Genomic DNA, 248,150 nt, shown 5'->3' with positions numbered 1-248,150 from the left:
TTAAATTCCTGTATCAGCTGGTAATGTCATCCCAAAGCTGAACTCGGTCTCAAAATGTCCAAATATACTATGCATGCAATGGAGAAAGACAGTGTGAAAGCAAAGTATGACAAATCCATTATAAATTACCAGTTCAACCCTACAGATGCCGTTTTCCTTCAGCACAGAGCCTGAGCTAGAAACCCAGTGGAACTTGGTTTTCCCCATGCTGAGTCAGGTGGCCCCTCACTTCATTTCTGGGACTGGGAGTTCTGGAAGAGCAGTGCAAAGACATCCAAGTGAGCTCTGGAAGAAGCCAGTCCACATACACCAGGGCTCCAAAGGCCTGTTATCACTGATTTGTACTCCAAGTCCTAAAAGGGTGCATTAGACAGGATGCAGTGCCAGACCTGCACTGGCTCCGTTGGTACATACAAGGCCCTTTCAGAACCTGGAGCACTGGGAAAGTATGCTGCAAAGACAGTCAAATAGCTGAGGGGCCAGCTGGCAGTCTTGCAGCATTGGCACTGAACCAGAGTTAATAAGACCTGCTGGACCTGAACAGAGTTTTTGAAATTGGGTTTCTCTTTATCATGATCTCCAGGGTGTCCTGGAATACCCATGGAGAATATTTTCCCTCTTGTTATCTGGAGTATCCCAGCCGCACTTGTCCCAGATAACACAGAGAGATTCTGTTTCCCTATATATTCATGAGATTTCCTTTGACTTTTCTCCTGTGGAAGCAGGAGCAGGCTGTTAAGAAGGAAAATCAATATAATTTTAAATTCTACACTTAGACAGGAACTTCAGACTGAGCAGAAAAAAGACTGAAGTTGAGATCTGTACTTTTGCCCCAGGGCAGAGTATGTTTGTGTTTTGGAAACAGGGAGTTCTCCCCGGGAATGCTGGGCTAACAATTGCTTTATGTCAATTTTGATTCTTCCTGTGATCAAGAGGATAAAAATAGTTGTTGTTGTCTTGGAATTCCACATATTTAGACTATTTCAATAAGGATGATTTACCCATGTAGTTATTTTTCAAAAGATAAAAATATACAACTACATAAAAATGATCAGTGAAAAGGAAAAAAAATCATGTTCTATGCTAACATTTGAAATAAAATCTGATGCTAACAGGAAATTAGGAGGACAGGAACATCAAAATATTTTTGAATGCATTTGTTTAAAAGCTATATATCATTCCTCATTCAATAAGTCAAAGAACAAACAAAACTAGTACTGACCACAGAACCCGCTTGGGAGAGGTTAAATACATATCTAAACTCAAGATCTCAGCAGCCCAAACACCTCTGTGCAATGTACGGAGAGCCTGTGGGGTCTTTTGAAAATGAACAAAAATACACACAAAAAAATACATAAAGGTTGTTTCCTGTTGTGTTACATACAGAAAGGCTGGCTGACTGCAGAGCGGTCTGCATAGAGCATCATCACTGCTGGAGAGGAGGAAACATAGCGAGTGAAAAATAGCAAAGGAGGTCATTGAGGTGGCTGTCTCTGAAGTCCAAAAAGTGGAAATTTCAGGAAAGATTCAGTCTGGAGATTCCAGCTTAGCAGATCAGGCAGTGCTCACTGTACTAAATTCCCACGTGCAGCCCCTTTGCCTTTTCAGCACTGTATTGCTCACTCTGAAAGACATCAGCATTCTGCAAGGCAGAGTATGACGCAGAGGCCACACAGGACCTGGATCACTGGGTCACCATAAAATGTCTTGTGTTTTTCACAGTATGGCCTTCACATACCTGCTTGTACTTCTTATTTCTGATGGCACTATAACAAGCTATTCAAAACCAAACCGAAACAAACCCTGCGTCATTCTCTGAGGAAATATGCGCATATCCACTAGGAGAGTGAAGAAAACCCAAGTAGTTTGTAAAGGTTGTATAAGAAATAAACTTGCAGAGCTGCATTAAGAAGCCTTCTTAACAACTCTACAGAGCTTCTCACAGCAAATACCTTGAGGTCAATTTCTTAAAGTATTAGCCAAACTCTGCTCTGACCTAATAATTTAAGGAACTTGACATCAAAGGGAGAACAGGGCTCACGCTGCGCATCTTTTTGGTAAGTATGAGAAAACTTTCACAGTGAAAGATTGGAATGAGCCTCGTGTGGAAATTGGAAACCCCCTCACTGAAATTTTTAAGTGCAGGTAAGAGAAATATGCACCAGAGTGATCTATATTTACTATAGCCTTGGACATGGAGGATGCTCTAGGTGATCTTTTTAGCTACAAACCTACGGGATTTGCAAAAGTTTGTACTTAATTGTGCCAACCAAGGAAGAACATAACAATACAGAATCGAAGTCTCAGACTCTACCATGGCCTAGCACACCTAAGAGAGAGCACACATTTTAAAACTAATAAATCATCTAAGCATCATTGCTGGTCTGGAACACTTCTTCATATTAAAAGGTTTCTCAAAATTAAAGTTTTCGGGGTAGTTAAATACCCAGTTTAGACAAGGCAATATTCTGAGTCTGGGATTGAATTACTGGGCAAAAAACAGAGCCTTTGTCCTGCTCTTCTCATAGAGAACAGCCAGCACCCCAGGCCAGGGTACTTCTGTGCAATGCTACCCATCTTCAAGCTTTGAAGATTTTAATCTGAATTAAATTTGAGCAACCTGATTTAGTGGGAAGTGTCCCTGCCCATGGTAGGGGGGGTGGAACTGGATGATCTTTAAGGTCCCTTCCAACCCAAACCATTCTGTGATTCTGCGATTCCATGAATTTTTCACATCGACGGCAGTCATCACAATTGTCTGTATTGGGCTTACATAGTAGGTTTCTGGTAGCAAGGGTGGCTGCAGGGGTGGCCTCTGTGAGTAGAGCCCAGGAGATGCCCCATATTAGAAAAGAGCCAACTCCATCCAGCTCCAACAGGGCCCTGCCACTGGCCAAAGTGAATGATGCTGCTGCATCTCTGGAAAGGAGATTGAAGAAAGGAAAAAAACTGCTGCACAACAGCAGCTGGGAGAGAGGAGCAAGGAAACGCAGAGAGAACCAGCCCTGCAGCCAGCCACCAGGGCCAGAGCAGGAGGGCAGGAGGTGCTTCAGGCACAGAGCAGCAGTTCCTTTGCAGCCTGTGGAGAGGTCCTTGGTGGAGCAGGCTGTCCCCCTGCAGCCCATGGGTACCATGGCGGAGCAGATCTCCACGCTGCAGCCCGTGGAGAGGAGCCCATGCAGGAGCAGGGGAGCTGGTGTGAGCTGCTGCCCATGGTGGACCCATGCTGGAGCAGTTTGCTCCTGAATGATGCACCCTGTGGTACAGAGCCATACTTGGAGCCGTTCTTGAAGACCTGCTGCCTGTGGGAAACCCATGCAGGATCAGTTTGGGAAGGATGGCATCCCGTGGAAGGGACCCCACGTTGGAGCAGGGGCATAGAGTGACCGTGAAGGAGTACTGGAGACAAAGCGTTAGGACTGACCACAGCCCCATTCCCCATTCTCTTGGACTACCTGGGGGGAGGAGATAGAATAGGGTGGGGGGGGCGGGGGGAAAGGTGTTTTTACTTTGTGTTGAGTTCTCACTGCTCTGTTCTGTTAGCAGTTAGCAATCAATGTACATTAATCTCCCTTATGCTGAGTCTGTTTTGCCCATTTGAGTTCAGCTGCCCATCCGTGTGAAAACACCATATTATGCTAGAGGCCTCTGCTCCTCTTCCAGTCTTTCTTGTGGCATTTTATATGACTATTTAGCAGTTCACTGAGTCAGAAAGTCAGTTTCTGTTCTGATAAATTTTAATAACGGGTGTCCAAGTCTCCCAGTTGATAATAGTCAACCATTCTCCCCTTGCAACTCTTCTTTTCTTACAAACTCTGTAAATAGACCACCTGCAATTAAATGGAGCTGCGGTCCTGACAAACAGTGAAGTCAGTAGAAGGCGACCTGAGACTGGATCAAAACAGCAGCAAGATAAAAATTCCTACAGTGGCTTTCATGGGCTAAATCAAATCAAAATTGTTAAAAAGAAATGCTAGGCACAACTTGGATCTGTGAGTTCTTTCAAAGGGCTTATCTTTTTAAATCCACTCAACTTTGGTGTAATATCTCAACACCAAATAACTTCCTATGTGCTTGTAATTCACACCCTTCGCTGCCAGCTCTCTCCTGATTCTGTGCTGCAAAAATCACAGTTCCTGGTTGTCTCCCCTCTAAGTAACCAATGGATCAGATGCTTATCTCATCTTCGTGTACCCGGATAACAAGTAGACGTGGAAATTTTCCTCCCTGAGCTTTTTCAACTCTGAATAAGCTTTACTGTTGCCCTTTGTGTTTTGATGCTTCCTGGACTGAGACTTTAACAAACAGGCTAGAATTATATCCCCCTTCCTCTTCATTGCAACAGTCACCTTGTACAAATGAAGCCCTGCTAACCACCACAACAGCCTTGACCTAGATGGCATGTGCTCTAGAAAAGCTTATGCTTCTGCAGAACCAAAGTTAAACTCAAATCAAAACCAAAACAACCAACAATACTGGGGCTGTTAGTTGTTAGTTTCTCCCTATATCTGGGCTAGCACAATCCCAAAAAGGCCTGGGATGGCTTCCCGGGCCTGCCTGGAACCTGCTGTGAAATGCCAGTGCAGGACCTCATCAAGAGCAGTTCAAGCATCCGGGCCTCTCAAAACGGCCTCCTGGGGCAACAGGGTTTCCCTGTGTCGGGGGAACAGGCTTCAGGGTGACCACTACGGCTTCTCCCCTTGTTCCTTCTATTACCTGCAGGAACAGAATCACTACCGGCGCCTTCTCAGACAGACTACTGACAGCAGCAGCAGTTGGGATGGAGTTTTCACATGGTTTGACAACACAGCTAAGCTGACCGATTAGCTGGCTACTGCCAAACAGCCTGTCTGCTCTCCTCACCCTGTCCCCAGCCATGCATTCCTGGCATTCCTCTGATCCCGTGGAGGGGTGGTTCAGGTAGCTAATTTCACAGAAAATTAATCCTACTAAAAACAACAAAAAAGACAGTTTTCTGGTAGGCTAACTCCTCATTGGCTCAGCATTCATTAGATGAATGCTAGTGCTAGCTCAGCCAGGAGCAGAACCTTTCCTTTCAGCTACAACTAACTTTATCTGCTTAGTTATATTAAACTGTATCCTTATTTCATCCACCAGCCCCATCAAACCAGACATGCAGGAGCAAGGAGAGGCCTCTACCAGCTCTGTCTTGACACATGTGGATTATCACTGCATCTATCTGAATGGACGCAGCATGTAGGACTGCATAGCATGGCCCCAATCACTGGAGTAAAGAAGCAACCGTTCCTGTGGTCACCAGGCTTTTGTCACCCCCAGTCTTCCAAAGAGCAGCGGAGAATGGCCTCTCCATCCTCCTTTTGCTTGTTTTCTGCACCCCACTTCTCTGCCTTTAGTACTGAACAGTCCCATACCTCTTCTTGGTCAAGCTTTGAAAATGACAAATACCAGCTATTTGGAGGATGCCTCTGCCTGCCCCCAAACTGAGTCTTCTTTCCTGTTCAGTCACCTGGTTGCCAGCACATGTAGGGGGCATCGTCAGCAGCACTGAATGAAAGAACACCAGCAGTTAAATGGGAACTTCACTGCTCTGCCACTGGGACTTCTTGGCGCTGCTTGAAAACGCTCGCCCAGGAGCAGCTCCACACTGAGGACTCACTATGACTGAGGTAAGACCCATGTGGTCATGGAGCTGCCCACCAAGCAGAGCTGAATGGTAGGAACTTGAGGACAACAAGGATTCTGTACATAAAGAGGAGTAAGTTGCTAGTGCTTTGACCGAGGAAATCCCTGTAGAACTGAATTTAAAATTCAGATCCAGCAACTGTTCTGTCTCCACAGTCATGGAGTCTTCAGAGGCAGTCTGGTGTGCTGCTCTGTGCTTGAGATAGCTGTGTTCTGCTATATTGCCATGAAAAGGGATTAGTGCTACATGGAGAATGAAATAACAGAAAGGCAGAGGAATCTTAGGTTAAGACAATAATTTTCTGTTACTGAAATGTGTCAAAATCCTCCTATGCGTCATTAGGTAAGACTGAACCAAACCTAGGTTGCTATCAAAAACTGTCATACTCAGTGTATTTCTCAGACACACAGCTCCTAGTTGGAAAGTGTCCACTGCTGTGGACAGACTGCTGCACACCGGGACTCCTCTGCCACTGATGGCAAATCTTTTCTCTGTATAATTACATGGTGTAGGGATCCTGGAGCTTCATCACTTTCAGTGACTCTAGCTCACTAATGGCAAAGAGGAGGCTTCAGAAATGGATATGCATTCTCCTTTTCCGCCTTCTCACACACACAAGAAAAGCTGCTGTTACGAATGGCATTCAACATTGCTTTGAGTCTAATACGCAGAGGACAGCTAAGCAAATGGAAGCAGAGCTAGCTCTGACCTTCCTCCCTAGAACTGGCAACAGGCAGAAGAACCAAATGAAATGGTGCACATCCCTGTGATCTACAGTCCCCTGCATCGTTCAACATCTGGCACTGCGTCAGAACAACTTGGTCACTAAACACAGTCAGATACAGTTAAGTTAGATGTATTTCAACATATAGCTGCAGCGAGTCAGAACACCTCAGAAAAACTGGCTGCGTGTGCAGGGATCTGGGATGCCTGTGGAAAGGAAGCCCAGGCAGGTGTCTCCATTGGCCCTGGGAGAGCTGACATTTAAGAATATAGGAAAGAATTCTAAGGACTACTGTGGAGTTTCAGAGCCATTAAAGCAGCTGCTACTGCCCTCTTGAGAAGCTGACATCCCAATAAATATGCCGGGAAAGAGGGGAGCAGAATGTTATAGCTCCCCAAGCCCTTTAAGCCAGCACTGCTGCTGAAAAGCGCAGCCTCCCTCTTCCCCAGCTGCTCTTGCTCACATCTGCACCAGCCTCCCTTGTACCAGCACTAACATTTGTGAGGTGATGCGGATGTGATCCAGAACGGGACTACCCCGGCGAAACAAGGCGGCTCGTTCTGCCCCACCGGGCCGGTGCCAGCAGGAGCAGCGGGGGAGGCGCGCTGGGGGCAGGCGGGATCGCTGCTGGCACCACGGGGAGGGGGGGGAGGATGGCCTCGAGGTGCTCCGCCATGTTCTGCGGGAAGACACCCAGCAGATGCCCCCCCCCCAACCTCCTCCTCCTCCTCCTCCTCCCCCTCCCCGGCCGGAGGCGGCCGCGGGGCGGAAGGGACGGGGCTTCCCCGCCGGAAGCGGCGCGAAGGGCCATGGCGGCGCTGGTGCGGGCCGTGGTGAGTGGCAACGGCGGTGGGCGGCGGGCGGCGGGCGGCGGGCGGTGGCCGGGGCTGGCCCCCCCCACCCCCGCCGCCCTCCTTCCCGCCCCGCCCCGCCCCTCCCTGCGGCATGGCGGCGCTGTGAGGGGGCTGAGCGGCCCCGCTGCCCCGCGCGGCTCTGCCCCGGTCCGACCTTACCGGAGCGGGGCTGGTGCGTGCCTGCCGGCGGGGCTCGCCGCGGTGGCCGCGGGGTTGGTGCGCCCGGCGGCTCGCTGCTGCTCGCCTCGCGGCGCTCAACCCGGGGCGAGGAGGGGGCCGGCTCGGGATGGGGAGGCTTCCTCTGGGTTTGTGCTTCCACGGGAGCTGTGCAGGGCTTTCGCGTTCTGGGCTTGGGCTTTATATTTGAGGATTTATTTTTATTTTTTTTTTCTCTGGTAGCTTTCCTCTTGCTTTGGACACGGTGTCTGTGCCCAGGGGCGTGAGGGTTCCCATTTCTGGAGATTCCTGTCTCACTTTGGAGGTGTTATAAAGGTTCCAATTTCCGTGTCAGGTGGAGGAGATTGGGTTCCTGTGAATGAGAGCGGATTACTAATCACTCAGCTCCTTTGTTTCTCATCCATGTGTGTATTTTTGGTCTATTGGCTTTTGAAGTCTCTGCAGCAGGTTACCAGATTTCAGCTTTGAGTTCGGAGGTTGGTGCCAGGATCTGATTCCCTGCCCCCATGCAGATACGGGCATGGCCAACACTGCTAGCTGGAGACCAATGCTTGAGGAAAATGGAAAGCCCTTAATCAGAGAGCTTGTGAAATTAATCCACCTAATTTTTAGAACCGATGTCTCAGGGTGTGGTTTTGCAGGCATGGTGAGCCCTGCCCTTTCATCAGTCCAGATGAAAGCAGCTGAGAGCAAACGTGCCTGAGAGCAACTGGGATGCAGTGAGCATGAGTTCCTGCCTTCCTTCTGCCATTGCTGTGCTCTGTCCTTACTCACGTCTCTGCGCTGTTGCCTACCTCTTTGTGCCCCAGTGTTTTTCTTGACCGCTGTGCTTTGAATGCCAAAGCAGCAGAACTGGCGGAATATAAAGTTAGTTTCCTGCTGTAATGAGTTGAAGAGGCAGTCTAGCAAAAGTGGAGGGGGAAGCCAGGCGGAAGGGGAGCTGAGCGCTAGAGGAGCAGTGAGTCACCGGGGGTTCAGCTGTCTGAGGAGCTGTGCCCCAGGGCGCTGCTGGCAATGCCAGGCTGCGGGCACAGAGGGGCCAGGACTCATCTCCCAGGCCTCCCTAACCCTGGCTCTTCTCCCGGCTGCTTCTGGCATTCATGTGGCAAAGTAAGTTGGTTCAGTTCTTCAGCCTAGCCAGAAGAATTTCTCTTTGGATGAGAGAAGATTTAGTTGGCTGCAATTTTTGTGATCTTAAGAGCCTCATTTTGTGATTATGGGAGAAGCACTGGAGCATTAGCAAGGATGGGAGGATGCAGCTGGGAGGCTGGGGAGTTCTAACAGCAAGCAACATGCTTCAGCTCAAGCTTTGTGGTATCATAGCATTGCTGATCCATGGTGTTTCCTAGTATCTGCTTTTGCGTTAGGATTTAGTAGTCTACTAATCAAATAAAAATAAGTCTTCATACTTTCAACACCTCTTCCTTGTATTGAAAATGGGAAAGGACAGTTTTGTTTTCCTCTGATCTTCAAGCCTCCTTGGGTGCTCATGGCATGTGTTATAGGCCTGATTATTGTCTGAACGTTTCAGTTAATAGTGCTGTTATGATACATCTGTCTTTTACCTAAGAAGAGATCCTGATGAATGTTTGTGTGCTACCTAAGGTTTTTCTAAAGGTTGCCAGGAGGATTTAGATGACCGTGGGTATTTTTTTTCATCCGAATCATGACAAGACAGCTAGCTGCAGGAGGTGCTTATGCTGCCTGTAGACTGTTGCTGAGAAATTTTGTTTGGTTTATGCTTGGTACGTTTTTTTTCAGCCTTTTTGTAAATAAAGAGAAGTAGTTTAAATGGAAGGTGATGTTCTTCAGTGATATTAGCTTAGGAAAGATCCCTTAACTCTATGTTTCTCCCTTTCTGCTGCTCTGCCACTTTCTGCTTTTGCTTTTCTTCAAATCTCTTCTTATCACATCTTTAAGTTTATCACCTCTCGTTTTAACTGTGTGTATGCTTGTCTTGTGACGTCGTATGTCTCTGTCCAGTTTTGTTCCAGGAGTGCTTTTCAACAGTTATAAACCCCAAAAGAGGTTTATAACTGGTTTAACATTATAAGGTTATAAGAGGTTTAAGCTTATTTAAGCTTGAAGATCTATTGCAATCAAATTATGTTTTCTTATTACCAAGAATAAGCCTCAAAAGATCTGTTAGACGCAATGGAGTCTTTTACTCATTCTTTATCAATTAAAAAAAAGGTGAATTTTCTTTCTGGCTGTTAGTGTTAGTTAGACTGTTTGTATCAGAGCACTGGATTGCCTCAAGAATTGTTTTCTGTTACTCAGCTGAAATGTCTTTTTGAATAGAAATGTACCAGCTTCATATCTGTCCTTGCTGGGTACTCAGGCTACAGAGAAAAAGCAGAAACTAAGTGGTCTTCCATAGCTAGAGTAGAAGAGGAAAGGTGTAGTACTAAATAGTAAAGTTAGTGAGTACTAATCACATTTGCAAAGGAAGCACATTTTTTCCCTCACAGTTTGTAGAAACCCAAATCAATTCCCTCACAATGGCTCAAGAGTGCGATGCCGGGGCAGCCTGAGGAAGCAGCGCGCTGCACCTGGCAAACAGCAAAGTCTCTGCAGGGAAGGGGGAACAGGGACTGGTTCTGTCTGTTTCTCCTGGCTTTTGGGCAATCTGCTGCTCTCATGGTTGCCTTTCACTGGCACCACTCAGCCAAGATTGGCCGTGTCCCCCCCACCTTGGTATTCGTGTATATTGTTAAGATCTCCCTGCTTTCCTCAAAGCTAAATAGTCCCAGCTCTCTCAGCTTTTCCTCACATGTTGGGTGCTTCAATCCCTTAATCATCTTTTTGGCCTGTTAAAAAAAAAAATAAAAAAGCTATCTTTAATAGAGAAAAGTCTGTTCTCTGTAATAATATATATCTTGTTTCCCGTATTAATGTAGTGCATTAAAAATGATTATATTTGCTGAAATTTATTGGGACAACATACACTTTTGAAATACTAGAATTATTAGCAGTGCTTCAGTAAGACAAAGATGCGTAAAAGCTGAGTACTGGTTGAGGGCTTTTTAAAGATCTCACTCAGTCAACTCAATACGTAAGTATCTGCATTTGTTGTACTAGATATAAAAACTGTGGTGTAGTTTTATGATGTAGACAGCCCACCACTTCCTTTGACTAATCTGTTTCTCTTATCAAACTCAGATTGCATTACTGTAAGGCAAGATTTTTTTTTTTTTTGTAATCAGAATTTAGATTTCTGTCAAATGCAAGTTTGGAGCTTAATCCGAGGGTTGTTGTATAAATGAGTAAATCTGTGGAAGCAGGATGACAGTTAAACTGTTTTTGTGTTAGGATCCTCTTCTTCATTGCTACTTTTTCTGTTTCAGAGCTGCCGGACTGGAATAACTCAATGGATAGCAGTATGCAGTGGATTATTACAGACGGCTGTGGTCCAAGGCCAGTGTAGAAGGATGCTCCATGGTATTTTCCAGGTAGGATGTCACAGTATATTAAAGTGTGTAAACACTGGGATGAGTTTGAATCTGGAATAGTTTTTCAGTAAAGAGGCTTCCAGAAGCGGTGTCTTCACTTCGCTGTGTATTGCTGAAATATTGAGGCAACTTAAAAGCTTTCTGCTGCTGAAGGAGGGAGCTCCCACTCTTTATCACACAGTTGTCTTTATTCAGAATACAGAAATCTGAATGTAGGTGTCATTTTTCCAAAGCAGCTATTTACAAACAAGTCACATTTGCAGATAATTGCCAGCATTTTATTTTATAGAACATTTTTCTGCTGTACAGTAGCCTTGGACTTTCTAGTATTGATGGTATGTTTACCTAGCACAGCACAACATTGAGGAATATTATTTCAGTGTGAAAGCACTGCTTTGCAATGTTACTTCCAGTTTTAGACAAGCATACCTAGTATCAGATTGTGTCTATAGTAAATCAACAAGAGGATTGCTTAATAGCAGCCAATTATAGAGGTTAAGATGCGTATATGGGAATGCATTACAAAATACAAATGGGAATAGATGCAGGTTATCTGAACAGAAATAGGGTATATCTCTGGGTGTTTCCTTCATGCATGCAAGGTAACCAGAGATTAATCCTCTTTTCTCTTTTCCTGTATATTACAGCTGATAGAGCCAGGACTTACAGAATTAGAAATTTCTAAGCTCTTTGGCGTTGATGTCTATCCTCAGATAAGACATTCCAGTCCTGGAAAAATCACTTGTGCTTTTGTGATATTAATAAAGCACTGGTCCATATGAAGTAGCATATAGCGTTGAGAGTAGTGAGGGAAATTAGCAGTTGTGAAGTTGACTGATAAAGTTAGACTTGACTCTGAGCCACATGTTAGGATTTAGAGGCTTCTAGGAATGGCTATACTGAACAAAACAGCATATTTGCTTTGTCTGAATTTATTCATAAATAGTTTGCTACTAACTTGGGCAAGCTGTGGAGATATGATAGATATGCTTTCCAGTGCGATGCTTCTTACTTAGAGATTCCACTCACTCCTGTATGATACGTTTTGTTATTATGCAGTAGCTGTGTGATGCAAATCATGTGCCATGTAGAGGTTACAGTGACAACTATTACCCTGTAATTTGTTTTGCTCAAGTCTTGGCCATAAAGGCAGTTCAATGGACTATAAAGTTGTAGATAAAAATGCCATAAGCTCTGTTTCTCTGCAAGGCCAGGAAAAATAATTATTCTTTATTAAGAGGCAAAAAGTGTAGTTAAAAATAGTTTGTGAGCAAAATCAAAGCACGTAAGCTGTGGTTTTTGAGAGTGGAGTGTTCTGCCAGTCCATTCCATTAGTACGTTTTCAGAAAACTAGTAAATTCGTAAAGTGGAGCATTAAGCGTGGGCAGCCATTTTATTTGTAGCAGTTATGATATAAATTTGTGCTTTTTGTTCTTCAGGATTATACCAAATTGGCTTAGAAGCGAAGTGAGGATAATTGGTGTAAAGTTAAGTATTTACTAGTCAATGGTCTCTTCAATTTTTCTTTTTCTTTTTTTGTTCTGTCATTTTTACTAGAGACAGAAGACTGGCCAGTTCCAACTGTCTAAAGCCTGTGGTGGATTTATTCAAGCCAATGGAACCATTAAACAGCTAAATAGAACGTTTTACAATACGAATAAGGTTAGAAGAATTTTATGTTTTTATTGTCAGAGGGCACATTGTGTTGTACAGATACAGGTAATGAAATGCTTTTGAAAGCACGTAGGAGATGATTCATCTCTTACATGAAATATTTTAGTATAGCATTAACAATGGATCCAATAATTTGAAAAAAAACGCTCTGTTGCTTTCCAGAAAATGAACTGCTAGTATAGGAGAGTCAAGTCACAGTTGCTTTTTTGGGAAATGAGCCCAATGAGGAAAGAAGCAAAGTTGAGAAGAGTAGTTATTGGGATGGGGGTCGGTGGCAGATGTTCCCTTCTTACCTTCAAAGAAGGAAGAACAGAAGTTGTCCATACATATTAGAAGTGACAAGATGTTTCCAGCTTCCTTATCTTGGGGATAGTGTGTAACAACAGTTTTGCTGTCTGCTTAACACTGACATTTGTCATGTAGTCTACTAATAATGACTAATTATTGTCATACTTTTTCTTGTTCTTCTGTACTGTTTTGTTAATTTGCGGTGTCCACATCTCTTACATTTATTGTCTTTTGTCTTAGAATAGAAGTTTTCCAGAGCGTGAATTATTAGTTTAGCACTTAATCTAAGAGAGTCAGTGTCTCTCATTTAATAAATGTTCTGATCCTGCTCTTGCTATTTCAGTATGAAGAGAATGGCAAAATGGAATATAAGTAAGAAAAATGAGAGGACAGAGGGAAAAGGAAAGTTGACAGGGAACACCTTTTTTTTTTTTGTATTTTGTGTCAAAATTAAGAGGATGTATGTTATTGTACCTTATTGTGCCTTATATGTACAGATGTACCTTATTAACGTTTATAAATATGTTAAGGGCAAGTGTCAGGAGGATGGAGCCAGGCTCTTCTCGGTGACACCCAATGATAGGACAAGGGGCAATGGGTGTAAGTTGGAACATAGGAGGTTCTGCTTAAATACGAGAAGAAACTTCTTTGCGGTGAGGGTGACAGAGCACTGGAACAGGCTGCCCAGGGGGGTTGTGGAGTCTCCTTCTCTGGAGACTTTCAAAACCCACCTGGACGTGTTCCTGTGTGACCTGATCTAGGTGTTCCTGCTCCAGCAGGGGGATTGGACTTGATGATCTTTCAAGGTCCCTTCCAATCCCTAATATTTTATGATTCTGTTTTGAGCACTGAATTTCAGGTATTGAGCAAGAATGTCAGCCTGAGGCTTATGTGCCTTTCAGTGTTTTGATGAGCTAACTTTAATTTGAATGGGACTTCAAAAACTTTTGTCTTCTGTGTTTGATTTTATATACATTTATATGACTTTTTAATTGCATTTGGCTGCAGTCATAGCATTGGCAAGATGAACTGCACGTCTCTGTCCATACATTGAACCAAGCATTCACTGCTTAAATCCCCTCTGTGTTTCCTGAGGTAGTCCAGTCAGACATCTGAATGAAGTAAGCATCACGGCATTTCATAGTAAAAAGCCATTTTCCAGTCTTTTTTCCTTTCTTTTTTGGTGATGCGCTAACAGTTGAATCAAAATAATTTTGGCTTTTAACTTAACTTCCTCTGCATAATGAAAAGTCCATAGTGAGGGGGACTTCATAATGCATTTATAGACAAGAGGTGTGTAGTAAAATTAGTCTGCCTAGATTCACTAAGAGTTCAGTAGCATTTTAATTCACCTGGAGAAGGTGGAAGTCGATTTAGTGAGTTCAGTGTGACGGTGGTTAGTCGGACTAAAGTTCTGTATTGAACGCATCCTATCATTGCCTGGCTGGAGGGGGGCTTATGAAGTTATCTTACGACATAAGGTTAGGTGTCATTTTTAGTGTAGAGAAGAGTATTGCATGGGATAATCTTGAAGAACAAAGTACTAAAGCTTGGATTAAATCTTCATGTACACATTCATAAACTCGCTGCATCCATCATGTGTTGCAGATGCTGTTGTTTTGCATTGATAGGAGTAGACTTGGTGAACAGCCTCTAGGTTTAAAGGATCTGAGGTCCTGGACAGTGTGATGCTGTCTAACTAGGTGACTGATAGTAAAATAACATTGAGCAAGTTTCTTTTTGGTTACCTGAATACTAGGTGTGATGGAGGTCAAGACATTAATAGCCATGCGTGGATTGCACGAGTGCAAATCATTTTATCTCAGATGCTAATGATAGCGTGTACTCTCTGGATATACATGTGGGTTGATTATGGCTCTAAGCTACGCTTTTTGTAGCTTTGCAGTTAATTTTTATTGAAGTATAGCAACTTGTGCTGGATATGTGTCAGTATTTTAATATTTGATTATCATTCATGCCATTTCAAAAATCAGTTGTGCTAGGAAAGCTATAGAGAATACAAAAAGAATAATGAGAAATCCGAAAAGCCTTCAATATGAGAAGAGGCTGTTTTAGGACTCATCTAAATCATGGTCTGATAACTGATGGACCTATACATAATACTGGTCTGTAAAATTTATGAAAGGTACTGAGAAAGGGCATAGGAAATGGCTGTTTGTGGCTTCTTGTAGTTAAGTCGGAGGCTTCCAATGAAATCCCAAGGTTGGGTTTAAAAGAGGCTCAAGGGAATTGATTTTACATAACGAAGCTGTGAAAGTCATGTACCACAGTTCTAGGTATTATGGAGGTTAGATGGTTTTAAAAACTCTTTTGGAGTGCTGAATTTGTAGCTGCCAAGAATGAATGTGTGCATATGTTTTCTAGAACAGGAGTGATCATTAAAAGCTGGGCAGATATACCACAGGAACATGCAGTGTATGTGACTCTTTCTCTGCCCTTTTAAGTGTCTCTTCCAAGCATCTGCAGTTGGTCCTTGTTGGAGATGGGGTACTTCTGTGAGTGGTCTGGCCACGTATGGCGGTTCTTATGTGGCTAAATTGCTTCCCTACTAAGAAAATTCTTTTCTTAGTATGTTCATATCTTAGGAGGAAGTGCTTAAAGTGAAATTCCAGTGAGTTAAAGCAATTTAACGTTTCCTTGGTCATGGAAGTTTCTCAGATGATACTGGCTCTCAGCTGCATTCCTCAAGTATATGTACGAGATACATTTGCAGTAGATTTTGGTTAGAATGGTTAAAAGTAATTTATTTATAACATAATATTTATACTGCATACTTCATTGATTAGAAATTATTTGCTGGAGTACAAATGATAATTCCTGTTGGCTGGTTAGTATTGCTAGGATGTTTTAGCCAGAATGCCACAAAGATTTCTTATCAGCCTAGTGCTGTATAGTTAATCTGGAGGAAAACATTTATCTTCATGCTTGCAAACACTGCAAATCAGTGAAGAATAAATTACTCCTCTGATGTAGATTTTCCACAAGTAAAATTGAGAAAAACTGCAATGGGAATAAGAATTTGGAGGAGCTTTCTAGTAAGATTTCGGTAAGCTTTTCAGTGGCTTTGTGTACCTTCATTAATTTTAAGATGGAGCTGATTGCTTTTTATCATACCTAATTACTCTAGAATGCAATATGACAGTGAGAGTAAGGATGTGAAAGGGCCAACTGTTTGTTTACTATCTGTTTACTATCCATTTACTGTCAATTTACTATTTGTTATTTACTATGTGTTTGTGATTTGTTTGCTTATTTTATCTGCCTGAGTAAAGGACAGTCATCCAGGAAGAATATGGTAATTTAGAGTAAGAGCAATATTTCAGAAAGCAGACTTCTGTACAGTCTGAGCCTGAGCTCCCAGTGGGATGCTCTTATTGGAACAGACATGTAAAGCTTGCATTTATATACAGAAGAATGTCAAGAAGGAGACAGTATACTGTTTTGCAGATAAAACCTAAAAATGTATTTGTTTTGTTGAGCAGAGAAAGTAAACAGAAAATCTGAAGTTCTCTGTTAAACTTCTAGCTTGTCAAACTAAAATAGTCAGATCCAATTGCTGAGACTGATGTATATGGTAATCTTTCTATTTTACAGCATCTTTCTGCAAAAGATTCCTTGCAGACAGAAGAGAAAGTGGGTCCTTTCACAAGGATAATAGAAGCAATGGGTTTCACAGGACCTCTGAAGTATAGCAGATGGGTAAAGCATTTATTTAGTATCTTGGTTAATACTTTCAGCTTTCTTAAAAAGCAAAACCAAAGAAAAGCAGAAAAACTGACAACTGTTTTTTCTTGCAATAGGAACAATATTTATATGGAACAATTCTAATTATTGCCCAAGTATATAATTGTTTTGTAATGTGGGGGATATAATAATATAAGCTGGAACCTGCTTCGGTCTGTGTTGTCATCTTTGACCTAAGTAGGAACATTGCATTTGCTTTGTAGAGTCTTTAAGCCTTCTTGAATTTTTTCAGATAGCCTATTTTCCTCTTTGTTTGTGCACCAAAGAACACAATAACCACCTTACCATCTTAAAAGTCAGTCCAACATCTGCACAGACCTGCATCTTGTCTCTGGTAATGACCAGTACCAGTTATCTAGAAAGAATTTAATTACAGTAAAAGCATATAATGATACTTTTCTCATGTACTTCTCCAGCTTACAGCAATTACCTGTTTCAGGATTTCGTGAACGAGAGTAGGCATTTTTCTGTAGTATCTATTGATGAATTTTTATTCCATAAATCTATGCAGTTGCACTTTGAGCTATTGTAAGCTTATAACATCCACAGCATTCTGTATCAAGGATTTCCATAGCTTAAGTATCTGCTGTGGGAAGAGGTACAGTTGTTTTCAATTGATGTTTTTTAATTTTGTCATTTTTTTTTTAAAAAAAAAGGTGATTATTCTTTCCTTGGGGTGTATGTTAAATTTTTCCCTTTCACTTGTGGCTTTATTATCGTCTATATGCCATATTAGCTGAACTTTTTGCTGAACTGAAGAGACCTTTCTCTTGACCTTTCTCTTTCTGTTATTGAAACAAGTTTCATGTCTTGATTTTCATTGGCCTTCTTTGCATCTTCGCTTGTTCTGTGTTTCTGTGACAGGCGAGTCTCTGTAATGGACAGTAGTGAGATGTTACTGCTGTTTCAGTAGTAGCTGCCTAAGGCAGAGTCACAAATAGGTCCTTCTCTTTGGTGTTTGTAAAATAGTCCTTTTATAAAGCAGTTGTTAACAGTGACTAAATGAGAGCAGTTCCGTAGGAGACCTTCAGTTCCTTCTGCACAATGGAAAAAGACGGATGCAATTCTGAATTTTGCTGTGAACCGGGACACAGGAAAAGGTGACATGACTGGGAAGGGCTGAGTCCAACTGTGCAGATGTTAAAAACTTATAAGGTGCTTTGAATATCTGCAAGGCAGAGTGGACTTCCTCTGAGACTGATCTGAAACTGTTGCTTTTTGCATCTTGCCCCTCAGAAAGAAAATATAAAGAAAAGATAACTGGCAGTTAAGGGGGTGAGGTATTTTGTTTGAAAACCTGTTGCTTATATCACATGGTGATAAACATCATGAGAGGGTAGTTTCTCTCCCATGTGTTTGTGTACATATTGTTGTAATAAAGATTCTTGTTAGCTGCAAGTGTTGATTCAGAGCTCTCCTTAATTGCTACTCTTTACTGCCTGCTTTTGGCTAGGGAACTTGGGTTTGGAGAGAGTTATTTTGTGGTTAGGGCCCAGGAGACCTGAGTTCATTTTTGGCCTTGCCAGTGCTCTCTATGAGATCTTAGGGAAGTTTTCTTAATATTTCTGGTTTTTTCTTTCTTCTCCCTTCCCCCTTACCTCTTCTACACACCAAAACCTCCATGATTAAATTTCACCAGTTTCTCCTGTGTTACTTGCCTTATTTAAGGGCTGGATTGCAGGAACTGTTCTTTACAGTATGTTTTTAATGTCTAATAACGCTTAGTCTGGAGCAGTGACTTTCACAGGGGAGATCTCTACTCCCAGGCCAGGCAGTGTTTCTTTTAAAATGGAAACCTTCAGAACTCCGGTAAATGGTGTAAATTATTTTACTGCAAGAATTTTAGACATATACTCCATTGTTGAGAAAGCTTCTAATCCTTTGTTTTTGACAGAACCCTGTGATTACTGAATAAAAAATTAATGGCCTCTGTGTTTCCACAGCAGATCAATTGTAACTTTCCTATCTTTCCTTTGGGTGGAGGAGCCAAAAGAAATAATACTTCAGTAGTTTGAAGTGTCAGTTGATAGGCATAGAGTGCTCATCTATAATATACTGATCACCAAGACAATCCCTAGTAGATACCAATAAAAAGAAAAAAAAAAAACACAATGCTGATCCCTGGCTTAGGCAAGTATGGGAGTAGGCTCTGCAATTTTCAAGTTTTTTTATTTTTTTTCTCCTCCCATGATGTTGGTAGACAGGAATAGCTGGCAGTTATTCTCTTTCAGAACATTGTTGTCTGTTATTGTGCTTTTTGAAGCTTCAGCACGTCTTGTCTTGGTTATAGTTGATGCACTGACAATTTTTGTGGTGGAATAGCAAGCCATGAACAAAATTAAAAGTTCTGAAGCACCTGAAATATACCTCACATCATTCATCACACGGGATTGCTTTCTTGCTTTTGAAGCTTTGTTGGTCAATTCTCATTTTTGTGGGGAAAAACAAGAGATATTTTTAGTACATTTGGTATATCACTACTTAAAAAATAAAACATACAGAACACTCATGTATACATCAACAGGTAAAAATACTGGATGAATCTAGGAGTTGTGCATTGGGATCTTTGGAGCTTCTGTAGGGAAAGCTATTTCATGTATTTTTCTGCAATGCTAGTTTTATACTAAGCTAGATTTGGAAGGGTATTCAAGCAGCCATTTAACCATTTTTTTGCCTCGAGACAAGATGAATTATAGTTGTGTAATTCCTGGGAGATAATAATTTGTTGTGCTCTTGAAAATCTCAGCTGATTGTGATTCTCAAAAGAAGTCTTTTCAGAAGAATACAGCATATGTATTTAACAAAAACAGTAGTGTTCTTATGATGAATGCTTGTATTCATCATGTAATCAAGTATTGTCTTTTCTTTTTCTTTAGAAAATTAAGGTAGCAGCTTTGCGCATGTACACATGCTGTGTGGAGAAAACTGACTATGAGGAATTCTTTAACAGTAAGTTGTGTATTTGAAGATACTAGAATTTGGAGTATAACCCTGGAGAGAGAACTTCTGATGAAAAGTAATTAGATATATTTATATCTGTAAATAAGACAACAGTAAGACTTGCCATATGCTAACAGTGCACAGCCAGCTGGAAGCTGACTATGCTATGTTATTACTTTAAGCTCTGAAGGGGCAAAGGTTCAAGGGCATGCTCTGGCTTCTGGAATTGTTACATTTTGTCCCCTGCAATGGAGAATAAGAACATGGTGGGATAGGTAAAACCAGAATATCCTGGAATTTGAAGGACGTTGCCTTTTCTATTACAAAGGGTGGGATAAGCTAAGAATCCAGATGTGTCTTTTTTACCATGGTCTGATGGTCTCTGTCTTACCCAGTCCCGTGACTAGTGAGAAAGTCCAATGTAACCAGGATACAGGTAGGAGAGAACCATCCCCCTCCACTGATGCACAGCTTTTTTTAATGATACAGGATCAGTTAGATTTCAGGGTCCTACTTGTCTCTCTTCCTTGTATCTGGTTAAGTCAGGACACATCTCCTGTCTAGTTGGTGTGACTAGAACCAAGACATGCAAGTCCCTCCTTTAAGTATATAAGAATTTTAGCTTGAATTGTGATGACTCTTCCTTGTTGCACAGTTTTGGTTTTTTTTTAGCTATCAGTGAAAAAATCTGTTGCTGCTTTTGTTAGTATCAGATACAGATTGGTGAATGGGGAGATCTATGATTCATTTAAGTAAATTTCAAATAATTATTTTATTCTTATATGAATTATTTCCTATGTCAGTGCGATTATGGTTGTACTAGGTGACCTTAGAGGTCTTTTCCAATCTTAATGATTCTATGATTCACACGATACTAAACTTGCTGCCTAGACCTGACATGTTAGCTGGCTTCCTGATCTACCAAATGCTTTCTTAAGGCACTGGCATAGGTGGGAGCTGCTGCTGCTTCCTCAAGAGATCAGCTGAAGGTGCATCTTTGTGTTTTCATCTAGTGCAGAGCTTACTGAGGGTGGTTTGGCACATGGTATTGCTGCTGCAAGATTTTCCAGTGGTTTTCAAAAGGTTTTCCAAAACTGTGATGTGGTTTCAGTGGTTGTAGGGAGAACTCTGTAAGCAGTAGGATTCATCACTGATGATCAAAAAATTAGAACCTCATCTTTTCTGCACACACCTCTCCCCAGCTGTGTGTCCTCTCAGACTTTCTCAGCTAAATAGTCTTGTCATATGTACCTCTCAGATATAAGTTTTGCTATTTTTAGCTGTTGTTTCACTATCTCTGTTTAACAGATTAATTGTAAAAAGATTTATAAATGTTGCCCTAGATTAAAGGATTTTCAAAACTGGTGTAGGAAAGAGATACTGTGTTTTTTGTTTGCTACAGATTTTCTGTCTCAGTACTGGGCAAAATGACTTCAATTGTATTCTTGGTACTGTCTTACCGTTTTAAAGAGAAAAATTCCCAGAGCTCCTCCTCTCTTCAAGCATATCACAAACAGCAGGTGGTCTTTCCCTCCTTTTTCTCCAGAATGTCATAGTTGTTCATTTTGTCTTTTTGCCCTACAGTACAAGTTGTAGCCAGTCAAGTTCTAAATTTACACCCAGGGAAATCTCTGCTTGCATTCATATGAGACCTTTTTAATGTAGGGAAATAGTTTTGTTGACACTGACTGTATGATGTACCTGTTGAGGTAAGAATGCCTGTGATGTTGGTGTCTATGGTGGTTGTCCCAAAGAAACCATTGTTCTAGTATAGACACACATAAGAGGTTTCTGTTACTTCTATCTCCTGCAGCTGTTTGGGGAATTGGCTCTAAAACCTAATAGGCATGTGATCTGTGTTTAGAAATTAATTCCCCTAAAAGATAGACTGGATGGTGGACAGGAACCTTTTACAATGTTTATTTTTTAACCAATGAAGAGCTTTAGGTTGTAGTTCCACGGGCAGATGAGTTGAAAGAGTGGCCAAAAGGAAGAGGCTCACTTCTCCATCTTCCTTCCTCTGCTCTGCACGGGCTTTCTGCCTGTGTTCTAGTCTGTTCAGTTACCATGTCCTCTGATGTAGTGTTTAGGTCACTGAAAGGAACTAGCCTGTTTTTTTGCTGCCTTCCTGTTTTGCTGTGTTAGTGAATTAGTGACACACGGAAGGGACTGATGGCCAGAGGCTGTGGCATAAAATAGGTGGTGAGGAGTATGTGATTCAGAGCTGATAACATGGCATACAAGATATCCAACTTAGTTCAGGTCGTCCTGTTTTAATCAAACTATATCAGTCAGGAACAGGTTTTTCCTTTTTGAGATGGTCCTTTTTCAAGTAAAGGGGGCAACACCTAAGCCAGAACTACGGCTTATTCTCAAAAGAGCAGTCTGGGGGACTAGTAGGAACAGGAAGCAGCTACCTCTTAGCTCTGTCTCTTGGTGATGTAGCAAACACAGGTGTGCCTGAGACCATGCTGATGTGGGTGCTGCACACCCACATGATGAACTGCACTGCTCAAGACCCCTATGAATGGTAATGCTGCTGCGTGGGACTCATATCAGGTCTGTCTGCACCAAAGCTGACTGCGTGCAGACCTAGTGGTGTGGTTATGTTTTGCTGCCCCCAGCACTTCTGGCTGTAGTTGCATGGTTGAGATATCCAAGTGAACTGAACAGTCAGCTCAGGTCTCTGGAGATCTTATTAGCTTTTTCTCTGTAGTTTGTGAAAGCTGTTAACCTACTGAGCTGGCCTTGAAAACAGTACACCCATGCATGTGTAAAACCATTTGCGGGCTGATTAACCCTGTGTGATCAGAACTGGTTTGTCACAGAGTTGTCTTCAGTGTTTCTGGACCTGCTTTTGTGATGTGGTTACCTCATGGCTTGAATAATAACTGTGGTGTGACCTTGTGGAACTCATGCTGATATGTAGATTTTGTGAGGTGGTTCTCTGACAGGTGACTTAGGTTGGCTGAATTTCATAGTGTCAAGGACTAGAGCAATGACATAAAATGCATGTCTTATAGGCTATCTTGCTGTCTCGGTGCATTTCTGCTGATACCCTGTGCACTTTTTGGAGAGTTTCTCTAATGCACTATGAGCAGCGTCTACTGCCCTTCTCTCCATTATGCTGTGGAACAGCAGTTCCCAAAACACTTACGGATACAAGGTACATGAAGCTTCTGTAGCATATAAAGGAGGTGTTCTAACTGAGGGTCTCCAGTATTATACTGAAGTTAACTTTAGTATGTGTGCCATTCTGCTCTCACTTTGTCCATGGATGATTATAAAGTAAAATTCTGGGAACGCTGCTTTAGGGCTGACATCCCAAATATCTGCTGCACTGTGTTGCTTATATGGAAAGTGAGGCTGTTTTAGGATTTCGGCTGTCCTTTGTATAAAGGAGAACAGAGAAGTAGTAGAGAGAATAGTAAGATTACTGGTGCAAAACTTTCTGTGCATAAAGCTTGTAGAGTTTGTGTCGTTCTAACAAAATGTAGGAAGTCGCTATTTGTGAGGAGAACACCTCATGCTTACCCTTATATTTGAAAGACCAGGAGAGCTTTTAGTATCAGATAGGTGATACTGAGAGCTGAGTTGGAGTTTGTCTGATGAGCATGGAGTGTAGGGTTACCTTGAGTTTATCTTCATCTGTTAATAGTGTTAATTGCCCCGTTGTTACGCTGCTGCAGTAACAAAGAGCTGGCCCTATTTCAGATAGTTCTTAGTGGGGTCTACCAAGAAGCACAAAAGAGATGGAGTTTACCTACAGTGCTTTGGATTCTTCTGGCTTCCGAAGCCCATCAGGCATCCTATTGGCACCTGCTGCTGTCTCAGTCATGCTCTGAGTGGAACGCTGATGTAGTGCACCTATTTTTTTTTTTCAGGGTGTGGGGATGCTATCCAATTGTGTTCCTCCTAAAATTGTGATAGTTGCAAAGATGATCTATCATGAAAAATTCTACATTCAAGTTTGCTTCCCCTACCTGATGAATTTTAAGTGCAGAATATGACTGGAGAAAGAGGTATGTCCTCATAATCATAGGCATTCATGTCTCTTATGTGCACAGGTGTGAACAGGAGGTATTCTGTAGGCAGAATAGATTTATTCCCTAGCTGATACTATCACAGTAATTTCATAGGTAATTACACTTTGTGATATTTTTTTTCTGTATCTAACTATATTCTGAAGGGAATAATTTTCTGTTGAATTATAGGATGCATATTTCTGCCATGTTAGTTTCCTGGAATGAGGTCTTTCAAAACCCCAAATTTTATAAGTACCTTCTTTTAAAAAAGCTGATAACTAAGGGGAAGCTTGTTGCTTTAAAGAAACCATCCCTCCTTTAAGTTTAGGATGCAGTCAGTCTTAATATTGAAGTTAAAAAAATGAATTATGAAAATAGAAGTGCAACACTTGGAAAGCTAGTGGAAAAAATTCTTTCCTCCTGGTTATTGAATAGGTGTTTACAAACTCTCAGTATTTCCAGTAGTGGAGGTGTGAGCTTTGCTTTCCAATGAAGAGTTAATTTTTGTGGTAGGAGATTGATACGTGGAAATTGATTTCAGAAACCTCTCTTTTGAACTAAGTGTTTCACTCTGTGTCTTACCTGTGGAACCCTCATTTAATGAAATGGTTTGATTAATGCAAGTGTTGTGTACTCTCTCTCTGATTAGAGATGCCTTAGCATGTCTTTACATCAAAGTAGTCATTTCTAGGCTCTTGAATTATTCCTAAGAGGAATGAGACAGCTAGAAAGGGAGAAGGGTGAGGAAAACCTCTGTTTAATCTCCAAACGTAGACTGCTAGTGTCTGTATACCCTCTTAGATGTGGTATGGGTGATAAATGGGCATTGATGCTGAAGTTTGGCACCTCCTATGCCCTGGTGGAGTTATCTCTTTGAGGAGGGAGCAATAGTGATTGTTTGTTGTGGTGGATGCCTGACCGTGGTTGGTATGTAAAAAGAAAGAGGCTGTAAAAATATTGCTTCATCCAGGTGAGCCTCCTTGGTAGTACTTGGGAGCCAGGAAGTATAGGAGTTGGGAAAGAATACATTCCAGTACAGAAAAAGATAAGGCTGGCTTCCTTGGGGCATATCTGACAGGAGAGTCTGTTTTTGAATACTCTGGCCTTCTTAAAACTAGATTTGAATAGTTCAGAAGACAAGGTGAAGTGCTTGGTAGGCGAAGGCGGCTGTGTTGAATCCTTCTCATGAGGTACTGCTGTTTAAAAACTTCTTCAGGAGACAGATGTAGAAGTAGTTTCCCACAAGGAAGCTTTAAGATTGAGAGGAGCTGAAGGACTTAATGTGCACATAACCCATAGGTCCATGGTTTTCAAACACGAGGAAGAGGAGTATGTTGTGGCCTATAGACTACATTTCTGGCCCCACAGCCTCATGACATTGTACAAATTCAGAGTGTGAACATGCCAATGGAAACCCCTATAGCCCAGTGGCTGTTGTAGAAGAACTGAGTATGGAAGTTGTTTCCGTGATTGGTTGTTTTTAATAATCCTAATGGCTAGAAGCAAGGTATGCCCCAGAGTGTAGTGGGTTCTGCAGCCATGTAGCAAGACATGACAGCTGAGTCAGAGCTAGCATGGTGTCCTGCCTCCAGTAGGAGGCAACAGCACTTGATAAAGGCAGAGTGTAAGAACTGAGCAAAGCATCCATTGTTACTACCTTGTTATTCTCTACTGCTTTGGGACTTTAGAAGCCACATATTTTTCTTCTTAACTCTCCATTATGGATTTTTTTTTCTAATGTAAATTTTATCTGAGTTATACACATATGAAATCTTTTGGAATCTGCAGCGTCCCATGACTGCATTTTCTAAATTTTAAGCACATGTTTGACAGTAAATGGTGTTTGCTTCCAATATGTATTTACTATGTAGAGCTAGAAATTAAATTACTAAAATGTATTTGGCTTTTGGTGGAGTGAATTTGTGTTAGATGGGGGGAAAAAAAAAGATGAAATTCATATTAATATTTAGTTTTGTTTCCATCAAGGGTGCCAGATGCCTGATACTTTGAATTCCTGGTTCCTTGTAGCACAGCTTCATGTCTGGTAAGTGGAACTTAAATAGTAATATAACTATTCTTAGGAAATAGAATGATATGTACCTTACTGGGGGGAAAAAAAAGTAGGATATATGGTTGTTGATAACAATGTTTATATTCAATTTACTAAATACTGAATTCTAGTAGTTTTCTCCTAAAGAGCAAAAAGACCCATGGAGAAGCTAACATCTTTTAAATCTCTGAATTCCTGGGTAGTAGAATGATCTGTGCCATGGGTTTTCTAAAAGCCTTGCCTAGCCTGTGTGGAAAAATCTTATTTGGGTGTTTTAGGAAAAGTTTAAATTTATGTAGAAGTGTTTTAAACTGTGAGAATTTGTGGTGGTTGAAGTTGCTGCTTGTCAGAAGCATTTAACAAATTATAGCGCTGGCATTTATTCTTGCACCTCTGAAATGTGCATACAGGTTGGTGAATGCCAGCTTGGCTGTATGTAAAAATATTTAACACCTTACACGTTAAGTGTTTTGCCGCCTTTTTCATTTGTGAAAATAGCCAAAAAAAATCAGTTCTTCATCTAATATTACCTACTCATAAAGGTCAGAGGTGCACAAGGGAGTACAGTTTCATGAAAGACCTGGCACTTAACAAAAATTACCGAAGTACGTAGACTTACACTCAGCTATCCAAAGGCTGAAAGGAAGTTTGTACTGAAATAGTTGCCTTGCGCACAGGCCCCTTATTTCCTTGCCTCTTTTTTTTCCCCTTCCCTCTTTTTAATTTCCTGTCTCCTCAGTATATTGAAAGATGGGGCAGCACATTTCACCAAGCAACGAGTAAATTAGCAGAACCATTGAATCAGTTAATGAAATCAGTGGAATCAATTAATGGATTACCCTTGAAACTTGCAGTTTATTTCTTACAGTTTCCTTTGAAAGGGTCATTAATAATTGAATCAATAAGGCAATCGTGTTTTGATATTCGGAAAACTACTGCAATAAATTTCAAAATCAAACCATTTGTAAATACCTGGGGAAAAACGAAGAGGGGTAACATGAATCTGCAAAGAACTCTTTTTTTTTTTTCCACAACATCTTGATTTTGCATTGACAGGAAAATGTACCTTGTGCCAGCATCATGGTCAAGATGTATAATCTTCTCTCATGACTGACAGGTGTGAAAATAAATAAGGCAACTATGGTAGGGAACTATGATAGAGAAGGAACTAATACTGGATAGAGAACTTCTAAAATCACAGCTACATAAGAGAAAGCCAAGAATTTGAGCTTGTGGTGCTAAGGAGACAGCTAATGAGGGAAATTGAAGTTCTTTTATGCTTAAGGTATGGTCGACATGTTGACAGCAAGGTACTACACAACTAGGAAGAAACTAAATCTCTGCTTCATTTGACAACAATGAAAAAGTGATTCTGGAGGATAGTATTGGGCTAAGTTTTAATAAGAGGTTCATGTTTCCAAGATTTTTATGCCTGGCTTCTCCCTGTTTCTGGCAGCTTGACCTAATGAATACTGTCATTCTGTGCCGCAAATGGAAGATCTCGTTTGATGTTCCAAGATGCAGAGAAGCCCATGATAGGCCTGCTGACTACCTGAGCTATCGGAAAAGGCTGCAGGTTTTGCTTGTGGCTAGCTCAGTGACCAGGATCCTGCCATGATATGGCAAGATTGTCCTTTTTTAAATCATTTTGACCTCAGTAAAGAGGCAGCAGAACATCGGGGATTCTGCTAACTCTTAAATGTTTAACGGTGTCCTCCCTCTGTCAGGAGACTCTAACACCTCTGCCTTTCCTGCTGGACCTTTTGTCTCAGAGGCTGGAAATCACCCTGACATGGTGGCCAATAACCCGACTCTGTAGATTCTGATCATCTGTTGAAATGTTCCTGTTCCCTCTTGTAAAGTAGTCTAGATTACTCATTTCTTCCCTCTTCACCTTCAGAGATTTACTTCCATCTGATTTAGTGTGTCTTCTGGAGCTGGAGAAGATGAGATTTTTTTTTTCCCAGTTTGGTATAAAAACAAACAAACAAACAAAAAAAAAACACTCAATTTGTGCTGTTGTTGCCCATCGTGTTCCAGTTAACTGTTCTGTGTGAACAAAGTTTTCCTACTTATCTGTGGCCAGAAAGGAGGGAGAAATTCAGGCCCTTATGTTTAGCTTCTGCTTTTACTAGCTTATTTAAAACTAATATTCCTTTAGATACACTCTGGTTCCTTCCAATGCAGTGCTAAAATTATACTTCAGAAAATCAACCTAATACTATTCTTTTCTGAGTGTCATGGCTTTATAGGCTATTTCAGTTACTTTACACCTTTGATGTCAGGAGGACTTTCTTTATGCTCAGAAGCCCAGACCTTTTAGGAAATCTCATTCTTTTCATTACTACTACATTTATCTTTTCCCATTCAGTGGCAGTCTAAATGGAGTATTGGCTGTGTCCAAAGCTGTTTCTAAACTTCTGAAGTGATGACTTTGATAAGAAATACCTCATCTACATGACACATCCTGCATAACCTAGAACTCCCTTCATGTTTTATCCAAGTATGGTGCCATCCCTGAAACATTTAGGATCAAGATAGAGTGGTGCTACAACTCCTTTTCTGAAAGACTCCAAGGTCTGTTGCAAGACTTCATCTGAGTATTGCGTTCCATAAGGAAAACTGCTCTTGTGAAAGTGTTGATCAGTTTGAGAGAGTCCAGAGGAGAACAAGAACCATCAAGTTTGTAGAAAACTGTTCTTGCAGGGAAATAATTATCAGATTTGCATAGAAAGGAGTGAGGTTACTGTACTATTTTGAGATTTGCTGCTTCAGAAGAAAGGGAATAATCTGTCTATGGTTCATCCTAGGAGAACAGGAAGAAAGGGACTTAAAATTGCACCGAGAGTCTTTCTTGAAAGACATTTTAAGAACAAGTTTATCTGAAATGTCTTAGGCATTTAGTTGATCCTGTCTTACCATGAGGGAATGGGCTAAATGACCTACGCAGAGGCATGAGGAGGGAAGATGACTATGCAGCCACACTCAGATCTGTTAGCTTTTGTCCTATCAAAAAAGCTATACATGGCTGTAAATACAGTAGTTAGTGAACTTGATAGGCTGAAGCAAAGGATGACATGCAAACATGCTAAAGAATAATGAGCAAGAGGTCAGAATTCTGCTTCTTACCATTATTCTAAGCTACCATTGGTCATAAAGTATATCATGACATATAGCTGAAGTCTATTCAGGAGCTTCCTTCTCCAGTATCCAAGTTGCTGGCCATTCACGAATGATCTGGGTTAAACAGAATAAAAAAACAGCTTTCCAAAATTCTTGTTGATACTTCTGTTGTTAAGCCAGAGTAATTTCTCTGATCTAGTGTAACACAACCCTAGAAATTGTTGTTCTGGAACAACTGAGGAAGCCAGAATGACTGGCTATGCAGGGGATAGTATGAAGCTCTGAGTGGGCTTTAACCGTGGAAGCGTATCATCACACCTTGATTGCGTAGTACTGAGCCACATCACAACAGTTGAATGGGGTGATGACAATTGCTGCTTCTGGTGTTTAAGCCAGTCAGTGGGCTCTACGGGAATACCGATGGAAACAGTCATAGCTGAGGCTCTTGTGGGAAACTGCTACTTCTTGCCTAAGATGGATAGAGGTGAAGGTGCTCCTCTTCCTTTTCAGGCATCCTTTCATATATTTTTCTTCTAACATAATCTCTCTGCATGCATAAATTATCCAGCAAATGTTAGGTAGATAGATTTCTAAAGACAGTTTGGAATAATCCTGCTTTCGTGCTTTGACGAAGATGAGTCAGTATTTGAGTAAACTGCAGAGCAGATTCAGTAGTGAAACGATAAAATGTTTCACACTGTGTTGATCCAGTTAGAAGGTTTGTAGTCTGTAAAGAGTGTGTGTCTTTTTTAAACCTCAGACAGCAGGTGTAGTAACAAACTACCAAATTTTCAAATAAACTTCAGATTTCCATGATCTCACTTGTGGTGCTGCAGAACAGCTCTATGACAGCACTGTGCATCCAAACACAGAGAAACCTTTTAGGCTTCAAGGGTAGCTGGTTTTAACTCAGAACACTACTCCATTCCTGTTCATCAGTGACCAGTTGTTAACTGCTAGTCTGTGAACTACTCTCTCCTCTTGGTTTGCCACTGCTAAGGCAGACTGGATGGGAACCAGTGTTTATGCCTGCGGGGATTCTTGCCAAGCCACTCTTTTTTTTTTTTTTTTTGCTATGCTTGTGTATTGAGTGAGAGAAGCATAAAAATACTTTTCTTAACCCAGTTAGACTTCTAAACTTAGTCTTTAACTCTTTAACTTAAGAGTGAGCAAAAAATTTTGGATACAATAACTAATTAACATTTTCATACAAGTCAATTATATAAATACACAAGAGGAACAAAGGTTTTGAAACTGGTGAAAGTAAGAAAGAAGTTTTAAGCTTGCTGTGTGTTTGACTTGTGACAGGATAGACAGTTGTCCTGAGGTCTGGACCATTGGTTTAGCAGAAAGCGTTGCCATTTTTCTGAGGACAGGATGCTGACAGATTCACTTTTTGCTACCATCTTAAATGCATTTAGTTGCTGGGACAGTGGTGCTATTAGACTGAAATGGGGTTGTCACTGCCACAATATAAACCTTGGGAATCCTTACATGGCTCTGTTTCCTGAAACGGGAATTGCCACTCATCCCAGTGTTCCCTTCAGTGTTGCCTGTTCCCTTTTCTACCCACCCTCTACCCAGGTTCTCTGTCACTGTGGTGGTTTTACTTGGGTGGGCAGCCGAGTTCTACCATGGCTGCTCTCTCATTCCCTCTCCTCAAAGGGAAAGGGGGAGAAAATACGATGCAAGGGCTCAAGGGTTGAGATAAGGACGGGGAGATTGCTTAACAATTATTGTGATGGGCAAAACAGGCTCAGAGTAGGGAGATAGCAAGATTTATCGCCATTACTAACAAGCTAGAGAAGTGAGGAACAAAGGAAGGAAACCAAAAATGCCTTCCCCCCATCCACTCTCTTCCACCTCCTTCCCCCAAGTGGTGCGAGTGAATGGGGGTTGTGGTCAGTCTACAGCGCTTTGTCTCCACCGCTCCTTCTTGGTCACTCTCTTCCCCTGTGCCGTGTGGTCCCTCCCACGGGATGCCATCTTCCCCGAACTGATCCGGTGTGGGCTTCCCACAGGCAGCAGCTCTTCAAGAACTGCTCCAGATATGGGCCCATACCACAGGGTCCATCGGTCAGGAGCACACTGCTCCAACCTTGGTCCCCCATGGGCAGCAGCTCCTGCGTGGTCCCCTCTCCATGGGCTTCATCTCCGGCCTGGAATCAGTTCCACTGGGGGTCCACCACAGGCGGCAGCCTCTGTCAGTGCAGGTCTACCTGCTCTACCGTGGTACTCCATGGGCTGGAGGGGGCAGCCTGCTTCACCATGGTCCTCACCACAGGCTGCAGGGGACTTCTGCTCTGGCGCCTGGAGCACCTCTCCCCCTCCTTCTTCACTGATCTTGGTGCCTCCTCTCTCTCTCCCAGCTGCTGTGTAGCAGTGTTGTTTTTTTTTTTTTTTTTTTCCCCTTTCTTAAATATGCTCTCACAGAGGCGCAAACAACATTGCTTGTTGGCTTGTCTCTGGTCAGCAGCGGGACCCTTGTCTAGCATGCGGCAGCTTCTAGATTCTTCTCACAGAAGCCACCCCTATAGCCCCCTGCTACCAAAACTTTGCCATGTAAACCCACTACAGTCACTCCACCTTTTGATCACAGGTCTATGTGACATGCCTCAGTCTCTCTCTCTGGTCTTCTGACCTCATTCTGTTAGGATTGTGTTATGTTGAAGCCAGACCCATGGAGCCTCTCATGGTTGCTGTCATTTTCAAAAGCCTTCATCTAGGAATCAGATTCTGACACAAAGGCTATTCTTTTATTGTTGGTGTGTCAGTTGAATGACCCTTGTATGGGACTTATATGTATGGTTCTATTCAGAAAAAAAGAGTAGAGAAGCAATGTAGGTTTTGGTGCTTTCAGTTTGCTTTGACTCTGTGACTCATCTCTGGCAATAAATTTTTCTATCTTTGCAGGTTAAAACAAAGTTTTCTTTACTAATCAGCACATCACATAGAATCCATCATAAAGATTGGCATCTGCCCTTTTACAGGTCAGCCCAACAGACAAGTTTCAAATGTTTATGATTTTCTCTGAGCTGGCATTCACAGAGCACCAAATACTTCTAATGCCTGAAGGGAAGCCCAGATCTTATCTCCACTGAAGAAATGAACAGATGCATAAATCATTTTTTACCTCTTAACTCTTGTGGTACCTTCAGTATTGGTAATATGTGGCTGCTTCAAAGTGGCCTGCAGTAGCTCTGCTCTGTTGCTTTTACAAAAGTTGTGAGAAAAAGCTTTTATGTGAGCAGTTCCTAAGCTGTAGCATGGCTCTGTGCAAAGCGGTGACTTATTTTAGCTTCAGTGTTTGAGCTAACATCCACAGTAACTCAGTCAACCCAAACAGGCTCTTCTAATCTGCAAAACAGGAGCCGAGCTGACTGGTAAAGTGGAGAATGTGGGGCTGGTGATGGGACTTGTCTCTTAGGTTAGTGAAGGAATAGCCTGTATTTCAGTTCATGCTGTTTACAAATGTAGGCGGAAATAAAAGGAAATAAATCTGTTGTGGTGGTGGTTTATTTTTTAGATTGAATATCAGCAATGAAGTTCAAATGGCTTTAATGCTTGTTATAACTTTAAAAAAAAAAAAAGTGAAACAACCCAACCTCGTATTCACATCATCTAGGTTGGAAGAGGCCTCCAAGATCACCTAGTCCAACCTCTGACTTAACACTAACAAGTCCTCCACTAAACCATATCACTAAGCTCTACATCTAAACGTCTTTTAAAGACCTCCAGGGATGGTGACTCAGCCACTTCCCTGGGCAGCCCATTCCAATGCCTAACAACCCTTTCTGTAAAGAAGTTTTTCCTAATATCCAACCTAAACCTCCCCTGGTGCAACTTTAGCCCATTCCCCCTCGTCCTGTCACCGGGCACATGGGAGAATAGACCAACCCCCACCTCGCTACAGCCGCCTTTAAGGTACCTGTAGAGTACGATAAGGTCTCCCCTGAGCCTCCTCTTCTCCAGGCTAAACAACCCCAGCTCCCTCAGCTGCTACTCATTAGACTTGTTCCCCACCGGCTTTGTTGCCCTTCTCTGGACTCGCTCGAGTACCTCCATGTCCTTCTTGTAGTGAGGGGCCCAAAACTGAACACAGTACTCGAGGTGTGGCTTCACCAGAGCCGAGTACAGGGGGACAATCACTTCCCTAGTCCTGCTGGCCACCACAGCCAGGATGCTGTTGGCCTTCTTGGCTACCTGAGCACATTGCTGGCTCATACTCAGCTGCCTATCAACCAGTACTCCCAGGTCCTTCTCTGCCAGGCAGCTTTCCAACCACTCATCTCCCAGCCTGTAGCGCTGCTTGGGGTTGTTGTGCCCCAGATGCAGGACCCCGCAGTTGGCCTTGTTGAACTTCATACAGTTGGCCTCAGCCCATCGGTCCAGCCTATCCAGATCCTCCTGCAGAGCCTTCCTTCCCTCGAGCACATCGACACACGCACCTAACTTGGTGTCATCTGCAAACTTACTGAGGGTGCGCTCAGTCCCCTCATCCAGATCATCGATAAAGCTATTAAAGAGGACTGGCCCCAGTACTGAGCCCTGGGGGACTCCACTAGTGACCGGAATTCAACTGGATTTGGCTCCATTCACCACAACTCTTTGGGCCCGGCTATCCAGCCAGTTTTTAACCCAATGAAGCGTACGCCAGTCCAAGCCATGAGCAGCCGGTTTCTTGAGGAGAATGCTGTGGGAAAAGGTATCAAAAGCCTTACTGAAGTCAAGGTAGACCACATCCACAGCCTTCCCCTCATCCACCAAGTGTGTCACTTGGTCATAGAAGGAGATCGGGTTCGCCAAGCAGGACCTGCCCTTCATAAACCCATGCTGACTGGGCCTGATCGCCTGGTTGCCCTGCAAGTGCCGCGTGATGGCACTCAAGATCCTACAACACACAAACTTGTGATTTCTTCTAGCATGTACTGCATGTAGGGGTTTTACGAAGTGGTTGGATGTGTATCCTAAGATCCCTGTAGTTGAAATAATTTAGGACATTGCTAAAGTGAGTTTGGGTGAAGTCTGTAACTTGCTTAAGCTTTTGCAGCTTGGCTAGGACAGACTCTTCCAGCATTTTAGTATACCAGGCCAAATTAACAGCTGGCTTGTAGCCTAGGATTAGACAAGACATTTGTTCCTACTCCAAAGAGTGATATGTTCTTAAGGCTGTGGAATTTAGGTTGCAGTACTGTTTAACTAGATTACAGTACTGTCAGCCAAAGTAGAGTCTGCTGTCACTCTTCCATAGCTGGATTGGCCAAAATCCAGCAGATACAGCTCTTGAGAACAGAACAGACAAGTTTAGGATATTTAAAAATAAAACTTTGTTCCTGATCACAAAAGCACATACTCTAAGGAGAATCTTAAATAAGCTGAAATAGATTTAATTTATTCTTTAAATTTGAAGAAAAACTGGAAGCTATGAATATGATGTTTGTGTTCTTGCAGGATGTGTCTGGTACGAATGAAGCAAGAGGGTCGTGCCGGAAAATACATGTGTCGCTATATAGTTCATTGCATGTGGGAGGATGTTCAACAGCGTGGTAAGGTGATGGGGGTAAGTTATCTGTGGTGTTGATAATCTTGATTATTTTGATGATTCATCTCTTCCAATGCTTTTGTAACTTCACGTCTTGAAAGAATTTTTAAGAATAAATTTGTAGCTACATATGTAGTTCTTTATTAGCTTAAGCTATTACATGTAGCCTTAATCTTGGTCACTCATTCCTGCAGCTGCACTGGCTATTGTATTGAGCCCCTGACTTTATTTTTGAAACCATATCATGGCCTGAATGAAGATTCTGATTTGTCTGTAAATAATTAATTTTCCACATGGTTTGCTACCTGATTGCAGAAACAGGGATGCTGCTGTAATAGGATGAGCATTTGTGGATAGGAATTAAGCAGCTGGGGTAGGGAGAAACCTGACTGATGCCAAACTTAAGTTGCAGCTATAAGTCATTCCAGAAGAGCTTTGAGTTTTCTCTGTATCCAGGATGGTGAGTAAAAGGAAGGCTAAAGGACAAGGGTTTTGTTAACTGTACATGACTATTAAATAGTCATTAGTTTACTTTTCATTCTGAATTCTTAGTGTATCTAGTCTTCAACACAAAAGAAACATTTTAAGTGTAGTTCTAATGATAGTTGATTTCTAAGTTTGAAGGAAGAACAGGGTTGGGTCTTTTTGCCTGTGCCACGAGCAAAGTTATGCTAGTTGTAATGGTCATTTCTGGCCTTAAAGTGCTTTTCTTCATCCTTGTGTCAGTGACAGTCTTCAGACAAGGCACTGCAGAAGCAGTGGACATAGGACAACTCTCAACCCCAATTTGACAGTGGTGACAGTAGACCTGAGGGTGTTGAGGATGCCTATCTTCAGGGTGCTTCTAGTGAGAGAACAGGACTAGGAAAGATCTTCTGTGGTGTGGAAAAAGAAGTAAAGAATGGTTAAATAAATAAATACAGTTTTGTCTGTGATGAAAATAAACTGTTCAAAAAGTGACAGTTTTCATATAGCAATAATGTCATATTGTAAAGTTTAGTTCTCAGCCAAATACCCAAGGGAGAGACAGGAAGAGTGTACCTCTTTATGACACGCAAGCGACTTAACCAGTGAGTTAGGATTTGGTATGAGACCCCAACAGTAATTCAAGAAGTTTCTTTCTGATGATCCTTTATTTTGCATGTGGTCTTGGAAAGTGTTGATTTTGGTTATTCTATTGGCAATTTTTTTCTATTTATTGGGAACTTCTTATCTTTACTATGTTACGGGTTGCTTTTTAAGACAGGTCTAAATTTAGGCGTCTTGGATTTTTTGCTACATTAATGGGCAAAACAAAACCTCCAATACAGGAATCTCTAATGTCATGGTCAGATGCCATGAAGTAGTGTGAGTGAGCCTGGGCAAATCAGATGATAACTAGTACAGGGTATTCTTAATGTAGAGTTTGTTCTCGAGATCTTCCAGTGTTTTTTCATTCTAGGAGACAGAGAATGATGTAAATATTGACATAACAGGTTTCAGACTGTTGCTTTTGTGCAGTGCAGATTGGGCATGAGCACTTCGCTGAAAAGAGGAACTGAATGCCATTACGGAAAAGTTTTGAAGGCCAGATAGCAAACATCTCACATTATTAAGTAGCTGTTCTAAAATCTCTACTTATTTCAAACATTGCAGATTATTAACAAGCAATTCTAAACTCTCTGTATTTGATTGTATTTCTCAAGTATTGTGTTTTCAGTTTTTCATTGTCCTGTGCTTTCAGCCTTGACTTCCTGTTTATCATAGTCTTGTCTAAGAAAAGCACCAGAGAAAAAGACTGAATGAAATAGCTTATACATTTTTGGCCTATTCCCATGCCTGCCATGTCATAGCAGCTGTTTCATGTTTCTTTAGGAACTGGAGATGGTTCAGATCCTTGTCCTAGGTGTAAATTTAAGGTTGCTCCTTCTTAAAAACAAACAAACAAAACCACGTTACCCCTCCTCAGCTGCCCCCCCTCTCCTCCTCTCATCTCTTCAGGGTTCTTTGAACTCCCATCAGGGCACAGAGAGAATACTACTTTTGGACAGAAAGCTATTTCTCTGTTCCTTTTTGACAATGGTGTTTTTATTTATATGAACTAAACTCAAATGTCATCTTTTAGTTTTCCTTATATGATTTGGGAGTTGGACCCGATGATCCCTTGAGGTCCCTTCCAACCCCTACAATTCTGTGATTCTGTGTGATTCTGTGATTTGAAGCAGCAGCAAACAGCAAAGAGAAGCAAAGCTGTTTGCTACCCTTACAAGTATGTAGAATGCAAAAGCGAAGCATGGTGTAAGTTAGAGCTGTATCAAGGCTTTTAAGTAGTCTTTGAGGAAAAAAAAAAAGATAGGGCTTACTGTCCCTTCTTTGTGAAGGGAAGCACAGGGCTTCCATTTCTGCAAACTGAATTATTCCTCTGCTCTCAAAATTCCCCCCAGATGTTGAAAATTGAAAGCTTCCTTATATGTTTTTATCTAATCTGGAGCCTCAGATGTTAATATATGCTTATTTTAATTGTATGTTTGCTATATGATGTAACTATAAAGAGATCGTATGTTGTTTAAATGCCATTCATTCCTTGCTTTGGCAAGCTAGGCATCTTTTCAGTTTGTACTTGAATTAAAATTTCACAATCTTTGTAATGATGATCATGCAAAGTAATAATAAATATGCTTAGACTGCAATAATAAGATTCCTACAATATGTTTTACATTATCAAGATATGCTTTTGGCTGTAACCTAGTCTTAACATAGCTTTTATGTAGCAATAGTTGATGCTTAAAGAAGGCATGTACACATTTAAAGGTTTGATCCCACAAACAGCTACATCTGTGTGTATATTTAGTACAATTTAGCTGCACAGAAGCCCATTGATTTTAATGAGACTCCTAGTGAGAGAAGGTGGACTCTTGAGGTAACAGCTAACTAGAATAGGCACTAAGAAAGCATAGTGAGCTGTACTGGGTTGTAGACTTGGAAAACAGGACAGTGCTCTGCCCCATCCTATTTGTGAAGGAACACAGCTTTCATAATTGTTCAGCGTTTTTTCTTTCATCCTTTAATTATTCCTAATCTTTCAGTCATTAGTTTGTCAAGTTTTTCTCTTTAGTATTTAGTAGTTTCTACTCTTCTGGTAGTATTTATTGTCTGTTGGATAAAAAGTTTATGCATTGATGTTTGTAGAGGTTAGCTGTTCCCTTTCTCCTTATCCTCACTTTTTTTTTCCTCTGTGCTAGTGATCTTAGCCTACTGTCCCATTTTGCCCATCCCTCTCCACAGGTAATTCTCCTTTCACCCATGCTTTCTCATCCTTCCTCACTTTTTTCCACTTCACATTCACGTACGCTCACAGAACTTCTCACATCTCAGCTTTAGGAGTGGTAAGTGATAAGTAAAGGACACTTACACTGGATGTTAGGTTCTAATTATTAATCTTGATGTATGTATCTCTAGCCTTCCATCTTAAACGAAGTTGAGGTAATTCTTTACCTTCTCTCTTACAATCTGACAAAGCATTTGTGAGCCAATTGAGAAATATGTATAAAAGCTATTTATTTTAAAGCAGTTTAGTCCTGCAGTCAGTATATATTCAACCTTCAAAAGAAGATAGTTAAATACGTCAAGAGAAGAATAGTAGATAAAGGGAAAAGATTATGACATTAGCGTTTCACTGCTGGTGCTTTCAGATTTCATAATCTGAGCCTTTCTCAGAAGTAAGTCAAATGAAAAAAAACTTTTCCTGAATTCTTTTAGGGCACTAAGATATCTGCAGAGCTCCCAAAAGGAGCAATGGAAATTCTATGCCCTGCTTTTCTGTCATGCAGGGTATCAGTGGTCAGTATTAACCCCCAATTGGTACATTCCTGTACTGCGGTACAAGAGACAGAGGACCTGTATGAAATTTGCAGGTTGGATGCAGTTAGATTGACTTGGTGACAGACAAAGCTGCAGTTCTTCAGCTTGTTTTCATATCTAGCAAGAATTACAACATTTGATGCAGAAAATTGATATTATATTCCTGAATTGATATGGATAGTTTATTGAAATACACCATCTGCTCTTAAGTATATAAGTTCATTGGAGCTGAAAGTGATAGAATGCAAGGCATTTTAACTGCTAATTTACATCAGCTCCAACTCCAAATGGAGTTTGTATTATTTCAAAAACTGGTTGTTAAAATTGCTGAAATCTAAATCTCAGCTACAAAGTTTTGGGACCTGTTAGCCTGAGCTCCTTCAGCACTCCTGAATGTCGGCAAGAGTCAGAAACCAAAACTTGACACAGCTGTAAAAACACACAGAGAGCCTGTGGCCTCAGCAAATTCTACTGGTGCAGGCATATTTCAGATATAAATTTTAGTCTGCTGTCCCTTGTACTAATGAAGTCAGTTTCTTTTGGTGGATTTGCAGCCAGGTGTGTCCAGTTCTGTGGCTAACCAGTGCTCTTTACTTAATTTTTCCACTAGTGACATTTCTATCAAACTTTAAAAACAAACAGAAAAATTGGCTTGATGCAATGGCTCAAAGTGTTAATAGTAACGTTAGGCTGGGTAAAAGACTTCTTTCGATCCTGCTTTGCCAGAGATCTCCACCTTGTGGCTTGCAGTGAATAGACTTATACTGTCCAAACTGGCAGCTGCTTAATCGTTTTATAAGGGTAATTCAATCAGAAATTTACTAGAAATTGCTGCTATTTGTCTTCGAATCAGAGTTCTTCAGCAACCTGAATATTAACCTTACTGATCTGAGTATTGTTTCACTAACTGAGTGTGTATAAAAGCAGTTGTTGCAAGTTTGAATGTATTTTAATATGCTTAGATGAAGCTGCAGACCTTATCAGAAGGATTTGTGGATGCTGGAGTTCCCCGGAATGAAATTTCAGACGGTAATCTGACAATAGAGATGTGATTCTTAAAACAAAAACCAGAACAACAAACACAACAAAAGGCAACCCCCCGTAGTACTTCTGGATGCAGATTGCATGCAGTTTTAGAAAGAGGCATCGCTCTTCACTCAAATGCATATATACTGTTGTAAGCTCGTTTTAGCAGTGATAGTCTTGTGTGTTGTGGTAGCATTGTGCTTCTGAAATAAGTTTTTTTTCAGTGCAGAAGAACAATTCGTTTTTTAACTGTATGTGTTCTAAAAGCTGCAAAAGAGATGAGAATAGGAGAGGCTGTCAAGTCCAGCATGCCCAAACATGTTTTAATTTATCTTAATCCCACTTTCCTGTTTTCCCACAAGACCACTCAGACCCCTGCCTCCCCAACCCCCCCCGCTTTTTTTTCCAGGAACACATCTAGGTGTCTTTTGAATTCATTTATTGGCTCTGCTGCTCATAGCACAATACAGTCTTTGTTGTACTTTTAGCTAGAGCTGTTTATATACAGTGACCATAATTTGTTCTCAGTTACATTAGTGTACATCTTAAGTAACACCATCAGAATCAATAACATGGTTCACATCAATGTAGCTGAGAGCAGAATTTAGCTCTGTAAATTTGAACACAATTTTGGCTTAATACTCTTTGTACAATTAAAAGAATTTAGAAGATTAAAATACCATTTTGCCGTACACTAGCAAAAAAAAAAGAAAAAAAAGAAAAGAAAAGCAAAGCCAGAACTTAGGTTTACATCCTACATTATTGGACTTTCCTAAACTTGATACAGTTCAATTAAAGTTGTTATTTTTGTGGAGAATTAAGTCTGACGCTTACCTAAGGACTCAGAAATCACAGTCAGAGTGAGACCAGTAAGGTTCTAGTTCTAGAATGGCTTTCAGAGATGAGAGGACATGGTGTAAAATTGATAAAAATTTCAAGATTGAATGCAGTCTTTGTATGAATTGAACTACTGCAGTTGATTGACCTACAGTGGGAAGCTACTACACTTAAAGACTCAGGGGGGTCCCTTTCGGGCTTGTCTTTAAAATCTCGTGGAAAGTCATGGAGTCAATTTGGGATGCACAGAACAGAAACGACATTATCATGGGAGAACAGGGGAGATCTGGGGCAGAAGGAAAGTGTGTGTAGTATTCTGGCAGCATAGCAGATGCGGTAGTTGAGATGAGGGAAGTATACTGAAGCAAAAGATGTAGAGAAGCTAGTATTTTTTTTTTTTCAGAAAAACTCTGAGATAGAAGATAGAGGAGAGCTTTTAGTACAGTTGAAAAAGTTAAAATAAAAATCTAAGGCTAAAGAGGAAAGGTTTTAGTTTCAAATGGTATGTATATTTTAAAATGTGTAACTTCACTATGACATTTTACAGAGAAAAATGTTAAGATATTGATGATTATTTTAAGAAGAAAAAAAACCTTCTCAAAGTATTGAGATTCAAAATCGCCGTATACATTTTTGTGCTTTTTTGTTCAATAGGATAACAAGCCTTGTATGACATGTTTTAATTAAATTTAATGTATTCAGAACATCATAAAAAATTATGTTTGAATTATCCAGAGGTAGTTAATCTAATCTGAAGATTAACTGGGCTGTGGATGCAAAGGCCTTGTGAGATTAGGTCCAATAAAGCTCTTTAAAATCAAAGCAATATCAGTATTCTACTTCCTCAGTGTTTGCTAATTAAAAAAAAACCCACATGATCTTTTCCTCAGAGCATGAAAGCCAAGCTGCATCAGTTCTGTGCACCGCTTGTGGGTCCAATAATGCCTACGTTCACTTGATTTTCGTTGTTACAAGGGTTCTCCATCCCTTGTTCGTCAGGATTAAAATCATGGATTATACACTTATTGACAGTTCTTCAATCCCATTTAAGACGATGATGGTTCTTCTCTCTATTAAGAAACTAATCCACATGTAGAAGCTTAAGCTCAATACTGATTCTCTAGGTAGAGAAGCCATGTATGTATAACACACTTGTGTTTAGAAAGTAAAATACTGTGGACCTGAAGATCCTTTGTGCCAAGGATACATGTTCCTGGGCACAAAGGAAAATTGTTACTTTTGGTCATACACAGTGAATTAAAAATATTCCCTTTGGGTGGTTAAAGTGTTTTTGAAATCACAGTTGCAGGGTCTGTTTCTTTAGCAGTATGAGAGTAGGGCTTTGAGATTAACATAATAGACAGAAAACAAGTCCTGTAGAAAATGGGATTGTTGTTGCTGTTTTAGCGAGATAAAGCAGTCCATTAAGGGTCTTGGAGCTGAAGCAATGCTGTGAGCATGGGAAGAGAGAGGGGCCCATCAAACCTGCACCTGAGGAGAGGGTGGGTTGTCCTTTGGGAGCTGCAGGTTCCTCTCCGTTGCCTTGAGAGGAACCCAACCTGACTAGTTTAAACCAGACACTTAACTTCTGTCTACCTTGTGGTCAAATATACTCCAGGGAAGATGTTTAACAGCCTATAAAGTTTTTGGTAAAAAAAAATTACGTCTAGCTATCAATACTATATTTTGAGTAGGAAAGCATGGTGGGGTCACACCATATCCTAGGAGCTGTGTGATTCAGAGGGGAGAATGAAACATATTTTATTTGTTGCGTGTTGAGTGTGCGCGAATAAAATTTCAGAATGATTATCATCTATGCAGCAGAGTAGATTATTTAAAAAAAAAACAACCTTTTGGAGATATTTTCCACCTAGATGTACTCTGATGTCTTGAATATAGTGGCCTGAAAATGCCAATTTATTAGCTAGTGTCATTGAAGGTTTAATAGGTAAGCCAGAAATGCGTGTTTAGGGTCAAGTTCAATATGATGGAAATTAAGAAACTGGTTTTAAAGACAGCTTTGTCTTGTTCTTAGAAGCTTTGTATGTGGTTGAAGCATTGCTTTTCCTTCATCAGTAGGATGTGAATTTTGATTGATTTGCCTAAATTCACCTTCTGAATGTCACCAAGAAGTGGTTTCAGAACACCATATTCAAAATTAGAATCTAATTCTTATTGTATGAAGTCTATCTCCACATAATAGAAACAGAAGTACAAGCAAAAAAAGAATAGAAGCATCAACTCTTGATCCTTTCTCAAAGAGCTCCAAAGTTCTCAGTGAGTTTCCAGTAGTCTGTCACTTCATAAATGCAAAAGAGCACCAGGTACAGCTTTCAGAGAAAATTTAGTATAATTTGATTATGGAAATCTTATTAACTTAAGTGTGCAGGAAGATGCATGTGTGTGCAATATTACCTTGAAAATACCTGGACCATGAGGAGGTCTGGAACAAATAGTAAGCATGGTGATGAGAGCTTAATGGGGTCTTTCTCGTGTTAACTTTTTATTGTAGTTGTTCTAGATTTGCCAGGGATGCCTGGTGTTGAAATCAAGGTATAATATATGCTTGGGTTCTTTGCAGATGACCTGCCCCAGTTTGCTCTAAAGTCTGGCATAAAAAAAAATCCATTTAAATTTCCCAGATGTATTGGATTCTGTTGCCCTAAGGTAGTGTTCTTCATCTATTTTGTGCCTTCCTCTGGTGCCCGCAAAAACTACACTGGAAGCTGCCATGTGCCTTTTCTAGAAATACCTTTTTCATTGTTCCCCACGTATACCTGTGTGACTCACATGCCAAAATTGATTTTACCGTGCTGTGGTTGTAGGTGTTAACTGCTGCCTCCTGTTCCTCAAATTCTCCAGAATGTAATGCAATTCCCAGAATTCAAATGTTGAGCAATGGAATTGCTTCTCACCACAACTGCACTATCTTTATTTTCACAGTGTAGAGATGACAGCAGAAACAGGGAAGTGATCTATACCAAACCTGTTTCAATTTCCAGGCTCAGCAGAACTGTTAGCAGTTAGGTTTTCAGTGTTCCTGGTTCCTGTCATTGCTCTGTGTATCAGTTATTTCATCTTATGCTTTGCCTGTGGTCAATACAGGGTGGAATAATGTGTTACGCTAGGTGTTTTGGAAATTGTTATCAGCTTTCTATTCTTTTGGAGTTTGTCCCAAAATTCCACAACTGTGATTAACTGATCAGCTTGGCTAAGTCTTTGGAGTCTCTTCGAAGAAAGGTATCTCATGTGGACGTAGTTCTTTATTAACACCAAACTGTTGCAGTGAAAATATATATACACTTTTAATCTCCCTTTCCAATATAGAAAAATACTCAGAACAATGTCTCTTCTAAATCAAACCATTGAGAGGTTCCCCATATACTTTGATCATATTGTTGCTTGTGCATTTCACTTCCAGTCGAATGTCACTGGTACCTTCTGTTTCCTCTTCAAAATCTGTATAACTTAAGCTTTCTTTATGTTTGTGGTGCATGCCTGTCTTGAAAGACAGTAACATAAGCATTAGTTAAGGTTCCAGTATGGTGCAGGGATGCTGCAGAGGGGCTGACATGAAAGGGCTGAAAATCCTGCTCTGGTTCTTCTGCAGATGCTGTTAGGCCACCCTATCATGGCACGTCTATCTGTGAATAATGCCATGTCAGATAGTATTATCTGGGCGTGAGCATTTGACCCCAAAAGAAACGTGGTAACTCTTATGAAATATAGCAGCTTGATGGCTTTATGGGAGTACATCATGCCAATTGTTTTCTGTATACGTTCAGCTTCCATTGAATGTTTCCAAATGCTAATTCTGTCCAAACTAAGGAGTGATTGAAGTCCTACATTTGGCACAAATTCTGGCCTTGTCTCCACAGGGCACAGATGAAGTGGTTTTGGGATCTCTTCTCTTGTCTTTATTTTGAGGAATAATTAGCAACTATGTTTTGTTCCTTTGTGTCTGAGGGAAAATGTGTGTGCAGCTTTGCAGACTACTCTGTTTACAGGATGTCCTGGTTTCAGCTAGGATAGAGTTAATTTTCCTCCTAGTAGCTAGTATGGTGCTGTGTATATGGAAGAAGGGGCACTGTGCAGAGGCACTGCAAGACTCTGTGTCAGCCAATACAGTCACTCTAATAGGATCTTTGTCATCCTTCCGCAATATTTGTGCAATTGTGGTGATTGGCCTATACCACTCTCTCCTGTTACAAGAACAGGGTGCTGCTCTTTTCATTGCCTTTTTTGCTTGACTCTTTGGTTTTGTTAGTTTACTTCTGCATTGATGACTTTTCGTAATGATGCATTGGCCATATTACTGTTTTCTGATATGCCTCATTTTGGCATTTACTTGCAGTACGTAGGTAATTACTTAAGGTCTTAACTCATCTCACCCATTCTGCATGTTTTTCTTTCCTTCCTCTCCTTGTTCTTGGTAACTTTTGGATTGCCCTGATGCCTGAATTCACTTGAGCTTGTATCTTTTTTCCCTTTTTAGGTTTTTCACCTGCTTTCACAATTGCTGTGTCAGTATGTCTCATACTTCTCCCTTCCTAACTTCCTAACTATCTTCTAGAGAATTAGTCTATTTCTCTACCTGTTCCTTTTACCTGTCTTCTGTTAATTCTTTGTTTCCTTGCAGAATTCCTTTCTGTATGTCAGACTGGCACCACCACCTCTCTCTATTCTCGTGTTTTCTTTGATGATCAACTAATCCTTTTAGTCATTGGTGCCAGCTGCGCCTGCTCTCCATCCCTGCCATGCTGCTTCACTGATTACACAGGCATGCGCTGCCTCTGTTTGTCATATTCTTCCAGCAGCCTCATATTGCAAAGGTCCACAATTAAAGCTCAGGATCTGTCTTCTTCTCTGCTTGTTTTAAACCTACTCTTGAAAGTTGAAGCATCTTCATGACTTTGATTCTTTCAACCCCAGATCTTTCTTTTAGTTCCTTTTTTTTTATCTGAACACGTGCTTTCCCATGCTAAATACTAGCTGCATATTTGCCATCTTCAGCATTTTCTTCCATTTCTGTCCTTGTGCCTCATCTTTTTCTTTCTCTGACCTAGACTTGATTCATGTGTCTTCTGAAGACTACTGCTATGATCATATTTGCTTGTCGCTCACTATGGTGTTAAATCTCCTGACCATCTCCCCTAGTTTTTGTGTTTCAGTTGCCTCTAGTGGTTTATGGAGGGAGATGGTTGGTAGCAGTCTTAGAATCAAAGAGTCATCTTGATTGGGAAAGACCTTTAAGATCACCAAGTACTGGTACCATCAACCTGACCTACCAGGTCCTATCACTAAAGCATGTCCCTCACTGCCACATCCACACACCTCCTAAATACCTCCAGGGACAGGCACTCTACCACTTCCATGAGCAGCTAGTTCAATGCTTCACCACCACCTCTGTGAAGAAATTCTTCCTAATATCCAATCTAAATCTCCCCTGGTGCAACTTGAGACCATTTGCTTGTGTTCTGTCCCTTGTCACCTGAGAAAAGAGACTGACATCCACCTGGTCCTGCTGGCCACGCTATTTCTGATGCAGGCCAGAAGGCCCTTGGCCTTCTTGGCCACTTAGGCACACTGCTGGCTCCTGTGCAGCTGGCTATTGACCAGCACCCCCCGGTCTCTTTCCTCTAGGCAGCTTTCCAGCCACTCTTCTCCAGGCCTACACTGCTGCCTGGGGTTGTTGTGCCCCAGGTTCAGGGCCCGGCACTTGGTCCTGTTGAATGTCATGCAGTTGGCCTCGGCCCATCGACCCAGCCTGCCCAGGTCCCTCTGCAGAGCCCTCCTACCCTCATGCAGATTTGCAGTTCCATCTAACTTGGTTTTGTCCTCAGTCTTATTGAGGGTACACTCTCTTCTCCTGAATGCAGCTCTGTGCCACTTCAGTTGTACAGATCTTCAAAGTACGGTCTTAAATTCTGCTGCAGAAGCAATGTCTTCATGTTTATAATGTACCTACTGCAGTGCCTAGTAGTCTGGCTGGGTAAGTGGATTGCAAATGTTTATGTTTTTCTTAGAGCTCAGTTTATTTTGTTACTTCATTTTCTGACTTCTCCAGCCCGTTTTATCTGTTCATAAAACTGCCAGTTCTATGAAGTCCTTATTTTTGACTGCTTTTGCTAACAACTCCCACAGTAAAATAAATGGTGCGAATACAATGCATTCAGTAATTGCAGTGCTGTCTTTCATGCTTTTTCCTTTGCTGTCTTTTACTCCTTTAATATAAGCAATGTTTTTGTACACATCTAAGCAAACTTTTCTGTTTTCCATGCTGTTTTGGGAATCTCAGTAGATTCAATTCTTTCTATTCCCTTGTTTGTCCTCAGTTGTTTTATCTTCTTCTTCTGTTTCAGATCACGCACAGCACTTGCTCTTTCTCTATTGGTGTTAACTAGATAATTATTGTTACACTTCAGTTAGAACTTGAATGTTTTTGTCTCCATATTCAAAGGGTAGGAAATAATGCAAAAGATTAAAACAATTTCACCAAAATACCAGCATATCTGATCTTACAAAGAGATCTATGTTGCTAGCATCATGTTGATTTTCAAATTAATCAGATGGCCTTGTGGCCACAAGAATGACTGAACATAAAAAGGGAGATTCAGCTCGTGGTATGGAGTAATGTGGATGGAAGACGTGTCACTAAAGTCTTGGTATATGTAAAATGAGCATCACTGATCTGAGTTCAGTTTTGGATGGCTTGGGCATTGATGCCATAACTCCAAATGTATGTGGAGAGTAACAGAAAGCAGCATTCCTGTGAATGACCAGTTGTTCTGGGAATATCACCTGCACTATATATTCACTTGTCTAGTTCATGCTAAAGGTACTAACGTTTTCTTCTATTTGTAGCTGTTAAATGAAGACTTTGGTTTTTGAAACTGAGGAAATTATACAGACACATTTAGTTGATGGAAGTTTGTGGTGCTAGCCCAGGAGGACAGAGCTGTGTACAAGAAGCTTGAAAATAAAGTCTGAGAGTATCCTAAATTTCCTCTTTTGTGTTTCCTGTTTAATTCTGTACTTGCAGGGGAGAAGATAGTGCATATCTAGGTTTCATCTGTGTTATTTGGGAAACTGCAAAAGGAAATTTTTGCCTTTTTAAAATCCTTGATCACTCCTTTAGGATCTTCTGGAAGTTTATTTATCCACGGTAGCATCAAGTCTGAATGAAATACAGAAGAGAGAAAACTCACAGTATCTTACCATGCGGCTTTTTCATGGTTCACTTTTCTCCTTTGCCTTTTACTTGAGGGCAGAACTAGGGTAGAGAAATAATTTTTGTTCGCTTCTGAAAGGTTACAGTAATAAAGAAACTCTTGTTAACATCAGAGTATATGGCAGGCAGGAGTTTTCACAGTCTGGCATTGTTTATTTTACCAGCAATTTGGAACCTTCTGCACTCTTAAAATATTGGCAAGAAAATATTTAACTGTTAACTATTCTGTGGCATGCGTGTGTTTGAAGCCCTGGGGAGGAGGAGTGCTTGGGGAAATTGGGTTTTTCTCAGCTTATGATTGAAACCAGAAGGTGCAGAATATTGGTAGAAGGTGAGAGTATTGTGACTTCAAATTTCAATTTTACTCGAATGTAGAACTGATGGGAGAATGCCAGGCAGGTCACGTATGACCAGGGCTGTGATAGGAAATAGTGGGAAGTCTGATGGAGCAAACACAAATAAGCCAGGCTGCTGGACACTACAGAAATGAATTTCAAAGTTAGATAGTGAGAGTGAGTGTTTGCATTTGTCCTGACCTCAGCCACTGGATAAAGGTTGTAGCACTACTAGGTGTTAGCATCAAGGATTAGGCGTACGAATTGCATGGAATCTAGCAATTATTCCTCAATTTTGAAATGAAATAAAATGAACTCTTTTTTGTGTGTGGAGGGTTTTCTTGGAGAGGAGATGGCAACTGCTTTGGGGGTCATGCTTGTTCCTACTCAACAGAAACTTGGAAACTTCTTGGAGAAAGATTATTTTCCCCTGGGGAAGAAAATAATTAAGGAAAACATGCTATTTGGTATTAATCAAGGTATTGGTATCTTGTATTTGTGCATAAAATGTAGCCTCTTCCAGTAAGATTACTAAAAGCTATGCTAAAGATAGCATTTTTTTTTCTAATCACGCTAGCTTATTTCAGATGAATTCCTATGAAGTCAGCAAAGTGACCTGATGATTGGAATCCAGGATCATCTAATGGGCTGTGGCTGTCTTGCTGCAAGTTAGGACACGAACAGATACACAGAAGAGATGCCAATCTCTCTGCAAATATCAGTAAGAAATGAATGAAATGGAACATGTTAAGTAGTCATCTTCTAATGTCAGGTGAAGATCCAGTATACGACTTCTAACAGTGACCAGAGATATTTGGAAAAAAGTATGAGAAAGAGAACAAATGTGTAGCATGACTTTTGGTATGTCCTCTCAGCATTCACTGATGTGTAATATGAAAGTTGCATAAGGACTGTCATATTTAGTATCTACTAGCAGAGCAGTCCTCTATGAACATGTAGTCCTTTTTTGACCCCTTTCATATTTTTTGAGTATTAATGTATTGTGACAATGACTTCTACAAATTAACGAGAATTTTTTCTCTACATGAGAAAATACTCCTGTTTGTTTTTAACATATTGTTTGGACATTTCATCAGCTTCTTTCTACATCTTGTTTTATGAGAGGAGTAATTCCTTGTTTACCTGCTCTATACCACTCATGGTTTTACCTTCTCCATCTTCTTTCTCATTCTTTCATGAATACTACCGTGTCCTCTCATATGTCTAATCCTCTCGGTATTTTGTGTTTTTTATTTTTTTATATCTTTTCTGAGATGAAGAAGTATTATGTGCAGCGTTTTATGTATGGGCACACTATGGATTTGGGGTGGAAGAGGTTCCTCTTGTACTACATTCATGATATTGTATTACGTTCATAATAATTCATGAAACTTGCTCGTCTTTCTCCACTATTGAATGTTGAGGTGAAATTTTGGAGGTATCTCCATTAAAAACTCTTTAATTTCTTGAATTGTAGCTGTTAAGCAAGGGTACGTTGTTGTGTAAATTTCTGTAAATGATTGCTTTTTCTTAACGTCTACTACTAGTACCTTTATCAGCACTGAAAATTATTCATAATTATCTGCAATTGTTAATCAATTTATTATTGTGTTTTTCTACTACTTTGTACTAATGAAAGTCAGGATTTATCAGTCTGTACTTCCTTGGATCTCCTGAAATAATACTCACAGTTGACTCTACCTTTTGTGGCTCTGCAATCATATTAAAAGCTACCTAATATTTTTCATGTAGTTTAGAACTTGAGGAGCACAGGGATTTTGTTGCTCTATATCTTTGTCAAGTTCTTTTAAATCTTTTTCTATGGGCAGATTGTACCGCATGGAATATGAGGGACTCTCAGAATGCTGGGTGGTAGTGAGGTGGTGACAGAGCTTTGTTTATTCACTGCCTCATCCAGTGAAACGTCTTGGCCATCAGATGAAACTAGTAGGTGTTAGTTTAAAGAGGAACAAGCAGGAGATGGTGGTTCTCCTCACGGGTAGTAGACAAGGGAACTTCTTGGTGAAGCATCTTGTAGATGCAGAAAGTTCACTGGATAAGTTGCTTGAAATAAAGACCTTCTGAAGATTAGTATATAAACAGATCTCAAGGGCAGAGAAATGCCCTGAGCTGAAAGTGGTTGGGAGAATGCTTTGAGGAAGCACATATAATCTTGCACTCTTTACTTCTCTTGGTGTATCTGGCTACTGTTGTGTGTTGGGTGGACCCTTGGTCTGATCCACTACATTTTTTTTCCTACTAAAGAGTGTGTGTGACTTCCTCGTAGTTATTCAAGTTTGTCTCAGTAATGAGGCCAACTTTTACAGGATCTCTGTTACCTGCTCATGTTGAATACCTACCCTAATAATTTATTTAGCTTTACTACTGTCTTCTCAAAGTGCCTCTTTTAAGCTTCTTTGTGTAGCTTCCTTTCAGTTTCTCAGACAGAATTCTTGCTTCTGTTTCATTCAGAAACATTTTAATGATCGGTTTTAGGCTTTTAGCAAGCAGGTCTTTTAAAAGAGGCATTACAGCAAAAACTCTCTACAGCTGCTCACCCTTACAGAGAATCAGCGCAACTAGACAGAGAGCACAGCAATTTGACCTCTCTTCCATGATCTTTCTCTTGAAAGGTTGTCAATGAGCTCTGCCAGCCACATACTACAGAGAAAAGAAGAATTCAGAATAAGCCCCCATATATTTAATATAATTAGGATTGTATTGTGACCTACTCTGCATTTTTACTTGTTACCATGGCAGAGTTTCCAAATTAATAGACTGCAATATAGAAACATACCTCATTTTCTTAATACTAGCCGTCTAGTAGGGGTGGCTGTCAGATTTTTCTGAAATCTGTAGATAATGTAGTATAACTTGCTTTTCTATGTCTGCTTGAAAAACAGATATGCTCTAAGATGTGTTATTGATGATTGTACAGTTGTTATGAAGGTAGCAGAGCATGCAAAAGTCTTTTTCCATTAACATGTTTTTATAGATTGAAGGTTTTGACAGGAACTGGTTCTGATACAATCTAAAATAAGTTTAGCTTTTTTTTTTAGGTTAATACAATGTTGAACATTTAAGATGGCTTTAAAGACTGTTCTCTGAAGTTAATTATCTTCTGTGGTACATTACAAAATTAATGTCTCTTAATTAGAAAATTAGATTATTTTTAAAAGTTACTATTTTAAAGTGTATAGGGAATCACAGCTGCAGCTAATTACAAGCCAGTAAGCTTGACCTTGTTTGCAGACAAAGAAACAGGATGGTTAATAAAAGACTCAAAAAATAAAGATTGGAAAATACTTTCTGTAATATCTGTCATTTCACAACTATGCGAGATTGCCTGAAGGAGCTAGCATTTTCGTCCCCTTGCTATGGAGGTATTTTTAATCTGTTTTATTAGTTTAATCTTTTTGATCTTAGCTGCAGTCTCAGTCCCTTTCAAAACTGCTGTCCTACAAGTAATAGTTATGTTATTAGAAGAAGTAAAAGGGTTATATGCAGTCTTTTCCATTTTATGCCGTGTGCATTTATTAAAAGGTCAACAAAAACTTAAAAGCCCGTATATAACTGTATGTGGTTATATTATTTATAACTAATGTAAACACATATAATAAGTCATTCTTTCCAAATGCAGATTTGGAGAAGGTCTGAGGAAAAAAAAAGTCTGAATGTTTGAGGATTGACAAAAAATAATTGTGAATGATTTGTCTTTATGTCCTTTAGGAACTCCTCCCGACACTGACTGCTCTAGTAATCAGAAGTGTAAATAGAAGTGATTCATGTTTGTGGCGGCATGGCTAACAGAAGTCATAGAATCACAGAATTCATAGAAGTCCTCAGAGTAGACTCCTTCATAACAACAGAAGGGTACTCAGAGCTGTGTGACTAGTTTTGTGCAAGAGATGGACTAATTTTACTGTATCAGCATAAAACACTACTTAGCTGCTACAACTTTGACTACTCTGGGAGTGCTCTGATGATGCAGTACATCAGTGTACCTCGTGTAAACATTACCTTAACAACCTTGTCTTAATTTGAAAAGAGAACTGTGGTGACACATTTACTGTGTACACGCACAAGAAAAAATGCATTCTACAGGAGAAACATTTTATTCTAGAAGGAATGGTATAATGAGAATGAGGAGGTGGAAGCTAAAGCCAGAAAATTCAAATATGAAATGAGATACACATGTTCAGCTGTGAGGGTGATATGCTTTAGCCAAACACAACTTACTGAGCTTAGTACAGAGGGAACTCAGTGAAATGTAATGGCCTGTGATATGCAGAAGGTCAGGTTCTATGATCTAATCATTTCTTCTGGCTGAAATCTCTTCATAAAAAAATCTAGTTCAACCATAACTTATGGCCTAAAGAGAGGAATTGCTGCATGAAATTCAATGACTAGTGCTTGCACAAGGTGAGTTAGAAGTGTCCCTTCTGACTTTATAGTCTATGGTTGGATTAATGTGTTAAAGTAGCTTAAGGTCACAATACAAGCTGGCAAAAACCATAACAGAAAGATACTCCTGTTAAAATGCTTTCAAGTAGCATAGCCTGTGGAGATGGCAGCTATGTCCACACTAGTGTGTACTGTGGCCCAGCGGGAACATGCATGTTGAGAGAAACAGTTATTGATCCAGCATCCCTGATACATGGGCTGAATCCTTATGTGGTGCTGGTGTTGGGCTGATCCCATGACCTGGATATCTCTTAGCAGGCAGAGCACATCCCAGCACATTTTCCAGCTTGTGCTCTCTGAGGCAGACTTCTTTGCAGTGTAAACCAAAGCTGGTAGGTAGGGATGGAGAGGAGATTGATTATGAAAGAACATTCTCCGTCCAACCAGAGAGATTAGTATAGACTTATGCTAAAGCACTTTTCTTTTTAACTCTACACCTATATGTATGATAGTTCCATACATGTGTAGTGTATACAATAAAGCAGTGTGCTCTTACTTTCCTAGAAATTTTGTTAGAATACAAACCCTTAACTGGGACTTGATGTAGTAAATTGCCTGATGTAGCAGTAAGACTCAGCATCTGGCTGTTAAACGATGCATATTGAACTTGAGGCTGAAGATAAGATTTCTCACTGCAATATAGTAACGAAAATGCAGTGTGCACGCTGTAGTCTGGCAGGCAGAATGTGGGATCATGGAGTGCTTTAATGAAAAGTTGCGATATAGTAGGAAGATGTACAAAAATATATATATAAAATATATATCAACTAAAGTAGTTCTGTATGTTAATTTAGGTGATGGTACATTAATTTATTCTGGTGACAGTTCTACAATGGGTTGTTGCAAAGAAGACAAAGGGGCTGAGTCCCTAGAAGAGCTCCAGATGTTATGGATTTTTTTTCATGTTATTAGCAATTACTTGCTTGGAGTTGTCTAGCAGTTTTTGTTCTTAATAATGAACTGTGGAAGAGTCAGCAGAATCATGACCAGCCAGATCATGAAACTTGGTAGTGGTAAGAACATGTAGAAGTTTGAAAAGAGGAAGCATTTCCAACAAATCCTGATTTAGATTTGCTCATTTTTTGTACTTTATAAATAAGGTTTTTTTCCTACAGTGTTTGTACTTAACCTCTGCTGTTGTATTCTTCAGAAGCTGCAGTATTCCTTTAAACATAATTTTATTGCTAAGATACTGCTCCATCCCCAAAGTCACATTTTATATTTTAAACTGTTTGTCTTTTAAGATGTATTTATTGCCATGTTTGTTTAACTTGGTTATCTCCTTCATCAATCTGTTTCTTGCTAACTTAAAGCTGCTGCTCTTTGTTTTCAGTATAGAGGGCTGCTTCCCTGGGGAAGTATAGTCCAGGACTTGTCTCTGTAATGGGACTATTTGTTTTCTTTGCCCCTTGCAGTTGCCTGCTGTAACATTTGTAGTATGTGTTAAGTAATCCTTGAGGTAACATTTTTATTATGTCATAAAAAGTGCGTGGCAAATATATAATAACTCATGGAATTTGTTTGTTTAAAAATGGAAGGATAATTTATTGAGTGTGTTACATGAGACCTGCTCCCCCTTATTAGAGCTGTAGAAGTGCAGCTTATTTAGAAGTATGTTCTATTGAGAAAAACCACGATCTCTGACATACACAGAAAGTTTGAGCATGGTTGGGTAGAAATGACATCATAGTTTATGTACTCAATAAAAATTTAATTAAGTCATTACAGAAGTTGCAGTCATCATTTAACCCTCTGATTTCTTATGGTTAGTTCTTTTTTTTTAAACATTCAATAATAACCAGTCACCAAATCTTGATAGCCTATAAAATATCTGCATGAATTTTAATAGCTTATATTAATGGGAAAATGTGAGTAACTGACATAAAAGGAATTTTCCTTGTGTTTGCACTATATGCATTTCTATAAAAATCAACTGATGAAAAAAGATAGTGGTTTAATGGAAGAATATTTAACTGGAGATTTGCTAGTGTGGCAAAAACTAATTCACATTTTGATAGAAAAGCTGTTGCATAAGCACCAAGTTGAGTACCCGTAAGGATGCTCAGAATTTAGGACATGGCTCATACTTTCGTAAGTATTAAGATACTAAATACGCAAGGTTTTCACAGCTTTTCTTTAGCCTTGTGATAAGCTGTACATCAAAAAGCAGTAATGCTCAGTCCATTGTAGAACTGACTTTCTACCCTGTATTCTTGTTGACAGTTTTTTTATAAAACCTGCCTCCAAGATGCAGTCTCATAGATGAGTATTCTGCTAGTATGCAGGTATGAAGATAATTATCTTTGCGTGTGAGGTCTGTTTAAAACAAGAACAAACAAACAAATAAAAACCAATGGAAGCATAGCTCAACCCTCAGGAGAAGAACTGCTTATTAAACCGTTCTGTTGATAGAAATAAAAAAATACAGGCAAAAGAAGTAGATGGTTTGCCTGAGGGAGGTGCACGTGAGTTATTTCAGCCCTCTCTCTGCTGATCTCCTTTCGTTCGGTCTTAAGCTCATATAGGGGTTAGTTCTGCAAGCCAACGAGTGGCTTAGGCTATACCAGCAAATATTTAAGCAATTGTTAAATTTAGTTAAAAGTCAGTGTGGAACTTAGACTGAGTCACACAGCAGAAGGGGAACTATCTGCGTCATCACAAACTGAAAGAAACTCAGTCATAGTGAGTGACTAGTGCATCTGAGTTTCTACTGAGGTGCTGTAGGAACAGAATTCATGTGATTCCCGAATGTACAAGTCAATACTGAGAAGTAATATTAAGAAGTGGTAGGGATACTGTCTTTAGTATCATGGTATTTCTACTGTGACAGAATGCCCAGTTTTGAGGTCCATGCTTTAGGAAAAAAAAAAGAGTTGAAAAAAACTCAGTTTCTAAAAATCCTGTACAAATGAATCCAAGATCTGCAAAAGCAGCTTAATAGTTAAAATGCAGAGGAGTCTTCATTATCTTATTCTATACTGCTACTGAAAGGGAACAGCCTTGCCTTCACTCTTCACCCAGTTGTATCTTTTCCTCTGTTCATGTAACTCTGTGCCAGCGCTGGTGGCTGAGGATTTTTCTGCCATTCCTTAACTTTATAGCCATAACCTTGACTTTGTCTTTCTTTTGTGTACAGACTTAACTGAGCTGCATTGCACATTATTCTAAAATCTTTAACTATACGAACATCATTACTTACAGCCAAATCCTAACTTATATTGGCCAAGGCGCTTTTTCTTCTTTTCCTACTGATAATATTTTTTTCATCACCTCTTCTTTAGAACCCATACAGAAGGTTTTCTGCTTTATTTTTCAGATTAATTCTGTTGTTCTAAAGGAAGATTTGAGACGTATGGTAGAAAATTTCTATGCAGCTCTATTTGGATATGATGAGGTAAGATTTTCAGAGAAATGTGCAAGAACAAATAGACCCAACTAAGTCACTGAACACAGAATGTTGCAGATGCGTAAAGCACTTGCTGTAGGTATTGTTGGAGAAATGTTACACTGTAAGCAGACTTCTTAGTGATCGTCTTATGCTTTGAATTACAGTACTTTTAAGAAAAAAGAAAGCACCTGACATACTGATTTAAACCATTGGACATAGAAGGAATATTCTTTGTTCTGTTTCACTGTCCCTGCTGTCAATAAATAATTTTCTTCCTCTGAGTCCCATTGTACTCAGCTATACTTTGAGAGCAAATAGAGCATTTATAAAGAGCGTGTAAATGAGGAAGTATTTATAGGAAGTATCTGATCAATATGGGGAGGCAAAAGTATCACTGTGCGCAAGCATCTATGGGATTTCCAAGGAGAAAATACAATTGCGTTAGCTCTTTTAGTAGTTATTTTTTTTCCTCTAGTGGATATTGTTCTTCATATGCTCTTATTCACAGGGTAATATTTGCATTCACGTGGTTATTTTGCATTATTAATACATTATTAATGTCTCTTAAATTTAAACTTCATAGAATTTTGGACAGTGTTACGAATGTGAGTCTTTAATCTAGTTTTAAGTGTTGCCATGATGTGTGTCTGTGTCTGTCTGGTTTTTTTTTCTTTTCTCTTTTTGTTGACAGTCTTTTTGCAAACAAGATGTCAAATTAAAGACAAATGTTGACCTCTTTTATTTTTAACAGAATATTTTAAAATCCACTCTTTCCTTTGGCAAATGTTGTCAGCAGAGACAGGAATTATGAGACTATGGTGATAACACCATGTAATCTGAAAAGACAACAAAAGTTGGAGAGAATTTATAGAAAAGGTGTTCATGGATGTGATTCTTCTATAAGCCAAATTTAATATTAGATTTAACTGGATATCTAGATAGTTCTTGATGAAGAGTTCTCTTTTTCTCATTTAGAATGAAAAACGTAAAAGCAAAGCAAAATAGCAAAGTCCTGATTACTTCTTCGCAACATCATATTATGCATCCTTTTTCTCCAGTACATAATTGGAGAATTATACGTCCTTCAATTGTCATGGTCTTCACAAAATTTTGTAAAGTGGTGTTGTCTTCTTTGTAAAGCCAAAACATTCATGGTAAAGTTTTCGTAACAGAAATGCAGTGATTAGCTCCTGCATTTAGGAATATCCTAACCTAGCTTTTTTTTCCAGATTAACTTGCTAGAATATTTGTTACAGACTGCTCTGTAAATTACTTAATTTAAGGCCAGGCTTGTTTTCCATTCTGTAAAAAGAGTGATGTTGATGCCTTTTCATATGTGCTGTCTGTAGTTGCTGTGGGCTTTGAGGCATCTAATATTGTCAGTTGGCAAGTAATTTTTAACCCACCTCTGTACTTTAGGGAATTTTGTCTGATGATCATGTTCTGGCAGCAGCTCTTTGGAGAAACCTTTTTAACAGGAACTGTGAGGACCCTCGGCATCTGGAGTTACTTGTAGAGTATGTGCGTAAACAGGTACGCTACAGCTCATAGCGTGAATTCTCTTCATTCTCTTGGTTGGTATATTGAATGTTTATTTTTGCTTGCATACTATGTATCTCATTTTTCCTTATCAATATCACTTTTTTAATGTTGATTATTTTTAAGAGAAAAAGTAAAACCATAAAAACTGACTGATATTCATTGTGGTTTGATGAAAAATAACTACAGAGAAATTCACAGAGGATTGAAAGCAAACCTGTATTTCTTTTTCTGGACCCACGTTATCTTCTGATACTGAACTTCTGGGACTGAACAAAATACATCAGAAATGGGCTGCAGTTTGCTGTAGAGTTATACTTGATGCTGTGGAGTTGGAATCCTTGATAATGAAGTAGCTAGCATGCAGTGATTAAAATTCTTCTGATGATCTTTTGTACGTAAATATGTAAAAGGTTTTGTTTTCCAGATTCTTTTAGTTATTACTTGGAGGAAAATATATTAAACAGTGTTTGTCCTCTCAACTCTTAGGAAGTTTCTGAACCAGATTTTTAGGAAATGTTGGGTAGGACCTCGTAGATATGGTCCAGGTGGGTACCGAAAGACAGAAAAAGGGTGAAGAGGACTGGAGGAAAAGTATAACTGTGGGACAGAAAATTGAAGTCTAGTACCTCCACAGCACCATTCTCTGTAATGGTTCCAGTGCTGCGTTCAGGACCAGGTAGAGATTTGGAGGTGTATTCATTGTGACTCTCAGAAAACAGCATGGGAAGTGAAGGACTCAAATTTGTCAGGGACTGAGGTTGCTTCTGGATAGCTAGCAGGATTCTCAGGAGAGACAGACTTAATGCTTAGGGTTGTTGATGCTTAACATCAGTGAAGCTGTAGGAACGTTTAAAACTTAAGATTATCAAGAAGTAAACAAGCATAAAAATATGTAATTTGGGAAAGTATTGCCAGGTAGGGAATTTGTAGCAACTGTGTAGACTTTGTAGCACAGACGATAGGAGAGAAACTGTCAGCAGTGAAATAGGAAACAGTGACCATACAGATAAAAGTGGCACATAAGAGAAAAGTCAGCACAGCTTCTGTGAAGACAGGTCATGCCTCACCAATCTGTGGCTTGAAAATGTCATTGACGCTGTAGACAGTGAATATTTGATTTATGTAGTCTTTACAGATTTTTAGGAAACTTCCAATAAAGCATCTCACTAATTATTATTTTTAAAAGAAATTGAGCAGTCGCAGGGGAAGAGTGAAGGTACTGCCATAGACAAGCAACTGTGAAATATAGATATTAGGGGTCAATAAATAAAACCTCAAGGTTTAATGCAGGAAAGGGTTGACTGCAGAAAGAATTTGTGACAGTGAATGCATGAAGAAATGGCAAATACGGTTGAGTTCAGACAACTGTAAAGTGGTGCACTTAAGGAGAAAAACAAATCCAGCTTTATGTCTATAGTGAAGAGCTCTAGCATGTCAAAAGACCACACAGGAATGAGTCCTTGAGACTATAGTTTTATTATGTAAATGTCAACTCGATGCTCAGTAGTGTTTAAAAAAAGTAAAACAAATGCTCAGGTCTACCAAGGAAGGAATAGGAAATAAAATTTGGTGTTGTAAAGTCACTTGAATAACCTATAATAGGTTTGACTCCCAACCATCACGAAACATAAAGAAAAGAAAAAATGAGCGAAGAAGGTTCAGAGAAGAGCAATGAAGATGATAGGAAGCAGCTTCTGTATTAGCAATGACTATAATCACTTGCCTGAAAAATAGATGAAAGAATAGATTTGTGAAATCTGGTAGGCGTATGGAAGGTGAGTGAGTGTGGTGGTTTCATGCCAACACATACCTAAACTCTGTCATGCTGCTCTCTCACTCTCCCTCCTCAAAAGAACAAGGGGAGAAAATATGATAGAAGAAAAGCTCACAGGTTGAGATAAGGACAGGGAGACCACTTACCAATTTTCATCAGGGGTAAAAACAGACTCAGAGTAGGGAAATTAATGTAATTTATTGCCTGCAACTAGCAGACTAGAGCAGTGAGAACTAAAAGCAAACTAAAAACACCTTTCCCCCATTCACCTCCTCTGAATGGCACAGGGGAACTGGGAATGGGGGCTGTGGTCAGTTCCTAATGCTTGGTCTCCAGTGCTCCTTCACGGTCACTCGCAGCCCCTGCTCCAGCATGGGATCCCTCCCACGGGATGCCGTCCTTCCCGAACTGATCCTGCGTGGGCTTCCCACAGGCAGCAGCTCTTCAAGAACTGCTCCCACACGGCTCCGTACCACGGGGTCCATGTGTCAGGAGCAAACTGCTCCAATATGGGTCCCCCTCGGATAGCAGCTCACCCCAGATCCCCTGCTCCTGCGTGGGGCTCCTCCATGGGCTGCAGCATGGAGATTTGCTCTGCTGTCATACCCATGGGCTGCAGGGGTACAGCCTGCTCCACCATGGGCCTCTCCACAGGCGAGCTTCAGCTCCATACCTGGAGCACCTCCTGCCCTCCTTCTGCACTGACCTTGGTGGCTACAGGGCTGGTTCTCTCTGCATTTCCTCGCAGCTCTCTCACAGCTGCTGCTGTGCAGCAGGTTTTTTTTTTTCTTTTTTTTTTTTCCTTCATCATTGTGCTCTCCGGAGGCGTAAACAGCATTGCTCACTTTGGCCACCAGTGGGCCCTTTTGGGTCCCCCGGCTGGTGCTGGCTCTTTTCTAATATGAGGCAGCTCCTGGGCTCTCCTCACAGGGACTGCCCATGCAGCCCCCCCACTATCAAAACCTTGCTACATAAGCCCAATAGAGCAAGGAAGGGCTGAATGCAGGTTGCCACAGGTTGCTCGGGATGCTGAAATTGTACATGGGCTTTAACGTCACTGGCAAGTCTTATTGAAGGGAAGTTTGTCTAGAGTTATTAAATGTAGAGCAACAACCTGAAGCTCAAAATCTCTGTACTAACAAATTTTGTGAGGGAGGGAAAATAAGGAAAATAACATTGCATTCATGCATTGTATTCAGCTCCTGCTGGGGAATCTGCTATGGTCTGTCAGAAACAGGATGCTGTGCTTAGGTGGCTCTTCAGTCTGATCCTTGTTGCCATTGATGTATTTCCTCTGTTGAGAAACTCCTTGGCAGATTATCTTTTATTGCTAGTAAACATTGGAAATCCCTTTTGTGAGATGTTTTTCACATGTGTTCTTGCTGATCCTGTCTTTAACAGTGGCTATTATTGGATGCCCAGAGAAGAATATAACAACAGGGCAAGTGTGTGTGCTGCTTCCCTGGTTGATTCTTAGCAATCTATGCTCAGGCTTCCTGAGCCAGAGGTGGTGTTTTTAATTTTTAATGCCTCTTGATGGGCTTTTTAGTTCCTTTCCCTCACCCCAGTGCTTGCAGTGTCTTGTGGCAGCAAGCATGGCATTTACAATGTGCTAACGCTATGTTATGTGACAACAGTACTTTGCTTAAATGTTTTGTTTGCGTTGCACCTTAAAATTTCATTTGATGCCAATTATTTCTTGTAGTGTAAGAACGAGTGTTCATTCCCTGTTCATCTCCTTCATCAGTCTCAGCGTTTTTGTAAGTCTCAAAAGTTCCCTGCTGGTCAGGTTTTTTCCTACAGGGAAAAGCCCTGGTCTATGTGAAACCACTTTTATGAGAGCACTCCTTGCAGATAATGGTACTAGCAGTGTGTCATTGGAATTAACTGCTTGGAAGATGAAATGAATCGTGTTACTTTGCGTGGCTCTTCTTTGTCCTCTTGCCAAACTTCCACAGGAAGCATTAGCTAAGGAATTAGACAACCTTGCGCAGTTAACTCCAGTTGATCTGCAGATACTTATCTCCTAGCCTGTCTGTAACGCTTAAGCAGTCATAAATCTTTTTCAGTCTACCTCTCACAAATGGCAAAGTATACCAGAAAGTAGCGTGTTTGCGTAGCTCTTGAGGGCCTTTAAGGAGTGTCAGGATGCCTTGCACTAACACCCTGTCTCTTGCAGGTGCAGCACCTGGATGCGCTGAGTGGGGAGGACCTGCTGTTGACGGGTGAGGTGAGCTGGAGGCCTCTTGTGGAGAACAACGCCCGCAGCATCCTCAAGCCCCTTTCCCCTGTTTACAATGACGAAGGACTGTGAGAGCATCTCTCAAACCAGCTTGGGAAACATGCCTGAAATTGAACTAGGCAGAGGCTGTGAGGTCAGGAAGTGAAAACTGCTGTTGAAAAAGAGCATATTTAAATAGATGTCTTATCTGTGGTAGCTGAATAGCAAATTGGACAGCCTTACTCTTCTGAATATTCACCTGTGAATAAAGCTAGTTGGTTTGGGAACCTGTGTTCTTTTTATGGCACTGCCTGGTCCTTGCAGACAAATTGCAAGACCTGCCTTCCATCTTTGGGAAAACAGATGTTTTACCATGACTTATAATTATCTCCAGAAGCCATTTCTGTCCTTTGCCTCCTTTAGAGAGCAGCTACATACAGACTGTATGGTGTTCCTTTGCTTACTGAATGGTTGTTAATACAAATCTGAGCTTTGCATATTAGATGTTAATATATTCTAAAAGCCTGATATCAAGATGGCATGGTCCATTTTTGCTTTAATAGAGTTAAGAATTGCTTTATCAGGTTCTGAAGGATTTTCCATGAAAATCCTTTTTAGGAACTCTTTGCACAGGAATAGGAAGATGCAAAGAATAATGCATGGTCCCCAGTAATCCTCTAACTCTAGCCATCTTCATGAGGAAAAAAAGTCTGAAACATGGCTGGGCTGTTGCTAAAAGCTACCTCAGAGTACTTGGTATTTCAGAGGAGCTCTGCCATGCTGATATTTCCATATTCTTTTGAGAGCTGTGGTCTAAGAATTTATTCATGAAAATAACATCTATATTTCTGTCCATGGCTCTTAACGGGATAGGACTGTGCTGCCCCCCACCCCCAATGCAGTGGTCCAGGGTTTTTCAACAAGAGCTGTCAACCCCAATTAAAAGTTTATATGGCTGTGCAAGCAAATTACCCCAACACAGTAATTACGGGAGCAATAGCTCCACTGATTAAATCAGCAGAGGCTGAGGTGTACTGCGTAGGTGGATGGTTCACCAGGCTATTTCCAGGTCAGTGACAAAAACAGTTTTCATTTCTGTCATGTCTAAAATTGTAGTCTGTAATAAATGCCAGTCTGGGTAAAAATGATGTGTATGTGTTTTCTGGGCCATACGTGACTGATAAGAATAAGCCCTATGATATTAGGGTGTATTCCTAATAACACTATTAAGCAAAAGTGGAGGAGGATGATTCTTAGTTGATGAAATGTTATTTCTGTTGAAAGTGTGACTGTGCCTGGCTGTGACTGTTCTTTATGACTTTGTTTTCTTCATATTGTATGTTTTGTTGAATATTTGACATCCCTCCTCTGTGTGAAGAGCAGTGGGATGCAGAATATAGGCTCCCAAACACTGGCCTGCATTTTTTTAGCCTTCACTTAAGGAACCTTCTCTATACAAAAAAGGCATTTTGTTATTTTTTTTCCAAGCCGAACTTCCTCAGTTTAACTTGTTATAAAATGAGTCATGTAAAGAAACCCTCTATGTGTGAGGTGTATCCCTTCTCTGTGAAAACATTACAGACCAAACAACTTGCTTGCAGTTTATTTAAGATGCTTTTGTTGAAAGCTGAGCTAAGCAGAGAAACCTCTTATGTGTGAAGTATTATACAGTGTATGTGAGATAATAACACCTTGTAATTCATTACAGCTGGGTTGTATTTACATAAAAGAAGGCTGAGCTGTGTAGGAATTTGCTGATTAATTTATTTTTAATGGGAGTGAAGTATACCAAGTACCAAAATAAACTTTACTTTGTGTATCTTACTGCTCCTGAAATAGGTGGAAAAATTAATGGTAGATATTTTGGCTCAAAGCTACATACATTAATTCATATACAAAACAGTCATTTAAACTTTAACCCCTTTCCTGCTATGTAATTTAAATCTGGACTCATGTTATTCATGCCATGGGAACACAGGACTGGGTGTACACCACCCAACCCAAAGGACATGGTGCTGCATGCAGGTCAGAGATCGTGCGGTGTCTGTGGCAGTGATGCTGCGGAGCCAGCAAGTCAGTAGCGTTCATGGGACTGCTAGTCTGTGGATGGCAGTGCCGTTAGGAGCATGGATATGGAACAGCCAAATGGTCAAAACTAAAGCTTTCCGAAGTTTATGGGCAGGAGGCTTCAGAAATATGGTGCCAGACTGTGGTTGTTGGCATCTGTTTTTGTGCTTATTAATATGAGAATAGAAAGACCTATGATAATAGTTCTTTGCTTGCTTCAGAAAATACCTTCAACCACCCCTCTGTTACAGAGCTGAGCCAGCAGTCACGGTGTGTTTTGGACAGAACCACGTGGGGCACATTAAGACATTAGAAGATTGTTACAGACCTAGAAGATAGAAACTGTATGAAATGAGTGATCTCTGTTAGAGAGGAAAAATACATGGAAGACTACACAGGACTTGGCTTCCCAGACATTAATTACCTGGAGACAGCATTTGGATGTAAAATGACTCCTCTTACTCTTGATGCATGCCAGTAGGCTAGAAATATGCCGTTGCCTACATCTTATGACATCTTTACAACCAGACTTGAGAGTCCTTGAGAGAGTGTACATTTCCAGTAGCAAAATCTGCACCTTGCAAGCATTACAGCAGCAGTGGGTAGCAGTTAAGTGATTCCTGTGTACACAACTGCTCCAAGTGCAGCAAAACACAGTTCTTTTAAACAAATATTGCAAAGGCCATCTTTTCCAGTTTTCAGGGTTTTGCAAAGGGAATAATCAATGGTATTTTGCTTATGGACCATTCTTTTTTGCTTCAGCATGGGGGCACTTATTGAACTTAAAGTTTATATATGTGGAAATCTGCTTCCTCTGAAAGGAGCTATGTTGAGCATTTTATCATCCCACCTGTGATATCCTGAATCATATACGGAATTTGGATGTTGCTGGTTATTCCAAAGGAATTGCTCTCCCAACTGTGGCTAAATATCCTGAGACACAAACTCTCAGAAGCACTCATTATTTCAGCTAGGTTATTGTGGCTTCCTTGTTTCTGCGAGCAGAAAACAAAGGCCAACCCTTGGTGTCCTCTTTTCCCTCTCTGCTCCTGTGCACCAATAGTAATGTAAGTTCATGGTTTTGCCTGCAGGGTCAAACTTTGGAAGTCTCTTACTCCAGAGTGATATTTGGAGACATTTTGGGGTGCAGAGCAATCATCTGATACCCTTGAATGCCTAATTTGTATTTTTGGTGGTTACATATTTTTCTGCAGCTCATATCATTACCTCTGTTTCTGCGTTCACACCCCTTTTTTTGTATTCATATCTAATAGTTTTCTCTTGCTTCTCCATACAGCTAAAGCACTAAGAGCACAAACATCCTTGATGATGTCCAGGTGTCTCAGCCCTGCTGAAATGTAGTTACCACTTCCCAGATTTCTGAGACCTGTCCTCACCTTCCACAAAGCGTAGTTTTTAGTCATGTTCCTGCCACACCAAACCCTCAGGGCAGAACTGTGGCTCCTGACATAGCAGTGGGACTTAACCACTGACCTGTCTCATTTATATGCCTTTGGTTTGGCAAATAAGGTAAGCAGAAAGTGGAGACAAAGAGCAAATTTTTCCACTAGAGTTTTATATTGGGTGAATGTAGAGTAGATGAAGAATAGCCATGGGAGGAAAACCATCAGCTGGGAGAGGATGGTGACTGGTTCTGTAAGTGTGGTCCCTGAGGTATAAGCCTCTGCATGACACCACTTTGAGAAGCAGCGGGAGCCATGCCAGTACAGACTTACCCTGGTGACCCACACCCATATTCTTTGATACTTTCCTATCTCCAAAGCCTTACAAAGGGGGTCTTCATTCAGAAATTCTTATCAGCATAGACCTGGTGCAGTTTACTTGTAGCATTCTCTGGGACAAGTTTAATCCTGAGCGTGTAACAGGTTCTGTGCATCCCAGAGATGTGCTGAAGTACTGCTGTGAGTGGAGAAGTTTACTGATCCACTGCACAGGTATGCTGAGCAATTCATCACCCATCTTGAGCTCTGAAACTGAACTGTGTGTGGCTTCTTCCAGGAAGGTGAAAATAACAATGTTGGGAGTGGTAAATGTTTATAATAATACCTAGAAATTACCGAGTGTGTTTCTAACTCTTCTTCTTAATACAGTTGTGCCACAAATGTATAGACTTTTGACCTCCCCATCTGCCTCTTCACATTTGCCGCTCTTTGTTTCATCTCTCTTATAGTCTCTCCTACAACGAACTTCGATCAAAACTTCTGTCTTTATTTCTCAGCTGCTGAACAGTGCTGTGTCAGGCTTGACTGGGCCTTTGGTGATCTAAGGACAGAGTTAACAACTCTTCTAGCAGTTGGGATGACAGTACCAGCACTGTGGCATGCCTTGGGGAGCAATATCTCCACCTTTGGGCATATTGCATCTGCACAGCCTGGCTTCAGCACTGTCTGTCTTTTCATGAAGGTCCGAGAGGCTGAGGAGAGGTCAGAAGCTTGCAAAGGAGCCTGAGAAAATTGGCAAGGACATAGGAGATACCCTGACACAACATGAGAGTGCTAGGCTCTACTGCTTTAGAAAATTGTGCTGTGCTTGTGAAGTCACCACCTCTGTTCTGTGCCTGTAAAGGAGTTTTGCCCACTGGTGCTGGTGGGCCTTCTGTGCTGTGTTGGGCCAGTGGCATGACAATCGTTCCCAGACTCCTCTGGTGAGATTTTCTTTCCTGCTTCCCTTCTTCAGGTGTTTTTAACCGTCCTGCACATCCTACATACGTTCTTGAAGTTGCTGAACATGTTGAGGGAGTACTTGTTTTGCTTACAGTCATTAAACCTGCTCAGCAGCTTGCTCTGCTCATTTGTGGGGCAGAAGAGAAGTTTGGGCCTCATCTTTCCACTGGGAATGCAGAGCAGGAGCTCACATGGGCATGATCCCATGTTTTTCTAGTGCATTTCAGTGGCTGCACCCGGGATGTTTAGGGGATGTGGCGACAGACCTGCTTGAGGGACCTGGGACGGACTGGTGTAAACAATAGAAATACCTACAGCCCTGTTCCTGTGCAGGTGTTTCATGTAAGAGGACCCTGCAACATGTTGCTGAGGCTGGATCCTGTTGGTGTTGGCATGCTGCTGCAGCTCTTCAAGGAGGTAAGAGCCACCTCCATGCATATTTAGGAAGGAAGGAATCTTGCAAATGCAAAGCTTTCATTAATGGTTACGTCACTGACAAAAGGAGTGAGCTGGGCTCATATTCATACCTCATCCCACCTGCCTGTATCCTGGGCTGCTCCACATCCTGTCAAAGTGGGGCATCCTGTGTGGATTTGGTCATTGTCTCACATCCTTCCCTTCATATCCTCTTCCTGCTGATAACTAGACCCACTGACATTACAGTGCCCAATTCCATTTCTATGTATTTCCTTTGGAAGGACAGAAGGAAGAGACATCTGAACATGTTTTTTGCCGTGTTCAGCACAGAGCAGCAGTGACCAAAACTCAGACTTTTCCCATCTAGCTGTACTGTATCTGGCCACTGAATCCTCCTCAGTGGAACATTTCTGGGTTTTATAAATTTCCAGAAATGCCTATAGATAAGTGTGTTTGAACACCATGATGTTTTGTGGTGGAGGATGTGAATTTCAGTGCTGAAATAGAGGTGAAAGAAGGATGTTGGACTTCATATGTTCCTGGGTGCATGGTCTCCAAGACCTGTGCTATTAGGGAGCGAGGAGGCAGGCTCCCTTCCACTTGCGCTTGAAGAGGAAGCAGAAGGTACATTTTGTGGAAAGTCCTGGCAAGGTGTTTAAGTTTGGCGAGCTCCAAGAACATCTGTAGTAGAGCATGAGGTATTGCCTAATGCTCGGATCCTGACTGAGCCCAGGTATCAGCCAAGGTACAGCTGTCTAGAGACATTAACTTGGAAGTGGGATTCTGTATGCATGTTTAGCCAGAGGGGAGTTTTCCCCTTTCTCTCTGATTGCAGAAAGTGTGTAGACAACACTTCCAGATAAGATCCTTTTAGCTGGCAGAAATTATCTGATGTGATTCCCACATCCTGTGTTGGCTGATCAGTCTGAGGAGTACCAATTATAGACATCTGTTTCCCAGACAGGAACAGGATATATCTCATCTAATTTTAGATGTCTGCATGGTAAACCTCTGTCACTTACTTTGACAACCTGAGCTCTCCTCTTCATCAGAGAGAGAGAAGCACCTTCATGGTACATTTCATCTTACCTGCTTCAGATGTCTGTTGCAGAGTGAGCTGACTCCCAGGAAAGCTCTGCCTCTTTCCACTGACCAGCGCTGAAGAAGCCCAAGCTGACAAGCTTGGATGGAGAGGTTTACATCATAGGTACTTTCATGTGCTGAGGTCCATGAGAAATTACTGGAGGGAGAGCATGTCACAACCAAACACTAGCTGGAGACAGTGGAAATCCCTTTCCAGAACCAGAAGCAGTTGCTTATCTAGCAGAAAACACACATCTGATGACCTTTTAATGTATATAAATATCAGAGGGGAGGGTGTTGTGAGCATGGAGTCAGCCTATTTTCAGTTGTGCACAGTGACAGGACGAGAGGCAAGGGGCACAAACCAAAGCACAGGAGGTTCCAGCTGAATATGAGGGGGCACTTCTTTACTGGGAGGGTGAGAGAGCACTGGGACAGGTTGCCCAGAGAGGGAGCAACCCTCCCTGTTGTGGAGCCTCCTTCTCTGGAGATATTCAAAACCCATGTGGATGCCATCCTGCACAATGTGCTCTGGGTGATCCTGCTCGGCAGGGGGATTGGACTAAATGATCTTCAGAGGTCCCTTCCAACCTCAGCCATTCTGTGATTCTTTTAAAAGTTTATGCTCTTTTTAGCTCTTTAGAAAGGCAAAAAGAAGGGTGATTTTGCCCTTTTTTATGTTATCACTAGGGCAACGTTATCACCCTGACAGAGCACCTTGAGAAAAAGAACCATCAAATGTTTTCCTTCCTTCCTTCCTTCCTTCTTTACTTCCTTCCTTTTCCCCCTAAATTTCCTTACATTTAATTTGACTGTTCACCTCACCATTTTAAGTTAATGTCATTCTTTAAGCTGCTCTAACACTTATTCACACCTATAAAACTTCCTTCCAGCAGCTTTGTTACAATTTTGTCCTAGATCTATTATCCGCAGCAGCAAACTCTGCACCTGCTTGCTGCTGGCTACATTGCAGCACAGCTCTGACAGGCAACTCAAATTTTCTAATCAAATGTGTCTTTGCTTCTGTTGTTGCAGTTTGCGCAGTCCCAGTAGGAGTTTGTTCTGATTTCAGCAGTGTAAGGACCAGACAGCTCATCCAAACTAGTCATCCCACTCTAGCTGCAGTCGATAGGGAGTGATAGTCCTTTGGGACGTGATTCATCCCAGATGACTTAGAACCCAGTGTCTTAATGTGCTGGTTCACACTTAGGCACGGCTGTCTATCTCCATTGACTATAGCCTGCTGATTATTTGAGAGTGGACATTTAGCGTTTTGATGACTTAATTTAGCCTGGATAAATTTAATCTGCAGGGTTTTTGTGACTTGTAGATAAAAGGCAAGCTGATTAGATCAGCTATGCAGCCAGTTCTTCATGCTGTGCTTTAATATCATTCTCTGGTTAGCCTCTGTGGAGTTCAGTAGCTCCAGGGTAAGTGGGATGAGTGGGGTGGGGGAGGTCTGGCTTGTAGTCTGGGGACTTCTGTGCTCCTCCTGTGGACGATTTTTCTTGTGGTCTGGGTGCGTTTCTAACACAGTGTTTTAAATCCCATATTAATGTTTGTATTGTTTTTTTCCAAAAATAACTTAATGGTACTTCTGGGAAAACTGGAATTGACTACTCCCCAACTACACGGCATGTGGACAATATCTTTGTTCACACTGCACCAGACTCAGACTTGGTTTGCACTGTCCCTTCGTTGAGGAATTTACAGGGAGATGCTAAAAGACCATATGAGCTATTGCTCTTGTGGTATCTAATGACGTGAACTGTGCTAAGATTCCTGCTGTGTTTCAGACAAATACCATGGCCTTGTGATAACAAAAAGATGGTGGTTTGGATTCCCTGCTGGGTGCCAGTGTAGCAGAGCCCAGGCTCCCAGGAAGTGCTAAACAGGAGCTATGTTTCAAGGATGAATTAGTTTCTTGGCCAAGTCTCATTACCCACTTGGGATATACGTATTTCATTATAACTGCCACTGAGAAGCATGTTTGATTTGGAACAAAATTCAAGCAGGAACAAGTTTCAACATCTGCATTTCCACTGAGAGCACAATGAGAGACAAAACAGGTTAGAGCATGCTTGGCCAAGGGTGGGGACCTGTCAGGAGAGAAAGGGAGGGCAGTGCATGAATCAGTTACAGGAAAAGGGAAGGAGCAGCTTGAAGAGATGATCTTCCTCCCCTTGCAAAAGGGATACTCTAAGTCCCAGTTATCAGGTGTGCAGCTGGCGGAGCTGCGAGAGGGAGCTGAGAGCCTGCTCCTCCCCTAGGGTGGGAGGCTGTACCTCGTGATTAACTTCCAACCAGAGGAGTGGAGCTCATGCTGAGTCCTGAAGGAACCTGTTGGGAGGAACTCAGGAGTGCAGGAAAGGGACAGAAAATACCTGGAATCAGCCAGAGGACTAACACGGCTGGAGAGGCTCTTCTTAGCATCAATAGCTCTGGTCATGTTCAACTACCTGGCAGTAGAGGTGAGACCCCAGTTCCACCGTAACTATGGGAGCCAGCAAGGGGTGTCTGGGCCACTAAGGAACCGCCTGGAGCAAGGGGTGTCTGGGCCACTAAGGAACCGCCTGGAGCAGCTGAAAAAGCCGTGGTGGAGGGAGCCCACCCCCCTGGTGCTCCAGCACAGTGAAACAGCCAGGCTTGCCGTTGACGCCTTTCTTGAGCAGGGGGAACGCGGCTACCTGAGTGCCATCGCGGAGGAACGGGAGCTGCCTTTTCTTTCCACCCTGGACATGGAATATATGAGCCACCAGAGAAACCTAAGCTATCCAGAACTCAATGCAATGAAAGACAAAGAGGGTGACCCTGGTGATGCAGATACTGGAGACAGGTCCTCCCTCTGCTCCGAACTAACGTCTGGCACCTACTTCCCACTCATGTCTGATGTGCACCCTCCTGAGCTGGAGCTGGGGTGGCCAGGAATCCCACTCCTCACAGTGTCTGGCCAGACTCAAGCCACTGTGATTTTCCAAAGAAACAAAGCTAACAGCATTAAGGATTTGTTCCGGTCTCTGATCAGCCGGGCACGGACGGTATGTATAGAGCTGTGTCCCCCCAGTGGGGTCTTCTGCTCCAGCCCCCAAGTCCTGGTGGCTGGTCCTACAGCTGTACAGCACATGCTCCAAGCTGGTGCTGCTGTCTAGATGTCTGGCATGATGTGGTTGCTCTTTCTCTAGCACATCTGTAACTGTTCTACTCCTTTCCTTTCCTGTAATTTCTTTCCACCTCAGATTTCGTGTCATCCAGGCAATATGCTTTAAGGCATTCTACGTCTGTATTTGTGGGTATGCAGAGCGCGGCACCAAAGCCTGGAGCAAGTGGCAGGGCGTACAGTGTTAAAGCTTAGCTGTCCTCAAGCAGCAGTCGTGCACCCGCTGGCCCTTCTGCCCTGCACCAGGGAGTCCGCATGGCCAGGGCTGGCCTTGACCCTTGGATGTCATGTCAGGCAGAGCAAGACGATGGCACTGGTGAGTTGCTGTGGGAGAACATAGGACCTGAGTAAACTTGTGGGACTGAAAATCCCTGCCTGTGGTTTGAAATAGTTTAGAATACATCGTCATGTCTTCTAGACTTGATGTCTGTGTCTCTCTGAGAATGAGTAAGATCAGCCCGCTTTGCCCCATCACACAGCTCCTGCTGAGTGGTGATTGCCAGCCCGTGGATGTAATCATGACGGGACAACTACCATACTGGTGTATGAAGCATAATCCTGGCGTGGATATGCTGACGTATGCTTCTCACTTGTTGCTTCTTTTTACTTTGCCATTATACTGTGTACTAAACCAGCAACTCAGACACATTTTCAGCTTTTATTAGCTTTGTCCTCTTCGTGGTTCTTTTCAATTTTTCCACATCATTTTTTTTTTTCATGCAATTTCGCTCTAATAGTGAAGGGATATTGAGTTAACTTTCAGTGCAAAGTTCAGTTTTAATCGGTCAGCTCGTAGGTAGTTTCTCTTATCGCTCTTGATAGTCACTCCTTAAATCCATCACTGCCTAGTACATAAAGTAGGAACTAAAGAATTGGTAGGCCTGGACTTTAGCTTTGTCAACACGAGTTATTTCCAGGCAGACTGAAGGAAAGTGTTGTCTTATACCACCATCCATAGAACTGAGCAAACATAGTTATGTTGTCCTCAGCAGATGAAACTGGGGCCATGCAGCAGCTCAAATTGCTGTGTAGCTTTGTAACATTGTTGAACAACCACATATAATTGAAATTCAGGCATGACATGAGGAAAATGAACATCTTCAATTTTTATCCAATAGTAGGCCATTTTGGCTCAGTTGTAAGCTCAGTTGTAAGCAGCTGTTGCTTAATACCTGAATTTCTATTGGGCCTTGTAGGCAAATATGGGAAGTTTTTTCCAGGAAGTAACGAACAAAAAGCTTTGTTTGTCCTTGCAGACAGCCAGCTTATAACATTTTGAATGATCTGATAAATCCTGTCACACTTTTTCAGCAGTGGGGATTAAGACAGTCATGGCAGAATGCACAAAGTAAATGACTACCGAGAAATGTCCCCTTGTTTCTTAGCATGTCCCGGATCTCTGATGATATTTTGATCCTTTAAACCACGTGAAAAATATCCTGCTGCTTTTTCGGTTCAGAGGAACTTCCTTGTTGCTGCAGAGAGGCTGCTTGGATATCAGGTGCTTTATTGTGCTCTAAGTACTTTTTGAGCTTTTTATTTTTGCTTGGCTTGAAAAAGCACTGATGATATTCAGCCCTTTATTTTCAAACTGGGGATTTTCACATAGTGTTTTTGACTTTTGTGTGAAATGTGATAATGAGTTTTCAATCATCTTATCGGTTCCCTAATGGTGTTTTACTGGCTTCTGTGTTAGCAGCTCTGGCCAGTGCTTCCCATGATTAACTCTGTGATTGACAGCAGTTCCAGCTCATCCACAACCCCAGTTACACATCTTTAAGTAGTTACTGAGTCATTTTGCTCTTCAAACCAGTCATTTTGCTCTTCAAACCATCCAAAATGATGTTACTTGTATGTTTTTTAATATCAAAAGAGCAACCAAAGGTAAGAAACGTCTTTTGCCTGAAGTGCCAGTAGCAACTGCACAGGGAACAGCTTCCTATTTTGCAGTAGTTAGCAAATATTTTCTCCACTAGACTTAAATTCTCCTCATATTCCTCCTTCAGAGTGTTTGTTCTCCTATGTGCTTACAGATAGCATGAAAGAGGGGAACAGTGCCGGTGAGATGTAGGAAAGATGCTGAGATCTCTGAATGCTTTTCATGGGTCCTGTAGACCGGAAAGCATGTGTTGAAATGTTATTTGCTGTTTTCTCCTGTACAGTCATAGTGAACAACATCAGCTGAGATATTTTGCAACTGCATATTTGTACTGACAAATTATCAAAATGGGCATTTGTTTTATTGGTACCTTTTCCTGGTGTGGTTTGTTTTTCTACTTTACTGTATTTAACCAGCTGTCTTTGAAGATGTATTTTCAGATTTGAGCTTTTCCCTTTGCAGACATAAGAAGATGCAGTGCAGCCACACCTTAGCCTTCACTTGATAATACTATTATAATTATACTTTAGTTGGATGAGCTCCAAGCTATCCAACTATAGGGGTAGGGTCCATACTTCTATTGCCCCTCTTGTACAGCTCTGACACTGGCTGTGTGTTTGCATTTGCAAGTGATGGTAGAAGGGTCCTTGATGGTCCCCCAGAGAAGCAATGTATTGCTGCAAATGGCAACACTATAGTAATAACCAAAACCACACTGCTATTGGCAAATACCAGTAAAACCAGCTGTGCTGGTTAGAAACCAGACAGATGGCAACCCCAGTGGGGTGCTGTTAAGTGCTGTAATTCCCGAAGTGATGACTGCAGTAATTGTTGAATTGTGAGTTTCCAGAAGCAGATCCAGAAACATCTTGCTTTAACCCTACAATGGCACGGTGTGAATTTTCTAGAGCTTGTAGTACAGCTGTGTCTTTGCGGTGTTTTGATGAGGAACAGGGAGGTTCTGAGCCAGCCCCAGCTTCGTAGCTCCAACCACTGAGGCCAAGGGGCTGGGCCCTGGACATGCAGGGTCCACTGTAAGCCCAGAGTGGCTTAAATGCTTTTAAACTTGAGATATGAGTTGTCAGGAGTGTGAACTGGAGATGGTATTTAGGTACCTAACTTCCACTGCTGCAGAGAGCTGCTGGAAATTATCTTTGAGGGTTTAGACCTCACTTTTGTGACAATACGTTCTTGGGATGTTTCAAGGGGAAGACTTCCAGTGTCTTCACCCCCCAAGACATATTGTCTTTGGGTTTTAGCTGATGTTATTATTAAAGCTGCCTGTTTTGTTTATCAGGAGGATACGTCAATCTGAGTGGCCCTTACAGTTGTCCTGTGGCACCCACACTTGCTACAAGCAGCCCCTCCACAGGTACCTTCTCCTCCACTGCATGAGGCTGTAGTAGGACACAACCTCCCCTCTCTCCCCAGTGCAATGCACAGTGCGTGAGGGGATGCCAGATTTCTCCCCTGACATTGGCTGTGGGGGCACACCAGCACCACCAGGAACAACTCTACCCAAATCCCTCCAGTGAAGGGACTGCGTGGGAGGAGGCCATGAACAGGGCCAGCGCCCATTCTACCTCCTGATGCCAAGTGAAGCCCCACGTCAGAAAACATGAGTCTGACTATCACATGGGGCTCCACCCAGCTTGCACAAGCTGATGTCCCACTGCCTGGGGTGCCTGCTCCCACAACTACACCAGAGCCCTGCCACAACGCTGCCAGGAGATGCAGATCTGCTTGGCAGCTGGCTGCGCCCCAGCCCAGAGCACTGGGTGCCACGGTGTCCCCATGCTGCCATACAAAGCTGTAATAGCACCTGCTCAGCTATATCCCTCTTACAATGAGTACTACAGACTGGCTGTGCTGGTTTGGGGCAGGCAACAACCCCAAGCTCTGCCAAAGCCTGTGAGCACTGGTAGAGAAATGCAAACTGGTGTGGCCTTCTGTGCCCTTCAGGTGCATGTGGTGCCTCTGAGCTTGGAGGGTCTGGAGCCAAAGGAGCATCAGTCTCTCTTGACTCCATCATATTGACTTTTCAAGGCATGTTTAGATTGTCTCCAGAGAGAAGCCTGCCCCAGGAACTATGCCTGAGATGAGCCGGGCTATCAAGATGCAAGTGTGGCTGAGAGGGACTTGCCTGGGGCTCTACACAAGGTTTGGGCTATAGATTTTTTTTTCCTGGTTCTTCCTCATTAAAGAATGAGTGGCCTATCAAAGTCATTTGGCTAAATTGCCTGGTCTTGTAACCCTTGGTCTTTGGCTGAAGGCTACTGTGGAAAGACAGGGTGAAGTCCTGCTCTTTTGTGTAGGTCTCAGCAGTACCTAATGCTGACAACCCAGCAGTAGTTTTGATTTGGAAAGTTGAAAATGCTTCTTGCTAACTTCAGGGTGCTCCCAGGACTGACTCTGCTGGATGATGGGATTTCAGGAAGGGAGAATAGATTGCCAGAGCATCATAAGGCTTCTAAGAAGACAATAGCAACAAAGGCCATGAAAAGTACCTTTCGGAGTCAGGCTCTGAAGCCCATAACTGCCAGGGCGAGAGGGTGGAGGAGACATGATTTTGGCCTGGGCAGTAGGAATGGTTTTTAGTGCGTGTTGAGGAGCTTGTTGAAAGCACTTGTCACTTTCTGACAGCTGTCTCGTGTCCCTCGTGGATGCCTGGGATCACACCCTCCAGGAAGGTGCTCCCCCAAATTGTTCTGTGGTGGGCTGGGCCTGAGGTCTCCCGCAATACAGAGAGGACCAACGTCATTGTGAGGTATGTCACCAAGATGGTCTTTGGGGACAACTCAGATAGAGCCAGAAACCTTGTCCATCCACAAAAGGGCTAAATCCCCAAGAAGTCAGATAGCAACCTTTTGGCATTGCTGCCCACCTCTGCTGCAGTCCTGGTGCAGACGGTCTCTCCAATGGCTTGTAAGGACACAGCAGGGCTGAGAGGAACCAGCCTGACAAACTAAATACTGGGCATGAGGGCATGGGGAGGCCAGTGAGACCCTGTTCTGTCTATGGCAGCTGCTTCCTATCAGCACCTGGACCATGAGTGTGGGCTTGGAAAGAGGCCGTTTGTTCATGAAAACACACAGGAGAGCTACTGGGCAGCAGGCAATCTGGGACAGTTTGCCTGTTCTGGGCTTCACAGTACAAGAAACTCAAAATTCAAAACCCAACTGGATACGGTCCTGGACAACCATCTTTACTTGACCCTGCTTGGGTAGGGGGTTGGACTAGACAATCTTCAGAGGTTCCTTCCAACCTTGACCATTCTATGAGTCTATGAAGCAGAGACATGGGCATGTCCTCACATCCAAGGGTAGCAATAGAGCTCCTCAACTCTTTTCTGTGTCTAACCTGTGAAAGTGATTCAGCCTGCTCCTATTTTAAAGTTTGAACCACTGCACACATGAAAGTCAGCCTCACTGCTGTCCTCTGCGTTTAACTCTTTAAATAAAGAGGAGCAGCTGAGCAGAAGCAGCAGAGGGAAGCTCAGCCTACATGGTCTGCTCCATAGGGTGGTTTGGGCTATAGAGAATAGTATTCATGGCCATGCTCTAACAGAGGCAGAAGAAGTGTTTGGAAACAAGCTTCCCACTCTCCCAGGGTGCATGATTAGCATCAGGAACATGCTATGTTGTGGATTTTGTGTGCTAAGTGTAGTGCAGGGCACAAACATTGAGTAGCAGGGAAAAGAAGGCCATTGGAGAGTCTCTCAAAAACTCAGAGCTTTTGGGGTGTCTATATTCGGGCATCCTTATGATCAGAGGACTGGAGCACCTGTTGTGCAAGGACAGGCTGAGAAAACTGGGCCTATCTAGTCTGGAAAAGAGAAGACTGAGGGGACACCTCACTAATGCATGTAAGTATCTGAGGGGAGGGTGTCGAGAGGATGGAGCCGGTCTCTTTTCAGTTGTGCCCAGTGACAGGACAAGAGGCAACAGGCACAAAGCAAAGCACAGGAGGTTCCGGCTCAATGTGAAGAGGCACTTCTTTACTGGGAGGGTGAGAGAGCACTGGGACAGGTTGCCCAGAGAGGTTGTGGAGTCTCCTTCTCTGGAGATACTCAAACCCCGCCTGGATGCCATCCTGCGCAATGTGCTCTGGGTGATCCTGACTGGCAGGGTGGTTGGAATAGATGATCTTCAGAGGTCCCTTCCAACCTCAGCCATTCTGTGATTCTCTAGTAGGTGGAGAAACTCAAAATTCTACTTAAGCATGCAACTTACAAGCAACAGTTATTTTATTTAATGCTAAGGTATGGTAAGGACCAAAACTAAAGTTATTGATCACTAATTCCAGTATTTTTTCAGCTTTTGAAATGAAGCTGGCCTGTCTGTATATGTTTCACTACTTTACTTTCTTCAGTGTGATGTCAACTTCCCTGAATTCTCAGTGTTAACTGTTACTGGTCTAGGTCATGAGATAGCTCTGCAAGCACTCTTGGGTGAAGTGCATCAGGCCTGGCGCTAATCATTCAGCTCAGCAAGTGCTATCCTGATGGTTCCTTTTATCTCCAAGATGTCACCCTATAGTGATGGCCAATGGATGGATCCCAGCAGTCCCTTCCTGATCCAAATAATAGCCTTCTTGATGTTGTCTGCAGGCAATGTCACTCTGAGGAAGAGTGGAACAGCTTCTCCAGTTACATTTTAGTCTACTTATGGTTGATTTCCCTTGATCCATTGTCCTTGTTGCAGGTCATACTGTAATATGAATTTTCTAGTTCTGGGACAACTCACTTGTACTAGGTTCTTGTAAAGACGTACCTTCTATTTTCTGTGGTTTCCTTCTATTTTTTTCAAGAATGCATTCATCCATGGGATGGGTTGTCATTGTATTCTTTATTCTCTCTCTTTTTTTTTCTTTTTTTTTTTTTTTCCATTTTAAAACCCCCTCCCTTACAAATCTTTTTTAAAAATCTGTTTTGTTTTTTTTTTTTGTTTAATTTTAGTGTTATACCTTCTTTCTACCCTTAGTATTCTCAACTGTCTCTTTATGGTCACTCTTACTAACACGCTTTAAAATAACTATCTGCTTATAGGCAGGTCAAATTCAGAAGAGCTCTCCAATTGGTCAGTTTTCTATGTGTTGAAATAGAAATTTTTCATTTTCTATGAAAACACATCAGTAGTGCATTCCAAGGGCTTCATAGACAATATCTGCCCTGCTATGTTTCTTTGCCAAAAAATGACTGGACAGTTAATGATTTATCTTTGTCACAAAAGCCTGAGATCTGGGCAACTGCCAATTGCCTGTAAAAAGACTATCCACTTGATCTTTCTGACCCAGTGAGGGCAATCCCTGGTATAATGATGTGTATGTTCTTTTCCACATTATTTATGAGACAGATTCTTTCAGCCTGTTGATGTCATAATTAAGGCCACTCTCTGAACATCTTTGAAATGTCATTGCATTTGGGGGTAGTTTTTCATGACTGGAAAAGGGCAAACATCACATCCATCTTCAAAAAGTGCAAGAAGGAAAGTCCAGGGATTTACAGGTCTGTTAGCCTCACCCTACTCCCTAGGAAAAAAGTGTGGAGCAAGTCCTCCTGGAAGGTAAATCCAGGTAAATGAAGAATAAAATATGAATATGAAAGCCATAGTGTGCCTGTCCAACCTGATTCCCTTCTGTGACTCAATGATAGGCCGTGTAGATGAGGGAGGAGCAGTGGACACTGAGTACCTTAACTTTAGCAAAGGCTTTAACGTGGTGTCCCATAGTCTACTTATAGCCAAACTGGTGAGACACAGTTTCGATAGTTGGACCACAAGATAGGTGAAAAAAAATGGCTTTATCACTGCACTCAGGTGGTCCAAAGCCTAGCTAATGGCCCGGGGGGGGGGTCAATACTGGAGCCAGTGCTGCTTAACCTCTTTATTAACGATCTGAATGATGGGATAGAGTGCAACCTGAGGAGGCTTGCAAGCAATACCAAATTAAGAGCAGTTAATGTGCTGGAAGGTGGGGTTTCTGTTCAGAGGGATGTTAGCAGTCTAGAGAATTTGGCTGATGGAAACCACAGAAAAGAAAGACAAATGCCCAGTCCTGCATGTAAGAGGGAATAACTACATACAGCAGGACGCACTGGGGACAACAGCCTAGAAAGCAGCTTTCTGGAAGAAAGCCCTGGGGTCCTGGGAAGAGGTCACCAATGTGCCTTGTGCCAAAGAAAGCTGACTACATCCTGGGCTGTGTTAGTAGGACTGCCACCAGCAGGGAAGGGGAAGGATTCTTCCTACACATTATTCTATGATTCTGTCTAGTTGCCCATAGGATGTGATCTTGAAACAAGGACATATACATACTTGAGCAACATACCTTCTCCCTTACCTGTCAGCGTGTACTTCATGAAGAAATGATACTTCTTGAGATTAATATGCTAGTCATCTATGGAATCACTCTTTGAACTGAATCATGATTTTGGTCAGTCTTAGTTCTTCCTGTTTGTATGCTATGTTTCTGACGCATTTGCTTAAGGCAACACATAATTGTTGCACCAATGACATTGATAGTTTGTGCACATACATTACCCTTTCAGCTATTTCTTTCTGTGAATGACATATGGATGAGGCAGGAGGTAGCAGGACAGGGAATGTCTTCATAGTCATTAAGAGTGATTTTATCTGCCATGGTGGGGTAAGGACTATTAAATACAAAGGTCCAGAAGCTATCTCCACTCATGTGGCCATTGATACTCTGTAAGTCTGGAAGTTTGAGTACTTAATTCATGGTTTGAAGTACAATTCACTTGGGCATGAAGTTTCAACACTTGTCTTCTTTTTTTTTTTTTTTTCCTCCTCCTCTCTTACTCCCCCCCCCCCCCCCCCCCCCCCCCCCCCTTCTCCTGGCTAGGTGATAGCAATTGTGATGGATCTGTTTACAGACATGGAAATACTGTGTGACCTGCTGGAGGCCTCAAGCAGACGGCATGTCCCCGTTTACCTGATCCTGGATGAAGAGTACTTGAAACATTTTGTGGAAATGTGCAATAAAATGGCTCTTACTCAGGACAGCTTCCCAGTAAGTTTTTAATCACACTCTGAATGTAACAACTGAGTCTCGGAATTGATAAAAACATGAACTCTTTGTTCTGTTCTCTCTGACTGGTCTCTAGGACCTGTTTTCCCACTACCCCAGGCTAACGGACTGCAGTCTGGTAAATTGAGATATTTACGGAAACACAGGGGTTAGAGTGGAAAAGCCCTTCTAGTCCCATGTCTTGATGACTTGTGGTCCTCATTTCAGATTTACACACAAGAGGTGTGAAGTCAAGGCCAGTAAGATGCAACGCATTACTGGAAGCTTTGCTGCACTGGTGCATGTAGGATGAGACAGGTAGACCAGAAAAATTCTGCTCACATGGACCTCTATCACCTCCTCCCCTTATGCCCTCTTAGTTCCTTCCCCAGGACACTGAGTTGCAAGATTTAAATTTCTCTCAGTTCAGACCCCTCAGCTCAGCTTTAGGTTCTGGCCAGAGCTGCTGTAGTATGTTGCACTTCGGCTGCATGGGGAAGGAAAATAGCACGTCCCTTGGGATGTCTTGATGCAGAATATACCATTTGCTCCTAGCCCTATGGCACTGACTCAGTATAAAACCAGATGTTAGAAATGTCATATCAGGATTTACTTTTATGCTTGTGATTCAGTTTGGCACCTGAGTTCATGAGGGATTTGTGAAGAGCCTGATTCCCCACTCATTGTGGTGTCCATCTTCAATGCTGTGAAGTACCCCGAGCAGGCAAACACTAAAAATTAATGTGGCAGTGTGACAAGCTCTCTTAGGAACTCCCAGATTCAGAAATTTACCCCAGTGGCATGCTGTCCCCCATATAACTTTTCTGGTTAACACCTACCAATGGAGGATGATTTTTGATATCATTTGTTAGTTCTGCAAGGCCAACACCTAGGGGCTATGCTCTGCATTGGGTGCCTTCCCTAGAATGATGGGGCTGATAGACCTCCAGCCATCCATTTCATAGATTTTCCCCTCATCTAGGGAAAATGCAAAAATAACGTTTTACAGCATTCAAAATAGATACAGTTGCAAATGTCTTAATTTCTTATAATGTTTAACCTGTCTACACAAAGATTAACTTAGACATGCATCCTTTCCTCCTCATGTTGGTGATGCACTGTCCTTTCTTGCTAATCACAAGCCAACCCCATTTCATCCTGCCTGTTGAGATGGCAAGTGTTAGAGAAAACTGCTTCATGCTGGAGCATGTTTGGTTTCATAAACATTTCAACAGCATCACTGAAGTCACCTAGTGGGGTGACTCCACCTCTCCAAAATTTATTTTGTTTGCTTCTTATCCAAAAGTATGGCCATTGTTTTTAATATTAACATTGGTTTACAACCACGGAGATGTCTACGTCTCTTTGTTAGACCTGATGTCACGTCTTGTGCTTTAATGGCTAATTAACACTTGCCTCACCCATTCAGTGACTCATCTGCAGGTTTCTATGTCAAGTCCCTCTTAGGCTTCTGCATCTTAAGCAGTACATTAACATACATGATTGATATTCACATCTAAATGGAATGAATGTACATATTTTATTCCTGGTTCTGAGTTGAGACCGGATATGATGGTAAATCTCCATTTGTAAAAAACTGGTGACGATAGGGAGTTTAATGAGGATTATGGGACAATTTCTCCTGTAGCTTCTTACTTCTTAGAACATTCTGTGAGCTTAATTGTGTCAAATCTTACTGCTGAGCATCAACAAATCCTGCAGTAGTTCATCAAGAATTGCCAGTGGTCACAGCAGAAGATTTTTGGATATTTTTTTTTTCAAATGACCTTCTATTAAACCTAAAACTACTAAGCTGAGTGAGACACATTGTTCTGGCTTTCCTGCAAGACTGCAGGATTCTCATCGTGCCTGGGCAATTCAGGGCCTGGATTGTCATGAGGAAGAAGAGGATGGAAAAAATGAGCCAGGTATCAGAAACTCACCCAGCCTTGGAAAGGAGAGAAGGAGTAAAGATATGCTATGGAAATAAATCTACAGGATAACCCTTACTTGGAGTGGTTTTAACTTCCACAGGAGGAGAGTAGGCTCTTCCCATTGAGAATTACTATTACTAGAACCTCAGCATTGGAAGAAAAAAATACCTGTGTTGAATGGCAACAGGATTAGGTGAACACCTCCTCAAGCATCCAGTGTATCTTCCTCTATTTCAGCAATTTGTGGTGGCATTTCATAGTATCATAGAATAATTCATGTTGGAAGAAACCTCAGGAAGTCATTAAGTCCAACCTCCTGCTCAAAGCAGGGTCACCTGGTAGGTCAGATTGAGTTGCTCAGGGCCTCATCTGGTCTGGTCTTGAAAATTTCCAGGCATGGAGACAGCACAACCTGCCCAGTTAACTTGTTCTAATGCCTAACTGTCCTCATGGGGAAAGATTTCATCCCTTCTAATGGGTGACAAATCAGAACATGTTCTGGGTTGCAAGAAGGTAACGAATGAGAGCCAAGTGCAAAGTGCAAAGACTGTGAAACTTCAGCTCTGTCCCTGCTAAAATTTTCAATGAGCTCAAGAGAAGACTTGACAAATGTGTGGAGAAGAGAATAGGGCCAGGTGGGGTGCCCACTGAGACAAGCCACAAGAGGCTCAAGAATTTCCCTTAGCAGAAAACAGAGGCTTCAGCAATATTAGGGGGCAGTGTCATAAATGATTGCCAGAGTTGCCATGGCCTACAGCAAGAGATAGTGTTGGGTTAGATGGACACCTGCCTAGAGGAGCCCTGAAGGCAATGGTGGACATTGCATGGGCGGTGAGACTTCCTCAGCATGATGTGTGAGTCGAGCCTTTCCTGACCTGCTGCACTGAGCTCCCCAGAAGATGTTTCTGTGAAGCCAACCTCCTGCCTCCAGGGGCTCTGATGGAAGAGGAAGGCTGGCAGGAGCAGAGCTGAGCTGGGCCTCCCGCAGGGTGGTTGCCTCCAGCTCCTCATCCCTGAGGCACAACTTCTGTGCCGTGAGCTACACGTGAGGCCAGAAGCTGGGCAAGCCAGTCCCTGGCTGTGTAGAGGCAACCCCATGAGCCCATTCATGGTCATCCTACTAGGGAAGAGGGGGAGGAGAAGGGAGCACAGCCATTTTCATGAGCAGCTCCTGGGGAGCAACAGAGAAAGGACATGGGTCTGTGATCTGTGAAGAACGTCTGCAGGCAAATGGAAACTATTTGTGTCCTTTGTTTCAGTCTGGCAGTGGCTGTTAAAAACTGCTGTGTTTGGCCAGACTGAAATCCACAGCATGGTGGAGGAAGGTACCCACCTCTGTGGAGGGGCAAAAGAGCCCCATCAGCTTGTGACACCCATACCTACCTCTGCTGCCATGGGTCTTCACCTTTTGGGATACTGATGCCAAGCAGGGATGAGCTGCCCATGAAGGAATCCACCTGTTCAAATGCAGGTGGGGCCAGTTTGTGACAGCTCCTGGTGTGCCAAGGCCACTAGAGGTGGCCATGAGCTGGCATGGAAGGGCAGAAGGGATGATCTGGCAGGCCCCTGTAGGTGCAGTCTTGGGGATCTTTCTTTACACTTGAGATGTTTTGTTGGCACTGCATTATATAGACCAGCCCAGTAACTGTTTCCAGTGACTGTTCTCCTCTTCTGCTTGCCCCAGCTGAGGTGCAAATTACTTTTATTATGGGCAAAAATTTCACCTTATGAAAGAGGCTCCTGTTGGACACCAGGAGCCTTGTTTCCTATTTTGAACTGGGCAATCGGTTCTACAGGCTGAAGTTGGATCAGAGAAGTTCTTTGCAGTCTTTAAAAGAGGTGAGGATCAGGTTGGTTTCACCTGAGTACAGCAGCAGAAACGTGATACTATTTGAAAAAATACTGGTAAAAGGTCATTCTTAAAACGTAGGCATACTGTTCTGTAAGTCTTTTATATTGAGCAGTACTTTGGCTTTAAGAAGTCTGTCACTGTATAAAAACAGAAGAGCATATTTAATTTGATTAAAAATATTAGCAATAACCTGGAAGAAACTGTATAGTCTTACATACTTCAGAAATGATCTGTAGGTCTGTAGGATCATAGAATTCTTTTTTTTTTTTTTTTTTGAAACAGCATTTGTACCTAAGTGCAGCTTTTTTAATATTTGCCGGAATTTTTGTTTTATATAAACAGGCATTATTCCAAAATACTTAATATGTAGAAGTCAGAAAATAGTGTTATGCCTTGCTGCATTCTACCTCTAGGACCAGAGCTTCTGCTTGAGACAGTCTAGTCATTGATGAATAGGGAAATATTTCAGTTTTGTTCAACACACGTCCCCTTACCATCTCTACTTTCTTTGGTTTCAGAACATGCGCATAAGATGTCTGAGTGGAGACACATATTACAGCAAAGCAGGCAAGAAATTTGCAGGCCAGGTTCTGGAGAAGTTTATCCTGATAGATTGCGACCAAGTTCTAGCTGGTACATACAGGTGAGAAAAAACAGTGACTACCAATACAAAGATTGGTGACACTGCAAAAACACGCATTTCCAAAATACTGAGTAACTCCGATTTTATTTTCTGCACGATAAAGATGCACTGCTGTTCCTCTTCATCTCACCCTTATAAACAGCCGTTTTCATTTTAGTGGTTTACCTTCCACTCCATCCTCTTGCCTTTACTTTGCTGTTCGACATTCAGATAGCATTAACTGCCTGTCTGCCAACACTGACGCTTCCTGGACACATCTGTCTACGAGTATCACTTAATTTCTTGAAAATGTAAAAAATGCCCTACCAGGTCAGATGATGCTCCACCTAGGCTAGATTTTGTCCCCAGCAGTAGCAGATGCTTTTTAGGGAGAGCAACCCAAACTGCTATCTGTGGTGCATCCCCCTTGTCCTCCCACAGCACAGACAATAAGGGATGTTAAGAGAGTACTTCTCTACTTCTTCCCTTCTGTATCTGTTTTGGACCTACTGTACATGAATGTGCCGAAACTCATTGTCTGTTTTAAACCAATCTCTTACTAATTTCATGAAGTACCCCTAGTTCTAGTGCTGTACATTGATAAAATTGCTGTCCTACCTTCAGTGAAGTCACTGCCCCTTCCCCACCCCTTCTCCTGTCCAAATTGAAGACCTTGGCCTTTTCAGTCTCTCCTTTTAAGGCAGATGCACAATCTCTTGGTAATTTTAGTAGTCTTTCTCCACACCCTCTCAAACATCACTATGTCCTTCTTGAGATGGAGAGACCTCAACTGCACGCAGCCCCCAAGGCAGGGCACCAAGGTGTTACAGACTGTCAAAATGATGCTTTGTAGCCTTGCTGACAGTGACTAGCATTCATTGATTTTTTTTGCTGCTATTGCACATTGGACAGTTTAAATAGTTACCTTTCCTGACATTGAATATCCACGTGCCACGTTTATTTAGATGCTGTCTCCCACTACAGGGTTAAAATTGTGTTGTGAGCATTATTACAAAATGGCTCTTCCACTGCTGCCTCTTGAACTGAGTCTCATGCATCATTCCAGACCACATCCTGAATAGCACCTTTTCTTGTGGGTCAAAAAATTCAGACTAGTTAATTCTGGAAAGTAATAATTTATTGCTTCCAAAAAGTTTTTCTCCACTGCTCATTCCAGTGAAGCACTAACCTTCTCTGTATATGACTGGATGAAGGATTCTCTCACTATTACTACCTCTCCTAATTTTGCAGTTTCTGTAATCTCACTTAACATCATTGTCTGATCACCATCACTGTTCGGATCAGAGGGTCAGGAATAGCCCTGAGTCAGGTTACTGCTTGAAACACAGATTCAGTTCTCTGCGTCAGTTCTTCCCTCTGCTGTTTTGGAGCAGGGATTAGGGTCTGTGATATGCTTGCTCTCTCCAGATATCTGTAGCTGTAATTTCTCAAGTTCTGGAAGATAATTATTCAGTTGAATAGGGCCTTATATCTGCTGTCTCAGCAGGTTCTGCTGCTATAGGTTCTCTGCTGTCCCACTAACCATGCGATGTTCTGGACTACAAGAACCAGTTTCTCTCTATGGAATTTGTTTAACAGTGAACAGAAAAAATTCCACAGGAGAAAGTCAGGTATACTGCAGCCTGGTACTCTACGTAGTATAGCAGATATTTAGATTACTCTCCCTGCAGTTGGGAAAGCTAGATTGAAAAGAAGGGTATAATTACTGAGTAAAGCCAAAGATCCATATATGCCTGTATCTTGGGATGATACAGAGAAGTGGGTGAGAGCGTTCTTACATAGTTCAGCAGCCTTGTGTGTAAGAATCAGAGGTTTCAGGACCTCTGGGGTTGTATGTTGTGTGTTTCTTCGCATTTGGTTTCCCATAGGAGAATTTTTCCCACCTTGGTTGTTCTGTCTTTGGCTTCCACGATACCTTCTGGCAATGGGTTATGCAGTTTAATTTATGATTTGTGTGAAGTGATCCAATTTATTTACATTAAGCCTACTGCTGTACAGTTATATTTGATGCCCCCAAATTTCCATAACCTGGGAACAGTAAATCACGGTTCCCTATTTATTTTCTTGACTGCTTCCATGATTTTATCCTCCTCCATTATAATCCCTCATGTGAATCATCTCTTCTCAGAATCACAGAATATTAGGGATTGGAAGGGACCTTGAAAGATCATCTAGTCCAATCTAGTACAAGCTCTTCTCAACTGAAGTATCCTCAGTTGTTCAGTCATTTCTCATGCAGAACTTCCAGACCTTTAGCCATAATGTCTATCTCTTGTGATATGAATTAACTAGAACTGCATGAAGTGGTCAACATATCCCCACTCACTATATACTTCAGCATAGTGGTGTGACTTCTGTCTTTTCCTTTTTCTCCATTCTGGCAGTTCCTAGTCTGCCATTTGCTCTTTTGACTAGTGCTAAATACTGACATGACTCTTGTTTTGAACTATTCAAGGGAACTCTGACCTCCTTCCTAAGTGTTAATATCTAAGAGCTCGTAAATATTCAGAGATCATCAGGATTTTTACAACAGTTTGCATTTATTGATGCTGGATTTTGTCTATCATTTTGTCACTTATTCACCCTGTACCATAAAATACTCTCATCGTTTCTTATTATCCAGTTTTCCTTTGACCACTCAGGACAATTTTGTTTTGTATGAGCCCTGACATGACTTTTTCCACTATTTTTCAGAACTTTTCTGAATGTGTTGAACTGCACATATCCCAGCACAAAATCTGTGGGATTCCAGTGGGTAAATTAAAACTATTGCTAGCATTTTTTCCCCATCTTTAATCAACTGTTACTCTTTGGGAAGACTTTCTTTTATACTCATCACTTAAGCTAAGAGTCCTTGGTGAATGACTCTGTCAAAATCTCTTTGTAAATCCAAGCATCTTACATCAAGCAGATTGTATGCATCTGTGTGCTTGCTGCCTCCTTCAAAGAACTGCAACAGGCTTTTGAGGCATGGCTTCCTTCCACAAAAATATGCTGAGTCTTCAGCATTATGAGTAAAGTTCTTTATGCATCTAATCATTTTATTCTCTATTTGCTTCTACCAGTTTGTTCAGTATGGAAATAAGAGTGGCTGGTTGGTATTTTCCAGGAGCTCTTTAAAAGGTTCACATTTACTAATTTCCATTCCTCTGCTACCATGTTGAATTCTAAATTATAGGGTATTCATTGGTTAATAATTGGAAAATTGCTGACTTCCACTTTTTGAAGGCTCTTTATTTTAATATTTTCCTTTACTGTGCCTTTTAACTATGGTGACTTTGGGGATGTTTTTAAATGTCTTTATTTTGTTAGGTATGTTTGCTCTGAGCCTCTAATATAGCATCTTCAAACAATCTTTGTGCTGCCTCAAGCATTTAACCTTTTCGGTTACTCTTTTAAATTTCTTTTTAATAGCATCCCTCACTTTCTCTTATAAATTGAATGTTACTGTTGTGGATTATTTTGCTCCCGAAGGAATATTTGATACTTGTACATCATCGTTATTTTTGCCGACTGGCCTTTCCAAAGGAACTTTCTGAACTGTAATGTTATTTCTCCTTTTTTTTGGTTTTCTGGTTAGTTTCTTCCCCAAAGCCGTCATTTATAGTGTGCAAAATGCCATTTCTGCAACTCTCCTAGTCATGGCCCCTATTCAACATGGATATAACTGAGTGTCTCTTTATTCCTCTGCTTTCTACCTTCATAGCCCCTTAGCATGCTATATTTACCATCAGCACTCTCCTCAGAAAGTTCACAGGCAAGTCCCAGTATTATGGTTTCCATATTTGGAAGTGGAATTTTAATCCAACAGGAATATATTTCATTTGATGATATATCATTTACATTGACTTATTTTTCTTTAATGTGTTGTGCAATTGTCCCAGCAACATATCCCTTATTTATTCTTCCTGTATAGTTTCTGCCCTTGCAATTGTTCCTGATTTTTCTTCTACCCAGTAAGTGTCTGAGGTGCCTCCTATGTTAGCCATCATTTCAGCTCAGGTATTCCACAACATCTGTTTCTTTAGTTTAGAAAATCTAGTTGCTTAGTATTATTCTGAGCACCAGAAGAATTAATGTGTTTCCCTGAGTATATTAAAATAACAGAGTGAAGGGTATGAAGACATTTACTAATGCAGATGAGAGAGGAACCTAAGGGCAAATGGGACTAGAGCTAAACAGGATCTTGAATAGGAAAACTTGACTAAATGTTTGCCAGGCTAGGAGCAGAAAAAAGGTGTGTTACTGCCAGCCTGAAGGGCATTTTTTGTACATTTGAGTTGCCTCGGAGCAAGTTTTCTCAGCTCAAAAAGGGAGGCAGTCAAAGCACAGATATACGTCCTGCCACTGGCACAGAGAGGAAGGAGCTCATTGTTTGCTGCATTGTACTGAAAGGAACTCAGTATTTGGTGTTGAAGCTGACATGACAAATGAAACTGAAGAATGAGGGGAGAAAGCTAAGAGATGGTCACAAAAACTCTACATCTGGCTTCAGCACAAAGGCAGAAACTAAGTACAAAAGTGGCAAAGGACAGGTAAAGCTGGGGGGAGGAGGGGAGGGAAGCTGGAGAAAGCTTTGGGTTTCTTCAGAAGAAAACACTCATACTTTCAGGTATCCATGCCCCACGCAAGAAAAAGAGCTTCTAAGAGGGATTTCCAGATCTAACCCAATGAACAGTTACCTTAAGAAAGAAATTATAATGAAGCAGAAAGTGAACATACAAGGAAAGGAAAGACCACTGTATCAGCCAGGAAATCCCAGGCTGAAATGTATAGCAATAAAGTGAGCACTGCCAGACAATAAGTTATATAAAACTTTGCAGAGCACACCAAATCAAAGAGGAGGAAGTTCTCAGGTGTATAAGTAAAAACTGAATCCAGAAGGAAGAGACAAGGCATACTGCTGTAAGGATAAATAGGAAATAAGTGATAACTGAGATGGCATGCCCAAATTAACTGAATGCATTGCACTGTTTGTAATGAAAAAGAAGATGAAAAAAGAGGAATGGAAATTACTACAAACGCACTGGAAGCAAGCTTAAAGAGCTTACTACAATAAAATCAGATTATCGTCTCAGATAATAGAAAGAAAATGTAACATGAAATTAACAGTCTAGTACTGCATTCTATGTAATATCTACATTTAACAATGAGTAAAGTGATACACAGAGGTTTGCTTTGGAACACAGACAGATCAGAATGCCTTGACAGCCAGAGTCAAGCAATAAAACAACAAAAACGAGTAACAGAAATTACTGAGGGAAAAAAAAATCTGCTGCAAACTGGCATGTCATCAGCTGGAGACAGCTGAAGCAGAGAAGCTGAGTGTGAGGAACTGCAAGCCACCTGCACCATGCAGCCATGAAAATATCTGAGCCCTTTTGCGGAGGGGCACACTGAGACCCAGTCCCCAGCACCTCGGGGTGCTCCCGTCACTGCTCGGCCCAGGCCAGGCCGGCGTTGCCGCAGGCCTCCGGCCTCCAGAGGGCTGGTGCTGCACCGCCACCTCCTGGGCAAGGGCGGAGCTGCACGGCGTCCGAGGGGCTCCTGCTGCGGGGGGGGAAGGGAAGGGAAGGGAAGGGAAGGGAAGGGAAGGGAAGGGAAGGGAAGGGGGAAGGGAAGGGAAGGGAAGGGAAGGGAAGGGAAGGGAAGGGAAGGGAAGGGAAGGGAAGGGAAGGGAAGGGAAGGGAAGGGAAGGGAAGGGAAGGGAAGGGAAGGGAAGGGAAGGGAAGGGAAGGGAAGGGAAGGGAAGGGAAGGGAAGGGAAGGGAAGGGAAGGGAAGGGAAGGGAAGGGAAGGGAAGGGAAGGGAAGGGAAGGGAAGGGAAGGGAAGGGAAGGGAAGGGAAGGGAAGGGAAGGGAAGGGAAGCTCCTATCCTACAGAGAGCCTTACACAGACTCCTGCAATTTGTGCCTCAGAGGGATAAGAAACTGGAGATGGCATCTCTGTATGCAACAGTCCCTTATGGAAAAAATGGAAGGACAATCCTATGGTTTTTGAACCCACATGAACTTTTAGCATCCACAGTGCCCTGCAGCGAAGAGCTCCTGAGCTTGCCTGTGTGTTGTGTTGCATGGGGAAGTGCCTCTTCTTGTCTGTACTGAACTTGTAACCCATTAACTTCATTCAGTGCCTCATTTTTATACCAGAAGAGACCAGGAATGATCATTCCCTAGCTATTTCCTCCATGTGTCCTTGGCATGCAGTCGTCTCTAGGAGGATGGCTTTGGGTAGCAGGGCAGTGTCTGGCCAGGTATTGTCAATGGCTGTCATATTCCCAGTGTTCCTATTTCATATGGAGACACTAGAGCTCAGCTCACATCCCACCAGAGCCCGAAGAACACGTTTTTTGGCACAGGGCTGGGAGGAAGCTGTAATGGTGGCACATCCATGGCTGACAAGGCCATGTCATCTTGCCATGGAAACCTGTATCATGGCTAGGAGGGGAGCTGTGCTCAGCACAAATCCAGAGCTGCTACATCATGTCTTGGGTACTTGGATGCCTCCTTCTAGGTCCTGTTGTGACGTGGACTGGGCAGGGTCCCGTTGGGACAGCATGGGAAATTGCAGCACCCCAGCTGGACTGGGGGAAGAGCCACAAGAGGCATCAGTGGTGGGGACAGTCATAAGGCCATGGGAGCTCATCGCTGGATCTGAGGTTGCTCTCTTTATGGGGGAAAGGCAAGTTCATATGGTCGAGAGCAGAAAGCTGGGTGTATCAAGGGAGGCAGAACCTGGGCCAGAGGGTGCTTGAGAAGACAGAAGCAAAAGGTGGAAGCCACTGGGTCCATGGAGGGAAGGAAAACCTAAGCAAGACCTGCTGTTTGCGTGTTGCTAAGGTGAGGCCAGAGTCCCTGATGGGTATCTGTTGTGATATTCTTGCTGGACCATGTGAGACTATGAGACATGAAACCTCCTAGCTAGAACAAAGTGGGCAGACGTGGCCTCTTGTCCAGCTCTGTTTCCAGCTCTGCTGGCAACAGCAGTTCCAGGCTAGATGAACAGGGATGGCAGGATTTATCCAGCCAGAGAGCTGGCTGGGTCCTCTCCAAATTCATGGGATGATGCTCACGCTGAGAGATATGCAAGCCTGCCCCTCCAGAGAAGTGGGTGCTCAGCCCATAAGTACACTTGAGGTTCTGAGGAGTTCAAGCGAGCACAAGTGTTTGTGTGAGCATCCTGTGGCTGTCCTGAACCATCCTTGTGGCCTGTGGTCAGAGCACATAGGCAGCAGCTGATAGACTGCTGAGTACTTGACTCCAAATAGTGTCTGTATCATGCTACAGAGGGGTGCAAAAAGCTGCAGTGTCAGCCCTGGGTTGGCGATACATCTAAGCACTGTGTGGTGTGGACACAGCACTCTTGTGGAGAAGGGTAATAGCTGTAAGCAGATGGGAACACCAGCATCCCTGGGAGCCAGGCAGTGCCCCAGGATAGACTCCTTTGAGGATACAGACATGAGATACATGAAATCTCCACTGTCTGGGCTCTCAGATTTCTTTAAAGAACTTGTATAGCTTTGTGAGAGACGACTTTCCTATTATATCATATTTACCTATATGGCCATTAATTGTATTCTTTAGAAGAGTTTCTACTAATTTGTACTGTGCAGTTACAAGGCTTAATGGTCTGGAACATTAAAAAAACTGTATCTCCTTAGCAACCTTCCACTCTTCTGATAAAGAAGACACTTTCAAGTGAGAGATTATACATCCTAGTTAGCTCATAGAATCATAGAAACACAAGATTGGAAAGGACCTACAAGATCATCTAGTCCAACCGGCCTCCTATCACCAATACTACCTACTAAGCTACTAAATCATATCTCGTAGCACCTTGTCTGGGTGCTTCTTGAACACCGCGAGGGACAGTGACTCCACCACCTCCCTGGGCAGGCCGTTCCAGCACCTGACCACCAAGTTGTTAAGATACTTCATCCTTGCATTCCTTTAACAATCTTGAACTAATGTTAAGTGGTCCTGCCAATTTGTTACTCTCTGTTTTGTTGATACGTTTTCTAATCTCTTCTACGAAGGTTTCAATATGAGACTGATCCTCTCATGTTCTGTATAAAGGTGTGTTCAGGGCAGGGACCATTCCAAGCTCCTTCACGGTTAAACACCAATCCAAAGGAATTCTCTGAACAAGCCTATTGCATGTGGACCATGCATTAACCCCACAGAGAGATGAGTATTATTTCTTCCAGCTTTTGCAGTGTGTGACCCAACCTTTTTGAAGGATGCCTTTTCTGCTTTTAATAGCTTCTCTTCTGTTATTTAGCCATCCCAGATATTTTCTTTTTCACCTCCCCTCCCCTCCCCTCTCCTCCCCTTCCCTCCTCCTGTAGTGTATGCATTTGCTTTCAGCCTCCAGTATAGTATTTTTGAATAACCTTCATACTCTTTGGGTAGTGTGTGTGCTGAATGTAACTATACTACTTTCTTCAAAACAGCATTATGAACCATAACAACTGTGTACTGCTGAGGACTAAGCCAAAAGCTGCTTTTCCTGTTCTGAGTTCCCAAATACCCGTCTTGTGACATAAACATTGATGAGGTCCCAAAACATAGTGCATACAGAGTCTGGGGAATCTCACAGCAATACTTATGGAAAACATCATTGTGCTTCCTGTCCTGTGGTATCCATGTGGAGCTCTAGATACCTCTTCTGCTCCTCAAGATAGTGCCTGAAATCTCCATACCTCACCCTACTGCATGTCTATGTAGCTCCCTTGAGTCCACCATGCTGCAGCTCTTATGGAGAACAAAGGACCTGCCAATACAAGGGATGAGAGGAGAAGTCCAGGCATGCCTTGATATCCCCCCAAAACAATCTCCTTGTCCTCTATGAAAGGTGATGTTGCAGTGTCCTGTAGTGGCCAAATGCTGTGCTAGGAGATCTGCCACGCAAGTTGGGCAGAAAGAGCCTTTCAATACTGAGTTCAAGAAGTGTTTGGACAAGCTCTTAGACACGTGGTTTGATTTTTGGGTGGTCATGTGTGGAGCCAGAAGTTGGACTCAATGATCTTTGCGGGTCCCTTCCAGTTCAGAATATTCTATGGAAGCCACTTGCACTTGCAATGACCCATAGCTTCTCCATCTTCAGACAACCCATGCATGCTGCAGTGCCCCTGGGCAGACTGACAAACCTGCCGACAGATGTTAGGCTAGTACTCTCCAACACTCAAATGGGAGTTGGAAACGATGCTTCCTTGTCTGTGGGCAGAGAGTGGTGGCAGTAAGAAGCTGGAGAAGAAAAGGCCTGAAACACAGTGCTGTGCTTTTTAGCACAGGAACCATTTGCTGTTCTGCACTTCTCATAAGGCTAAGAAAACCTGGTGTTACTGTATTAATGGTTTCTACACTGACCGTATAGTGTAATTCTTGTCTGTTGTTTATATTTTCATACAGCTCATTACATCACCAAGCCAAAATTAAATGACCATTAAAAAAAATAAATATGTAATGAGTACAGCCATTACTACAAGTAATATCAATTTACATACTTCAGAGGAAGTGTTAATTTAATAACATAAATTGGGTAGTGATAAATCACTCACATGTAATGCCAGGTGTCTCAGTACTCTGTGAACAAAAGTTACACGTGATTTTTTTTTTTCTTCCTTTTTTGCAGTTTCACCTGGCTTTGCAGCCAAGTCCACACCAGCCTGGTGACCCACTTCCGTGGTCAAATAGTTGCAGAATTTGACAAGGAATTTCGGTACTTGTATGCAGAGTCCAAAGCAGTGACCAGCTTCTCTGTGTCGGATCCCTTGTCTCAGAACACCTCAAAAAGTACTGAATCCCTTTTGAAGCCCATCCAGAATGATGCTGAAACCCTGAGTGCCTCCAGCAGCCTCTCCAATGTAAGCATCAGAAGCATAAAAATGTCTCCCTTTATGAAAAACCCCAGCTGCAGTGTTCACCAGGAGAAGCATGATTTGAGCCCTGATTCTGGTGATAAGATGGGGAAGGAAGACACATCTCTGAAGCCCACTTGCCCTGTGCAGCAAGGGGAACCACCAGACTCACCTAACAGTCCTTCAAATAAGTCCAACTTGTATCACAAATCAAATCTCACGACAGCAAGGACATTTTTGCAGCTGGAGCCATCCCCTGTCCTCAGCTCCAACAAACCTAATTATCAAGGGGATGACAAGGCAAACAGCGGCCACTGCTCCCCAGTGACACAGGAGCAGACGCCACAGTTCCTTTCAGAGGGTGCCAATTGCACTGTGACAAGCACAAAGCAGAAAGAGCCTGCTGCTACCTCCAGGGAACCAACAGCAGAAAATGATAACTTTTATGGGACAGAAAAAAGACAGGGTCTTGGACAAGGAAAATTGGACCTGTTATTACCGTACAACCAGCTCAAACGCACAAAAAAGCCTGCAGTTCCTTCCTATGATAAACTTACTGAGGACATGTTGATGGAAAAGAGCAGCGCATACGGGGCTGAGAAAAGAATGACTCTTGGACACAGTAAGCTGGATCTGATCACCAAATACAACAAGTTAAAATCTAAACACATACACAGTCGGTTTGAACTCTGACCTGGTTCTCCCGGGCCTCGGTGTGTCCTTTGGTCTTATTTTCAAGTGGTTGCTTTTCCCTACCAATCAACGTATCTGGGGCTTGAAATCAAAGTACAGGTGGCAAATTAGTCTTGTTCCTATCAAAAGGTGTTTGTGCTATGCTGCAATTTCTAATATACGTAGATGACTGATTAAGATGATATTAGTAAGTACAATTCAATTTTTCAATTACGAGTTGATAGCAAAGGAGAGAAAATGACATAAACATAACGCACACTTCTATATATTTTTTACTCATTTGGAAAAGAACTATTTCCCCCCAAACTTACAGGAAAACCACTGCTATAACTGGAAACTGTTTGGCTACTGAGGTTTTCAGGGTGAACCCAGGTTTTCTTTGTACTGAGCAATTCCTCTCCCTGTAGCCATTTGCTGAAAATGAAATGGTCAAATGCAGGGTGATGTTAAAAATAAAGGCACTGTTCTACTGGAAAGAGCTGCGTTGGGTCCCTCCTAGGGTGGTGAGCATCCTGAGCTTGGCCAGGGCCTCTTGCCACCCTGTCCTGGGGCCAGGCCCCAGCAGTGCTGATCTGTGCCGTGCCAGGAAGATACAGGTGGTGGCTGCACATGGGTGGCATGTCTGGGGACATGGGTGGCACCTGCGCATGTGTGGTGATGGCAGGTAAGTGGTGTCTGCACGTGGGCGATGCCAGCACATGGGTAGTATTTGCACACAGATTGTATCTGAACACAGATGGCAGCTGACATGGGTTGTGCCTGGACATGGGTGGCATGCCCAGGCACACGGACGGTGTCTGAATCCCTGGGTGTATGCTTGCACACAGGTGACACGTCTGCTCATTGTGCTGTTGGGACACCGGTGGTGGCAGAACAAAGGTGGTATTCAGTCATGCCTGGATGGGGAAGGTATGCCTGCACATGGGTGGCATCTGGACACGTTTTTTTCCAGCACATGGGCAGTGTTGGCCCACGGTGGCGGTCCAGACCATGGTGGTGTGTCCAGGCACGCAGACTGTGATGGCACACAGTGGCACATTTCAGTCCACAGTGTATGTCTGGGCCCATGGAGAGCGATGACACAAGGTGGTGTGCCTGGGCACGCAGGCAGTGCCAGCGCACAGCAGCGTGTGAGAACACAGATGGTGACGGCATGAGGTGACAGGTCCAGGCACAGGGACAGTGCAGCGTCCAAGTACGTGGATGGCAACGATGCGTCTGAGCCCACAGTGGTGTGCCTGGGCCCACAGTGGCATCTTTGTGTACAAGGCGGCCTGCGAGGGCCCGAGCGCTGTCAGCCTGTGCTGGCGCGTCTGGGCACACCGCGCCATGGTGGGGCCCGCGGTGCCGCGGCCAGGCCCGCGGCGCTGTGTTGCTCCCGCAGCGCAAGGTCGGAGCTCCGTGCTGGCTGCGGAGCCCAGCGGCGCTGCCACACGGACCCGAAAAATCGCGACGGGCCGGGGCCGGGGCCGGGGCCGGGCCCCCTTCGTGGCGCGGAGAGCGGCCGCTCCTCCCGGCGGGCGGCGGCGCTGTTCCGCCGGGCGCTGCCGGGGCCGCCCCGCCCGCTGCCTTCCGCCCGCCGCCGGGGTCGGAAGCGGCGGTGCCGCGTGGGGCCGCGCCGTGCTCCCGTCCGCAGCGATGGCCGTCCGCGCCAGCTTCGAGAACAACAACGAGCTGGGCTGCTTCGCCAAGCTCACCAACGCCTACTGCCTCGTGGCTATCGGCGGCTCCGAGAACTTCTACAGGTGAGGGAGCCGCGAGGGCCCGGCCCGGCCCGGCCCGGCCCGGCCCCGCGGCTGACCCCTAACGGCTCCTTCTCCTTCCAGCGTCTTCGAGGGGGAGCTCTTCGGGACCATCCCGGTGGTGCACGCCTCCATCGCCGGCTGCCGCATCATCGGCAGGATGTGTGTGGGTAGGTGGCGGGGGTCCCCGGCCTCGGGGCCCGCGGGTGGGCGTGCTCGGCTGGGGGTCGGAAAAAGTCGCGTGCTGCTGGTGCTGGAAAACGCCCCGGGCTGGGCTGGGCTGGGGAGGCCAACGAGCGGCACCCCTCATCCAGGGTTACGCTGTGTGAAGAGAAGGAGCAAAGCTGTAGGAAGTGAAGCTCACCCAATTAAAAATCATAGAACGGCTTGGGTTCGAAGGGACCTTAAAAATCACCTAGTTTCAACCCCCCTGCCATAGGCAGGGATGCCACCCACTAGATCAGGCTGGCCAAGGCCCCATCCAGCCTGGCCTTGAACACCTCCAGGGATGGGGCATCCAGAGCTTCCCTGGGCAACCTGTGCCAGTGCCTCACCACCCTTACAGTGAAGAATTTCCTCCTCCTCTGCTAAAAAGCAAACAAACAAAAAAAACCAGCCAGGGTAATAAAGAGCGTCTGCTTTTCAAGGCCTGAAGACAGGTTATGGATGCACATAAATCTGCTTTCTGGTAAACTGGGAGAAGCCATTCCATTTTTTTTCTGAAGGTTAATGGTTCAGGGCCAGTACTGGAGGGGTGAGGGCAAGGGAGGCATTACAGATGTGAAGGTCAAAGAAAATTCTTTCACCTGTCTCCAGCCAGTGGTATACTATTCAGAAAAGCATGCTCTGTGCTTTTTTTTTTTTTCCTGGAAAAAAAAAAAAAAGAATGTCTTTGTTACCATGTTACCATGGTAACATTACCAAATGTTACCACTTTGTTAAAGGAGAGTAACAAAATCAAGTGGAATCTGTAGGCTTTGTGAGGACAACCAGCATCTACTGGGGGAAATTTCATAACAAAGTGTTTCGTTGAGAACCTTGTGTTTCCTTTAGTTCTCTTAAAAAAGAATAGTGAATCAAAGTATTTTCATTTACCCATTTATATTCTTTAAGTTTGTGCTTCATCCTGGCTTTCCCTCACCTGTGGTGCTGTGTTATTTTCAAGTGGTCATGTTATTTTGTTTGGGCTGATTTGTGGGCTTGAAATGAACAGATGGGGCGGGGCAGTTCCAGCCTTTTTCTGAGCTGCAGTAAAGTAGTAAGCACAATGGAAATAGTTGCTTTTAAAATTACTTTAATGTGGAATTGTTTTTCTTTTTTATACGTTACTTTCCTTTTTTTGGTCATTTTAGGGAACAGGCACGGGCTGTTGGTCCCAAGCAGTACAACAGACCAAGAGCTTCAACATATCCGCAATAGCCTTCCAGATTCTGTACGAATTCAGCGAGTAGAAGAGCGTCTCTCGGCACTAGGCAATGTCACTACCTGCAATGACTACGTAGCTCTTGTTCATCCAGATCTTGACAGGGTATACGGCTCTTACGCTTTTACATTCCTTATGGATGCATCTGAAATTATTCTGAAGCTGCAATTGAAGTTTGTAGCTATTGAGGCATACTATAAGTAGTATGAATTTCAGAAGAGTTATGCTAACAGTTGAGCTAACATCGTGTAGGAAGCTGTGCTGCCTCACGTTTCCTTTCTTCTTGGGAGAGAAATCACAGAATTGGATTTGGGACTTCTGACTCTGTTTCAGTTGATCTCCCTCTTCTCCTATAGTTTTCCTTATTTGTGAATGTGGAGCCTGCTGTGAATTTAGTGTGTGCTCTTGTTTGGCATACTGTAGTTAATGGTAGAGAGCCGTGGGATATGGAAGTTAATTGTCCAGTGCAGTTTGCTATGCATATGTAAAATTGACTGAAAAAAGAGCATCTATGTGTGTAATAAATAAAGAGCATAACAAATTTTATCAGCACTATAGCAGTAGTTACAAAATGCTGCTGATCAAGTTGAAATTTCTAATAGTTGGAAGAGACCGTAGATGATGCAGCGTGTGTTTACAGTAAGGTAAAAGAAAAATGGAAGCTCCTGTATGAAAGTTAAAAAGAAAGGGCAGGGAAGGTGAAGTTGCTGCCAATTTATGTTTGAGAGCTGATACTTTAATAGCGCTGGAGAGGTGAGTTGTGTGGCTACAGGTACTGAAGGTCCTGATGTTTTCTTTCAGTTTATGCTAAAGGTGACAGAAATGGTGTAAGGAGTGCAAAGAAAACAAAAAAGGTCAAGGTAAAAGCCTTTGCAGACAATAGTCTTTGCAGCATACTATGTTTTAAGTAAATGTAACAACTATTTTAAGATGGCCAGAAAGGGAGAAATCAAAACCAGTTACAATGAAAACCTGCTGAGCTTTATCTGGAAGGGAAAGAAGTTCTTAGAGTTATGCAGAAGGTTAAGACAGTACTCAGGTCTGGGACAAAAAAGGACTGATTCACAGGGGAATACCTACACAACAGGTGTTGACACAGTTCGTGTACTGCCAACATCCTTCAGAAAAAGGGGAGGAAGAGCATTTCTCAGTGGTGGTGTGTTTAGTTATAGTAGCCTGGCTTCCAGCTGAAGTGTGCACAGGTAAGTGGAAACACCTCTGGAGTATGGAAGTTGGATCGAGAAGAGTAAGAGCATTTTATGATGATTTGATTGCAATGGGTGGTGATACTGTGAGCAAGCCTTCAAAGGGAGGATCGCAGCTAGTTGTTTTTTGCAAGAATAGCTTGACTTCAAATTCTACCATACCATTTTACAGAGGATTTTGTTCTCTTTCTCTGTTCGCAGGAAACTGAAGAGATCTTGGCAGATGTACTAAAGGTTGAAGTATTCAGGCAGACTGTAGCAGATCAGGTGCTGGTAGGAAGTTACTGTGTTTTTAGTAACCAAGGAGGAATTGTGCACCCCAAAACTTCAATTGATGATCAGGATGAACTGTCTTCATTGCTCCAGGTTCCACTTGTGGTAAGGCATTTGTGGGGTGTGTTTTTTCGTGCTGCTCCCTTCCATCTCATTTTTTGGTTTCAAAGATTCTGCAGTCTCATGGGCTCCTAGGTACTGTTTTCACTGCAAGGCTGTTCCAAAAGGGAGATGAGAAGAAGTCCTGAAGGAGGCCAGTCTTCTGAGACGTTTTCTCCACCTTTTCTGAGTTTGAATAAGCTGCAAAGAGCCTTTAGTTTGCTTCTGAAACATTGCTCTGCTGAGATTATGCAAGATTTGCTGATTCATTCATATGGAATATGAAATTGTCTGGTTTGGCTAAAGGCACCTTTCAAAAAAATCTAGTAATAAAATCCTGTGCTGACTCAGTTGGATTCATTAATTTCAGGATTGCTATGCCTTTTTGCTTGTTTGTTAGATTTGTTACTTTTAACTGAATGTCACAAAATGTTCTTTCCAGATACTGCAGGCTATCTGTTGACTTTTAAGTGTTTAAGTAAAATCTTTGTTGATGGCAGAAGCTTTAATCTTTTCAGGGGTGTGAGTTGAGGCCCTCTGCTTAAGACCTAGTAATAAGGAAGCATAACAAAATGTGGTTATGTCAGTGTGCTCTGCAAACTCCTGCTGATTTTTTTTTTTTTTTCCTAGGCTGGAACAGTGAATCGTGGCAGTGAGGTCATTGCAGCAGGAATGGTTGTAAATGACTGGTGTGCCTTCTGTGGACTGGACACAACCAGCACAGAGCTCTCCGTCATTGAGAGTATCTTCAGGTTGAACGAAGCTCAGCCAAGTACCATTGCTACCAATATGAGAGATTCCTTGATTGACAGGTAAGGAGGATACAGCTTCGTCTATAATCGTAGTCAAAACAGGCAAGATTTTACCATAAGGAAGCTATAAAACTAGCTGTTTTTCAAAGTTGATTTCGCTTCCTCTTTGCTTTTATTGGGTTATTGACGAGAATTACCTCATTGCAGAAAGGTTTGTTTTATGTAGTTGGTAAGCATTCTTGGTCATGCACGGAAAGCATAACAGTTCTTGTTGCAGTTAGAATTGCAAGAATTTTTTTTCTGAGGAAACATAAAAGTAGCCACTTCAACTTCCAGATACTTTTGTTCTAAATGCCAGTGCTAAGCTTATGACACCTATGAATTTTGTATATTTAGTTATTTATTAATGGAAAACAAATATTGTTTTTAAAGTTAAAATGCCAGTAACTTCGCTTGACATCTTGGCTTTTTTTTTGTTTTTTTTTAAGCCTTTATGTCAAAGGTTTTGTCTAAGTTATTGCTTAGTGGAATGCAGGTTTTCGTTTTTTTTTTTTTTTCTCTGCCTGGACTGGTAGTGATAGAGGACCTTCCCCATTTGTTGATGTATGCAAAAAATTTTACAGGGTTTAGGCATTCCTATAGGTGAATGTCCAATGCGAACTTTATTTGGACTTTCAGCTGATTGTAACTCTTATCATTGCTGTAATGCTAGAGGTGTGCTCTTGAGCTACTTAGGCCACTGTAATTTAGTTACAGAGTTCTCAGTTCTCATAAAAAAATGGTTTATGGCATAGAGAAAGAATAAGGAATTCCTTCAATGAAGAACTGTTTGAAAGAGTAATTATTCGTACCTTCACAGTTCCTGTGTAAAGGCCTGGTGCTTCTGAGCACAGCGTAAAACCATAATTAAACTTCTGCTAAGCTTTTAATAACTGCTTAGACAAGACTGATTTTGTTGCCTTTGCCAACTTGACAGATGTGTTCTTAGAGCTAGCTGTTAGCAGTCACCAGGTCTCCTTCACTCTTTTCACAAACTCATATGTTCTAGGAAGGGCAAATTGCTACTGGTCCTTTGTAACTGGAGGTTGAGAACTGACTATACTGGTGTTTGGAAATGTTTTCTGCACTCTGGCACTCATTTGCTAAATCTCATTTCTGTTTTGTCTTTTTAGCTTGACATGAGCAGTGTTGGTTCAGGAAGCTCCTAAGAAGTGAAGTGTCAAGCAGCACTTTGGATTACAGACATCTAGATCTTCTGTTGTTTCTGCAGGCCCAGCACCAGGAAGAGGCTACCAAAAAAAATTGTAGTGTTTTGTAAACTAAGTATTGTTGCAAAACGTGACAAATAACATATCTAAGTTACAAATATGGAATGCTTTCTAACCCTTTGCTAATGTTCTCCAGTTTTTCTTCAGCTGTGCTTTCTTTGTTTGTGATGCTGACCGAGGCCCTCAATTTAGCCCACAATATTTACTTTTGTCTTTTGGATAATGATCACTAGAGATTGTTTTGCCTTAAATAGCAGATCGGTGTTCTGCTGCACAGCAGGCTGTTTAAGCACGTATATGGCACTGCCTTCTCTTTTCACAGTCTTGCTAAAGAGTGATATTTCTGCTGTAAGTGAACTTAAGAACCCCATGCGTTTTCTACACCGAAAACATAGTAGTTTACTTGCCAAAAAAGAATTCAGAAAGCATCACCTGCTCTTGTGACCTGACTTGCAGCTATTCTCACAGGGCTGGTGATTCTGAAGTGATTAGCTCAGATTAGAAATGGAGTTTCTCTAAGAAGTCAATACAGGGACTTAACAGCCAAGTGTGACTGCTTCCAAAGCAGTGGTATTTGATCTGTTGTCTGCAGATGTCTGGTGACATATACGCTACTTCAGAGGCATCTGCAAAAGAGCCTTGAAAAATGTGCAGTTGCCAGTAGGCTTAAATGCGCTGTACAGGAGTTGGCCACCTACACTGGAAAACTCTTAGAAGTCAGCACATCAAAAAGGGTTGAAGAACGTCATCTTGAGTTACCTTGGAGACAAAGGTTAAGTAACGCAGTTCTAAACAGTTATTGCATTCAGTAATATGTTTTGGGCTTGGGAGCTTGCTATTGAAGAGTTCTGCCTTTGTCTAGCAGTGACGGTGACGTAAATGCTGCTTTCAGGTAGAAGATAGTCGTTTACTTCTAAACACAGCTGTTGCTCCTTGATCTCTCGTTTCAGTTGCTTTTCTTGTGCTTGCTTGTTACAGGTATGCTGAAGGCATACAAATGCCTCTACATCCTCTCCAAAGGGTATGTGGAAGCTGCCTGCTTGCTTCCATATAGCTGTATTATTCTCAGCTGGATTCTCTTGAGGAGTGCAGTCCTGAAGGCAGTTTGGGCAGAACTCTTTTTTTTTTGGCCCTGGTTTTTCAGACTCTGTAGAACATTAAATAAACCTCCACATATGTTGGACTATCTGGATGTTTAGGGAACGATTTATAAGTTTTGGGTTGATTAAAGGTTGTTCTCAGACTTTTAAGTGAGGATTGGCATAGGATTGTCTGTGATCATAGCAAGCCCTGTTATCTAGCTTGTCTAGAATGGTGACAGGCAGGGGCTGCCATTTCCAGACAGCTCACCTGCTCTCTGCCACTGGGGAAGCCTGTAAGCAGGTTATAGCTCTTCGTATAATTCGGCTAACAATTTCTGGTGTGTATGGCCCCTTTAATGCAGTGGACAACCTTTTTTGTCACTGACTCCAGGTCTCTTCCTCTTAGCAAATCTCAGTATTTAGAGTCAGGAACTGGTTTTCTTTGGTCACTTCATAGGGCTCTGATTAGGAATAAATGGTAAAGTCTGACCATCGCTGTGGGTGTTAGCATATATTCATCAAGTGTGAAATGAGTAAGACTGAAGTTTTTGTCTCTACTTTTTTTTTTTTAATTACAGTCATTATGCGGAAATCCTAGTTTGTGTTAGTGGACTTGATATGTGTTTAAAATTGCTTAGAGGTAAGCAACAAATAATCCAGTTTCTGTGAAATCCAAATCCTTAAATAAGAAAGATACTGGGACAGTGTTGGTGATAGAAATATGACAAAGAGTAAGAGACAGACAGAAGAATAAGGTATTGCTAACTGTGATGTATGACCTCCTATGAATATTGCATTGAAACCTGGGAACTGGAAGGTGGCAAACGTGTTATCACTTCTAAACAAAGGGTTTGTGGGAATTCTGAACTAGTAAGGTGGACCTGTGTACAAAGAAAACTATCAGAAACTGTATTAAAGAGTGAAAGTAGTAGAAACATGGATACATGATAGCATGCAAGAGTATAAACTTGGTGCTTTAATGTCAAGTCCCACAAAGCCTATGGGGGTATTTAAAGATGAAGTTTCTTTGTAATCTATCTGAACTTCCAAAAGGTATTTGCAAGGTTTTGTGCCAAAGGCTTTTAAAGACCCTGGATAATCCTATGGAATGAGAGGGAGGCCCTTTTGTGTGTTAGAGGATGGGGGAAAAAGAGCAAAAGGCTGAATTTTTCACTTTTTGGATTTTTATAGGGAGCTCAGCTGGAAGCCATGATGTTCAGCTTATTGTGTCCTGTTTAGGACAGGCAGTGGATTAGTGGAGCGAAGTTTACTCAAAATGACTCATTCTGACCAATAGGGATGAGGACTGACTGATGTGGTGATGGAAAGGTGTGAGATGGGAGTTTCCCTTGAGGTTTAATGACTAATTACAAGGCAGAAGCTGATCCCTCTTAGAGTGGAGGTCCACCTCTGTCCTGACTGTAGCAATTGTATAACTGTAGTGATTAATTGCTGATTATATTTCCCTGCATATTTATCTGGAAAAATGAGTGTACTTTTACTGGCGATCAAATTATTCACAGTCAAAATGTGGAGGAAAAAAAAAAATTGAGTGCAAAAAAATGGGCTGCTCCTTGGAGGAGCTGAAACTGCTGTGCTCAAGGTAAGCATGCCAGGACTCTCTTCTGTACAAATGACCCATACTGCAGGGCAGTGTGTATCAGTTGAGTAAGCACTGATGTTCCCTGCTCCCCTGTGGTGGTGATGTGTCCTGGTGCTGTGTGTCCGGACAAGAACTGGAACATGGCCACCTGTCCCTGGAGGTGCTGATGGAAGGCATGCTGAGTCAGTACTCAGGTGATGTGCTTGTTTTGCATTGGACAGGATCTCAGCAAAAAGCTCAGACATGGGAATATAAGGAACTGTTCCCAACATGAATATTAACATTTGTGTCTGGATCCAGGTCACTCCAGGATTGCGCAGGTGTTAATCTAACTAAAAGTGAGATGACAGTGGAGTGAACTGGGTTGTACATGCAGAGTAAGTGGGCCAACTGCTCAGCTACCTGCCTCAGCCCTCCCAAGTGCCAACGCTTGCAGCTGTTGAGGGCTGTTTCTCAGCAACTAAAATGCTTACAGAAACATCTTATGCCCCTGGAAATCACGGACAAATATATAACATTTACCTGCACCCAGAGGGTGCACTGAACAAGCCGTTCAGTGTGCATCAGCAGCCAGTTACGAGGTGGTTATAAAAGGCACCAGACTATTTCTCCAGTTCTTTAAAGCATCAGTTCTTCATGGAACACTGGACTCTGGCACTATACAGCAGAAGGCTTACCTTATTGCAGCAGGGTGCCTGATTTTACAGGGCAATATGTAGCTGTCTGAGGAAACAGTTGAGCTTGCTTCATACCAGCATCATGCACACGCTACTTGTACAACTTGGCACTAAGTATAAGATTTTTGAAGAAAAATATCTATAGTTGGGCAGTAGGGAAAAAAAAAAAAACAAACATCCCTCCCCCACACCCCCAAAAACAGACATTTCTCTAGGTTGTTTTTTTTTTTTTTTTAATGATGGCTGTTGGAAGTTGCTCAAAGGTTTGGGCTGTCACAGTCCCAGAAGAGATGGCAGCGTACAGATGAGTTTGATGTGCCATGTGGCTGTGGCATTCATAGTGTGCATTCTACCACATATATAGTACACATAGCAACATACAGAGTAGCATGTGGGGGGGAGTGTCTAATTAGTAGCTCTGATTTCATTTGGTCCTTTGCACTCCTTCATCCATCATGAGACATAACCACATTTTTTCACTAAAATTCAGTTTTGCACCTACTAGCTTCTCACTTATTTCATAATATGTTTGTAATACTTTTTAAACACAATAAACAGCGTGGCTATGGAAATTAATTATGAAAGACAAAATACAGTTTGGGACCACATGTTATGTAGTCCTAGCGGGCTTCACTAAGAAGTATCTATTTGTCTATCTGGCTTCATCATAGCAATAGTTGAATCCTAGTTAGAAATTCAGAATGCTTACAATCTTTCTGCTTCTTCATTCCTCATCATTGTAATTACAAATATTTATAGCATGTTTGTCAAGAAAATAAAAATCCTTGAATTTTTTTCCATAGCTGACATGGAGCTGTACTTTTCTATACTACTTGGACATTCTGTGCATTGAACTTCCATTGCACTGAATAAAATTCATTTATAGGCAGAGGGCTTACACTAATCACCTATTCCCTATAGTGAGCGTGCAAAGCAGTTCATATGCTTACATGAATGGCACTTTTGTACTGGGCAGGACTTCACCATTAGATTGCATTGTAAGAGACTCTTCTGCTCTTATTTAACATGGTAGGAGTATCAGCATCAATAAGAAAATGGACTAAGTTTGTGGTTAGGACACAAAATCCGAAACCATTTACAGTTGTAACAGGAATAAGCAGAAGCTACTGTTGTGGGAAGAGAGTTGTGAAAAATTACTAACTGAAAGTTCAGGTTTTTATTTAGTCTTTACCTGATTTTTATGGCTCTGTCAAATGTGGCTAGTGACGAACTCATTCTACTGTGTAGCATGCTTCCTTTGGTCCTTGCCAAATACTTGCACGTGAAGAAGTGAGCAAAAACAAACAACAAATTTCAAAGGCATACGATGTTTGTAACATCTACAGGGATTGGATTTAGTTTTATAAACAGGCCTAATTCTTACTGTATCTTGACTATTTCAGCAAAATATACTGACGACCTCACTCCAAAAAAAAAAACATTTCCATTTTCCTGAAACCCAACATACAAATTCCACAGTCCAGTTACACATGCCACATAACAACAATTCATCTTTTCCCAGCATCTTAACAGGGGCAGAGTGCAGTCTACGTCTGTACATTTTTCTTTATACTGGTAACTATTGGTTCATTGTTTCTGGCTGATGGGAGGTTAAAACAGCATCATATGACATCTAAATATTTCATTAATGGCTCCCAAAACAAAAGCATATTCCCCCCTTTTTTTTTTTAGACTCAATTACTTTTTGTCTTTAGATTGTCCCAATCTAGGACTTGATATCACCAAGTAACATTACGGTGTCTGTTTTGGTGCTTCTTGAGCTTCTGCTCTGCACTCATTTACCTCTTGGAGTACTTAATGGTTCCTCATGCACTGTGCTGAGTGGCAGCATCGATTAGTTATGAATGTACAAAACATCTGACCAGCAGGTATTGGAAAATTGTTTCCAGGTAATTCCCTGTTTTTTGTAATAAACAAAGAAGATCTTTTAGAATGGCTCAGCATCAGAATGTCTTCTTACAGTACTGAATTGTTCCTGTTCATAGATTCCATGATCTTAATTCATTTATGAGACAGCTATTAAAAAAATGGTTCTGTTCAGAGGTGGTTTAGCTACACTGGAGAATGCTGGGTTTAACAGGGAGCACTGATGCAGGGAACTGAAGGAAGTTTCCCAGGTCAGTTGAAACGTTTGAAGAAAATCTGTCTTGAAGTCTCAAGTCTCTGATGTTTGCAGAGTGAGCCTGTGGAGAATGGCACGCCAAGACTGACACGACTGAGGCAGTTAGAAGGAATCAGGCTCCACATTGCAAGGCTGCCTGCATTTTTTCCAGTTTTTCTGCTTCTTTCAGTCCCAGGATGTCCAAAAGTTGTAAGTCACTGAAGTAGTTTTGTTTGGTAGGCTTTTTAATGCTTTTTTTTTTTTTTTTTTTGTCCATATCCTCATCAGATCAATGAGTTGAAATGTGCAGCTGACTGTGTCATACCCATTCCTGGACAGGTCTTTTGTAATACACAACATTTTGCTGCACCTCTTTGTTTTTAAACTGGAAGATTGTGTACACCAAGACAAGGATACACAGAGACAAAATGCAAGGGATCACAACTGCAATTGCATTTACAGTGCTAGGCACATCGTTTATTGTCACCATAATATCCACATCATCGTGAGGGAGGCGCCTGTCTTTGCTTCTTTCAACATCCTTCTGGTTACAGCCCATCCAGTCTTTAAGGATTGACCGGGGATAGCCTGGCTCCACACTCAGCCTCTGGTTATCAAATTTCCAATACTCCTTCCCTTTGTAGAAGTAGGTATAAACTAGGAGACAAAACAGAGAATATTTCTCATCACACCATTTCCAACAGGTTAAATTGTGCACATGTGAGGGTGTACAGAGAGCCTGAAAGGCTGGAGGGTGGTAGCTCTCTGGGTCAATAGTGCATTCATCTAGGGCGTTCCAAAGCCATGGAAATAAGATGACATTTTTAGAGCTTGATTAAAAGGAGAAACACACTGGAGGGAAGAGATGCCATTCAGATGGACCTGGAAAGGCTTGAGATGTGGGCCTGTGCAAACCTCATGAGGCTCAAGCAGGCCAAGTGCAAGGTTGTGTGCCTGGGCTGGGGCAATCCCAAGCACAAATACAGGCTGAGTGAAGAATGGATTGAGAGCAGCTCTGAGGAGAGGAACCTGGGGGTGTTGGTTGATGGGATGCTCAACATGTGTGCTTGCATCCCAGAAAGCCAACCATATCCTGGGCTGCATCAAAAGAAGTGGGGCCAGTAGGGCGAAGGAGGGGATTGCCCACCTCAGCTCTGCTCTTGCGAGACCCCACATGGAGCGCTGTGTTTAGCTCTGGGTCCCCCCACACAAAGAGGACATGGACCTGTTGGAGTGCATCCAGAGGAGGGCTGTGAGGATCATCAGAGGGCTGGAGCACCTGTCCTATGGAGACAGGCTGAGAGAGTTGGGGTTGTTCAGCCTGGAGAAGAGATGGTTCTGGGGAGACCTCACAGCGGCCTTCCAATACCTTTAGGGGGCCTACATGAAAGCTGGGGAAGGACTCTGTCAGGGAGTGTAGTGAGGGGACAGGGGGTAATGGCTTTAAACTAAAAGAGGGTAGATTTAGATTAGATGTAAGGAAGAAGTTCTTTAAGGACAGTGAGACCCTGGCCCAGGCTGCCCAGAGAAGCTGTGGATACCCCATCCCTGGCAGTGCCCAAGGCCAGGCTGGATGGGGCTTTGTGCAGCTTGGGCTGGTGGGAGGGGTCCCTGCCCATGGCAGGGGGTTGGAACTAAAAGATCCTTAAGGACCAGTTTCAACCCAAACAATCCTGATTTTATCTACAATTCTATGATTTGAGAAGCCCTAACTTCTTGTTTGGCTTGTGGGGGCTATGTTGCTCATACAACACCACTCCCCTTGGCCAAGACATGCTGATGACAGGATTTAAGCCGTGAATAACAAAAATACTGACCTCACTTCTCTCCACCTAAATTTTAATGTAAGTGTTCTGCAGTGATTTTCTTTTTACTAAAGCATCTGTAATATTTACTCATCATTACCAAGCCGTTAACAGTCTGAAGAATGACAGTGTTTGCCTGGGTGGGATAGTATTTGGATGGATACACAAGTGTTTCTCTTTACCCCACCTGAGAGCAAATACTGAATAAAACGAGTCCTTTTGATGACAGAATCTGAAAGATTTGGACTTAGTTAAGAAACAGTCTTGTCCTGCTGCTAATAACAGGCAGATGGTTTATGCTACATGTTGTCTGAAGTATCCCTCATCTCTACAGAGAACTCCAAGATTTCTTTTTTAATCACTCTTAAGTGACTAGGGGTGGGAAGGAAAGGGAAAGGAACAGTGGTGAAAGTGGTGGCTCTTCTTTATCTAGCCTCCTGCTTAGCTGGCTGTCACTGCAGTATTCCAGATGTACTGGAAAGCCCAACCCTAAAGTCCTTGTCTCACACCACAGCCCTCAAGTTAAACAAGGGCTCAATGGACAAACCCCTTCTGTTAGTTCTTCCCCAGCTGGAGGAAGAGGAAGAAATCTTCAAGCCAGAGAAAGAAATGCACTGGAAGGAGCCTCTAGAGACCCAAACCCATGCTCAGGGCATGTCTAACTTCAAAGTACATCCAGAAGGTTGGAGCCTGTAATAGGGAGAGAGCAACTGAGCTAGCTACAGCTAAGAGAACAGGAGGAAAAAAAAATAAATAAATAAGGTATGGCAGCCTCACAGTCACAGCCTAGGAATGCTTGGTTAGGGACTGTTATGGAAGCAAAACCAGAAAAGTCCTTTTCTCAACCCAAATTGCTAGTATTAGAGTAATGTGGTTTAGTGGCTTGGAGGTACCTGGACTGGGATGAGGGTCAGGAAGAATTGCAGACTGCCTGTGCTTGCAGGTGTCATTGTGGCCTTGGACAGCCTGAGATGTGAGTCCTACCTCAGTGGAAAAATTTGAAACGCCCCAAACGCAACAACCCAACTCCTAAGCTAGACAAGATATTATTGACCTAACTTGTATAATGATTACAGATACATACAGCCTTCTTTGCTGATAAAAGCTCCCTGTGGCGCCTGAGGGATTCCTCTCCACACAGTGATGGGCTTTGGGTATCCTGGGTCCGTTGCTCTCTTGTCCTCGTTGTATCTCCAATATCTGTCTCCTTTGAAGAAGTAGGTTTTGCCTACAGGCTCCCAGCGCAAAGCCGTGTCGATGCCTTCCCGGGGCAGGCAGTTACCCAGCTCCACCAAACTGTGTGGGTATCCTGGCTCTGCTGTCACTTCTTTAAAAACCCAGTATTTATCTCCTGGAGATGAACAGGGACACAAGCAACAAATGAGTATGCCTAATTAGTAGTTAAAGTGATACAAATGCAAAACACCTACACTGAACCACAGCATGGTGATGACTTCTGGGCTTAACTGTATAATATGAAAAGTTCCTCCTTGGCATTTTAAGCCTGAAACCTCTTGATTTCATTTGACACTCTCTAGCTCTTGTTTTGGGAATGTTAAACAATGCTTTCCCATTCACATTCTCTAGGCCAGTCTTGATTTAAAAGGCTTCTCTCACATCCTGCCTTTGTCAGCTCTCATTCAGGCTGAGGAGTTCTAGGATATTTAATTGTTCTTTGTAGAAGGCCAGTCCATACTTTTTGCTAATTTCCATTGCCTTTCTTAGAGCCTTCTCTAGTTTTAATACGTTTTACTGAGCTTAGGGACTGAAGCTGCATGCAGTATATTAGAAGACCACATGTACTTTGCCTCTGTACAGGGGCACGGTGATGCTTTCCAGCTACTCTTCCTTGCTTACAATTTGATCATGTTCAGGAACTGTCACAGCGCAAGGCGCTGATATGGGCCTCACATAAAGATGGCCATATGGACTCTTTAGAGAAAGCACCCGTAACACATTTTTCCAGCACCTCGAAAAGATGTGAGCAGATCATGACACAGAAGCTCACATTGCACTGACAGGAAACAATGTGTAGGAAACAGCAGTGTGCCCCTCTTAGACTAGAACAAGGACCAGGACTATAAATCAAGTGCCATCTACCTTCCATAAAAGCCACCAACATGCTTTAAGTCAACTAGCCATATTGATGCCTCACTGATCTCATTATGAACAACCTCTTGTTACAGATGTTTAATGGAAGCCTTTGATTAAAGGGCAGTGGCCACAATTAAAGGTCTTCCTCAAGGATACTGACTACATTCTTCCTAATATTTCCCCAGACTCTTCTGATCAAGGTGTCAAAACCTTCATACTTGTCTAGAAGTGTGGTTTGGGGTTGCCCTGTATCTGGAGAAGCTCCAACACCATGCCACAGTATGTTCAAGGAGACAGGCAGGAGCCTCACATTCCCTGAGAAACAGGAACTATTTCTCGTTACCTGATGGAAGCCAATATCTACTGAACTATATTAGCTTTATACAGAGATTGTCCTGGCAAGGCCAACCCACACTAAGGAATATGTTAAGGATTGGCTATCACACTGGAAGGTGAAAATCAAAGGAGGACTTTTATGTACGGCTCAGTTGTTAGAAGGACTAACAACCATTAGTAAAAATGCAGCAAGAATATGTAAGAAAAAGACAGGTCTGTGCTAACAACCTCCCTATTCCGTTTATTCTTGTACAGCCCACCTTGCTTACGGGACTAAAATGTTTTAGGGGTGTTGTCACAGCAACTATCTTTGCTAGTGCCTCTAGGGTGGAGAAAATGAGCCCTGTGTGCCTCAGCCGCATGGCAAATAGTCACCCAAGCACTTCTGCATGTGGATAGAGATTTTTTTCAAGGCTGCAGGAGGTCCTGTAGCTGAACTTTCAACCCAAGTTGCAACTGACTGACTCACTGAACTCCCTTTGTAGCAGACTGTGACCCAGGAGAGCAGATCTGTCCCTGAATACGATGGTATATAGGCTAGCAGTAAAGCCTCATGAGGCCGCGCAGCACCAGTGATCTGCACTGTTCTGCAGCAGTCTGCACTTGTCAAATGAGCAAGGAGAGGTGCTGGTTCTGCTGTGCAATGACACATCTTTTCTGCCTCTTTGATTTGAAATCAAAGCTGATAAGTTGGTTAGTGGAACAGGAAACTTTGGTTGCTGGAAGTGCCCCCTTGGAAAAGGACAGGGATTCAGTGAACCCATTTTCACCATCTTAATGCTTTAATTGTGTGATGCGAAGCAGGTGTAGCAGGCTCATACTGAAATATACTGTACCTTTGAAGAAAACAAATTTTCCATCAGACCTCTCATAGGCTGCATCAATCTTTGCGGGAAGGCCTTTCCAGAACTGCTCAATTTGCATGGGATATCCTTCCTGCACCCGGTTGTTGCGCAGACGCCAGAACCAGCGATCCTGAGAAAATCAGAAAGCTCTTCAGACTGAGTACTGTCATCTTGCGATCTGGCATCAAGCACTACTAATCCATGCCTAAGCCTGTAGCCATTAAAGGTAGAAGTCCTGGTTTGGATGAGAGCTCCAATGCTGCCCAACACCAATTCCAGTGAGGGAAGCACTTCATGAGGGAGATGGCAGCCAAAAGGGTAACAAGATGATTACTGGTACTGTGAAAAAGGGTGGACAGAAGGAGAAGAAAAAGAAGCAGGGGGAAGCAAGTTTACAGTTTTAAGTGTAATGACCTCCCAGGAGAGCTGTTGCTCAACTATCTGACCTTAGGACAGCCATACAGTGTATGCCACTCGGTGACTGTGTGAAACACACAACATCCATAGGCACAAAGGAGTTATTAAATATCCCTGTAGATATAAGATCATTAGTTAAAGCCATAGTGGATGCTCAGGGAAGAGTAAGAGGAGGACAGTCTGTGATACTTCTCCAAATACCATCCCGGCCTTCAACAATTTTCAATTCAGACATTTTCTGTGGCTGATGTGTTTTGTGCATTTAATAACCTTCCATATTTCCCACTTCACATTCATACCCAGTGGGCAGAGTGAAAGCTCTGGGTATTTTGGGAGCAGGACCATGGTTTTCCAGATGCAAGGTGATCTAACGTAGGTCTTTGAGCAAAGCCTCTTCTTCCCTGGCTGCACTTTATGAGCAAGGTTGACTCAAAATCCCCAAGAGCTGCAAGTATGCTGAGTATTCCCTGAAGCCCAGGGTTTGGTGTATGCTATCTCTGGAGGCCACGAGGCTTAATCCCTGTCTGTTACTAGCATTGCTTTCTGTCTTTAAGGGTGGCTTCTCTCTCAGATTAATGGTCTCCGAATTTTCTGCCGATGTGTCCAGTTCATAGAATCATAGAATCATAGAATATCTCAAGTTGGAAGGGACCCATAAGGATCATCGAGTGCAACCCCGGCACCGCACAGGTCTACCCAAAAATTCAGACCATGTGAATAAGTGCACAGTCCAAACGCTTCTTAAACTCCAACAGGCTTGGTGCAGTGACTACTTCCCTGGGGAGCATGTTCCAGTGTGCAACAACCCTCTCAGTGAAGAACCTCTTCCTGATGTCTAGTGTAAACCTCCCCTGCCTCAGCTTGACACCATTCACGCGGGTCCTATCACTAGTCACTAAAGAGAATAGATCAGTGCCTTCCCCTCCACTCCCCCTCGTGAGGAAGCTGTAGACCGTGATGAGGTCTCCCCTCAGCCTCCTCTTTTCCAGGCTGAACAGGCCAAGTGACCTCAGCTGGTCCTCGTATGTCTTCCCCTCTAGGCTCTTCACCATCTTTATAGCCCTTCTCTGGACACTCTCCAACAGTTTCACGCCCTTTTTGTACTGTGGTGCCCAAATATCCACACAGTACTCGAGGTGAGGCCGCACCAGCACAGAGCAGAGCGGGACAACCACTTCCCTTGACCACCCAGCAATGCCGTGCTTGATGCATCCCAGGATACGGTTGGCCCTCCTGGCTGCCAGGGCACACTGCTGGCTCATATTCAACTTGCTGTCAACCACAACCCCCAGATCCCTCTCTGCGGGGCTGCTCTCCAGCGTCTCGTCGCCCAGTCTGTACATATAGCCAGGGTTGCCCCTTCCCAGGTGCAGGACCTGGCACTTGCTCTTATTAAACTTTACACTGTTAGTGATCGCTCAGCTCTCCAATCTGTCCAGATCTCTCTGCAAGGCCTTTCCACCCTGAACAGAGTCCACAACTCTGTTCAGTGTCATTGGCAAATTTGCTCAGAACACCTTCTAGTCCTACATCTGAATCGTTTATAAAAACATTGAAGAGGACTGGCCCTAAAATGGAGCCTTGGGGGACCCCACTAGTGACCATCCACCAGCCTGAAGTGGCCCCATTTACCACAACCCTTTGAGCCCTATCCGTCAGGCAATTGCTCACCCATCACATGATGTTTTTGTTTAGCTGTATGCTGGACATTTTGTCCAGTAGGATCCTATGGGAAACTGTGTCACAAGCTTTACTGAAATCCAAAAGGATCACATCAGCTGGTTTCCCTTGATCGACTGGTTTCCCTTGATCAACTAGATGGGTGATCTTATCATAAAAGGAAATCAAATTTGTTTTTTTGTTTGAGGACCTACCCCTCGTGAACCCATGTTGGCTGGGACCAATGACTGCATTGTCCCCCAGGTGCGCTTCAGGAACTTCAAGGATCAACTTCTCCATAATTTTACCAGGCACTGACATGGGACTGATGAGTTCACTTTTTGGTGCACAGACACCAAAATTCTGTTTAGTCTGTAAATCCCATTAGGCATCGTTTCAAAATATTACAAAGCCAGTCTGCTTACAGTTCCCTCTAATGTTTCTCATTTATCAGCCTCAGAGGAACAGAGCTACCTTTAGAGACATTTCAAATGTAATGGTAACTACCTTATACTTTTATTCATCTTTTCCAGTAATGAAACTAAAGAAAGCCATCCATGAGATAAGCAAGAATTTTTAGTACCTTGAAAACAAACATTTCTCCTCTAAAGAGAGCCACAGTGTTAAAGTTGCCATCACAGATGTTCGGTTTCATGCCAGGAGGAGATGGCCTGTCACCTAGAGGAGGACTAGGAGGTCGTGGCTGTCTCTCATGTTTTCTTTCCGAAGTGGAGTGAATTCTGCGAACAGGAAGAGTTGGTAAAGGCCTGGTTGGCTCCAAGGGCTCAACAGGAGGACCTAGAATTGAAAAGAAAAATGTTTAGTGAAGTGGGCAGTTTTGGATTTTCTGTGCTTTCCTCAGGTTTTAAAAGGCAACAGGCTGGATGAAGTGTGTTGTGAGGAACGTATATATTCTTTATGAACTATATACACATAAGAGATCATTCCCTAGAGATGGGAAGCAGAACAAGATGTATACACACATGAAAGAGGTCTCAAAACAAACAAGGGATAAGAACTGAAGAAGAGACAGTATGTTTTTGTAGGTCTTTCCAAGGAGGCTGTAGATAAAAGGAGGATGCACACCAATCACATTCCCAAATGAAATTAAAGGTAATAGCCATTGAACAGAAATGTTTATTAGTCCATAACAACAACAACAACCAGAACAAAGTTATACTGAAGATACTGCTGCAAACTAAGGGAAACTGCAGAAGAATTTAGAAATTAGAAGGCAATTACTTTATTGCAGATTAGTCACTAATCTTCCTCTTCAGAACACCGTAGGAACTCCAACGAACAACTGTGATAAGGGCCTTTGCTCTCATTCTGTCATTCAGATGATGCCCACCCCACCTACAAGCACAGCTCTTCCCTTTGATCCTTACCCAGATTATTCTGGGGATCTTACAGGGCTGCAAGAATGTAAAGAACTATAATAAATATAAGCAGCTGAGACTTGGAGCTAAGGTCTGCTTTTGAAGTGATTGTCCCACAGGAAAATTTCATTAACAGTGATAGAATCTGGTCCATACCTAATTAAGAAAATCATGGTAAGATTTCTTATTGCTTCTCAGAGATAGCCCCAAGTTAGCATGACAATAAACAAAAGGCTACAAGAAGCAAGAGATTTGGCAAGTTTTACATTTGATGTAATCAAATAGGATTTTATTTGATTGTTTATTGACATGGATTATGGTTTCCATCTCTTTCTGAAAAGTGATTTTTAGGCAGCTATGTAAAGAGATTGCAGGAAAAAAACTTCCATCACCAGGCAGAACTGGGGCTGACTGCTATCAGTCTCACTGTCTTAGGGGTTCAAGCACTGATGTGCTTCACATCAGCCATATTATTGTACTGGGTGAGGCTTGTCCTCACAGGCCACTGCAAGAGGAGCTATCCTGTTGCGTATGAGCATCTTGCCCAAACCCAGAGAAGGAATCTACTAGTAAGGCTTTAGATACTCATGGAGGCTACGCACCTGTGGGATCAGAACAGTTTTGCAGATGAACATTCTGAACTATGGTGCCTAAAATCATAGTTGGGTCTCCAAGCTCACATATCAACTTAGATCTTAAATGTTACGTTTTCAAAGGGTTCCTATAATGAACGAGTGCTTAACATGTCCTAGAAGGGTGACTGGGTCAGTGAAAATCATCACAGATAGTGACAAAGAAGTCATCAGAGAAAGTCATCACATTTAATTGTTATTAAGGTTCTAACAAGAATTATGTCCATAGGTTTCATGGATGTTGTGTTCGGAAAGTGCCACTCAGATACTATAGTCCAACTTCCTGCAGAATTAGGCCAGAAACCTCCAGCTGTGAATCCCGTGACAAGTCTAGTGTTTTTGGTGCAGATACAGCATATTTTCCAGGAAGAGACATCTCATTTGGGCTTCAAGTCTTCAAACTTTACAAACTTCAAGACATTACATAAAATATGTAACGCACAAATTGTTCCAGTCATTAAGCCCTGTCACTTCTGAAATCTGTCTGACCTACTGTCTGAATTTGTGCAGGTTTAGATTCGGTATTTTTTTTCCTTTTCTATCTCTAGTCTCTCAACATTTAAGTGTTTATAGATCTTGATAAGGATGAACTTTAAAGTTCCCTTAATGAGCTGAATGGACCGATTCCATCTGTTGCTACAATGTCTTTTGGTTTTGAGATCTTGAAACTTAAGTCTTACAGCTGTTTTATAAAGTGTTGCAAATGGATAACTGTATTTCTGTAAGATGACTTGTCCTTACCATGTGGTATTTTGTGCCATATCTAATTTTTAATAACAATTGTTTTTATTTACTTTCACTCCAGAACTGTGATAAAAGACATTGAATATTGCTCATGGAAACTCTTTAGATGAGGATTCTCTGTGTAAAATTATTCTTGGAAAGCTATGAGATAATTTGCCTACATTAAATGAATAAAAATATTACACTGTTACCTTATATTTCTCATTCTCCTCCATTCTTAGCTGGTCAGTGCCCAGTATCTTAGCAGGCCATAAATTTCTCTTAAATCAAGTTCCCAAACTGTGATACTGCTATTGCTGATGATCTGTGAATTTTTCCCCAACTGGTATGCAGCAAAGATTTCCAGGTACTGCCTGTCATAGGAGCCAACAGGATTAGTGCCCCCCCTCTTGTTGGATGGGTCAGTATGGGTGCATCTACACTAGTGTTTCCAATGAGCTCAGGTGTGTACTTTTGAAGAGAATTTCTCAATCATTTTCAATATCTGTGCCTTGGTTCACATCAAAACACATTAAATAAATTATTTTTGGATGAAGCTAAATTTGAAAAATGCATTTCAGGAGCACATCTAGGATACTGCAGCTGCAAATGGGCATCACAGGGAAAGGCTAGAGATAATCCGCAGTAACCCCATTCCCCCAGATGCTTACAGTGTAAGTGTCAAGTCCTCAGCACTCTATAACACCATCCCTAAATAACTGCTGCATCTACAGATGTGCTAGTACTTTTCTTGCTAACAGCCATAGATGTTGTTTGCTAATACAGCCATAGGCAACGTATTGTCATGTGAAGTATGTGCAAAAGCAACTCCTGCAATGAGCTACACACTAGGTGGCACTTCTGATTTAGGCTGGAAAGCTCATGGAAGTAGGACTGAGTTGGTACAGTGGGACATGCTGCCAGAGGAAGGGATGGGAATGCGGAAAGGTCCCAGGCTGATCTCATACACTGAAGGCCAGAGTTCTGGTCTGTTCAGCTGTGACATGGGAACACGGTCTTCAGCTCTTGCTTTGACAAATTAAATGGGCCAAGAAACTGGAGGCCTTTTTTGTCTGCCCAAATATGTTGCAAAATCTTGTTTGGATTCCTGTGCCAGCAGACTGCTGCAAAGTTCACCTTTCTAAACGAGATTGCAGCATGTTGCTACAATAGCGCAACAGAGGTGTAGTTATTTGTTCCTCGCTCTGCAAGAGGCTAACGTGCTGACCAAATCAAAGATGCATTTCTGTTGCCATGGATGGATCACAAAAGTTTCTCTGGTTGCCAGTTTAATTGATATGGTGGAGTATTTTCTTAAGACACCTATTCGGTAGTTTGTGGAGGACCACCGACTGTTTCAGCACAAAGTCTACACCTGGAAAGATCCCTGTATTTTAAGGAGCAGCTAGAAGTAAATCCACACCATGACTGTAGGGAGGGCTCCAAGGAGTACTGTTGCCTTTAAACAGGGTGAGATGGGCAGCAGTCTGCAATGCAGAGAGGAACACCTGCTGCCAGAGGGAATTGTCTGGGAGGGACCCAAGAAATCACTGTGTTATGTATGTGTGTGCTGTATTCAAACTGCTTGATGGAAAGACCCATAGCGAGAAAGGGAGCGAATGCCAAGTCTGGGCTGTTCTGCTTCTCAGACACAGCAAATGGACAGAAATGCTGAAATCAACAGCCATTCTGGATTTCCAGAAATAATAAGCCAAAAAATCCACACTTTGAGAGAAGAGAGCAAGAATACAGTTTTATAGAGATGACTGTAATAAGATGAAGAGATGAAAATATTTTAAAACTCTCTTTCAAAGCAAAAAAGGCTGAGACAGGAATAGTATCTAAAGACACTAATGTTAAATGTGTCTGACAGGTCAAAAAGACACATAAGCTGATATATGGTGCGGAATAGGGACTACAGTGTTGTAATCATATACTATAAATTTAATGTCTCATCAATCATTGGAGGTATTCAAGATTCAATGAATTAAAGATACAGTTGTTTGGTTTTTTTACGGCATGTAAATCCTGTTTACAGAGATAATTAAAAAAAACACAACAAAACAGTCTGTTTTTAGATGAGTATCTCTAAATTGTCAGAACAGCTGAATTGTCATGGAATGAATCAAAACCATAACAAAACAGAGCATTAATGAAATGGATTAAAACTATAGGAGTACAGGCAACACTGCAAAATCAGACAATTTGGGAATGGGATATTCTGGTTCAGCATTCAGACTAGCGATAGGTACTGTGACAGGCAGAAAGGCAGCAAGACAGGATGGTGGAGCAGCACTGGGAAAAATTGCCCAAAGATGTTGGTGGACTCTCCAGCCTGAAGGCTTTCAGGGTTCACTAGAGAAAGCCATGAATGGAGTCAACTAGTGTTGGCAAAAGTCTGCTACAGGTGGGAGCTCCAACTAGAGACACAGGAGAACCCTTCCAGCCCAAATGCTTTCTATACCACTACGAAAAAGACCAGAAGTGTAACAGAGGAAATAAAACTGCTTCATTTCCTAGAGTAAAGAGAGCTATGTAAGAACGAAATAGCAATGTGCACAATGAGAGGGGACAAGGGGATGTGCAGTGCAGAGAGAAGCTGTGGACTCCAGCTTCAGCAGTTTCAAAGATTTGCAGGGTATACCTGCTGCTGGACACCCGGTAGCTGTATTTGTGACTGCAGCTAGTAAAAACAATCTCTTTCTTGTTTCACAGATTTACAGCATCAGGAAGGACTAAGAAACCATCTTGTGTCATCTACTGTGTAGCACGTATCCATACTTCATTCCTGTTCAAACTATGCTAGTTTTTAAGCATATTTAATATTTAAAAGAGAGAAAGCCAGAAATGAAAAGCTCACTGCAATTTTTATTAAAACTGTTCCACCCAAAAGGTACCCCAGGAATTAAAAGTACTGCCTTTCATTTACAGCTGGGGTTTGGAGAACTTGAATTGGTTCATCTTTCCCAAGGAATGCGAGAGGCCATTCTTGTAGTTTGGTTTTCTGAGCAGGTGCTCGGCCTTGATCCACAATCAAATACACAGATGTCAGCACTGACTGCTGCCACACCTAACTTCAAGGTGCCGGGCCCAGGGGTGGCATCCCTGGGCTTCGGTTTTCTTCTCCCTAAACAAGGGACAAGATGAGTGAGATGCCCCACTTAGATGCTTTAAAGGCAGGTCTCTGGAGTACAGAATGTGGCTGGGCAAAAGGATGGCTTGAGGGCCTTCCCATGGGGATGAAGGTTTACATGGGGTGCTTTTTCTTTTACACCAAGGGCTCAGATTCACAAGCAAGGACCTCTCGTACACCAGGCTACAGCCTACCCTACCTGTGCTGCAGGACAGCAGTCACATTCAACTCTCTAAGGCTTATGTGCCGAAAGTCACAGTCTTCTGTAGTGAAGAAGAAAGTTAAAATAGCACCTGCAACTCTTAAAGGCTTTAATTAAATCCTAAGATGTGACTGAAATTTGGTCTACAGTTAGGGGGATGGAAAGCAGTAGCACAGCCTGCCCACTGCTGAAGAAAGATGCTCTCTTGTAAGATATGAGCCACTTTTGGAGCCCAACCTGGCACAAAAGCAGAATGAATAGACCCTATATAGTTTGCCAATCACTGCTATTACATTAGTGTCATGACTGTAACCTGCCTTCAAAATAGATGGCTAAGGGCAGGATATAACAGCTTTATGAGCAGCAGAGATGACCGTGAACAAAGAGTTACTTAACAGATGCTGGCACGTTGGTATTTATTGTGGAAACTGATTATGCCCACCCTTGATATGACTAACTAGGCAGTATTGCACACAAATCACAGCCTCTATCACTACATTTCCAAGCAACTTCAGAGAATCAGTCAGAGCAAATCTCATTGAGAGAAAATTAAGTGAGAGGCTGTTGCTTGGGTCTGCAATTGAGCCTGAACCCGGTCATTGGGTCTGCACCTAGTTATTGTGTGTGATTCCAGCACCGGGGCCAAACCCTCCCCTGGGGCTGACCCTACGGCCACTCCCACACAAGAAGCAGGCAAGAAACCCCCTGGAGCCAGAAACTCTGCTCTGCAGGGAGGCACCTTGCTGGGAGTTTACAGACACTGTGTGGAGAAGAAGACTTTCTTCCTCTCTATCACAACCAAGGCAAAAAAAAAGTCAGAAAGCTTTTGGGTCACAGCAGATCACCTTCGGAGTGTGACTTCCGCCACTGGCACTTAGCCTCCTCCCTTCATGCTTCCTCTGTCGCAGACCATCTGAATACCAAGGTGACCTGTGAAGATAACACAGAGAGAGGAGGCATTTAGGAGCCACTGTGTCGATAGTTGAGGACAAAATATAATCGTACTGTCCTCCCGGCTATTGACAGAGTGTTCCCTCAACTGCACAACACCCGCCTGGAGGCATCCTGCACGGCTTGGCATCCATCAGGGCCAGCTCTGCGTGAGCCAAGCGGCTCTCCAAGCCTGCCAGTGCAGAGGACATCCTTTATTTCAGGTCAGGGGAGAGAACAATCCACCTGCAAACAAAGGTATTTCTTTATTCTCTTAATATTCACTCCAGGAATAAGACTACCAACAGGACTACAGCCAGGAAGTTAGGCTTTTGAATAAAATACAGGGAAGTTAGGGTTGTAAAACAGTGAGGTACATGTTTTTTCAGGACTTAGCCATCTATGCAGGTACAAAGGAAAGGCTCTTCAGGTGAAAATCAAAATGTATGATCCAAAGGAGCCTGGGAGAGTGAGAGAAACACACTGGGATGCTCTGCAGACCCCACAGCAGTGGAGAGAGGTCCCTGGTCGTATTAAATGAGCTAGTTGCCGATGAGCTATCTCAGGGAGGAGAGATGGTCCACCCACAACAGCTCAGCACTCAGGAAGGACTCACTTCCCTTGCTCTCCTAGTAATCCTGTCCATAGAGCACTTTGCTCTTCTGAAGTTAAATTTCAGCAGTTAAAGGGAACTGGATAATTTCAGCTAGTTTGGATGTCTTTGGTAAAGTGCACTACAGTCTGCAGAACAAGCCCCAGCACTCACAGTGTACCCAGCAGCTGGGCAGCTGGGTCCTTGTGAGCATCACTAGGTGGCAGGAAGGGTTCCTCACGCCCTTTCTACAGACGTCCTTTGAATGACCGACTGATACCCAGGTAGGTGACAGAGCACTTGCCTGGAAGACAGGAGTCCATGGCTGAAATCCTTGCTCTAAACAAAAAGAAATGCTTTCCTGGTCTGTGTAACAAGGTGATTCACCTTGCATTCGAGTTCTCTGCTTTGGGGTCAATAAAAGTGGGTCCAAAATTCCTGGGCTGACCTTAGGCAGAAGAAGGATGAGAGTTTAGGGCTCTGCAAGATGCTCCAGATGTGGTGCCTGCAGCCCAGTTTCCCTCTGGAAAAAAAACAAACATTAAGAAGCCTGACATTCACTCCACTTCAAAACAAAGCATTTTTTTGTACTCAGAAAAATCTGTAGGATGAAAGAAGTTTTTCCTGCCCAGCCATACCATAAAGCAGTGCTCCTCCTTTAGCTGAGAAAGCTCCTAAGAAGGGTGGGCTCCCCGCTTTGCCAGGGGACAGCTAGTCAGTGTGGGCCAGCTCCCTCCTCTCAAGCCCAAGGTGTGCAGCTCCAGGGCCAGCGTGATTGCGGGTGAGTCCCTGCATCATGGCTGAGACCTCCATGGGTCATGTGGGCCTCAGGGATACCACAGGGGACCAGGCGGTTACTCCCTGCCTGCATTTTGGAAGAATGGGAATGGAGAGCTGGTGTATAGCAGGTGAGACTCAGTGGATGCACCAGAGGTGGAATCCGATGTTTTGTTCCGGATCCAACAGAGTCGCTAGAAAGAAGGAAAGGTGAACATAAAGGGAAGCAAAAGAGAGAAAGAATTTGGTATTTCTGTAGCATGCCAGAGATGTGTAACCATGGCAGATCTTTTCAGTTCTCTTATTGACAAATGCTGTCCTTCTCCTGCCCTCTGTGGAGCACGGATCTAAAAGTCCCAGATCTGGGAGCATCCTCTAGCACTTTGTGTTGTTTCAGGGATGCTAGAAGAACACAAGTGGGGCTGTAGAAAGGCTGATGGTAGTATAGGAAACCCCTAAGTCCTCAAAGAGATGCTCATTTCAATTGCTTTTCTGGGTGCTGCTGCTGCATAAATACACAGGATGGAGGGTCACTGGGAATGAGGATACAGTTTGTTTCTATTCTCTGCACTCAACAGAGTGCAAGAGTGCAAGGAGACAGGATTAATCATACCATCAAAAAAAAAAAAAGAGAGAGAAAATAAAAGCAGCACTATTATTTCTACCATTACCAGTCAGTCTTCCAGCACAGATAACACAGGGAGAGATAATACTACCAGCTGATCAGCTGCATGCCTTAGTTCTTTTATGACACAGTGAAAAAAAACTGTTCATCTTCTTTGCTTTGAAAGAAAATAGTATTGTCAGTTTGCCAATGAAGTGGAGAGATGGTAACAGGTTTTCAAAGGAATACTGAGATGAACATTTTTGGAAACCTCTGTACTACTGTCTTGAGGACTAATACCTTAGTATAAGCAGAACATCTCACAACAGTTGATCTCAGTGGCGGCATCTGTGTGGCCTTTGATGTTTCTGAAGCCCACACTGCTGGGACTCCAGGGCTCGCAGTGCATTTGGATTTTGAGAACTGTGTGACCTTGGGCTCACCTGTAAGATAGCATGCAGTCTGCTTCCAACTCACCTGGACCTTACCACCTTTGTCCCTGCCACTGCTCATCCACCTGCTCACCAAGCACAGAAACTCACCTTCTTTGCCCCTGCAAAGCAGAAGCTCTAGATGGAATGAGCAGTCACAGGGAGAATCACTCTGTCCTCAAGAGCTGGGATCTCTCAGAGTAGGTACTTCATTTCTGCATGTGAAAATTACCCTTTCAAATTCTGTCTTCTGGTACTTGCCCTTCAGGAGATGAACATCCATCACAGTGCTGCAGAGGACTGTCATTACTGATCATTTGGCATGGGGAGATACACTATAGGCATGCAAATCCATCACGCACAACATGCTTCTCTGTCTCACAATCACTAAAATCATCTTCTATACATAGGGGTCTTCGGTGTTACTCCATACTCTTACCACCTGCAGAGGCCATTGTCAGAAAATGGTCCTAATACGAATGTTTCTAGATCCTGCATGACAGCAAAGCTTGCTCTGATGGTCCTGCTCACAATGCAGTGCTGCCGCATGGAGCTTAGAGCCTTTTGCAACAGGTCTTTCTGCTGTTTCATCACAAGCCATCTCACACATAAATGTAGGTTATATGGATCTAGGATTGCTCTATGGGAAGCCATTGGGAAAAAGGTGAGTTAAGTTGTGAAACCTATGCTTGCTGCACAGGAGTAAAGGGACCAGAAGAAGGTGCTACTTGCTCAGGATCTGCTGATCATCTATACCTGGATGTCAGAGGTGGCACTGTCCAGTGGTGATTAATCTGTTCCTTGGACAGCCACTGGCAGGGTTTTCACTACCACCCTAGACTTCAGCCCTCATGGGATGCAGCACATGCACTGACGAGGAGATCTTCTCTTGGGCTGTGGAAAAAATGGGTGAGGCTAACGTCCTCAGCAGGACTTGGGAGCATTGAGATCCTTGAGGCTGTCTCCAGGCTTAATGATTCGGTCTGTCTTTGAGTGGACAGCAGACCTTTCCTTTGCGACCTTAGGCTTCAAAAAGCCCTTGAAGGTAATGGCCTGGTTTACCAGCTTCAAGTATCCATATAGATACGAGTTTTTGCTGCACCTCAAGTTGACCTCTCTGTACCCCAGGCATGGTGTTAGGAGGGTCACTCCTAATATGAGAGGCTGCTTCACAGCCCACTGCAAAACGGTGCTTAAAGCAGGACATGAAGAACAGAAGAAACAGTGTTGAAAGATGATCAGTTCAGGTTATGTGACAATGCTATGGCTGAGTATGCCTCCTCTCTCCATCCGCGTGGTATCTGCATGCAGCCCTGACTTCAACACTAGAACAAGTAAAAGAGGCAGTCAACTTAACTGAATATCCAAAGGACCTACATACTAGTATTATTTCCAGTTTAATTCCTTCCTGGCCATGCCACTCATAACACAGGCACAAAAGTACAGTGGGAGATATCTTTCTGAAAAAGACATACAAACAACAGTCATGGCATTTCCCTTTTTTTGTCAAGGCACAAGCTTCAAAAAGCACCTGTTAGAAGATGGAAATCCTGCTGACTTGTTTTACAGCCCACTCTGTCACGCATGGTGAGCTGCTGCCCCTTTCATCATTAGCTCATAAATGGAAATAACATTTTAAACATTGACCTTATACCAACCAGAGCAAAGCACAAATCAGATTTCCTATCACCTGCTGTCTCTCCAGGTGAGTTTTGAAATAAATCCATCAGAAAATAACTTAATCATGCAACAGATCATTGTATGAGAGACTTAGACATAATACTTTTCTAATGGATAGAAAATAGAGATACAACATAAAAACACATTTGAAGTGCATCATTGTCAAAAGAAGACAAAGTGAACTTAAATTTCAGTAGAGCCTTGTTCTTTGTTCTAGCAAATTCAGTAGAATGACAAATTGGGAGATTTTAGTTGAATTTATGTTTTAAAAAAAGGATGCTACATGCAATGCATTAGCTCTATGATATTGAATTTTGACTTATGACTTATGACTTTTGCATAGCATGCTCCTACATAATATGTATTGAGCACATGCTGCTGCTCTGTAGAAAATGTCAAAGCATCACATTGTCAAGTGTCAAAGCAGGACATTTTGTTTTTTGGATAGGTGCTTGATAGGCAAGCTTTTGGCATCCTCAAGGCAAGATGAGGCAGATTGGCATTGTGGAAATAAAGCACATTAGTTGAATGTTCCTGCTAAAGCTACAAAGAAAGATATTTCAGCAGGCCCTTCTCAGTTCTAAGGCACTCCGATGAAAGGATTTGTTCTCATATCTCCTGTTCCAGGGAGAAACATAAACCTGCATCTTCCATCTTTTCTTTGTGACCCATAAGAGTAAGACCTAGACTTAAACTAATCTGTAGTTTCCAGACCAGAACTCTGTGCTAAGGGATGAAATCTCTTGCTGGAGAAGCAAAGATCCTAAAGCAGAAGCTGCTCCTTCTTCTCCCTGCAGGGCTGGGTATCTCTACAACTAGCAACACCAACCCCAATGCACTTCAGTTCACAGACCTCAGAGATAAGCCTTTCATGATTTCATGATAGTCAACAAACTCATTCCTGATTACTACTTGCACCAGATAGTAATTCATTCATAGTGTTTTTTTCAACATGAGTTTGAATTTTAAGCATATTATATTGCATAAGGAGAATCTTAAACTTAGTTGTTGGCTAAGGTTTAAAGTCACTAGGTAAGTGAAAACTAATTTGAAGTCTAGTGGTGGCGTTAAGCCATGGGGAGTACAGTGCTGAGCTCTTTGCTCCATTACAGCTATGCACAAGAGGCCATGCAGTGCTCTCACAAACTGTCGGCCCCCAAAGGACACTAATAGGCCTTACTGGCCTTGACCAGCCTCATCCATGATCTCCAGGCCCACCCCATCCATGGGTTCAGGACCCCCATTGCAGCCCAGCCCTGGGCACTGGGGCCCTGCCTGAGCTGTACTGATATTGGCTTGAACCACAAATGTGGAAGAAATACGGCTGTCAATTCCTCATCTGTTTCCTTTCCAAAAAGGTATCTGAAAATAGAGAAACCAGTCATATTTTCTTGATTGCACTTTCATTGTCAGATATTAAGTTTTTTTTCCCCCTTTCTAATTCACAGGAAGTAAATCAGTATTTCAAAATAGAAACAGCGTAGTGACATTATAGCAGCTTTCAGAAATGAAAGCTTAGGTATAATATTTAATGAAGCTTTAATGCCTGCTACCCCAGCACTTTATTTCAAACCCATGCAGAGTCTCTGTCATCCAGAATATCTGTGTACCTAGTGTGTGTAAGTATGCATAATTAAATGACACCACTCGACAATTGCCATACAACCTCATCCTGTTAATGAACATTGAAGAGAAATCTTCAGTTGCACCAATGGAAAGAGCCAGCTCCCCCTGGGTGTACTTCAAGCCATCTTATTTTAAATGTTGGATTTTACTTGAATATCTGCCTTACAGAGAGGATGAGCTGCACTCATACAAATGCTTGTTTTTTCCCACTGCCTAGACAGGAGTCAGGGAAACTAGTCCAGACAGACACATGGCCATATGTCTACGTTTGGACAAATGAATCTCATTCCAGTCACCAAAAAAAAACCCACAACAAAACAACAAACAAACAAAAAAACAGACTAAAAAAATTGACATACAGTTTAGATCTCTGAAGTCTCTCTGTACTTCTTTAGAGTCTTACAGGTCTTGGCACAAATTCTATTAGCAGCAATTTAAAATTCATTAGCAGATTATTCATGTAAAGGCTGACTAGTATTGGGTCTGCTGCTGACCCCAGCAGCAATCCCTTAGAAACACCAGCTTTCTGTGATGATTTCCCACTGACAACCATCTAACAAGTTTTCTTTTTCTTTTTTTTTCTTTTTCCTATGTCTAATTCATATAATATCTGCTCTAATGGTACTGGGAGCTAGTATTTTACTCAGATGTTATACAGCTGTGAATATTGCATAGCTACATAGGGTAAATGTAAGGATAAACTTGTACTTTCCTCAAGGAAAGAAATCAGGCATGTTTGACAAAGCATTGTCCACAAACTACCATGGACTACATAAGATTCAGCGCCTCACAGCCTCACAGCGAGCATCTTCTAGCTCAGCCTGCCCTCAACAGAGGCTCCTCAAACCTGCATTTCCCCCTGTTCCCAGTTTCTTCCAGCCAACCCGCCCTGAAATCCCTGTCCTCATACCCTGATATCCATGATCCTATCACATGGTGCCATATCATCCCCAACCCCTTGGCTTTTTCCCATAATCCCTCCATCTCTTTTCTCTCTCATTTCCTTGACCCACAACTTTGTGGCATGTTGTACAACGATGTTCTTTTATTTCAGCAGGAGACTAAAAGAAGTGTTCCCTGAGTGGATCCAAACTACTTTTCCCTACCTTCTGTATATGGAGAAAAAAAAAAGGTGGCATAAATACTTTTTACTTTCCTTGATATTCCAGGCTCTTCACATTCTTCCCCTCTATTTGTGCTGGCTGTTCCTAACAGACAACCCTTGGGTACAGCAATTGGCATTAGTTCCCTTTTTACTGGTCCTTGATACTACAGACAGAGTGAGGGATGAAGCAGCAGTGAGATCATTGGTTATCCTGACCTGTGCAAAGATATTGCCACTGGAACAATCATCTGATATTTGTGGATTAAGGGTTTTAAACAGGTCTCATTAAGCCACAGCAGGAAATCCATCCTGACTGGAAAAATTTTGAGTGCTGCCTGTTTGCATCTGTAAGCTACTTGCTACACTCAGGCTCAGTGTAAATAGATGAGTGGATAGTGTTGCTCACCATAGATTTTCTGAATTCCTTGGAGGTCATCCTGGGGCAGTTTGAAGTTGTGTGTTTCCATGTACTGGTAGAAAGGAGCCATGATAGCGCTGGGATCATTGGAGTGTTCCAGACCCAGTGCATGTCCCAGCTCATGGACTGCGACCAGGAAGAGATCGTTCCCTGTGGAAGGAAGGCACAGCTGGTTTAGTATGCAGCCATAGCTCAACACAATCCCAAGCCCTGCTTGCTCATCACGTAAGAAGCAACTGCTTTTCTATCCTACTGCACAGCAAGTCACAGTGTCAGTGTCAACTCGTGGAGATGGCTTTCGTCCTGGAAGTCTGTGTGGCTTTAACAGTCATCATCACAGAATGGGAGGGAGACTCCTAACCAATGGCCACATGGAGCACCTTCAGAGCAGTTAAAACAGGCAGCTGCCTGGAGTGTATGGGTACTGGCTGTAGACTCTTCTGTAGAGTTTACAGAAAATGGCCAATAAAATAGGCAGCTCAGATACTATGGCTTCCTTATCCCAGTGCTGCCAGGAAAGGTGAGAGTGCTGCCAGTCTGCTAATAGCAAAGGCATATGGCAGGAAGGGAACCTGGTACCCCTTCTGGCTGCTCCCGTGCTGTCCTCTGATCTGATCTGGACCACCAAATCCTAAGGGACATCTGTAATGCACCAGCCAGGCTGATGAAGGGAGGAGGCGGGACACAGAAGACTAGAGCTAACACTCACCACCACATACTTGTGGTACAAGGGACAGCCCCATCTCCTCTAGCACAGGCTTCTCTCAGTGTGCTTTGCTTTGCTAGACTCCTGGCACTGCCATGTCAGCAGGAGAAGGTGAGCACTGGCAGAGCCACACAGGAAAAGGCTGGTGACACTCGGCTGAATCTCAAAGGCAGGAGAGAGAAGGATGGAGAAGAGAAGGAACATGTTCCTGACAGGAAAAGAAAGGGTTGAGGAGCCCTATCTGGTAGAAGGGTGAATTTGGGGTACCTTAAGCTCTCTGTTACAGACATATACTCCTCTTCAGCCCCATGGATCTGGGCCCCCCATCTCCTTGATCTAGAGTGGTCCCTGGATGTCCTGAGGGCATCTTGACATGGGATGTGACACAAGCAATGTCTGTGTGAGGTGGTGAAGACACAGCCGACAATGAAGAGCTTCCCTGTCAATAAAATGCTTGAGCCCTTCCCCCTGCTTGAATTGTTGAATTGGCCTTCTCTGTTTTTTTTTTGTTTGTTTGTTTTTGCAAGGCACAGACCAAGAGCATTGGCAATCAGACACAGGAAAACACGGTTGGTGGTGGCAGCTCAGTGGATGCTTTGCAGCATCTCCAAACTGCACATCTCCATTTCATGCATCTTCAAACCACACCTATCTTAGAGAGGCAACAATCTTCAGATTTGTGTTCATGGCTGAGGTGTCCCTGAGACAGGAGCTTTCCCAGTTTCCCCAGACAAGAGTGTAGAACAGTGATTAGTGTAGAACTATCTCCACTTTTTAAATGCTTTTTGCTTCATGTAATCCAAGAAAATGTGATAACATAGAATCAGGGGCCTGCAAATCTTCAGAGCAGGGTACTTTGCCAGCATCTCAAGACATCTTACCAAAAGTAAATAGCAAATAATGTTTATCTGGTTATACATACCATACCAAAATGGTTAAATCATCAGAACATTTGAGTTGGAAGGAATAAGCACTTGCCATGTTAAAATACACATTTCAAATAAATGTTCAAATACATTTGTTCAAATACAAACATCCAAAGAAATAGGTGGGCTAAAATCTAGCCATATATGTATTTAAAATAGCAGACTTTCTGTATTCTAGAAATCCAAATGGGGACTTACTTTTTGTATTTTTTCATCCATAGCTGGAAAATTTGATGTGTGCAGAACAAGTCAATAAAATGTTCAACATCTTAGTTATAAAATTCATTAAGTAGTTTCATAGTAAAGTTTGGAGGACTGATCATTCTTCATGAGTTTTCAAAAATATTCAAGCTTAGAAAATGCGCCCAATGTTCAAAAGTGATTAAAAGACTCAAGGTCCTATTGACAATTAAAAGGACTTAGTTACCTGTATCACTTAAATGCTTGTGAAAACATAATTTTCATTGCCACAACTATTCACACATGGGATTCCAACTAAAGGCCACTCAGCAGAGAGCTGACTTTAATGAGAAGAGGGCTGTGCCCATGCTACGTGCTTGGACACTCTCCTCACCAAACTGGTGGCATTCTATCCCTTGTTGAAGTATCTAAAGAGTCTTTGTAGTGACAGCATGTCTAGAACTTACCTCTCTGTAAGTCTGCATACAAATCTGCGTAAGTCCCTTGCCTCTACATAGACTGCACTAAGCATTATCAGGAGCATAATATCTGATACTATCTTCATTTAAATTCAGTTTTAATAGCCTTCAATTACTCGTTTCTGCCCAAAACAAATACCAGCCCGCTCTACAATTGGAAAACAGAATTGCACAGACTCATAGAATGGTCAAGGTTGGAAGGAACCCCTGAAGATTGTCTAGTCCAAACCCCCCAACTCAAGCAGGGTCAAGTAAAGAAGGTTGTCCAGGACTGTATCCAGTTGGGTTTTGAATTTTGAGTTTCTCGTACTGCGAAGCCCAGAACTGGACACAACACACCAGATGGACACAATGCATCACAACGCCTCCACCACTGTTGAGAAGAGAGGATCACCTTCCTTGACTTGCTGGCAATGTTTTTCCTAATGGAGCCCTGGATGCTGTTGGCCTGTGCTGCAGGGGCACAGTGCTGACTCATGTTCAACTTGGTGTCCACCACGACCCCCACACCCTTCTCTGCAAAGCTACTTTCTCATACATGTATGGGGTACCTGGGGTTATTCCTCCCTGGGTGCAGAACTTTGCTTTCCTCTTTGAGGAAAATTTCATGAAGCTCTGGCCAGCCTATTTCTCCAGCCTGTTGAGGTTCTTCTGAATGACAGCATCACCATTTGGTGTATCAACCACCCCTCAAAACTGTACATCATCTGCAAACTTGCAGAAGTCCTCTTTATCATTGTAAAAGGTAGGGAATTTCACATCATGAAAGAGAACATATTGCTCATTTTCCTTTTCAAAAGGTGGGCTATGATCTACTTTAAAAAGAAAGCATCAAGTTTTGAAATTGTTGCCTGATGGTGGTCCTATCTCCACCCTTAGGTTGGACTTGCAATGTCTCGTTGTGCACTGTTACCCATTACTGTGTGGAAATTTAGCTGATCTGCAGCAGCCTTCAAAGAAGCCTGGACCTCTCAGATTGTTTCTGTCAGTTCTTGAATACACAGTAAGGTCTCTGGCTATGTTCTGCACAGCTTTTGTCTGAATAGTACTCTTTTATTAATGTCCATCTTTTTGGAGCAAAACTCAGGACGGAGGACCATTAGTCTAGCTTGATACTCTTCTGGTCATACAGAAAGATCAGGCAATCAGATAAAGCTCCTTAATTTCCTGTTCAGTCCCTGTCTCCCCAAACCAACAAGAACAAACTAAACTTGTATTCAGTATACACCAGCCACCTGTGTCATAAAGCAGGGTGAAGAAGGAACTGGCTACCCTTAATTTTTATTTGCAGTGAGAGCTTTCCAGAGAAATAAAACTTTTTGCTAACTTGTACCATAAAATCTGCTTGGTCAGAGACCTGCCTGAAGTGTCTCCTTCCTGATTCTCAGGAGGCATCCCAAAGTTCACTAAAAATTACCAGATAGAGGATAAACCCCCAAGACTGGGGGCAGTTTTGTAAGTTGGCTCACTGAGTGAAATAGCTTGATTTGCTAGGCTAAAACATAAATAAACACAGTTAAAGTAGCTTTAAAGTTGGTGCGTGTTCCTTACAAAAACCATGCTATCACCAGATAAAGTTATATCTCACCGCCCACCTGCAACAATATAAAAGCATTGCTCATTATCATCATGCCAAAAGAGGTTAAGAAATTGAGTATTATACATTTGGTTTAACAATTCTATTACTCTCCATGCATACACCAGAAAAAGAATACACACAACTTTAGAAATAAATTTAAGTTGAATTTTCATAACTAGAAGATATCTAAATATATGTTCAGAATAACCCCCTCTTAACTGACTGATTTAAGATAAATTGCAATATAGACACATATCAAAACCAGTTCTCTGGTTAAGCAATCTCCAGTTGTTTATAAGATACCGCCCTTTCCTAAAGAGATAAGAAACCCATGGTTTTATTGCAACAACACAAAAAACACTACAGACACAAACAGATTTGTGAATGATTTATGAATGATCTTCCTTCTAGACATGTACTCCACCACTCATGCTTCTTTTATTTGCATCTTCAGCTGGAGAAATGGCTATTAAATCAGGTAAGAGACATCCTGGGAAAGGTCTTCATTAAACTGCTAGCACGTGCCTTCTTTTATAGTTTTATTCATTTTAACTACCAACATTCATATAAAAACATTTGCCTAAGAAATGCATTGCATATTAGGGTGTTCAAGTTCTGTAGGTCAGCAAAAACCATTTATTTAAATGCCTATCAGTTTACAATAACAGTTCCCAGGGCTACTATTATGCAAATAGTTATATTACTATCAGTATTTACCACTGAACATGATAGCTGTACATATAGCTGTAATGAGCATAGGTAGACTCTGTAGAGCACCTAGCACAATGAAGTGTAAATCCAGAGCTTGTAAGACAGCAGCAGTACTATTTAATAATACTGTACATCTGGTTAGGAATACCAGAGCAACTGTGTATCTCTGATCTTTATCTTGTCAGTTTTATATTTTATCAACTGCATCATCATGCTAACCCTGATCTACTTTTTGCAGTTTACTCAGACAATTAATAGACATACGAAGGTTATATTTTGGGATTTTATTAAAGTAGAAACAATACTGAAGAAGTCAAATCATTGGTTGTGACAATACCATGCATACCATAATTACAGAAAAGATGGCATTAACTTAACATGCTTTTAAAACACATATCAAGTCCAACAACTGTTTTCCAAGCACAACTTAAAGAAGCTTTAGGGCTACTCTGAGCTATGCTTTGGTACTTTCATCTACAGACCTGAGCTGTTAGGTCTGAACTGTCAAACAGAAGAACATGCAATTTGTCTTGTGCTCCTCCATTCACCTCCACAACATGCTCTGCTCGAGAAAAGCTTTCAGTCTTGCACATAAAGACCCTGAAGAAGTGATGATATTGCTCTACCATTTGATTGTATCAGGCGAGGGATGTGAAAAACAGCTCTTCAATCTGGAAAGGAAAAAATACACTTTAAAAAGAAAAATAAGCTTCATTTTATTAATAAACTGTTACAGTTGTAAATTTAGCAATGAATATGATACATCTTAGGGATTTAATGAAAACTTTTAAGACAGCTTCATTGGAGAAAGAATAGAGAGTGATATACAATCTTGAAAGAAATTGCACAACAGTTATCTAACAAACTTAACTAATTCAGATTGCTAAAAGAGATGTCCCCTATAATAAGGACAATTTGACTCTTAACTTTTCTTGTCTGCAGTGTAAACACATTGAGCAACTGCAGTATTAACTCATACAAGATCTGAGATGCTCTCAGCACAAAAATCAGCACAAAAGAGAGGCAGTTTGCCTTATTGGCTCCAAAAGGGAGTGTGCAAACTATGTTTGTTAGTGGTGTTACAGACCTAATTAATGCTGCAAGCTGTGCTTTATCTGACTTAGTACAGATGAGAACACTCTCCTGTAGAAATTCACAGGAAAAATATAAAATATTTTTCTGGAGTGGTAACACCGTAACTGACCAAAGGATATGAAGGCAAGAGTGGACACCCAGGGAGAGGGGAAGCAGTAACTGCTTTCAGCTGGCTCAGTAGACAGACATGGGAAGAAGAAAGAATGTTCTGCTTAAAAAAATTCTTCCCATATCTTCCACAAGTGCAGATTTATGCATAGCTTATAATTAAATAAACTGTTACTGAAAAATGATTGACCCCAAAGTGAAAGCCCATATTTGCCTTTTGTATCATACAGATCTGTAAATTAATTCTTTCCCGGCCCCCACATCTTTGTAACTCATGAGAAAGGATTTTTTGTCTACTCTGAACACAAATGACCTCTGTTACTCATTAGAAGTCAGTCAGCAGTAGACATTTTATCTTTTTCACTCAGAATTTGTAAATGGTATGGAACACAAAACTTTCAGGTTTTTACCTTTTTTTTTTTTTTTTTTTTTAAAAAAGACCTATTCCATTTTATAGAAATTTTATTAGCATAGCATTGGCTAATCTGGTAGAACATATGGTAAAGAAAAGGAAAATACTCATTACTCATAAGAACACAGAAAACGTACATAGAACTTTCACTCCATCAGTACTGAGAAGATGCTATGCTGCTTTTATTTAAAAAAAATGAAAAAATTGTAATGAGTAACAGAGCTTTATTTATTTTTCCATTTTTCAAGGAAAAAGGAAATACTAAAAGCTAAGTATGTGTAAAATAATAAAACAAAAGAGTCAAGCTATATTGTTTACACAGTTGTGGCTGATGAAGATAGAAAGTGGAAGTCCAAGGGATGCGAAGTCTACCTTACTGCAAACGGTAAGATCTAGAGACAGTTAATGCAGCTGGGGAACAACGAGAACTCTGAAATAGTCAGAAGGCTGGCCCAGTGTGCTCCAAACAGACCTGGCATAGGCAGTATAGATACAAACCAGCCTACACTACTTGGGATTCTTATTGCCAACCAGCCCATCCTGAAATGATTTTAACTCCTGCTGCCGATGCTGTTCTGGGAGTTATGAAAGGAGCTCTTTGCCACAAAGAAGATGTTTCTCTACTTAGGACATGAAACCTCTTATTGTCTTTGTCCTCCCCTGGCACAGAAGGTTCATGATGGAGCTGTAAAGACTGAGTGGGACTGAGAAATAAAACAACTGGGTTGCAAGAGACATTCCCCCTCAAAGTGGTATTTTCGGTAGATTTTGGTGGAGAAGGCTATACTGGTTCAACTGTCTTTGAAATCTTGTGCTCTTCTTCAGAAACAGGAGGAAGAGAAATGTTTAAAAAAAAAAAAAAGAACTGCCAACTTTGCTGCTTGGTTGTGATGTCAAGATCTGGAGTATCAGGTGTCACTTCAATGCTGATGAAATCCACCTCTGACTGCAACTAGATTTTTTTTCAAGTCGCCTCTTTTTCCTTTATTCTCTCCCTGAATGCCTATTCATAGAATATCCTGAGTTGGAAGGGACCCAAAAGGGTAGACACATGTCTAGCCAAAAATTCAGACCATATGACTAAGAGCATAGTCCAAACACTTCTTAAACTCTGACACCCTTGGTGCCATGACTATGTCCCTGGGGAGCCTGTCCCAGTGCACAACCACCCTCTTGGCGAAGAACCTTTTCCTGATATCCAAGCTGAACCTCCCCTGTCACAGCTTGACTCCATTCCCTCAGGTCCTATCACAGGTCACCACAGAAAACAGATCAGCACATGCCCCTCCACTCCCCCCCATGAGGAAGCTGTAGCCTGCGATGAGGTCTCCCCTCAGTCTCCTCTTTTCCAGGCCGAACACGCCAAGTAACCTCAGCTGGTCCTCGTATGTCTTCCCCTCTAGGCCCTTCACCATCTTTATAGCCCTTCTCTGGACACTCTCCAACAGTTTCACATCCCTTTTTGTACTGTGGTGCCCAAATATCCACACAGTACTCGAGGTGAGGCCGCACCAGCACAGAGTAGAGCAGGACAATCACTTCCCTCGACCACCCAGCAATGCTGTGCTTGATGCACCCCAGGATACGGTTGGCCCTCCTGGCTGCCAGGGCACACTGCTGGCTCATATTCAACTTGCTGTCAACCACAACCCCCAGATCCCTCTCTGCGGGGCTGCTCTCCAGCGTCTCGTCGCCCAGTCTGTACGTACAGCCAGGGTTGCCCCTTCCCAAGTGCAGAACCCGTCACTTGCTCTTGTTAAACTTTATACGGTTGGTGATCACCCAGCTCTCCAGTCTGTCCAGATCTCTCTACAAGGCCTTTCCATCCTCAGAGTCAACAACTCCTCCCAGTTTAGTCCTCCCATCAAATTTCCTCAAAGTCCTACATCCATTTACTCCAGTCCTACATCCAAATTGTTTATGAAAACACTGAAAAGAACTGGCCGTAAAATGGAGCCCTGGGGAACCCCACTGGTGACTGGCTGCCAGGCTGATGTAACCCCATTTACCATAACCCTCTGAGCCCTATCCGTCAGCCAATTGCTCACCCATCACATGATGTTTTTACCTAGCTGTATGCTGGACATTTTGTCCAGTAGGATCCTATGGGAAACTGTATCAAAAGCTTTACTGAAATCCAAAAAGATCACATCAACTGGCTTCCCTTGATCAACAAGATGGGTGATCTTATCATAAAAGGAAATCAAATTTGTTAGGCAGGACCTACCCCTCATGAACCCATGTTGGCTGGGACCAATGACTGCACTGTCCCCCAGGTGCATTTCAGTAACACTCAGGATAATCTTCTCCATAATTTTACCAGGCACTGACGTGAGACTGACAGGCCTGTAGTTACCAGGGTCTTCTTTCTTGCCCTTCTTGAAAATTGGCACAACATTTGCCAGCTTCCTGTCAACTGGGACCACTCCAGATTCCCAAGACTGTTGAAAAATAATTGAGAGAGGTCCCACGATGATGTCAGCCATCTCTTTGAGCACCCTGAGATGAATCTCATCTGGACCCATGGACTTGTATGGATCCAGGTGGAGCAGCAAATCCCGCACATGTTCAGGGTTGGCTGGGAGTTTATCATTCCCACCATCACAGTCCTCCAGCTCAGGACACCCTGAGTCCCGAAGCCCATCATTGGCACTGAAGACAGAAGCAAAGAAGGCATTAAATGTCTCTGCTTTGCCTATGTCCTTATTTGTAAGGTGACCATCCCCATCAAGTAGTGGACCTATGTTTTCTCTGTTCTTCCTTTTTTTGTTCACATATTTAAAAAAAAGCCCTTTTTACTGTCTCCCACAGACCTGGCCAGCTTCAACTCTAATTGGGCTTTGGCCACACAAATTTTCTCCCTACAAAGGCGAACAATGTCCCTGTAGTCCTTCCATGTTGCCTGACCCTGCTTCTAACAGCCATACACTTTCTTTATGTGCCTACGCTCCAGAAGAAGATCCCTGGTCAGACAAACAGGCCTTCTGCCCCGCCTGCTTGACTTCTGGTATTTCGGAATTGCCTGATCCTGTGCTTTTAGGAGGCACTGCTTTAAGACTGACCAGCACTGATGGACACCAATGCCTTCAAACGCAGTTTCCCAAGGGACCTTACTAACTAGTTTCCTGAGCAGCCTGAAGTCTGCTCTCCCCATATCCAGGGTTGAAGTTTTGGTGGCAGTTTTCCTTCTGTCACCAAAAATTTTAAACTCATCCGCTTCATGGTTACAATGACTAAGACAGCCACCAATTGCCACAACCCCCTCTCTGTTCTCAAGAGACAGATCTATGAGGGCACCTTCCCTAGTTGTCTCCTTTAGAACCTGCACCAGGAAGTTATCATCAAAGTGCTTTAAGAACCTCCTGGACCTGCTTGTGTCAGCTGTCTGATATTACCAGTTAACATCTGGCATATTATTTTATTTATCTCCTCATTCAGTGGAATGCAGGAAGTTTATTAGAGATACTGCTGTGTTTTGGCTTTCTTCACATCATCTGTTTTCACTGGGTCAGAAGACACAAAGATTTTATCTCACCTTGATTCTCATGTTCTGCCTCTTTTATTTTTTTTGTTCTTTTTATGGGAATGACATCATTCTGATCCCTACTGGCTCCTTCCTACAAATCTCAGAGTATCTGATTCTCTGTGGAATGAAGTAAAATATTTTACTTTTGTTATAAAGAAATCAATAGGATTCCAAATACCTACAGAGCTATATTTATACTCTATTATCCAACAACTATTGACAAAAGCAACGGATACTAATTTTCTTTTCACAGAACACTGTGAACATAAGGTATATTTAAAAGTACTTTGCTTTGAAAGTAGAATTTGCAGGTGATCCGTATTCAAGAATTTTAGCTGTGATCAACAACTATCACTGTCAACATAGCAAAGCTTCAAAATCCAGACCGCACTAGCACAGCACTACCATAACGCCACTTCTATATTTGTATAAATGACAGCATATAACACAAAAGAAAGCACTACTTACAGAGATGCTGTCCAGTACGAAGAAGAATCTGTAGACAGAAGTCTTCCATGTGTGTTGGTGGGCTTTCTCTCTTCACTTTACGTTTGTAATTCACACACTAAATGGAACATTTGTTCCATATGAGTGGCTGCGATGACTGACCAGCTTCTCTGGTGGAATTAACTTTAAAAAAATATACTTTTCAGGTCCTTTATTTAAGGCCTTCTATGTTTTGGTGGTTTGACACGACAGGGATGTAATCTCAAACTCTTGCTTACTTAAGCAAGCCAATTTAATGTCTTTTTACCATGGATGGCTGTTTTGAAACCATGCATCTACATGCTTGCTCAAATTCAGTTCAACATTAAAATATGATTTTAGAGAACTCTGACTTACGGGAACAGATCTCTCTGAGAAGTTACAGGATGAAACCAACATTAAGTAGGTATGTTTTAGAGACTAAATACTGAACTGATTTTCTTCAATGAAGAAAAGTACTGACCAACAGCATGATCTGGTGCAGTGAACTACTACAGAAAAGTCTGATAGAGTAAGTTTAAATTTTAATGCAATTTTACACCCCAAAATTTCCAACATCTATTTTCAAGTCTTTCAGATAACAGGTCTTCTGCAACAGAGGATAGGTGAGTAGTATCAAAGCTCTTAATTTTGCTCTGAAAAATTCTGATGCTTACTTTCAACAACAATGTCAGAAGCCTAAAAATAATGATGGATTCAAAATGCCATTTATTAGAACAAAATTCTCTAGATGTGGAGATGTTCTTTACCTGAGAAATCAGAGAAAGAAAAATTTAAAAGTATTTAACAGCCAAAAAGCAACATTATGGGTGTACTGTATTGTGAGTACATATGCTGTCACGTAGCTCATTGATACTCTGTAGATTTTCTTTGCTGTCCTCAGCATTGCCCCAGAAAACAGATATTAAAATAGTAGTAAAATGAAAAAGAAATAGACAGAAAGCAAGGCAAAACATAGAGGAAACAGGATTAAATTTCAGAATAAATTAAGGATAAATGATTGTACCAAGTTGTGGCATTATGCTGGGTGAAGGGGCAGGGGTTAACGGAAGCTATATTTTCTTTTTCAGCAAGCATGCACTGTACCTGTACAATTCAGGTAACTGGGCTGCAAGCAGACAGTACAGTCGTCCTAGAAAAGTGAATAACAATGCAAATCAAAACAAAAACCAAGAACTGGATACTCTTCATTCCTCCTAGTCCCCTTTCTCCACCTAAAACATTACTATTTTAACTGAAGACATCAAATACAATAAGGATTGTTTAGTAGGCGATGTTTCCAAAGTGATGCCTTTTATAATAAAGAACTACCTGACCAGGTTAGGAAAAAAAATAGCCAAACCTATTTGTACATATCACTTAATACTAGGCAAACTTATATCCTAACTTACATCCAATATATTTATACCATTAATCCGGTGAATGCTTACAGCAACCTTTTACATTCTCGCATTTCAAAAAAGTAACAATAAGACATGGTACTTTTAAAGTACCTGGAAAAAAAACTTGCCAACCACCTTTATGCACCTATATCCATCAATCCTCCTTCGTGGATAATCTTGATATAAAACAATACCTGTTTTTAAGAAGAGATTTGCTGACAGAATTTTATGAGCTGAATATCTTGTTAGAAGCTCAGAGTTGACGTGAGAAGTAACTGCAATTTACTGAACTTCCAGGTACTGAAATGCTGTCTTCTTAGCAATTATAGAGAATTATGGAAAAAATTAGATTGAAAGGCACATCTGAAGGTCATTAGGCCTAACTTTCTGTTTCAAGCAAGGCTAATCTCAAAACTGTATTAGGCTGCTCAAGGTATCATGCAGTCAAATTTTGAAAATCTCCCAGGATGGAGCGTCCGCAACCTCTCCGGACTCTATCTCAAAGTTGCACCACTCTCTTGGTGAAGAGTTGTCCCCGTTATGCCCAGGTCAGATCTTCCTTGTAGCACGTTGTGCTCATCACTTCTTGTTCATTTTTCTGTGCACCTCCAAGAAAAGTGTAGTTCTTCTTCTCTATAATCTCTCCACAGGTGGCAGAAGGCTGCTATTAGACCCCCCCCTTCCCCAGTCCTCCTCCTCACTAGGCTGAACAAGCCCAGTTTCCCTTGTTTCTCCTTGTGTGCCAAGTGCTCCAACCCCTTTTCACCTCAGTGCTCCTGCACCGGACTCTTCCCAGTTTGCTGACGCTTTTCTTGTAGTGGGGTCCCCAAACATCATACTTCATTTTTGTTAAACTCAAAATTTGACTGGTTTCAACCATGTAGTACTGACAAAAGGGAAGCTGGCTTTGCAAAATATTTAGCTAAGGAACAAGAAAAGCTTTCTAGAAGAAAATGGTGACAACAGAGAAAGACGAAGAAACAAAGCACAGAATCCATGAGTAATCTGGGTCTCTCAAAGAGTGGCTGTATGTCTTTCTCTGAGCAACTGAATTCCACAGGAGAAGTGGAGATAAGAGGCAGGATCCCTTCTTTAAGAAAGGGGATACAATTGTCACAAAAATCTGGAAGGTTTGGGATATTCCTATTGCCAAGATAGAAAACTGTAAAATTCCAGTGGAAGACACCACTTGAGAAGAGGAGAGAAGAACAGTTCAGTTGGAAGGAACCTGCAAAGATCAGAGTTCAACTGCCTGACCTCTTCACGGCTAACCAGAAGTTAAAGCATAGTAATGAGGGCATTGTCCAAATGTCTCTTGAGCACTGACAGGCATGGGGTTCAACCACTTTGCTAGGAAGCCTCTTCCAGTCTTTGACCACTCACACAGTCCAGAATATTTTCCCGATGCCCGGTCCGAACCTCCCTGGCACAGCTTTGTGCCCTTCCCGCACATCCTGCCATCGGTCCCCAGGGGGCAGAGACCGGCACCTCCTCGGGAAGCCGCAGAGAGCAGCGAGGTCGCCTCTTGGCCTCCTTTCCTCCAGACTGGACCACCCAGGTGCCCTCAGCCTCTCCTCACAGGACAGGCCTTCCAGCCCTTTTTCCAGATTTGTTGCCCTCCTCTGGATGCTTTCAAGGACCTTAATGTTCTTTTTATTCTGTGGAGTCCAGAGCTCCACACAATATTCCAGGTGAGGCCGCACCAATGCTAAAGGGAGAATCACATCTTTCAGCTGGCTAGCTACAGTGTGCTTAATGCATCCCAAAATACAGTTTGCCCCCTTGGCTGCCAGGGCTCACTGCTGGCTCGTGCTGAGCTGCTGACACCAGCACCCCCCGGTGCTGCTCCCCCCGCTGAGCTGCCCTCCAGCTATGCGCCTCCCAGTCTGTGCCAGCGTACTCTGAACACACTGGCATTGCAGATTAAATGCCAACTCAAAGCTATGCAGCCCCTCCCCAACAACAGGCAAAATTCTCCCTTACAGGTTGTAATACTCACTTATCCATCAGCAAGATTCTCCTCCAAAATTAGCTACTCTGACCAGAACTTGTTCCTTGAGATCCTTGCTGAACATTTACATCCACCAGCTTTGATGGCTTTTGGCTACCCTGAAAAATCTGCTGAACAAATGTGATGTCTAGATAGCGGCTTTAGGAGTGCTTTGCTCTGCTGTCCAAAGAGCTGTTTACTGAAACAGTGCTAGTTCTTGTGTGGAATCACACAAGGAAAAGTCTGTCCACTTCTCCTCCGTTGCTAACTGAAGCCTTTCTGGGAGCTGGATCAGGTCCTTCTCCTCCAGAATTTTTGCAATAGCTCCTACATTGATTTGTCACCAAATGAGACCCAGGAAATCTCATCTCTTGTATCAGTGCTGGCAGTGGCTTGTAAACGCTGACACTCGTCTGGCTTTTCTTCAGAAGGCTTTAACAGGAAGCTTTCCAAAGAAGCCTCTGGAGGAACCCACTGGGATCCATAGGAACACGTTTATTGCAATGATTACAAAATCTGTTTACTTCCTGTTACCAAAGACCAGCATTTCCTGCCAATAGTTAGAGAGCGGTCACATCCAGTCTCGCTGAATATAAAACAGTGGTCATCCTACCCTTTCAAAGAGAACTTGATGCAGATGCGAAGCTGTACAGCATGGGAGAATACCTGGAAGAAAGGATGCTGAAAGTGCATCCTGTGAACCGCAAAATGATCAAATGCGATGTGAAGTTGAGTTACACCACAGTGGCTCCAGGAATAACTTGTCAGCTGGGGTTGTTTACTGAGGAAGCCGAAGTGAGTGAACTTGGGCACATTCCCACCTGCATGCCACACAACAAGCAGATGATAGGAAGGATCTTATAATTCAACTCCAGGCTTGCTGAAAGAAAAAACTTCTGGTGATCCCTGGCAGGGCATCATTAACTCAGTACTTACCTTGCTTAAGCATTAAAAAGCTTCTCTAAACTTCTTGCCTAAATCAACCCTGCTCCACTTCAAGCCTTCAACCACTGCTTCAGAGTATTTCCTGACCAGGACAGTGCTTGGTACATATAAGCTTTGGAATGAAATCCAGACTGCACAGAAAAACTGCCAGCGGTATCACCACTGCAGATGGGACGACCCCAGTAATGCTCACTCTGCTCACGGGTGGCAACAGCAGAGATGGTGCCATTAGCAGAGCTGATAAAACACAGGCACTGCCATTTACAGTGATGGTGACAAAAGCAAGTTTTGTCACTACAAACAGAGGATCTAATCGCTGTATACAGCTATACAGCTGTACAGCTATACAGCTTTATCTGTATAGCTATAGAGCTAACAGCTGCAACAGGTTGGCGGATGCCTCACATTTAGGGGTATGGTGTTGACACATGCACAAACAGCAATGATCTTTTAAAAGACCATGAAGAAGATTTGCTAGGGATTATTTATGGTGCTATTTATAATGTTAATCTGGGGATTAAAAGTGACTTCCTGTAATCAACCTCGATTAAACAAATGTTTGAGTTCTTAGAGATATATAAGAGCAGTCATGGTTAGTGTGGATATTTAAACTGACAGAACTTACTTTCAGACACTTGATAGGATATATTTTCAAGCTATTCTTGGAAATATATACATACATACATATTATTAATAGTTTAATATAAAGGCTAGGAAATACTTGATTTAGTCCAGTTAATGGACCATGCACGCTTGATCCAAGTTAGGTAAGATACTGAGACAGCCAAGGGAGAGATGACAGCATAGCCAAATCTGCTTACCCTCTTTTGGGCACAGGCTTTGCTGCCTACAGTGGACAACATATGGCAGCAGCTGTGACTCTTGAGACAGGTAGTTTGAAGTATACTCATCTGTTTCTACAGCTTATTACAAGTAAAAAATGGTCCAGGACTTGCAGGAAGCATAGCAAAGTCACCTTTTATGTGCCTTCTGGAAATACAAGCAACTGGGACTCCAAGGCTGCCTTCATGAACAGGTAACTCAGTGACCAAATGCTCTAAGCAGCCACCAGGGGTCACCTGGCCCATGAGCAACATACACAACGTACTGTTAAACGACAGTGAATCCCAAAAGGCTTCAACTGCCTCCAAGTGCCCATAGACTGAAGTCTAATAAACTGCAGCCCTTGCTGCTACAAGTCTGGGACAGACTAAGGGCTGAGCGCTGCTTTCATTTCTATTCAGAAGCACTTTTTGGGAAAAAAACTGAGATATTACCTCCTACTTTGACCACACCAATTGCTCCTCATCTTGTTGTTGTGTAGCTGACTTATCTCCAAACGTAAAACCACACCTTCTCTCTCAGATGCATCCTGTTTGCTATAACGCAGAATCACCAGAATGGTTTGAATTGGAAGGGACCTTAAAGATCACCTAGTTCCAACGCCCCTGCCACGGAGAGGGACACCTGCCCATCACTTCTCTGCTTTGCTTTGGTCCTTCTGAATTCCAATATTCTCCCTCATGTTTGTAGCTGCTCCCATTGACACTCTCATCTGAAAACTTAACAAACGAATTCTGCACCCCTTGATCCGAGATAATAAGGACTGCTCCATGAGTTCAATTTCCTACCTAGCTTTACAAATTCTCATCATAATATTAAACAATTAACTTCCATAGCTTGCCTATGGGATTGTCAGAGAACGTAGTAGTATTAACAAGATAAACCAGCAATCATTAATTGAAAGTACTAAGCTAAGTACTGGCTAATAGAATGGTATGCATGAGTGGAACTATAATTAAAGTTCATTAAAAAGGAAACTTTGCATTCACTTTTAAAACCTATACAGGATCATTCTTCACAGTAGAAGATAAAGATGTGCTGGTGCATGTGCCCCTATTACCACAGTCACAACCAACAGGGTGTTTTTACAAAACCAGAGACTTCCATAGGATAGATCGCATTCTCCATGTACAAATCAGAGAGGGCTGTTTTCCCAAAAGGATCTGTTCAAACCATTCTTCATTTTTTTCTGACTGGATGAGACTTCACATGAAATATTTCACTTTTATCCACACAATTGGCACTGCTAGCAAAGACTCCAAAATAGTTCTTCTGTGGGGAGACAGTTGCATCCAATTATGGATTTACTGAAACTCTTCAGATGCCACAACACAAAGACAGATGTAGACCAACAAAAGCAAACCTTCAAGTCATACTGGTTTTTAACAAAATTATATGGACTAAATAAGAGCTCTCATCAGCCAAATACTCAATTTGGTTTTCCAACATTTGGAATTCCAATTTAAAACTTTTACAAGTCACCACTATCCTCAAAGATTTTAAAATAAATCTGAAAGTGCTCATTGTCATTTGAGAGTAAGACAAAGCCAGAAAGACACAGAAGCTCTACATTGCTTAGTATCACAAAAGCAGTTCTCCTAATCATCAGTCCTCCTTCAGAAATCAGCCAGCCCCATCCTCTGATGGGAAGAATTATGACCACACTCAGTTCACGGGAAAATAAATACAGATTTAAACTATTTGAAATACAAATGCCTTCACTCGTTCAATTTTCTATTCACCACTACAAATGGCTCTATTTACTCATGCTAATAATTCCACAAGACAGAGTTTAAGCTTCAACACCCTCTTGTTCATCTTGACCCTCTAGAGACATTGCTTTCTGCAGCAACAGTGGTCCAAATCTCAAAATATGTATAAGGCCACTAGATACACACTTCTGTTTATTCCCCAGCATTCACACATGTGCACAGAGGCATGCAGAGTCACAAACCTAGTAACGAAATGTTTTATCCATTTAAGATAAAATACATGTTTTAGAAAGCATTTGAACCATTGTATGGGAGGGGAAGGCTCTGTTAACCACTTTCCAGTTAACAGCCTGTCAACGTGTCTACACTCAACTTACTCTTATTCTAAAAAAATGATTCGCACCCTTACCATCGTGATTAGAATTTCCCAGGGTCCATGGCTCATCTGAATCGAAGTGAGTATCTCCTCCTATTCCTGGTCCAGGAAAGTATGCATGAGCTAGGAATCCACCTTCTCCATCAAATGGAGAACTGTCTCCATGGAAACCAGAAGCAAAAAATATCATAATATCTGCCTCCTTCCTGTCATTTTTAATTTCATGGTAAGGGACCTCTTCAAAGGTAAGCGGTGTCACTCTCTGCCAAACATCAAATGCCTGACGAATGGCTCTCCTTGTATCAAGCTCTCCGACCTTGGGGGTATAGTTGTGTACACTGTGTGAATGAGAGAGAAGGGTTGTTTAAAGGTGCAGATTCCATTCAAGACTTCTTATTATAACTCCAATACATAGCCACCTCTACAAAGTTTTCATTTCTGAAATGTATTTATTTTTTGCAGACTCTACTTTGTGCATGCAAAGTTTTGCTGTTACAAATAAAGCTACCAACAAACAACAGCCTTGATCCAGAGAGTACATTTATTAGTAAAATAATCCCAATACTTTGGTTCATTTCATATCGCTTTCTGAAAGCCTGGTGACCTTCCAAATCCTCATGTATAGAGTTAGTTTAAAGAATGTAAATTATTCCAGATTTTGTGGGAAAATATCACACTAAAATGGAATCCAGTGTATGAAAACACCTGGCTACTAAAATTATTTTTGAGAAATAAACTTTTCAGTGAATTATACAACTTTACATAGGTGAGCAGCTTCATTCTCAGAAGACCTTGAATATTTAAGAGCTCATCAGATTGATAGGCCAATATCGTGCATGTCAGTCCATGACGGATTTTGAGAAATAGCTTAACTACACATAAATTTCCCATAATGGTAAACTTTAGGTTAAAAGAATACTGATTTTTTTTTTGGTGGATATATAATAGACTCAAGACCTACTAAACTTAGCTCGAGGAATATGAAACATCTGTGTTATAGAAACAGCTTTCAGCCTTTAATGAAACTTAGCTCAATGTAATAAAATGATGAGAGATGAAATATCCTGTATTATATTTAGTGGTAAAATGATATATCCATCACTGGAAAGTCACTCTACAAATATTGAAATTGGAAAGTTAAACAGCTAACAGCTTGACAATGGCAAGAGTGAAGCCAATAAGCTGTGGTTTTGTACACACATTAAGTTATGTTTTACACATATGATTATACACTAGCTTTCCCTAAGGTCCAGAAAAGGTCAGAAGCAAGATCTGACTCTTACATTTTCACATATAGAGGGTAAGCCTTTGTAATCTCAGTTAAAGGAGTAAATTGGTGGAAGCTTTGAACTAGTCCCCAGAACGAGACCCTCCTACCAGTCTCAGTACTACCTCACTGCTCCCTCAGAGCTCTCAGCAGAAGTAATGGAGTGTCCCACACCCTAATTCTCCTTCCCTTTACGCCATACCTCTCCCCACACACTTGGGCATATTCCCCATGTTGGTCACTCAGATTTCTCTCTCTTCATAACAGACTTCTTTCTTTCCATCTAAGCCTTACTTACCGGTATCTTCTCCTTACTGTCTACATTCCTAAGCTTCACTCCTCTGCAATGCCCCCTTCTCCTCTCCAAAATTTAGAAGGCTATTCTTCAGAGACTCTCACCAAGAGGGGTTTTTAAATTTATTTTCAATTAACACCCTTAGTGTCAAACTTTCATTGGCATCGTTACTTTTCAAAACCTAAGGACCTAAATGATTCTAACACAAAGGCCTCTCGGGAAAACAATCGTCAGTATGCAACAGTCATTTTACACTAGTAGGTCACTTCAGCGTATTGCCTTGGCAGGTCTAAGCCAGGATAAAAGCAAGTGTCTTACTACAGCACTATAAGGAAAAACTGTGCAAAAATAAACAGTAAAGTGTTGCAAATCAGTGGAGGAACAAAGCAACACTCCATTAGACAATGATGTCCCTTCTGCTTTAAGGGTACTATTTGTTAAAGAGGACACAAGATTTAAGGGTTAGAGTCCTGCTGTCTCCATCTGTAGTTCTAGTTGCAAGGGTTAGATTTGATTAGCATTTAGATTTCTCAGGGAACAGAAAGGGGCTTAGTAGGATTTTCCTCCCAAAGTTACACAACTGATGGTTGGGATTTAGGTCTCTTTATTGACCAGTTATTTCCCAATGAATACTCTTCAGTTACTCCAGGGAACTGAAAATATACCGCTCCACCATATCCTAAAGTCTGAAAGCCTTAACTGGGCTTCATAAGGAAAACCCACTTTTTTAAGCTAACTAAAAAATTTGCATACTGAACAAATACAGAACATTCCCCCCCCCCCCCAAAACTAAAAGTGTTAGGGAGTATACTATACCTGTAGGTTATATGCTTCTGCCTCCATTTTTGTCCAGTTAGCGCATAACGCTTTTTCCTCCGGCTATGGCCTAGGTGCGGATGATCTGGAACTCCACATCGAGGCTTCTTCATCCACCTAGGGAGGAAAAGAGTGGAAAAGAAAGCTAATGAGTTTAGAAAAGAAATTAAAAATAACTCAGTGATCAGAAGACCTCCTAGGGATGAGAGATGACCAACACAGACACCAAGAAGGGCTCCACCTCTGTTGACATTCCATGCACCTCTGCACACAAAAAAGGCTTCATTTTTTCTATTTGGAAACACAGATACTGGGCCAGGTAGCCCTTATTCTTGACGAAAGCTTAATGATGATAATGCCAAAAGAGACACAGACCCAAACTGCACATACATATGCTCTGGGATCAAATCTTCTGATCACTTTCTCTTGTTGAAGTGTTCCTATGCTGGTAAAAACAAAATAAAACAAAACAAAACCTTCCAAGCCAGAATTCACTAGATAAGATTGAATGAAAGCAACACAACCCTCCAACCTAAATGGATATGACTTCCTATAACCACCAGAACAGGTAACTGCAATCTGTGAGACACAGTCACCAAATTCTGTCAGATTCTCCCCATACCCCTTGACTCTTTTGATCTCACTCATGATGTAGGACACTCTTGCTTCTATGGCCATGTAAACTGGGAGAGCAAAGGATGCTGTCCCTTGCAGAGGGATCCATGCACTGTTATTGGAGAAGTCAGGTCTGCAGGGACAGATTGTACTGGACTTGACAAGAACCCAAGCTTTGTATTATGAAGCTAGCGCTCATCTTCCCCACTTCCTTTACCTTACATTTATTGGTACAGTATACCCACACATCTGCTGCCACCTTCAAAGAAAAGTGGTACATTTGAGATTTGCATTTACAAAAGCCATATTAACTCAATCTCAAAACACTGTTTTTCCAAACATCCTTTACTTGTGCTCTTTTGTGTTGTTTCTACCTAGATATTTCCCAGTTTCCTAAGTATCTTCTGAGTTTTTTTAATTCCAGTCATACGATAATTGTACAGAGTTTTTAGCATAACCTTAGAAAAACCTAATTCACACTGCAGTTTGCGTCTCCTGAGCTTCATGAGAACTCATGAATTATCTTCCATTTTATCTTTACGAGTATCACCTAGAAGACAGAGACAGGCTGCAATATCAGTACTCTGGGCTTTAAGGACTTCTTGAGCCAAAGCTTCCATGGCATCAGCATTTTTTGAGCTGTCCCTACTTTCCATATGCACAGCTGCCTAATTCCTCTTTCAAACCCATTATACTTGTTCCAGACCTCAACTACAGAATGTCTGAAATAGGTCTAGTACAAAAAGCCTGATTACCTGGTATCTTGGTTTTGGCTGGGATAGAGTTAATTTTCTTCGCAGAGGCCTGTATAATGCTTTATTTTGATTTTTTTTAATGAAAATAGTGGTGATAACACACCAATGTTTTAATTCATCTTCTTGTGCTGCCCTGCCAGCGAGGACATTGGGGGTGCACAAGAAGCAGGGGGAGACATAGCCAGGACAGCTGACCCAAACTAGCCGAAGGACATTCTGTGCCATATAACGTCACAGTCAGCAAGAAAAGCTAAGGAGAAAATGGGGGAAGAGAGGGGAACATTCTGAGTGGTGTTTATATTCCCAAGAAACCCTGCTTTCCCAGCAGTGGCTGAATTCCTTGTTTTGCTTTCCTTGTGTGCAGCTTCTGCTTTAACTAGTAAACTGTCTTTATTTCAGCCCACCAGGTCTAACACTTCACCCTTTTGACTCTCTTCCCCATCCCACGGGGATACGAGTGGCTCTGTGGTGCTTACCTGCCTGCCACGTTACACCACAACACCCGCTTACAACTAGGCAATACCCAGGCCGTCAATAGCCTGTACTAATGTCAAGCTGAGAAGGTTTATCTGGACTGGTTTCCTAGCTCAACTTCCTTTCCAGACATATGGACCCTAGTCTAATCACAAGAACTATGGTACAATTCCAGCTATCTCTTCTCCTTTTCTCAGCAGGGCAGATTTATGTCAAAATAATCACCGAGCTGTAACTTGCAACCACTGATCTTCTTACATGCAGCTTTTTGCCAGCTGCACTCTACTGAGCACTTTGGATAGCTCCTTCTTTGTTCCAGGGGATTTATAAAAACACATCAGAAATAACAACAAAAGGCAATTACTTGAGGCAGGATTCAAATAAATAAATCACCACTGAAAAAAGTTTTATTTTCAGTAGGGGCGCCAATAGCATTGGACCCTCAAAAGTTTGTGTGGCATTGTTTAGTGCTATTAGACTACTGCATTCCTCCAGCCACTTGGCACGCAGAAAAATAGGTAATTTCCAACAGCAGTGACATCCAGTTCTTGACCAGACACAGCTGCTTCCCCCAGTCAGGCTCCAAGTCCTCCACAAGACTGCTAAACAGAGGAAGCTATCACTCTCAGTTGCCTACCATTGAGCTGGTAGGAGTGGTATCTTTAAAATCCCTGAGTTAAGAAACAAAATTAGACAGCTGTGTCTTGCAACCTGAGGTGGGCAACAGGCTCAAGACTTTGCGAAGACACACAAGGCGCCTTGTCGTGTTAAGGGGTGTAGCCGATTAACCGTTATGGGTCTGGTCGGATTCAGGGTACTGAACTATCACGGTCATGGATTCTCCAACAACTTAACACGCCCTTACGCTAGTTGCATTCAATGAGAACTATTACAGCTAGGAATAATGTAATTAAGTGCAATTTATTACAGCAACAGGTACACAGGTTCTTTGGATTGCTGGTGATAATTTATTGTTTGCAAAAGCAAGCTAGCATGCATAAAATACACAGGTACACAGCCTGGCTATGAAGGCATTAAAAGGCACAAAGACTCTACAGATTATTCAAGTGTCCGAATCTCACCCAAAGGCATCCCAATGGGGGGAGGGGGAGAGAGGCTCAGCCCATCAACTGCTCCAGAAGTCAGGATGGTATCTTCCTTCGTGATGGTATCTTCCCTAACGTCCCCTCTCTCTTAAGCCAATTTATATTGTTTTCTATCCTTAAGGTGGAGCTTGAGTGACTGTAGTCAAGCATACCTTTATTGTGATTGGTGAAAAGTTTTCTTGCCTTTGTTTAAAGGTATAGGCTCTGAGAAATTCAGAGCGCATGCTCAGTGAGGGGTGGTCGCACCTTGGAGGCGGGTAGCTTTTGGGATGGAGGTGTGTTTTGGTATTATAATGATATTATAATGAGCAAAAGTGCACTAGAGTACAGCATTTTGTCAAAAACATGACGGGCTGTTGGCTAAGAGAGGCAAACGTGCAGTTTATCAGTTTCGGTGTGCACAAGAACAATTGAGTCCCCCTCTTCTCACAGAGCCTAGCCACAGTGTCTCCGCTCCACTCTACACTCCGTATTGTTTGTTAGAGTTAGCACACCACGTTGCCCTGGTGTGGTAACATCTAAGGTTAAAAGCCTAGGGAACACTCAGGGCATGCAGCTGCACCCTGCCCTGAAAACCTCTTCAATGCTGTACCTTTCTTTAAAATGTGAATAGTAGTTTAATTTTCCTAGTTACTTTAGGCAATCACTCCACACACCTCCAACACAAGACTACTTCCTGGTTCTCCTCAGGTCTATGCGATTATGACAAACATAACGGTGAGCACTTCTGTTAGGCACTAGCATGCCTTCTCTCCCTTCACACTCCCAGGATTATATTTTTGCTTAGCTGTTAAGTCAAATTACTATTCAACCCACTAACTGCAGGCAGACACAAAGTTTGCTGAGGTGATGTTGAATGTGGAGTAGGAGGAGGCTGTTCTAAGTATTCTCTACTACTCTTTTTACAGGAAATCACATATCCTCAACCTGTTTTCTCAAGACAGACCCCTTTGTCCCTCTGCTGACCCCAACCTTCCCTACAGGTACCAGTAAGCAACAACAGCAATGGTGGTGTTCCTTCCCATTTCACACTCCCACTGTCAGTGCTTGCATGGTAGCTTCCACGCACTTGGATACCACTTGTAGGAAAGCCCGAGCTCAGGGTTTGGGTATGTGTGGGGAAGGAGATAAAGAAAACTAAGCTTCTACATTAAGTGTAAACAGGAGATGTAGAATTTGTTGCCTAATAAGGAAGCCACAGAAACTAATAACTTTGCACAGACCGATTGCACATTGAAGCTTTAAAGGCAGGGAGTTCACGACACTGACAGAAGTGACAGGAAAATTCATAGTTGGAATCTCCAAACCCATAACATGAACTGAAATAACTCAGCAAATGCCTGAATAACTTGGAGCTCTTAGAGCCAGTCTGCCTTGCCATTTCTTCTCCCTTTCCTCAGCTTCCAGGACAGAGGGAGAGTTTTCACCACAGTATCTGAGAAAGTGACAGAGCCCAACAAGGCCCATGTAGATGCTCCCCTCCACCTAAAATACAGGCTCAATGCTAGCAGCAATTACAACTTTGTTTTCTTTTAATCTGACTCCTAAGCAGGTACTCCTGCTCATCCTGGCCATACAACATATGGACTTATTGATTCAGGACAGGTGGAGGTACAGTAACAGCAAAATCCTGCAAAGCACACACACATTTGGTTTCAAGCATTTGTAGACCTCAGCTTCAGAAGGTGGAACATTTAGCGTTTTCACCATCAGATTTCCATCCACTGAGCAAAACCTGCCTGGACATACACATGGTAAAACAGAGGCACCACCTTTTTTTCCACCAGAAAAATACTCTTACTTACTAAAGCCCCCAACAGAGCCTAAGTTCTATTCTTTTTTGCTCACCATGAGATGCCTCTCCTCCCCAGAAAACATTACTAAGACCTTATCTGCAGTCTGCTACAGTCAACAGATGCTCTTCTAGTCTAGACTAACAGCAGACATTCAGTCAATACAGGATATTCAGGTAACAGCAACAAACACCACTTCTGCACTACATCTAGCAGCGTGCACTGAACAGCAGACTAAAGGCAACAGCCTTTAAGGAACTGACTCCCTCCAGCTTAGGCACTTTAGGCTTATGCTTCTGTGCTATTAAGAAACTGATCATGAGCAACAAATAACATACAGCAGATAACATCTGATGTCCAGCAAATATCAACTATTCAACAGCTGAGTAGTCTTGACTGTCCTCATTAGACTGCTGCAACTCTCTTCAACTCAGAACTGCAGCTCTCCACAGGCAGCATCTATGCAGATCCACAACTCCAATTAAGAAATACTACATCAGAAATCATTTCTGGAGTCAGATTTTTACCTAAGTCCAGACAGAGACAGCAATAAATAAAACCCTTGATGTTCACTGCCTTCAGAAACTCATAGTATTCGTGTTTCACCTTTGCACTAGCAACAGGAATGACATTTAACAAGAGTTTCTCACACTTGCAAACAGTGTACTGTCGACAATAAGATCGAGATGGAGTTGTCCACGTGTTCATTAGGGATGCCTTTTCACAAACATCAAGACTTCTCTGACTGGGCTGAGACAGTGAAATCTATCCCTTTTGAGGACTTCTGGCTCCTAGAATAACTACCCAGGTAATAGACAAGGCTTTGAGAATGGAAAGACAAAATTAGTCTAGGATAATCTTACTCAAGAGTTGTCTGGTCCAAAACTCCTGTTACTGGGATCCCATAGAATTGTTGCATAGTGGCCACTGCAGACTGCACAGCTTTTCCCGCCTGCAAGGCGGACATTTGGCTGTCAGATGGAAGCAAGTAGCCATAAGTTTTTAACCAACCCTGAAAAAGAAAGAAACAGATCGTAAGTTTCTGCCATATTAAGCTTTCAACTTCACAGATCACAACATTTCTTCAAAAGAAAGGTGACAAACTAGCCCATGAAATTTAACCACCTATTAACCTCTTTATCAGTTAGGTTTGGTAACACTGGCTGAACTCCAGGAAGACCCAGCGTAATATCCACTGTCCTAACTGGATGATACAGGCCTGCTGATCAAAAATGGCCAGCATCCCCACTGAATATAACTGGGGCAGACATAGGTCTTTGGTACAACAGAAATGCCAAAGAACCTCCATTCTTTGCGCAGGCTGAGCTCCTCTCTTGTTCCTCCTGTGCACCCTATCCCCAGGCCATCACAAGTTTTCTCAGCCCCCACAGCAATACACTCCAAATAATCCACTGCCCACCTACTGCTGCTTCTGGACCATTGCTCCAAGCAGACAGCTTAACAGGCCTGGGTAATTCCCCAGAAACAAAAGTTCAGGTTTACGTTTGCACTAGACACAGAAGTATTTCTTTCAAAAACAAACTCAAAGTTTACATAGAACCTTGCTAGGTGGACTTTTCCTTTAATACCAGATATCTAGCAAGTTTTCAGATGAGAAAAACAGCCAGCTCTCCTCAAGGAGCTTTGTTTCCCCACACCCTCCCCAAAACACAGCTTTAGATAAAACCATGTCAAACTTACAGGCCAAGGACTGCATTTTCAAAAACAGCCAAGTAATTCAAGACTCTCTTTTGAGTCATTTTAATACCATGAGAAAAAGAAACATTAATTCACTGTTAAGCGCAAAGACCAAAAAATACCAACCCCTGAATGTAGACTTGCTTTCATGGTAACTTTTAATTCACCTACCCCTGAGCCTTTTTTTTTTTTCTTCCTGGCCAGTACCCAACAGGAATTAACATAATACGGCTGACAAGCTCCCCAAGCACTGTAAAGAAACCTGGGGTACTTATCATCAAACAGAAAAACATCCAACTGCTTTGGTGTTCTACTACAGGCACAATGCGCTCCATATTCTAAAGACAAATTTATAAAATCTTTATAAAAACCCATTTGTCCGACTCAATGCTTACTACTTAGACCATGATTGCTACAAGATCTACAGATAACCCATAAGCTTTTACCAGCCACCAGAACAATCCATCCCACCCACAGGATGCTGCCATCAACACGCAAGTGCTAAAAACCCTGCTCGCTCAGACCAGGCTCGCACACTGTCCCTTAGCCTAACGCAGCAGTGGGAAAAAGGGGCTAAAGCAAGGAGGAGCACAAGAGAGAGGACAATTCCTATTTCTTTGAAGCAGCATGAAGATATCAAACTCCACATGGGAGAGAGAAAGGCTTCGCTTCCAAAGCTTGAAAAGAAGAGTAACGGCACAGGGCTAGCCATGCCAAATCTCGCAAAGTAAACGGACAGGCAGCACTAGCCAACAGAGGCATCACCAACAGCCCAAGTTGCAAAACGGCTGGGAGCACAGACTACGTCTGTCTTGGCAACTAAAGCTCTAAAGCCGGCCTCTAACCAACACAGCATACTGGCACACACAGACCATCAGCCTGACCAAAGCAAGCTGTCCTTGAGCAGCACGGGTGGACCACGCTAACCAAAGCAGCCCCGAGCAGTGCTACCCCCGCGGACCCCTCTCCTTCCCAGCCAGGCTCCAACACGGCGGGCGGTGAGGGAAAGGGCCACAACACGACCCCTGCGCGGACACCAGGAAGGTCCTCCCGGGAGACCGATGCTCGAGAGCACGAAAAAGAGGCACAGCTATCTTCGCGGGCCGGTTCTCCCCAAAGAACCGAATGCGCGCAGAAGAGCTCGGGCGCAGGCAGAGAAGCTGCCAGGGACCGACGCTGCGCGCCTCAGTGCGGTTCGGCAGCAGCAACCGAAAGCGGCTACTTGGGAGAGCAGCCGGACAAGGGCCTACAAAAGATACCGGGACGCTCCGGGCGGGCCAGCAGCGCCCAGGCGCAGCGACGTGGCTGAAGCCGGGCGCAGCGGGGCCGGGCAGCCGCCGCCCCGCTCCCCAGCCCGCCCCCCGGCCGCTCCGCTCCCAGCCGCGGCACGACCGGCCCCAGAGCCGCCTCGCCCCGTTCCGCTCCGCCCCGCCCCGCTCCCCTCAGCACCCCACCCCGGCCCGGCCCGGCCCGGCCCCGGCCCCCGCGCCCCGACACCCACTCGGCCCGTGCTGGTGTCGGCGGCGGCGCGGAGCAGGGCGCAGAGCAGCGGCAGCAGGGAGCCCGCCGCAGCCAGGCCCCGGCACCGCCTCGGCGCCATGGCAGCGCGGCGGGCCTCCGGCCAGCGCTCCGGCCCGGCGGCTCGGGCTGCGGCTGCGCGGGGAGGCCGGAACTGAAAGGCGGCGGCCGGGGCTACGCCTCTTCCTCCGCTGGGACGGGGCAGGGCAGGCGGCGGGGCTGCCGCTGGGCCACCGGCCGACTGCGATCGCACTGGTTTCGGCACCCGTCCCGCTGCCGGCAGACAGGGGAGGGTGCAGAGGAGCCGGGGGCCGCTGTGTGTTCCTCTGCAGCACCAAAGCTGCTGCAGGAGGAGTCAGGTCTTTCTCTGCCGACTTCTCACCGAACGGGCTTGTTTCCCGTTGTTAGAGATCCTACTAGCGGGTGGACTCCCCAGGGACATGTGGGGTAGGCAAGGCTGCCTACTGTGTCCTTTCTTTGGCCACAGTCTGAAGACCTTCAGCAGATGGGTGTAGAAGACCCAGGTGCAGGAGGCCAGCTGCATGCATCAGTTAGAGCGAGCCTGAGGCTAAGGAATCATAGAAACACAATGTTGGAAAGGACCTACAAGATCATCTAGTGCAACTGTCCTCCTATCACCAATACTACCCACTAAGCTACTAAATCATATCTCGTAGCAACTGTCCAGGCGCTTCTTGAACACCACATGGGATGGTGACTCAACCATCTCCCTGGGCAGGCCGTTCCAGTGCCTGACTGTTCTTTGAGAGAAAAAGATTTTCCTGATACCTACACTAAATCTCCCCAGGCACAACTTGTGGCCATTCCCTCTAGTCCTATCCCTAGTCATCTGCAAGAAGAGGCTGACCCCCTCCTCATCACAACCTCAATTCAGGAAGTTGTAGAGTGCAATGAGGTCTCCCCTGAGCCTCCTCTTCTCCAGACCAAACAATCCAAGCTTCCTCAGCCACTCCGCATAAGACTCGTGCTACAGACACCTCACCTGTTTTGTTGCGTTTCTCTGGACATGATCCAGGGCCTCAATGTCCTTCTTGTACTGAGGGGCCCAAAACTGAACACAGTACTCGAGGTGCGGCCTCACCAAAGCTGAGTATGGGGGGATGATCACCTCCCTGCTCCTGCTGGCTACGCTATTTCTACTACAGGCCAGGATGCTGTTGGCCTTCTTGGCCACCTGAGCACACTGCCGGCTCATGTTCAGCCGAGCATCGATCAACATTCCCAGGTCCCTCCCCACTCTCCCCCCATGGGAGAGTGTCAAAGGCCAAGCCCGTGCCATGGCTGCATGGAGAATTCCCATGAGAGGGGGGGACTGCTCCCACCGCTTGCCTTTGTGTGAGCACTGGCACGGGCAGACCTTCTGGGGGAGCTTGGTCTAAGGAGAAGAGCCCTGCAAGAAGGGTCTCAACATTGTCCTCGACACCTGGTAAACACCAGGCTTCCTAGACCTGGTCCGACCCCTTCCTTAGCCCAGCTGCAACACTTGACGCAACAAGGAAAGCTAAAGCCCACCTAGAGATGAGGCTTGCAAAAGAGATAAAAGATAATAAGAAGGGTTTTTTTAAGTATGTAAACAGTAAAAGGAAGAGTAGGGATAATGTGGGTCCTTTGCTGAACGAGGTGGGTGTCCTGGTAACGGGAGACGCCGAGAAGGTGGAGATACTGAATGCTTTCTTTGCTTCAGTCTGTGCTTCAAGGACTCCCCCCCAGGACTCCTCGACCCTGGCGGGAGGATAAAGGGTCTGGGAAATGGAGGGCTCCCCCCTGGTTGACGAGAGAGTGCTTCGGGAGCGTCTGAGTGGGCGCAACGCACACAAATCCATGGGTCCCGATGGGATGCATCCACGTGTGCTAAGGGAGTTGGCAGAGGTGATCGCCGAACTGCTCTCTATCATCTTTGAAAGGTCCTGGAGAACAGGAGAGGTGCCTGAAGACTGGAGGATAGCCAATGTCACTCCAGTCTTCAAGAAGGGCAAGAAGGAGGATCCGGGAAACTACAGGCCAGTCAGTCTCACCTCTGTCCCTGGAAAGGTGTTGGAACAGTTTGTTCTGGATGCCATCTCCAAGCAATTGGAAGAGAAGAATGTTATGAGGAGTAGTCAGCATGGATTCACCAAGGGCAAGTCATGCTCGACCAACCTCGTTGCCTTCTATGATGGCATCACCAGCTGGTAGATGGGGGGAGAGCAGTGGATGTCATCTACCTTGACTTTAGCAAGGCTTTCAATACTGTCTCCCATGACATCCTGATAGCGAAGCTGAGAAAGTGTGGGATAGAGGAGTGGACAGTAAGGTGGGTTGAGAACCGGCTGACTGGCTGAGCTCAGAGGGTGGTGATCGGCGGCACAGAGTCCGGCTGGAGACCTGTGACTAGTGGTGTTCCCCAGGGGTCAGTGCTGGGTCCGGTCTTGTTCAACATCTTCATCGACGACTTTGATGAGGGAATAGTGTCTGCCCTCAGCAAGTACGCCGATGACACAAAGCTGGGAGGAGTGGCCGACACGCCAGAAGGCTGTGCTGCCATTCAGCGAGACCTGGACAAGCTACAAAGATGGGCAGGAAGAGACCAAATGAGGTTTAATAAGAGCAAGTGTAGAGTCCTGCACCTGGGAAGGAACAACCGGACATATCAGTACAGGCTGGGGGACGACCTCCTGGAGAGGAGCTCTGAGAAGGACCTGGGGGTCCTAGTGGACGACAGGTTGACCATGGGCCAGCAGTGTGCCCTCGTGGCCAAGAGGGCCGATGGGATCCTGGCATGCATTAAAAGGAGCGTGGCCAGCAGGTCATGGGAGGTGATCCTCCCCCTCTACTCTGCCCTGGTCAGGCCTCACCTGGAGTACTGTGTCCAGTTCTGGGCTCCCCACTACAAAAAAGACAGGGATCTCCTGGAAAGAGTCCAGTGGAGGGCCACAAAGATGATACGGGGCCTGGAGCATCTTCCCTACGAGGAAAGGCTGAGAGACCTGGGTCTGTTCAGCCTGGAGAAGAGAAGACTGAGAGGGGATCTCATCAATGTGTATAAATACCTGAGGTGTGGGAGACAGAGGGATTTGGCCAACCTCTTTTCAGTGGTCTGTGAGGACAGGACAAGGGTTAATGGCCACAAGATAGAGCACAGGAAGTTCCGCACCAACATGCAAAAGAACTTCTTAACAGTGAGGGTGACGGAGCACTGGTACAGGCTGCCCAGGGAGGTTGTGGAGTCTCCTCCTCTGGAGATATTCAAGGCCCGTCTGGACACCTACCTGGGCAGCCTGCTCTAAGGAACCTGCTTTTGCGGGGGGGTTGGACCTGATGATCTCTCGAGGTCCCTTCCAACCCCTTCAGTTCTGTGATTCTGTGATTTTGTGACTTCATCAAGGAGCAGAACTGCTGGCTACTTCTCCCCTCCCTAGTTCAGATTGCCTGTTACATTGGCCCATAGTGCTCTAGCCACACAGCCCAAGTTGCAGAAGGCAAAGGCAGGGTCTGGGAGAATGAAGAGCCGCCCACTGTAGGAGAAGATCATGTGCGAGACCATCTAAGGAACCTGAAGGTGTGCAAGTCCATGGGACCAGATGAGAGGCATCCGTGGGTCCTGAGGGAGCTGGTGGATAACGTTGCTAAGCCACTGTTCATCATATTTGAGCAGCAGTGGCGGCCTGGGGCAGTTCCAGCTGCCTGGCAAATCTGGTGGCCTTCTACGATGGGGATACAGCCTCGGTGCATAGGGGAAGAGCAACTGATGTCATCTACTTGGATGTGTGCAAAGCATTTGATACTGTCCCATACAACATCCTTGTCTCTAAATTGGAGAGACATGGATTTGATGGATGGACCACTTGGTGGGTAAGGAACTGGCTGGCTGGTCACACTCAAAGAGTTGCGGTCAACGGCTCGATATCCAGGTGGAGACCAGTGACGAGTGGCCCTCCTCAGGGGTCGTTTCTGGGACCGGTGCTGTTTAACATCTTTGTCGTTGACAACCGGTTCTGTTTAACATCAGCCCCCACTCCATGTTCCCCTGAACATGGAACAACTGTTCCCCTGAACAGCTCAAGTTCCAGGGCCTCGATGTCCTTCTTGTACTGAGGGGCCCAAAACTCAACAACAGTACTCGAGGTGCGGTCTCACCAAAGCTGAGTATGGGGGGATGATCACCTCCCTGCTCCTGCTGGCTACGCTATTTCTACTACAGGCCAGGATGCCATTGGTCTTCTTGGCCACCTGAGCACACTGCCAGCTCACGTTCAGCCGAGCATCGATCAACACTCCCAGGTCCCTTTCCTCTTCACTGTCTTCTAGCCACTCTGCCCCAAGCCTTATTGGTTATTGTGGCCAAAGTGCAAGACCTGGCACTTGGCCTGTTAAACCTCATCCCATAGCCCCCACTCCATGTTCCCGTGAGCCACTTGGGGGCAGGGTGGATGTAGAAGAGGGTGGAAGGGGGAAGGTGATTTTAGTTTGCTTTTAGTATCTCACTGCTCTAGCCTGTTTTAATAGGTAATAAATTATATTAATCTCCCTATGCTGAGTCTGTTTTGCCCGTGATGATAATTGTTGCGTGGTCTCCCTGTCCTTATCTCAACCCTTGAGCCCGTTTTATCGTATTTTCTCCCCCTTTCTGTTTGAGGAGGGCGAGTGAGAGAGTGGTCGTGGTGGAGTTCAGCTGCCCAGCTGGGTAAAACCACCACACGGTGTAGGGAAAATCCCCAAGCACAGCAAGGCCTGGCGTGGTGGTTTTACTGTGCTAGGCAGCTGAACACAACCGCTCTCTCACTCCCCCTCCTTAGATGAGGAGGGGAAGAAGTAAAGGAAAGAACAGCTCACGGGTTGAGATAAGGATGATTTAATTAAAGGAAAAAAAAAAAAAGAAATAATTGTTAAGGAAAGATTACTATTAATTAAACGATTTAACTAAACAATTACAATTAACAATTTAACTAAAGGGGAAAAAAAAAGGGAAAGGGGAAAAGGGAGGGGGGAAAGGGAAAACTAAACAAAACAAGTAAAGGCTATGTGGAAGTGCAGAGGAAAGAAATGACTCTCTACTTCCCACAAATGAGCGAAGCTTGACCACGTACTTGAAGCAGGGCCTCAACGCACGTAGCCAGTGTTCGGGAGGAGGACAGACGTTTTCACAATGAGAGCCCACCCCTCCCCTCTTCTTCCTTTTTCCACCTTTTATTACTGAGTGTGACATCATATGGTATGGAATATCCCTTTGGTTGGTTTAGGTCAGCTGCCCTGGTGATGTTTCTTTTTCACATTTTTTGCCCACCCCCTAGGACGGTTAGAGAGAGTCCTGATGCTGTGCCAGCACTGCTCAGCAGCAGACACAACACTGGTGTGATACCACTGCTGTTTTAGCTACAAGTGCAGAGCACGGCACTGTGTGGGCTGCTGCAGGGAAAGTTAACATCCCAGCCAGACCCAGTACACCTGGCTTGAATAAATGTAGGCACAAGCAAGCACTTGGATGTAAACTCTTTATTGTCCGCTTCCGCCTCAGGCTACTGAGGCTTGAATGGTAGAGGCTTGACACGCACACGTAGGCACCGCGCTCCTCCCTGGACAGGGTGCTTTGGAACAGATGGAGGAACGGGCTGCCTGACAAACTGCGGGCCCATGGAAGCGATGGTGCCTGTGGTGCTCTCTGACCTCCACTGACTGTGGGATTCCCCTGGGGGGGCAGAAGAGCCTGCCATGGGAGCACCTTGCTCAGAGCCTCGCCGGACAGCTTGGAGGAGATCAGGTGGTCTTTGGAGGTGCTCTGAGGGACAGCTCTCCTTCCCTTTGCTTGGCACGGGCTGTTTGGTGACACGCTTTCCCAAGTTCTTCTCCAGGTTCCGTGCAGTCCCAGGCTGACAGCTCTGCTCCGATACAGGGCGCGTCATCCCACTTGCCACCGTTTTGCTGTTTGAAGTGGTGTCTAAGGCCTTGGCTTTCATTTCCCGCTCCATCTTGTCCTTCACTTTTTCAACCACGTTAAGGACAATGGTTCTGGCATAGGCCTGCAGTTCTGTGTGCAGCCGCTGAACTTCGGAGACAGCCTTTTGGGTGCTCTCCCTCACAATCCTGTGACTCAGTCGTGAGACCTCAGCAGTGTCTGGCGCTGGTTGGATCATGGGCAACTTTTCTCTCTGCCTTGCTTCTGGGCTCTGCTCTTCTGACGCTCTTGGTAGTCCCCGCCCTTCCCTCATGCCCTGTCTTAAGAGAGGCACCTGGGATGGCTGTGGCTTCCTGTTAGAGAGGTTGACAGTGGGAAGCGCCAGGATTTCAGAGTATTTGCGGTTGAAGTCTTGCTCAAACCGGGAAGCTACGAAGGATTCCAAAGTGTCGCAGACACTTCCAACAGCTTCTCTGGTGACTTTGTCAAGGGAAGCCTGCGAGGATTCTCCCTCAAAGGCTTCCCTCGATTTCTTTTCTGCCAGCTTCCCCACTTGGAAGGCTGTCCTGGCGACGGGCTGCTCCTTCTGCCTGGCTGCTGGCCTTGGCTCAGATGCACTGGGCGTGCCGGATTCCCAGGACTTCTCAAAGAGCTTCATCACACTCGCCACAACCTTCTTAGCCAGCAGTGCAATTTCCTCCTCTTTATCAAGAGGAGATGTCTCTGAAGGCTCTGCGCTTTTGGCACTTCCACACAGTCTTTCTTGGCTCTTATGGGGAGCCCTCTTTAAGACGCGGGCAGACTGGTCCAGTGCCTGCACCCTCTCAAACACTTGCCGCACCACAGTCCGAGCCATCTCTTCAATTCTCTGGCTTTCTTTAGCAGCCTGTTCTTCCGAGGCAGCTTTGAATACACCGTCTGCGGGGACAGGTGACTTTCTCTCTGACTCAGTCACAGTAGGGATGCACCCAGGGAGCTTGGCATCTTCCCTGCCCAACTCAAGTCCGGAGGGAGCCGCTTTCAGCCTTCTGTACTGGCCAGATTGGAGAAGGTTTCTCCTGCTTTTGCAGGAAGGTGGGCCAGCTGGTTTTTTAGGCTCCAGTGGGCTGGCTTTCTCTCCCATGACCATGTACACATTAGTGGAGGAGCTCTGGCAAGAGCTGTCAATCCGTGCCGTCAGTCTGGGGTCAAGTTTCTTCAACTTGGCGAGCTCTTGCTGAAGCTTTTCCTGAAAGGGAACAGCAGGTTTTGGCTCACTCTTGCCTCAGAAATGGCTCGCGTCCCTGCGTGCTGAGGCTTCATGCCGCCCGTGCCAGCGCCCTGCTTCTGCCGTGCAACGAGGGCTGAAGAGAAGGGCTTCCCTCGGGAAAGGGTCGTCCTTTCCCCACGACAACACCTGGCCCCCCAGCACAGCGCTGACATCTGCATTCCCCGCCTCCCTCAGATCCATCAAGGAAAGCCCCAGCCTTCTGTACCGTGCCGCTGACATGTGTCTACCAGCGCTGAGCTTTGCCTACCTCTCCTTGCCTCCTGGTTTTCTCAGCCTCCAGCTTGAGTGTGGTCAGATACTGCCTGTACTCATTGAACTCCTTCAGAGTGCAGACCACCTATTGAGAGACAAGGGCAGAAAGCTCCCAAGAACTGTCGAGGTAGCTGCGCAGTGGCAGGGGAGCAGCTCCTCTCCATCCCCTCCCCGTCCCAGCGGTGGGGACGCTGCCTCCCTCCGAGCCAGGGCCGAGTGGACTCCTCGCTCTGCACCAGACCCCACACCGGCTGCCTCCTCAATGCACAGGCAGCGCACGGCAGCCTGAGAAGAGCAGGAGTGGGCATTGCCAGCAGGGCGCTGGGGTGACGTCTGCTCCCTTGGAAGGCAGCGCAACAGCGCTGTGCCCCCCACCAGCAACAAGCGGCTGCAGCAAGCGCGCTGGGAATCATAGAATCATTAGGGTTGGAAAAGACCTTCAAGATCATCTGGTCCAACCATCAGCCTACTACCAATGTCACCCCCTAAACCATGTCCCTAAGCACCAGGTCCAAGCTTTCCTTAAACACCCCCAGGGACAGTGACTCCACCACTTCCCTGGGCAACTCGTTCCAATGCCTGAGTGCTCCTTCTGAGAAGAAATGTCCCCTCGTTTCCAACCTAAACCTCCCCGGCACAATTTGAGGCCATTCCCTCTAGTCCTGTTCCTAGTCATCTGCAAGAAGAGGCCGACCCCCAGCTCCCCACAATTTCCTTTCTGGTAGTTGTAGAGAGCGATAAGGTCTCCCCTGAGCCCGTTTTATTGTGGCTACACTATTCCTGATACAGGCCAGGATGCCATTGGCCTTCTTGGCCACCTGGGCACACTGCCGGCTCATGATGAGGCGAGCATCAATCAGCACCCCCAGATCCTTTTCCTCTGCACAGCTTTTGAGCCACTCTGCCGCAAGCCTGTAGCACTGCATGGGGTTGTTGTGGCCAAAGTGCAGGAACTGGCACTTAGCCATGTTAAACCTCATCCCACTGGCCTCTGCCAGAGGAGACCTGTGCTGGTCAGCGCAACGTCCAAACCTACTTTGCCATCACTGGTGATGTAGCCCTTGCTCTTCAGGCTCTGCAGGTTGTCTTTGCGATTGTAGTAGGCCTGCAGATGCGGGTCGTGCAGGCAGTTGTACTCTGTGCGCAGTAGGCGACAGTACGGATCTCCCAGATTAAATTGAGCAGAAGGCTGGTGAAGCTGGAAGAGAGGTGTTCCAGAGTATGAATGGGGCAGGAGAAAGCAGCAGAGAGACAAAGGCACTTCCAAGCTCCTCATGCACACGGGCTAGCCTTTTCCAACCTCTGAGCTATAGGTTTCTGATTCCTGGCTTACTTCCCGGCTGGACCTTCCTTCTGAAGCCATCAAAAACACCCCCACCAGGCTGAGGGTCCGGCCTGGGCTGGGGAGAGAAGGCCAAACCCCACCAGCAAAGTAGGCATCTTGGGCCACCGGGTAGAAATGCAAGAGCTTTCCATGCCAGAAATGAACCTTCAGATGGAAAACTTCAAGCCCGGTGGTTCACACGTCAGCAATGGAAAATCCACAGAAAACGGCCTCCTCTGGGTTAGGCAGGACTAAGGGGCGGGTAGCCTGCCTCCCTCCTTCGTCTGCCTCCAGGAAGTCTCTGCCTCGGAAGCAGTGCTCCCCCAAGCTGGAGGAAGAGGAGGAGGACACGGCATGCGGTTCCCAAGCAGAGAAGCCTGGGATTTTCTAAATTTCTAAATCTGAGAGGGAAAGCAGGAGAAGGTTGCACCCTCCCCTAAGAGACCCCCAGACTCAATGTTTCTGGCCATGCTGGAAGGCCACCTTGGCCTGGTACCCGGACGCGCTGCCGCCTGCTGCAGGCAGGGCCCCAGCTGCCCGCTTGCCTGGTGCCAGAACCCAGGCTGGCCCTGGTGCTGGCAAGCACGCCCCTGTGGAGAGCCCAGCTGTGGAACACCCTCTCCTGACCTCTGGCCAGTGCAGGCCACTGCTGTTGGCGAGTCCTCCTTTGTCTCCGTGCTGCGGAGCCGGGAGCATCCATCCCTGACTCCTCCACCCGGTTGGGCCAAAGTGCTGTAACTCCCACCGTAGAGCAGGTGGCCACAAGGCCGTCTCGGAATGATGGGGAGGGAGCCCGTGACAGAAGAGACCTTTTCCACCCCTTCCACCCCTTCCTCCTTCTCTTACCTTTTCCCCCAGCTTTGTCCTGCAGAAGACGGGCTTGGTGCCAGGCACTAGAGGGATTTTGACTCCCAGTGGGAGGTCCAGCAGCCCGCTGCCTCTTTCTCCAAGTTGCCATCTGGGCTGGAACTAGAAAGACAGGGACACTCAGACACTCAGGCACTCCAATCCCTTGTGCAGCCCACCCCCGCACCCCCTTGCAGCTCTCTTCCCACTTGCTAGCAATACGCCGGGATGGGCAGAGAGAGGCACGGCTCCCTGCGAGCCTTCTGCGGCCTGACCAGGTTTAGATCCCTCCCAGCTTCCTGGGAGCCTCCTCTGGCCCCAGAGCAGTCCCGCACGCCCCGGGCTCCTGCTCTGAGCCCTCTCCTCGGGCACAGTGCTCACCTCTCTGCTCTTGCCAGCTATGCACAGCAGTGCGTCTGGGTTTTGGAAACCAGCAGTGAGATGCTGCTCCATGGCTCCTTCCAAGAGCTCTGTGGGAGCTGCGACCCTCTGCTAGCACCTCTCACTCCAGAGGCAGACAGCTGCAACTGTCCCAGGCGGTCTCCCAGCAAGCGGCTTCATAGAGCGCTCAAGCATTGTTACATCATCGCGTTGCCATGCCGCCACCTACGCCATGGCTACCTGCAGGCCCTTCTGGTCACACTGGTGGGCAAGCCACTCCAGCCGAGCCTGCTTTGAGCAGGGCGCCTGGACTAGGTTGTTTCCACCAGCCCCTTCCCACCCCAACTCTTCTGTCATTCTTGGAAGGAAAGCTGTCATCCTTGCTAACTGGTGAGAAATGTGCAGATTTTCCACACCAGAAATGCTTGCTTCTTGGCTGAATGTTCAGTGATGGAGCCTTCAGCAGCTCTGTGAGACAGTTTTGGCGGCAGGTCGTGTCTTCACCTATTGCCCTGATTTTCTCTGGCAAAAGGCCTGTGGAACCTGGCTGCTGCCTGCAGCTGCTGGGCTTCCCACTCCCCTTGGCCCTCCCTTCTGCCATACGTCTCCTTTGGGCTCTCCCCATCCCTCCTGTGAGGCGACAGGCAATGCAGGAGGCTTTGCAGCAGTGCGCAAGGGCTTCTCGCCACCGCTCCTAGCTTTTCCCTCTGTCCTGCTGCCTCTTCCCTCCTACCTGTTTCTTCTGCTCCCGTGTGGCTTTTTCACGGCCGCAGTCCCCAAGAGGCACCGCTGCCACCATGGAGAGCCTCCTGCCCAGAGTGCCTTCCCTGGCCTCACTTCTGCAGCGTCCCCTTCCACAGGCCTCCTGCTGTGTCTTCGCTGTCCCCTCCTGTGTCTGCCTCCCTCTGAGTGCCCTCCTGGCCCGGCCCACGTGTCCTCACATTTCTCCTCCTGCCTGCTGCCCGAGCCGCTGCCACCCGTTGTCACACAGGAGAGAGCAGCGGCGCCAGGGGCTCCTCTGGTCGCTCTCAGCTCTGGCTCCACAGGCAGCCCTTGCTGAGCCGGCTGGAACTGTCTGGGACTGGCCCCCATGCCTCCAGGCCTACCCCCCTCCGACGGCCACACAGACAGGCCCAAAGCCACCCGCTAGGCCCAAGCCACCCCCCGGCTTCCTCCCGTAAAGGGCACAGTTGGTGCTGGGTCACCGGTTGCAGCTGTGCCGCTCACATCTGCTTTGAATTCCAACCTCTTTCTCCATTTCCACCAACTTTCTTCCCCTCTTTCCTTTCTGTTACCTGTTCCTGTGGCTGTTTCCTGCAAGCAACAGGGCAGGAGCCGGGCTGCTGGCTCCTGCTGTGCTCACTTTCTACCTCTCCCTCTTATTGAGACCCCTTTCCACCCTTTGTTCCTTCTTTTTTCTCGTTTGTTCCTTTTTTGCCTGCTCTGCGAGACAGGCTTGATGCCATGGTTCTGGCTGCTGCTACTTCTGGGGCTACTGCCCTGACCTGCCAGGCCTTTCCCCTCCCTGTACGCAGCTCCTGCCCCTGCAGGCAGTCATGAGGGGAAAAGAGGCTAAGCGGGGCTCACAGGGCCATACAGAATGGCAAAGGGAGGGCTCTGGGTGGCACCCAAAGGCCCACGGAGGGCCATAGCTGGCACTTGGAAGCATCCAGAGGTCTCACGGTAGGCAGTGAAAGGCAGACGGAGGCCTCTGGGCAGCACCAAAGGTCTGCTAGAGCTGTGGTCAAGCGCAGGGCCCTAGGAGACATGCAAAGAGCAGTGGAGGGCCTTGGGGTCACCAAAAGGCAAACAGCGCCCCTTAGCAGTCCCAAAAGGCCCAAGGAGGGCCCAGGGAAGGACAAGGCAATCAGAGAGGCCTCAAGGAGGCAAGAGGGTAAGCGGAATCCTCTGGGAAATAGGACTGAAAACCTGAAGGTCTGAAAACATGTCAGGCAACCAAAAGACACAGTGAGAGGCCTGGGTGGGAACCCAAAAAAGGCCAGGCTCTGTTTCCCGTCAACAATTTGACTTGTCTCCTTGTGGGACTGAAGGTCTCCCTTCCGCAGGGGATGCTTCATGGGAGAGTGTCAAAGGCCAAGCCCGTGCCACGGCTGCGTGGAGAATTCCCGTGAGAGGGGGGGACTGCTCCCACCGCTTGCCTTTGTGTGAGCACTGGCACGGGCAGACCTTCTGGGGGAGCTTGGTCTAAGGAGAAGGAGCCCTGCAAGAAGGGTCTCAACATTGTCCTCGACACCTGGTAAACACCAGGCTTCCTAGACCTGGTCCGGCCCCTTCCTTAGCCCAGCTGCAACACTTGACGTGACAAGGAAGGCTAAAGCCCACCTAGAGATGAGGTTTGCAAAAGAGATAAAAGATAATAAGAAGGTTTTTTTTTAAGTATGTAAACAGTAAAAGGAAGAGTAGGGATAATGTGGGTCCTTTGCTGAACGAGGTGGGTGTCCTGGTAACGGGAAACGCCGAGAAGGTGGAGATACTGAATGCTTTCTTTGCTTCAGTCTTTGCTTCAAGGACTCCCCCCCAGGACTCCTCGACCCTGGCGGGAGAATAAAGGGTCTGGGAAATAGAGGGCTCCCCCCTGGTTGACGAGAGAGTGCTTCGGGAGCGTCTGAGTGGGCGCAACGCACACAAATCCATGGGTCCCGATGGGATGCATCCACGTGTGCTAAGGGAGTTGGCAGAGGTGATCGCCGAACTGCTCTCTATCATCTTTGAAAGGTCCTGGAGAACAGGAGAGGTGCCTGAAGACTGGAGGATAGCCAATGTCACTCCAGTCTTCAAGAAGGGCAAGAAGGAGGATCCGGGAAACTACAGGCCAGTCAGTCTCACCTCTGTCCCTGGAAAGGTGTTGGAACAGTTTGTTCTGGATGCCATCTCCAAGCAATTGGAAGAGAAGAATGTTATGAGGAGTAGTCAGCCTGGATTCACCAAGGGGAAGTCATGCTCGACCAACCTCATTGCCTTCTATGATGGCATCACCAGCTGGTAGATGGGGGGAGAGCAGTGGATGTCATCTACCTTGACTTTAGCAAGGCTTTCAATACTGTCTCCCATGACATCCTGATAGCGAAGCTGAGAAAGTGTGGGATAGAGGAGTGGACAGTAAGGTGGGTTGAGAACCGGCTGACTGGCTGAGCTCAGAGGGTGGTGATCGGCGGCACAGAGTCCGGCTGGAGACCTGTGACTAGTGGTGTTCCCCAGGGGTCAGTGCTGGGTCCGGTCTTGTTCAACATCTTCATCGACGACTTTGATGAGGGAATAGTGTCTGCCCTCAGCAAGTACGCCGATGACACAAAGCTGGGAGGAGTGGCCGACACGCCAGAAGGCTGTGCTGCCATTCAGCGAGACCTGGACAAGCTACAAAGATGGGCAGGAAGAGACCAAATGAGGTTTAATAAGAGCAAGTGTAGAGTCCTGCACCTGGGAAGGAACAACCGGACATATCAGTACAGGCTGGGGGACGACCTCCTGGAGAGGAGCTCTGAGAAGGACCTGGGGGTCCTAGTGGACGACAGGTTGACCATGGGCCAGCAGTGTGCCCTCGTGGCCAAGAGGGCCGATGGGATCCTGGCATGCATTAAAAGGAGTGTGGCCAGCAGGTCATGGGAGGTGATCCTCCCCCTCTACTCTGCCCTGGTCAGGCCTCACCTGGAGTACTGTGTCCAGTTCTGGGCTCCCCGCTACAAAAAAGACAGGGATCTCCTGGAAAGAGTCCAGTGGAGGGCCACAAAGATGATACGGGGCCTGGAGCATCTTCCCTACGAGGAAAGGCTGAGAGACCTGGGTCTGTTCAGCCTGGAGAAGAGAAGACTGAGAGGGGATCTCATCAAAGTGTATAAATACCTGAGGTGTGGGAGACAGAGGGATTTGGCCAACCTCTTTTCAGTGGTTTGTGGGGACAGGACAAGGGGTAATGGCCACAAGATAGAGCACAGGAAGTTCCGCACCAACATGCAAAAGAACTTCTTAACAGTGAGGGTGACGGAGCACTGGTACAGGCTGCCCAGGGAGGTTGTGGAGTCTCCTCCTCTGGAGATATTCAAGGCCCGTCTGGACACCTACCTGGGCAGCCTGCTCTAAGGAACCTGCTTTTGCGGGGGGGTTGGACCTGATGATCTCTCGAGGTCCCTTCCAACCCCTTCAGTTCTGTGATTCTGTGATTTTGTGACTTCATCAAGGAGCAGAACTGCTGGCTACTTCTCCCCTCCCTAGTTCAGATTGCCTGTTACATTGGCCCATAGTGCTCTAGCCACACAGCCCAAGTTGCAGAAGGCAAAGGCAGGGTCTGGGAGAATGAAGAGCCGCCCACTGTAGGAGAAGATCATGTGCGAGACCATCTAAGGAACCTGAAGGTGCGCAAGTCCATGGGACCAGATGAGAGGCATCCGTGGGTCCTGAGGGAGCTGGTGGATAACGTTGCTAAGCCACTGTTCATCATATTTGAGCAGCAGTGGCGGCCTGGGGCAGTTCCAGCTGCCTGGCAAATCTGGTGGCCTTCTACGATGGGGGTACAGCCTCGGTGCATAGGGGAAGAGCAACTGATGTCATCTACTTGGATGTGTGCAAAGCATTTGATACTGTCCCATACAACATCCTTGTCTCTAAACTGGGGAGACATGGATTTGATGGATGGACCACTTGGTGGGTAAGGAACTGGCTGGCTGGTCACACTCAAAGAGTTGCGGTCAACGGCTCGATATCCAGGTGGAGACCAGTGACGAGTGGCCCTCCTCAGGGGTCGTTTCTGGGACCGGTGCTGTTTAACATCTTTGTCGTTGACAAGGACAGTGGGATGGAGTGCACCCTCAGCACGTTTGTTGATGACACCAAGCTGTGTGGTGCGGTCAACACGTTGGAGGGAAGCGATGCCATCCAGAGGGACCTGGACAGGCTTGAGAGGATGTTGGAGCAGGTTTTCCTCATGCAGCCCAGGGTGTACCATGGCAGAGCAGATCTCCACACTGCAGCCCGTGCAGGAGCCCACGGTGGAGCAGGTGGATGTGGCCTGAAGGAGGCTGTGGCCTATGGAGAGCCCCAGTTGGTGCAGACTCCAGGCTGGAGCTGCAGCCCGTGGAGAGGAGCCCACACAAGAGCTGGAGATCTTGCAGGAGCTGCTGCCCGTGGGGCACCTGTCTTGCTTCGTGGACCCCGTGGTATGGACCTGTATTGGAGCAGTTCTTGAAAAGATGCAGCCTGTGGGAAGCCCACGCAGGATCAGTTCAGGAAGGACAGCATCCCGTGGGAGGGACCCCTCATTGGAGCAGGGGTAGAGAGTGACCATGTAGGAGCATGGGAGGTGAACCGTTAAGGACTGACTGCAGCCCCCACTCCATGTTCCCCTGAACATGGAACAACTGTTCCCCTGAACAGCTCAAGTTCCAGGGCCTCGATGTCCTTCTTGTACTGAGGGGCCCAAAACTCAACAACAGTACTCGAGGTGCGGTCTCACCAAAGCTGAGTATGGGGGGATGATCACCTCCCTGCTCCTGCTGGCTACGCTATTTCTACTACAGGCCAGGATGCCGTTGGTCTTCTTGGCCACCTGAGCACACTGCCGGCTCACGATCAGCCGACCATCGATCAACACTCTCAGGTCCCTTTCCTCTTCACTGTCTTCTAGCCACTCTGCCCCAAGCCTTATTGGTTATTGTGGCCAAAGTGCAAGACCTGGCACTTGGCCTGTTAAACCTCATCCCATAGCCCCCACTCCATGTTCCCCTGAGCCACTTGGGGGCAGGGTGGATGTAGAAGAGGGTGGAAGGGGGAAGGTGATTTTAGTTTGCTTTTAGTATCTCACTGCTCTAGCCTGTTTTAATAGGTAATAAATTATATTAATCTCCCTATGCTGAGTCTGTTTTGCCCGTGATGATAATTGTTGCGTGGTCTCCCTGTCCTTATCTCAACCCTTGAGCCCGTTTTATCGTATTTTCTCCCCCTTTCTGTTTGAGGAGGGCGAGTGAGAGAGTGGTCGTGGTGGAGTTCAGCTGCCCAGCTGGGTAAAACCACCACACGGTGTAGGGAAAATCCCCAAGCACAGCAAGGCCTGGCGTGGTGGTTTTACCGTGCTAGGCAGCTGAACACAACCGCTCTCTCACTCCCCCTCCTTAGATGAGGAGGGGAAGAAGTAAAGGAAAGAACAGCTCACGGGTTGAGATAAGGATGATTTAATTAAAGGAAAAAAAAAAAAAAGAAATAATTATTAAGGAAAGATTACTATTAATTAAACGATTTAACTAAACAATTTAACTAAACAATTAACAATTTAACTAAAGGGAAAAAAAAGGGAAAGGGGAAAAGGGAGGGGGGAAAGGGAAAACTAAACAAAACAAGTAAAGGCTATGTGGAAGTGCAGAGGAAAGAAATGACTCTCTACTTCCCACAAATGAGCGAAGCTTGACCACGTACTTGAAGCAGGGCCTCAACGCACGTAGCCAGTGTTCGGGAGGAGGACAGACGTTTTCACAATGAGAGCCCACCCCTCCCCTCTTCTTCCTTTTTCCACCTTTTATTACTGAGTGTGACATCATATGGTATGGAATATCCCTTTGGTTGGTTTAGGTCAGCTGCCCTGGTGATGTTTCTTTTTCACATTTTTTGCCCACCCCCTAGGACGGTTAGAGAGAGTCCTGATGCTGTGCCAGCACTGCTCAGCAGCAGACACAACACTGGTGTGATACCACTGCTGTTTTAGCTACAAGTGCTAAGTGCACAGCACTGTGTGGGCTGCTGCAGGGAAAGTTAACATCCCAGCCAGACCCAGTACACCTGGCTTGAATAAATGTAGGCACAAGCAAGCACTTGGATGTAAACTCTTTATTGTCCGCTGCCGCCTCAGGCTACTGAGGCTTGAATGGGAGAGGCTTGACACGCACACGTGGGCACCGCGCTCCTCCCTGGACAGGATGCTTTGGAACAGATGGAGGAACGGGCTGCCTGACAAACTGCGGGCCCATGGAAGCGATGGTGCCTGTGGTGCTCTCTGACCTCCGCTGACTGTGGGATTCCCCTGGGGGGGCAGAAGAGCCTGCCATGGGAGCACCTTGCTCAGAGCCTCGCCGGACAGCTTGGAGGAGATCAGGTGGTCTTTGGAGGTGCTCTGAGGGACAGCTCTCCTTCCCTTTGCTTGGCACGGGCTGTTTGGTGACACGCTTTCCCAAGTTCTTCTCCAGGTTCCGTGCAGTCCCAGGCTGACAGCTCTGCTCCGATACAGAGCGCGTCATCCCACTTGCCACCGTTTTGCTGTTTGAAGTGGTGTCTAAGGCCTTGGCTTTCATTTCCCGCTCCATCTTGTCCTTCACTTTTTCAACCACGTTAAGGACAATGGTTCTGGCATAGGCCTGCAGTTCTGTGTGCAGCCGCTGAACTTCGGAGACAGCCTTTTGGGTGCTCTCCCTCACAATCCTGTGACTCAGTCGTGAGACCTCAGCAGTGTCTGGCGCTGGTTGGATCATGGGCAACTTTTCTCTCTGCCTTGCTTCTGGGCTCTGCTCTTCTGACGCTCTTGGTAGTCCCCGCCCTTCCCTCATGCCCTGTCTTAAGAGAGGCACCTGGGATGGCTGTGGCTTCCTGTTAGAGAGGTTGACAGTGGGAAGCGCCAGGATTTCAGAGTATTTGCGGTTGAAGTCTTGCTCAAACCGGGAAGCTACGAAGGATTCCAAAGTGTCGCAGACACTTCCAACAGCTTCTCTGGTGACTTTGTCAAGGGAAGCCTGCGAGGATTCTCCCTCAAAGGCTTCCCTCGATTTCTTTTCTGCCAGCTTCCCCACTTGGAAGGCTGTCCTGGCGACGGGCTGCTCCTTCTGCCTGGCTGCTGGCCTTGGCTCAGATGCACTGGGCGTGCCGGATTCCCAGGACTTCTCAAAGAGCTTCATCACACTCGCCACAACCTTCTTAGCCAGCAGTGCAATTTCCTCCTCTTTATCAAGAGGAGATGTCTCTGAAGGCTCTGCGCTTTTGGCACTTCCACACAGTCTTTCTTGGCTCTTATGGGGAGCCCTCTTTAAGACGCAGGCAGACTGGTCCAGTGCCTGCACCCTCTCAAACACTTGCCGCACCACAGTCCGAGCCATCTCTTCAATTCTCTGGCTTTCTTTAGCAGCCTGTTCTTCCGAGGCAGCTTTGAATACACCGTCTGCGGGGACGGGTGACTTTCTCTCTGACTCAGTCACAGTAGGGATGCACCCAGGGAGCTTGGCATCTTCCCTGCCCAACTCAAGTCCGGAGGGAGCCGCTTTCAGCCTTCTGTACTGGCCAGATTGGAGAAGGTTTCTCCTGCTTTTGCAGGAAGGTGGGCCAGCTGGTTTTTTAGGCTCCAGTGGGCTGGCTTTCTCTCCCATGACCATGTACACATTAGTGGAGGAGCTCTGGCAATAGCTGTCAATCCGTGCCGTCAGTCTGGTGTCAAGTTTCTTCAACTTGGCGAGCTCTTGCTGAAGCTTTTCCTGAAAGGGAACAGCAGGTTTTGGCTCACTCTTGCCTCAGAAATGGCTCGCGTCCCTGCGTGCTGAGGCTTCATGCCGCCCGTGCCAGCGCCCTGCTTCTGCCGTGCAACGAGGGCTGAAGAGAAGGGCTTCCCTCGGGAAAGGGTCGTCCTTTCCCCACGACAACACCTGGCCCCCCAGCACAGCCCTGACATCTGCATTCCCCGCCTCCCTCAGATCCATCAAGGAAAGCCCCAGCCTTCTGTACCGTGCCGCTGACATGTGTCTACCAGCGCTGAGCTTTGCCTACCTCTCCTTGCCTCCTGGTTTTCTCAGCCTCCAGCTTGAGTGTGGTCAGATACTGCCTGTACTCATTGAACTCCTTCAGAGTGCAGACCACCTATAGAGAGACAAGGGCAGAAAGCTCCCAAGAACTGTCGAGGTAGCTGCGCAGTGGCAGGGGAGCAGCTCCTCTCCATCCCCTCCCCGTCCCAGCGGTGGGGACGCTGCCTCCCTCCGAGCCAGGGCCGAGTGGACTCCTCGCTCTGCACCAGACCCCACACCGGCTGCCTCCTCAATGCACAGGCAGCGCACGGCAGCCTGAGAAGAGCAGGAGTGGGCATTGCCAGCAGGGCGCTGGGGTGACGTCTGCTCCCTTGGAAGGCAGCGCAACAGCGCTGTGCCCCCCACCAGCAACAAGCGGCTGCAGCAAGCGCGCTGGGAATCATAGAATCATTAGGGTTGGAAAAGACCTTCAAGATCATCTGGTCCAACCATCAGCCTACTACCAATGTCACCCCCTAAACCATGTCCCTAAGCGCCAGGTCCAAGCTTTCCTTAAACACCCCCAGGGACAGTGACTCCACCACTTCCCTGGGCAACTCGTTCCAATGCCTGAGTGCTCCTTCTGAGAAGAAATGTCCCCTCATTTCCAACCTAAACCTCCCCGGCACAATTTGAGGCCATTCCCTCTAGTCCTGTTCCTAGTCATCTGCAAGAAGAGGCCGACCCCCAGCTCCCCACAAGTTCCTTTCTGGTAGTTGTAGAGAGCGATAAGGTCTCCCCTGAGCCCGTTTTATTGTGGCTACACTATTCCTGATACAGGCCAGGATGCCGTTGGCCTTCTTGGCCACCTGGGCACACTGCCGGCTCATGATGAGGCGAGCATCAATCAGCACCCCCAGATCCTTTTCCTCTGCACAGCTTTTGAGCCACTCTGCCGCAAGCCTGTAGCACTGCATGGGGTTGTTGTGGCCAAAGTGCAGGAACTGGCACTTAGCCATGTTAAACCTCATCCCACTGGCCTCTGCCAGAGGAGACCTGTGCTGGTCAGCGCAACGTCCAAACCTACTTTGCCATCACTGGTGATGTAGCCCTTGCTCTTCAGGCTCTGCAGGTTGTCTTTGCGATTGTAGTAGGCCTGCAGATGCGGGTCGTGCAGGCAGTTGTACTCTGTGCGCAGTAGGCGACAGTACGGATCTCCCAGATTAAATTGAGCAGAAGGCTGGTGAAGCTGGAAGAGAGGTGTTCCAGAGTATGAATGGGGCAGGAGAAAGCAGCAGAGAGACAAAGGCACTTCCAAGCTCCTCATGCACACGGGCTAGCCTTTTCCAACCTCTGAGGTATAGGTTTCTGATTCCTGGCTTACTTCCCGGCTGGACCTTCCTTCTGAAGCCATCAAAAACACCCCCACCAGGCTGAGGGTCCGGCCTGGGCTGGGGAGAGAAGGCCAAACCCCACCAGCAAAGTAGGCATCTTGGGCCACCGGGTAGAAATGCAAGAGCTTTCCATGCCAGAAATGAACCTTCAGATGGAAAACTTCAAGCCCGGTGGTTCACACGTCAGCAATGGAAAATCCACAGAAAACGGCCTCCTCTGGGTTAGGCAGGACTAAGGGGCGGGTAGCCTGCCTCCCTCCTTCGTCTGCCTCCAGGAAGTCTCTGCCTCGGAAGCAGTGCTCCCCCAAGCTGGAGGAAGAGGAGGAGGACACGGCATGCGGTTCCCAAGCAGAGAAGCCTGGGATTTTCTAAATTTCTAAATCTGAGAGGGAAAGCAGGAGAAGGTTGCACCCTCCCCTAAGAGACCCCCAGACTCAATGTTTCTGGCCATGCTGGAAGGCCACCTTGGCCTGGTACCCGGACGCGCTGCCGCCTGCTGCAGGCAGGGCCCCAGCTGCCCGCTTGCCTGGTGCCAGAACCCAGGCTGGCCCTGGTGCTGGCAAGCACGCCCCTGTGGAGAGCCCAGCTGTGGAACACCCTCTCCTGACCTCTGGCCAGTGCAGGCCACTGCTGTTGGCGAGTCCTCCTTTGTCTCCGTGCTGCGGAGCCGGGAGCATCCATCCCTGACTCCTCCACCCGGTTGGGCCAAAGTGCTGTAACTCCCACCGTAGAGCAGGTGGCCACAAGGCCGTCTCGGAATGATGGGGAGGGAGCCCGTGACAGAAGAGACCTTTTCCACCCCTTCCACCCCTTCCTCCTTCTCTTACCTTTTCCCCCAGCTTTGTCCTGCAGAAGACGGGCTTGGTGCCAGGCACTAGAGGGATTTTGACTCCCAGTGGGAGGTCCAGCAGCCCGCTGCCTCTTTCTCCAAGTTGCCATCTGGGCTGGAACTAGAAAGACAGGGACACTCAGACACTCAGGCACTCCAATCCCTTGTGCAGCCCACCCCCGCACCCCCTTGCAGCTCTCTTCCCACTTGCTAGCAATACGCCGGGATGGGCAGAGAGAGGCACGGCTCCCTGCGAGCCTTCTGCGGCCTGACCAGGTTTAGATCCCTCCCAGCTTCCTGGGAGCCTCCTCTGGCCCCAGAGCAGTCCCGCACGCCCCGGGCTCCTGCTCTGAGCCCTCTCCTCGGGCACAGTGCTCACCTCTCTGCTCTTGCCAGCTATGCACAGCAGTGCGTCTGGGTTTTGGAAACCAGCAGTGAGATGCTGCTCCATGGCTCCTTCCAAGAGCTCTGTGGGAGCTGCGACCCTCTGCTAGCACCTCTCACTCCAGAGGCAGACAGCTGCAACTGTCCCAGGCGGTCTCCCAGCAAGCGGCTTCATAGAGCGCTCAAGCATTGTTACATCATCGCGTTGCCATGCCGCCACCTACGCCATGGCTACCTGCAGGCCCTTCTGGTCACACTGGTGGGCAAGCCACTCCAGCCGAGCCTGCTTTGAGCAGGGCGCCTGGACTAGGTTGTTTCTACCAGCCCCTTCCCACCCCAACTCTTCTGTCATTCTTGGAAGGAAAGCTGTCATCCTTGCTAACTGGTGAGAAATGTGCAGATTTTCCACACCAGAAATGCTTGCTTCTTGGCTGAATGTTCAGTGATGGAGCCTTCAGCAGCTCTGTGAGACAGTTTTGGCGGCAGGTCGTGTCTTCACCTATTGCCCTGATTTTCTCTGGCAAAAGGCCTGTGGAACCTGGCTGCTGCCTGCAGCTGCTGGGCTTCCCACTCCCCTTGGCCCTCCCTTCTGCCATACGTCTCCTTTGGGCTCTCCCCATCCCTCCTGTGAGGCGACAGGCAATGCAGGAGGCTTTGCAGCAGTGCGCAAGGGCTTCTCGCCACCGCTCCTAGCTTTTCCCTCTGTCCTGCTGCCTCTTCCCTCCTACCTGTTTCTTCTGCTCCCGTGTGGCTTTTTCACGGCCGCAGTCCCCAAGAGGCACCGCTGCCACCATGGAGAGCCTCCTGCCCAGAGTGCCTTCCCTGGCCTCACTTCTGCAGCGTCCCCTTCCACAGGCCTCCTGCTGTGTCTTCGCTGTCCCCTCCTGTGTCTGCCTCCCTCTGAGTGCCCTCCTGGCCCGGCCCACGTGTCCTCACATTTCTCCTCCTGCCTGCTGCCCGAGCCGCTGCCACCCGTTGTCACACAGGAGAGAGCAGCGGCGCCAGGGGCTCCTCTGGTCGCTCTCAGCTCTGGCTCCACAGGCAGCCCTTGCTGAGCCGGCTGGAACTGTCTGGGACTGGCCCCCATGCCTCCAGGCCTACCCCCCTCCGACGGCCACACAGACAGGCCCAAAGCCACCCGCTAGGCCCAAGCCACCCCCGGCTTCCTCCCGTAAAGGGCACAGTTGGTGCTGGGTCACCGGTTGCAGCTGTGCCGCTCACATCTGCTTTGAATTCCAACCTCTTTCTCCATTTCCACCAACTTTCTTCCCCTCTTTCCTTTCTGTTACCTGTTCCTGTGGCTGTTTCCTGCAAGCAACAGGGCAGGAGCCGGGCTGCTGGCTCCTGCTGTGCTCACTTTCTACCTCTCCCTCTTATTGAGACCCCTTTCCACCCTTTGTTCCTTCTTTTTTCTCGTTTGTTCCTTTTTTGCCTGCTCTGCGAGACAGGCTTGATGCCATGGTTCTGGCTGCTGCTACTTCTGGGGCTACTGCCCTGACCTGCCAGGCCTTTCCCCTCCCTGTACGCAGCTCCTGCCCCTGCAGGCAGTCATGAGGGGAAAAGAGGCTAAGCGGGGCTCACAGGGCCATACAGAATGGCAAAGGGAGGGCTCTGGGTGGCACCCAAAGGCCCACGGAGGGCCATAGCTGGCACTTGGAAGCATCCAGAGGTCTCACGGTAGGCAGTGAAAGGCAGACGGAGGCCTCTGGGCAGCACCAAAGGTCTGCTAGAGCTGTGGTCAAGCGCAGGGCCCTAGGAGACATGCAAAGAGCAGTGGAGGGCCTTGGGGTCACCAAAAGGCAAACAGCGCCCCTTAGCAGTCCCAAAAGGCCCAAGGAGGGCCCAGGGAAGGACAAGGCAATCAGAGAGGCCTCAAGGAGGCAAGAGGGTAAGCGGAATCCTCTGGGAAATAGGACTGAAAACCTGAAGGTCTGAAAACATGTCAGGCAACCAAAAGACACAGTGAGAGGCCTGGGTGGGAACCCAAAAAAGGCCAGGCTCTGTTTCCCGTCAACAATTTGACTTGTCTCCTTGTGGGACTGAAGGTCTCCCTTCCGCAGGGGATGCTTCATGGGAGAGTGTCAAAGGCCAAGCCCGTGCCACGGCTGCGTGGAGAATTCCCGTGAGAGGGGGGGACTGCTCCCACCGCTTGCCTTTGTGTGAGCACTGGCACGGGCAGACCTTCTGGGGGAGCTTGGTCTAAGGAGAAGGAGCCCTGCAAGAAGGGTCTCAACATTGTCCTCGACACCTGGTAAACACCAGGCTTCCTAGACCTGGTCCGGCCCCTTCCTTAGCCCAGCTGCAACACTTGACGCGACAAGGAAGGCTAAAGCCCACCTAGAGATGAGGTTTGCAAAAGAGATAAAAGATAATAAGAAGGTTTTTTTTTAAGTATGTAAACAGTAAAAGGAAGAGTAGGGATAATGTGGGTCCTTTGCTGAACGAGGTGGGTGTCCTGGTAACGGGAAACGCCGAGAAGGTGGAGATACTGAATGCTTTCTTTGCTTCAGTCTTTGCTTCAAGGACTCCCCCCCAGGACTCCTCGACCCTGGCGGGAGAATAAAGGGTCTGGGAAATAGAGGGCTCCCCCCTGGTTGACGAGAGAGTGCTTCGGGAGCGTCTGAGTGGGCGCAACGCACACAAATCCATGGGTCCCGATGGGATGCATCCACGTGTGCTAAGGGAGTTGGCAGAGGTGATCGCCGAACTGCTCTCTATCATCTTTGAAAGGTCCTGGAGAACAGGAGAGGTGCCTGAAGACTGGAGGATAGCCAATGTCACTCCAGTCTTCAAGAAGGGCAAGAAGGAGGATCCGGGAAACTACAGGCCAGTCAGTCTCACCTCTGTCCCTGGAAAGGTGTTGGAACAGTTTGTTCTGGATGCCATCTCCAAGCAATTGGAAGAGAAGAATGTTATGAGGAGTAGTCAGCCTGGATTCACCAAGGGGAAGTCATGCTCGACCAACCTCATTGCCTTCTATGATGGCATCACCAGCTGGTAGATGGGGGGAGAGCAGTGGATGTCATCTACCTTGACTTTAGCAAGGCTTTCAATACTGTCTCCCATGACATCCTGATAGCGAAGCTGAGAAAGTGTGGGATAGAGGAGTGGACAGTAAGGTGGGTTGAGAACCGGCTGACTGGCTGAGCTCAGAGGGTGGTGATCGGCGGCACAGAGTCCGGCTGGAGACCTGTGACTAGTGGTGTTCCCCAGGGGTCAGTGCTGGGTCCGGTCTTGTTCAACATCTTCATCGACGACTTTGATGAGGGAATAGTGTCTGCCCTCAGCAAGTACGCCGATGACACAAAGCTGGGAGGAGTGGCCGACACGCCAGAAGGCTGTGCTGCCATTCAGCGAGACCTGGACAAGCTACAAAGATGGGCAGGAAGAGACCAAATGAGGTTTAATAAGAGCAAGTGTAGAGTCCTGCACCTGGGAAGGAACAACCGGACATATCAGTACAGGCTGGGGGACGACCTCCTGGAGAGGAGCTCTGAGAAGGACCTGGGGGTCCTAGTGGACGACAGGTTGACCATGGGCCAGCAGTGTGCCCTCGTGGCCAAGAGGGCCGATGGGATCCTGGCATGCATTAAAAGGAGTGTGGCCAGCAGGTCATGGGAGGTGATCCTCCCCCTCTACTCTGCCCTGGTCAGGCCTCACCTGGAGTACTGTGTCCAGTTCTGGGCTCCCCGCTACAAAAAAGACAGGGATCTCCTGGAAAGAGTCCAGTGGAGGGCCACAAAGATGATACGGGGCCTGGAGCATCTTCCCTACGAGGAAAGGCTGAGAGACCTGGGTCTGTTCAGCCTGGAGAAGAGAAGACTGAGAGGGGATCTCATCAAAGTGTATAAATACCTGAGGTGTGGGAGACAGAGGGATTTGGCCAACCTCTTTTCAGTGGTTTGTGGGGACAGGACAAGGGGTAATGGCCACAAGATAGAGCACAGGAAGTTCCGCACCAACATGCAAAAGAACTTCTTAACAGTGAGGGTGACGGAGCACTGGTACAGGCTGCCCAGGGAGGTTGTGGAGTCTCCTCCTCTGGAGATATTCAAGGCCCGTCTGGACACCTACCTGGGCAGCCTGCTCTAAGGAACCTGCTTTTGCGGGGGGGTTGGACCTGATGATCTCTCGAGGTCCCTTCCAACCCCTTCAGTTCTGTGATTCTGTGATTTTGTGACTTCATCAAGGAGCAGAACTGCTGGCTACTTCTCCCCTCCCTAGTTCAGATTGCCTGTTACATTGGCCCATAGTGCTCTAGCCACACAGCCCAAGTTGCAGAAGGCAAAGGCAGGGTCTGGGAGAATGAAGAGCCGCCCACTGTAGGAGAAGATCATGTGCGAGACCATCTAAGGAACCTGAAGGTGCGCAAGTCCATGGGACCAGATGAGAGGCATCCGTGGGTCCTGAGGGAGCTGGTGGATAACGTTGCTAAGCCACTGTTCATCATATTTGAGCAGCAGTGGCGGCCTGGGGCAGTTCCAGCTGCCTGGCAAATCTGGTGGCCTTCTACGATGGGGGTACAGCCTCGGTGCATAGGGGAAGAGCAACTGATGTCATCTACTTGGATGTGTGCAAAGCATTTGATACTGTCCCATACAACATCCTTGTCTCTAAACTGGGGAGACATGGATTTGATGGATGGACCACTTGGTGGGTAAGGAACTGGCTGGCTGGTCACACTCAAAGAGTTGCGGTCAACGGCTCGATATCCAGGTGGAGACCAGTGACGAGTGGCCCTCCTCAGGGGTCGTTTCTGGGACCGGTGCTGTTTAACATCTTTGTCGTTGACAAGGACAGTGGGATGGAGTGCACCCTCAGCACGTTTGTTGATGACACCAAGCTGTGTGGTGCGGTCAACACGTTGGAGGGAAGCGATGCCATCCAGAGGGACCTGGACAGGCTTGAGAGGATGTTGGAGCAGGTTTTCCTCATGCAGCCCAGGGTGTACCATGGCAGAGCAGATCTCCACACTGCAGCCCGTGCAGGAGCCCACGGTGGAGCAGGTGGATGTGGCCTGAAGGAGGCTGTGGCCTATGGAGAGCCCCAGTTGGTGCAGACTCCAGGCTGGAGCTGCAGCCCGTGGAGAGGAGCCCACACAAGAGCTGGAGATCTTGCAGGAGCTGCTGCCCGTGGGGCACCTGTCTTGCTTCGTGGACCCCGTGGTATGGACCTGTATTGGAGCAGTTCTTGAAAAGATGCAGCCTGTGGGAAGCCCACGCAGGATCAGTTCAGGAAGGACAGCATCCCGTGGGAGGGACCCCTCATTGGAGCAGGGGTAGAGAGTGACCATGTAGGAGCATGGGAGGTGAACCGTTAAGGACTGACTGCAGCCCCCACTCCATGTTCCCCTGAACATGGAACAACTGTTCCCCTGAACAGCTCAAGTTCCAGGGCCTCGATGTCCTTCTTGTACTGAGGGGCCCAAAACTCAACAACAGTACTCGAGGTGCGGTCTCACCAAAGCTGAGTATGGGGGGATGATCACCTCCCTGCTCCTGCTGGCTACGCTATTTCTACTACAGGCCAGGATGCCGTTGGTCTTCTTGGCCACCTGAGCACACTGCCGGCTCACGATCAGCCGACCATCGATCAACACTCTCAGGTCCCTTTCCTCTTCACTGTCTTCTAGCCACTCTGCCCCAAGCCTTATTGGTTATTGTGGCCAAAGTGCAAGACCTGGCACTTGGCCTGTTAAACCTCATCCCATAGCCCCCACTCCATGTTCCCCTGAGCCACTTGGGGGCAGGGTGGATGTAGAAGAGGGTGGAAGGGGGAAGGTGATTTTAGTTTGCTTTTAGTATCTCACTGCTCTAGCCTGTTTTAATAGGTAATAAATTATATTAATCTCCCTATGCTGAGTCTGTTTTGCCCGTGATGATAATTGTTGCGTGGTCTCCCTGTCCTTATCTCAACCCTTGAGCCCGTTTTATCGTATTTTCTCCCCCTTTCTGTTTGAGGAGGGCGAGTGAGAGAGTGGTCGTGGTGGAGTTCAGCTGCCCAGCTGGGTAAAACCACCACACGGTGTAGGGAAAATCCCCAAGCACAGCAAGGCCTGGCGTGGTGGTTTTACCGTGCTAGGCAGCTGAACACAACCGCTCTCTCACTCCCCCTCCTTAGATGAGGAGGGGAAGAAGTAAAGGAAAGAACAGCTCACGGGTTGAGATAAGGATGATTTAATTAAAGGAAAAAAAAAAAAAGAAATAATTATTAAGGAAAGATTACTATTAATTAAACGATTTAACTAAACAATTTAACTAAACAATTAACAATTTAACTAAAGGGAAAAAAAAGGGAAAGGGGAAAAGGGAGGGGGGAAAGGGAAAACTAAACAAAACAAGTAAAGGCTATGTGGAAGTGCAGAGGAAAGAAATGACTCTCTACTTCCCACAAATGAGCGAAGCTTGACCACGTACTTGAAGCAGGGCCTCAACGCACGTAGCCAGTGTTCGGGAGGAGGACAGACGTTTTCACAATGAGAGCCCACCCCTCCCCTCTTCTTCCTTTTTCCACCTTTTATTACTGAGTGTGACATCATATGGTATGGAATATCCCTTTGGTTGGTTTAGGTCAGCTGCCCTGGTGATGTTTCTTTTTCACATTTTTTGCCCACCCCCTAGGACGGTTAGAGAGAGTCCTGATGCTGTGCCAGCACTGCTCAGCAGCAGACACAACACTGGTGTGATACCACTGCTGTTTTAGCTACAAGTGCTAAGTGCACAGCACTGTGTGGGCTGCTGCAGGGAAAGTTAACATCCCAGCCAGACCCAGTACACCTGGCTTGAATAAATGTAGGCACAAGCAAGCACTTGGATGTAAACTCTTTATTGTCCGCTGCCGCCTCAGGCTACTGAGGCTTGAATGGGAGAGGCTTGACACGCACACGTGGGCACCGCGCTCCTCCCTGGACAGGATGCTTTGGAACAGATGGAGGAACGGGCTGCCTGACAAACTGCGGGCCCATGGAAGCGATGGTGCCTGTGGTGCTCTCTGACCTCCGCTGACTGTGGGATTCCCCTGGGGGGGCAGAAGAGCCTGCCATGGGAGCACCTTGCTCAGAGCCTCGCCGGACAGCTTGGAGGAGATCAGGTGGTCTTTGGAGGTGCTCTGAGGGACAGCTCTCCTTCCCTTTGCTTGGCACGGGCTGTTTGGTGACACGCTTTCCCAAGTTCTTCTCCAGGTTCCGTGCAGTCCCAGGCTGACAGCTCTGCTCCGATACAGAGCGCGTCATCCCACTTGCCACCGTTTTGCTGTTTGAAGTGGTGTCTAAGGCCTTGGCTTTCATTTCCCGCTCCATCTTGTCCTTCACTTTTTCAACCACGTTAAGGACAATGGTTCTGGCATAGGCCTGCAGTTCTGTGTGCAGCCGCTGAACTTCGGAGACAGCCTTTTGGGTGCTCTCCCTCACAATCCTGTGACTCAGTCGTGAGACCTCAGCAGTGTCTGGCGCTGGTTGGATCATGGGCAACTTTTCTCTCTGCCTTGCTTCTGGGCTCTGCTCTTCTGACGCTCTTGGTAGTCCCCGCCCTTCCCTCATGCCCTGTCTTAAGAGAGGCACCTGGGATGGCTGTGGCTTCCTGTTAGAGAGGTTGACAGTGGGAAGCGCCAGGATTTCAGAGTATTTGCGGTTGAAGTCTTGCTCAAACCGGGAAGCTACGAAGGATTCCAAAGTGTCGCAGACACTTCCAACAGCTTCTCTGGTGACTTTGTCAAGGGAAGCCTGCGAGGATTCTCCCTCAAAGGCTTCCCTCGATTTCTTTTCTGCCAGCTTCCCCACTTGGAAGGCTGTCCTGGCGACGGGCTGCTCCTTCTGCCTGGCTGCTGGCCTTGGCTCAGATGCACTGGGCGTGCCGGATTCCCAGGACTTCTCAAAGAGCTTCATCACACTCGCCACAACCTTCTTAGCCAGCAGTGCAATTTCCTCCTCTTTATCAAGAGGAGATGTCTCTGAAGGCTCTGCGCTTTTGGCACTTCCACACAGTCTTTCTTGGCTCTTATGGGGAGCCCTCTTTAAGACGCGGGCAGACTGGTCCAGTGCCTGCACCCTCTCAAACACTTGCCGCACCACAGTCCGAGCCATCTCTTCAATTCTCTGGCTTTCTTTAGCAGCCTGTTCTTCCGAGGCAGCTTTGAATACACCGTCTGCGGGGACAGGTGACTTTCTCTCTGACTCAGTCACAGTAGGGATGCACCCAGGGAGCTTGGCATCTTCCCTGCCCAACTCAAGTCCGGAGGGAGCCGCTTTCAGCCTTCTGTACTGGCCAGATTGGAGAAGGTTTCTCCTGCTTTTGCAGGAAGGTGGGCCAGCTGGTTTTTTAGGCTCCAGTGGGCTGGCTTTCTCTCCCATGACCATGTACACATTAGTGGAGGAGCTCTGGCAATAGCTGTCAATCCGTGCCGTCAGTCTGGTGTCAAGTTTCTTCAACTTGGCGAGCTCTTGCTGAAGCTTTTCCTGAAAGGGAACAGCAGGTTTTGGCTCACTCTTGCCTCAGAAATGGCTCGCGTCCCTGCGTGCTGAGGCTTCATGCCGCCCGTGCCAGCGCCCTGCTTCTGCCGTGCAACGAGGGCTGAAGAGAAGGGCTTCCCTCGGGAAAGGGTCGTCCTTTCCCCACGACAACACCTGGCCCCCCAGCACAGCGCTGACATCTGCATTCCCCGCCTCCCTCAGATCCATCAAGGAAAGCCCCAGCCTTCTGTACCGTGCCGCTGACATGTGTCTACCAGCGCTGAGCTTTGCCTACCTCTCCTTGCCTCCTGGTTTTCTCAGCCTCCAGCTTGAGTGTGGTCAGATACTGCCTGTACTCATTGAACTCCTTCAGAGTGCAGACCACCTATGGAGAGACAAGGGCAGAAAGCTCCCAAGAACTGTCGAGGTAGCTGCGCAGTGGCAGGGGAGCAGCTCCTCTCCATCCCCTCCGCGTCCCAGCGGTGGGGACGCTGCCTCCCTCCGAGCCAGGGCCGAGTGGACTCCTCGCTCTGCACCAGACCCCACACCGGCTGCCTCCTCAATGCACAGGCAGCGCACGGCAGCCTGAGAAGAGCAGGAGTGGGCATTGCCAGCAGGGCGCTGGGGTGACGTCTGCTCCCTTGGAAGGCAGCGCAACAGCCCTGTGCCCCCCACCAGCAACAAGCGGCTGCAGCAAGCGCGCTGGGAATCATAGAATCATTAGGGTTGGAAAAGACCTTCAAGATCATCTGGTCCAACCATCAGCCTACTACCAATGTCACCCCCTAAACCATGTCCCTAAGCGCCAGGTCCAAGCTTTCCTTAAACACCCCCAGGGACAGTGACTCCACCACTTCCCTGGGCAACTCGTTCCAATGCCTGAGTGCTCCTTCTGAGAAGAAATGTCCCCTCATTTCCAACCTAAACCTCCCCGGCACAATTTGAGGCCATTCCCTCCAGTCCTGTTCCTAGTCATCTGCAAGAAGAGGCCGACCCCCAGCTCCCCACAAGTTCCTTTCTGGTAGTTGTAGAGAGCGATAAGGTCTCCCCTGAGCCCGTTTTATTGTGGCTACACTATTCCTGATACAGGCCAGGATGCCGTTGGCCTTCTTGGCCACCTGGGCACACTGCCGGCTCATGATGAGGCGAGCATCAATCAGCACCCCCAGATCCTTTTCCTCTGCACAGCTTTTGAGCCACTCTGCCGCAAGCCTGTAGCACTGCATGGGGTTGTTGTGGCCAAAGTGCAGGAACTGGCACTTAGCCATGTTAAACCTCATCCCACTGGCCTCTGCCAGAGGAGACCTGTGCTGGTCAGCGCAACGTCCAAACCTACTTTGCCATCACTGGTGATGTAGCCCTTGCTCTTCAGGCTCTGCAGGTTGTCTTTGCGATTGTAGTAGGCCTGCAGATGCGGGTCGTGCAGGCAGTTGTACTCTGTGCGCAGTAGGCGACAGTACGGATCTCCCAGATTAAATTGAGCAGAAGGCTGGTGAAGCTGGAAGAGAGGTGTTCCAGAGTATGAATGGGGCAGGAGAAAGCAGCAGAGAGACAAAGGCACTTCCAAGCTCCTCATGCACACGGGCTAGCCTTTTCCAACCTCTGAGCTATAGGTTTCTGATTCCTGGCTTACTTCCCGGCTGGACCTTCCTTCTGAAGCCATCAAAAACACCCCCACCAGGCTGAGGGTCCGGCCTGGGCTGGGGAGAGAAGGCCAAACCCCACCAGCAAAGTAGGCATCTTGGGCCACCGGGTAGAAATGCAAGAGCTTTCCATGCCAGAAATGAACCTTCAGATGGAAAACTTCAAGCCCGGTGGTTCACACGTCAGCAATGGAAAATCCACAGAAAACGGCCTCCTCTGGGTTAGGCAGGACTAAGGGGCGGGTAGCCTGCCTCCCTCCTTCGTCTGCCTCCAGGAAGTCTCTGCCTCGGAAGCAGTGCTCCCCCAAGCTGGAGGAAGAGGAGGAGGACACGGCATGCGGTTCCCAAGCAGAGAAGCCTGGGATTTTCTAAATTTCTAAATCTGAGAGGGAAAGCAGGAGAAGGTTGCACCCTCCCCTAAGAGACCCCCAGACTCAATGTTTCTGGCCATGCTGGAAGGCCACCTTGGCCTGGTACCCGGACGCGCTGCCGCCTGCTGCAGGCAGGGCCCCAGCTGCCCGCTTGCCTGGTGCCAGAACCCAGGCTGGCCCTGGTGCTGGCAAGCACGCCCCTGTGGAGAGCCCAGCTGTGGAACACCCTCTCCTGACCTCTGGCCAGTGCAGGCCACTGCTGTTGGCGAGTCCTCCTTTGTCTCCGTGCTGCGGAGCCGGGAGCATCCATCCCTGACTCCTCCACCCGGCTGGGCCAAAGTGCTGTAACTCCCACCGTAGAGCAGGTGGCCACAAGGCCTTCTCGGAATGATGGGGAGGGAGCCCGTGACAGAAGAGACCTTTTCCACCCCTTCCACCCCTTCCTCCTTCTCTTACCTTTTCCCCCAGCTTGGTCCTGCAGAAGACAGGCTTGGTGCCAGGCACTAGAGGGATTTTGACTCCCAGTGGGAGGTCCAGCAGCCCGCTGCCTCTTTCTCCAAGTTGCCATCTGGGCTGGAACTAGAAAGACAGGGACACTCAGACACTCAGGCACTCCAATCCCTTGTGCAGCCCACCCCCGCACCCCCTTGCAGCTCTCTTCCCACTTGCTAGCAATACGCCGGGATGGGCAGAGAGAGGCACGGCTCCCTGCGAGCCTTCTGCGGCCTGACCAGGTTTAGATCCCTCCCAGCTTCCTGGGAGCCTCCTCTGGCCCCAGAGCAGTCCCGCACGCCCCGGGCTCCTGCTCTGAGCCCTCTCCTCGGGCACAGTGCTCACCTCTCTGCTCTTGCCAGCTATGCACAGCAGTGCGTCTGGGTTTTGGAAACCAGCAGTGAGATGCTGCTCCATGGCTCCTTCCAAGAGCTCTGTGGGAGCTGCGACCCTCTGCTAGCACCTCTCACTCCAGAGGCAGACAGCTGCAACTGTCCCAGGCGGTCTCCCAGCAAGCGGCTTTATAGAGCGCTCAAGCATTGTTACATCATCGCGTTGCCATGCCGCCACCTACGCCATGGCTACCTGCAGGCCCTTCTGGTCACACTGGTGGGCAAGCCACTCCAGCCGAGCCTGCTTTGAGCAGGGCGCCTGGACTAGGTTGTTTCCACCAGCCCCTTCCCACCCCAACTCTTCTGTCATTCTTGGAAGGAAAGCTGTCATCCTTGCTAACTGGTGAGAAATGTGCAGATTTTCCACACCAGAAATGCTTGCTTCTTGGCTGAATGTTCAGTGACGGAGCCTTCAGCAGCTCTGTGAGACAGTTTTGGCGGCAGGTCGTCTCTTCACCTATTGCCCTGATTTTCTCTGGCAAAAGGCCTGTGGAACCTGGCTGCTGCCTGCAGCTGCTGGGCTTCCCACTCCCCTTGGCCCTCCCTTCTGCCATACGTCTCCTTTGGGCTCTCCCCATCCCTCCTGTGAGGCGACAGGCAATGCAGGAGGCTTTGCAGCAGTGCGCAAGGGCTTCTCGCCACCGCTCCTAGCTTTTCCCTCTGTCCTGCTGCCTCTTCCCTCCTACCTGTTTCTTCTGCTCCCGTGTGGCTTTTTCACGGCCGCAGTCCCCAAGAGGCACCGCTGCCACCATGGAGAGCCTCCTGCCCAGAGTGCCTTCCCTGGCCTCACTTCTGCAGCGTCCCCTTCCACAGGCCTCCTGCTGTGTCTTCGCTGTCCCCTCCTGTGTCTGCCTCCCTCTGAGTGCCCTCCTGGCCCGGCCCACGTGTCCTCACATTTCTCCTCCTGCCTGCTGCCCGAGCCGCTGCCACCCGTTGTCACACAGGAGAGAGCAGCGGCGCCAGGGGCTCCTCTGGTCGCTCTCAGCTCTGGCTCCACAGGCAGCCCTTGCTGAGCCGGCTGGAACTGTCTGGGACTGGCCCCCATGCCTCCAGGCCTACCCCCCTCCGACGGCCACACAGACAGGCCCAAAGCCACCCGCTAGGCCCAAGCCACCCCCCGGCTTCCTCCCGTAAAGGGCACAGTTGGTGCTGGGTCACCGGTTGCAGCTGTGCCGCTCACATCTGCTTTGAATTCCAACCTCTTTCTCCATTTCCACCAACTTTCTTCCCCTCTTTCCTTTCTGTTACCTGTTCCTGTGGCTGTTTCCTGCAAGCAACAGGGCAGGAGCCGGGCTGCTGGCTCCTGCTGTGCTCACTTTCTACCTCTCCCTCTTATTGAGACCCCTTTCCACCCTTTGTTCCTTCTTTTTTCTCGTTTGTTCCTTTTTTGCCTGCTCTGCGAGACAGGCTTGATGCCATGGTTCTGGCTGCTGCTACTTCTGGGGCTACTGCCCTGACCTGCCAGGCCTTTCCCCTCCCTGTACGCAGCTCCTGCCCCTGCAGGCAGTCATGAGGGGAAAAGAGGCTAAGCGGGGCTCACAGGGCCATACAGAATGGCAAAGGGAGGGCTCAGGGTGGCACCCAAAGGCCCACGGAGGGCCATAGCTGGCACTTGGAAGCATCCAGAGGTCTCACGGTAGGCAGTGAAAGGCAGACGGAGGCCTCTGGGCAGCACCAAAGGTCTGCTAGAGCTGTGGTCAAGCGCAGGGCCCTAGGAGACATGCAAAGAGCAGTGGAGGGCCTTGGGGTCACCAAAAGGCAAACAGCGCCCCTTAGCTGTCCCAAAAGGCCCAAGGAGGGCCCAGGGAAGGACAAGGCAATCAGAGAGGCCTCAAGGAGGCAAGAGGGTAAGCGGAATCCTCTGGGAAATAGGACTGAAAACCTGAAGGTCTGAAAACATGTCAGGCAACCAAAAGACACAGTGAGAGGCCTGGGTGGGAACCCAAAAAAGGCCAGGCTCTGTTTCCCGTCAACAATTTGACTTGTCTCCTTGTGGGACTGAAGGTCTCCCTTCCGCAGGGGATGCTTCATGGGAGAGTGTCAAAGGCCAAGCCCGTGCCACGGCTGCGTGGAGAATTCCCGTGAGAGGGGGGGACTGCTCCCACCGCTTGCCTTTGTGTGAGCACTGGCACGGGCAGACCTTCTGGGGGAGCTTGGTCTAAGGAGAAGGAGCCCTGCAAGAAGGGTCTCAACATTGTCCTCGACACCTGGTAAACACCAGGCTTCCTAGACCTGGTCCGGCCCCTTCCTTAGCCCAGCTGCAACACTTGACGCGACAAGGAAGGCTAAAGCCCACCTAGAGATGAGGTTTGCAAAAGAGATAAAAGATAATAAGAAGGTTTTTTTTTAAGTATGTAAACAGTAAAAGGAAGAGTAGGGATAATGTGGGTCCTTTGCTGAACGAGGTGGGTGTCCTGGTAACGGGAAACGCCGAGAAGGTGGAGATACTGAATGCTTTCTTTGCTTCAGTCTTTGCTTCAAGGACTCCCCCCCAGGACTCCTCGACCCTGGCGGGAGAATAAAGGGTCTGGGAAATAGAGGGCTCCCCCCTGGTTGACGAGAGAGTGCTTCGGGAGCGTCTGAGTGGGCGCAACGCACACAAATCCATGGGTCCCGATGGGATGCATCCACGTGTGCTAAGGGAGTTGGCAGAGGTGATCGCCGAACTGCTCTCTATCATCTTTGAAAGGTCCTGGAGAACAGGAGAGGTGCCTGAAGACTGGAGGATAGCCAATGTCACTCCAGTCTTCAAGAAGGGCAAGAAGGAGGATCCGGGAAACTACAGGCCAGTCAGTCTCACCTCTGTCCCTGGAAAGGTGTTGGAACAGTTTGTTCTGGATGCCATCTCCAAGCAATTGGAAGAGAAGAATGTTATGAGGAGTAGTCAGCCTGGATTCACCAAGGGGAAGTCATGCTCGACCAACCTCATTGCCTTCTATGATGGCATCACCAGCTGGTAGATGGGGGGAGAGCAGTGGATGTCATCTACCTTGACTTTAGCAAGGCTTTCAATACTGTCTCCCATGACATCCTGATAGCGAAGCTGAGAAAGTGTGGGATAGAGGAGTGGACAGTAAGGTGGGTTGAGAACCGGCTGACTGGCTGAGCTCAGAGGGTGGTGATCGGCGGCACAGAGTCCGGCTGGAGACCTGTGACTAGTGGTGTTCCCCAGGGGTCAGTGCTGGGTCCGGTCTTGTTCAACATCTTCATCGACGACTTTGATGAGGGAATAGTGTCTGCCCTCAGCAAGTACGCCGATGACACAAAGCTGGGAGGAGTGGCCGACACGCCAGAAGGCTGTGCTGCCATTCAGCGAGACCTGGACAAGCTACAAAGATGGGCAGGAAGAGACCAAATGAGGTTTAATAAGAGCAAGTGTAGAGTCCTGCACCTGGGAAGGAACAACCGGACATATCAGTACAGGCTGGGGGACGACCTCCTGGAGAGGAGCTCTGAGAAGGACCTGGGGGTCCTAGTGGACGACAGGTTGACCATGGACCAGCAGTGTGCCCTCGTGGCCAAGAGGGCCGATGGGATCCTGGCATGCATTAAAAGGAGTGTGGCCAGCAGGTCATGGGAGGTGATCCTCCCCCTCTACTCTGCCCTGGTCAGGCCTCACCTGGAGTACTGTGTCCAGTTCTGGGCTCCCCGCTACAAAAAAGACAGGGATCTCCTGGAAAGAGTCCAGTGGAGGGCCACAAAGATGATACGGGGCCTGGAGCATCTTCCCTACGAGGAAAGGCTGAGAGACCTGGGTCTGTTCAGCCTGGAGAAGAGAAGACTGAGAGGGGATCTCATCAAAGTGTATAAATACCTGAGGTGTGGGAGACAGAGGGATTTGGCCAACCTCTTTTCAGTGGTTTGTGGGGACAGGACAAGGGGTAATGGCCACAAGATAGAGCACAGGAAGTTCCGCACCAACATGCAAAAGAACTTCTTAACAGTGAGGGTGACGGAGCACTGGTACAGGCTGCCCAGGGAGGTTGTGGAGTCTCCTCCTCTGGAGATATTCAAGGCCCGTCTGGACACCTACCTGGGCAGCCTGCTCTAAGGAACCTGCTTTTGCGGGGGGGTTGGACCTGATGATCTCTCGAGGTCCCTTCCAACCCCTTCAGTTCTGTGATTCTGTGATTTTGTGACTTCATCAAGGAGCAGAACTGCTGGCTACTTCTCCCCTCCCTAGTTCAGATTGCCTGTTACATTGGCCCATAGTGCTCTAGCCACACAGCCCAAGTTGCAGAAGGCAAAGGCAGGGTCTGGGAGAATGAAGAGCCGCCCACTGTAGGAGAAGATCATGTGCGAGACCATCTAAGGAACCTGAAGGTGCGCAAGTCCATGGGACCAGATGAGAGGCATCCGTGGGTCCTGAGGGAGCTGGTGGATAACGTTGCTAAGCCACTGTTCATCATATTTGAGCAGCAGTGGCGGCCTGGGGCAGTTCCAGCTGCCTGGCAAATCTGGTGGCCTTCTACGATGGGGGTACAGCCTCGGTGCATAGGGGAAGAGCAACTGATGTCATCTACTTGGATGTGTGCAAAGCATTTGATACTGTCCCATACAACATCCTTGTCTCTAAACTGGGGAGACATGGATTTGATGGATGGACCACTTGGTGGGTAAGGAACTGGCTGGCTGGTCACACTCAAAGAGTTGCGGTCAACGGCTCGATATCCAGGTGGAGACCAGTGACGAGTGGCCCTCCTCAGGGGTCGTTTCTGGGACCGGTGCTGTTTAACATCTTTGTCGTTGACAAGGACAGTGGGATGGAGTGCACCCTCAGCACGTTTGTTGATGACACCAAGCTGTGTGGTGCGGTCAACACGTTGGAGGGAAGCGATGCCATCCAGAGGGACCTGGACAGGCTTGAGAGGATGTTGGAGCAGGTTTTCCTCATGCAGCCCAGGGTGTACCATGGCAGAGCAGATCTCCACACTGCAGCCCGTGCAGGAGCCCACGGTGGAGCAGGTGGATGTGGCCTGAAGGAGGCTGTGGCCTATGGAGAGCCCCAGTTGGTGCAGACTCCAGGCTGGAGCTGCAGCCCGTGGAGAGGAGCCCACACAAGAGCTGGAGATCTTGCAGGAGCTGCTGCCCGTGGGGCACCTGTCTTGCTTCGTGGACCCCGTGGTATGGACCTGTATTGGAGCAGTTCTTGAAAAGATGCAGCCTGTGGGAAGCCCACGCAGGATCAGTTCAGGAAGGACAGCATCCCGTGGGAGGGACCCCTCATTGGAGCAGGGGTAGAGAGTGACCATGTAGGAGCATGGGAGGTGAACCGTTAAGGACTGACTGCAGCCCCCACTCCATGTTCCCCTGAACATGGAACAACTGTTCCCCTGAACAGCTCAAGTTCCAGGGCCTCGATGTCCTTCTTGTACTGAGGGGCCCAAAACTCAACAACAGTACTCGAGGTGCGGTCTCACCAAAGCTGAGTATGGGGGGATGATCACCTCCCTGCTCCTGCTGGCTACGCTATTTCTACTACAGGCCAGGGTGCCGTTGGCCTTCTTGGCCACCTGAGCACACTGCCGGCTCACGTTCAGCCGAGCATCGATCAACACTCCCAGGTCCCTTTCCTCTTCACTGTCTTCTAGCCACTCTGCCCCAAGCCTTATTGGTTATTGTGGCCAAAGTGCAAGACCTGGCACTTGGCCTGTTAAACCTCATCCCATAGCCCCCACTCCATGTTCCCCTGAGCCACTTGGGGGCAGGGTGGATGTAGAAGAGGGTGGAAGGGGGAAGGTGATTTTAGTTTGCTTTTAGTATCTCACTGCTCTAGCCTGTTTTAATAGGTAATAAATTATATTAATCTCCCTATGCTGAGTCTGTTTTGCCCGTGATGATAATTGTTGCGTGGTCTCCCTGTCCTTATCTCAACCCTTGAGCCCGTTTTATCGTATTTTCTCCCCCTTTCTGTTTGAGGAGGGCGAGTGAGAGAGTGGTCGTGGTGGAGTTCAGCTGCCCAGCTGGGTAAAACCACCACACGGTGTAGGGAAAATCCCCAAGCACAGCAAGGCCTGGCGTGGTGGTTTTACCGTGCTAGGCAGCTGAACACAACCGCTCTCTCACTCCCCCTCCTTAGATGAGGAGGGGAAGAAGTAAAGGAAAGAACAGCTCACGGGTTGAGATAAGGATGATTTAATTAAAGGAAAAAAAAAAAAAGAAATAATTATTAAGGAAAGATTACTATTAATTAAACGATTTAACTAAACAATTTAACTAAACAATTAACAATTTAACTAAAGGGAAAAAAAAAGGGAAAGGGGAAAAGGGAGGGGGGAAAGGGAAAACTAAACAAAACAAGTAAAGGCTATGTGGAAGTGCAGAGGAAAGAAATGACTCTCTACTTCCCACAAATGAGCGAAGCTTGACCACGTACTTGAAGCAGGGCCTCAACGCACGTAGCCAGTGTTCGGGAGGAGGACAGACGTTTTCACAATGAGAGCCCACCCCTCCCCTCTTCTTCCTTTTTCCACCTTTTATTACTGAGTGTGACATCATATGGTATGGAATATCCCTTTGGTTGGTTTAGGTCAGCTGCCCTGGTGATGTTTCTTTTTCACATTTTTTGCCCACCCCCTAGGACGGTTAGAGAGAGTCCTGATGCTGTGCCAGCACTGCTCAGCAGCAGACACAACACTGGTGTGATACCACTGCTGTTTTAGCTACAAGTGCTAAGTGCACAGCACTGTGTGGGCTGCTGCAGGGAAAGTTAACATCCCAGCCAGACCCAGTACACCTGGCTTGAATAAATGTAGGCACAAGCAAGCACTTGGATGTAAACTCTTTATTGTCCGCTGCCGCCTCAGGCTACTGAGGCTTGAATGGGAGAGGCTTGACACGCACACGTGGGCACCGCGCTCCTCCCTGGACAGGATGCTTTGGAACAGATGGAGGAACGGGCTGCCTGACAAACTGCGGGCCCATGGAAGCGATGGTGCCTGTGGTGCTCTCTGACCTCCGCTGACTGTGGGATTCCCCTGGGGGGGCAGAAGAGCCTGCCATGGGAACACCTTGCTCAGAGCCTCGCCGGACAGCTTGGAGGAGATCAGGTGGTCTTTGGAGGTGCTCTGAGGGACAGCTCTCCTTCCCTTTGCTTGGCACGGGCTGTTTGGTGACACGCTTTCCCAAGTTCTTCTCCAGGTTCCGTGCAGTCCCAGGCTGACAGCTCTGCTCCGATACAGGGCGCGTCATCCCACTTGCCACCGTTTTGCTGTTTGAAGTGGTGTCTAAGGCCTTGGCTTTCATTTCCCGCTCCATCTTGTCCTTCACTTTTTCAACCACGTTAAGGACAATGGTTCTGGCATAGGCCTGCAGTTCTGTGTGCAGCCGCTGAACTTCGGAGACAGCCTTTTGGGTGCTCTCCCTCACAATCCTGTGACTCAGTCGTGAGACCTCAGCAGTGTCTGGCGCTGGTTGGATCATGGGCAACTTTTCTCTCTGCCTTGCTTCTGGGCTCTGCTCTTCTGACGCTCTTGGTAGTCCCCGCCCTTCCCTCATGCCCTGTCTTAAGAGAGGCACCTGGGATGGCTGTGGCTTCCTGTTAGAGAGGTTGACAGTGGGAAGCGCCAGGATTTCAGAGTATTTGCGGTTGAAGTCTTGCTCAAACCGGGAAGCTACGAAGGATTCCAAAGTGTCGCAGACACTTCCAACAGCTTCTCTGGTGACTTTGTCAAGGGAAGCCTGCGAGGATTCTCCCTCAAAGGCTTCCCTCGATTTCTTTTCTGCCAGCTTCCCCACTTGGAAGGCTGTCCTGGTGACGGGCTGCTCCTTCTGCCTGGCTGCTGGCCTTGGCTCAGATGCACTGGGCGTGCCGGATTCCCAGGACTTCTCAAAGAGCTTCATCACACTCGCCACAACCTTCTTAGCCAGCAGTGCAATTTCCTCCTCTTTATCAAGAGGAGATGTCTCTGAAGGCTCTGCGCTTTTGGCACTTCCACACAGTCTTTCTTGGCTCTTATGGGGAGCCCTCTTTAAGACGCAGGCAGACTGGTCCAGTGCCTGCACCCTCTCAAACACTTGCCGCACCACAGTCCGAGCCATCTCTTCAATTCTCTGGCTTTCTTTAGCAGCCTGTTCTTCCGAGGCAGCTTTGAATACACCGTCTGCGGGGACAGGTGACTTTCTCTCTGACTCAGTCACAGTAGGGATGCACCCAGGGAGCTTGGCATCTTCCCTGCCCAACTCAAGTCCGGAGGGAGCCGCTTTCAGCCTTCTGTACTGGCCAGATTGGAGAAGGTTTCTCCTGCTTTTGCAGGAAGGTGGGCCAGCTGGTTTTTTAGGCTCCAGTGGGCTGGCTTTCTCTCCCATGACCATGTACACATCAGTGGAGGAGCTCTGGCAAGAGCTGTCAATCCGTGCCGTCAGTCTGGGGTCAAGTTTCTTCAACTTGGCGAGCTCTTGCTGAAGCTTTTCCTGAAAGGGAACAGCAGGTTTTGGCTCACTCTTGCCTCAGAAATGGCTCGCGTCCCTGCGTGCTGAGGCTTCATGCCGCCCGTGCCAGCGCCCTGCTTCTGCCGTGCAACGAGGGCTGAAGAGAAGGGCTTCCCTCGGGAAAGGGTCGTCCTTTCCCCACGACAACACCTGGCCCCCCAGCACAGCCCTGACATCTGCATTCCCCGCCTCCCTCAGATCCATCAAGGAAAGCCCCAGCCTTCTGTACCGTGCCGCTGACATGTGTCTACCAGCGCTGAGCTTTGCCTACCTCTCCTTGCCTCCTGGTTTTCTCAGCCTCCAGCTTGAGTGTGGTCAGATACTGCCTGTACTCATTGAACTCCTTCAGAGTGCAGACCACCTATAGAGAGACAAGGGCAGAAAGCTCCCAAGAACTGTCGAGGTAGCTGCGCAGTGGCAGGGGAGCAGCTCCTCTCCATCCCCTCCACGTCCCAGCGGTGGGGACGCTGCCTCCCTCCGAGCCAGGGCCGAGTGGACTCCTCGCTCTGCACCAGACCCCACACCGGCTGCCTCCTCAATGCACAGGCAGCGCACGGCAGCCTGAGAAGAGCAGGAGTGGGCATTGCCAGCAGGGCGCTGGGGTGACGTCTGCTCCCTTGGAAGGCAGCGCAACAGCCCTGTGCCCCCCACCAGCAACAAGCGGCTGCAGCAAGCGCGCTGGGAATCATAGAATCATTAGGGTTGGAAAAGACCTTCAAGATCATCTGGTCCAACCATCAGCCTACTACCAATGTCACCCCCTAAACCATGTCCCTAAGCGCCAGGTCCAAGCTTTCCTTAAACACCCCCAGGGACAGTGACTCCACCACTTCCCTGGGCAACTCGTTCCAATGCCTGAGTGCTCCTTCTGAGAAGAAATGTCCCCTCATTTCCAACCTAAACCTCCCCGGCACAATTTGAGGCCATTCCCTCCAGTCCTGTTCCTAGTCATCTGCAAGAAGAGGCCGACCCCCAGCTCCCCACAAGTTCCTTTCTGGTAGTTGTAGAGAGCGATAAGGTCTCCCCTGAGCCCGTTTTATTGTGGCTACACTATTCCTGATACAGGCCAGGATGCCGTTGGCCTTCTTGGCCACCTGGGCACACTGCCGGCTCATGATGAGGCGAGCATCAATCAGCACCCCCAGATCCTTTTCCTCTGCACAGCTTTTGAGCCACTCTGCCGCAAGCCTGTAGCACTGCATGGGGTTGTTGTGGCCAAAGTGCAGGAACTGGCACTTAGCCATGTTAAACCTCATCCCACTGGCCTCTGCCAGAGGAGACCTGTGCTGGTCAGCGCAACGTCCAAACCTACTTTGCCATCACTGGTGATGTAGCCCTTGCTCTTCAGGCTCTGCAGGTTGTCTTTGCGATTGTAGTAGGCCTGCAGATGCGGGTCGTGCAGGCAGTTGTACTCTGTGCGCAGTAGGCGACAGTACGGATCTCCCAGATTAAATTGAGCAGAAGGCTGGTGAAGCTGGAAGAGAGGTGTTCCAGAGTATGAATGGGGCAGGAGAAAGCAGCAGAGAGACAAAGGCACTTCCAAGCTCCTCATGCACACGGGCTAGCCTTTTCCAACCTCTGAGGTATAGGTTTCTGATTCCTGGCTTACTTCCCGGCTGGACCTTCCTTCTGAAGCCATCAAAAACACCCCCACCAGGCTGAGGGTCCGGCCTGGGCTGGGGAGAGAAGGCCAAACCCCACCAGCAAAGTAGGCATCTTGGGCCACCGGGTAGAAATGCAAGAGCTTTCCATGCCAGAAATGAACCTTCAGATGGAAAACTTCAAGCCCGGTGGTTCACACGTCAGCAATGGAAAATCCACAGAAAACGGCCTCCTCTGGGTTAGGCAGGACTAAGGGGCGGGTAGCCTGCCTCCCTCCTTCGTCTGCCTCCAGGAAGTCTCTGCCTCAGAAGCAGTGCTCCCCCAAGCTGGAGGAAGAGGAGGAGGACACGGCATGCGGTTCCCAAGCAGAGAAGCCTGGGATTTTCTAAATTTCTAAATCTGAGAGGGAAAGCAGGAGAAGGTTGCACCCTCCCCTAAGAGACCCCCAGACTCAATGTTTCTGGCCATGCTGGAAGGCCACCTTGGCCTGGTACCCGGACGCGCTGCCGCCTGCTGCAGGCAGGGCCCCAGCTGCCCGCTTGCCTGGTGCCAGAACCCAGGCTGGCCCTGGTGCTGGCAAGCACGCCCCTGTGGAGAGCCCAGCTGTGGAACACCCTCTCCTGACCTCTGGCCAGTGCAGGCCACTGCTGTTGGCGAGTCCTCCTTTGTCTCCGTGCTGCGGAGCCGGGAGCATCCATCCCTGACTCCTCCACCCGGCTGGGCCAAAGTGCTGTAACTCCCACCGTAGAGCAGGTGGCCACAAGGCCTTCTCGGAATGATGGGGAGGGAGCCCGTGACAGAAGAGACCTTTTCCACCCCTTCCACCCCTTCCTCCTTCTCTTACCTTTTCCCCCAGCTTTGTCCTGCAGAAGACAGGCTTGGTGCCAGGCACTAGAGGGATTTTGACTCCCAGTGGGAGGTCCAGCAGCCCGCTGCCTCTTTCTCCAAGTTGCCATCTGGGCTGGAACTAGAAAGACAGGGACACTCAGACACTCAGGCACTCCAATCCCTTGTGCAGCCCACCCCCGCACCCCCTTGCAGCTCTCTTCCCACTTGCTAGCAATACGCCGGGATGGGCAGAGAGAGGCACGGCTCCCTGCGAGCCTTCTGCGGCCTGACCAGGTTTAGATCCCTCCCAGCTTCCTGGGAGCCTCCTCTGGCCCCAGAGCAGTCCCGCACGCCCCGGGCTCCTGCTCTGAGCCCTCTCCTCGGGCACAGTGCTCACCTCTCTGCTCTTGCCAGCTATGCACAGCAGTGCGTCTGGGTTTTGGAAACCAGCAGTGAGATGCTGCTCCATGGCTCCTTCCAAGAGCTCTGTGGGAGCTGCGACCCTCTGCTAGCACCTCTCACTCCAGAGGCAGACAGCTGCAACTGTCCCAGGCGGTCTCCCAGCAAGCGGCTTTATAGAGCGCTCAAGCATTGTTACATCATCGCGTTGCCATGCCGCCACCTACGCCATGGCTACCTGCAGGCCCTTCTGGTCACACTGGTGGGCAAGCCACTCCAGCCGAGCCTGCTTTGAGCAGGGCGCCTGGACTAGGTTGTTTCCACCAGCCCCTTCCCACCCCAACTCTTCTGTCATTCTTGGAAGGAAAGCTGTCATCCTTGCTAACTGGTGAGAAATGTGCAGATTTTCCACACCAGAAATGCTTGCTTCTTGGCTGAATGTTCAGTGACGGAGCCTTCAGCAGCTCTGTGAGACAGTTTTGGCGGCAGGTCGTCTCTTCACCTATTGCCCTGATTTTCTCTGGCAAAAGGCCTGTGGAACCTGGCTGCTGCCTGCAGCTGCTGGGCTTCCCACTCCCCTTGGCCCTCCCTTCTGCCATACGTCTCCTTTGGGCTCTCCCCATCCCTCCTGTGAGGCGACAGGCAATGCAGGAGGCTTTGCAGCAGTGCGCAAGGGCTTCTCGCCACCGCTCCTAGCTTTTCCCTCTGTCCTGCTGCCTCTTCCCTCCTACCTGTTTCTTCTGCTCCCGTGTGGCTTTTTCACGGCCGCAGTCCCCAAGAGGCACCGCTGCCACCATGGAGAGCCTCCTGCCCAGAGTGCCTTCCCTGGCCTCACTTCTGCAGCGTCCCCTTCCACAGGCCTCCTGCTGTGTCTTCGCTGTCCCCTCCTGTGTCTGCCTCCCTCTGAGTGCCCTCCTGGCCCGGCCCACGTGTCCTCACATTTCTCCTCCTGCCTGCTGCCCGAGCCGCTGCCACCCGTTGTCACACAGGAGAGAGCAGCGGCGCCAGGGGCTCCTCTGGTCGCTCTCAGCTCTGGCTCCACAGGCAGCCCTTGCTGAGCCGGCTGGAACTGTCTGGGACTGGCCCCCATGCCTCCAGGCCTACCCCCCTCCGACGGCCACACAGACAGGCCCAAAGCCACCCGCTAGGCCCAAGCCACCCCCCGGCTTCCTCCCGTAAAGGGCACAGTTGGTGCTGGGTCACCGGTTGCAGCTGTGCCGCTCACATCTGCTTTGAATTCCAACCTCTTTCTCCATTTCCACCAACTTTCTTCCCCTCTTTCCTTTCTGTTACCTGTTCCTGTGGCTGTTTCCTGCAAGCAACAGGGCAGGAGCCGGGCTGCTGGCTCCTGCTGTGCTCACTTTCTACCTCTCCCTCTTATTGAGACCCCTTTCCACCCTTTGTTCCTTCTTTTTTCTCGTTTGTTCCTTTTTTGCCTGCTCTGCGAGACAGGCTTGATGCCATGGTTCTGGCTGCTGCTACTTCTGGGGCTACTGCCCTGACCTGCCAGGCCTTTCCCCTCCCTGTACGCAGCTCCTGCCCCTGCAGGCAGTCATGAGGGGAAAAGAGGCTAAGCGGGGCTCACAGGGCCATACAGAATGGCAAAGGGAGGGCTCTGGGTGGCACCCAAAGGCCCACGGAGGGCCATAGCTGGCACTTGGAAGCATCCAGAGGTCTCACGGTAGGCAGTGAAAGGCAGACGGAGGCCTCTGGGCAGCACCAAAGGTCTGCTAGAGCTGTGGTCAAGCGCAGGGCCCTAGGAGACATGCAAAGAGCAGTGGAGGGCCTTGGGGTCACCAAAAGGCAAACAGCGCCCCTTAGCTGTCCCAAAAGGCCCAAGGAGGGCCCAGGGAAGGACAAGGCAATCAGAGAGGCCTCAAGGAGGCAAGAGGGTAAGCGGAATCCTCTGGGAAATAGGACTGAAAACCTGAAGGTCTGAAAACATGTCAGGCAACCAAAAGACACAGTGAGAGGCCTGGGTGGGAACCCAAAAAAGGCCAGGCTCTGTTTCCCGTCAACAATTTGACTTGTCTCCTTGTGGGACTGAAGGTCTCCCTTCCGCAGGGGATGCTTCATGGGAGAGTGTCAAAGGCCAAGCCCGTGCCACGGCTGCGTGGAGAATTCCCGTGAGAGGGGGGGACTGCTCCCACCGCTTGCCTTTGTGTGAGCACTGGCACGGGCAGACCTTCTGGGGGAGCTTGGTCTAAGGAGAAGGAGCCCTGCAAGAAGGGTCTCAACATTGTCCTCGACACCTGGTAAACACCAGGCTTCCTAGACCTGGTCCGGCCCCTTCCTTAGCCCAGCTGCAACACTTGACGCGACAAGGAAGGCTAAAGCCCACCTAGAGATGAGGCTTGCAAAAGAGATAAAAGATAATAAGAAGGTTTTTTTTAAGTATGTAAACAGTAAAAGGAAGAGTAGGGATAATGTGGGTCCTTTGCTGAATGAAGTGGGTGTCCTGGTAACGGGAGACGCCGAGAAGGTGGAGATACTGAATGCGTTCTTTGCTTCAGTCTTTGCTTCAAGGACTCCCCCCCAGGACTCCTCGACCCTGGCGGGAGAATAAAGGGTCTGGGAAATAGAGGGCTCCCCCCTGGTTGACGAGAGAGTGCTTCGGGAGCGTCTGAGTGGGCGCAACGCACACAAATCCATGGGTCCCGATGGGATGCATCCACGTGTGCTAAGGGAGTTGGCAGAGGTGATCGCCGAACTGCTCTCTATCATCTTTGAAAGGTCCTGGAGAACAGGAGAGGTGCCTGAAGACTGGAGGATAGCCAATGTCACTCCAGTCTTCAAGAAGGGCAAGAAGGAGGATCCGGGAAACTACAGGCCAGTCAGTCTCACCTCTGTCCCTGGAAAGGTGTTGGAACAGTTTGTTCTGGATGCCATCTCCAAGCAATTGGAAGAGAAGAATGTTATGAGGAGTAGTCAGCATGGATTCACCAAGGGGAAGTCATGCTCGACCAACCTCGTTGCCTTCTATGATGGCATCACCAGCTGGTAGATGGGGGGAGAGCAGTGGATGTCATCTACCTTGACTTTAGCAAGGCTTTCAGTACTGTCTCCCATGACATCCTGATAGCGAAGCTGAGAAAGTGTGGGATAGAGGAGTGGACAGTAAGGTGGGTTGAGAACCGGCTGACTGGCTGAGCTCAGAGGGTGGTGATCGGCGGCACAGAGTCCGGCTGGAGACCTGTGACTAGTGGTGTTCCCCAGGGGTCAGTGCTGGGTCCGGTCTTGTTCAACATCTTCATCGACGACTTTGATGAGGGAATAGTGTCTGCCCTCAGCAAGTACGCCGATGACACAAAGCTGGGAGGAGTGGCCGACACGCCAGAAGGCTGTGCTGCCATTCAGCGAGACCTGGACAAGCTACAAAGATGGGCAGGAAGAGACCAAATGAGGTTTAATAAGAGCAAGTGTAGAGTCCTGCACCTGGGAAGGAACAACCGGACATATCAGTACAGGCTGGGGGACGACCTCCTGGAGAGGAGCTCTGAGAAGGACCTGGGGGTCCTAGTGGACGACAGGTTGACCATGGGCCAGCAGTGTGCCCTCGTGACCAAGAGGGCCGATGGGATCCTGGCATGCATTAAAAGGAGTGTGGCCAGCAGGTCATGGGAGGTGATCCTCCCCCTCTACTCTGCCCTGGTCAGGCCTCACCTGGAGTACTGTGTCCAGTTCTGGGCTCCCCGCTACAAAAAAGACAGGGATCTCCTGGAAAGAGTCCAGTGGAGGGCCACAAAGATGATACGGGGCCTGGAGCATCTTCCCTACGAGGAAAGGCTGAGAGACCTGGGTCTGTTCAGCCTGGAGAAGAGAAGACTGAGAGGGGATCTCATCAAAGTGTATAAATACCTGAGGTGTGGGAGACAGAGGGATTTGGCCAACCTCTTTTCAGTGGTTTGTGGGGACAGGACAAGGGGTAATGGCCACAAGATAGAGCACAGGAAGTTCCGCACCAACATGCAAAAGAACTTCTTCACAGTGAGGGTGACGGAGCACTGGTACAGGCTGCCCAGGGAGGTTGTGGAGTCTCCTCCTCTGGAGATATTCAAGGCCCGTCTGGACACCTACCTGGGCAGCCTGCTCTAAGGAACCTGCTTTTGCGGGGGGGTTGGACCTGATGATCTCTCGAGGTCCCTTCCAACCCCTTCAGTTCTGTGATTCTGTGATTTTGTGACTTCATCAAGGAGCAGAACTGCTGGCTACTTCTCCCCTCCCTAGTTCAGATTGCCTGTTACATTGGCCCATAGTGCTCTAGCCACACAGCCCAAGTTGCAGAAGGCAAAGGCAGGGTCTGGGAGAATGAAGAGCCGCCCACTGTAGGAGAAGATCATGTGCGAGACCATCTAAGGAACCTGAAGGTGCGCAAGTCCATGGGACCAGATGAGAGGCATCCGTGGGTCCTGAGGGAGCTGGTGGATAACGTTGCTAAGCCACTGTTCATCATATTTGAGCAGCAGTGGTGGCCTGGGGCAGTTCCAGCTGCCTGGCAAATCTGGTGGCCTTCTACGATGGGGGTACAGCCTCGGTGCATAGGGGAAGAGCAACTGATGTCATCTACTTGGATGTGTGCAAAGCATTTGATACTGTCCCATACAACATCCTTGTCTCTAAACTGGGGAGACATGGATTTGATGGATGGACCACTTGGTGGGTAAGGAACTGGCTGGCTGGTCACACTCAAAGAGTTGCGGTCAACGGCTCGATATCCAGGTGGAGACCAGTGACGAGTGGCCCTCCTCAGGGGTCGTTTCTGGGACCGGTGCTGTTTAACATCTTTGTCGTTGACAAGGACAGTGGGATGGAGTGCACCCTCAGCACGTTTGTTGATGACACCAAGCTGTGTGGTGCGGTCAACACGCTGGAGGGAAGCGATGCCATCCAAAGGGACCTGGACAGGCTTGAGAGGATGTTGGAGCAGGTCTTCCTCATGTAGCCCAGGGTGTACCATGGCAGAGCAGATCTCCACACTGCAGCCCGTGCAGGAGCCCACGGTGGAGCAGGTGGATGTGGCCTGAAGGAGGCTGTGGCCTATGGAGAGCCCCAGTTGGTGCAGACTCCAGGCTGGAGCTGCAGCCCGTGGAGAGGAGCCCACACAAGAGCTGGAGATCTTGCAGGAGCTGCTGCCCGTGGGGCACCTGTCTTGCTTCGTGGACCCCGTGGTATGGACCTGTATTGGAGCAGTTCTTGAAAAGATGCAGCCTGTGGGAAGCCCACGCAGGATCAGTTCAGGAAGGACAGCATCCCGTGGGAGGGACCCCTCATTGGAGCAGGGGTAGAGAGTGACCATGTAGGAGCATGGGAGGTGAACCGTTAAGGACTGACTGCAGCCCCCACTCCATGTTCCCCTGAACATGGAACAACTGTTCCCCTGAACAGCTCAAGTTCCAGGGCCTCGATGTCCTTCTTGTACTGAGGGGCCCAAAACTCAACAACAGTACTCGAGGTGCGGTCTCACCAAAGCTGAGTATGGGGGGATGATCACCTCCCTGCTCCTGCTGGCTACGCTATTTCTACTACAGGCCAGGATGCTGTTGGCCTTCTTGGCCACCTGAGCACACTGCCGGCTCACGTTCAGCCGAGCATCGATCAACACTCCCAGGTCCCTTTCCTCTTCACTGTCTTCTAGCCACTCTGCCCCAAGCCTTATTGGTTATTGTGGCCAAAGTGCAAGACCTGGCACTTGGCCTGTTAAACCTCATCCCATAGCCCCCACTCCATGTTCCCCTGAGCCACTTGGGGGCAGGGTGGATGTAGAAGAGGGTGGAAGGGGGAAGGTGATTTTAGTTTGCTTTTAGTATCTCACTGCTCTAGCCTGTTTTAATAGGTAATAAATTATATTAATCTCCCTATGCTGAGTCTGTTTTGCCCGTGATGATAATTGTTGCGTGGTCTCCCTGTCCTTATCTCAACCCTTGAGCCCGTTTTATCGTATTTTCTCCCCCTTTCTGTTTGAGGAGGGCGAGTGAGAGAGTGGTCGTGGTGGAGTTCAGCTGCCCAGCTGGGTAAAACCACCACACGGTGTAGGGAAAATCCCCAAGCACAGCAAGGCCTGGCGTGGTGGTTTTACCGTGCTAGGCAGCTGAACACAACCGCTCTCTCACTCCCCCTCCTTAGATGAGGAGGGGAAGAAGTAAAGGAAAGAACAGCTCACGGGTTGAGATAAGGATGATTTAATTAAAGGAAAAAAAAAAAAAGAAATAATTATTAAGGAAAGATTACTATTAATTAAACGATTTAACTAAACAATTTAACTAAACAATTAACAATTTAACTAAAGGGAAAAAAAAAGGGAAAGGGGAAAAGGGAGGGGGGAAAGGGAAAACTAAACAAAACAAGTAAAGGCTATGTGGAAGTGCAGAGGAAAGAAATGACTCTCTACTTCCCACAAATGAGCGAAGCTTGACCACGTACTTGAAGCAGGGCCTCAACGCACGTAGCCAGTGTTCGGGAGGAGGACAGACGTTTTCACAATGAGAGCCCACCCCTCCCCTCTTCTTCCTTTTTCCACCTTTTATTACTGAGTGTGACATCATATGGTATGGAATATCCCTTTGGTTGGTTTAGGTCAGCTGCCCTGGTGATGTTTCTTTTTCACATTTTTTGCCCACCCCCTAGGACGGTTAGAGAGAGTCCTGATGCTGTGCCAGCACTGCTCAGCAGCAGACACAACACTGGTGTGATACCACTGCTGTTTTAGCTACAAGTGCTAAGTGCACAGCACTGTGTGGGCTGCTGCAGGGAAAGTTAACATCCCAGCCAGACCCAGTACACCTGGCTTGAATAAATGTAGGCACAAGCAAGCACTTGGATGTAAACTCTTTATTGTCCGCTGCCGCCTCAGGCTACTGAGGCTTGAATGGGAGAGGCTTGACACGCACACGTGGGCACCGCGCTCCTCCCTGGACAGGATGCTTTGGAACAGATGGAGGAACGGGCTGCCTGACAAACTGCGGGCCCATGGAAGCGATGGTGCCTGTGGTGCTCTCTGACCTCCGCTGACTGTGGGATTCCCCTGGGGGGGCAGAAGAGCCTGCCATGGGAGCACCTTGCTCAGAGCCTCGCCGGACAGCTTGGAGGAGATCAGGTGGTCTTTGGAGGTGCTCTGAGGGACAGCTCTCCTTCGCTTTGCTTGGCACGGGCTGTTTGGTGACACGCTTTCCCAAGTTCTTCTCCAGGTTCCGTGCAGTCCCAGGCTGACAGCTCTGCTCCGATACAGAGCGCGTCATCCCACTTGCCACCGTTTTGCTGTTTGAAGTGGTGTCTAAGGCCTTGGCTTTCATTTCCCGCTCCATCTTGTCCTTCACTTTTTCAACCACGTTAAGGACAATGGTTCTGGCATAGGCCTGCAGTTCTGTGTGCAGCCGCTGAACTTCGGAGACAGCCTTTTGGGTGCTCTCCCTCACAATCCTGTGACTCAGTCGTGAGACCTCAGCAGTGTCTGGCGCTGGTTGGATCATGGGCAACTTTTCTCTCTGCCTTGCTTCTGGGCTCTGCTCTTCTGACGCTCTTGGTAGTCCCCGCCCTTCCCTCATGCCCTGTCTTAAGAGAGGCACCTGGGATGGCTGTGGCTTCCTGTTAGAGAGGTTGACAGTGGGAAGCGCCAGGATTTCAGAGTATTTGCGGTTGAAGTCTTGCTCAAACCGGGAAGCTACGAAGGATTCCAAAGTGTCGCAGACACTTCCAACAGCTTCTCTGGTGACTTTGTCAAGGGAAGCCTGCGAGGATTCTCCCTCAAAGGCTTCCCTCGATTTCTTTTCTGCCAGCTTCCCCACTTGGAAGGCTGTCCTGGCGACGGGCTGCTCCTTCTGCCTGGCTGCTGGCCTTGGCTCAGATGCACTGGGCGTGCCGGATTCCCAGGACTTCTCAAAGAGCTTCATCACACTCGCCACAACCTTCTTAGCCAGCAGTGCAATTTCCTCCTCTTTATCAAGAGGAGATGTCTCTGAAGGCTCTGCGCTTTTGGCACTTCCACACAGTCTTTCTTGGCTCTTATGGGGAGCCCTCTTTAAGACGCGGGCAGACTGGTCCAGTGCCTGCACCCTCTCAAACACTTGCCGCACCACAGTCCGAGCCATCTCTTCAATTCTCTGGCTTTCTTTAGCAGCCTGTTCTTCCGAGGCAGCTTTGAATACACCGTCTGCGGGGACAGGTGACTTTCTCTCTGACTCAGTCACAGTAGGGATGCACCCAGGGAGCTTGGCATCTTCCCTGCCCAACTCAAGTCCGGAGGGAGCCGCTTTCAGCCTTCTGTACTGGCCAGATTGGAGAAGGTTTCTCCTGCTTTTGCAGGAAGGTGGGCCAGCTGGTTTTTTAGGCTCCAGTGGGCTGGCTTTCTCTCCCATGACCATGTACACATTAGTGGAGGAGCTCTGGCAATAGCTGTCAATCCGTGCCGTCAGTCTGGGGTCAAGTTTCTTCAACTTGGCGAGCTCTTGCTGAAGCTTTTCCTGAAAGGGAACAGCAGGTTTTGGCTCACTCTTGCCTCAGAAATGGCTCGCGTCCCTGCGTGCTGAGGCTTCATGCCGCCCGTGCCAGCGCCCTGCTTCTGCCGTGCAACGAGGGCTGAAGAGAAGGGCTTCCCTCGGGAAAGGGTCGTCCTTTCCCCACGACAACACCTGGCCCCCCAGCACAGCCCTGACATCTGCATTCCCCGCCTCCCTCAGATCCATCAAGGAAAGCCCCAGCCTTCTGTACCGTGCCGCTGACATGTGTCTACCAGCGCTGAGCTTTGCCTACCTCTCCTTGCCTCCTGGTTTTCTCAGCCTCCAGCTTGAGTGTGGTCAGATACTGCCTGTACTCATTGAACTCCTTCAGAGTGCAGACCACCTATAGAGAGACAAGGGCAGAAAGCTCCCAAGAACTGTCGAGGTAGCTGCGCAGTGGCAGGGGAGCAGCTCCTCTCCATCCCCTCCCCGTCCCAGCGGTGGGGACGCTGCCTCCCTCCGAGCCAGGGCCGAGTGGACTCCTCGCTCTGCACCAGACCCCACACCGGCTGCCTCCTCAATGCACAGGCAGCGCACGGCAGCCTGAGAAGAGCAGGAGTGGGCATTGCCAGCAGGGCGCTGGGGTGACGTCTGCTCCCTTGGAAGGCAGCGCAACAGCGCTGTGCCCCCCACCAGCAACAAGCGGCTGCAGCAAGCGCGCTGGGAATCATAGAATCATTAGGGTTGGAAAAGACCTTCAAGATCATCTGGTCCAACCATCAGCCTACTACCAATGTCACCCCCTAAACCATGTCCCTAAGCACCAGGTCCAAGCTTTCCTTAAACACCCCCAGGGACAGTGACTCCACCACTTCCCTGGGCAACTCGTTCCAATGCCTGAGTGCTCCTTCTGAGAAGAAATGTCCCCTCGTTTCCAACCTAAACCTCCCCGGCACAATTTGAGGCCATTCCCTCCAGTCCTGTTCCTAGTCATCTGCAAGAAGAGGCCGACCCCCAGCTCCCCACAAGTTCCTTTCTGGTAGTTGTAGAGAGCGATAAGGTCTCCCCTGAGCCCGTTTTATTGTGGCTACACTATTCCTGATACAGGCCAGGATGCCGTTGGCCTTCTTGGCCACCTGGGCACACTGCCGGCTCATGATGAGGCGAGCATCAATCAGCACCCCCAGATCCTTTTCCTCTGCACAGCTTTTGAGCCACTCTGCCGCAAGCCTGTAGCACTGCATGGGGTTGTTGTGGCCAAAGTGCAGGAACTGGCACTTAGCCATGTTAAACCTCATCCCACTGGCCTCTGCCAGAGGAGACCTGTGCTGGTCAGCGCAACGTCCAAACCTACTTTGCCATCACTGGTGATGTAGCCCTTGCTCTTCAGGCTCTGCAGGTTGTCTTTGCGATTGTAGTAGGCCTGCAGATGCGGGTCGTGCAGGCAGTTGTACTCTGTGCGCAGTAGGCGACAGTATGGATCTCCCAGATTAAATTGAGCAGAAGGCTGGTGAAGCTGGAAGAGAGGTGTTCCAGAGTATGAATGGGGCAGGAGAAAGCAGCAGAGAGACAAAGGCACTTCCAAGCTCCTCATGCACACGGGCTAGCCTTTTCCAACCTCTGAGGTATAGGTTTCTGATTCCTGGCTTACTTCCCGGCTGGACCTTCCTTCTGAAGCCATCAAAAACACCCCCACCAGGCTGAGGGTCCGGCCTGGGCTGGGGAGAGAAGGCCAAACCCCACCAGCAAAGTAGGCATCTTGGGCCACCGGGTAGAAATGCAAGAGCTTTCCATGCCAGAAATGAACCTTCAGATGGAAAACTTCAAGCCCGGTGGTTCACACGTCAGCAATGGAAAATCCACAGAAAACGGCCTCCTCTGGGTTAGGCAGGACTAAGGGGCGGGTAGCCTGCCTCCCTCCTTCCTCTGCCTCCAGGAAGTCTCTGCCTCGGAAGCAGTGCTCCCCCAAGCTGGAGGAAGAGGAGGAGGACACGGCATGCGGTTCCCAAGCAGAGAAGCCTGGGATTTTCTAAATTTCTAAATCTGAGAGGGAAAGCAGGAGAAGGTTGCACCCTCCCCTAAGAGACCCCCAGACTCAATGTTTCTGGCCATGCTGGAAGGCCACCTTGGCCTGGTACCCGGACGCGCTGCCGCCTGCTGCAGGCAGGGCCCCAGCTGCCCGCTTGCCTGGTGCCAGAACCCAGGCTGGCCCTGGTGCTGGCAAGCACGCCCCTGTGGAGAGCCCAGCTGTGGAACACCCTCTCCTGACCTCTGGCCAGTGCAGGCCACTGCTGTTGGCGAGTCCTCCTTTGTCTCCGTGCTGCGGAGCCGGGAGCATCCATCCCTGACTCCTCCACCCGGTTGGGCCAAAGTGCTGTAACTCCCACCGTAGAGCAGGTGGCCACAAGGCCTTCTCGGAATGATGGGGAGGGAGCCCGTGACAGAAGAGACCTTTTCCACCCCTTCCACCCCTTCCTCCTTCTCTTACCTTTTCCCCCAGCTTTGTCCTGCAGAAGACAGGCTTGGTGCCAGGCACTAGAGGGATTTTGACTCCCAGTGGGAGGTCCAGCAGCCCGCTGCCTCTTTCTCCAAGTTGCCATCTGGGCTGGAACTAGAAAGACAGGGACACTCAGACACTCAGGCACTCCAATCCCTTGTGCAGCCCACCCCCGCACCCCCTTGCAGCTCTCTTCCCACTTGCTAGCAATACGCCGGGATGGGCAGAGAGAGGCACGGCTCCCTGCGAGCCTTCTGCGGCCTGACCAGGTTTAGATCCCTCCCAGCTTCCTGGGAGCCTCCTCTGGCCCCAGAGCAGTCCCGCACGCCCCGGGCTCCTGCTCTGAGCCCTCTCCTCGGGCACAGTGCTCACCTCTCTGCTCTTGCCAGCTATGCACAGCAGTGCGTCTGGGTTTTGGAAACCAGCAGTGAGATGCTGCTCCATGGCTCCTTCCAAGAGCTCTGTGGGAGCTGCGACCCTCTGCTAGCACCTCTCACTCCAGAGGCAGACAGCTGCAACTGTCCCAGGCGGTCTCCCAGCAAGCGGCTTCATAGAGCGCTCAAGCATTGTTACATCATCGCGTTGCCATGCCGCCACCTACGCCATGGCTACCTGCAGGCCCTTCTGGTCACACTGGTGGGCAAGCCACTCCAGCCGAGCCTGCTTTGAGCAGGGCGCCTGGACTAGGTTGTTTCCACCAGCCCCTTCCCACCCCAACTCTTCTGTCATTCTTGGAAGGAAAGCTGTCATCCTTGCTAACTGGTGAGAAATGTGCAGATTTTCCACACCAGAAATGCTTGCTTCTTGGCTGAATGTTCAGTGATGGAGCCTTCAGCAGCTCTGTGAGACAGTTTTGGCGGCAGGTCGTGTCTTCACCTATTGCCCTGATTTTCTCTGGCAAAAGGCCTGTGGAACCTGGCTGCTGCCTGCAGCTGCTGGGCTTCCCACTCCCCTTGGCCCTCCCTTCTGCCATACGTCTCCTTTGGGCTCTCCCCATCCCTCCTGTGAGGCGACAGGCAATGCAGGAGGCTTTGCAGCAGTGCGCAAGGGCTTCTCGCCACCGCTCCTAGCTTTTCCCTCTGTCCTGCTGCCTCTTCCCTCCTACCTGTTTCTTCTGCTCCCGTGTGGCTTTTTTCACGGCTTTTTAACCGGTGCTGTTTAACATCAGCCCCCACTCCATGTTCCCCTGAACATGGAACAACTGTTCCCCTGAACAGCTCAAGTTCCAGGGCCTCGATGTCCTTCTTGTACTGAGGGGCCCAAAACTCAACAACAGTACTCGAGGTGCGGTCTCACCAAAGCTGAGTATGGGGGGATGATCACCTCCCTGCTCCTGCTGGCTATGCTATTTCTACTACAGGCCAGGATGCTGTTGGCCTTCTTGGCCACCTGAGCACACTGCCGGCTCACGTTCAGCCGAGCATCGATCAACACTCCCAGGTCCCTTTCCTCTTCACTGTCTTCTAGCCACTCTGCCCCAAGCCTTATTGGTTATTGTGGCCAAAGTGCAAGACCTGGCACTTGGCCTGTTAAACCTCATCCCATAGCCCCCACTCCATGTTCCCCTGAGCCACTTGGGGGCAGGGTGGATGTAGAAGAGGGTGGAAGGGGGAAGGTGATTTTAGTTTGCTTTTAGTATCTCACTGCTCTAGCCTGTTTTAATAGGTAATAAATTATATTAATCTCCCCATGCTGAGTCTGTTTTGCCCGTGATGATAATTGTTGCGTGGTCTCCCTGTCCTTATCTCAACCCTTGAGCCCGTTTTATCATATTTTCTCCCCCTTTCTGTTTGAGGAGGGCGAGTGAGAGAGTGGTCGTGGTGGAGTTCAGCTGCCCAGCTGGGTAAAACCACCACACGGTGTAGGGAAAATCCCCAAGCACAGCAAGGCCTGGCGTGGTGGTTTTACCGTGCTAGGCAGCTGAACACAACCGCTCTCTCACTCCCCCTCCTTAGATGAGGAGGGGAAGAAGTAAAGGAAAGAACAGCTCACGGGTTGAGATAAGGATGATTTAATTAAAGGAAAAAAAAAAAAAAAAAGAAATAATTATTAAGGAAAGATTACTATTAATTAAACGATATAACTAAACAATTTAACTAAACAATTAACAATTTAACTAAAGGGGAAAAAAAAAAAGGGAAAGGGGAAAAGGGAGGGGGGAAAGGGAAAACTAAACAAAACAAGTAAAGGCTATGTGGAAGTGCAGAGGAAAGAAATGACTCTCTACTTCCCACAAATGAGCGATGCTTGACCACGTACTTGAAGCAGGGCCTCAACGCACGTAGCCAGTGTTCGGGAGGAGGACAGACGTTTTCACAATGAGAGCCCACCCCTCCCCTCTTCTTCCTTTTTCCACCTTTTATTACTGAGTGTGACATCATATGGTATGGAATATCCCTTTGGTTGGTTTAGGTCAGCTGCCCTGGTGATGTTTCTTTTTCACATTTTTTGCCCACCCCCTAGGACGGTTAGAGAGAGTCCTGATGCTGTGCCAGCACTGCTCAGCAGCAGACACAACACTGGTGTGATACCACTGCTGTTTTAGCTACAAGTGCAGAGCACGGCACTGTGTGGGCTGCTGCAGGGAAAGTTAACATCCCAGCCAGACCCAGTACACCTGGCTTGAATAAATGTAGGCACAAGCAAGCACTTGGATGTAAACTCTTTATTGTCCGCTGCCGCCTCAGGCTACTGAGGCTTGAATGGGAGAGGCTTGACACGCACACGTAGGCACCGCGCTCCTCCCTGGACAGGGTGCTTTGGAACAGATGGAGGAACGGGCTGCCTGACAAACTGCGGGCCCATGGAAGCGATGGTGCCTGTGGTGCTCTCTGACCTCCGCTGACTGTGGGATTCCCCTGGGGGGGCAGAAGAGCCTGCCATGGGAGCACCTTGCTCAGAGCCTCGCCGGACAGCTTGGAGGAGATCAGGTGGTCTTTGGAGGTGCTCTGAGGGACAGCTCTCCTTCCCTTTGCTTGGCACGGGCTGTTTGGTGACACGCTTTCCCAAGTTCTTCTCCAGGTTCCGTGCAGTCCCAGGCTGACAGCTCTGCTCCGATACAGAGCGCGTCATCCCACTTGCCACCGTTTTGCTGTTTGAAGTGGTGTCTAAGGCCTTGGCTTTCATTTCCCGCTCCATCTTGTCCTTCACTTTTTCAACCACGTTAAGGACAATGGTTCTGGCATAGGCCTGCAGTTCTGTGTGCAGCCGCTGAACTTCGGAGACAGCCTTTTGGGTGCTCTCCCTCACAATCCTGTGACTCAGTCGTGAGACCTCAGCAGTGTCTGGCGCTGGTTGGATCATGGGCAACTTTTCTCTCTGCCTTGCTTCTGGGCTCTGCTCTTCTGACGCTCTTGGTAGTCCCCGCCCTTCCCTCATGCCCTGTCTTAAGAGAGGCACCTGGGATGGCTGTGGCTTCCTGTTAGAGAGGTTGACAGTGGGAAGCGCCAGGATTTCAGAGTATTTGCGGTTGAAGTCTTGCTCAAACCGGGAAGCTACGAAGGATTCCAAAGTGTCGCAGACACTTCCAACAGCTTCTCTGGTGACTTTGTCAAGGGAAGCCTGCGAGGATTCTCCCTCAAAGGCTTCCCTCGATTTCTTTTCTGCCAGCTTCCCCACTTGGAAGGCTGTCCTGGCGACGGGCTGCTCCTTCTGCCTGGCTGCTGGCCTTGGCTCAGATGCACTGGGCGTGCCGGATTCCCAGGACTTCTCAAAGAGCTTCATCACACTCGCCACAACCTTCTTAGCCAGCAGTGCAATTTCCTCCTCTTTATCAAGAGGAGATGTCTCTGAAGGCTCTGCGCTTTTGGCACTTCCACACAGTCTTTCTTGGCTCTTATGGGGAGCCCTCTTTAAGACGCGGGCAGACTGGTCCAGTGCCTGCACCCTCTCAAACACTTGCCGCACCACAGTCCGAGCCATCTCTTCAATTCTCTGGCTTTCTTTAGCAGCCTGTTCTTCCGAGGCAGCTTTGAATACACCGTCTGCGGGGACGGGTGACTTTCTCTCTGACACAGTCACAGTAGGGATGCACCCAGGGAGCTTGGCATCTTCCCTGCCCAACTCAAGTCCGGAGGGAGCCGCTTTCAGCCTTCTGTACTGGCCAGATTGGAGAAGGTTTCTTCTGCTTTTGCAGGAAGGTGGGCCAGCTGGTTTTTTAGGCTCCAGTGGGCTGGCTTTCTCTCCCATGACCATGTACACATCAGTGGAGGAGCGCTGGCAAGAGCTGTCAATCCGTGCTGTCAGTCTGGGGTCAAGTTTCTTCAACTTGGCGAGCTCTTGCTGAAGCTTTTCCTGAAAGGGAACAGCAGGTTTTGGCTCACTCTTGCCTCAGAAATGGCTCGCGTCCCTGCGTGCTGAGGCTTCATGCCGCCCGTGCCAGCGCCCTGCTTCTGCCGTGCAACGAGGGCTGAAGAGAAGGGCTTCCCTCGGGAAAGGGTCGTCCTTTCCCCACGACAACACCTGGCCCCCCAGCACAGCCCTGACATCTGCATTCCCCGCCTCCCTCAGATCCATCAAGGAAAGCCCCAGCCTTCTGTACCGTGCCGCTGACATGTGTCTACCAGCGCTGAGCTTTGCCTACCTCTCCTTGCCTCCTGGTTTTCTCAGCCTCCAGCTTGAGTGTGGTCAGATACTGCCTGTACTCATTGAACTCCTTCAGAGTGCAGACCACCTATGGAGAGACAAGGGCAGAAAGCTCCCAAGAACTGTCGAGGTAGCTGCGCAGTGGCAGGGGAGCAGCTCCTCTCCATCCCCTCCCCGTCCCAGCGGTGGGGACGCTGCCTCCCTCCGAGCCAGGGCCGAGTGGACTCCTCGCTCTGCACCAGACCCCACACCGGCTGCCTCCTCAATGCACAGGCAGCGCACGGCAGCCTGAGAAGAGCAGGAGTGGGCATTGCCAGCAGGGCGCTGGGGTGACGTCTGCTCCCTTGGAAGGCAGCGCAACAGCCCTGTGCCCCCCACCAGCAACAAGCGGCTGCAGCAAGCGCGCTGGGAATCATAGAATCATTAGGGTTGGAAAAGACCTTCAAGATCATCTGGTCCAACCATCAGCCTACTACCAATGTCACCCCCTAAACCATGTCCCTAAGCACCAGGTCCAAGCTTTCCTTAAACACCCCCAGGGACAGTGACTCCACCACTTCCCTGGGCAACTCGTTCCAATGCCTGACTGCTCTTTCTGAGAAGAAATGTCCCCTCGTTTCCAACCTAAACCTCCCCGGCACAATTTGAGGCCATTCCCTCTAGTCCTGTTCCTAGTCATCTGCAAGAAGAGGCCGACCCCCAGCTCCCCACGAGTTCCTTTCTGGTAGTTGTAGAGAGCGATAAGGTCTCCCCTGTGCCTCCTCTTCTCCTGACTAAACAATCCCAGTTCCCTCAGCCGCTCCTCAAAGGACTTTTGTTCCAGGCCCTTCACCAGCTTCGTAGTCCTTCTCTGGACAAGCTCCAGGGCCTCGATGTCCTTCTTATACTGAGGGGCCCAAAACTCAACACAGTACTCGAGGTGCAGCCTCACCAGAGCAGAGTACAGGGGGGGACGATCACCTCCCTGGCCCTGCTGGCTACACTATTCCTGATACAGGCCAGGATGCCGTTGGCCTTCTTGGCCACCTGGGCACACTGCCGGCTCATGATGAGGCGAGCATCAATCAGCACCCCCAGATCCTTTTCCTCTGCACAGCTTTTGAGCCACTCTGCCATGCAAGCCTGTAGCACTGCATGGGGTTGTTGTGGCCAAAGTGCAGGAACTGGCACTTAGCCATGTTAAACCTCATCCCACTGGCCTCTGCCAGAGGAGACCTGTGCTGGTCAGCGCAACGTCCAAACCTACTTTGCCATCACTGGTGATGTAGCCCTTGCTCTTCAGGCTCTGCAGGTTGTCTTTGCGATTGTAGTAGGCCTGCAGATGCGGGTCGTGCAGGCAGTTGTACTCTGTGCGCAGTAGGCGACAGTACGGATCTCCCAGATTAAATTGAGCAGAAGGCTGGTGAAGCTGGAAGAGAGGTGTTCCAGAGTATGAATGGGGCAGGAGAAAGCAGCAGAGAGACAAAGGCACTTCCAAGCTCCTCATGCACACGGGCTAGCCTTTTCCAACCTCTGAGGTATAGGTTTCTGATTCCTGGCTTACTTCCCGGCTGGACCTTCCTTCTGAAGCCATCAAAAACACCCCCACCAGGCTGAGGGTCCGGCCTGGGCTGGGGAGAGAAGGCCAAACCCCACCAGCAAAGTAGGCATCTTGGGCCACCGGGTAGAAATGCAAGAGCTTTCCATGCCAGAAATGAACCTTCAGATGGAAAACTTCAAGCCCGGTGGTTCACACGTCAACAATGGAAATTCCACAGAAAACGGCCTCCTCTGGGTTAGGCAGGGCTAAGGGGCGGGTAGCCTGCCTCCCTCCTTCCTCTGCCTCCAGGAAGTCTCTGCCTCGGAAGCAGTGCTCCCCCAAGCTGGAGGAAGAGGAGGAGGACACGGCATGCGGTTCCCAAGCAGAGAAGCCTGGGATTTTCTAAATTTCTAAATCTGAGAGGGAAAGCAGGAGAAGGTTGCACCCTCCCCTAAGAGACCCCCAGACTCAATGTTTCTGGCCATGCTGGAAGGCCACCTTGGCCTGGTACCCGGACGCGCTGCCGCCTGCTGCAGGCAGGGCCCCAGCTGCCCGCTTGCCTGGTGCCAGAACCCAGGCTGGCCCTGGTGCTGGCAAGCACGCCCCTGTGGAGAGCCCAGCTGTGGAACACCCTCTCCTGACCTCTGGCCAGTGCAGGCCACTGCTGTTGGCGAGTCCTCCTTTGTCTCCGTGCTGCGGAGCCGGGAGCATCCATCCCTGACTCCTCCACCCGGCTGGGCCAAAGTGCTGTAACTCCCACCGTAGAGCAGGTGGCCACAAGGCCTTCTCGGAATGATGGGGAGGGAGCCCGTGACAGAAGAGACCTTTTCCACCCCTTCCACCCCTTCCTCCTTCTCTTACCTTTTCCCCCAGCTTTGTCCTGCAGAAGACAGGCTTGGTGCCAGGCACTAGAGGGATTTTGACTCCCAGTGGGAGGTCCAGCAGCCCGCTGCCTCTTTCTCCAAGTTGCCATCTGGGCTGGAACTAGAAAGACAGGGACACTCAGACACTCAGGCACTCCAATCCCTTGTGCAGCCCACCCCCGCACCCCCTTGCAGCTCTCTTCCCACTTGCTAGCAATACGCCGGGATGGGCAGAGAGAGGCACGGCTCCCTGCGAGCCTTCTGCGGCCTGACCAGGTTTAGATCCCTCCCAGCTTCCTGGGAGCCTCCTCTGGCCCCAGAGCAGTCCCGCACGCCCCGGGCTCCTGCTCTGAGCCCTCTCCTCGGGCACAGTGCTCACCTCTCTGCTCTTGCCAGCGATGCACAGCAGTGCGTCTGGGTTTTGGAAACCAGCAGTGAGATGCTGCTCCATGGCTCCTTCCAAGAGCTCTGTGGGAGCTGCGACCCTCTGCTAGCACCTCTCACTCCAGAGGCAGACAGCTGCAACTGTCCCAGGCGGTCTCCCAGCAAGCGGCTTTATAGAGCGCTCAAGCATTGTTACATCATCGCGTTGCCATGCCGCCACCTACGCCATGGCTACCTGCAGGCCCTTCTGGTCACACTGGTGGGCAAGCCACTCCAGCCGAGCCTGCTTTGAGCAGGGCGCCTGGACTAGGTTGTTTCCACCAGCCCCTTCCCACCCCAACTCTTCTGTCATTCTTGGAAGGAAAGCTGTCATCCTTGCTAACTGGTGAGAAATGTGCAGATTTTCCACACCAGAAATGCTTGCTTCTTGGCTGAATGTTCAGTGACGGAGCCTTCAGCAGCTCTGTGAGACAGTTTTGGCGGCAGGTCGTCTCTTCACCTATTGCCCTGATTTTCTCTGGCAAAAGGCCTGTGGAACCTGGCTGCTGCCTGCAGCTGCTGGGCTTCCCACTCCCCTTGGCCCTCCCTTCTGCCATACGTCTCCTTTGGGCTCTCCCCATCCCTCCTGTGAGGCGACAGGCAATGCAGGAGGCTTTGCAGCAGTGCGCAAGGGCTTCTCGCCACCGCTCCTAGCTTTTCCCTCTGTCCTGCTGCCTCTTCCCTCCTACCTGTTTCTTCTGCTCCCGTGTGGCTTTTTCACGGCCGCAGTCCCCAAGAGGCACCGCTGCCACCATGGAGAGCCTCCTGCCCAGAGTGCCTTCTCTGGCCTCACTTCTGCAGCGTCCCCTTCCACAGGCCTCCTGCTGTGTCTTCGCTGTCCCCTCCTGTGTCTGCCTCCCTCTGAGTGCCCTCCTGGCCCGGCCCACGTGTCCTCACATTTCTCCTCCTGCCTGCTGCCCGAGCCGCTGCCACCCGTTGTCACACAGGAGAGAGCAGCGGCGCCAGGGGCTCCTCTGGTCGCTCTCAGCTCTGGCTCCACAGGCAGCCCTTGCTGAGCCGGCTGGAACTGTCTGGGACTGGCCCCCATGCCTCCAGGCCTACCCCCCTCCGACGGCCACACAGACAGGCCCAAAGCCACCCGCTAGGCCCAAGCCACCCCCCGGCTTCCTCCCGTAAAGGGCACAGTTGGTGCTGGGTCACCGGTTGCAGCTGTGCCGCTCACATCTGCTTTGAATTCCAACCTCTTTCTCCATTTCCACCAACTTTCTTCCCCTCTTTCCTTTCTGTTACCTGTTCCTGTGGCTGTTTCCTGCAAGCAACAGGGCAGGAGCCGGGCTGCTGGCTCCTGCTGTGCTCACTTTCTACCTCTCCCTCTTATTGAGACCCCTTTCCACCCCTTGTTCCTTCTTTTTTCTCGTTCGTTCCTTTTTTGCCTGCTCTGCAAGATAGGCTTGGTGCTATGGTTCTGGCTGCTGCTACTTCTGGATTATTAAGTAGGGAAAGGGTTAGGGCTGTTAGTGTTTGGAGAGAGAGAAAGCACAGAGTCCTGTTGAGTCCGGGATTGTTTAAAGGTCTCTGTGGCAAGAGAGATTGACTTTAGTCACAGGGTGGATTGTGGTGGTGCAGCGCTCTCCATGTCAGCACTGCACTGCACTGCAATAACCATACCTACTTTATAACTCTCCTTGAGTTGTAAAGTTTGTTTCCGTGCGTCAGTTTGGCACCACAGATGGGACCCTCTTTGTCCAGCTGCAGGACCCACTGAGGACCGGACTCCTAGAGATTTCCCCAAGAAATTTCCCTGAGATTTCTTGGGAGGACTCCCCTTCTCAACCAGATCGCTGCAGAGGTAGACAAGGACCATGACTGGTGGACGAGATATGTTTTAATGGAGTAAGGGGATACCTGTAAGTCGTGAGGAGATGTCCTACATAAGTTAAAGAGTCTGTGTACTCACCCCGGCGCAATGCTCAAGCTTGGGTAGGTGTTTGTGGCAATCTGGGATCCATTGTTTTGGTAACTGTGTATGTAAAGAACACTCTACGTTTGGTTTTGTACTACTAGTCACTGGGAGTCCCCGTGATTTGGTCAGTGCTTTGTTTTGTAGACATTTAATTAATTATGGATTGATAATATGAATTAATGATAATGATATATGATAATATGAATTATATGATAATATGAATATATGATAATATGAATTAATGGATCACAATTTATACTGGGAAATTTGTTGTAATAAGTGATACTATTTGTAATAGTGATTGCTGTTTTGTGTTGCTTGAGTGAAAGGTGCAAGAGGCCTCTTTGACTGCATGATTGTGCTGTGTGAATGAGACACAGCATTGCTGCCAAGCCAGTGTGGAGTTCCAATCCGCGGTTCCATATCCTCCGCGAGAGGAACGGCCAGAGACGAATGAAGCAGATGACAGATCGTAAAGAAGTGCTGTTTTATCCAAGTGTTGACTGGTGGTGCCCAATACACAGGCCCAACGGTTTAACTTGTAATCCTATTTTTGTTCTTAAATGTTTTGAGTGTGACAAGGAGGAAGGCGGGAGCATTATCTAAGTAACAGTTTAGAAGTTCTGGTATATTCGCTGTGGAACTACCACCCCGTTATATAATTTACTGTGGGTCAAGTTTTACTCTTGTCAACTTAATCGGGAAGTGCTTATTAATTAGGAAAACATAAATATGGGTAATAGGGATGTGGAATTGTAAAAAGGAGCCCCTTAGGCTGAATGTTTCTCTGCGAGACAGGCTTGATGCCATGGTTCTGGCTGCTGCTACTTCTGGGGCTACTGCCCTGACCTGCCAGGCCTTTCCCCTCCCTGTACGCAGCTCCTGCCCCTGCAGGCAGTCATGAGGGGAAAAGAGGCTAAGCGGGGCTCACAGGGCCATACAGAATGGCAAAGGGAGGGCTCTGGGTGGCACCCAAAGGCCCACGGAGGGCCATAGCTGGCACTTGGAAGCATCCAGAGGTCTCACGGTAGGCAGTGAAAGGCAGACGGAGGCCTCTGGGCAGCACCAAAGGTCTGCTAGAGCTGTGGTCAAGCGCAGGGCCCTAGGAGACATGCAAAGAGCAGTGGAGGGCCTTGGGGTCACCAAAAGGCAAACAGCGCCCCTTAGCTGTCCCAAAAGGCCCAAGGAGGGCCCAGGGAAGGACAAGGCAATCAGAGAGGCCTCAAGGAGGCAAGAGGGTAAGCGGAATCCTCTGGGAAATAGGACTGAAAACCTGAAGGTCTGAAAACATGTCAGGCAACCAAAAGACACAGTGAGAGGCCTGGGTGGGAACCCAAAAAAGGCCAGGCTCTGTTTCCCGTCAACAATTTGACTTGTCTCCTTGTGGGACTGAAGGTCTCCCTTCCGCAGGGGATGCTTCATGGGAGAGTGTCAAAGGCCAAGCCCGTGCCATGGCTGCGTGGAGAATTCCCATGAGAGGGGGGGACTGCTCCCACCGCTTGCCTTTGTGTGAGCACTGGCACGGGCAGACCTTCTGGGGGAGCTTGGTCTCAGGAGAAGGAGCCCTGCAAGAAGGGTCTCAACATTGTCCTCGACACCTGGTAAACACCAGGCTTCCTAGACCTGGTCCGGCCCCTTCCTTAGCCCAGCTGCAACACTTGACGCGACAAGGAAGGCTAAAGCCCACCTAGAGATGAGGCTTGCAAAAGAGATAAAAGATAATAAGAAGGTTTTTTTTAAGTATGTAAACAGTAAAAGGAAGAGTAGGGATAATGTGGGTCCTTTGCTGAACGAGGTAGGTGTCCTGGTAACGGGAGACGCCGAGAAGGTGAAGATACTGAATGCTTTCTTTGCTTCAGTCTTTGCTTCAAGGACTCCCCCCCAGGACTCCTCGACCCTGGCGGGAGGATAAAGGGTCTGGGAAATGGAGGGCTCCCCCCTGGTTGACGAGAGAGTGCTTCGGGAGCGTCTGAGTGGGCGCAACGCACACAAATCCATGGGTCCCGATGGGATGCATCCACGTGTGCTAAGGGAGTTGGCAGAGGTGATCGCCGAACTGCTCTCTATCATCTTTGAAAGGTCCTGGAGAACAGGAGAGGTGCCTGAAGACTGGAGGATAGCCACTGTCACTCCAGTCTTCAAGAAGGGCAAGAAGGAGGATCCGGGAAACTACAGGCCAGTCAGTCTCACCTCTGTCCCTGGAAAGGTGTTGGAACAGTTTGTTCTGGATGCCATCTCCAAGCAATTGGAAGAGAAGAATGTTATGAGGAGTAGTCAGCATGGATTCACCAAGGGGAAGTCATGCTCGACCAACCTCATTGCCTTCTATGATGGCATCACCAGCTGGTAGATGGGGGGAGAGCAGTGGATGTCATCTACCTTGACTTTAGCAAGGCTTTCAATACTGTCTCCCATGACATCCTGATAGCGAAGCTGAGAAAGTGTGGGATAGAGGAGTGGACAGTAAGGAGTGGGTTGAGAACTGGCTGACTGGCTGAGCTCAGAGGGTGGTGATCGGCGGCACAGAGTCCGGCTGGAGACCTGTGACTAGCGGTGTTCCCCAGGGGTCAGTGCTGGGTCCGGTCTTGTTCAACATCTTCATCGACGACTTTGATGAGGGAATAGTATCTGCCCTCAGCAAGTACGCCGATGACACAAAGCTGGGAGGAGTGGCCGACACGCCAGAAGGCTGTGCTGCCATTCAGCGAGACCTGGACAAGCTACAAAGATGGGCAGGAAGAGACCAAATGAGGTTTAATAAGAGCAAGTGTAGAGTCCTGCACCTGGGAAGGAACAACCGGACATATCAGTACAGGCTGGGGGACGACCTCCTGGAGAGGAGCTCTGAGAAGGACCTGGGGGTTCTAGTGGACGACAGGTTGACCATGGGCCAGCAGTGTGCCCTCGTGGCCAAGAGGGCCGATGGGATCCTGGCATGCATTAAAAGGAGCGTGGCCAGCAGGTCATGGGAGGTGATCCTCCCCCTCTACTCTGCCCTGGTCAGGCCTCACCTGGAGTACTGTGTCCAGTTCTGGGCTCCCCGCTACAAAAAAGACAGGGATCTCCTGGAAAGAGTCCAGTGGAGGGCCACAAAGATGATACGGGGCCTGGAGCATCTTCCCTACGAGGAAAGGCTGAGAGACCTGGGTCTGTTCAGCCTGGAGAAGAGAAGACTGAGAGGGGATCTCATCAAAGTGTATAAATACCTGAGGTGTGGGAGACAGAGGGATTTGGCCAACCTCTTTTCAGTGGTTTGTGGGGACAGGACAAGGGGTAATGGCCACAAGATAGAGCACAGGAAGTTCCGCACCAACATGCAAAAGAACTTCTTCACAGTGAGGGTGACGGAGCACTGGTACAGGCTGCCCAGGGAGGTTGTGGAGTCTCCTCCTCTGGAGATATTCAAGGCCCGTCTGGACACCTACCTGGGCAGCCTGCTCTAAGGAACCTGTTTTTGCGGGGGGGTTGGACCTGATGATCTCTCGAGGTCCCTTCCAACCCCTTCAGTTCTGTGATTCTGTGATTTTGTGACTTCATCAAGGAGCAGAACTGCTGGCTCCTTCTCCCCTCCCTAGTTCGGATTGCCTGTTACATTGGCCCATAGTGCTCTAGCCACACAGCCCAAGTTGCAGAAGGCAAAGGCAGGGTCTGGGAGAATGAAGAGCCGCCCACTGTAGGAGAAGATCATGTGCGAGACCATCTAAGGAACCTGAAGGTGCGCAAGTCCATGGGACCAGATGAGAGGCATCCGTGGGTCCTGAGGGAGCTGGTGGATAACGTTGCTAAGCCACTGTTCATCATATTTGAGCAGCAGTGGCGGCCTGGGGCAGTTCCAGCTGCCTGGCAAATCTGGTGGCCTTCTACGATGGGGGTACAGCCTCGGTGCATAGGGGAAGAGCAACTGATGTCATCTACTTGGATGTGCGCAAAGCATTTGATACTGTCCCATACAACATCCTTGTCTCTAAATTGGAGAGACATGGATTTGATGGATGGACCACTTGGTGGGTAAGGAACTGGCTGGCTGGTCACACTCAAAGAGTTGCGGTCAATGGCTCGATATCCAGGTGGAGACCAGTGACGAGTGGCCCTCCTCAGGGGTCGTTTCTGGGACCGGTGCTGTTTAACATCTTTGTCGTTGACAAGGACAGTGGGATGGAGTGCACCCTCAGCACGTTTGTTGATGACACCAAGCTGTGTGGTGCGGTCAACACGCTGGAGGGAAGCGATGCCATCCAGACGGACCTGGACAGGCTTGAGAGGATGTTGGAGCAGGTCTTCCTCATGTAGCCCAGGGTGTACCATGGCAGAGCAGATCTCCACACTGCAGCCCGTGCAGGAGCCCACGGTGGAGCAGGTGGATGTGGCCTGAAGGAGGCTGTGGCCTATGGAGAGCCCCAGTTGGTGCAGACTCCAGGCTGGAGCTGCAGCCCGTGGAGAGGAGCCCACACAGGAGCTGGTGATCTTGCAGGAGCTGCTGCCCGTGGGGCACCTGTCTTGCTTCGTGGACCCCGTGGTATGGACCTGTATTGGAGCAGTTCTTGAAAAGATGCAGCCTGTGGGAAGCCCACGCAGGATCAGTTCAGGAAGGACAGCATCCCGTGGGAGGGACCCCTCATTGGAGCAGGGGTAGAGAGTGACCATGTAGGAGCATGGGAGGTGAACCGTTAAGGACTGACTGCAGCCCCCACTCCATGTTCCCCTGAACATGGAACAACTGTTCCCCTGAACAGCTCAAGTTCCAGGGCCTCAATGTCCTTCTTGTACTGAGGGGCCCAAAACTCAACAACAGTACTCGAGGTGCGGTCTCACCAAAGCTGAGTATGGGGGGATGATCACCTCCCTGCTCCTGCTGGCTACGCTATTTCTACTACAGGCCAGGGTGCTGTTGGCCTTCTTGGCCACCTGAGCACACTGCCGGCTCACGTTCAGCCGAGCATCGATCAACACTCCCAGGTCCCTTTCCTCTTCACTGTCTTCTAGCCACTCTGCCCCAAGCCTTATTGGTTATTGTGGCCAAAGTGCAAGACCTGGCACTTGGCCTGTTAAACCTCATCCCAGAGCCCCCACTCCATGTTCCCCTGAGCCACTTGGGGGCAGGGTGGATGTAGAAGAGGGTGGAAGGGGGAAGGTGATTTTAGTTTGCTTTTAGTATCTCACTGCTCTAGCCTGTTTTAATAGGTAATAAATTATATTAATCTCCCTATGCTGAGTCTGTTTTGCCCGTGATGATAATTGTTGCGTGGTCTCCCTGTCCTTATCTCAACCCTTGAGCCCGTTTTATCGTATTTTCTCCCCCTTTCTGTTTGAGGAGGGCGAGTGAGAGAGTGGTCGTGGTGGAGTTCAGCTGCCCAGCTGGGTAAAACCACCACACGGTGTAGGGAAAATCCCCAAGCACAGCAAGGCCTGGCGTGGTGGTTTTACCGTGCTAGGCAGCTGAACACAACCGCTCTCTCACTCCCCCTCCTTAGATGAGGAGGGGAAGAAGTAAAGGAAAGAACAGCTCACGGGTTGAGATAAGGATGATATAATTAAAGGAAAAAAAAAAAAAGAAATAATTATTAAGGAAAGATTACTATTAATTAAACGATTTAACTAAAAATTTAACTAAACAATTAACAATTTAACTAAAGGGGAAAAAAAAAAAAGGGAAAGGGGAAAAAGGGAGGGGGGAAAGGGAAAACTAAACAAAACAAGTAAAGGCTATGTGGAAGTGCAGAGGAAAGAAATGACTCTCTACTTCCCACAAATGAGCGATGCTTGACCACGTACTTGAAGCAGGGCCTCAACGCACGTAGCCAGTGTTCGTGAGGAGGACAGACGTTTTCACAATGAGAGCCCACCCCTCCCCTCTTCTTCCTTTTTCCACCTTTTATTACTGAGTGTGACATCATATGGTATGGAATATCCCTTTGGTTGGTTTAGGTCAGCTGCCCTGGTGATGTTTCTTTTTCACATTTTTTGCCCACCCCCTAGGACGGTTAGAGAGAGTCCTGATGCTGTGCCAGCACTGCTCAGCAGCAGACACAACACTGGTGTGATACCACTGCTGTTTTAGCTACAAGTGCAGAGCACGGCACTGTGTGGGCTGCTGCAGGGAAAGTTAACATCCCAGCCAGACCCAGTACACCTGGCTTGAATAAATGTAGGCACAAGCAAGCACTTGGATGTAAACTCTTTATTGTCCGCTTCCGCCTCAGGCTACTGAGGCTTGAATGGGAGAGGCTTGACACGCACACGTAGGCACCGCGCTCCTCCCTGGACAGGGTGCTTTGGAACAGATGGAGGAACGGGCTGCCTGACAAACTGCGGGCCCATGGAAGCGATGGTGCCTGTGGTGCTCTCTGACCTCCGCTGACTGTGGGATTCCCCTGGGGGCGCAGAAGAGCCTGCCATGGGAGCACCTTGCTCAGAGCCTCGCCGGACAGCTTGGAGGAGATCAGGTGGTCTTTGGAGGTGCTCTGAGGGACAGCTCTCCTTCCCTTTGCTTGGCACGGGCTGTTTGGTGACACGCTTTCCCAAGTTCTTCTCCAGGTTCCGTGCAGTCCCAGGCTGACAGCTCTGCTCCGATACAGAGCGCGTCATCCCACTTGCCACCGTTTTGCTGTTTGAAGTGGTGTCTAAGGCCTTGGCTTTCATTTCCCGCTCCATCTTGTCCTTCACTTTTTCAACCACGTTAAGGACAATGGTTCTGGCATAGGCCTGCAGTTCTGTGTGCAGCCGCTGAACTTCGGAGACAGCCTTTTGGGTGCTCTCCCTCACAATCCTGTGACTCAGTCGTGAGACCTCAGCAGTGTCTGGCGCTGGTTGGATCATGGGCAACTTTTCTCTCTGCCTTGCTTCTGGGCTCTGCTCTTCTGACGCTCTTGGTAGTCCCCGCCCTTCCCTCATGCCCTGTCTTAAGAGAGGCACCTGGGATGGCTGTGGCTTCCTGTTAGAGAGGTTGACAGTGGGAAGCGCCAGGATTTCAGAGTATTTGCGGTTGAAGTCTTGCTCAAACCGGGAAGCTACGAAGGATTCCAAAGTGTCGCAGACACTTCCAACAGCTTCTCTGGTGACTTTGTCAAGGGAAGCCTGCGAGGATTCTCCCTCAAAGGCTTCCCTCGATTTCTTTTCTGCCAGCTTCCCCACTTGGAAGGCTGTCCTGGCGACGGGCTGCTCCTTCTGCCTGGCTGCTGGCCTTGGCTCAGATGCACTGGGCGTGCCGGATTCCCAGGACTTCTCAAAGAGCTTCATCACACTCGCCACAACCTTCTTAGCCAGCAGTGCAATTTCCTCCTCTTTATCAAGAGGAGATGTCTCTGAAGGCTCTGCGCTTTTGGCACTTCCACACAGTCTTTCTTGGCTCTTATGGGGAGCCCTCTTTAAGACGCGGGCAGACTGGTCCAGTGCCTGCACCCTCTCAAACACTTGCCGCACCACAGTCCGAGCCATCTCTTCAATTCTCTGGCTTTCTTTAGCAGCCTGTTCTTCCGAGGCAGCTTTGAATACACCGTCTGCGGGGACAGGTGACTTTCTCTCTGACTCAGTCACAGTAGGGATGCACCCAGGGAGCTTGGCATCCTCCCTGCCCAACTCAAGTCTGGAGGGAGCCGCTTTCAGCCTTCTGTACTGGCCAGATTGGAGAAGGTTTCTCCTGCTTTTGCAGGAAGGTGGGCCAGCTGGTTTTTTAGGCTCCAGTGGGCTGGCTTTCTCTCCCATGACCATGTACACATCAGTGGAGGAGCTCTGGCAAGAGCTGTCAATCCGTGCTGTCAGTCTGGGGTCAAGTTTCTTCAACTTGGCGAGCTCTTGCTGAAGCTTTTCCTGAAAGGGAACAGCAGGTTTTGGCTCACTCTTGCCTCAGAAATGGCTCGCGTCCCTGCGTGCTGAGGCTTCATGCCGCCCGTGCCAGCGCCCTGCTTCTGCCGTGCAACGAGGGCTGAAGAGAAGGGCTTCCCTCGGGAAAGGGTCGTCCTTTCCCCACGACAACACCTGGCCCCCCAGCACAGCCCTGACATCTGCATTCCCCGCCTCCCTCAGATCCATCAAGGAAAGCCCCAGCCTTCTGTACCGTGCCGCTGACATGTGTCTACCAGCGCTGAGCTTTGCCTACCTCTCCTTGCCTCCTGGTTTTCTCAGCCTCCAGCTTGAGTGTGGTCAGATACTGCCTGTACTCATTGAACTCCTTCAGAGTGCAGACCACCTATGGAGAGACAAGGGCAGAAAGCTCCCAAGAACTGTCGAGGTAGCTGCGCAGTGGCAGGGGAGCAGCTCCTCTCCATCCCCTCCCCGTCCCAGCGGTGGGGACGCTGCCTCCCTCCGAGCCAGGGCCGAGTGGACTCCTCGCTCTGCACCAGACCCCACACCGGCTGCCTCCTCAATGCACAGGCAGCGCACGGCAGCCTGAGAAGAGCAGGAGTGGGCATTGCCAGCAGGGCGCTGGGGTGACGTCTGCTCCCTTGGAAGGCAGCGCAACAGCCCTGTGCCCCCCACCAGCAACAAGCGGCTGCAGCAAGCGCGCTGGGAATCATAGGATCATTAGGGTTGGAAAAGACCTTCAAGATCACCTGGTCCAACCATCAGCCTACTACCAATGTCACCCCCTAAACCATGTCCCTAAGCACCAGGTCCAAGCTTTCCTTAAACACCCCCAGGGACAGTGACTCCACCACTTCCCTGGGCAACTCGTTCCAATGCCTGAGTGCTCCTTCTGAGAAGAAATGTCCCCTCCTTTCCAACCTAAACCTCCCCGGCGCAATTTGAGGCCATTCCCTCTAGTCCTGCTCCTAGTCATCTGCAAGAAGAGGCCGACCCCCAGCTCCCCACAAGTTCCTTTCTGGTAGTTGTAGAGAGCGATAAGGTCTCCCCTGAGCCCGTTTTATTGTGGCTACACTATTCCTGATACAGGCCAGGATGCCGTTGGCCTTCTTGGCCACCTGGGCACACTGCCGGCTCATGATGAGGCGAGCATCAATCAGCACCCCCAGATCCTTTTCCTCTGCACAGCTTTTGAGCCACTCTGCCGCAAGCCTGTAGCACTGCATGGGGTTGTTGTGGCCAAAGTGCAGGAACTGGCACTTAGCCATGTTAAACCTCATCCCACTGGCCTCTGCCAGAGGAGACCTGTGCTGGTCAGCGCAACGTCCAAACCTACTTTGCCATCACTGGTGATGTAGCCCTTGCTCTTCAGGCTCTGCAGGTTGTCTTTGCGATTGTAGTAGGCCTGCAGATGCGGGTCGTGCAGGCAGTTGTACTCTGTGCGCAGTAGGCGACAGTACGGATCTCCCAGATTAAATTGAGCAGAAGGCTGGTGAAGCTGGAAGAGAGGTGTTCCAGAGTATGAATGGGGCAGGAGAAAGCAGCAGAGAGACAAAGGCACTTCCAAGCTCCTCATGCACACGGGCTAGCCTTTTCCAACCTCTGAGGTATAGGTTTCTGATTCCTGGCTTACTTCCCGGCTGGACCTTCCTTCTGAAGCCATCAAAAACACCCCCACCAGGCTGAGGGTCCGGCCTGGGCTGGGGAGAGAAGGCCAAACCCCACCAGCAAAGTAGGCATCTTGGGCCACCGGGTAGAAATGCAAGAGCTTTCCATGCCAGAAATGAACCTTCAGATGGAAAACTTCAAGCCCGGTGGTTCACACGTCAACAATGGAAAATCCACAGAAAACGGCCTCCTCTGGGTTAGGCAGGGCTAAGGGGCGGGTAGCCTGCCTCCCTCCTTCCTCTGCCTCCAGGAAGTCTCTGCCTCGGAAGCAGTGCTCCCCCAAGCTGGAGGAAGAGGAGGAGGACACGGCATGCGGTTCCCAAGCAGAGAAGCCTGGGATTTTCTAAATTTCTAAATCTGAGAGGGAAAGCAGGAGAAGGTTGCACCCTCCCCTAAGAGACCCCCAGACTCAATGTTTCTGGCCATGCTGGAAGGCCACCTTGGCCTGGTACCCGGACGCGCTGCCGCCTGCTGCAGGCAGGGCCCCAGCTGCCCGCTTGCCTGGTGCCAGAACCCAGGCTGGCCCTGGTGCTGGCAAGCACGCCCCTGTGGAGAGCCCAGCTGTGGAACACCCTCTCCTGACCTCTGGCCAGTGCAGGCCACTGCTGTTGGCGAGTCCTCCTTTGTCTCCGTGCTGCGGAGCCGGGAGCATCCATCCCTGACTCCTCCACCCGGCTGGGCCAAAGTGCTGTAACTCCCACCGTAGAGCAGGTGGCCACAAGGCCTTCTCGGAATGATGGGGAGGGAGCCCGTGACAGAAGAGACCTTTTCCACCCCTTCCACCCCTTCCTCCTTCTCTTACCTTTTCCCCCAGCTTTGTCCTGCAGAAGACAGGCTTGGTGCCAGGCACTAGAGGGATTTTGACTCCCAGTGGGAGGTCCAGCAGCCCGCTGCCTCTTTCTCCAAGTTGCCATCTGGGCTGGAACTAGAAAGACAGGGACACTCAGACACTCAGGCACTCCAATCCCTTGTGCAGCCCACCCCCGCACCCCCTTGCAGCTCTCTTCCCACTTGCTAGCAATACGCCGGGATGGGCAGAGAGAGGCACGGCTCCCTGCGAGCCTTCTGCGGCCTGACCAGGTTTAGATCCCTCCCAGCTTCCTGGGAGCCTCCTCTGGCCCCAGAGCAGTCCCGCACGCCCCGGGCTCCTGCTCTGAGCCCTCTCCTCGGGCACAGTGCTCACCTCTCTGCTCTTGCCAGCGATGCACAGCAGTGCGTCTGGGTTTTGGAAACCAGCAGTGAGATGCTGCTCCATGGCTCCTTCCAAGAGCTCTGTGGGAGCTGCGACCCTCTGCTAGCACCTCTCACTCCAGAGGCAGACAGCTGCAACTGTCCCAGGCGGTCTCCCAGCAAGCGGCTTTATAGAGCGCTCAAGCATTGTTACATCATCGCGTTGCCATGCCGCCACCTACGCCATGGCTACCTGCAGGCCCTTCTGGTCACACTGGTGGGCAAGCCACTCCAGCCGAGCCTGCTTTGAGCAGGGCGCCTGGACTAGGTTGTTTCCACCAGCCCCTTCCCACCCCAACTCTTCTGTCATTCTTGGAAGGAAAGCTGTCATCCTTGCTAACTGGTGAGAAATGTGCAGATTTTCCACACCAGAAATGCTTGCTTCTTGGCTGAATGTTCAGTGACGGAGCCTTCAGCAGCTCTGTGAGACAGTTTTGGCGGCAGGTCGTCTCTTCACCTATTGCCCTGATTTTCTCTGGCAAAAGGCCTGTGGAACCTGGCTGCTGCCTGCAGCTGCTGGGCTTCCCACTCCCCTTGGCCCTCCCTTCTGCCATACGTCTCCTTTGGGCTCTCCCCATCCCTCCTGTGAGGCGACAGGCAATGCAGGAGGCTTTGCAGCAGTGCGCAAGGGCTTCTCGCCACCGCTCCTAGCTTTTCCCTCTGTCCTGCTGCCTCTTCCCTCCTACCTGTTTCTTCTGCTCCCGTGTGGCTTTTTCACGGCCGCAGTCCCCAAGAGGCACCGCTGCCACCATGGAGAGCCTCCTGCCCAGAGTGCCTTCCCTGGCCTCACTTCTGCAGCGTCCCCTTCCACAGGCCTCCTGCTGTGTCTTCGCTGTCCCCTCCTGTGTCTGCCTCCCTCTGAGTGCCCTCCTGGCCCGGCCCACGTGTCCTCACATTTCTCCTCCTGCCTGCTGCCCGAGCCGCTGCCACCCGTTGTCACACAGGAGAGAGCAGCGGCGCCAGGGGCTCCTCTGGTCGCTCTCAGCTCTGGCTCCACAGGCAGCCCTTGCTGAGCCGGCTGGAACTGTCTGGGACTGGCCCCCATGCCTCCAGGCCTACCCCCCTCCGACGGCCACACAGACAGGCCCAAAGCCACCCGCTAGGCCCAAGCCACCCCCCGGCTTCCTCCCGTAAAGGGCACAGTTGGTGCTGGGTCACCGGTTGCAGCTGTGCCGCTCACATCTGCTTTGAATTCCAACCTCTTTCTCCATTTCCACCAACTTTCTTCCCCTCTTTCCTTTCTGTTACCTGTTCCTGTGGCTGTTTCCTGCAAGCAACAGGACAGGAGCCGGGCTGCTGGCTCCTGCTGTGCTCACTTTCTACCTCTCCCTCTTATTGAAACCCCTTTCCACCCCTTGTTCCTTCTTTTTTCTCGTTCGTTCCTTTTTTGCCTGCTCTGCAAGATAGGCTTGGTGCTATGGTTCTGGCTGCTGCTACTTCTGGATTATTAAGTAGGGAAAGGGTTAGGGCTGTTAGTGTTTGGAGAGAGAGAAAGCACAGAGTCCTGTTGAGTCCGGGATTGTTTAAAGGTCTCTGTGGCAAGAGAGATTGACTTTAGTCACAGGGTGGATTGTGGTGGTGCAGCGCTCTCCATGTCAGCACTGCACTGCACTGCAATAACCATACCTACTTTATAACTCTCCTTGAGTTGTAAAGTTTGTTTCCGTGCGTCAGTTTGGCACCACAGATGGGACCCTCTTTGTCCAGCTGCAGGACCCACTGAGGACCGGACTCCTAGAGATTTCCCCAAGAAATTTCCCTGAGATTTCTTGGGAGGACTCCCCTTCTCAACCAGATCGCTGCAGAGGTAGACAAGGACCATGACTGGTGGACGAGATATGTTTTAATGGAGTAAGGGGATACCTGTAAGTCGTGAGGAGATGTCCTACATAAGTTAAAGAGTCTGTGTACTCACCCCGGCGCAATGCTCAAGCTTGGGTAGGTGTTTGTGGCAATCTGGGATCCATTGTTTTGGTAACTGTGTATGTAAAGAACACTCTACGTTTGGTTTTGTACTACTAGTCACTGGGAGTCCCCGTGATTTGGTCAGTGCTTTGTTTTGTAGACATTTAATTAATTATGGATTGATAATATGAATTAATGATAATGATATATGATAATATGAATTATATGATAATATGAATATATGATAATATGAATTAATGGATCACAATTTATACTGGGAAATTTGTTGTAATAAGTGATACTATTTGTAATAGTGATTGCTGTTTTGTGTTGCTTGAGTGAAAGGTGCAAGAGGCCTCTTTGACTGCATGATTGTGCTGTGTGAATGAGACACAGCATTGCTGCCAAGCCAGTGTGGAGTTCCAATCCGCGGTTCCATATCCTCCGCGAGAGGAACGGCCAGAGACGAATGAAGCAGATGACAGACCGTAAAGAAGTGCTGTTTTATCCAAGTGTTGACTGGTGGTGCCCAATACACAGGCCCAACGGTTTAACTTGTAATCCTATTTTTGTTCTTAAATGTTTTGAGTGTGACAAGGAGGAAGGCGGGAGCATTATCTAAGTAACAGTTTAGAAGTTCTGGTATATTCGCTGTGGAACTACCACCCCGTTATATAATTTACTGTGGGTCAAGTTTTACTCTTGTCAACTTAATCGGGAAGTGCTTATTAATTAGGAAAACATAAATATGGGTAATAGGGAGGTGCAATAGTAAAAAGGAGCCCCTTGGGCTGAATTTTGGCTCACTGGAAGGATATGGGAGGACCAACTGGCAGGATAGTGGACAGGAAGATTTTAATAAAATATTGTAATCAGTGTTGGCCCCTCTGTAAATTGGACGATGGGGAGAAGTGGGCCCTTAATGGAACACCGAATTATAATACTTTATTGCATCTAATGTTGTTTTTGAGATGGGAAGGGAAATGGGATGAAATATTGTATACTGATATGTTGTTTACATTGAGGCAGCGTCCTGGAGGGAAAAAGGTATGGAATCGAGTTGGCCCGTGACTGAGCCTTTGGTGTTGGCATTAGAAAAGTACAAGCTGGAGAAAGATAAATAAAAATGAATTGTTAAAAGGGTTGCCGAGGCGATCGGCTCCGGGGCAGGCGCGCAAGGAAGGCTCTGCAGGAGGGTCTGGATAGGCTGGACCGATGGGCTGAGGCCAACTGTATGAAGTTCAACAAGGCCAAGTGCCGAGCCCTGCATCTGGGGCGCAACAACCCCAAGCAGCGCTACAGGCTGGGAGATGAGTGGTTGGAAAGCTGCCTGGCCGAGAAGGACCTGGGAATACTGGTTGATAGGCAGCTGAATATGAGCCAGCAGTGTGCTCAGGTGGCCAAGAAGGCCAACAGCATCCTGGCCTGTATAAGAAGCAGTGTAGCCAGCAGGTCTAGGGAGGTGATTGTCCCCCTGTACTCGGCTCTGGTGAGGCCGCACCTCGAGTACTCTGTTCAGTTTTGGGCCCCTCGCTACAAGAAGGACATGGAGGTGCTCGAGAGAGTCCAAAGAAGGGCAACGAAGCTGGTGAGGGGTCTGGAGAACAAGTCTTACGAGGAGCGGCTGAGGGAGCTGGGCTTGTTTAGCCTGGAGAAGAGGAGGCTCGGGGGAGACCTCATCGCTCTCTATAGGTACCTTAAAGGAGGCTGTAGCGAGGTGGGGGTTGGTCTGTTCTCCCACGTGCCTGGTGACAGGACGAGGGGGAATGGGCTAAAGTTGCGCCTGGGGAGGTTTAGGTTGGATATTAGGAAGAGCTTCTTTACTGAAAGGGTTGTTAGGCATTGGAATGGGCTGCCCAGGGAAATGGTTGAGTCGCCATCCCTGGAGGTCTTAAAAAGACGTTTAGATGTAGAGCTTAGTGATATGGTTTAGTGGAGGTCTTGTTAGTGTTAGGACAGAGGTTGGACTAGATGATCTTGGAGGTCTCTTCCAACCTAGATGATTCTGTGATTCTGTGATTCTGTGGGTTATTGAAGGTGATAAAAGTGTGGCATGTGGTACTCAAACACATAGATGTTTGAAGTTGTATGAGCATGGAAAGGGGATGTAGGAATGTTAGTAGCCCCAGGGTTGAGGCAGAGACCTCAAAATCATGGATGTGAGCCCTCCGGGGCAGAGGGATCATGATGAGTCCAAGAGAGTTGTCATGGGAACAACACCAGTGGCAGGGAGCTGGGTTGCAACCCTGTTGAGACAGGCAGTTGAGAGCCATGGTGTGGCTGTGGTTAATAGTGCTCTTTTCAGTCACAGATTTAAGTAACTAAAATAGAGCCTCAGAATCAGAGTTCTTATCTGAACTCAAGTGATGAGGACCTGTGGAGTCTATCCTAGCAGATCCACTGGTTAAAATAAAGCTAGGGAATGAAGAGAAAGACAAGATTTATTTAATTATTATTTTTTTAATTGGATACAGGAGCTTCTTTCTCTGTGTTAAACCAAAAATTGATTCTGGAAAGCACTGAGTCTGCAAATGTAATAAAAGCAACTGGCTAACAGGAAAAGGTGTCCTTTTTGCAACCCTTGAAATTTAAATTGGGAAAAATGATTGGAATACATCAATTTTATACTTACCCAATTCGCCAAGGCCCTTCTTAGAAAGGGACTTGCTGGAAAAATTGGACACGAAAATTTCTTTTGAATGAAGGAAAATGGAAATAAAAGTCAAGGATGATGAACATATTAAACTCTCAAGTCTATCCGTGGTGAGTCCAGAGGAAGCTCCAGACAGGACTCCCTGAATGGATGTAATTATGAACCAAGTGTATCTAGGAGTTTGGGCTACAGGAATACCTGGGAGAGCAAAGAATGCAGTACCTTTAAAAACTGATTTAAAGGAAAATAGAAAAAATGTTAAAGCTGAGAGACCTGGGTCTGCTCAGCCTTGAGAAGAGAAGACTGAGAGGGGATCTTATTAATGTTTACAAGTATCTTAAGTGTGGGAGACAGAGATTTGGCCAACCTGTTTTCAGTGGTTTGTGGGGACAGGACAAGGGGCAATGGCCACAAAATTGATCACAGGAAGTTCCGCACCAACATGCAAAAGAACTTCTTCACGGTAAGGGTGACAGAACACTGGGACAGGCTGCCCAAGGTGGTTGTAGAGTCTCCTTCTCTGGAGATATTCAAGGCCCGTCTGGACGCCTACCTGGGCAGCCTGCTTTAGGGAACCTGATTTGGCAGGGGCGTTGGACCCGATGATCTCTTGAGGTCCCTTCCAACCCCTACAATTCTGTGATTCTGTGACAATGCTCCCAGGGTATGCCAAAAGCAATACCCACTAAAGGTGGAAGGCAGAAAGGGAGTGGAAGGAATAGTCAATAACTTTCTTAAATACGGACCGTTAGTAGAATGTGAGTCAGATTATAATACTCCATACAGGCCCAGTTAGAAAGGCAGATGGAACCTAACATATAGTCCAGGATTTAAGGGCCATCAACAGGATCACAAAAGATTTATACCCTGTAGTAGCCAACCCCTATAACCTTTTGACAAAATTAGGAAACAGTCAAGTTTGGTTCACAGTACTAGATTTAAAGGATGCCTTTTCCTGCCTGCCCGTGGTGACTGAAAGCCAGAAACTCTTTTCCTTTGAATAGGAAAATCCCAATAGAGGACAAAAAACTCAGTTTACGTGGACTGTGTTAATACAGGGTTTCAAGAATAGTTCCACCGCATTCAGGAACTAAATAGCTTGTGACCTTGAGGCTTGGAAAACCCCTCCAGGAAAGGACACACTATTGCAATACGTAGATGACCTGTTGATAGCTATTGAGGAAGAAAAGGAGTGTGTAGAATGGACTATTAGTTTACTAAATTTTCTTGGATTAATTGGATATCGAGTTTCTCAACAGAAAGCCCAGCTGATACAGCAATGAGTCACTAATATTGTGAACCCAACCTCTTTCTTCAGTTCACAGTTGTACTGAGATCATGGAAACAGTATACTCCAGCTGACCAGATTTAAAGGATACACCCCTAGAAGATGCGGAGGATTGGTATGTAGATGGCAGCAGCTTCATTCACCAGGGAGTTCGCCTTGCAGGATATGCAGTAACAACACTTGATAAGGTAACTGAGGTGAAGCCTCTTTCCCCTGGAACATCAGCCCAAAAGGCAGAAATCATCGCCTTGCTACGAGCTCTTGAGCTGGCAAAAGGGAAAAGAATTAACATTTGGCCAGACTTGAAATATGCCTTTGGTGTGGTGCATGCACACGGGGCAATTTGGAAGGAGAGAGGACTCTTATCATCCCAAGGGAAATCAATTAAACATGCAGAAGAGATACTGAAGTTACTCCAAGCGGTATACCTGCCTGCTAAATTTGCCATTCTGCGCTGTAAAAGACATCAAACAGGGGAAACTGATATTGAAAGGGGAAATAGATTAGCTGATGCAGAGGCCAAAGGGGCAGCAGAACGGGCATCTTAGAGTCAAATTTTGACACTAGTACCGGGAAGAGAAAACCAAGCATTAGCAAAAGCATTAGAGAATGAAATAGAATATTCTAAGATCTATAAGTTATTAATTGAAGATGTAAATGAAAAAAATATTACCAACAGGTTTAGGACAAATAAAGGATGGGAGAATTGTGATACCCTCCAAACTATTATATGAGATGGTAACTGAAGACGTAATTTGTATACCATTGTCTGACAGGTATTGAAACAGTGTGTTATATGCCTTAGAAATAACCCACAGACAGGAATCAAACCCCAAAACAGGGCCTAAAGCCCAGCTTGGGCAAATAGAGAAAGGAAATTATCCAGGACAGCAATGGCAAATTGATTTTTCAGGTCTCCCAAGAAAAGAGGGGTTTCGATATCTGTTGGTCTTGACGGATACCTTTTCAGGATGGCCAGAAGCATTCTCTTGCCAGACCAATAAGGCAAGAAAAGTAACTAAGATATTACTGCAAGAGATCATACCCAGATTTGGGGTTCCTACAGTAATCTCATCAGATCATAGACCCTATTTCATTGTGAAGACTGTCTCAAAAGTGAGTAAACTACTGGGGATAGATTGGCAGCTTCATACTCTATACAACCCACAGTCAAGTGGCCAGGTAGAAAGGATGAATCATCTAATCAAGATGCAGATTGTAAAATTAGGTCAGGAAGCTAATCTAACATGGCCTCAGTCATTACCTCTGGCCCTCCTCAGGATAAGAGCGAAGCCCCAAACAAAAGAGGGATTAAACCCCTTCAAAATATTTTATGGAAGGCCCTATAGCATGCAGGTAAGAGTATCGACTGAACTTGGGAACGAGATATTGACAGGTTATATAATAAGCCTGCAGAAACTGCTTCAGGAATTCAAGAAGCTAGTCCTAGGATCTAGGACCCAAGGTCTTGATGGGCCTGTGCACAATATTGAACCTGGGGATTATATATATATGCTAGATTTCTTGCAGATACACCATTACAACCAAAGTGGGAGGGCTCTTTCCAAGTGCTACTGACCTCTCACACAGTTATAAAGATCAAGGAACAAGTATCCTGGATTCACCATACCAGAGTCAAGAAGGCCCCTAAATCGCAATGGAGCTCAACACCATCTGAACCTTTAAGATCTCATTTGCAAAGACATTAGTTTGGTTCTTTGTAATTACAGCTTTAATTAGCGTGTCTGATGTGGTTTTTGATGCGGCTTTTGATGCTAACATGTATGTTTCACTTGTGAAAAGCATTGTAAAATATACTAATATTAGTGATTGTTGGGTATGTGGAAAAGCCGGCGACTTTACCTCCCCACTTCTTGGAGTCCTAGTAAGTGATTGGACTGAATTGGACCCATCAGGTATCTCAGGATGGAGCTACTTGGGGACTCCAACAGTTGTGAGATAAACTACTGCTACCTTGATAGCAGAACTGTGCAATCTGGAATTGTATGGTTGGTGAGCAACACAAGAATTACCTAACCCAAATTGTGGCCAGGATGGAAAATTACTGACTAAAGCCAATCATCTCATGGTCCTATAAATATTGGTCCTAAGTGAAGAGCGTCTGGAGCTCTCCAGGATCACAGTGGGCTAGGATCTCCCCCTGTGGTAGGATGCCTCTCAGGGCAAGACTCCTTGAGGTTCAATGATTTTCCACTGTATATACCAACATGGAGAGAAGAGAGTAGTTCACTAGACGCCTGACTTATCAAGATTCAACAATCATCTGCTGAATATGCCAACACAGAGAAGTGTAATGAACCAAAAGAGGGAATGTTTTTGAGTGCACAACTGAGTTTAGAAACCTCAATAACTTGCTGTACAGAAATCCCTAATCTCTCACTGTATAGAAATCTCCAATCCCTTGCTGTATAGAATCTGCTAATACCTCTCCTGAATCTTTAACTAAGTTGTTTTGATTGTAGCAGACACTATTGAATTATTGTGTTAATTAGGGTAATGATTAACTGATGATTAAGTGCTGTTAAGGAAAAAGTACAAAAAACTAATTTGTGATTGACAATAAAATTAATAAACCTTAAATTGCTGATACATCAGACCTATGTAAAAATTTCATCTGTGACAATGGACCCATGCTGGAGTAGTCTGCTCCTGAAGGATGGTATGGGCCCATATTGGAGCAGTTCTTGAAAAGCTGTTGTCTGTGGGAAGCCCATATAGGATTGGATGGCATTTCATGGGAGGGACCACATTGGAGCAGGGGAAGAGAGTGACCATGAAGGAGTAGAAGAGGTGAAGTGCTGTTGACTGACTGCAGCCCCCATTCCCCTGCACTGCTCAGGGGAGGATGTAAAAGAGGGTGGATGGGGGTGGAGGGAAGGTCTTTTTAGTTCACTTTTATTTCTTACTGCTCTAGCCTGTTATCTATAGTTAATAAATTACTTTAATCTCCTTTATTCTGAGTCTGTTCTACCTGTCATATTAACTGATGAGCAGTCTCCCTGTCCTTATCTCAATCCATTAACTTTTTTTTTTTTTTTTAATCATATTTTCTCCCCCTGTTCTTTTGAGGAGGTGGAAAGAGAGAATGGCATGGTAGAGCCAAGCTGACTGTCAGTTGTTACACCACCACACTGGTTTACGTAAAACATATTAGTGGATTAAATGCAATTTGACTAGTTGAGCAGTTTACTTAATGGTACATAGAACAAGTTTACAATATTTCTAGATTTGGATCCCTTAAACCACTGGGACAAATATCTCATCTCACAAAATGGAGTTAGTATTGTGGAGGAGGAACTTCCAGCTGACGTGAAACTAATGTAGCTTCCACAAAGACCAGGTAGCAAAGATTTAAGAATAAATCACTTCTCACGTACAGATGTGCCCTGGCCAGTCTTGGCATAAATCCACCATATTCCATTGACAGATAAGGTATCAAGGACAGGCTGCTTTACAAGGCAAGGTGAGCCAGGAACTGAAGACAAGGGAGGAAGAGCAGCAACATCACCAACACGGAGCCAGGAAACCAAATCAGCAAAGTCAGAGTCAGAATCAGGTCTGGAAATGACCAGAGTCTTCCAAGAGCCCAGTGATCACCCAGCAAATCTGAGGTGAAAAGTCAAATCCAAAGGTGTTTTGGCCAGTCAAGCCAAAAGGGACAGGATTAGTGTCAGAAATGAGGAAGTACAAGACTTGCCACTGACTTAGCTGCAATATAGCTCCTATGTAGCTCAGAGGGGTGTCAAGGGCAAGACTCACAGTTAAAAGCATCTCCCAAGTGAAAGTAGAAGGATGACTAAGGCTTCCTACCTTTCTTCATGACAGCTGTTATTAGCTAGCTAGCCTTGAGCTAAGCTAAAAAGGTGGAATTGTGTTCCAGGCCCTGTTATATGTGGTTTGTTTGTGTTGTTTTTTTTTTTCCTGCTTTGGTGAATATACTCAAACTGCAATATAATCTCAGCTAAATAGTCACCCAATTCAAGTCATTGTAGTTTAACTGCAATGAAGAATTGTACTGTACATACATGGCAAGATTTATGCATCAGGGGGAGAGAGGGGGGGGGCTGCAGGGGTGATGTCTGTAGAAGGAGATCAGGAAGTGCCCTGTCCTGGTCATGGCTGGTTCCACTTAGCTTTCCTCCTTCTAACCAGAGGAGTTTATGGCACTTCTGTGACCCTATATTTCAGAATGGGTAGTAAATACCTGGAAAAAGGAACAGCAAAGCCAGAGCAGTGGGAGGTGCTCCACAGCAGAGTAAATACACCCCAAAGGGACTGTGGACCATGACTAAGCCCATGCCACAGAAAGTACTTTCCCAAAGGGACTGTGGTCTGTTGAGGGCCCATTCTGGAGCAAAGAAAGCAAGTAAGAAGGAAGAAGCAGCAGAAGAAAAGATTAAGGAACAAAGTGGCATAAAAAAAAATGAAACAAACAACAACAACAAGCAAAAAACAAACGAACAAACAAACCGACAAAAACATAGTGCACTGAGCCCAACCTTCCATGCTGACATCGTCTTCCCAAAATGACTATAACCTGTGGTGACAGCAGATACTGGGAAGCAAGACGAGATGTGTCAGGAGTGAAGCTTGGCCTGGGAAAGGGAGAGGAGAGGTGTTCTCCCTAAATATTGAAATATTTGTCTTCTTTGTTTCCCAGCACACAAATCAGTAATAATGTTTATCTTAATTGTCACTAAATTAAATTAAATTTCCCGTGTCACATCTGTTCTGCCTGCAACAAGAGTAGAGATTTTCCAGCACTGCAGTACATTAACAGCTCAAAAGAAGACAGTAGACCCAAACACTTGCTGCATATATACGTTTTTTACCTGCTGAATCAAATAGCCAGATTCTTGAAGAAGTGTGAACTACTTTGGTTATGAAAAGCAGGAGGAAAGCCCTCTAGCTCTTAAATAGCAACCTAAGCCTGGATAGAGACAATCTCCCAGGGCTTACCTGGTCTCAGTTAGTATTCCTTCATGGAACCCCTTCAGATGAAGTCAGCTAAAACATCCTGGAGTTGTGCTATCTCCAGAGGTAGGTAGATACTGCATAAGCATGCAGTAGCCTGGAGTATCCTGCAAGGTATCAGCTCAACAGTTACAACAGAAGACAGTGGAAATAATTTGCTGACCAAAAGAAAGTGAAAACAGCACGGAGAAAGAAGTTGTGGCCTCTTCTACAGCTAGTACTAAGATAATGTAAGCGAGCAATGAAAACACGAGAACAGGTACACTGAATGGAGATGAGGGAGAGCTAAAGCAGAACTTCTGGTCCAGTGCACTAGTGAGAGACATTTGGAGAAAATGCAGAGGGCCTTGAACAAACCATGAGCAAATGCAAAGGCACGTATGTGCCAACTGCCCTGTCAGATACCCAGCAACAAGTGACCACAAAATAACCTGCATGAGCCCTGGGCTTGCTCCTGCCATACCAGCTACTCAGCTACCAGTGACCAGCACTGACAAGAGGGGGAAACTGTGAGGACCAATGGTCACCTTGATAGGACTGTACAAACAAATGTCTCGCTGCCCCTTCCGTCACTGGCCACCCAATGGCTGCCCTTTCCCATCCAACCAGCTGAACTCTCTCATCCGATCCTGATGCCAGGATGAATGGGAATGTCCAATTTGCATGGTGTCCCCTGGGAGATGCCAAGGTGAGCTGCAGAGAAAGTGGAGTTGTCAGAGCCATGTCTGGTCCCACCACACCACCACAGCATCCCCACGTCTCTGTGGAGCAGCTCCAGGGAAGGGAAGGGGTTTGGTGTCCTTGTCTCCCTGTGTCTGTCTCAGCATCTTGGGGTGCCAGGGCTCAGACTGCAGTGTTCCTGGATGGGCCTTCTTCACCTCCCCACCACAGCTGGGGGCACCCATGATGAAGACATGGAGGAGGGACCCCTTGTCCTGGTTGTGCTTGGAGAGGTAACTGGACACACTGCATCAGGATAGGGGACGGACACCCTGGCCCTACTTGTGCTTGGACGTTATCGGAGTGCTCTATCTCCAACTTCCCCTTAGCTGTGGTTTCGGTTCTGCCTTCAACCCCAGTGTGGTCCTCCCCACCCACCATGAAAGCAGAAGAGAAACTGCAGTGTGAGGGGACGTGCAAGGGGACAGCTGGGGAGGATTAGTGAGTGGGTAGAGGACATTGTGGAGGTAAGGTTGGGCCTAGGTACTTTGTCATCCCTACACCCAGCACCCAGCAGGTGCTGTGAAACACTGATTTAAGACCTGGTGCTCAAACCTAAGCAGAAACACTCTGCCACCCCTTCCTGGTGCTGCCCTCCATCCTGCCATTGTTCTCCCTGGACCTGGCAACTCTGCTGAACTGTGACTGGATGCTGGTGGCAATGGAGAGATGGAGTGGAGAGGGGGGGTGGCTCCTGCCATTTCCATTCCCAAACCCTGGTGGCAGCTGGGGAGGGGGAGAAGGTTTCCCTGCCAAAGATGGTGGGAAGGGAAGGGGAGCACCAGGTTGCAGCCCAGCCCCAAGCCCTCTCCTGGTGGGTGTTTAGGGGAGAGTCAGAGCTCCACAGCGCCGTGGGGTGCAGGGAAGCAGAGAGGTGGCCTGACATACTATGGCATGGAAGGAGAATCCCTGGAAATGGCGTCGGCTCATTTACTGCAACTTCCTAGCAATGGGACCTGTGTTACATGCATTGGGGCTAGGGGGTCATGGCCAAAGGTGCCCCATCCCCATCCCAGCTCTGGGATCCTGCCCAGCTGAGTACTGCCACTCCAGAGGTCCTATGATAATGAGGAATGGTCTTCCCCTGGACCTGCATAGCGCTTTGTCTCTCACCAGCTGGCTCAGCCACAATGGGGGTGGGGGCTGTCTCTGCTTGGGGTGCTGGAGACCTGCACCCCAGAGAGGAGCTCCTGGAGGATCCCTTTCCTCCAGCCTGTGTCTGGCCCAAAGCCAACAGCTGTGGGGCAGCCTGGAGATGCTTGCCACCTCCTCCCTGGGCAGCCCAGGGTCAAGCAGGTGGCATGGTAGTTAGCCCTTGTCTTTGCATTCAGAGGGTGCAGGGTACCCCATAGCAGCTCTTCCCTAGTACAGGGCCAGGAGGATGGAAGTTGTTATCCTCTTGGGACTGAATACCAAAGGTGTCATCACCTCTGTTGGAGCTAATGTAGCCCACAGTGATGGAGATGAGGTGCCATCAGTAAGGAGAGGGAGACACAGGGACAAGGCTTCAGGTCTCATGCATCTGTTTTCTCCCAGCATCATTTTCTGGGATGTCCTTTCCCTGCCTATTCACCCTCTTCTACCTGAGCAGGTTGACCCCAGTCTGTTGCAGCACCTTTTGCCAGCAAAAGTGACTAAGGGCTTGCAGGGTGTACTGGGGCTCCCCAGAGCACATCCTAGTCACCTGCTGCCCATCGTGCCCTGCTGCTCATTGCACTCTGTGTGGCTCTTGTGGCTGTCAAGTGTCTTCCCCCTTGCAGGGTCCCCACAGGAAAATCGCCAGTACATGGCAGAGACCCTATGTCATGGCACCAGGAGGAGTCGTCCGTTTCCTGGACAGCAGCCAACCTTTTCTGGCATGTCAGAAGAAGTGATTTCCACCTCCACCACCTACTCTGGCACATTTATGACCAGTGTTGGACTCCTGAAGAAAGGTAGTGAAAAACTCGTGCGACTATGTTGAACGGGATGGGGGACAGGGATAGCCACAAAACAGGGAAAGATGAAGGGATTTAGGGCTGTTTGGCTGTAGAGGGAGAAGAGAGAGGGAAGGACCCAAGCGACATCTCCAACCTCTGACACAGGAAGATGTTTCCAGTTGGTGCAAAGCTGCTCTGGCTGTGGGACTTGCTATCACTCGCTCTCTGGGCTGGTTTGGGGTCCAAATCTCCTCCATGCCCTACTGCTGCCCCCTTGCCCATCTCCTGCCTTTACAAAAGACAGAAAGATAGAGGACAGTAACCCCCACAATACAGCTGATGTCTGGAAAAGAGCTGTGCTGGACCCTGACTCTGAGTGATGTGCTACCAGGAAGGGCAGTCAGAACAACCCCAGTGCTCTCTGCCAGGGCATTGCAGGGTAAACCCTATTACAGACCACCACAGGCCAGGCTCAGCTGACATCTCCCTGGGTTTTGCAGCCATGAGGGTTAACCCACTGAATTTCCCCCACTACTCACAGCCCTGGGCCAGCCTTCCACCACATCCTCCTGAATGACTGTAGCGTGCAAGGACCACCCCAAAACCACAATGCAGACCCCATTGGCTGCTGATGCCACCAGCACTGCTGGAACTGCCCAGGCAGAACAGCAACAGAAAGAAGTGTGCAGTTGTGGCTCCTGCAGCCCTTTCCTCCTGGTGCTGCACCCACTTCTGAATACTTGGGGCTTCACCACTGGCAGCATGCAGCTCCCTTGCCTTCTTCTCTTCATCCTTCCCGGGATGTGGGCACACCCAGAGAGTAAGTGGCACACTCCTATCTGCTCCGTTCTCTCTACTGTGGGACTCTACAGGGGTGGCAGGGAGTGAGACCCAGGGAGATGAAGATGCATGGGGAGATGATACCCACCACTTAAGTGCAGCACCCAAAGGTGCCCTATCTCTGCCCACCCCCTCTGCTCCCATGTCCATCTCTGGGCTCACTGCCCTGCACCATCCTGACCAGACCAGTGCTGATAGCTCCAGCACAAGGGCCAAGGGCTCCCAGACAGGCTTGGGGTGCTGGTGTGTCCCCAAAGGTGCCTTTTTCCTCCTGGCAGACCATGGGCATGGGTGGGAGGGTATCTTTTCCCCTCATGGCACAACAGTCCCGCACTGGGCTCTAACTGCTTAAGCAGATCCTGGGCACTGCCCTGAGCATGTGGGATCATTTCTTTTGCCATTGAAAGGTTGCTGGATCCTTTGCATGCTCCCCCTGTGGTTAAAGGTTTCTTTTGCAGCCACAAGGAGCCTCCACCTTTGTCCCAGCCTGCATTTTCCATGCTGGGGTCAGGTGCTCATTGCACTCTGGGCAGGGGGGCTCTTACTGTCCCAATTCAGGCTTTGCTTTGTGCCATCAGTTCTCAGGGCTTCATTCAGCTTGACAGGAATCACTGTGTGAGTGTTGGACTTGCTCTCCTGCCTCCTGTCAGGATTTGGTTTCCCATGTGTGCTGCCCAGCAGCCCCCCCTCACCACAAACCTAGGCGAAATTCACCTCCCCCCCTTCCCCCTTGACAAGATTTCCTGCACTGTGAGCAGGTCTCTGGTGGACCTGGGTCCCTGTATGAACTGGTGGAACTGTTGTTCCCAGCCACAGACAAGATCACCCCTGCTGTCCCCTCCACACAGCAAGTGATAGCTCTCAGGTGGTCACATCAGGGTGGTGAAGGGGTAAAAAGGGAATTAGAGAAGAAGCAGAGAGAGAGGCTCATCGAGGCAGTGGAAGGAAATTGCAAATTATGTGAAAGCAGCTAGACAAGGGGATTTCCCCTGCCCTGCCCACCTGCCCCATCTCACCCTGCCCATCCCTGAGGACCCCGTGGGCCACTCCTCCTCTTGGAGCCCCCTGCCCTTCTCCTTCATCCTTGTGCTCCTCAGCATGACCTTCTCTCCCTTGTCACCCCACAGGCTCTCAGAAACTCCACCTATTCCAAAGCTTTATCTTCTACAATAGCAGCTTTGTGGACTTTTCAGGCTGGGCCACCTTGGAGGACATAGTCTTCGCTGCCCTGCAGAAATACACCTGGGACATCATTTACCTCCAACCATGGGTCTCCCCAGCCCTGCCCACAGATGAGTGGGAAAACCTGCAAAACCTGTTCAAGATCTATGTGCACAACTTCATTCTGTCACTTCAGGACGAAGCTAGGCTGCACCAGATTCCCTGTGAGTACTGGGTGATCCTCCTTTTCTTACTTAAATGGCAGGGGAGATACCACGATTAGGCAGGTGGTTTTCCCAGGGTGAGGCTCATCCCCTGCACTTTGGGTGTGCTAATCCCGCAAATTCTGCTAATTTCTGCAAATGAGGGAAACTTGACTGCGTAATTTCTGGTAGTGGAGGAATGTGTTCACACTCTCCCCCCCCCCCCTTTTTTTTTTTTGACGTGGCTAAGTGCTGGGTCTAGAACTTGCAGTGCTACAGGGTTGAGGCAGAGTGGCTCAAAAGCTGTGCAGAGGAAAAGGATCTGGGGGTGCTGATTGATGCTCGCCTCATCATGAGCCGGCAGTGTGCCCAGGTGGCCAAGAAGGCCAACGGCATCCTGGCCTGTATCAGGAATAGTGTAGCCACAATAAAACGGGCTCAGGGGAGACCTTATCGCTCTCTACAACTACCAGAAAGGAACTTGTGGGGAGCTGGGGGTCACCTCTTCTCACAGATAACTAGCGATAGGACAAGAGGGAATGGCCTCAAGTTGTGCCAGGGGAGGTTAAGGTTGGAAATGAGGAGACATTTCTTCTCAGAAAGAGCAGTCAGGCATTGGAACGAGTTGCCCAGGCAGGTGGTAGAATCACCGTCCCTGGGGTTGCTTAAGAAAAGCCTGGATGTGGTACTTAGGGATATGGTTTAGTGGATAATATTGGTGGTTGGGGGATGGCTGGACCAGATGATCTTGGAGGTCTTTTCCAATCTTAATGATTCTGTGATTCTATGATTCTATAATTTTCCTGAGGACAGGCACAGAGCTGTGAGTAGGAGCTCAGAGCCAATGTCAGTGGCTTTCCTAAGCAAGGGCTAGCAGGAGAGCAGGAGATAGGCCCTATCTTGGGGCAACGAGCCCCCTGAACTGCCAGTCCTGCACCAGGATGTCCTGGTCCCCAGCATAACCTTTACAATCAGAGAATCAAAGAATCAGAAAATCCCAAGTTGGAAGGCATCCACAAACATCACTGAGTCCATCTTTTGCTGTGTTTAGCTCCACTTATGCCTTATGCTGTTAGCATTCATGAAGACACATAATCCACAAAGTGATTACATGAAGGTGCTTTATTAGGCGCCGGAAGTTAGGGGCATGCCTGCCCAAATCTAACTTCGTCTGATTTGTTTTCTTAGTTCTCTTTTATCTCCTAAGATACTACATATGCATTAGGTTTCACAACTCATCTATGCATATACATTTCCTAGCTCCACCTAGCCTCGGTTCGTATGCTAATTATCTTATCAGTCCTTCTGCACTTGCGTACTACTCTCTGGTGGTCGTCCGGGTGGTCGTCGGGATGAAGTAAGATGTCTTCATCAGAGTTGAACTTTTTAACCTTTCCTTTTCATGCATGCTCTCTGAGCCCTTGGTCTCAGTCCAAACCGCAAGGTTGGTTTGACCCAGTTCCCAGAGTCCAAGAAGCCCCAGTTATCTAGATGTCTTGCAAATTGAGCATTCTTTTAATCCTCCTTACTCCTCATCATGAATTGGTGCATTCTCATGTTACCCTTGCATATATATTTTGTATCTTCCAAGCGCAGCCTCGGAACAGTACATCGCAAATGTAACATACTAAACAATATTGTATTATTTCTTCTTCTATTACTAACAATGCCATCCTGCATATTCCTCTCTGGTCACCCCAAATCCCACCAGCGAAGTCCTCCAGGACTGTGGAGTATAAGGTCATCCTGCTCTGTTCTCCTTTGTGGGATGGGAAACAGCAAGTGTCTGGCTCTGCATGCCATTCCAATGCTGGTGTCCTATGGGCAGGGTGCAAGGCAGAGTGGCAACACCCCTGTTACCACAGCCACATGCCTGCACCCCATGTCCTGTCATGCTCCCAAGGTGGTGGTTCCCCCTTTGCTGTGCTCCTGACCCAGCTGCAGGAACAAGTGGCTTGAGGAGAACGAGCTCCAGGGCTCACAGGCAGGTT

General features: G+C 46.8%; 11 protein-coding genes, 2 long non-coding RNA genes and 1 pseudogene across 20 annotated transcripts in view; 6 read left to right on the top strand and 8 right to left on the bottom strand.

Moving 5' to 3' along the window:
* Window positions 1–7,102: 7,102 nt before the first annotated feature.
* On the top strand, window positions 7,103–62,082 carry UQCC1 (ubiquinol-cytochrome c reductase complex assembly factor 1). 5 transcript variants are annotated; one of them, XM_066978447.1, is made up of 10 exons: window positions 7,103–7,222; window positions 10,768–10,872; window positions 12,430–12,534; window positions 16,450–16,554; window positions 19,476–19,548; window positions 25,551–25,608; window positions 34,189–34,297; window positions 55,329–55,406; window positions 56,820–56,933; window positions 60,896–62,082. In XM_066978447.1, the coding sequence occupies exons 1-10, from the start codon at window positions 7,199–7,201 to the stop codon at window positions 61,028–61,030; spliced, it is 906 nt and encodes a 301-aa protein (XP_066834548.1). In that variant the 5' UTR covers window positions 7,103–7,198; the 3' UTR covers window positions 61,031–62,082. The 5 variants fall into 5 exon arrangements, with proteins under 5 accessions (XP_066834548.1, XP_066834550.1, XP_066834551.1 ...); XM_066978450.1 differs by lacking the exon at window positions 7,103–7,222 and adding an exon at window positions 7,626–7,724; XM_066978446.1 differs by lacking the exon at window positions 7,103–7,222 and adding an exon at window positions 7,838–8,530.
* Window positions 62,083–62,233: 151 nt separating this feature from the next.
* FAM83C (family with sequence similarity 83 member C) lies at window positions 62,234–94,706 on the top strand. Its single transcript, XM_013195881.3, has 4 exons — window positions 62,234–70,226; window positions 79,086–79,253; window positions 83,555–83,679; window positions 93,312–94,706. Exons 1-4 carry the CDS (start codon window positions 69,636–69,638, stop codon window positions 94,228–94,230), a joined length of 1,803 nt encoding a protein of 600 aa, XP_013051335.2. The 5' UTR covers window positions 62,234–69,635; the 3' UTR covers window positions 94,231–94,706.
* Window positions 94,707–95,790: 1,084 nt separating this feature from the next.
* EIF6 (eukaryotic translation initiation factor 6) lies at window positions 95,791–101,113 on the top strand. Its single transcript, XM_048046430.2, has 6 exons — window positions 95,791–95,975; window positions 96,057–96,142; window positions 97,325–97,500; window positions 98,802–98,978; window positions 99,603–99,784; window positions 100,897–101,113. The coding sequence occupies exons 1-6, from the start codon at window positions 95,869–95,871 to the stop codon at window positions 100,904–100,906; spliced, it is 738 nt and encodes a 245-aa protein (XP_047902387.1). The 5' UTR covers window positions 95,791–95,868; the 3' UTR covers window positions 100,907–101,113.
* A 3,457-nt stretch (window positions 101,114–104,570) lies between these two features.
* Window positions 104,571–155,802, bottom strand: MMP24 (matrix metallopeptidase 24). Of its 2 annotated transcripts, none has more exons than XM_048046429.2 (9): window positions 155,641–155,802; window positions 153,305–153,453; window positions 147,699–147,815; window positions 145,354–145,658; window positions 127,853–128,014; window positions 114,216–114,430; window positions 111,548–111,686; window positions 109,366–109,632; window positions 104,571–107,133 (listed from the first exon to the last, which is right to left on the bottom strand). In XM_048046429.2, exons 1-9 carry the CDS (start codon window positions 155,737–155,739, stop codon window positions 106,796–106,798), a joined length of 1,791 nt encoding a protein of 596 aa, XP_047902386.1. In that variant the 5' UTR covers window positions 155,740–155,802; the 3' UTR covers window positions 104,571–106,795. The 2 variants fall into 2 exon arrangements, with proteins under 2 accessions (XP_047902386.1, XP_013051347.2); XM_013195893.3 differs by lacking the exon at window positions 155,641–155,802 and adding an exon at window positions 155,399–155,530.
* Window positions 129,604–137,589, bottom strand: LOC136786508 (uncharacterized). The gene is made up of 2 exons (XR_010825375.1): window positions 136,288–137,589; window positions 129,604–133,116 (listed from the first exon to the last, which is right to left on the bottom strand). It is a non-coding gene; the product is annotated as an uncharacterized lncRNA (long non-coding RNA).
* A 16,671-nt stretch (window positions 155,803–172,473) lies between the features above and the next one.
* On the bottom strand, window positions 172,474–177,171 carry LOC136786504 (titin homolog). Of its 2 annotated transcripts, XM_066978439.1 has the most exons (5): window positions 176,928–177,153; window positions 176,547–176,669; window positions 175,413–175,574; window positions 174,372–174,461; window positions 172,474–174,082 (listed from the first exon to the last, which is right to left on the bottom strand). In XM_066978439.1, the coding sequence occupies exons 1-5, from the start codon at window positions 176,997–176,999 to the stop codon at window positions 172,478–172,480; spliced, it is 2,052 nt and encodes a 683-aa protein (XP_066834540.1). In that variant the 5' UTR covers window positions 177,000–177,153; the 3' UTR covers window positions 172,474–172,477. The 2 variants fall into 2 exon arrangements, with proteins under 2 accessions (XP_066834540.1, XP_066834541.1); XM_066978440.1 differs by lacking the exon at window positions 174,372–174,461 and having other exon boundaries at window positions 176,928–177,171.
* A 6,507-nt stretch (window positions 177,172–183,678) lies between these two features.
* On the bottom strand, window positions 183,679–189,311 carry LOC136786506 (titin homolog). Of its 2 annotated transcripts, XM_066978442.1 has the most exons (5): window positions 188,230–189,311; window positions 187,849–187,971; window positions 186,715–186,876; window positions 185,674–185,763; window positions 183,679–185,384 (listed from the first exon to the last, which is right to left on the bottom strand). In XM_066978442.1, exons 1-5 carry the CDS (start codon window positions 188,299–188,301, stop codon window positions 183,780–183,782), a joined length of 2,052 nt encoding a protein of 683 aa, XP_066834543.1. In that variant the 5' UTR covers window positions 188,302–189,311; the 3' UTR covers window positions 183,679–183,779. The 2 variants fall into 2 exon arrangements, with proteins under 2 accessions (XP_066834543.1, XP_066834545.1); XM_066978444.1 differs by lacking the exon at window positions 185,674–185,763.
* Window positions 189,312–194,381: 5,070 nt separating this feature from the next.
* Window positions 194,382–201,045, bottom strand: LOC136786505 (titin homolog). The gene is made up of 5 exons (XM_066978441.1): window positions 199,534–201,045; window positions 199,153–199,275; window positions 198,019–198,180; window positions 196,978–197,067; window positions 194,382–196,688 (listed from the first exon to the last, which is right to left on the bottom strand). The coding sequence occupies exons 1-5, from the start codon at window positions 199,603–199,605 to the stop codon at window positions 195,084–195,086; spliced, it is 2,052 nt and encodes a 683-aa protein (XP_066834542.1). The 5' UTR covers window positions 199,606–201,045; the 3' UTR covers window positions 194,382–195,083.
* A 4,647-nt stretch (window positions 201,046–205,692) lies between these two features.
* On the bottom strand, window positions 205,693–212,433 carry LOC125179813 (titin homolog). The gene is made up of 5 exons (XM_048046354.2): window positions 210,837–212,433; window positions 210,456–210,578; window positions 209,322–209,483; window positions 208,281–208,370; window positions 205,693–207,991 (listed from the first exon to the last, which is right to left on the bottom strand). The coding sequence occupies exons 1-5, from the start codon at window positions 210,906–210,908 to the stop codon at window positions 206,387–206,389; spliced, it is 2,052 nt and encodes a 683-aa protein (XP_047902311.2). The 5' UTR covers window positions 210,909–212,433; the 3' UTR covers window positions 205,693–206,386.
* Window positions 212,434–213,133: 700 nt separating this feature from the next.
* LOC136786507 (nucleoprotein TPR-like) lies at window positions 213,134–219,570 on the bottom strand. The gene is made up of 5 exons (XM_066978445.1): window positions 217,810–219,570; window positions 217,429–217,551; window positions 216,295–216,456; window positions 215,047–215,136; window positions 213,134–214,757 (listed from the first exon to the last, which is right to left on the bottom strand). Exons 1-5 carry the CDS (start codon window positions 217,879–217,881, stop codon window positions 213,153–213,155), a joined length of 2,052 nt encoding a protein of 683 aa, XP_066834546.1. The 5' UTR covers window positions 217,882–219,570; the 3' UTR covers window positions 213,134–213,152.
* Window positions 219,571–225,925: 6,355 nt separating this feature from the next.
* LOC125179816 (nucleoprotein TPR-like) lies at window positions 225,926–231,751 on the bottom strand. Its single transcript, XM_066978386.1, has 5 exons — window positions 230,429–231,751; window positions 230,048–230,170; window positions 228,914–229,075; window positions 227,873–227,962; window positions 225,926–227,583 (listed from the first exon to the last, which is right to left on the bottom strand). The coding sequence occupies exons 1-5, from the start codon at window positions 230,498–230,500 to the stop codon at window positions 225,979–225,981; spliced, it is 2,052 nt and encodes a 683-aa protein (XP_066834487.1). The 5' UTR covers window positions 230,501–231,751; the 3' UTR covers window positions 225,926–225,978.
* LOC125179817 (uncharacterized) lies at window positions 230,698–237,586 on the top strand. The gene is made up of 3 exons (XR_007157651.2): window positions 230,698–230,818; window positions 232,183–232,413; window positions 236,352–237,586. It is a non-coding gene; the product is annotated as an uncharacterized lncRNA (long non-coding RNA).
* A 7,034-nt stretch (window positions 237,587–244,620) lies between these two features.
* The window catches only part of LOC106029451 (antigen-presenting glycoprotein CD1d-like), a 5,898-nt gene continuing 2,368 nt past the window's right edge, over window positions 244,621–248,150 (top strand). Inside the window, exons 1-2 of the mRNA XM_013170745.3 lie at window positions 244,621–244,775; window positions 245,923–246,180. Coding sequence (XP_013026199.1) covers window positions 244,718–244,775; window positions 245,923–246,180 — 316 coding nt within the window. The 5' untranslated portion in view covers window positions 244,621–244,717. The remainder of the gene's footprint in view (window positions 244,776–245,922; window positions 246,181–248,150) is intronic.
* Window positions 246,207–246,379, top strand: LOC125179823 (U1 spliceosomal RNA; annotated as a pseudogene).

The sequence above is a fragment of the Anser cygnoides genome, chromosome 16 (genome assembly GCF_040182565.1).
Source record: "Anser cygnoides isolate HZ-2024a breed goose chromosome 16, Taihu_goose_T2T_genome, whole genome shotgun sequence".
Classification (NCBI taxonomy): Eukaryota; Metazoa; Chordata; class Aves; order Anseriformes; family Anatidae; genus Anser; species Anser cygnoides.
Note: the sequence above shows the minus strand (reverse complement) of the source record. Positions and strands in the feature narration are given on the sequence as shown.

Bases quoted from the DNA above. Each gene is read 5' to 3' on its own strand.
- LOC136786505 (XM_066978441.1), bottom strand. From the start codon at position 199,605: ATGGAGCAGCATCTCACTGCTGGTTTCCAAAACCCAGACGCACTGCTG. The intron at 199,276-199,533 runs GTGAGCACTGTG...CTGTCTTTCTAG, and splicing joins TAGCTGGCAAGAGCAGAGAG to TTCCAGCCCAGATGGCAACT. The intron at 196,689-196,977 runs GTAGGCAAAGCT...GTTCCCTTTCAG, and splicing joins AAACCAGGAGGCAAGGAGAG to GAAAAGCTTCAGCAAGAGCT.
- UQCC1 (XM_066978446.1), top strand. From the start codon at position 8,435: ATGCCAGGCTGCGGGCACAGAGGGGCCAGGACTCATCTCCCAGGCCTC. The intron at 10,873-12,429 runs GTAGGATGTCAC...CATTTTTACTAG, and splicing joins TGCTCCATGGTATTTTCCAG to AGACAGAAGACTGGCCAGTT. The intron at 25,609-34,188 runs GTAAGTGGAACT...GTGTTCTTGCAG, and splicing joins GTAGCACAGCTTCATGTCTG to GATGTGTCTGGTACGAATGA.
- LOC125179816 (XM_066978386.1), bottom strand. From the start codon at position 230,500: ATGGAGCAGCATCTCACTGCTGGTTTCCAAAACCCAGACGCACTGCTG. The intron at 230,171-230,428 runs GTGAGCACTGTG...CTGTCTTTCTAG, and splicing joins TCGCTGGCAAGAGCAGAGAG to TTCCAGCCCAGATGGCAACT. The intron at 227,584-227,872 runs GTAGGCAAAGCT...GTTCCCTTTCAG, and splicing joins AAACCAGGAGGCAAGGAGAG to GAAAAGCTTCAGCAAGAGCT.
- LOC125179813 (XM_048046354.2), bottom strand. From the start codon at position 210,908: ATGGAGCAGCATCTCACTGCTGGTTTCCAAAACCCAGACGCACTGCTG. The intron at 210,579-210,836 runs GTGAGCACTGTG...CTGTCTTTCTAG, and splicing joins TAGCTGGCAAGAGCAGAGAG to TTCCAGCCCAGATGGCAACT. The intron at 207,992-208,280 runs GTAGGCAAAGCT...GTTCCCTTTCAG, and splicing joins AAACCAGGAGGCAAGGAGAG to GAAAAGCTTCAGCAAGAGCT.
- LOC136786506 (XM_066978442.1), bottom strand. From the start codon at position 188,301: ATGGAGCAGCATCTCACTGCTGGTTTCCAAAACCCAGACGCACTGCTG. The intron at 186,877-187,848 runs GTAAGAGAAGGA...CCTCTCTTCCAG, and splicing joins GGACCAAGCTGGGGGAAAAG to CTTCACCAGCCTTCTGCTCA. The intron at 185,764-186,714 runs GTAGGTTTGGAC...GTCTCTCCATAG, and splicing joins ACATCACCAGTGATGGCAAA to GTGGTCTGCACTCTGAAGGA.
- MMP24 (XM_048046429.2), bottom strand. From the start codon at position 155,739: ATGGCGCCGAGGCGGTGCCGGGGCCTGGCTGCGGCGGGCTCCCTGCTG. The intron at 145,659-147,698 runs GTATAGTATACT...TCATTCACACAG, and splicing joins CAGAAGCATATAACCTACAG to TGTACACAACTATACCCCCA. The intron at 128,015-145,353 runs GTAAGGGTGCGA...TTCCTTCCACAG, and splicing joins GGGAAATTCTAATCACGATG to GGAACGATCTCTTCCTGGTC.
- LOC136786504 (XM_066978439.1), bottom strand. From the start codon at position 176,999: ATGGAGCAGCATCTCACTGCTGGTTTCCAAAACCCAGACGCACTGCTG. The intron at 175,575-176,546 runs GTAAGAGAAGGA...CCTCTCTTCCAG, and splicing joins GGACAAAGCTGGGGGAAAAG to CTTCACCAGCCTTCTGCTCA. The intron at 174,462-175,412 runs GTAGGTTTGGAC...GTCTCTCTATAG, and splicing joins ACATCACCAGTGATGGCAAA to GTGGTCTGCACTCTGAAGGA.
- FAM83C (XM_013195881.3), top strand. From the start codon at position 69,636: ATGTTCAACTACCTGGCAGTAGAGGTGAGACCCCAGTTCCACCGTAAC. The intron at 70,227-79,085 runs GTATGTATAGAG...TCTCCTGGCTAG, and splicing joins TGATCAGCCGGGCACGGACG to GTGATAGCAATTGTGATGGA. The intron at 79,254-83,554 runs GTAAGTTTTTAA...CTTTGGTTTCAG, and splicing joins TTACTCAGGACAGCTTCCCA to AACATGCGCATAAGATGTCT.
- EIF6 (XM_048046430.2), top strand. From the start codon at position 95,869: ATGGCCGTCCGCGCCAGCTTCGAGAACAACAACGAGCTGGGCTGCTTC. The intron at 97,501-98,801 runs GTATACGGCTCT...CTCTGTTCGCAG, and splicing joins TTCATCCAGATCTTGACAGG to GAAACTGAAGAGATCTTGGC. The intron at 98,979-99,602 runs GTAAGGCATTTG...TTTTTTTCCTAG, and splicing joins TGCTCCAGGTTCCACTTGTG to GCTGGAACAGTGAATCGTGG.
- LOC136786507 (XM_066978445.1), bottom strand. From the start codon at position 217,881: ATGGAGCAGCATCTCACTGCTGGTTTCCAAAACCCAGACGCACTGCTG. The intron at 215,137-216,294 runs GTAGGTTTGGAC...GTCTCTCCATAG, and splicing joins ACATCACCAGTGATGGCAAA to GTGGTCTGCACTCTGAAGGA. The intron at 214,758-215,046 runs GTAGGCAAAGCT...GTTCCCTTTCAG, and splicing joins AAACCAGGAGGCAAGGAGAG to GAAAAGCTTCAGCAAGAGCT.